Source organism: Amia ocellicauda, chromosome 7, assembly GCF_036373705.1.
Source record: "Amia ocellicauda isolate fAmiCal2 chromosome 7, fAmiCal2.hap1, whole genome shotgun sequence".
In the NCBI taxonomy this organism is placed as follows: domain Eukaryota; kingdom Metazoa; phylum Chordata; class Actinopteri; order Amiiformes; family Amiidae; genus Amia; species Amia ocellicauda.
This window is the reverse complement of record NC_089856.1, coordinates 40,743,413-40,968,343: the sequence shown is the minus strand read 5'-3', so window position 1 is coordinate 40,968,343 and position 224,931 is coordinate 40,743,413. Positions and strand designations below refer to the sequence as shown.

Below are 224,931 nucleotides of genomic sequence, written 5' to 3'. Positions count from 1 at the left end.
AGTGAATTGTTATGCAACGTCCTGAACTAACACAGATATTAGTCATCTCTTGATTTCCCCCAGCTTTCAAAAGCTTCTGTGGAGCTTCGGATTAATGGTGGAAAAATGTGCTGCTGTCCCATTTTACTGAAAACATACTGAATTTTATGTTGATTGATTATATTTCTACATTCTTTCTAAATGATGATACTGTAACCCTGGATTTTGAAGGAAACCTTGTATTCAGTACAGAAATGGGATTTATGAATTTCAGCGATTGACAGGGTCAAGGGTCATGTGCAATGCAGGATTCTCCTGACTATCTAGCTTGCTATAAATCCAACTTTCTGAAAGGAAGATGACTTAACCGAAAGTTCCTCCTTCCAAAATCCCTCTTACATTTCAATGCCACCACTTAAAATACAGCTCCCACTAGAGGGCAACACCAAAACCGGTGTTTGAAGCAAAAGGAATTGTAAGGGTTCATTCAGTTTAACAGAATATTAGTTTAACCGCATTACTGTGTACCTCCTGTTGAATCCCATTGAGTCCACAATAGCTTTAATCACTGACATGCATCACTAAAACAGTTAGCATTTAACTTTCTTCTTGAATCTAAAGAGAATCTCTTGTCAGATAGTGTTTTAAACATCTGACTTTCCCACTGAGAGGCCACAATATCACCCATTTAAGCTTAGACCGTTTTCTCTGCCTCATTGCATCGAAGGGCATCGCTCCCACACATCCAGATACCTGGATATTAACAACATGTGTGATTCCCGCTTTGCTCCCTAATCAAGTCACCAGGTATTGTTTAAATGCTCCTAATGAAAGAAAGACTTGGCGAAGCTAAATCAGTTCCAGCAGAACTGTTTCAGTTTCAGCGCCGCTCTGTACATTTTTACCTGACCTGTTATCTGACTGATGGCGTCTCTGGGGCCGTCGGCTGCGTTGATCTGATTTAAGTGCAGCTGCTGTGACATGCTGAGAGCAACTGTGGATCTTGATTATTATGTCATCATAATATGACACACACTTGTTATGGCTACGTGCATAATCAATGTTATACCACAGGTGCCTTCCTGGAGAGAGTAATGGACGACAGGGCCAGGTGATAAATTTAGTTTGGAGTATAAACCATAGAAATGTCTGTTTAGATTAGGGTCTAGATACTCATGCAGTAACTTTATCCAGTCCTGTAGTGACCAGCTCAATAGTGGGATTACTACAAATCGAATTGTCAAAAAGGTTTGTCACATAAAAACATTTCAAACAAGACTCTTGAGCTCCTGTGTTAAAAACTTGAGGAATATTTGCGCAGTTGATCTCGCATCCAGATGTGTCTTGGGGTCAGCGAAACAACAAAGAGAAGAAAACGAGAGAGGTGAAAGAGCATGTAACGGCTTGAAACAATAAAATACAATTCTCACGTTTCCACAGCTGTTAAAATAACATACCTGTAATGTTCCTTTCCCAGGTGAAAGTCCTGAAGTTGTTTTTGTTTTATCTGTTTCTACAGCTAAAGGTTGAAGTTTGTCTGATTGACTTATTACAATGTCTTCTCTCACATAGTTAGTTTTCAATCTGGTGAACTGATGAGGCAGATGCCCTTGTAGGCAGATACACAAAAATACACAAAACACCTTTATTTTCTGTTCCCTATAACATAATGGGCTGTTATTAGTGTTAGTAGTTCAGTACAATAATATTCATAATCTAAATCAATTTTCACAAAATTATTTAGTTTCAAGTGTGCAGAGGAAGCACGACATGGCCAAGCAGAAACTTTGAAGTGTAAATAAAAGCAAAAACTACAATAGAAAATGGGGATTGTGCTGTAAAACCCATACCAAATCATAGGGCATTATATTACTATAATTGTGATCCTTGCTGCTTGTTCTTTAACATACTCCGATCAAACATTTAAACTGTTTTGGAAAGAGAAGGCAAAACATTCCTCGTTTTAGACAGTAAACCAAAAAAAAGCTGCATACTGTAATCTCCTCTAACCTCACTGAGGTATAAATCACAGACGGCTCTATTGGCTTATGAATACCGGCCCTTTATCGTTGCGAATATGTGATAACCCTGCTAGAAAACAAAATTACAGCGCTAAGGTTTCAGAAGGAGCGCAGTCTTAATCTCTTTCATGTGTTCTCTTCATAATGTTCCCAAAACATCGTGCCCTGATGGTGGCAGAAAGGTTTGAAGGAAATGTTATTATTAAATCCCGCTTTGTAGCAAAGGTTACTGAAACAAAATGCTACATAGATTAGTAAATTAAAGACAGCCGTTACAAATGCTTCTTTTAGTGTTATTGTTTTTGTGTGCATTTCACTGGGTCAAGCTTCGAGGCAGTTCTGTTTTGTGTTGTTGTTGTGTTTCTTGCTTGTTTGTTTGTTTTAATTTAAACCTTCATTTACTATTGCAGGGAGGGACCGAATAAGCTGTATTGATCTATTTCCATTACATTCCTTGTGGTTTTCTCTCTCTGTCACTAAAGATAAGACTCATGAGCTTTACATTTGTTTTCCTGTTCTGTTTCTTAATGTTTTACTGGTTCCTCTGCGTATTAAGTTTGTTTTTAAAATGCTGGACGTCTGCCTCACCGTCTGCCTTGAATTGACATTTCAAAGCGCGTTTGCTTTCCAGCAGTCTGGAGAAAATTGAAAAGGTTTTATTACATTAAGAGCATTACATATGAATTGAACATACACCGATCAGCCATAACATTATGAGCACTGACAGGTGAAGTGAATAACACTGATAATCTCGTTATCATGGCACCTGTCAGTGGGTGGGATATATTAGGCAGCAAGTGAACATTTTGTCTTCAAAATTGATGTGTTAGAAGCAGGAAAAATGGGCAAGCGTAAGGATCTGAGCGACTTTGACAAGGGCCACATTGTGATGGCTAGACGACTGGGTCAGAGCATCTGCAAAACTGCAGCTCTTGTGGGGTGTTCCCGGTCTGCAGTGGTCAGTACCTATCAAAAGTGGTCCAAGGAAGGAAAAGTGGTGAACCTGGCGACAGGGTCATGGGCGGCCAAGGCTCATTGATGCACGTGGGGAGCGAAGGCTGGCCCGTGTGGTCCGATCCAACAGACGAGCTACTGCAGCTCAAATTGCTGAAGAAGTGAATGCTGGTTCTGATAGAAAGGTGTCAGAACACACAGTGCATCGCAGTTTGTTGCGTATGGGGCTGCGCAGCCGCAGACCAGTCAGGGTGCCCATGCTGACCCCTGTCCACTGCTGAAAGCGCCTACAATGGGCACGTGAGCATCAGAACTGGACCACGGAGCAATGGAAGAAGGTGGCCTGGTCTGATGAATCACGAGTTCAAGGTGTTGACTTGGCCTCCAAATTCCCCAGATCTCAATCCAATCGAGCATCTGTGGGATGTGCTGGACAAACAAGTCCGATCCATGGAGGCCCCACCTCGCAACTTACAGGACTTAAAGGATCTGCTGCTAACGTCTTGGTGCCAGATACCACAGCACACCTTCAGAGGTCTAGTGGAGTCCATGCCTCGATGGGTCAGGACTGTTTTGGCGGCAAAAGGGGGGCCTACACAATATTAGGCAGGTGGTCATAATGTTATGGCTGATCGGTCTACAGTCTGGTTATATTGGACTGGAAAGTTGTATATATTCAGGTGGGGAACAATAAATTAATCAATAAAGAAAGTAAAATGTTGACTTTTTCAAAGCCCTGAGTTTCTAACTATTTGGGGTGTATCTAAGAGATGGTGTACCCACTAACATCTGTTATCTGACTCCCATTATATACTGTATGAGGTATTTTTACATTGTTATGATCCAAAGGGCTCTTTAGTATGCAGATAAGCATCCAGGTACAGTAAGTCCTGGTAGGTTTTCTTGGGATTTTCTCATGAAAGATCTGACCGTTGGCAGCCTAGGCTTCAAAAATTCCTGGCATGACTACTACCATCAATGTCAGCGGGGGAACGTGTAAGTCAAACAGACAATTTGCGCTCCATTTCTTTTATTTTTGTTGTTCGGCTGCTTGCATAATTTAATTTTGATTTAAAAGAATTATTCATGAAATCCACATTTTATTTCGTATGAAGGGGGTATTCAGGGAGCAGGCAACTGTCTGTGATAGGAGTTAACAATAGTTCCAAATCTTTTGGTCAAGTAGATTCTCAGCTGATTACTGAAGTAAAAGACTGGGGTTCAAACCCATATGGTTTCAGCAGACTCAATACACAGCTGGATAAGTAGGAGTGATACCAGCACACAATTAGCATAAGACAAGGGTTAACTTACAAGAGCCTTTGAGCAATAATTACTGGAATAGTACGAGAGAACTGTGTGTGCTTCCAATGAAACGAAATGAAACAATGTTGTGAAAGCTTAACAAGACGGGTGTTTTCAATCAGGTCTTCCTTGCCCTGACATACTGTATTTCTGGAAGTAAATCCAGTCATGGTAATCATTAGTAATGACTGACCTTCCGCTTCACGTTCAACCTCTTTATGTTTTGAACGAGCTGAGGCCTCGATTCAGCCTCTAAATGCTTTAAGCTACTGACCCAACATGTGAGAAGGGGTTGTCTTAAGAGTCTTTGTGTCTTTTCTTTGTTCAGTTTGAATTTCAGCAATTCAGGGCAATTCAAGTCAGACTTTCACTGTGTGACTCCACAATTTGTTACATACATTCGAAAATATATAACCTCTTATTTGGACGTTTTGCTGTTTACTGAATCATCGTCCCATTTAATGCTGAGATTGTGTTTGAGTTATGTTTTTGTTTTTTTCTATAAATCAAGGGCAAGGTGACCTGTTCTTGGATATGATTTTCTCAGCCTGACTGAGAGAGGAATTTTGGCCAGTCCCTTTTGGGTCTTATCTCTCTAATTATTTTGTCTAATGTTGTGATACTAGATATTCAATTAAAACTGGTCCGGTGCTGTCTACGAGAGCGCAGAAATCCTGGTGATTTCTCAAGGTTTCTCATATTTCCACAAAACTCCTGCAGCAGAGACGCCCGAAGTGCACAGAAAGGAGGGGAGTTTAATTTAAACAAGAGAATGGAAGTTTTATGCCCAATCTTTATCCTGCTGGTTTTCTTGGCACCTTTTGAATATTGCTCTGAAGCTCTCCCCCAGGACACTTTAAAGCCCATGGAGGTAAGCGGTTTATATCGTCTGGCTGTCTCAGATCACCCTGCACCTGCATCCCAGACAATGCATTGGTGGTTCTTCGATGTGTTTCTGTGTAAAAACCAGCAATTCATAATGTTCCAGCTGAAAACAAATGGCAAAAGAGAACGAACTGCTATCTTGCTGTATGTGGCCTGAGATTTTACATTTACATTGACGGGTATGAGTAATAATAATACATGTACATTCAAGGGCTGGGATTAAATCAAAACTTTGACCCACCCGCTAATAGAAAACTACAGGACTGTACTCAGTTGTGGCTGCATTTTTAGTTAGATGTCACTTTCTTCTAATCAGAAATGTAACCGCTATGCTGTACAGGTTTTTAGTTTGCTATTAGCGGGTGGGTCAAAGTTTTCATTTAATCCTTCCCAAGGTTTGTGGGATATAAAATATGGTAATATACCTAAGAGTGGTTATAATCCAGCAACCAAAATAATCCAGAACTAAATCATGAAGGCCATTATATTTTATTCAAGCAATGACAGCTCCCTTTCTATTCCTTTTCTCTCATTCCTTTTGCTTTGTTAAGGGCGAAAATATTTGCTTTCCTTATGACGACTCCAAACCCTCTCACCTTCTCTTCACTGGCAACAGCTCGGCAGGACCTGTCCCCATTATGCATTTTAAGGTCTCCGAAATAACTAGGTATTGGTATTGGAGTTTGTTTTGTTCTTTGAAGTTGGTATCATAAACGCGTTTCTAGTCCAGGGTTAGTATAAGGTTGTTTGAGATTGTATTACAGCATTTTCTGGCTGCTTAAAATATGTTGACACCTTATGATACAATAATACATATGACTGCCATGAAGCAAACTAGTAACTGTATCATGACATATGAAGGTACTGCAGACTGAGGGATGTGTCTCACACACTGAAATCTATACACTATGCATATTATGTTGGTTTCAATTTGTTTAAATCATGCTCCAAAAGATGTTTTCATATTGATTTTATTCCTCAGTTTTGTGTCGGAGTTTGAGCTTCGCACGTTTGATCCTGAGGGCATCATTTTCTTTGGGGACCTAGGAGGAAACCGCAATTGGTTCCTTTTAGCTCTTCGTGAAAAGCTCCTGGAAATTCAAATCCAAAATAACGTTGCCCTGACCACAGTGGATGGGGGGCCCATTATCAGCGATGGAGAGTGGAGAAAGGTAACATCTGAACAAAATGTACCGTGGCCGTAGGCTGTTCTTTTCTGTGTCCAAGCTGAGCAGCGGGATTGAAATGTGCCAAAATAAATGTTTGTGTAGCTCAGTTAATGACGCTGGGAAATATCTAGTGCCTTGGGGTGATAGCTTTTCCTTCACTCCCCTTGCCTTACTGAGCCACGCTAACTCTGAGATCACTTTGACTCTATTTCACAGTCATTTTGGAGGCTTTAAAAATAAGTGAATTATCTGTAGTTTTGATGCATCTATTTGTGCAATCGTGCCCGTGATATTTGGATAAGTTGTGTGCTAGCGCTAGGGTGCCAGGACATATTGTTCATACAGCCTTTTAAATAAAGAAGGTGTAACAGCTCCACCATATGAGAAGGAGCCCTGTAGGATGATATGATTTATGTCTGAAAATGTTACACATGCTAGGCAATTGCAAGTGAAGCATTGTAGTAAACATCTGATATACTCTTTCCTATTTTTCTGCTGAGATTTTCTTGTAAGCTCCTGCATTTTGTCCAATGATGTAATTTATAATTTTCTTTAATTGCATTCGTGTTTCGTGGTGAAAGTTGTGGTTACTTTGTAATGTTTTATCTACTGTGTTCTTCAACATCTTGTGTATTCCATGCTATTAAGTGTTTTTAGTGTATGATGCGTTGAGAAGTTGGTCTTAAAAGGTGCTGAATAAACTATAGATTATTAATTAAATTATTTGTATTTGCATATTGTGAGTGTTAGTTGTCACATACAGTTGGCACATTTCTCTCCTACTTATTCAGCGTGTCTTGCAAGAAAGCTGATGGGATTCTTTGACAACGTCTCTGTCATTACAGATAACGGTTTTGAAGGAGGACTCCAGTGTAATTGTGAAAGTTGCCGATAAAACCGTTGTTAAAGTGCAGGAGCCTGGAGAGCAAGTGGAGGTGAACAGGGAGACTGACGTCCTCCGCATTGGGATCGGGGCTGTGTTCCCAAACGTCACCATCAAACTAACTGTATGTTACAGTAAAATATATATTTATGCTCCGACACACGTGCTTCTAGTCATCAACACACTTTAGTTTGCCCTACAGGCTGCTGCATTCACCCAGTGTAAATTTCAAAGACAAATTGTTTGGCCTGAGGTTTGTATGAAACGCTCTGCTGCACATTGGTGTTTATCAGCCAGCTGTCAGCAACTCCTCAATTCCACTTCTATCACAAAGGGAACGAGTGCAATAGTGGAATGCACTTCAGCGAGTTATTAGTAATTTAATTTTCGACAGGCTGTAGCATCAGGAGTCAAGATGTATAAAAAGGAAGACCTGGGGTTAATGGAAACTGAGTGCATCGTACAGGATTGTGGTGGATATTTTCTCTTCAGTAATAAAAGGGAGTGCATTACTTAAGGGAATAATGTGAGACACATGCCTGCCATTCCCACCCCGGCAGTTTTACATGCATGACATAGCGGGCTGTGGCATTTGGTGGGCCTACAAATTTGCAGGAATCCACCAATGCCACTGATCTGAAATGTCTGTTTTTTTGGAACCTTTCATGTATTTGTTTACTTGTATGACATTTGGGTGCTGATGGAAGGAAATCAACCTTACATCTACTTCCCATGTAATGTGTGGATAATTTGCATATCACTTTCCAAGGATAACAGGGGGTCACATGTATGGACTGGCTAAAAATGTAATCAGCGCCAAAGTCTGAAGGAAGGGCACGGCAAGAAGCAAGGAGTTAAGAGAATCGCTGCAGAAGCTTCAATGAGACAGCAACAGTAGTTTGCATGAATGTGAAGTGCAGTCATTCAAAAGTCCGACTGCTTTGGATTTCGATACCTTGTCTGATCTCATTGTTTAACTGAAAGCAGCTTCTTTTCCCCAATTAGGTGAACCCTCATTTTGACGGTTGCCTTCGAAACTGGAACTGGGTACAGCGGGACTCGAGTCTTCTCACCCAGCTGCTGCAGTCTTCAGAAACTCAACGGTGCTGGCAGAACATCACCCCAGGGTCCTACTTCCCCGGACAGGGAGCTGCAGCATTGGATGCCCAGCGTAAGCATAATTTATTCTAACTTGCGTGTCTGCCAAAGCACTTCACCCTAGTGAGAAAAAGATGAACATGAATGAGGTGAACATTTACCCTAGGGCTATTAATGTCCCTCAAATGTAAATGAAAAACACTTTCAATATCGTTTCGATTGAAAAATAAATAAATAAGTTTCAACACCTGTAATTAATTACAGTTAAAACCTTTTCTTTATTTTTTCTAGCAATAGGCACCCATTGAAGCAATTTGATTTATGGAATTTAGTGTCCAATATATTTCCAAACATATTTATATATATATATATATATATATATATATATATATATCAATCACATTGCCATTTTATGTGGTGTGAATATGCAGAGTTCTTACAAAAACTCCTTAAGCAATTCCCAGGACAGAGATATCTTCGAGGTGGCAAACCATACTTAAAAAAAAACAGACTTCCTTCAACCATCCAGACTGGGATGCATCAGTTCAGAAAAGTTCAGAACTTTTGAACATCAACAAAGGGAACGATTATCCAGACATTTTTATTGTTCAAGCTGCCTCGCCACATTCCTTCCAGGGCAGACTGGGTAAAATGCTGCTATTAATAAGCTACTAAAGAACGTGACAAGTGTGATGGACATAAAATGCTACTACTGTTTGAAGCCTTTCCAATGTGATAATGTGAGAATACAATAACTCTAAATGTATGTATTTAACTTTGTTAACAGTGTTCTTTATGAATTTCACCACTGTTGGCACTGGACACTGGAGGCTGGTGCTGGAGCTGTATTTCCGGCCTGTGATGGATAGTGGTATTCTGTTTGCTGTGGTGGATTCGCAAAACAACGTAACCTTTTCCATTAACATGGATCAAATAGAACAGGTATTGCAATCATTATGTGTGCTGTAATTTGTCAGTTTGTCAGTATGCAAGTGTTACTTTATTTGACCTAATACGATCAATATGAAACCTTTAGAATAGCAGCCTTGGTGAAGAGTATATTCTTTTTCCAGTCAGGTAGTCCAGTCTTAGGTCACAGTTATAATTATGGCAAAGGTATTGCCAAGAAAACCCTATCAAACACCTTTGGGCAGTTGTAGTTTGCAGCACCACCAAAATGCAGGTAACAACACGCTTACACGCCATGTCCAGTGCAATCATTACTAGCTGAAGACAATGTTTCTGTTGGCAACCCCCTGTGCAGAATACAGGTTCACTAGCATTTATCCACCAAATTAGCAATTTCACCAAAAATCGCCAAGAACGAATTAATTCCCATCATAAAACAATGCAGTAATCTGCCAATTTGCAACCCGCCATCCACCAAAGAGATTTGAATCTCACTACTTGTATTTAGTAGCCTACTTAGTCAACCAAATGATAAGTAATCCAACATGAATTAAAATAACAAACTAAAGGTTTACAGGAACATGTAGAATCATAATTACATGCTCAAAACCAATTGAAATCAACATGTTAAATCACTCAACAAGTAAAATAATAACCTTTGCTGTTCTCCCTCCCCACTTATCTTTCTCCACTGCCTTTATCTTCCCCTCTTAACAAACTACCAATTCTCTTAATTAGTTAAAATAATGAGAACAATACAAAACAGGTGGCAAACATTACATGTGTGAATAAGGCATGTATTCTCATTAATCTGTCCAATTTGTTAATCCGACAAATTTTCTGAAAATGAAATATGGTGAATAAACGAGAGTGGAACTGTAATAACATTAAATATTTTTTTTGAAACGCACTAAACTATCGCCCAAGCCTGGTGGAAACTCTGTGTTTCCATTGTAATCAGAACAACATTGAATTGCTTTATATCTGTTGTGTGTCTGTTTTAAAACCTGGGAGAAATCAGACAGGCTTTGATTTCAATACTGTCCTTCCTAGACCTTTGTCCTTACGATCAGAGGAGAGGTCTTTGGCACTCGGAGCTTTCCTCCAGGCCTGTGTTCTGGGGAGACTCAGTTCCTGCATCTCACTCTCGCTGACAACAAGCTGGAGATGATTTTGGGAGCAGAGAAAGAAATGAGGCTCGTCTCTGCTGATAGTTTTGAAGCTCTGAAATCTGTGTGGAATCAGCAAGGCACGATGGTGTATTTGGGAGGATTACCAGGTAGGCGAAGAGTTGCATGTCTCTCTTCTATTACAGGATATGAATTAGCGAGAGGTAAACTGTAGTTGTTTGTTTCTTTTCTCCTCTCTACTCTTAATTCAGCCTTTAAAACATCCCGTGAGTCATCATAATCATCACAGACAAATACAAGATAGCATACAGACACAATGGTGGCATTTTAAGATGGTGTGTTCTTTATATAGTTATTTATAGTTAAAAGGATTCTCTAATATTTTTGAAAGGTCCAATAAAGGCCTTTCACATATAACTATATGTCAGATTTCATGATGCTTTAAATATATACAGAAGTAAAGGAATGCTGGTCAGCATCTTTCTATTTGATTTATTGCATTATTGTTTTTCTGTAATGCTGTTACTCTGTACTGCTTGATCTAAACACAACAGGCTGGTGCTGGAGTGTGATATATATGTGTTTATGTATGTGTGTGTGTGTGTGTGTGTGTGTTTATGTTTTAATTTGATGTCTCTCACAGACCCATATGCTCCTCCATCCACTTCATTTTTTCACGGCTGCTTGCAAATGAAGATACAAGGAACTCTGGTGGATCTCGATATGGCAACGATCAAGCACGGCGAGATCAGATCGCACAGCTGTCCTGCAGCTTTGGATCTTGGAGATGGGAAGTGAAAGCAATGTTTTACTGCACTGAGTTTTTACTATGTACAAAGCTAGACTATGAAATAACTATTAGATACTCAGTTGGGAATTATGGGTAGGTACATCAAAGATTTGATTTGAATCAAGGCCTTTTGTGTCACTTATAAACCTTCTTGTGTCCTACATAATTAAAACATGTATAGCAGATATATGACTTACATTTACTATGAGTTATTTTACAAGCAATTCTAGAGCCATATAAGCCATATGAGTGAAGGTTACGAGACTTGAACAGGGAAGTCCTCACTTGGCATATTTCTTGGCATATAACTTGGTGTGTTCACCTACTGCCAAAGAATGAAACGCTCAGTATTTAGACAAATGCGTATAGTATAATAAGTGCATGTAACACATAAATGTATTCCTAAATAATAGTTATTATATGTATTTGATTGCAATTGTTTACAGAGGACTTTTCAACCCTAGGTATATGCAATCTCATAAATGTATTATTACTACTCAGCTGAACCCAACTTGACATTGCCAACCCATTTGAAAACCTGCGCCACACATGCAAGGCTATTTCCAGTTTGAATCGTGTAACTTTTATGTACAATCTTTATTTTCCCTATAGGCAGGCATGTTCCTTAGTATCTTTAAGATGGGGCTTACAGCAAGGCCCTCCAGATGTCTCTTGAATCTTTTCTTTGCTTTGGGTGATAAAAGGGAATTGATGTGAAGCTGTTTTTAAATCCCAGAGTTTTACCTAAGACCTACAGTTAGTCAGATCATTAAATAATAGAAAAGCAATTATATCTTTTTTCCAGTTCGTATCCCTGAGCTTACCATCCACCTTAACATTATTATTGTGACCCATTATTGAAGTACTGCAATAACATTCTAGAAGATTAAATACACTTTGCGTCATTTGTCCTTCAACAGTATGCTCTTAACCCATGCCTATCTCCGGCCCCAGTCTTGTTCTGACTGCTTTTTTCTTTCCCTGTGTCCCAAAAAGAATCGCAAGTACTTCAATTCTATTCTAACCTAATTTGAAGTTCATAGATATCGATATATATTCCTCATCTGAATACATCTCATTGTCTATAGCGTTTAATAATATATTTTAGGCATTGCTCAGATGTACCTTGGTAAATTGATCATTATTTAAACTATTAAACTATTTTACTGAGCAACACTATGTATGGTTAGTTTTTTCGTTTTTAAACCAGAGCAGAAATACATTTTCAATCCATCTATAAGTTGCCATTATTGTTTTAAGTGCTATCTTCCTTCTTTGTTTTCAGTGCACCTGGTCTGAAACACAATGACTGACTGACTTAAGTAAACTAAATAACCCCTGCAAGTTAAATATAATGATACCTAACAGTTATCTTCAATCAAAGCACATTGTAATGTATTCTAAATCCCTTTCATTTGGAGGTGGCCAGCTTCATAAAACTGAGTGATTGTACATGAGGAAAAAATTAACCGCATCAAGAAGAGTTAAACGGACACAGGAAGCACTGGCAAGCACTCTTTAAGTTGAAAAAACAAAATTACACAAAGCTAACAAATTACAGATAGAGGACTCAAGGCAAAGTACTTCAAAGCTCAAGCATTTACAGGGAGCTTATAGTCTTGGCTTTCAATTAACTTGATACCTAATTACATCCAATATGGCATTTGGCCCCATGCGTGCCCTGCTCTGATCATGTCTGCCTGTTTTCAGTTCTCATGTGTTCCCTACTTGCACTGGAGCGTCTTCAACAATAAGTGCATTCTATAGATTCTAGGAATATAAAGCATTATGTCTGGGTTCATATAGGTGCTTATCTAATGTCATCATCATCATCTTCTTTTCTTCTTTTTCTTCGTTCTGTTGTTCTATTTCTATGGTCTGCGCTTTATTATACTGCCACTATGTAGCATTGTTACTTAGCTGAGTTCAATATACAAAAAAAAATAGAAGGGAAATAATCAAATGTTAAGTAATCCTTGCATTCCAGATGACACAGACTTGCAAAATTAATACTTGATGTATTGCAAAAGGGCTTTTTATGCAAGGCTAGCACCAGGCTCGGGCAGAAGGCACAAACAGCCAAAGCCTTAGTTAACCTTTCTGTTTAATTAAAGTGTACGCTGGTACGCTTTGGCTCCCTACTGACTTCAAAGTCTGAACAGCCTTCAGTTGCTTAACAAAGTTCTTGAAACGTAGCCCAATTAAATTAAATTACCACTGTGATATTTCCATGCCCCCTAAGATCAGAATTGTTGCCATAGAACCCAATGTGTTTTCGGTTTTGTTTTGTTTGGTGAAATGAACACGACATAAGACGTAAGGCGAGAAAGGCAAAAAAGAAGATGGCTAATGTCCAGTTGCTAATTTATGAGTTTGTGCAGACTTACAGGGTTGTCGAGCTTTTTAATGGGGTTCCTTGCTAGCTGGGGACCATTTTAGCACAACCAAGTCACATAAAAGCTGTGAATCTGGTTTCCCAAAAGGATGGAGAGAATTTAGATGGTCGGAGAGTGAAAATCATACACAACTGATTATGACAAGCGAGTTGGAAGCATGTCCTCAGTTCGCTTTGCTGTCACTTAATCCATCATAGTCTTGGCTTATACAACGAAATCATGTATTTTCTCAAAAGGGAAAAGGTATATAGTGTCAACCTAAGCCAGAGTCAGTTAACCATACTATAATATAGCAGTGTGAAAAGACTAGAAGAGGCTATACCTTAGATGTATCTAAACATGTGGCACAATGTTGTGATTAATATATTAAACCAGTAGAAGAAAAAAAAAAGAATCCCAGACAAAAAAAAAAGGTCAGATTTCAAAGCATCTCAGCCTGACAATAAATTCTGTTGATGTAAAACTGTGTTTTTACAGCTGCACGACATAATCCTCATGAAGCATCCCTCCATCCTCAACCACCACAGAGCAAGACCAACCAAAACAACATTTTGTAATACACAGACATCTCTCTAACAACTTTTTAAAGAGCTTCAGTGAATGTGCAGGCAGATATCATACATGAAAGTGAGACCTATAGGACTTTTTGAACAGGCAGTCGTATTCATTTTCTTCTGGGTTTAGGGACACTGTTAAATGTAAAATGTCTGTGTTCAAAGACATCTTACCTCATTGTTTGCATAACAGAGAGGGGTTTCATCTTGTTGTTACATGGCTTGGTTCATTACTGTAGTTTAATAATGTGAATTAAATTTTTTAAATTTTTATTTTTTAAATCCATAGACGTGTAATATGATTTGGCAGAATTCAGTATTTGATTAACAATGTTGTGTGTGTGTTTTTTTAAGAGAGGAGATTGAAATAATTAAAATTAACAAAATCCATACAAGCGTATGATTTTCACACATTCACAATCATACTTAAATGTTACACACAAAAATGCTAGAACCTTTATATACGTCTTATAAAACATAACAATGAGTATACTTTCTACAATATAAATGGACTTCCTTTTACACTTTACTGAAAAAATACAAATCATTCTGGAAAAGTGAAATGTAATCCACAAAAGTAACTGGGAGCCTTATAAAATTCAACAGCATCAACCAAAATACTAATCATCCATAAAAACATACAGAATAAAAAATACCTAATTTACAAATAATATACAGATATTTACATTACATGATTCACTTTTTTCTACACAAAATAGAGAGTCACATGTGGTAGACACTTTTTCTTATACAAATGCATGTTAGTCATATAAACTGCATAGAGAATTTGCTGTAGACCAGGAAAGACAGAAGTCAAGATCTTCTGTACAGCCTAAAGCTCTGCAACATAATATCTCCTGTCCAGAAAGCAAAGTATTAAAAAATGCCGGCTCTTAAAACAAAATGGTCTACGACACAGGGACTGAGGCGCGCGCGCGCCAGACAAATGCAAATTGCAGACACAACACTAGACTGCAGAATTGTGTGGCTCCTGATGTCTACCTACTGGAAACCATCAAGCACTTGGATATTAATTGTGATGGTCATCTGGGTCAAACTTTGGATTGAATCCAGACCTGGGTGGAAAAGCATTAAGATCAATACAAAATGGATAAATCATACCCATACAAATAAGCTTCAAGATGGGAAACAAAACCTTTCAAGAAAATTGAGTCTTACATCTATTGAGACAGCTGAAAACCTAGTATTTATATGTAGTTTCTTATAAAAAAAATATATATATTATTATTATTTTGAAGTCGAACTGTGTCAATGGCTGGGATGAAATCAAAATGTACAAGCCTGTATTCAGTGGCAGATTTATGTTTTTATCAGATGCTTCTTTCTTTTACTCATAAATATAACTGATATCAAGTACAGGTTTCACAGGGTAGGACCGAGTTGTGATTTCATGTGGCCCCACGTCTGTAGAAGCGGCTGAGCTTTCCCCTGAAACCTGGGGGACAGTGGCTCTCCAAGATCAGGGACGGTCACTGAGGTTTATACTGCACAAGGTTATAGAGAGGGGCGAATGGAGGGGGGTTTGTCTCTGTCCTGGCAGATTCAGATGGGCTGGATTGGGCCATGTTTTCCATGACTGAGGGGGCGAAGTAAAGTGATGCGCTCTAAAAAACAAAACAAAAGAAAAATATATTACTTTTCTTTACGGAGGCTGGTAAAGCACATTATTTTGTGCATTTTATAGCAATGCTATGTTGCTTTAGACCCTGTGAAATTCACAAGTGAATCCAAACAACCTGGCTGTCAACTGGAAACCTCACTGCAACAGACTTGTTACAAAATAATGACAAGCCATTAACTGCAATATACAGACTAAAACACACAAAACGTTGACACTTTTGCAAGATAATGTTTCTGATAAATGTGAGAAACACTAATTGGCAGTGCATTCACTGATTTTAGATATTATTAAATGCAGAAAACCAACAAACAGTTTATAGTTGTTTTTTTCTTTGTTATTGTTCAATTTTATGCATTTGATTTCTAATGTGCATATATTATTTGATGAACGAAGTGAAGTTAAAAGGATCATCTGAGTGAATTAAATGCACTCCCATGAATTATATCAGGTTGGTTTCTGCCCTGACGAAAACCTCACCCACGTACATTTAAAGAGAAACTTAGGCTATCCAATTAATTGTCCTCCCTTTTTTCATATCAAATTGGAATTTGCAATTAATTATCAAGCTCAGTTACACCCATTCCTTCCTAGAAGGGATGAGGAAAAACCACGCATCCCCCAGTCTGCACCCAGTCAAAACCATCTGCTATTTTTCACTCTATTTTTCACCTGTTCGATCTACATCAAAAGCTCCCCTTGATGCGATACAAGATCAGGGCATTCTGAATGCCTGAGAGGAACAGGTGACACCTGTATAGTAGTTAAGCTTTAAGTTTTGAACGTATCAACTGGAGAGTACCTCTCCATCATTATATTTTCTAATAAGGCAGAAGGTGATTGGTTGATTATTGAATCATTGTTTAGATCTGCTTCATTCAGTTGGCCTGACTGGCAGCCTGAGATTTACAGCATTTATACATAGGCCACTAAAGGAGAGCACATAAAAAGATGAAGAGTTCTCCAAAATGTTTGCAAGACTTTTCTTAATTAGTATGAATGATATCAACTGAATAAGTGTTACCAGACATTTCTGCTATCAATGACAGTACTGCTTTAAGAGGACTTCTTCCAGTGAAGATTCTCTGCTGAAACCTTGATCAGCTAATGCCAGTCTTTTTAGTGTGCACTTAAGTGGACAAAGGACCATTAGGGTAAAATTAAAATGAATCTCTGGAAATAAGAGGTAGACACGAAACCTTTGTGGAGAATCAAGATGACTTAAGACCCATTTTCCATGAGACGATACCACACAATTGTAGGCTCTTTTGATGGTGCAAGACTGAGATCGATTTTGCACTTTGTAGTTATGAATTAGGTAGCTAACGTCAAGCAGATGCTATCACTCTGTATGCAGCCACACATGAATCCAATGATATATGGATGTCTTTATAAGTGAATGAAATGCAAGACAGGTTTCATGTGTGGGTCAGGGGGCTGTTTCTTGTTGATTTTTGTCTCAACATATTGCACTTAGAATTCTTCGTCCGCTTTTGGACTTTAATAAGCATGGAGACATTCACAATCGTTTGGCATCAAAACATTTATAAATAACATGTTTGCCTACTGGTCTTTGTTTTCAAAGTCATGAGATGTATTGGATAGAGGGCTATGTAAACTCAAAAGTTGACAGATGAACCCTCTCCAGTAAAGTTCACAGTACACAACTTCCAGTGCCATCCATAAGTAGCAAAGGGTTAACCCATTACACCTTACTTGGCATTACAGTGAATAAACAGCAAGACAGGCTTTCATTTCAACTGAAACTGACCGGATAGAGTGAGTTCCTTCCATGGTCTTGCAGCAGCGGTGCAGTGGGCGAAAGCATATTGTTGCTGTCTCTGAGCTCGATGATGCTGTGTCTCACACCAGGTAGCATTTGGGCGGACAGTGTAGCGACATCAGGACCTACAGCGCCTGCCTTCTGACAAGAGGAGACAGCACCGCAAACATAACTACAGTGATTTGGCTCTCATCCCCAATTAACAATAAAAAAATGTCTGAGATAATGAATTCATGTCATCACTTCATTCCATTTAATTATTCTGCATGATTCTGTGATCTCCATGCCTGCTTCTGGTATTCAATCAGTAGCTGAAGGCCATGGTCATCCAGAATAAGCCAATAATCAATCTAATATGATTTTTATTGCTCAGAAATCTGACGTACTGTAGCTTTCTCTATAATGAATGAATAAATCTGATCTGTTGGCATCTGCTGACACATAAAGTACTTGTCCACTTCTATAAATGTGTTTTAGAATGAACCTCAGATGGCCTAACTTGAGAACTTCATGGCCAAAGGCTACAAACGTTGTTTAAAAAGCAAGTAAATCTTATCCGATTACTCTGGAGAATCACGATGCCCTAAACTAAAATGAAAAAAAGTTTGGTCTCCGATCATTTGCTGTCCCCAAATCTCTAACATCCATAGATGACGCTTTCTCGTTGTATTTGTTGTAAGTCTGTGTCTGAGAGGTTAGTACAGAAAGCCAAGCAATGTGCAATATAAAAACAGTGCTGTTTCACTGCCTTTATGTTCCGAGAGGAAGACTTGAACTGACAAGGCCTAATGACTCAAAGAAAGAACAAAAGCAGTTTGTGTCCATTTCTAAACTTTTCACAAAATAGATTTTTTGGGAAAACATCTTGATAGCACATGTCTGTTGATGATATAATGACAATATTACGTGCCAGAATCAACCTTTCTTACCACATCTTTAATGCTGCCAAGAACTGCTGTAGTTAGTATTCCCAGGACGAAGGCCACGAGATTCAATGCAGTCAGTAACCAGATCATCACGTAGAGTGACATGACTTCTTGGCAGCTCTTCACACCCACAAACTCATAGTGGTTATTTAAATATCCCCCGCTGTGAAAATATATTAAAACGTTAATCTCTAAATTAAAATGAATTGGATTCACAGTTTGGGATTTTTTATTTTTCTTATGTACTTTCTTTCTTTTTTGAAGATGCTTTCAGTTCCATCAAAAGCATGAGAAGACAACAGCCAAAACCCTCCTCTCACTTTCCAGTATCAGGGAAACCTCAATGAACATGTAAGCAGGTTTAGCTTTCATTCTTACATGTCTGCAGGAGCGACCTCCGATAATAGAAGTCTCTCACGGGGTTAGATCTGTGTCAAATGTCAACGTAGCCTTGAACAGTCTTGAGCAGTCTTTTCAGATGCTTCCCATCTGTTTGATGCAAAGTGCTTTCTTTTTCGAGCTAGCATATTGATCACATGAGTAATGCTGCTACATATATTCATACAGTACACAATAGCATGTCATCACCTCTGGTTGTCTGCTACGGCAATGTCTATTGTGGGAAGTGTCTGAAGTTAAGATGGAAAGCAATGTGAAAGATGTGTGAGATGTGGAAGTAATTGTGACTGCAGGGTTTTTTCTTGGGCTGAATATGTGGCGCTCCAGAAGGAAGAACAAACTTCCCCTGATAGTCAAGAGCTTTAGCTTCCCCTAACACCACATGTTGCCAAGCTGAGGGTGAGGAACCCTTGGGGGACACTTCAGAGAACTCATGTGTTCCCCAAAACAGCTGCAGAATTGGCGTTACTCATATAGGCGACAGCGTGGAGTAGCAGTCAGGGCTCTGGACTCCTGAGAGGGCTGTGGGTTCAGTCCCAGGTTGGGGGGCACTGCTGTTGTGCCCTTGATTTGTTCTATTGTCAGTGTAAACAGGATGGGATGGGGCCCTATTGAAAGTGATTGTTTGGAAACCCCCAAGGAGAAGACATTGAAGAACTTTTGCTTTGAACTGTTGTCAGAAATATAATATACAACTACAATACAGTGTAATACACTCTATCACTTCTCAAATACAGTACAGACTACCATTCCTGAATCATAATTACTATATGGGGAATTTGTACTGATTTATAGCTATGATACAATGCATTATTATTATTATTATTATTATTATTATTATTATTATTATTATTATTATTATTGTTATTATTATTATTTTATTATTATTATTATTTTATTATTGTACATGCATAAACATGGCTTATTATTGATCTGAGCAGCTTTCTGAAGCTTAGAGTGAACTTGAAAAGGAGGTATTTAAGTATATAGTCAGATTGCTGCTGGAAATGTTGTCAGTGAACCAGTAGGTGGCAATCATTCCTCTGACCAGAGTTTCCAAGCTAATTCACGGTACAGTGAGAGGAGACACGGTTCTGTTGAAGGGACAGTGCTTTTCTTGAGACATTAATGGTAGGACATGAGACTGAGTCATGGTTCATATCAAGCAGTCATGGCTGTGCCCAGGTGTTTTAGAACTGTTGGCATGAAGGGGGAAAATATCCACACTCACTTAGCACAGTCGTACAGATCGCAGCAGTAACAGGTTCCACTGCGCACTTTCAGACTGCAGGACTCTGTCAAACCCTGACAAGGCACCTGGAAGATCAGCAACAAGAGTAACATCATGACTGGCCCATCTAAATGGAGATTTTTCCTAGAGTTCCTCAGCACTGCTCCATGCTGGCCGTACATGGGCTAGGTCTAAAGCATTTGTTACATTCATACTATTACAAATAGACAGACAGGTAGAAATATATATACACACACACATACATAAACACATCCGATGCAATGTGCCTTACACAGAATTACTTCTCAGAATAACTATTGTACACATAGATTTGACCTTTGAATTTCACATTATGTAGATGCACAGTTTAAACTGCATTAAAAATAACTGCATACCACATATCAACATCCATTCAAATTCAAGGTGTATAAAACATAAATCTTACAGAAGTGACGTAATTCTCATATATGTAGCTGCTGCCACTTGTATAATACTGGCATCTTGCTGCTCGCAGCGGTCTCATATCCTGAAAAAATGACAAGATTTGTATTTTATTTTTCAAAACAGTTTCCAAGTCTCCAATGATTTTTACAGTGGCTCTCAAAAGTATTCACCCCCTTGGACTTTTCCACATTTCATTGTGTTACAACATTAACTAACTAATGGATCAGGAGTTTATACCACTGATCAACACAGAAAATGTCTATAATATCAAAGTGAAAAATATAATCTGCAAATTGTTCTAAATTAATTACAAAATTGTGTACATGAAGTTCTCAAACATGTGATGCACAACCTCAGATATCTGAAGCTTATCCCTCTACTGAAGTACAAACTTTATTATTATTATTAATAATAATAATATTATTGAAGTCAAAGCTATCTGAATGAAATTGGAATAGAAGTACAGAATAACATAATCAACTTTTTGTAGGGAAGTGCACAGTGCATGGTGTGCATCTAGGGTCGACATTATTATTGAGAGTTCTCATGAACAGGCAGATTAGAGATGTGGTTTTGGCAGGCAAGGCACCTCAATAGGGCACCTGCCAGTACTGGGTTTATGATTATAGAAAGCAGAAGTAACTGGAGATTATGGAAAGAGGATGTGATGGAAAGAAATCCAACCAACAAACCCTGTGACACTTAATATTTATTACTAGTAAACAGAAGAAGCAGAAATTAGACCAATTACAAGTCTTGAAATAATTTACAATATGAAATTGAAGCATGTTAAACTGAAAGGATAAAGTCCCTTCAGCTTAACAGTGCCAAAAACAATTGTCAGCTTCACTTAAAGTCCTTTAGGATTTATTTTTACTTCAAATAGTTAAACCTTATGGATCTAAAACAAATCAAGTTCTAATAGAATTCCATCTGGAATGGAGGCAAAGCCTTCATAGTCACTGTGTCTAAACCGTCTTTTGGCTGAATCAGCCATCACTGGAGTGAAGCTGGAGTGAAGTTAGCCTCCACATTCCCAAAATGTAATTGAGGTGGACTGGACCTGGGCTATGGATCAAACTGCTGATTTTTCAATCACATTTTATTGTGGTGAGTTCCAGTCACCACCCAGTAGAGTTTAATGTTTAACTACTTTCCTGTTTGCCACCAAAGGAATAGCCCCTGGCTTTGTGTCTTGAGCCATTACCAATTCTCTGTATCCCAAACAAATAAAATTAAACATTAAACCACTGGCAGCAGAGCCTATAAAACAGTGAGGCAGGGGGCCAAAGCACATGGTGTGAGGTTTTATCCAAGACTAAACTGGGATGTTATAAGACCTGTGTTTCAAGAATTGGAACGTGTCTGGTTATGTTTTTGAAAGGATTCAGAATGTGTTAAAACAATCAATTGATTTGCACAAAGCAAATCTTAATAATAACACCCTGACACTTCCACTATCTTACTAAATATTACATTGCACGGCATCTCTGACTATCGCTCATAAGATTGGTTAAACACTACGCCATCTTTTTTCTCATATCCAAAATCCATACAGTAGGCCTAAATTTAATACATTTTGCAATAAAAATGTCAAGCATTTTACCAAGACTTGAATTATCACTGCTTTTTAGGGCAAAATTGTGGTGCTGACAAGGAAGGTACGTTGAAGGGAGTCGTTTCAAGAAGTGAGAGATGAGATCTAATAATGTGTGTCTAGTGTCAACAGTGAGTTTCAAAAATAAAGTAAATTGCTTGGTGAGACCCCTATGGCTTCTCCAAAAAGTGGATTGCTTTGACTGTATGCAGGACAAAGTGCTGTGTCTCCTCCCATGTGAAGAAGAAGGTGGATCATAGCGATGAGCCAAGTTTCATAATTAGCGATTCCAAATTGCGTTGAAAAAGGGGATAAAATATGTCTAAATTAAAACAAATAAATGATTATTTGCATTATTACCCTGAACAAAGCATTGTAGTGAATGAATGCCTTATAGTTTAACCTGCCAAATAGCTAACACATTTTGAATAAAAACTGCAAAAGAAAAATAAACAGGCCAGATGCTACAAAATCTGCGATAATGTTCAGATTTTCATCATAGATATTCATTTTAGTTTCATCAAGATTTTGATAGCTGCTATAAAAACAGTGTTTGCGTAGATTCAGCGTTGCCCGGGGGGCTGGCAGTGGTATTTTTGGCCTGTTTTTTGTGAGAGTGCATATGGACTGGGAGTCTCTCTTTGGAAGAAAACACTGAAAGACATCGTCATCTTCCTCTGTACCTTTCGCAGTATTCATGGGTCTATAATTTCACATTGCTCCAGCTCCAAAAGACATAGTCATCAAATAGAGATGCAGGTTTCAGAGGAAGCCCTTATTCTACATGACAGGATTATGTAATAAAGGCAGAGTAAGAATGTTTTGGCCTCAGAGGTCTGCATGTTGGTTTGTTGCATCAGATCTTTCAGATAACATTTAATTCTTTTTTTCCTTGTATGAGCCTGGAGGGAGCATTATATTAGATGTGGTTAAAAATGAAAGCCTTCTTTGTGCAAGTAGCTTTCTTCTGGAGCAGAAGAGTAACACTAGACAAAACAAAGTAATAAAGGCAGTACTTACAATACTGAGCAGGATGAAAACTCCATCCATCAACAGGCAGAAGAATGAGGCGATTATTCCAAAGCTCAGGAACACAATCGCCGATACCAACTGCAACACAATCAGACATATTTAGGGCTGTGTTCATAGTTCATAGGTCATAGTTTCCACCTCCACATTATATACAACTTTAAAAACTTATTACTTAAAGCTGCAGAGTCAAGGTTTTAGTTTGAAATGGTCATTTCTTAAAGATTTGTGCCATATACTGTATTAAATGTTCATTAACCTAATTTTGAAACAGAATAAAGGATAAAGGAATGATGTTTTAATATTAGCATAAATCACTAATAATAATTCACCTGTAATAATATAAACTATCCAAGATGATAAAATCGTAGTAAAAATTGCGATGCGATGTATTACAGTACAGTATTACAGTACAAAACCACTTTCTCAAGAGAACTCTTAATGGTCTTAGATTGCCAAACTAGAAGTTTGAAAACAGTGCAAACTTTAATTCAGAACTGATTGCAGGAAATGATAAATATACTTTCAAAAATTAATTATTAAAATCAATAAAAATCATTAAAATCCTAATTGTATTGGTAAATATGAAGGCAATTTTAATGTGCATAACTATGTATACAATCAAGCAATTTATTTAGATGTGTGAAAGTAAACTACAAAGCTACATCCTTAAATTGTTACAGCACAAAACTGGAACAAGTAGCAATATATTTAGAAAAGAAAATTAGGCAATCAATGTTTAAGGAAAAAGTGTATAAGATGATATTCAATAAATACTTAGGCCTTCAGGATCTGGAGTCATGATATTAAAATCAGCCAATTAAACATGACCTCAAATCTTAATTATTTAACAATCCACATGCCTTGCTTACTTATATTGTAATGACATATAGGAGTTATTTAACAATTAATGTGTACTATAAAAACCTGGCAGGATTACAAATACGGTTAGACACAGAATAAGAAGGCCAGTGTCAAAAGATAGATTCATAATAAGGCTACAACTAACCTTAAGATGCATATAAGAGTCTGTAAAAATGTCCTATGTGAAACGTAACATATTATAAAATGTAACATATAAATAATATGTATGAAAACGAATGAGAACTCTGTACAGATGTAAAACTCCTTAAAAAAGTTAAGAAGTTGAAAAACACATTTGGCTTCAAACACATTGTAAAATGCCTGTCTGTGGTATGTTTGCAAGCAGTAGTGCTGATAGGATAGCTCCCAGTTGACTTTCATCAAATAATGTGTGCACTGCATTATAAATGTGAGACATGGAAATATGGCGAATTATACGTAAAAAAATATAAGAAAAAAAAATATGTATGTGAGAAAAGCTTGTATACTATGTCAGTTCAAAGTGGTGCAGTATGAGATTTAGTGTCATAACATGTTTTTAATGGCATCCTTCCTCACCCCACCACTCTAGCAATGTATAACATATAATTTTATGAATTTTGCAACAGCATTTCTGGTTAAAGACTACTCTTGTGACTATCTGAGTACTGGAAAATGATTCATATTTAGTCGTAAAAGTATTCCCCAAATGAAATAAGAACATACAATAAAAAACTCCCCATATGTTCTTAAGAAATGGAATTTAGGAAACTGAAAGGACTCATAAAACCAGCTTATAATGTATAGCATTATAGTATGTTTAGAAACCAAGCAAAACAAATACATCACATTTTAATTACTTCAGCAATACATTGTTTTATTATGGTTTAGTTTTAGGAATCAAGTAGAATCCAAGTGGAACCCAACTCTCATATGTTATATTCACACTCTTTAATGTACATGTATAGACATATATGAGATGGGGGTTAACAGATTTGGGACAAAATATTTTCAGGTAACTTTGAAACATACCACTGGATGTAGCAAAAGCATGGATGGCTCCCACTGAGTTTTTATGATGAGGTTTGACAAACTAACACATAGTATGAGTTACAGAACATGAATCACTTATTTGAAAGTCTCTCAATTTCTGATATAAAATAAGTACAGCTGGATGTCTTGGTTTAGTTATTTTACTCCTATTTCCTGCAAACAGTCTTTTTGATGTCCTTCGCTGCAGATTATGACATTTTATTTGCTTAAATAACTTAAGTTGGCATTGATTGTATTGCTCTCCAAACACTGTCTCTCTGTTTTTGATTTTCTGCAGATACAGCTAACGGTGCAGAACATAAACAATTCTTGAACACATAACAATGTACATTGGTATGAAATGGCACTTAATTGGGGGCTGGTGTACATTGTTAGAGCACGTCTGTTAAAAGAAGGGTTTCAAATTAGTTTTTCATAATTTCAAGGCTTTTAAACTGTATTCCAGGATTAAATTTAAATCTCCCATATTGATGTCCCTTTCAAGTACATAGGAAATAGCTATGAAAAGCATAATTCCATGTCAATTGTCTTAACAAATCAAGATAAAGACTCCTCACGAAACCCCCTGTTCGGAGTTAATACATGTGTGAACTATTTTATGAAAGATTTGTCAGTTACAAAATGCATACAGCAATGGACAGGATGCGTAATAATTAATGACAGTTAAATCCAAAGCACTTTGGATAATAATACAGTTATCAGTTATCATCATCATCCTATTATTCCGGCACTCCACTTCAGAATTGTTTTAGTCAAACGGAGTTGAATTGATTTGTTGCCCAGAAAATGTCATTGAGAATAATACTAGTTCAAATATTATGTTTATGTTAGGTAATTTGTTGCAATCTCTATACTTTATTAAGATGGGCTAACGGTTTTCAGGTTTGATACTTGTAAGATGCCATGTATTTTGCTAATGAAATACAACTGCCTCGTATAGCTGAAATTTAAAGATAGGTGACAGACAATGGTCAGAGAGCACCAGGAATACATTGAAGTGCACTGAGAACACTTACAGGTCATGGGGTCGGGACTTATAAAGTCACATCCTTTGAGCTTTTGAGATTCAGTGTTGAGCCAAGTCTGTATCTGTTGACTGCCAATCTCTCCGAATCCTGCTACTTGATTATGTGCTGCACGGTTGCAGGGCTGTCAGTGATTGGCAGACCGAGCTGCACTGTGCTACTTTCAGAAAGCAAACGACTAATTAAAAATAAAAAGCCATGTAACACCAGGCAGCAGTGTGGAGTAGCAGTTGGGGCTCTAGACTCTGGAGTGGAGGGTTGTGGGTTAAATCCCAGGTGGTAGACTCTGCTGTTGTACCCTTGAGCAAGGCACTTTACATAGTTTGCTCCAGTAAAAACCCAGCTGTATAAATGGGTAATTGCATCTAAAAATAATGTGATATACACTACAAAGACGTTGTTTACTCCTATTAAAAGTCTTATGTATTACACCATAAGAAACTTGTTATCCAAAGTATATGTATACAGCTGTATTGGAAGCAGAGAAAATAGGAGAGAGAGAGAGAGAGAGAGAGAGAGAGGGGGGGCAGGGGGAGGAGAAGAAGAAAGTGAATATGATAGCAGGCTTATTTATGGACTCTGACTGGCTGCTGGTGTTTGTTGTGTTTATTATTAGTTATATGTGTAGAGAGGGGCCTATTTATGTGTTAAGATTAAACCCGAGAGGAGCTAGGGTTTTGTTTTGCTTTTGTATGTCCTTGTGGTTTAATCAACCGATCACTATAAATAAAGAAGCACTCTTTTGCCCCCTGTCCCTGCCTCTCTGTTTCCTAAACCCCAACTGACAGTCCAGATGCCATACCCAACCCCACACGATGTTTACTCGTCTTAGCCAGCTTGTGTAGCAGAAACTTTTTAACTACAATAAACAGAATAGAAGGCAAGATCTTCTGACCCAGGACTGGGATCTGTCAAATAAAGAGGAGTCTGGCCAATACATTTTTTACATCTGACAAAATGCTCCTCTTTCATCTTGTGCAGCTTCTCAAATGTTGCACAATGATTTGGCTGCAAGAAAGCTATCAAGCTGTGATGTATGTCATTTTGCCTTTCACTATCTTTTTAAAAATATATATATTATTTTCCTTTCCTTATTTAGCTTTTGTTTTCGTCTGTATATAAATCTGCATCGTGACATATATTTGTGTGCAATGCTCTTCTTAAACACATAGATGCTACACGTCTGCAACTCACTGGGAAGTTAATATGCCTTCTTCATTTTCCAATATAAATGCAATTAACATCACTCTCATGTACAGTGAATGCCATGAGTTGACAACACAACCTTTTACTGAACCACATGGAGTACCGTTTGAAAAATATAATAATCACATTCCAAACAAATGACAAATGAATGTGCCCTGCGTCTTCCAAAAAGATCTGTGAAACTCTATGAGAAAAAGTGTCCTGTTCAGAAAACCAATTTTCTGATTTACCTTTCTACATACATTAAGGTCTACGTTTATATGTGAAACCTCTGATAGTGATGCAGTTGCACAAGGATGTGGATAAACCGTAAATCGAGACCACATGTGACAGCAAATTCGGTATGTATGCCACATTGCTCCGCCAATTTTTTTGCAATATGAAAGCAAATGCATTCTAGTTCACTTGGAAACGTACCACTCCAAACCGCAAACCAAACTGTGGAAGTGACGTAACAAAATGCAAAGGCACTGCCCAACCTCGTTGCTTCATTGGCACCCTACAAACTACTATCTGACTGCAATACGTAACAATCTCTTGGTATGCTCTGTTTCTTCGGTTATACAACCAAGCATCAAATAAAGGGAACACAGAGCAAGACCACAGCATGTGAAATATTATCAATTTGGGGATAATGTTTTCTTTAGAACATAAGGACATAAGAAAGTTTACAAACGAGAGGAGGCCATTCGACCCATCGTGCTCGTTTGGTGATCAAACCAGTCTACCAGTCTATTTTTAAATGTTCCCAAATTTTCAGCTTCAACCACATCGCTGGGGAGTTTGTTCCAGATTCCAGAAGGGTATTTTAAGTAATTAACCGTAAAAGACTGTAAAGCACCATTACACAAGTCCAACTGATCAAACACGTTGTTAAGTTAAGTAATTGAGAGCTCCAACTGGAACAAAATCCAGAAGACATCTTGGCCCTCCAGGAACTGAGTTTGAGACCTGTGCTTTAAACCATCACCTGCTTGTGGGGAAGGACAATGGGTCGAATTCAGCAAATATTGAGTTCAAATACAGAATTAAGATGCTGCAGTTGAAATGAAAACCAGGATGTCCTGCAACCCCTGTGGGACCAGAGTTGAGGAAACTGCTACTAGATAGATGAAATGTTCATACCTTTCCCTACAGAACTACAAAACAAAATGCTCTTAAGAATAGCACAATCCAGACATCCTGCCATTTTTCACAAAAGCAACTTGTGTAGAAAAATAAATGATCTATAGGGGAAGAAATGCCTATATCTCTCTCTCTCTCTCTCTCCTGTATGTTTAAGTGCACTGTTCCAATTACCCCTCCCTCCAACAACAACACAAAACCATTGTGCCCCGTCTCCAGTAAGCACAGCTAATCCACACGAACCACATGGAAGCTTTAGAAGATTCCCTACAACTCATTTTAACTTTCTGGCAAGCTATCCTGCTGTCAGGCTACTAGCTCTTTTCAAGATGTATCTTAAAAGAAAATGCTTGCCGTTCTGCTAGTGTTAGTCTCGGCTGTCATGAGACTGAAAGTTGGACATTTTATTAGATTTTCCTTTCTTTCTTTTGTTGACATCAATGGCATTTCTGCCAAAGGTTAATACTAAGTTAACGTAATTTGTTTTGTACAATAGTTCAGGCTTTTGATGTATTTCATAGTTAACATTTAACAATTATATAAAACTGCAATGTTTATTTATTAAGAACTAGTCTGTTAAACCTTTTAATTATCATTTACCATTTGGTTCTTCATAGTGGATTTTTACTTTTTTATGTCATCCTTCAGATACTGGGGATTAGTTACTTAAATGATCCTGTCATTTAACATCAGTTTGGGTTGTTCCCTAAAATGTGAACTTTACTTTGACCTACTTAAGATCACACAGGTATAGAAATGTCAGCTTACCTTTCTAATTTAAAAACATATTTTTAATTTAATTGTAAAGACACTAGTGCATAATCCTAGTCTTTGAAGGTACTTATCCAGTAAGTATCATAGGTCGACTTAAATTGCGAACACCTTAAGAACTGGGAAATGTTCGTAAATAGATCCAGTTGTAATAATGTTGAATGATTAGTTATGTAATTATGCGCTTTCCCTAATCTACACAATGTGCTCCTAAGCAAGAAAGGTCAGTACAGCAATCCGTACTGACTTGAAGCAATGCCACCTGGAAAATTCCCAAAGTACTGTATTTCCTTGTTATGAATGACAGTGCTAAAAACAAACCAAAAAACACTAAACAGAATAGCTGGAAAAGGTATTGCACAGATATACCTTGTCATAGGAGCTTCCGAATGCCTGTAGTGTATTTTTCCTCCCCGCTTTGCAGTTCTGTATGAAGAGGCTAACCAGAAATGCTCACATTGGCAGCTAACATATATGTTAATAACGCATGTAAAAATCAATAGCCTAGCAGACCCCTGCTATACCAGTCATCAAAAACACATTTTACGATTCACAACAAAATGCCCCCCAGCCGTCAATCACAACAGAAGTGATATTTTAAATACACACACATACATATACTCACACACATTATTCCCACAAATTACACCAATAATTCATGTGCATTTTCACTTGCATTACTTACATCTTGTATTGTTTTTTAATGATTTTTTGTAATCCAGTAGTGCAAAGAGTGGACATAACTAATTTAATCTAAATTCGCTCTGCTATGATACTGTCAGAAGGCAAGACAATTTTAATCAATAAAATCTCACAAAACAGGACCTTAATGGAAGTGTTTGAGTCGTGGTTATTTCTTTGTCATTTTTCTATCCTTTCTATAGAGTTTCAGAATTATACACTTAATGTAAAGAAATGTGCACAATTTACCAGTTGCTTGCGGTTTTCTTCCAGACATAGTCCCAGCAATCCCAGAAAAGATCCAAAAGCCAACTGGAGAACAGAAAGGGTAGAGTCTTGTGAAAAGTTAAACAACCATCCGTTAGTTGGCAACAAGCACACTAAAATACACTTGCATTGTATTCATGTTTAAATATAGATACATTTAACTAGAAACTTTTTCCAAAATGACAAACCTTTGAAAGAAAAAAAAGTTTAAAAACAGCAATGTAGGATACACTTCAATAGAAATCATTTTCCCCTTTTCCCTTTTACTGAAGGGGAATTATTTAAATATGCATTGCACAGCATTGACCTCTTTTGTATCAAGGCAATTCTAAGAGCAGATATCCTTAAATGTCTCCCAATCAGCATGCTGGATGTGCAAAAGGTCTTCACATGCAAATGTACACACCCATCGCTTCTTTGTTCTCCAGAAAACCAATACAAAGGGAAGAAAACATACAGGACAAGCAGATGAGTTGAAATATGTAAATATATTCCTAAGAGGGCTCATACTGAATTGTAATGATGTAATAAAACTGCTTTCTGATCACCCTCCACACTTAAACTTGACTGGGTTTTAAACCAAACCAGTTCCGCATGGAGGATGTGCGTTTCATTTAGTTCCTCCGTGATTACCGGTGTGGCAACCTGTTGCGCTCCCTAGATGCGAGAATAAACTGTTCCCATAGAAATGCACTTGGATGGTGAAACTGGCCTTTTTCTTGCATGGGAACGTTCTGTCGTATCCATCACACGGTTATCTTGGCAAGGCCCAGTTCTGAAGTTTTCATAACCTGTGTCTGTGTGTGAATAAAGCCCTTGTGAAATCTGGCGAACAGTCATTATTATTTCAGTCTCGCTCAAACGTGATGATTTGCAAGGGAGCAGGTCAGAGACTATTTTTCTTTCTCTCTTTCTCCAAATGATCAGCAGAGTCTCGGAACGGCTTATTCTCTGAAGGAATTGCTGGGCAGCTGCTAATGAGGTAGACATAATAACTTAATAATGACTTACTATGACTCCCGAGCTGTATCCAGTTACGCTGATGCTTTCTGTTTTGGTCGTAGTGAAAATCCCGAGAGCAGTGATCAGAAGGGACAGAAGTAGCATGCCAACCACAAGCCATGTTGCTTTCTTCTTCCTCCTTTTTAAAAGGTCTAAATACAAAAATAAGGATAGAAATTCAAATCTTCAGGTGGACTTTACTTAGTGTAGCATGTTTTTTAACAAATACAAAATATAAAACAAAACCAGGCTAATGCCACACTTATGTGCCTGCTTTGGTCACAAACTGTATGCAAAGGAATATGGGTAACAGGCTCTGTCAATCAGCAGGAATTTATATGCACACAGATTTGCCAAGAACATTTAACGAGACATGATACACCATCATTTGCAAAATAAAATAAAAACACTACGCATATATATATGCACAGCAATTGAAAAAGTCCAAGGGAAACATCACTTTCAATAGGCCCTTGGTTTTATACCCAAACAAAGGACAAAACACTAAGTTAAGTAACTTACATGGAATAACACACATCAAGTAAGTGGCAGACCCATGAGCTGAACTGTGAGACTCCTGAAACAAGCCATTTTCCTTAAAAAATAAACCACTTTATTCCTGCACTTTTGTAATGCTCGTGTAAACTGTAAGTCACCCAGGATAAGGGAGTCTGCCAATAAATACATAATAATAATTACATATATACAGGCCAGCAAGTCCCATTTTACATTTTACATTTAACTGAAAAAAAAAAAAAAAATTATATATATATATATATATATATAATTTGTTACTGTTTTCTGTTATACTTGTAAAACATCTTGAAGAACTTTACAATGCTAACACAGACGAATAATATTTCAGTAATCTATTAAAAAAATTAAATAGCCCATGGCTAAATAAATGTGATTAAAAGACAGAATTGTTATTTCTAATCGCAGATTTGGCATACACTGCACACACATTAGAAGGAAAAAAAAATAGGTATTTCCAGTCTCTGAAACTATGGAATTCCATAGGTGAGGTGCAAAGGTTGTCTCCCAAGTTTTCTACAAACTTGACTATATGAGAAATATGAATTTGAAATATGTTTAAAAACACCAGATCATCTAGTAGACACCTTTTAAATCATTTACACAAGGTCTAAACTGTTTAAATTCTACTTGTGATCTAAAGATGAAGTTTTGCCACTGAAGGATTCAAAATGAGCTAGAAAAGAAAACATCAGTTTTTCATATTACATCAAATTAAATTCATATTCCACGTCATCTCCTAAATCTGCTCTTAAAGGGGAACTATCACAGTCCATAAAATGATTGATTTATTTCTACTCATGTGTTAGTAGGAATGTATAAGTAAAGTATCAGATTTTTTCTGTTCCATTGTAGTATTTTAGTAACTTTAATACTTAAATGTATATCCTTCATCACAATAATAGATACTGTAAATACTTCCGTGTTTCAGGACGTGATGTCTCAACACTTGCCGATAGAAGAAAAGTCGACATGCTCTTTTCTGCTCAATGTCTTTTCTGCCATTTAGTATTGAAACACTAAAAAGCTCTATTCTGGTTTATTTACAGCTGCTGTGGTGCAATGAAGGTTAAAATTACTGAAATTAATAAATTGAACAGAAAAATTACAGATACTTTACACTCCTAGTACATATAAACCAATCCTTTTATGGACTGTGTTTGTTCCCTTTTAATATAGTACTGCCACGCCTCACGCTTTTCAAAATGTTTTGCATTAATGGGGCAGTATGAGCTATGACTGCCTGAAAGGAGGTTTCCAGTTTTGGGCTGAAATTAATGAAAACAATTATAATACTATGCATAGCATTAACTTAATTCGAATCTTAAACTCTGGATTTACATTTAGAACCCCTGGAGGGAAAAGGGTCTGAAAACCAGCCTGTTCCTTCAATGGACTGAAGTGCACCCCAGTTACATCTGAATGTGTGTTTTAAAGCTGATAAAGGATAAAAAGCGAGTTACCTAGGTTTTCTAGAGGCTTATTTCACCACCACCAGTGCTGGCCTAGTATTTGAAGAGGAAGAGAAAACTGATTAATAACACCACTTACCCTTTGGGGAAAATGAAAAGTACATGGCATGCTACTACCTTGGATGTCTTTATTCAGATCAATAAAAATAGATGAGCCAGAAAATTGTAATTGGAAAAAGGCATGAAGCTGGCAGGATGGTTTAGTGTTTTAGAATGAGAGGGGATTTGGATCAATTAATCATGAAGCTGGGCTCATCCAGATAGAAGATGTATTATTATTATTATTATTATTATTATTATTATTATTATTATTATTATTATTATTATAGTTGCATTGTAATACTTGTACCACAGTGCGAGATCAGTCACCTTGCCTACACTAAATGAAGGATGGTGAAGGATTGATATATATGCTCAGATATTTATGCTGAGTAAGAATTTGAAATGAAATTTAACCAATAGGAATTATATTACTGAATTATGACCAACGATTAAAACACAGATTTTAATTAATAGAGCTGTCTATTTATAATATATATATATATATATATATATATATATATATATATATATATATATATATATAGAATTGCTTCAAATAATAACACAATAAAGTCTCTATTTAGACTTGCAGAAATTAAAAACTGAAAATAAAGAAAGCTTGCAATCTCCAACAGAATATTTGCTATTTTGCTTGGATGTAGATCAGTGGAAGACCTATGTAAGTGTTGCTTGTAAAATAATCTGTTGAAAGATGCACATACAGTCTGGGCTGTAGAAAATGGCTGAATATGAGCAATGCGGCATATTATGGCAAGTCAAATTATAATTTAGAGATATCTTAAATTCATTTAAAGATACAAATATTTCAAGATATCTTCAAATAATTGAGATATCTGCAAATCATGTATAGATATCTCAAAATGATTTGCAGATATCTTTAAATGATTTAGAGATATCTTGAAATATTTGAAGATATCTTTAAATGCATTTAGAGATATTTCTAAATGATAATTTGGCTATGTAGATCATCTACATGTGAGACAAGATTCATAAGCAAAGTAATGGTACAGTCGTATAAAGGACCTAAATTGGAAATGTTTTTGTTGTTGTTGTTGTTGTTGTTGTTGTTGTTTTGGGTTTTTTCAGCACATACAAGGAGAAATTAGTCAAGTAACTCTTTGGACAGGCTGCTATTAAAATTATAAATTAGATATAATATTACGTGGACCCTAAGTGCCGAAGAATTAAATAATTAAAATACAATACAACCTGAATGAGATTGAAACAGATATGGCACCAGCAACTCCTGGCAGGACCATATATATATATATATATATATATATATATATATATATATATATATATATATATATTATATTATATTATATATAGGGGCCTGCACTAAATGTATGGACCTAATTTTTCAAATATTTAGATCTGAGAAGAAGTAGAAGTAATAACAGTCATACATTATTATTATTATTATTATTATTATTATTATTATTATTATTATTAATGTTGCATTTTTTTCTGTTTTAAAGTGTTTCCCCATCCCCGTTGGCACTGAAAAGGGACAGATAAACCCCACCAATAATAGCCATAAGCACTGTAAAAAGTAACTTCCATTAATTCATTGATTACTTTGATCTCAACCGCAAAAGTGATAGGTATGTGTGACGTCACTTCATTATTAATACAAATATTTAGTGTGTGGGACGTATGTCTCAGGCTGAAATTTGTAGCGTGATTTTCAACAATTGTTCAACACATTTTTTGTATTCCCATTCGTCTTACTGCCGTTTATATTTTATCTCACGTTAACTAAATAATACATTATAGCCTGCATTAGATGTGGTGTTTTATGTATGTATTTATTGTTTATTTGTTTGTTTGTTTATTTAGCTGTTTACTTATTTGATTTCATGTGTCCAATGATAGCGCGGCAACGAAAAGATGAAGTAAACAACATACACGACACAAAATTAAGTATTTCTCAACATAAACAATTTAATTATGCCCTAGTTCATTGAGCTAATGCTTCAAAAAAGTTATATTAATACCACAGTTACATACTACTAAATGTATAATTACAATTTTAATTTAAACATTAAGAAAGACTTGAATTGCCATCCACATCATACAATTAAATGGCTTATTATGCCTCTTGTGTTTGGAATGTAACACAGGCTCCCTTGAGAGAGACTATTAATCGCAGAGTCTATACGAAATCTGGCTCTTTCGGGCTTAACATAAATTATTTTTATCGCACACATTTTCACTTCAACCATAGCAGTAAATAAATAAATAATTTCCATTTTCAAGCTTTCTTTCACAATAGGGGAACTGAAATCGTCAACACGTATAAAGGTTATATAAAACGTTTAAAAAACGTTAACAATGCAAGTTGTCTGTACAATTCCCCCATAATAGCATATCAATTTAATATATACAATTGTAATATGTTTTGTTGTTTATCAGAGTATTATGCATAGATGTTTTTCAAATGTTGTTGTTGCATTCACTTACTTGTGCGTAATCATATCTCAAGGTTAAAAATTCAAATAAAATAAAAACACATATTTTTGTTGATTAACTTAAAAGCAAAGACCGCCTTACCTGTGACAATTTTGTCATCAGAATTGAGTCGACTAGAAAAGAAACGTGCATTAAAAGTCACTCCTATCCATATAATATATCTTCAGGATTTGATTTTAAACTGTCGCGCATTTTACAACATGTCGTCCATTAGAAAACGATTGTGTGCCAACAGCCAGTGTGAAATGGCCAGAAGTAAATTCAATAGAATTCAACGAATTAAATTGAAGTGAATCAGTATTTATTTATTTCGGTATGACTTTTTCTCGTCACCATTTCCATCTACAGCTAAATTGATAACACACAAAACTACTTCAGTGCCAAAGCCCTGAATATCAAATGTAACTTGTTTAGAAACATACCAATCATAGAGTGGGTCATTTTGCCATTCTCGCCTACAAGAACAGATTTATGGTTAAATCATGAAACATCTCTCCTTTCCAAACAAAAATCCAACTTGCGCTCTTCTATAAATCATTTGATTGATGTTGATAGGATAGAAAATAAAGTAATGGTGAACGGGTGACTTTATTAAATCAGGTCGAATGGTAGTGGTGAATTAATTCAAGTTGATGTTACTGTATATAAATATTTCGAAATTAAAATCAACGGTGTTGTATATATATATATATATATATATATATATATATATATATATATATATATATATATATATTCACTCTCACTCACACACACACACACACACACACACACACAAATTGTCCACTGTGATATTTCTGTTTTTCATGCTATTTCCCTTCATATATATTTTTCAGCAGGACTAAGGTCACTTACACAGAGACCTGATACATTGGGAAACTATATTTTGTATCAAGTTTGCTAAATGTTTGTGATCTATAAGCTACAGACTAAGCATATATTTTAGTATTTTATTTATATTCCTGCTTTACCAAGTAGGCCTAATATTTTTGGAGAAAAATCCAGGATTGGTGCATTTGTCTGTACTGTCTATATATATATTAGTATATTTGTCTGGTAATTATTTGAAAATATATGGGTGTAACCAGGTTCGTGGTGTAGGGCCCATGGTGTAAAGCCGACCCTCTCTCAAGTGTTTCAATCTGCTCGCACACGGTACATAAATATATATGTCGACGTATTTTACGACCTTCAAAACTTAAGATTCGTAAGAACGAATTGCAAAAGAAGCAACAAACTATTTTCTGTTGTTAAGAAGCTGATCGTTTCACAGCGAACAGTATTACAACGTTGTGAGGACGTTAGCGGAGCTGTAACGAAAACAGAAACATTATTCATTGTGTTATATATCTAGTTGGCTATTCCTCTTATCTATCTATCTATCTATCTATCTATCTATCTATCTATCTATCTATATTGCATATATATATATAGTGCGTTGTTAGTACTTGTTAGCAGGTGCTTAGTGGCGCTTTTTCGGGCCTCTACAGGTGCTGTCGTGTGATAACGAGTCACTATCTAATCCTTTTGATGAAACTCCCACACAGTGTGTTGCGGTGCTTTCTGTGTTTGTGTGGGAGCCCTGCGTCTCTGCTGTACCTCCAACTTTCATTTCCAACGTCTTAACAACCCGCCAAGCTTAGTGTAAACCCGACTGTCTTCTCCAGAGCCAAACCGAGCTAAATGTATCTGCCCTCCATGACTTATTCCCAGGCCATTAGTCACAGTACAGCCCATTAGTTCATTATGTTGATTAAATTCAACTTTATTTCCATTATATAAAGGTTTGGAAACTTGGTTTTACTTCTTTGTTTGTTTCATGTGACCCAAGGTAAACTGCTTAAATTATTTGTATGAAACAACGGTCCATATTTTGGGGGGATAAAGACCCCAACTCTCTACATAAGATACAGGATACATCCGACTGAGGACATAAAAAGTTAGAGAATAATTGGATATTTGGAAACAATTATGGTTTAAAGTCACCATACTGCAGCTCACAGCAGACAAAAATAGCTGTAGGATTTTATTATTACATGAAACCGGTATTTCAAATTGGAGCATACATTTTCTGGCACCGGGCAAAGTTGTGCAAAGTAGCACAGATTAAATACCTACAATGCAGCAGACACACTTTCCTTTTCCAGAAGACAGACAGTTGGCGTTGAAGAAAGAGAACAGCTTGCATTACTTATAGCACTACAGACACTTCAGTCAACGTTTTAAATAATGCTCATATGAAGGACAGAGTATAACTCAAAAGTCAAAATGAAATACAAAAAGTGTTTAAGCACAGGGCCTACTTGAATACATCGCTGATTTTGTTTCAAATTGCCACCAGTAGCATAACTACTGTAATCGAATTCAAAACGAATTCATACAAAATAAGCTTTATATGCGAATCAATCTGTACCAGTATCAGTGAAACGATTTAATCCGAATATACAATGTACACGTTCCACTGCATTGCTATCTTACTATTAACTCAAATGAAACTCAACAGACACCCTTAACCATAATAACACAAAATAAAACCCGTGTCGTCAATCAACCACTGCAGAAATACAAATAAAGCGTGTGTGGATCTTCATGGTTAGATAACCCTATAGGAGTTTACAGCAATTAAAGGTTGATCGTGTACCTGAAGTCCTGGGCTCGGCCTGGGGGCTGTTTGTCTGCGCTGTCCCTGTCATGGTCCCAGTGAGATGCGCTCTTCAGGTACTGGGCGCTGTATTATCCAGCGGCGCTTTCCTCCTCCAGATGTGCGCAGCACTGCACGGCGACTGCGCACACACTGGCGGCCAGGGGGCTTTATAAGCGAGGACGGCAGCCCTGAACTCAGAGTCTGGTCGTCCTGGATTGGTCTTTTCTATTGCTCGTGAAACTGGCCATTAGATAGACAGATAGATAGACAGGTTTTAAAATAAACTTTATTGAACAAATCCCCCCCCCAAAAAAACAATGAACACATTTCAACTGTTTACACCAAACCATATAAAACAAAACATTAAAGAGAACCCCCCCCCCCCTTACTACTTTAAACAATAGACGATATCAATGAAACAATTAATCATTTAATTTATTGTTAGAGAGATAGATGAGCCCCCAGCAGCCCCCACCACCCAATTAATAATAATGTTTAGTACTATTGTTGCATGTTTTTTTTTTTCTTCGCCTCTATCATCTTCTAAATGTGTCGGTTTCAATGCGAAAATGGGAATCGTGACTTTTGCATGTCTTTCTAACTATGCAGTAATTGTTATGCATTCTGCAAAAGCAGTCTTTAACACATTTTATACAGAATAAACCTTAAGAACAGCCAATGCAATATTTAATGTCACAGAGGTTAAACTGCATTGTATTATTATTATTATTATTATTATTATTATTATTATTATTATTATTATTATTATTATAATTAGCTGATGCATGTACAGGAAACGACACATTTAATAAATGCATTATAGACTTATAGACAGCTGCAATCGTTCCTTCGTGTGAAGTGACATCAAAACGTACAGCATAACATTTCATGATTTTGATTTCAACGTTACTTTTTTGTCATGTATCACAAAATAATATATATTAATATTAATAATATTTTTCAAATAAAATAGCGGTACTGAATATGTTACATCAGTTATTGTAAACGTGCAGACACGTTAAAAAATAAATAGACACCTACGCAAAGAACAACTTGATTCTGAAATGGCAGTGGGAATTTATGATCACTCCACACAGTACTAAACATTTTTGGCCTTTCATGAATGAATTATGATAACATTAAACAAATATCTTCAATATTGAAATTGTGTTTTTATCTTCTTTCTAATATCGATAGAGGTCCAATAGATAGGTTACAGAGTATCTGTGATGTCAAATCAGAGTTTCCATATGAGATAATCACTTAACAAAAGCTGTCCACTGTAGTGACCTCTATGCATGAGAGTGTTTTCACAATAAATCAGTGATTCTATTGTAATGTCCATACATTGTACAATCTCTGTTGGGCTACCATTGAACCTACCCCAAACCCTAAACCTTTACCTTATTGAACTTATAGCCCTAAACCCCTAAACCCAAACCCTAATACTAACATGCAAGTTGAGTGTTATAAATGTAACACTGAATGTTTGTGACATACATTAAATACACTCCTCACATAACTGGTGATTATAATGTGTTTTTAGTTGTGTGTTTTCATAAAAAGTGTGTGTTTGGAGATGTGGTCAGCTATGGAATACTCATGGTGCCCTGCTTATCTTACCATCATCCATCAAAGGCTTGTGATGACAGATGTTCATCGGCATAGACAGACAGAAGTCTCATGGAGAATCTTCAAGTACTGGATGTTACATTTCCACTCATATTTCATGAAGATATTGTAATATTTGCCAGCTTTAACCTACTGCTTAGAATAGTATATTTTTGCATGCCATATAAATTGATCAATGGGAAAACTCTACTTACAGTTATTGTTTTTGTCTTTATAGTTTTTGTTGTTGTTGTTGCAGTTATATACATGCATACATTTGTGGGTCCAATTATTGCATTGCTATTAGTATTGGACCAGTTAGGTGTGGGTATGAATTGCAGCCAAGGCTTGCTTCACCCACACTGCATCAAGGGTGTAAATCCTGAGCAAAACTATAACATCATCTTATTTAATTTAATTCAATTGCACCGTATAATTAGCTATTTATGATATTTTGGTGTGAAGTATTGCATGACATCGTTAATTTTTAAAGGGGAGCATTAGGGAAATAGGTTTTAATGGTTTTAATTTTTTCTGATTAAGCATACATTGTATTTTAAACATCTATAGATACTTCCCTTTCAATTCAGTACACCCCAGCATTTAGAAACATTGGTACAAGTTAGATGTGCGTAGCATTATTTAGTGTCCCATGGGTTCCAAACACTATATATTCCATATACAGTGCACAGTCCATAGATTTCAGATAACATTAATCATATTATGTTCATAAACATTTGCTGTGTGTTGTGCCAATATACACAGCAAAAAAATAAATAAATATATATATATATATATATATATATTCCTTGTTCCTTGTAGAAAGTGTTTTCTTAAGAAACTCTAACATTAACAGATTTTTTCTTGATGTCATACAGCAGGTTTACTTCTGCAAACATCACTTTTGCTTGCTCCTGTACCCTGGTTGCCCCCGTTTGTACAGTGAACATGGGGGGGATCGCTAGGTGGTCGACGGTGCACCGTATGATGGTGAGGGGGTTGGGGGGGTCTCTGTCCTCTGCTCCTCTCTCCAGTTCCTCCAAAGCTTCCAAATCATAAGGATGGAGGGACAAAACATCCTCAGGCCATGAGGTCTGGTCCCTCCTGCTCGCAGGGGCGGTCTAAGTGATTCTGGGGCCCCAGGCAAAATTCAATGATGAGACCCCACACCAAAGCACCAAATCCGACCAATAAATGTTGCAACAATGGGCGTCAATTTTAATTCAAATGTAAACAAGCCTTCTTGTATTGATCAGAAACTATTGTGTAACTGTCTATATTAGTGCATGTTCTGGAGTTTTATCACTTTATTTATGCACTGTACAAAAAAATGTGTTCCCATTCTGAGTTTGTTCAAGGCTAACACAATTTTGTGTTAAAGTTCAGCAGACCACAAATTAGTACTTTTTAACACGAAGTTGTGTAGTAGTCCCTGAAGCATGTGAAAATGTGATTTAGAAATCATTTTGCATTCTGGAATTGCAGATTTCCACAGATCTGCACAGATCTGCACAGAATTTGAACATTCTGTGCAGAATGATGTAGATCTGCAGTACCAGAATTTGACCTCAGGTTTCACTGGGGCAAACAAACAGCAAATAGTGATTCCATAGCACGGCCAATCAAAGCACAGTGGGGATTAACTTTGTATCCAATATAGATTTAATTGCATTCCCTTTAAGTGCATGAAAGTCTCTTAAAGCCATAGGAAGGTGTTTTTAAAAGGAAAAAAGTAATCACTCAATTTGAAGATCAGATTAACGACTTATTATATTTGCTGTATAATATTCGCATACATGTACACACACACACAAAGTGCACTGTGGCCAATACGCAGCCTTGTAAATGCATTCACTGAGGTCACATGGAAATTACATAGATAGTATCTATTTGGATAGTATCCTTGACTTGAAAGTTAACAATGATTACGTTTCTATTCATTCTGTACATAGCTTTCCAACATTCGTAAAGGTCTATAACCACACATTGACATTGAGAGATGAAGATTTAAAAGTTTGCTTGTCATTGAATTTACAACCTTATTAGTATGGGGTTATGAATTGGGTTTAATTTCTGACAATTATTATAATATGATAGTTTTTGCTTGCAATGGCCTTTCAGTCAGATTCAATTAAAAAAATCTAGAAGGAAAGCAAATACATTTGGACTTGCATACTGTAAATACAGTCAAATTTGGCTTCAAGACCAAGCAGTGTTGCAAGACATTTCAATAACATATCAAATGCATTTAAACTTTGGGCAGCTGGTTTCAGTTAGCTGTACTTCATGTGAAAAGGACCACATTATTGAACTCAATCATAGAATTTTGAAACAATTTTCCACAACACAATTAAGAGTAATGACCTAAGTAAACATTTGTGTAACATTCCATTAGTTATCATTAACATCTATAGAACCCACCAGTCATTGATGTGATTCTTCATGCATTCTGATCGTTAGTTTTGTTGACAAGTTCACAACCAAGAAACATCACCCCTTCTTTGCTTTGTTATTCATTTGCAATCACCGTACTTCATTATTTACTTACTTACTCACTATTTCTTACACCACCCACTTTGAAATCCATCCATCTATTTTCATGAACTACTTAATCCAGTACAGGATGACAGTTAGCCTCAGCCTAACCCAGCAGACACAGGGTGCGAGGCAGGGTATGCCCTGGACGAGATGCCTGTCCATCACAGGGAAGCGCACAAACACAACACACTCACACAACCTTAGGACAATTTAGAGTGGCCAATCAACTAAGCAGCCTGTCTCTGGGATGTGGGAGGAAACTGGAGATCCAAGCAAAAACAACATGGCCACAGGGTTATCATGCAACTTCCACACAGGTGGAAAGCCCAGGCCAGAATCAATACTAAGCACTGCACCAGTTTGAAATCCCCACTTGCTAATGAAGGACTGATATAGCTCCACTTATAACACTGCGGGCTCAAAGGTGTTTTTGGTTACTGACCAATCTGGCCATTTGGGAGATCATTAAAATCCCTACAACCCTGGTTATAGACCGTTTGGATTTCTGGACAGCAATTCGCTGTCATCCCCCTCCTTCCCCCGGACCGTACTTTGCCAGCATCCCCCCTGGACCTCACGTCACCAGTAGCTGCTCCCTACAAGTCCAGGGCTGTTTTTTGGTGCCAGTCCGCCCCTGCTCAAGACTGCACTTGGTTGCCATTACTGCCAGACTAGATTAGGAAATAACATAACCCCAACATCCATTCAACCTACATCATCTGTAATTGCAAAGCAGACCTGATATCTTAGCAATACGTGGAAACAAAATATTCATTTGATGTATTCTGCATAATAGGTCCTTGTCAGAGACAATCAACTACTTCCATGCAAGAATCTGAAATAATACTACAGCGCAGAGACTCTGTAGGGAGGCTAAAGAGATATATTATAAATACAAAACATTGCCCAATAAATTGAACACATGTGCATATATTTTGGAGGGAAGTCTTACTTCTAATGGACTTGTCAGTGACAGTGTCAACTTTAAAAAAATCCTAATCCTACATAATTAGGTTTGAAAAAATTGCTTTCTTTCCGTATCTCTTTATCAGGACTGGATCTGAAGGTATGTATATGGTATCTACAATCATTAATCAATGCCAAAGCTAGCATAGAAAAGTCTGTGGTTTTTAATGAAAATATACTTAAAAAAATGAATAAGTAGCAGTAAAATCTAACCTGAGGGAGTCTACTAGGAATACAAAGCAATTCTCTTTACCACAATATTTGCCAGACAGTAGCGAATCAGGTATTAAATTGGTTTTTTTATCTTTATTTATTTATACATATGATTTGTGCCTTGTGTTCAAACTTAAAAAGTGCATTTTCTTGAAAGGAACCCTTTATTTTTCCTTTTGGTTTTCTGTAAAGTGCTACTGGGATATAAACTTGCTAACTTATATGTAATTGAAGATGAGCTATTAAGACATTAGGATGAGATGGGAACTCCCATATGTGCAACTGGCACTTTTCTGCATTGCTTCAAAGCCATGTTTTTCCACATTTACTACCCATGACATAAAAATTTGAGGCATAAATATTGCAGCAATTAGATGGAGATGGTGAAATGATGTATATACTTTGTAAACAGTTGAAATCTATTTGAGATAATTATTCACAACTAATCTAAAGGAGTCAGGACAGCAGTAACCAATGTTTGAAGAAACACCCAACATCATTCAATCCAGGAATATTTTTAATGGCAAAGACCACCTACTAATTCACAATATATATGAGCTGGTTTAATAAATATTTTGTCAAGTAAGTGCCAATTTTATCCACTGGAATTTACAAATTAATACAATCAAGACATTAATAGAAACACAAATGAATAGTTCTTTTTCAGTTACTTAAACATATACAAAATCACAGTAATTTGCAGCATTATCCTTTGTGCATTGCAACACATTTTAGATTTTTAAGTAGACAGTTGTAGACATCCAGCATTTAAACCCCATCTTAATTCAGTTTACTCGATGTGAATATTTCTTTCTAGGCAGAATCTGAAGATATAATTGATAAATAAAGATAGTTTAATGAACATAAAAAAATCAAACAAATGTTTCAAATACAGGGTGAAAATAATTTTGCCTACGCTGGCAAAATGACAAAAAGTGATCTTTAGGCTGAATAAGGCAGTTCTTACATGTCACTGCATACAATTTCACAAAATTGGAAAACGTGAGAACACATCAGATGTTTACTTGACTCTGAATGCTACGCTAAACAAAAATCATATGCAGAGAAGCAGTTCGCCTTAAGACCATTGCCCACTGTCAAATGTATGAAGAAGAAAACACAATCTTAAAAAATTAAATATCGTAAATCTAACTTTGCATGAATTCCATTTTCACAATCCATGTGGAAATGATGCAAACAACTGCCTGGTAGACATCTATGTATCAGTATGCTAGAGCCCAAATACCCAAATAGGGTCAAGCAGAGGTGAGATATACTGTCATCTTAAATTATACATCAAAGGGTGTCAGGAATTCCAACATTTAAAGCATTTAGAACATCTTCCAGGTTTCTAGCAGTAACGTGTGTAAAATAAAGCAGTAGCTGTTTGTGTGAAGTAAAGAGGCCTTCCTCAAAGCACAGTGAAACATTAAAATCCCACCATGAAGATGAATGATGTCTCGGGATGTATGCTTATTGTATTGTCTACTGGTTGTTTTAACAATGTTTCTTGATATACTTTAAGTCTGCTAATAAATAAATAAGTATTATAATAATGAATATCCCAGCAAGGTCTCAGTAAAGCTCCGAGACAGATAAGCAACTCTCTAACATATTCCAGGAAACTATAAGAAGAGTCTGTCTGAGGCGAGGAGGCACGGATTTGCGTTGATAGGCAAAAACTAATTTGTCACATCTATAACATCATGTCATTTAAGGTATGGAGTGAGATAACTCAAGTTTACCACATATATTAAGGCCTGGATTAAATCCAAGTGTCAACCTACCCTCCCAATAGCAAATTCCATACATGTTGTTTTAGGTCTGTCTCTGCACCGTGGAAAGCTGAGTGAGCATGCGAGTTTTGATTTAATGCCACCCCCGAGTATTATTGCAATTTAGCGTTCTTGAACAGACCTTACTTCATATTTTGCGATGGCTCATAAAGTCACATTCCAGTGCTGTATTTTATCTTGCCATGGTTAAAAACGGGACAACATTTTTTAACAGCAAGAGGTTGAATCTCAGGCCACTTCAAGATGTTTCTTTTCTTTCCTGCACTGGGTTTTCAGCATTTCTCTCTACTGTCTACTGTCACAAAAACATTAAAAAATATACCACAAGTGCTTGTGCTTTGGTTTCTCTTCCCATCGTGGCATCAATACATTGAAGAACAGTGTTTTTGTATTTTTTTAATTAGTAACTGGGCAGACACCACAGGGCCCATATTTGATGAATTCACGGGCACGATGGTATGTTATCAAAATAATTGCTGAATATACATATTTTTCCACAAGATGGGTTTTTTGAAGGATAGGTTGTATGTACATAATTGTCCATTTGTCTTTGTTATGTGCATTTTTTTAATGTTCATATGGAAGAAAGTTTATGAAAAATTATTTCAATTTTCAGAGTTAACAAAGTGCAAAAGCATCTCCCACACTCCATTCATTTTTCAAAGTTATGTGGTAGGAAGCACATCTTCAGTCCACAAATAATTGCTTTATAATGTATCTCAGATGTAATTGTCTTTCCTCATAGATGTGCCCTGATCTACATCATTTTATGTGGCAATCCAGATCTCCTCCACTGACTTTATTTCAAACAATTCATTGCTGATAAGATGTAGCAGTCAAATGTAAAATTGCAGCAGTCAAAATTACGGAAGGCAAATGTTATGATGCTTCCTTATTATTATATTATTTGTATTATTACTTCACTTTTGTAATGCTCATGTAAACTGCAAGTCACCTTGGATAAGGGTGTTTGCCAATAAATAAATGAAATAAAGAAAGAAATGTGCTTTCAAAAACCACATGTTTTGGTAACTTTTGAAGAACCATTTATTTTAAATAAAGGCTATTTAAGCTTCATTTACCTTAAATACCCACCATCGAGCTTCTGTAGAGAAAGCACATCAGCACTAGAGGAAACACTGCCACTGCCTGTGAACTAAGCATGTGGTATTAATATGACATAATCCTTTACCAATGAAAAATCACGGTAGGTCTTTGAGGTGTAACATTAACATTTCAGCTTCTTGTTGGGCTACGTGTGATGAACTCATTTTTACTGGAGGCTAAATTTAAGGCAATCCAGCTGATTTCAATGTGTACATTTTGGCTACACCCTAACTTGGATTCCAGAAGGGAACGGCTCACTCAGCTTGCATGGTTGAGAATATTAGTTTGACTGCTGTGTAAAACATACAATTGTTATTTGATAATGGCAATGAACTGATTTTAACTTTTGTTTTATGGCTTTGTTAAAAAAATCATTATTTGGAGGACAAATAGGCTAATGTAGTTCAGTTATTATAACTTATACTAACATAGCAAAAGGTACAAATTGTCCAGTATTGTACATTGAATTAAAAGGGGTGTTGGGACAGTGGAATGTATTATAATTGATATTCTATATATCACGTTGTACCTATGTTCCTCATGCAGTCTGTGGGTAATTGGTGCAGATTTGTGTGCCATCCCTATGTGCATGTTTGTTTCAATAGCGGGATGGATGACTTTTTCAACCTAAAATCTATGTCTCTGTCATTTATGTAAGTATATTAGTTTCAGGATCTTTAAAAAAAACAAATGAAAATGACTTTTTTCAGATACATTTAGAAGTAGAAATAGTTAAGTGACATATATATATATATATATATATATATATATATATATATATATATATTTTTTTTTTTTTTTTTTTTTTTTTTTTTAATGTAAGGTTTGTAATGTATCGCAACAGCAGGCATTCACGTTCAAGATGTATAAATACAGGGGGAACCCACAAACTCTTGGTTTATTTGTAAAGTTTCCGAGAAATCACTGCTTCACCACCTCAGCACAGTGAAAGTTCCAGTGGTATTGCTTTCCCTTGATGCTGCTTCTTTGCAAAAGTGCACAACAGAGCAAGTCATTTACATTATGGACCTATAGTTTTAAAAGCCAAGGCCATGGGACGTCAAGTTTGGTTCCCAGTACTTGTTGTACATTTACAATAGGTCAGTATGGCAGGTTTTCTCGACATATAACCTTAGCTCCGGTTGCACAATTTAGGCCAAGAAAAAGACCGTTTTATTCAAAGAATGCAAACATTGTCATTTTAGGAATGCGTTTCGGTAACAGAAATATCTCATATTCCATAGAAACATCTGGTGACTTGCCTGACACTTTTCACACAACGTTGAGCACTGAACAAATGGAAACACTGTCTTTTTATATTCCCAGCAATGTGCTATTTGCTCCTTTCAAGTTGTTGGTTTTTATTCTTAAAATATTAACTGGAAGGAGCTGTCAATGCCCCCATACCATAAGCCAGCTTCAATATAGAATCTAATGTGAAAGTCATATGAGCATATACTGGAATGCCAGTTCGATTATTATTATTATTATTATTATTATTATTATTATTATTATTATTATTATTATTATTATTATTTATGCTATTTATTTGGTTTTGTAACTAATTAAAATGTCAACAGATTGTTGTTGGCCCAACTTTTCAGAAACATTCTTGATTATGACTTTGAGCCAACTATTATATATTACATAAATTGTGTACAGTGGTTAAGCAAGCAGTATAGCCTAAACAAAAGTGTTCTGACTGACTGAAATCCTTCTGTACGAGTTAGTATATAACCACGACTTGCAACGCCTGTAACCACGGCGTGCATTGAAGCGCGCAGGCGCGTTTGCAGCTGCAGCGCCTCTCAACCCCTGACTGCGCGTCTCTATAGCAACACAGGCGACAGTGTTCGGCAGTGACGCACCTGCTGTTCAAGCTGCGAGTAACAGGTGATTATAGTGCGTGGAATGAAATGCTTTCTTAAATATTACACCGTACTTTGTTGCACTTTTGTTTTTATCTAGTGTGTGTTTTAACGAGACAGCTTGTGTTTGAAGCGGTTGTCCTGTTGCATCACGATATTGTTGTGTGACTGGGATAAGATACATTTTGTAAGTTGTTACCACGCTACTTAGTGCAAACATGTGCTTTTGTATTTTGATACAGAATATGTATTTAAAGTTGCTCTTAAACTGAAGAAAATTTACTTTTAGGCTAAACTGACCATTAAACATTACAATTATAGCTTATAGGCCTATACTGTATTGTAATCCCCACCCTATAGGCTGTAGACCTTTGTTGTAATTCCCAAATTGCCATTAAAACAAAAACTTGCAGTTGATTTATAATATGACTTGCTACTTGATGTATTCATTTATATTATTAGGTTTAAAATATAAAACATGAAAATACATGTTTTAAACGTGTTTAATTCTGTATATACACACAAAATAAAATGGTAAATATACATTTAAAAAAAAATGTAAGGCTAATTCACTTTGAATTGCACTTATGTTGTAAGTCGGCATGGATAAGTGCCATAAGTAATAATAATAATAATAATAATAATAATAATAATAATAATAATAATCTATAAACTTCCCAGCAATATCAATGGGGTTTATACCAAACACGTTAAAGCACCAAAACAAACAAATATTTAAATTTTGCTTTGATTATTTTAATTCATTTTACTATCCCTTTAGTTGTGTATTTATAATGGCTTTTTGTTTGTATAAATAGATATGTGTGTGTGTGTGTGTGTGTGTGTGTGTGTGTGTGTGTGTGTGTGTGTGCGCGTGTGTGTGTAAATATGAAGGTTTACCTTTCAGTACAAAAACATGGGGGGGAAAAACAATACCTCAATGTATCACAAATGTGGAACAAAATCACAAGAAACTACAGGAAAGAAGACCCCAAATCAAAAGTCAATTACGTTGAACTATGCAGAATAGTAGTGTAATATTTTAAAGAAGATGTAATAAAGTTTAACAATAACTTAAAGAAACCATTGGAAATAATCGGACCATCAAAAATGCAAAACAATGTCTCCCCATAGGAAAGAATCAATGAATTGATCTGAGAACCTGTGAAGAAACAGCAATCAAAAACAAGGATGCAGTTATCAAGAGAGCGGATGAATTCTGCAGAAACCTATATATTAGTGATGACAGCATTAAAAAACAAGAAGAAGAAGAAGAAGAGGAGGGCTCAATGAATACAAGTGAAATCCAGATGTGATTCCAAAAGAATTAGCTTATGCCATAAAAAGTAAGATAATTCTTGCAAAACAATGTGTCTCAGAATTAAACAAGTCCCAGATAAATAGAACAACACAACTGTCGTCCTTCTCAAGAAATGTGCCGGGTGAGACGTGGGGAGACCACACCAGGGGAGGTGAATTAACGGGGGACAGCACCTGACCCGCGTCTTCCCCATGAATGGTTCCCCTCCTTTATAAAACAGGAAACGGACCGCTTCCTGTTCAGGAGAGGCAGGAGTAGCACCTGGGAGTCAGAGAGTATAGAGAGATGGATAGATCACGGAAACAAACTAGTCTTTGAACTTAGACTGGTTTCTGGCCGTGTGTCTCATGTTGTCTTTTTCTTCATATATGTTTAGTTAGTGAGTAATCTGTTCTGTGTAAAATTAGGCTCAATAAGAAGCTAGGTGTTTATTATGTGTTTATATATCTGTTTATTTGTGTCACAGAGATTAAATGAATTTCCTCGCACCAGATCCCAGTTTGTGAGCACCTGTTTCCTAACCCCCGCCTTACAAGCCCCAGGCACTGTGTACAACCTCTCTATCAAGAGAACAAGCAGGATTCAGAGGTGGATATAACACAATGGATCATATATAAGTTGTACGAGAAGTATTGTAAAGATACAGAGAATATGAGCTTGCTCTGTGCCTGGGCTTTGTTCAATCTCTACAAACTCAGTCCTCCAAGCTCTAAGAAATCAAGACATTGAGGAAACCTTATAACTCTTATTAAATATATCTAAAACAATGCTACACCAAGAATCCAACTCCACCAAGACACCTCTACCCCGATATAATGCGTTCCGATATAACGCAAATCCGGATATGGTGCGGTAAAGCAAAAATGGTTTGGAAAGTCTAAACACAAAGCTGCGCACATTTACAGTATTTTCTCCAAATTTCACTCCAATCTTCATTGCATAAAAAACTGTTTCATCTGCAAGTCTTAAAGTTATAACATTAAAGTTTGAATCAGTTCATTGTTTTACCTTTGTTAGCTTCGTTTTAATTTTATCTATCAGTAAAAACCATTGATGTCTGATGAAACCGAGCCCACATGGTTGCATTTAGCAGTGTTTAGTCTCGGTGTTGTTAATACACTGTATCTTTTAAGTAAGCTCATAAAAGAAGTGTTTAATTAAAGGATTTCACCATTGTAGAACAGCTTTGTTTACTGCATAAACCATGTTAGCGCTAACACAAATGATTTGCAGACTATTAATAAGGGAAATGCTCGAGGCCAAAGTAAGTCTGACGTGATTTGTTTGGTCCTGAAGACTGTTACATCAGGGTAGAGGTGTACTGACAGGACCAAGAGCTGCAAAGCAGTAGCCTACATCAAGGGATCTCTCCAAATCTCAAAAACACTTCTTCAAGAATTGGCGTGACAAGTTTTGGAGAGATTGTTTCTCCTTGATGTACTCCTTAACATCTTGTCAGTGTCTTGGTGGAGTCGGATTCTTGATGTGGCATTGTTGTAGATATATTTAATAAGAGTTATTTAGGTTTTCTTACTGTTTTGATTTCCTTGAACTCTGGTGATGGAGTTTGTATAGATTGAATCAAATGCTCCAGGCACAGAGGAGGCTCGTATTCTCTGCATCTTTTCAGCTCAGGGGTTTGATTTGCTCTAGCCCTACGTTTAGGGGGGTCTCTGTGGCACTGAGGTATTTGGAGTCTCTGGGAATGTACTGTGTTGCTTTGCTTTGGTGTGGATTTGTTAAACAGGAATAGGCAAATGCTAAAATGTCAGGTGTATGTTACACTGTGTGCATGGCAGTTGGACTGCATGCAAGAAGGAAGGTTTATCTTATAGGCCTATTTCTGTGTATGGACAGAAGATGTGCCATGTGGGAAGACTTAACTTTTGACCCTGTATTTCGACAGGGCTATTTATATTTCCAGAATATTCCCAGTCTTTTTTCAGTCCTGTTTATTTAGGCTACTTAGGGTGAGCTATTTGTTCAACATAATATAAGAAAAGTACTCACTTGGCATTCGAAAGCCTGGATCTAATTAACAAGTTTTAAGAATAACTATTTTGTTGACTAACAAATGAACATTGAAGTTTAGTAACATTAATCAGAATAGCGAATAGTCAGTTGGTGTTTCAGAAACCCTAAAGGGATATTAAATTTAGCAACAAAAAGTAAAACAAAGGAACATTTCAATAGTAATTATTATTATTATTTATTTATTGGCAGACGCCCCCCATCCAGTGATGCGATTAGTTACACTTTGACTTCTTTCTTGTGTGTTCTCTTTTTTTCTTACCTTCTATGTATATGTTGATTGTTCTTTGATTTATATATGTCACTCCTGATTTAAAACACTTATATTCGTGAATACTTCCCTTCTCAAAGTACTGCAGATACTTTTACACAGTACAGTCTTAAGAATGAACAGTCTTTTATATTGCTTTTTAACAGGCTGGAGAGAAAAGCAAATGGCAAAGCAAAAGAAGGGGAAGCGAGGCAGAACAAACGCAAAGCCCGGCTCAACCACAGATGTTCCCATCATTCTCAAGAGGTTTCTGAAAACATATGAAAACCATTGTGCCGAAGTCCAGAGTATTGTCAGTCCTACAATCAAGCAAAACATTCAACTTTGTATTGAAAATGAAAGGATAATGACAAAGGTGACTCTCCACTTTAATCAAAACAAAAATGTTAAGTATGCGCCATTGCTTTCCTTGAGATTTTGTTCTTGAGAACTCTCTGCCTGTTGGTACCACTGATACATTTTAATCAGGTTTGACTTCTTGATTAGAGGTTGCTGATAAAAATGCTGGAATGCACTTTGAATTCAGAAACCTAAGGTGAAATGCACATCATCTTATTAGAGTAAAATCAGGGAGTAAGGATGAGGATTCAAGCATTAAAGAAGAGGAATGTTCCTGGTCTCAAAGGGTGAAATTATTCTTATCAATACAATTCTCAACCAAGTCTAAGAGTCCCAACAATAAAGAAATTGCATTCTATAAAACTCATTGTATGTCTGGGTTTCTGATTACTGTTTTTTGCTGTTTTTGGTCTTAAACTGCTTGCTGTTGCATATAGTTCATGAACAGGTAGTATCGCAGTACTTCTAGACTGGATCAGAGACAGATTTCTGGTCTGAGGGGGAATTTTTACTACCATCTTTTAATCAGGATCAAAATGTACATCTTTCTTCACCATGTCTATTTCTATTTGTATTTCATACTGTGCAGTGCACCTTAAAAGTAAGGTTCAGTGAATGGAGGTCACTTTGATGTCCAGATGTTTCAATTAACTGCCAATTGGATTAGATCTTAAAACAACACTCGGAGTAGTTTTTTCCTTGCTGGCAATAATAAGTAGAAAAATTACAAACAGACAGAACAGCAAAATAGTGCATTTTTGTGATTGTTAAAACTATAATATTGACTTGTTACAATATGTGATTTCTTAATCGTCCTCTCTGATTTGTACTTGATTGATTGTAATATCGGATATCAGTGTTATCAGGAAATGCAAAAACTGTTTTTTACAAGTGGAACATGTGTAACACATAACTGAAAAACTCATGTTGTAGTATACACGTGATATTTAGCTTTTTTGTTAATTCTATAACAGATATTTGATTCTGATTTTGGTTGTATTTAGTTTTATTTTTTTTAATTTCACATTTTATCTTTTTAACATGGCAGTGTGTTTTCCAAAGCTTCTATCTAGTTGTATATTGTACTTTAATTTATATAAGTCATTGTGTTTTTGATGTTGGCAAAGCTCAAAGGTTTGTATTTATCTTCACAGATTATGCTCACCTTTCCTGAAGACAGTCTTGGAGAAACCATACCCAAGAGTGTTCAACCGCTATTGATGACGATCCGAGATGAGAGATACATGCTAGGAAAAGAGTTGTGCATTTGGAATGTAGTTCTAAACAATCAAGACATTGCTGATCTTGTAAGTAGCACCATTTATAAACATATGCGCTAGAGGTAGACTACATGGCCAAATGTATGTGGACACCTGCACGTCAAACATCTCTTTCCAAAATCATGGGCATTAATATGGAGTTGGTCCCCCCTTTGCTGCTATAACAGTCTCTTCTGGGAAGGTTTTCCACTAGATGTTGGAATATCGCTGCAGGGATCTGCTTCCCTTCAGCCACAAGAGCATTAGTGAGGTCGGGCACTGATGTTGGGTGATTAGGCCTGGCTCATCCAATTCACTGCCAGTGTTTGTCTATGGAGAGTGCATGGCAAATATCTGAATCCACTAATTAGAAGGGGTTTTCCACATACTTTAGGCCATTTAGTGTAACAAAGGAATAATGTTAGATGATGCAGAAGATATACAAAACACAACATCTCAGGCTTCATGGTGTGTGTGCTGAGGTTGTTCCCAGAAGGCCATGCATAGTTGCGGGGAAAATATGGTTCTCTACAAATGAGCGGCTCCTGTGGTTGCTCAGGCACCTGCAAGTTCAGAGTGTTAACTGTTCCATGTGGCCCAATTCCTGTGATTGATGTGATATAGGGACTCTAGATATTCTGGGCTTGCAGTGTGAAACATAATGGATGGCTTTGTGGTTGAAAAGGTTCTGTGGTTATTCTCACATAAATAAGTAAATAGGAAATAAAACAGTGTGTAAAGAAATCAGTGAAACCTTGGATACAGCAAGTTGCAATTTAAAATAGATCTATGAAATCAGATTTTACAGTTTCCCCTTCCCTCTATTACTAATGTATTTAATGAGACATGTCTGACCATATCATTTTATTTCAATATCCATAATATAGGCTGCCTATTGCAAAAGACCACAATAATTTCAGACATATTTTATATCTACACACCGTGTTTATCTCTTTGCTGTGAAATACAGAAAAAATGTAGTAGTGCAAACATTCTCATGTCATACTTTCACCACTCTTTCTTTGAATAACATATGTATAATATAACTAAAACATGTAATTGTCAATTTGATAATATGTATTTTGTAAAACATATGTATACAGTGAGATGTGTAAGTAACTGAATTTGTGAGTACATTATTCCCATTTAAAAGTCTTCCATTTTTATTACCTAGGTTAACAGGTCCAAACATAACAGCCATCCTGTGATTATAAAATCAGCATAAGCCTTTTTTATATTCATTTGTTGATACTTTATTTGCCAAAGACTTCCAGCCCTCGGAGGCAACAATTGTATCACATCTGCCAGTTATTTAAGAAGCTTTTTCCAAGGCCCTCAGAAGTGATAATTCTGCCACATCAGATGCTGATTGTATCCAGTTTTCTGTTGTCTATAGTCAATGGAAATGTTTAATAAAAAAGACCATAGTACATTTTGAATTATGTTTAAGGCTAACCACATCCTCATTTTATTTGTACTTTCATGAAAATGATTAAGCCTACTTACAGTTAGGTCCATAAATATTTGGACAGTGACACAATTGTTATCGTTTTGGCTCGGTATGACACCACAATGGATTTGAAAGGAAACAATCAAGTGTAGACTTTCATCATCAATTTGAGGATAGTTATATTCAAATTGGGTGAACGGTGTAGGAATTACACCCATTTTTATATGTGGTCCCCCTAATTTTAGGGGCTCAAAAGTATTTGGACAAACTAACATAATCATGAATTCAATTGTGAGTTTCAATACTTGGCTGCAAATCCTTTGCAGTCAATGACTGCCTGAAGTCTGGAACCCATAGACATCACCAGATGCTGGGTTTCTTCCCTGGTGATCCTCTGCCAGGCCTGCACTGCAGCTGTCTTTAGATCCTGCTTGTTCTTGGGGTGTTTTGTCTTCAGTTTTGCCTCAGCAAGTGAAATGCTGCTCAATTGGATTCAGGTCAGGTGATTGACTTTGCCATTGCAGAATATTCCACTTCTTCACAAAAAATATGTTTTGTTGCTTTCGCAGTATGCTTCAGGTCATTGTCCATCTCCACTGTGAAGCACCCTCCAATGAGTTTTGAAGCATTTGGCTGAATCTGAGCAGATAATACAGCCCTAAACACTTCAGAATTCATCCTGCTGCTTTTGTCAGCCGTCACATCATCAGTAAATACAGGGGAACCAGTTCACTTGGCAGCTATACATGCCCATGCCATACATGCTTCACAGATGTGGTGGTATGTTTCGGATCATGGGCAGTTCCTTCTCTTCTCCATACTCTTCTTTTCCCATCATTCTGTTTGATCTTTGTCTCATCTGTCCATAGGATGTTGTTCCAGAACTGTACTGGGTTCTTCAGATGTTTTTTTGGCAAACTGTCATCTGGTCTTCCTGTTTCCTGTTTACTTCTTCTGGTAAACCCTCTGTATTTACTCTGGTGAAGTCTTCTCTTGATTGTTGACACCTACCTCCTGGAGGGTGTTCTTGATCTGGCCAACTGTTGTGAAGGGGTTTTTCATCAACAGGGAAATAATTATTCTGTCATCCACCACAGTTGTTTTCCGTGGTCTTCCGGGCCTTTTGGTGTTCCTGAGCTCACCAGTGAGTTCTTTCTTTTTAAGAATGTACCAAATAGTTGATTTGTCCACACCTAATGTTTTTGCTGTCTCTCGGATTGGTTTGTTTTAATTTCTAAGGCAAAACTGAAGGCAAAACGACCAAACAGCTGCAGTGCATGCCTGGCAGAGCATCACCAGGGAAGAAACCCAGCATCTGGTGATGTCTGTGGGTTCCAGACTTCAGGCAGTCATTGACTGCAAAGGATTTGCCACCAACTATTGAAACTCACAATTTAATTAATGATTATGTTAGTTTGTCCAAATACTTTTGAGCCCCTAAAATTGAGGGGACCACATATAAAAATGGGTGTAATTCCTACACTGTTCACCCAATTTGGATGTAACTACCCTCAAGTCTACATGAAAGTCTACACTTAAAGCACATCTTGATTGTTTCCTTTAAAACCTGTTGTGGCAATTATGACAATTGTGTCACTGTCCAAATATTTATGGACCTAACTGTAAATGTGTGTTTGTAGGGTGAAACATTTCTGAAAGTGGTCGTAACAATACATGTGATCTAAATGGTTGTGAAGTTGGGTACCGTATAAATTGCTGCCATCTGAAAGCTTTTACCTTCTCCCATTTACATAATTACTAGCAAATTACACAATACCCAGATGGTGATAGTAGTATCAACATTTCAACAGTTTATTTTTACATGGCTCCATTTCTCAGCTGATCCAAGTGTTTTAGACCTCAATTTTATCCAGCAAGGAAAACGGACTATTATATAAACAGCTGTTTCCACAACAGCCAGACATATAATAGGTTGTGTCAAGACACCTACCTAAAAAGTAAGATGTGTTCCAGTATTAATTGAAGATGCGAGTACAGCCAATAGAAAGCATTTCCAAAATGATTTCCCCCCCAAAAAACTCAAAGCTATGAATAATTCAGTGTAATGTAGGGAGCTAACTGAATCCAATTTTAAATCATCACTTTTTTGTTTTGGTAAATTCATTTTGATCTGTTTAAATGATGGGGGGAAAAGACTGAAAACAATGTAATGGATGTTTCATAACATTAAATGCAATGAATATATTCAAAAAGATGAGCAAGCATTAGACTTCCAACTAACTGACTGATTCCAGATTCCTAACTGATCTTTGTCTAGCCCTTACACAGGTCCAGTTTTCAGCAGATGCACACGCATTCATTATTATTGACTACCTCACTGTTTCCTATCAATTCAAAATATGTAAGCTATTCTGTGTAAACTCTGCGGTATTGATGTAGTCTGTCCCCTTCTGAGATCTCTATCATTAAAATATTCTAGATCATTTAGGATGTTGGTGATTTATGTCAACAAGCAATCCATCAAAAGCTTTCCATTTAGTGAAGAAATTAGCACGCTGATTCATTTCATCTTACAGATTCTTTCAGGTTTGCAGCCCGGAGATTGTGTTTGACAGCAAAACCCTTCTCTAGATTTCTACTAGACATGTTTTCTAATTCTTGGAAACAATTTTTAACAACTGAAACCCTTTTCGTATATACTCGAAGGTGGGAAATATCAAAGAAATTCCCGACAATTAATTCTTCAGAGAGATCTTGTTCTAGTTGAATGGAAATTCATCCCCTGTTAATGAAATGCAGAACCCTGAACTAGATAATGATAGATTTCATTATCAATGTACCCTTGCTCTCACAGCAATGTTGGCTTTAATAGCTTGCACATGGTAATTGTATGCAATTGTCGAGGTCTGCGGAATAGTATTTGGAGGCTTTATACAAAACTTGAATTTGTTGCAGCTTGTTTTTTTTCTAAACTATGTTGCAGATGAAGGTTTAAAGAGAGTTATTCATTTGGCCTTGTCATATTCAGTCCAATTCTCATATTGTGTGTGTGTAAATATGAACTATAAATGCATATATTTATCAGACAGTAAAATTCCCCTGGGTCAATTTGATGCAGTCATATTTAATATACATAGCTGGGCATCTTGGATTCGTGCAAACAGCTAGTCTTGAAAAGGGCATTTTAAAGGGTTTTGGGAAATCAGGGAATCAGGAAACAACAATCAAAATATCAGAATGTTTTTAAAGGAATGTTCTTATTGAAAGACATTAAAAGAGATATCTGGGTTTGATACATGTGTAGAAGAAGAACATGTGGTATTTTTACCATTATGTTTAAGAATGCATCTTTATTCCTAGAAGTAAACCATGTATTTGCAATTATTTATGAGTTATTTAGTGCAGTTTATAATAAATAAAACATAAGGGTTCTCCTGTGTGGTCATACGGGAGTTGGTTTCGGGAGAAATATTTGCCACATTAAACACATTTATTTTTCATCTGTGTAAAGTTCATATTTTTAGTTCTTTTCAGGGAGAAATTACCTGATGTGTTGAAAAGTACATGATATGAAACAGAAAATTGCTTATTATGAATGCACACATATAAAGCATTTTTACCTTTGCATTCAATGGAAAGAAATTATTTAAACATAAGCAATTATTTTCATTCAGGCAATATAATACAAAATAACAGATGTTAAAATAAAATACATGGATAATTCCGAGGATCTTTTGCTCAATGTTCATTAAAGATATGGAATGTTGTATGTTCCAGTTCTAATTAAAATAGTGTTTCAAAATTAATTACAATAAGGATGTATGTAGGCTAGGTAGGATTTTTAGATCACATATTTGCCCTACATGCACCAGGCTCTTCCTATACCAATGGCAAGCAAACACACTATACAATTCCTTTGCATGTACACTTACAATACAGAGTTATGTACCAGTTAAGGAAATGAAGGCTACAACATGTGGCTAGGTGGTGATTATTACTCTTTTTTATCTTCAGCAATTTATTGGATTACATTTGTCAGTATACATTCAGAACTTCCAGAATCTGCTGAATGTCAAAAGCATGATACATTAATACACCTTAACCGTACTGTGTTTTCGTTTTTTTTTTTGCTGTTGCTTGAAATGTATCTAAATGCCTCCATAAATTCAATAACCTTTGCTATTTGTCATACAAATCTGGCAACATTTTTCAACAATAATGGGGAGGAGGTTAGAGATGCTTGGCCCTGCTCCACCATCTCAATAGATCATATGATCCCATTTTTTGTTCTTAATGAAAAGTGGTGGAATTAGGGAATCGGGAATCATAAAGCATTAAAAATATCCTCACTTTTTCAATGGAATGCACTCATTGAAGAGATCTTTAGGCCGATATCTGGATATGACTCAATTCACAGAACACCCAGTTGAACTCTGCTCTACAGTCCCCCGCTGCGCTGTGGCACGGTGCTGTTCTACTTCTTCCATCTGCTTTCAAGGCCTCCCGCAGGTTCTGTAAAGTGCATCGCCGATTTACATCACTGTCTGTCACTATTGTTCATATGCACAGACTGTAGTTGAAAGATTTGCAGTCTGTTCCATGTGTTTTTAATACTTTTAATGGAAGGGGTTCAGGTGTGTTTTTAATTTCAGCTGAGCAAAGCTCACACTTCCTCATTCCCTATGTTGCACATTTGATGTTGCTGTTACATGATTGAACAAAATCTGCCTTAGTGAATACACAAAAATGTACTTTTACTGCACAATGGAAAGGCAGGTGTCAGATTTGCTCATGTATTTATCTGCCTGCATTTCAAAATTCTACATACTACAGGAAATATTGTTATAAATATTGTTATATATTATATATATTGTTATATATTATATATATATAATATTATATATAATATTGTTAAAATTGTTATATTCCTCACACTTTTAAATACCCTGCAATAGTCCTTTTCTACACTGAATGATGGTTTTGTATGCTTTCTGAGACCTCCCGATGTAACCTTGTTACACATAATCCACAATGCAAGAATAATAAGTATATTTTGTCTGAATTAAAAGTTTTATAATTTCTAAGATAGTTATGATGGGTAAGATTAATTAATTAATAATCGTAAACTTGTACTGTTCTGTTCCATGAAGAATTAAAAAAATGTAAAACCGACCATGAACAAAATCTCTAAAACCATTTGAAAGTAATAAAATAAATTAAATTAATTATGATGCAAAATTATGCAGATGTTTCTTGTGAAACAAGTTGTCATCTGGGTTAGAGGAACACTAAAGTAAGTGTTCGGCCAAATGAAAATCTCCATCTGGGTGTGAATGTGCCTTCTGTGGGAAACGGAAATCAAGTTTTTCTGCTCCAGAGAGTTCATGGTTAAATCATTTTGCAATAAGAGTGCTCAGAGGTTGAAGTCGTTAAAATGTCACTCCTTTTTTCAATTTATCAAGAGTCACTTGCTGGCAGAGTAGATAAATTGGTCTGTAAGACAGCAGTAAGGACTTGAGGAATGTGTCTGTGTGTAAACCTTTGTCTATTGGCGATTATTGAAGGTATGTGTTCTGACTGACAGACAGACAACACAGTTCATAGCATCTGTCTTTGCAGTTTTCCTGTCTAGTAAATGTACGTTATCCCCACAAGAAAGTAAATATCTTTAACCAATGCTTTTATTTATTATTATTTTAATTAACTATAACACACAGGTTACAAAATTTACCAATTTGTTAGATGTAAAACATACTTTATATTAACGATAAATACAAAAATAAAAGCATTTTCTGTCACGCAAATTGCTAAAAAAGTGTTGCAAGCCAATGATTTACTCTGTGTGTCTGCAGGTATGAGAGGAAATGTTTGACACAATACAGTTCCCACTTACATATGTAGCACAACTGGTAACCATTTAAGAGTCACGTAGGCTACTATAGAAGAAAAAGTAATTTATTTTAAGAAAGAATTTCAGAAATGTATTTCTTGGCAGCAGTACACCTTCCAGTCATTTATATAATTAATTTAGGGACATATAGGATTTATATCTGATGAGGAATCAAGCTGTTATCCCATAAAGACATTCATTTTTGAGATGTATTGAAAGACAACATTATTACGATAAAAGTCATAAAATTTATTAATATCACCGGGACTCTTGTGTTGAGCTGTAGGGTCACTCTGATCTGTTTTATAAGGCAGTAGTCCAACCTATATTCTAAGATACCACGGCTAGCCTTTATGATGTCTCTGGCATTCGTTTTGATTCCCAGAATTACGTGTGCAGGCATTCAGTTTTCTCTCACCCCTGTGGCTGTGAATGGGCCTGTAATCAAGTCCAAAAGAGTTCTGTATTACCAGTGAGCAAACTGAAATCACAAACCTAATTTCAGTACCATTTAATGTAAGTGGGTTTCCTTCCTGAATAAAAGCACACAATTACTGGACAGCACAGAAGAAAAAAAGGTCAGGAGAGCATTGAATTCTGACTTTTAGACTTCAACCAATAATATTCATTACAAGACTCCCATTTGTTGATGAGGAGGAACCAAAGCATAGAGTGAATAGAAAATAGAGAAACCTATACATTTTAAGCAGACAATATATGTGTCTTAATTCTGAATTGAGCACTCCTTTAACTAATACATCATTATTCTGACCCATTCAAAATCAGAGCTGACTAATCCTATTAGACATAATACATAGCATCCTGTACAAAAACAGTTACACTCTGTATTGGGATTATCCAATACTTATGGCCGCAATCCAGCTTTCATAACTCCTTTTATGTGTCAGACACACTTGACTCCTTATTGCAACATATCCTTGTTTAAAACTTGGTAGATTCAATAAATCCTTCTAGAACATAACAGAACTGTTGATGCTAATTTTTCGTGCTGAAAAACATTTAACTTGATGCATATGAAAATGTTTTAACCGTCTGAAAAGGAAAAAAAGAAAAGGAAACAACACATGCCATGTTGTGCAAAATAAGGTCACATTTTTAGAAAACAAAATTGAAAGCATGTGAATCTATGGAGGCAAATAATAAGCAGTGGTCAGGAAGGGCTATATGAAAAGAAAAGTTAGTGTTTTTATGTATTGTGGCACAGACGTAGGGTAGATTGATGTGTTTCAGATTATTGAATCCAGGTTAAAGACCATGTTTTATGGATTACACACACTTTACACTTAGATTTTGTAATCAAAATGTTTTGACTTCAAGTTAATTTGCTAATTTGTGGCACCTTCCTATTAATCTAAACACTTTTCCTAGAAATATCGGGAGGGTTTCCACCATGACTTTGTTCAAACATCTTTCTAAAAGCCACAACTTTTGCTTGTCTGCTAGTTGTTAGTATGCTAGGGTGTCACAGAGGTGTTCTGCCGATTTTGCACTTGGGAACCTAAGAAGAATATGAAGTGTTGTCAATGCTGTAGTGATTGAACCACTTGGTTACACTTTCTGATTTGTGACAGGGTGCATTCATGAATGAGTGTCTCCCCACCATCAAATATCGTCATGATTTGTGGTGCACTGTTGTCCAAAAATTCCAACAATGCATACTGACCTCCTTCCGGTGCTTGCTCAAAACACATCTTTTCAGACAGTACTTGTAATTCAATCCTTTACTCTCCTGTAAGATTGCACTTTACAACGTTTTATCACACTACTTGCCTTGCGTTACTAGTACTCGTATTGTTATTTTGATTTCCCCTATGTTCCCTTTCCCTTGGCCATTGACTTACAAACCAGGATGTAAGACCTCATATATTGTAAACACTTGTGTAAACTGGAATTTGTAAAATGTATTATGCTTTGAATTGCACTGTATTTTTGCACTTTGTATTGCGCTTATATTTTGCTCAGAAATAAATAATAATAATAATAATAATAATAATAATAATAATAATAATAATAGTAATAATAATAATAATTGTGTCCTTCACATGAAACAATCTCTGCACAGTACATGACCTCTGATACAACCTATGAAGTCTAAAGGTAACACAGTATATATGATTCCCGTTTCTTCTTTTCATTCAAATGCGATACAGCGCACCGCACTTCACAGCTGTTGCTTTTGGGTTCCATTAGCTCAACACCTTCCTCGTAATATGTTCCTTACCCCCTGTCTTTAATTAATTACTGCAGTGTGTGATGTTGAACTGGGCATCAGATCAAGCTTTGCCCTTGAAACTAATTTGCTACATTTGTCTTAAATGGAAGCATGCCTCTGGTTACTATGTTAATACTGCAGGAAAAAAATTTGTATATCACACTGTGGCAGTCAATACCACCCCCAAGCACTCTGGAAGTATGAAAAGCACGGTTTGCAAATCACTGCCTTGCACATCATTGGAAGCAGACTGAAGGCAGGAACCGTGAGTTTTATGAAGTGGCAGAGAAATGTTTACACACACCACTCACAGCACTAAGCTCCATCAAGTGTACTGCCTGAATCAGAGTTCAACAAAACCTGAAGAAGATTTTACAGATAGTATAAGTATAGTTCAATTCACAATATTTATTAAATTAAATAATTTGACAAATAACATAATTTCAACTTTTCCTCAAATTGCTTAAGTAGAGCTATTATTCATAAGGAAATGCATTCTGTGAGGGAAATCTCAGTAAAGGCCAGTGTTTCACAGTAGATTTCAAATAATTTCCAATTAAGTTAAAACTATACAGGAGCTGTACACACACAAATTCCTAAATTGTTAAGTATAAATAAATAAGTATTGGACAAGAGCCTTTGGACACGTAATAATCTCTGAATTTGACACCTGTAAGAAGTAAAGCAAGCAACTGGTGATTATTATCAGTCATCCTTTCTTGATAGTATTTAGATAATATTGTCCAGGTGATGACCATCCAGATTGTGTGCATATATATGTAGTGGAATAAATCTTCTACCTTGATTTCATATCAAAATGTGTTGGTTATACATTCAATTTTATATGTGATCGTTTATTTGCGTATCTTTAAAAGAGGTGTTCAGCACCTTGGATAGCTCTTCACCTAAAGGTCCTGCAGTTGCCACCTTTAAGTTGGCAACAGTCAGGCAATTCCTCAATCATAAACAATCATAAATAATGTATACGCTTACCCGTTTATTAGACTAACTGGCCATAGTTGCAGCAGCCCTACTTAGCTTCTGACATATGAGATTGAGATTGAAAGAGTTCTCCGGGACTGGAGTTGTGAGGAATAATCTTGTGCTAAAAAAAGGGACAGATCGCAGTGTCATTTTATTTTTTACGACCCTTATTTTCTTCCATTGCAAACTGGAGGTCCGTGCACGGCTTGAGTGCTTCACATTTAGACCAAAATGTTCCTTTGGCATGTATTGTGGTGAGAAAGCAAAACACAGATTGTACATTACTGTTATTTTTAATTGAGATTAACATTGTGTGAACAATTCTTTTCATTCCAGTACTCCTTAAAGAATAAACATTTGACCGAGCTAAATGTGCATGTAGGTCACGCAAACTTGTGTGGCTTTCTCACTGGGACTGTTTCATGGGCATTGAGAGGCTATTTCTTTTTTTGACAACATAAAGTTTGACGGCAAACCGTTGTTACTTACCAAATAAAATATAACCGAGCTAAATGTCTGAATGATTCATTATTGTGTATGTGTATCTAAATGTTTAAAAACAAAATAAAACCTTAAATGTTTAATTTAATATGAACTATAAAAATAATCTTCATATGTCAGGATAGCTGAAGACAGGAGAACGTGAAACAATCGTTGGGAAGCTTTTGTCCAGCAATGGGCCAACAATGCTGGATGATGCTGATAAGGGTGATGATGAATAGGAATGAATACAGTTTAATTTCATTAGACAGAAAAAAATAACTTATTAATGAGAAGAAATTCCAGGCGATAATCAGCAACTGTAATGCCCATGGGGTGTGGCTGGCTGACTAGAGTAATGCTGGAGTTATTTTTCACTCATTATTACCTATGTCAAACTGCTGCTTGGTGTTAACTTGTAAATTTGCCCTACCCCAATGCCATAATGCCCAGCTAAGTGTAACCTTAAACCTTAAAATGGCAATAATGAGAACCATAAAACATTTATTCCCTAATTTAATGAAAGGAGAGTTTGTTTCTCATTAACAGTAGGTTTATATTGGCCCCTATTATTTCCTGACTTCCTGTTAGTCAGAGTGAATGTTTACCAGGAAATTAATGTGGTAGGAAACTGCTGGGAAAGACTGCGCTGTGCTGGAAATTACAAACTTTCTTCCATTTTGATGCAGCCTTCTTTGATTTTTCTGATTTATTATATGATTTAAAGAGCTGAATTCATTTGTGCTTATCTTTTTATCAATGGAAATGCTTTCTGAGATGTTATATTTTACATAATATATGGAGCCAGTCCCAACCGCTGGGCCCGACACGACCCTGTACTGGATGTAGCAGTTATTTTAAAATGCATGGATTAATGAGTGGGGCCAGCGTTCATGAGTGGCAAAGCTCTTTCATCTTTAGAGAAATAAAATAAAAAATAAAAATCCCAAGAGACAGAGAGAATAAAGTCTCACTGACAAGTGATTTGGCGAGAGGAAAGTGTCAGATGTATTTTCACATATTCCATTCCAAGCAGCAGTTGTGTATTTCCAATAGCCTTTATTGCAGTTGAGGAAGGTATCTAACACTTATCTTAAAAACGGTCTCATCTCATACAGTTTTCAGCCTGGTGGTTTTTAATACCTTAGTTAATATATTATCTGAATCATTGTTATTACTAAAGACATTTTGTCCACCATCTTATTTAGCAACATATCTTAAATATTGACACGTCTCCCTTAATTTGCTTAATATTAAGTGCATGCTCCCAGGAGTTTGCTTGACCAAGACACAAAAGTTCAGTTTTTGTTCTCGCATGCATGTTAGTACTAAAAAATATGTTATTTTAAATGCACAGAGGCACCTGGATTGCTTCAAAGTAGGATGCCTTTGTTTCAGAATTTGGCAAGAAAATTAAATGCATGCAGCAGTAACTGCAGATAAATCCTAATTATCCTTCTTAATTTAGACATATGTCTCCCTATGACCAAGCCGGCTGAGAAGTATAAATTAAAAATTTAAATATAAATGTAATGTCTTGGGAGATGTCATGCTTTTTCTTCCATTCCTGTGCTAATTAACTTAAATTGACTTAACTTGCATTCTCTTTGAGCCGATATTAGTTTACCACCAAATGCTGAAACTCTTTTCTTCATAAATTTAGAGAGTCCTTAGAAACTGGATATAATAATTGTTCCTCTGTTACTTGGAATAATAAGACATTTATACTGTAACATAATGAAATACACTGGCATAATAGCACGCCAAGTTCTTAACCAATGCATTTTATATTATGTTTGTTTGTAGGACCATATATAGAAGCGCACACATGCATTTCTAGTAGTGTGTGATTAGAGCAATATGCTTTACTCTTGTGTGTTGTATTTGTTATATTTGACAACAGTATCATATAAAGCCATACATTTATAGTATAACTGAATTTATATGGACAACTGGTCTATGCTTAAATGCCACTGTCAGGTCAAAAGAGTTGAACTAGTGCTGTGACTGTGAGAAGAAAAGTATTAGAAAGACCATACACATTTGTTACTTGTGAGAATTTGTCAATAACGCCCATCTGCTTCATATTTGTTAGTAGCTTTGTCCCCAATGCTTTATCAGCTTTACTAGTTTGTATTTGTATATGTGTATTTAAGGAATTTGGGAAAACCTCCCTGCTGTTCTCTTTTTTTATATACTTCCTCGCCCCTGTCCTTGAGAGACAACTATTTTTTTTAGGCAATTTGGCCCAAACTTTGATGCAGCAAATACTTTGGGATCCCACGGGAATATATATTTTTTATGAAAATTGTAGAAACACCAAAATCGCAACGTGATTGTTTAAGCATGAGTTTAATCTGCCCATTACGAGTCCACATATCAGAGGACGGCCCACCCATGCCTCTTTGTATCTAGACTTTGTACGTTTGCCAATGACAAAGAAGTGATCAGTCTATAATTTTAATGGTAGGTGTATTTTAACAGTGAGAGACAGAATAACAACAAAAAAATCCAGAAAAACACATTTCAAAAAAGTTATAAATTGATTTGAATGTTAATGAGGGAAAAAGTGTTTGATCCCCTATCAATCAGCAAGATTTCTGGCTCCCAGGTGTCTTTTATACAGGTAACGAGCTGAGATTAGGAGCACTCTCTTAAAGGGAGTGCTCCTAATCTCAGCTCGTTACCTGTATAAAAGACAACTGTCCACAGAAGCAATCAATCAATCAGATTCCAAACTCTCCACCACGGCCAAGACCAAAGAGCTCTCCAAGGATGTCAAGGACAAGGTTGTAGACCTACACAAGGCTGGAATGGGCTACAAGACCATCGCCAAGCAGCTTGGTGAGAAGGTGACAACAGTTGGTGAGATTATTTGCAAATGGAAGAAACACAAAATAACTGTCAGTCTCCCTCGGTCTGGGGCTCCATGCAAGATCTCACCTCGTGGAGTTTCAATGATCATGAGAACGGTGAGGAATCAGCCCAGAACTACACGGGAGGATCTTGTTAATGATCTCAAGGCAGCTGGGACCATAGTCACCAAGAAAACAATTGGTAACACACTACGCTGTGAAGGACTGAAATCCTGCAGCGCCCGCAAGGTCCCCCTGCTCAAGAAAGCACATGTACAGGCCCGTCTGAAGTTGCCAATGAACATCTGAATGATTCAGAGGAGAACTGGGTGAAAGTGTTGTGGTCAGATGAGACCAAAATCGAGCTTTTTGGCATCAACTCAACTCGCCATGTTTGGAGGAGGAGGAATGACCCCAAGAACACCATCCCCACCGTCAAACATGGAGGTGGAAACATTATGCTTTGGGGGTGTTTTTCTGCTAAGGGGACAGGACAACTGCACCGCATCAAAGGGACGATGGACAGGGCCATGTACCATCAAATCTTGGGTGAGAACCTCCTTCCCTCAGCCAGGGCATTGAAAATGGGTCGTGGATGGGTATTCCAGCATGACAATGACCCAAAACACACAGCCAAGGCAACAAAGGAGTGGCTTAAGAAGAAGCACATTAAGGTCCTGGAGTGGCCTAGCCAGTCTCCAGACCTCTATCCCATAGAAAATCTGTGGAGGGAGCTGAAGGTTCGAGTGCCAAACGTCAGCCTCGAAACCTTAATGACTTGGAGAGGATCTGCAAAGAGGACTGGGACAAAATCCCTCCTGAGATGTGTGCAAACCTGGTGGCCAACTACAAGAAATGTCTGACCTCTGTGATTGCCAACAAGGGTTGTTCCACCAAGTACTAAGTCGACGGGGTCAAATACTTATTTCCCTCATTAACATGCAAATCAATTTATAACTTTTTTGAAATGCGTTTTTCTGGATTTTTTTGTTGTTATTCTGTCTCTCACTGTTAAAATACACCTACCATTAAAATTATAGACTGATCATTTCTTTGTCAGTGGGCAATCGTACAAAATCAGCAGGGGATCAAATACTTTTTTCCCCCACTGTATATATTTATCAAAGCTCATATTGGTGCTATGCTGAACGATCTTTATAAGAGAATATAGGTGTCACAATCCCTGTCTAAATGCACCTCCACATATCCCCACTAGATTTTGCCATCACCCTTCCTTACTAGTCACTTCTCCCAGCTCCCTTCAATCAATCAATCAACATTCCTGAACACTATGTGCACTTGTTCAATCACTGTCTGCTCCCATTCACCCTGCACCTCCCAACTTGGTTTCTTGCTTCCCTCTGCTCCACATATAAACCCTTCACTCACACTCTGTTTTGTCAGTTCACCTACAATTCCAAGCAGTTTCCCTGTGCCTTGATATATACTTGAATCCTCAACCTCTTGCTTAACCTTCCGACCACGACCTTGGACATTCTTTCTTATTCTGTTTGCTTGATCGCCAACCCTTGCCTGTAACCAGGACCATGTCTTTGTCTTAACTTTGATTGCCCTGTACTGCCGGTATCCAACCCACGCCTGTCTAACCATCCCTCTACCATGTACCGCAACTGGGTCCCCCTGTTCACTTGTCCTGTGGGACATGACAGAAAACATCGCCACCAAATGGACTCAGCGGTGCTGACCACCGCCGCCTATCAGAGGGCCACACTTGGGGAACATTAGCAGATGCTCCGGCAGATTGAGACTGCTCTGGACCAGCTTCTCAAATGCCTACCTGAGCAATCACCTGCTTTCCCGGTGATAGCTGCCCCAGCTCCTGCTGCTGCCCCTGCAGTTCCTGTCCAGCTGGCTGTTCTGGGGAAATACGATGGCTCCCCAGACCACTGCAAGGGCTTTCTACTGCAATGTATGCTGTACTTTGCTCACCCGCCCACATCCTTCCCCACTAAGGCTAAGATCACCTTCATTGTCACCCTCCTGACTGGGAAAGTGCTCAGGCGGGCTTCCGCTGTCTGGGAGCAACAGGGTGAGATGACAAGGTGCTTGACTACCTACCTTAAGCACTTTCATCACCCAGTGGAGGGAAGAGACGCCGGGGAACAACTCCTTCCACTGCCCCAGGGCCCCTCATCTGCTGCGGATTACACCCTGAAGTTCTGGACCCTGGCAGCAACAACCAACCTATCAGTTCCAGCCCAGTTTCCCAAAAGACAAGCCCCATCACAATGTCCATTGGTCTGCTGCATTCCGAACAGCTCCCCTTACTGGTGATTGACACTCCTGGAGCGGACATCATACTCGGCCTGCCATGGCTCACTCACACCACAACCCGGTCATTTCCTGGACTGACGGGGACATTATCTCATGGGGGCAGGACTGTTTCAATAGATGCCTGTCTCATCCCTGTAGGGCTACACACATAGAGAGCCCCCTTCTGTCTGCTTCGCCACACATCCCCCCTGAATACACAGACCTTGGGGCGGTGATCAGCAAGACCCTGGCTTCCCGTCTGACACCGCACCAATCTGGGGACTGTGCCATTGACCTCCTTTCGGGTACCTCCCCTCCCAGGGGTCGCATTTACCCTCTCTCTCTCCCAGAGTCACAGGCCATGGAGGAGTACATCAAGGAGCTCTGGACCTGGGAATCATCTGTCTGTCCATGTCACCTGCCGCCGCCAGCTTCTTTTTCGTTTCTAAGAAGGACGGTGGTCTTCGGCCCTGCATTGATTACAGGGGGCTCAACGCAGTGACTGTAAAGTACCTGTACCCGCTGCCCTTAGTGTCAGCTGCCCTGGAGCAGATTCGAGGAGCCTGTTACTTTACAAAATTGGACCTGCGCAGCGCCTACAACCTCATCCGAATTCGAGACAGGGATGAATGGAAGACAGCGTTCATCACTAACACGGGCCATTATGAATACCTGGTCATGCCGTTCAGTCTCGCCAATGCTTCTTCTGTGTTCCAGGCCTTCATGAACAAGACACTGAGATCCTTCCTGCATCACTTCGTCATTGTCTACATTGACAACATCCTGATTTACTCTTCCTCCCTCTCTGAACATATTTCCCAGGTGCGGCAGGTGCTCCAGTGTCTGCTGAGAAACGGGCTCTATGTCAAGGTGGAGAAGTGTGAGTTCCACCGCCAGGGCTTGGGCTTCCTGGGTTACGTCAGTGGCGTGCACATGGACCTAGAGAAGGAAGGAACTGCAGTGCTTCCTGGGATTTGCGAACTTCTATAGGCGGTTAATTCGCAATTTCAGTTCTGTTGCCTCTCCCCTAACCTCTCTGTTGAAGGGATCCACCCCAGCTTTCACCCGGATGGACTCTGCCACTGCCACAAGACGCTGTTTTAGACAGCTCCCATCCTGAGACACCCGGACCCCTCTCTCCCGTTTGTCATGGAGGTTGATGCTTCTGAATCCGGAATGGGGGCTGTGCGTTCCCAGTGACACAGACAGCCGCCCGAGCGTCACCCCTGTGCTTTTTCCTCCCGAAAGTTGTCACCGGAAGAGTGCAAATTCGACATCGGCAACCATGAGCTCCTTGCTGTCAAGCTGGCTTTTGAGGAATGGAGGCACTGGCTGGAGGGCTCCAAGCATCCCTTCCTGGTTCTGACTGACCACCTCAACTTGAAGTACATCCAGTCAGTGAAATGTCTCAACACCCGACCGGCGCGCTGGGTGCTTTTCTTCACTGGCTTCCAGTTGACATTAACTGAAGAACATCAAAGCGGATTCCCCCTCTAGCCAGCTTGACTCCTCTCCTGCTCCTCAGTCTGCAGAATCCATCCTGTCTCCCTCCTGCATTCTGGCTCCCATTCAGTGGAACATCTGGGACCAGATTCAGCACGGACTCGCCTCTGATCCAGCTCCTTCCGCGTGTCCAGCAAAGCAGACCTATGTTCCGTCTTCCGTGCGCCCCCAATATCTGTGGTGGATCCACTCGACTCCTGCCTCTGGTCACCCAGGTGTCAGCCACAGATGTCCTGTCACTACTGGTTTTATCATAGTGCTGTGGTCTGGCAAGCGGCTCACACCTGGCTGCAAAGCGTGATCCGCCATCAGAAAACCAAAGCGTATCATATCTGCCAGGACAAGAGGTTTTGGCTGTCCACCAGGGACATAAAGATGAAGCTCCCTTCCAAGAAACTAAGTCCCCTGTGGTGTTGGATCCCTTGCCTTCTCCTTCTCTGCCCGTCTCATCTCCTGCTGCTCCTCCTCCTCCCCCTCTGGATCTGGATGATGGTCCTGCTGATGCGGTGCACCCCCTGCTCCGCTCCGATCGCCTCCGGGGCTGCCTGCAATATCTGGTGGACTGGGAGGGTTATGGTCCAGAGGAGCGCTCCTGGGTTCCTGCCACTGATGTCTTTGACCCCTTCCCTCATTTATGACTTTCATGCTACTCATCCCACTGCACCTGCTCCTCGGCCCCATGGCCGTCCCAGCCATGTCAGGTCTGATTTGGCTGAGGCCAATCATGGAGATGTGAGGTAATGTCACAATGCCTGTCTAAATGCACCTCCACATATCCTCATTAGATGTCACATTCATCTTTCCTTACCAGATCCCTTCAATCAATCAATCAACATTCCTGAACACCATTTACTCGTGTTCAATCACCCATTGGCCCTGCACCTCTCAACATGGTTTCTTGCTTCCCTCTGCTCCACATATAAACCCCTCACTCACACTCTGTCTTTGTGAAGTTTTGTCAGTTCACCTACAATTCCAAGTCAGTCTCCCCATGCCTTGATATATCCTTGAATCCTCAGCCTCTTGCTTTACCTTCCAACCACGACTTTCATTGTTATTCTGTTTGCCTGATCGCCTGACCCTTGCCTGTGACCACGACCACGTCTTTGCCTTACCTTTGATTGCCCTGTCCTGCCAGTATCCGACCCACGCCTGTCTGACCACCTCTACCACGCAACGCAACTGGGTCCCCAAGTTCCCGTGTCCCGTGGTATGTGACAATAAGAGCAAATAACTGTTCATGATGAAGTTGTGTGCCATTTTAATGAGTTGTGCTGTTATTTAGCCCATTAAAGTAATTAATGAGTCGCACTTTATAGCGTACCAATTATTTATATAAATCTGTGAAACTTTGGCTGTTTATTCCCCCACATAATAAATGTTTACTTAAATTTTTGAACTGCTGTGTTAAATTGTTTGCATGTGTCTCGTGCACGACGTCAATGTTATTGCAAAGTTGAACAGAGAATAACATCTGATCTCATGGAATAAGCAACCTGCAGTCCTGGGGCAAGTTTGAAAGTTAGATGTGCAAGTACCATAACTATGACGCAACTGAATACAGTACGAGCTCCGGCAACAACTTGACTATGGTTTCTTTGCATTTCCTCACCAAGTTAATAGGTTAATAATAAATTGTCTTTTATATAAGTCCATTGTCATGTCAGATTTGATCAGAGAAATGTTGGCCAGTTTGAACAATACCCAGCAAAATCCTTAGATCCATGACAGATAAATCTGTGAACTCTTGAAAATAGTGTCATATTAGGAAAAAACACAATGCTGCAAAAAGCCAAATGTAAAATTAAGAACCCAATAAAATACATATATATGCAAAGTTGTAGACTGAAGCAAGTGGAAGCATCTTGGGGAGGCCAGCAGTGGATCTATATAGACTGATGTTAAATAGATAAGTAATTGATGATTCCAAATTGCTCAGCAGAAACAAACAAAAAAACGTTTGCTGTGTTTTAAAAATCCCCTCACTGTGTTGTTTATTTCTAACGCTGCAGTCCATAATCCTGGAAAAGCGGGGGCGCACCTACTATCCTTTCAGCCATCTGGAGTTACTGGACTGTGGAATCGATGCCTGGTCTCTGGAAAGGCTTGGGAAAGCAGTGAATTTCAGCTCTTTAACTTCTCTTAATCTGGATTACAACGAGTAAGTATTTATGAGGATATTCTGGGAGTTTTTTGTGGTTGAGATTAAGAAGATAGATAATATAAAAAATATATATATTTGTGTACAACTGAAACATCGATTACATTATATACTGGACGTCATACAAAAACACTTCATTTAATCAATTAGATCTTGGGATTATCGCTAAATACTTTCAACCACAAATCTAAACAAACGTACAGTCAAACGTACAGTCATATACAGTGACCTTACTTGGCCGACATTTGCAAAATAAGATTGGGCTGCTTCAGTGTTGTGCTGTCTGCTGCAATGTACTGTTCAAATTAACCAAACCCAGTGTAATATATATATATATATATATATATATATATATATATATATATATATATATATATATATATATATATATATATATATATATATATATAACTTTAAATTAAATGCATTTGAACAGTTTATTTTTAAAATATACCAGACTTTTACATCATAATATCAAATGGACAAAACTGGAGGGTTATGAAAACTATTTTTTTTCCTTATCTCAGCCCTGAATATAATCCTACATATGCAGAATTTCAAAGATATAGAAATTGGATGTAACACAGTGATATCCCGCACCCTGAGTCAATCCCTTTTGAATTAAATTAATTTGTGAACAAAAGATTTGGGGTGGGGGGGGGGTATTTGTACTACCAATCCTTGGACATATGATCCTGTCGTGGTGCAATTACAGAAGGGGTCCGGCAGGATCTGCATATGATCTTTATTAGCAGCTCTGTATAAATGTATTATGTGATTATGCCAGAGGTTGTACTTTGCTGGTTTCCATTATTGTATAGGATTAGTAACAAAGAACAAAATAGCAGTTAACAAGGAATGGCTACAGATGATTCAATGTGTTTTAGTTTTGTTATACAGGAATGATGTTATGTATAAAACAGCCCAGAACAAAACTTTGGGATTTGTAAAATATTTGGAACTTCAAATGGAGACACCAATTCACCTTTGAAAGACAATATTGACAATTAACTTAAAAAAAGAATCTCTCCCTTAGAGACAGCTTGTTTTCATAAGACAGTTCAATTTCACTGTGCATCATGCATATACAGCAAAGTTTCCAGACCAAGATTTGCTTGGAACTGATGTTTGTTTTTGTTTAGCTTCAGGGTGTGACCATAAAAGCACAAAACTGAGCAATTATGTTTCACAGGCCCAAAGTCCTTCCTAAGTTCATATAAAAAGAACAAACAAGTAAGCGTTCCCTTTCCTGTGTTCCACGGTGTGGTTGCTTCAAAAATCAGGTTTACTTTCTTTCTAAGCAGACTTACTATACACTTTCTTATCTTAGTCTCAAACAGTAGATGAATAGGAAGGGCTTTGTCTTTGCTGAGGGTTTATCAAAATAACCTCTGATGTTTTTTTAACCATCAGGTGTCCTATGTGGTCATTTTGAACAGCCTCTTTTATACTGATCAATTGTCCCCTTATTTCCTTATATTCATTATCTTTACCTTCCCATTAATTACTTCACATGTCATTTGTTTGCTTTTTAACCAGCTTCTGTGGGTGTTTGGAATATACCATGTGAATAACAATGCTAGCAACTGTAATCTATGTTTTTTTCAGATTTGGAGAAGAAGGAGTGAGAGGACTGCTGAATGCACTTGAAGGAAACAATCACGTTGTTTCACTGAGTTTATGTTACTGCAAACTGGGCCCAGGCAGTGGATCCCTATTGGCTGCACTTGTCACCAAAAGTGCAATAAGGTTGGCCTGTGCCCATTCTAATTGTTGAATTTAAATGTCCTCACACTGCTAAGGGTCTGACAAGAAGGATGAAGTGGATTTGAGAGAACAAGACTCCAAATCTAGGATGTACTGTGGACCACAAGACCTTATAGAAAATATTAGAAATCTACGTTGGCTTCACTGGTGCTGCTGTGGAATGTTTCTTTTCTGTTTCAAAGAGGGAGGCCTGCTTTTCAGTCTCTATACTCTTCTTCTTGGATTAATCATAGAAAATATGACTTTGGGCTTCATTGTTACACCGAGGACACACCTCTATTGTTCTGTTCCTCCTAGGCTGGAGTCTCTGTGCAGTCTATTGTACAGGTCCACAGACCTAAGTATTACCCCACTCCTGTATTTACTTAAGAATCTAGTGTGAGAACTTTTGTCCATTGCCTTTCAGCAGTGTGAAGTAGTGGTTAAGGCTCTGGACTCCTGAGCGGAAAGTTGTGAGTTCAATCCCATGTGGAGGACACTGCTGTTGTAACCTTGAGCACTTTACCTAGATTGCTCCAATAAAAACTCTGTATAAATGGGTAATTGTATGACAAAATAATGTGATATATTGTATGTCACACTGGATAAGGGCATCTGCCAAGAAATATAAATAATAATCTTGATTTCCCTCCATATTGCAACAATCTGAAATAAAGGGTAAAGTGTCTGAAGCGTGCCTACAGACTGCTAGGGCAGATGGTCAGAGATAAGAGTGCAAACTGACATGATTGTTCTGCAGCCCTGGAATGCTGATTTGCTGAGCTGGGTACTTTGGTGCCAGTTGTTTTGAGTTATCCATTGGATTTGTAGAAATGTTCGTATGTGCTAGCACTTACAGAAAGTACACACTGGTGCCAGAGTATAATGCCTTGTGGGAGATTGATGACCTGAAAGGTAAATGAGTGACCATTTTGTAACATCTTGATTGAAATAAGGTAATGTGTGTTTGACTTGTACATGTGAGAATCCTGAAAGAAGCATGTTGGATTGGTCAGGGGTGCTACACACTCACCTAGAGTATGAGTGATGTAATATGAATTTTCTTTGAATCTTAATTTCTTTACAGTCTGGATTTTGCTATTGTATTTAGTTCTGCTAACTCGTCGGCACTGCTGCTTGGCAGTTCATCCCTCTCCAATGCTATATGTTTGTCAGTGAGATACTGTTTTATTCCTCCACAGAGACCTGTATGTCAATGGGAATGAACTGCAGAGTGAGGGGGCAATAGCTTTGGTCACTGAGATGGCTGAATATGCAGAAAACATGGCTTCCGCTAAACAGTCGCAGCATGTGGAAGGTAAGTGAAAAGTGTGCTGTTTAATGTGGAAAGGCTCATTTTATAAATTAAAAAATGCATTTATCTATTTTTAAAATATCTGATCCTGAATGTTGAGAAATGTTGCTTTCATCCACTCCCAACCCAGCTGTCCCCAGACCAGGCATGTTTTAGGGTGTATGTATCAGGCTTGCTCACTTAGCATGGTCATCGTAATGCTTTGAGGTGGGACTTCATGGAGGACTGTATTATACTGTAACTGATTGTAACGCAAACCAATTTGCCACAGCCTTTGCAGACCTGACTGAAAAAAGATTGTACCCTCTTTACCAAATTAGCTATCCTTTTTAGTCAAGATCAGAAATGCACAAAGTCCAGCAGATGCGTGTGTCTGGTTTATGGGTCTTGAAAGTTCTGTTAAAAAACTGTTTAGTCATAGGATTATTATTGCCACAAAAGGCAGCGTGTTTAGATGTTTTGCCAGCAGCACCGATATTAAAAAACTAGCACACACAACCTTCTCTACCCTTCTTTAACACTTTCTTCAAATCAAGTGTAGACATCTGGACTCGGTGGCCTGCACTGTCTTACGCTCATGTGAACTTTGTGTGGTAGTTAATGCGCCTCAGATGATATTACTGTTTTTGGAGGATTATAAAAAACACATTGCCTAAAAAATTATTTTCCTGTTTAATTGTGGTTGGTGCCCTTTATGAATACAGACAGCGATTCCAAGAGCTGTTTCATAGTGAAAACTCAGGAGGTGAACAGCTGGCTGTGAACTGAATCGACTCTCAGTTATTCCTTTTCAAATTATTCTATTCCTAAACTATTTGTAAAACCATTGTATTATTCACAGTAACCACATGAAACAGGGGTGCATTTTAGAGATACCTAGAACATGCAGGACATCAGAGTAATGAGACATAGCACAATGCTCACTCACTGCCATGACAGTCTGTTAAAACTGTGATCAGCAGCCGATCATTTAGGCATATGAACTGGAATGCAATGTCAGGTATGCAGTCTGAATCACTTTTTCTCCAAACACAGAGGTTAAGTCCTCTGGTGATAATTCACCTGGGCCGCTTGTGTGGCCCCTTTTTTCAGTGCAGTGCAGTGGCTAGGACATCTACATTTGTCATATACAATTTGTGAGAGTTTCCTGAAACATCAAATAAAGTGTGGACAAGTAACGTTTGTTTTTCTGCATTGTAGATCAGATCCGTATAGGAAACAGGACTGCTCTATAACTCAATGCAACTGACCATTGCTTGCCTAACTTTTCCTCTCCTCCCTCAGAGCTGGGCAGGCAGAGTTATAGCGCCCCTTCAAGGCTTGAAACAAGAACAGGATCTGCAATGAAGAAGAAGAAAAAGAAAAAAGGTCATATTTGTATTGAAGAGTAAATACATCATGTACTAGGCTAAACACATTTCTTTCCACTGTATTTAATGGCCCCTTATAAGTAAAGGGAGTTTGTATTTTTTTGCTTGCTAATTCATTTAAGTACATGTCAAGGGATACGGAACAATGATGTGAATAATTTCCTGTTCCCTGAGATCCTAGTAACTTGTATTGAGTTACATGTTTAGTGAGACGAGGGCAGTCAATAACATCTCAATAAGCTTCAAAATGAGGTGAAGCGCTGATGAGAAATTATTCTCAAGCAGATTAAATGAATAAGACTCCAAAAGAAAACATGCAGTGACGTCCTGTGCTGTTCTTTCCGTAAGCAGAAGGATTACTTTACAGTCCACGGATCCAAATGGAAATAAATTGAACAGGTTTAGAGCTGTTATTCATTTGAGATTCTTTGGGGAAAATCCCATAACTTCCATTTAAATCCCACAAAGACAGCAATGGTTGCAACATTTGGTCCTGGAAAAACCTAATATTAAGCATCAGATTGGTTGTCTATGAGCTAAAAGCTGAATATTTAAATGTTTAAATGTTTAAATATTTAAATGCCAATAGGAAAGAAGAGGAAAATAGCAAAGCCTCCTGAAATTGGCCCCTGGCTAGAAAAATTGCACCTTGCTGACAATGCAATTGACGGCTGTGGAAAGGCTGGCATTACAAGTCCACTGAAGTTCACCCACGTTCTCTGTCAGTGAGTATCACTTCTCTGCCACAGATCAAAAAAACACAAAGAAAAACTTTCAAAGAATGCCCTGAACGTCCTTATAAAGTGTTCACAAGCACTCCCCTCTATTCACCTATCCCAGGAATGATGTTGAATGATCCAATTCAAACACAGTTGTACTTGACCTGAGATACAAAGTCATTTCCAAGACTGACATTACCACTGTGTCAGAAATAACTTCTACCGTATTTCTCCTTAATAGCGTGCGCATTTTCCTCAGCGCTGCCTGTCTTTCAACAGAATAAAGAGAGAAGGGCACAGCTTTGGACCTGTCTCTCATTTTGTGCACCAGTGCCAAATGTACTGCAGGAGTCTCAGATCCTTCACATCAGACTTTACAATTAGAAATGAAGTAAACGTATCTTGGTGGGTCCGTGACTTTCTTTAGAATCCTGTTTCAGAAATGTTTCCTATATTACTGATGTGATTTCAAGCTTCTCTGGTTTCACACAGTTGTCTACATTGACTTGATGACATTGTTTTTATTGGGCTTTTGTTTTTTCCTTCAGTAGGAGGACAAATATTTTTAAAAGTTTGCTGCCAGATATGAGTTTGAAGAAATCTCATATAATACCCTGTTCAATATTACAAATAAATACAATTTCAGTTAACTAAGTTAACTTGCAGGATCTACTTAGCCCTTAGTGAGAGTTTAGGCAGTAAAATAAAGCGTTTGAATCCATATAAGTCAGACAAGTTCTGTTATTACTGAAAATCATAAACCAGTAGCTTTATATTTGACTCACTTAACTTTTGCAGTTTATTAAGCCTTTTTTGTTCAATTCTGCCTTGAGCATTTGAGTACTGTATCTGTTTCTGTACCCTGGGTAAATCGTCCTGTATTATTTCATGCAAATATTCAAACTGTCTGTTTCAATGGTTTTGCTTCCATGGTTTCACATTAAAGGAATAAAAGCTAAGAATAAGCCCTGGAAAACAGATTTTCAAAAGCCTGAGCCCTGAGCCCTCGCTCCCATATTCAGCAAACAAATTCCTTCGGACTTACGTAGTGTCCAAATATTGTGTATATACAGCCGTCCTTATATGGTCTCCCCATAATTAAATAAAATTATTATTCAGGAGATTGAAGAGATTTTAATTTATTTATAGGATTTTCCTTCTTTTCTATATGTGTGTGGTTGTTCTGGAAAATATTTAGTGCAACTATATCTCCTTGTTGTAGTTCCATGTAACAGCGTGACTTATTTTGTGGGTTCTCTGTGATAGAACTGTGTAACTGGCATCTGCTAAGAACAAAATAATTATGAGAAACACCATATTCCATATTCCCACACAAAGGATGTTTTGACTCTGCAAATGCTGCTGATTTATTTCAGTGGTAAACGCATTATCAGACTGTCATAGGGCACTACCTACAACTCTGGTACTATGTCTCATTATTGCTGAATACAGTTATATTGTAATAGAAAAGAATGACGGTCTTAAATGTCAAAATATTAAAATTCCCAGCCCAACCTGTCATGGCAGCGTCTCACTTTGTACATGCAAGAAGCTTCTGGAAAACAGAAATCAACCCGCAAGAGACATGTTTAACAACTGTTGTCTTTGATTTATTTTTACATACAGCCAAACCCATAATGAGTCATTTAAATGTTTAGAGATAGGTATAATAGGTATAATAAATAAATTCAATATTTAATATTTAGTCGGGTGTGTGTAATGTATAAATTTACTACAGCTGAAATATAGGCCTAATACTGTAGTTTTAAATATTTGTCTAATATGTAGGGATACAAATCAGTCCTTTAGTTCCAGTTTCGATGACTCCTTTATTTCTATTATGCATAGTTTTAGTCACAGTCAAGCTGTAACAATTAGCCATGTTTTTACTGTCTATTTCTTAATAGAGACAATAAGTGTTTCATTTTGAGTATTTGTTGTGTTTTACTATCTGCCCTGGCTTGTGAGCTAATCTATGTTTTGCATGACATTAGCTTATTAAAGCTGTTTCATATTGTTTCATAGGCTTATTAGGTTTTCGGATCACTTGACAGAGCTCGATTTAGATGATAACGGCATTGGCGAACTTTGTGGCAAACTTGTCCTGGATGCACTAAAGGAGAGAAAAGAAGGTATCTTACATGTTTGTACTTACAGCTTATTTCAACAACACAGCCTGGCACACAAGTGTGTTTCAGTGGCCATAAATAGTTTCATATTTTCAGATGATCTCTTGCATTTCTTGTCCATAGCTCTTATATCTCAGTGCAAATATGCATAATTGTAGGAATGCAAGTAATGGAAATGAAAATATATTTTTTTTTTTATAATTTTCAGTTTTTTAAGTATTTCCGCTTGAGGCTTTCCAGTGCCAGGGACCTTTGCCAGATTTCCAGCCCCTGAAATTGTTTGTTTGTTTGTTTTCTAAAAATGTAATATAAGAAACAAACCAATCACATATGGGTTATGTGCATGGAAACATACTCATACCTCTGACCTGCTTTTACCATTTGCTTATCCGTCTGCAGCTAAACTGGCATGCTTGAAGGTCAAAGTGACATCCCAGATGAGTGCAGACACCTTCGCTAGTATCCTGAAGAACACTAAGAAGCTTGCATCTAAGAAAAAGAGAAAGAAGGTAATGCACATTCCTCAATATGGCATAAACGTGATGTGGTTATCTCACGGAAGCCAACAGACCGCATAGCTATATTATCTGAGAAAGGAGGCATAGTACTCATAATTTAAAATCTAAGTTTGTGGCAGTGGTTATGGTGCTTCGAATGGCTTTCTGCAGCTCTACTGTTCCACCTTCCCAATCTCACTTTGCCTCTACATTTGTGATCTGCAGTATTTGCCCCACCAGCTAAGAGCAGATGAAAAGTCATTCAAGTGTTTCTGTCATGGACCGAATCCAAAAGCCTCAGCAGTTTTTTTTTTTTTTTTTGGTCTTGTTTAGTTTTTTTACCAAATACAGTAAAAATAACATATTGCAAAGAAAAGCTATGGAACATTCAAGAAACAGCCAAAAACGTACAGTGCAAGCCACCCGCAAGCAGCTGATGTAGACGATTCCCCAAAGGTATTGAAAGTTCAACACAAAGGTCTGCAAGCTCAGTGATGAAAAAAAGACCCAAAGTCACAAGTGGAAGTCAAGAGCAGGACGGAAAACAGGAGAAATGGCATTATGTCAATATCGGTGTGTATCTGGGACAAAACAATCGGCCATGTTGTTGAAGCGGACTGCGATTGTTCCTTCAATGAATGCCTGTGTAACACTCTGGGATCAATTATCAAGATGGGCTGATGTTATTTTTTTCCTACGCAGACTTTTTTTGAGGCCTTTTTCTTGTTGTTGTTGTTAATACCTTTTGAATATCCAAGGCGAAGACATGTATCTTCAGTTTAATTGATTTCACTTTTTCAAAACATGACCGTGGAAATCTTTTTTGAACATGAGAACATCAAATAGTTTACAGATGAGAGGAGGGCCTTCAGACAGCCTTTCGCATGTGGTTGTTAGAAGCTTAATGATCCAAGAACTCCTTCAAGACTCTTCTTGAATGACTGCATCCGCTATTGGCTGTTGTTCGTTTCACACACCCAGAGTATTTTGAGCAGAAGTATTGTGTCTCCTACTGCCAGTGTTGGATGTACTTGGATTTCTACTTAAAACCATTGTCTGTGGTCTGAGTTGCTTTTGAAGAAAATGGCAAATGTTGGCTGGGTTGATACTGTCAATCCCTGTGAACAATTACAAAATAAAATCTCCTCATAGTCCATGTTTAACAAGTTAAAAAGATTTATGTTGAAGTTAATGTCTGTATGTATATAGGGCTGTTAGCAATCCATCTGTATGGATTAGTTTTCCTTTCAGTCTCTCTGATCTGTCACATAGTTAGATTCTGAGATTACTGTTTCTTGACTGTTTTTGATTAACAAAATAGTCATCTTTTCATGGCAGGTTACAGATCAATGTATAGCTATCAGTTTATTCCTGACGGGAAGGTTTAAGAGAAACAAGATGAGGTGACCGTTACCGATCAACAAAAAGACGATTTATTTTCAAATACACAAGAATATACATAGTAGAACCAAATTGTGGAATTTAAGTGTTATCATCAAAAAAATAATAGAGTACAATATAACCTACATCTGAATTTATGAGTCTCAATTGAAATAAAATCAGCAGCAGCCGTCTGTCGATTTTATTATATACATAAAAGCGGAGGATTAAAAAGGCTAGTCAAAGTTGGAGGTTGTTCTGATGGGTTTAGATGCAAGGGTCCCACATATTTAACCTTAATTTACACCACTTTCACAGCCACAATTTATAGCCTTGGCTGAAAACATGATGCTAATGCCAGAACAAAGCAAAGTTTAAAGTCGTGAAAAATAGCTTCTAATTTTGAGAAACGCTGTGGGAATAAAATTGAAATGTTTGCCCGTGTGTTTTTTGGCTTGGAGGGTGGAATTTGAAAACGAGAATCCGTGGAATGTGAATACACTAGTCATGTGTCGGCTTTGATCCAAAATGATTAGCAGTCAGTACTGATTATTTGAATGCTTAAGTAACATCGTACAGAGGTGAATCTTATGGGGGCTGAAATTAGAGCTCAGTAGGAACATTTCAATCCGATCTTCCCTTTCCTCCCTTGACAGATCACCTGTTGAATTTCATCCTTGATTTTCTTCTTTGTTTCTTTCGTTCATGAAATGACAAAATGTATTTTATGTAACTTTTTAACACAGATCAGCATCCATACTTCTTAAACATACTGAAAATGAAATTATGCTGGACATGAGATGCATTTTAGGTTATTCGATTCTGTAGTACTTGAGACCAGTTTAATGTCAGGCATAAATAGCAGACTAAATGTGATTAAACTAGGGCCTTTTCTCACAATGAGCAACTATGTAGGGGTAGACAAATATACACTCACCTAAAGGATTATTAGGAACACCTGTTCAATTTCTCATTAATGCAATTATCTAACCAACCAATCACATGGCAGTTGCTTCAATGCATTTAGGGGTGTGGTCCTGGTCAAGACAATCTCCTGAACTCCAAACTGAATGTCTGAATGGGAAAGAAAGGTGATTTAAGCAATTTTGAGCGTGGCATGGTTATTGGTGCCAGACGGGCCGGTCTGAGTATTTCTCAGTTACTGGGATTTTCACGCACAACCATTTCTAGGGTTTACAAAGAATGGTGTGAAAAGGGAAAAACATCCAGTATGCGGCAGTCCTGTGGGTGAAAATGCCTTGTTGATGCTAGAGGTCAGAGGAGAATGGGCCGACTGCTTCAAGCTGATAGAAGAGCAACTTTGACTGAAATAACCACTCGTTACAACCGAGGTATGCAGCAAAGCATTTGTGAAGCCACAACACGTACAACCTTGAGGCGGATGGGCTACAACAGCAGAAGACCCCACCGGGTACCACTCATCTCCACTACAAATAGGAAAAAGAGGCTACAATTTGCACAAGCTCACCAAAATTGGACAGTTGAAGACTGGAAAAATGTTGCCTGGTCTGATGAGTCTCGATTTCTGTTGAGACATTCAGATGGTAGAGTCAGAATTTGGCGTAAACAGAATGAGAACATGGATCCATCATGCCTTGTTACCACTGTGCAGGCTGGTGGTGGTGGTGGAATGGTGTGGGGGATGTTTTCTTGGCACACTTTAGGCCCCTTAGTGCCAATTGGGCATCGTTTAAATGCCACGGCCTAGCTGAGCATTGTTTCTGACCATGTCCATCCCTTTATGACCACCATGTACCCATCCTCTGATGGCTACTTCCAGCAGGATAATGCACAATGTCACAAAGGTCGAATCATTTCAAATTGGTTTCTTGAACATGACAATGAGTTCACTGTACTAAACTGGCCCCCACAGTCACCAGATCTCAACCCAATAGAGCATCTTTGGGATGTGGTGGAACGGGAGCTTCGTGCCCTGGATGTGCATCCCACAAATCTCCATCAACTGCAAGATGCTATCCTATCAATATGGGCCAACATTTCTAAAGAATGCTTTCAGCACCTTGTTGAATCAATGCCACGTAGAATTAAGGCAGTTCTGAAGGCGAAAGGGGGTCAAACACAGTATTAGTATGGTGTTCCTAATAATCCTTTAGGTGAGTGTATATATATATATATATATATATATATATATATATATATATATATATATATATAGACTGAGAGCAACACTTAATCAGAAATATGGAATATTAAGAAACATATTGCTTTATGTTTTGAAAAAAAAAAATATATATATATATATATATATATATTTAGAATGCTAATAATCTAAGTCTAATCTTACAAAAATTGCAAACTGTTCTGTGTAATAATAACAAAATTAATACAAAATTAATCCATAGCACAAGGCATTTTTGCAACTGCTCAACATTGCCCCAAGGTACTTGGAAGTGGTGTTTTTAGCCTAACGTGTTTTGAGGACAGATGTGGACTGTGAGAACCCTTGAGAGGAAAATACCCAAGCATCACTTTGTCCCTTAAGCCATGTGTCCATGATTTATATTGTGCAAGCTTCAAGAAATAATAGCACAGTTCCTTATAAAGACACAGGTTTCAATGATAACGTTTGTTCTAATGTTTTTGTCACTCTTATCTGCCACTAAAAGGTTTTGCAATACAAGCTAATTTCATTTCTTTCCTCAAATTGTCTGGTTTTGTCCTTGTGCAATCTGAATAGGCTTCATCCTTGCCTAACCAAAACCATATGCAAACATTTTTGTTGTTATTGTTTATTTCTGGTTTCTTCTTTAGTCATTTAAAACAAAACATGGCACCCCCTCATTATATCGCAGAGATTGGGATCCAAAAGTAAAAGGTGAAATATCGAAGGCTGCAATATATACAGATACACAGTCATAAAGCTGTTTTATTGCAGACTTCATAAATTATAAACAGGCCGGCAATACATCTAACAACACAGAATACTGTACTGTGTGTTTTTAAAATATGCAGTATTGCTTTACAGATGAGAACATGTAATCACTATGAACAGTAGAGTAGGTGCAAATAGTAAAAGTAACAGTGCCGAGACCTCCTACACTACAAGTAACAGTAGCCCATGTACTGTATTTTACAACACAAATGAGGTTAAAAGGAATGAGGTTAATTATATTCAGAGGCATACGCATCTTGACATTAAAAAAAGGGAGCCAACCCCGCAACCGAGAGATATCCAAATCAGCAGAAAGCGACACTGCAAGTAAAGGCCTTTACCAGCTGTACCACTCAGCCGGGAACGTTGTGTGAGTTGTAAAACATGTATCATCTTACAGTTGGCATATTCTAGCAGGTTTGGCCTACAGATGTCCCTGAAAACCAAATAGCTTTAACAAAATAAGCTTTTATTTTTAATTTCCTTATCTGATTATCAGATACTTGAATGTCTAAATTGCAATATTGGCATATTTATTATTTCGTTTTTAAGAACCAAATCCCAGTGTTTTTACCCTACATGCTGGTCAGATATTCAATATTGCCCTTTCATCAAGTAGGTAACTATATCACCCCTGATTCCACGACATATCACGTCTTTTCTGTAAGGCATAAAGAAAATTATGAAAATATTGTAGGCAGCATGAAGTACTACAAATACTTAAACTTAAAAAAACTTAAATAATATTGAAATCTCACCACCCAAAGGTTTGGTCTTAATTATGTTTATCAGTACCACCTCTAAACACATTTATGAAGTTATTTAGTCCCATTAAACAAGCAAAGGGGATCTAACTTAAAAGGCACCTCCAAATCATATTAACAGCAAACAATAATAAATATAAAATACCTATCAAAATTTAATTAAAATTCTCCAAGTGGACAGAGAGCCAGTTGGCACCAGTTCTTATAAGGAGGATCACATTTGTCTTCTAACATTCATCTGCTTAAACTGTTATTCAATGCTGTAGGCTAGCATGGTCTGTGGATGTTATCTGCACAAAGGGGGGAACGCGATGAAAATCAAAGCCACCTGGTCCTATGAGTCTTTGGTGTTGAGCTGCAATAGACTGGCCCCTTTGGATCCAAATTGGATAGTGGCTCAAGGAGTGCTGAAGCCGAACTCACAGACCCTCATAATCACTGTCACCAGGGGCGGCGTGTCCCCTCAGCTCTGTGGAAGGCAAGGGAGACCCTTTAATTGAATAAATGTTACACATGAGTTGTAATCCTAGCACAGCTGAGATCAAGAAGGCTGTGTGTTTTAAAGGGATGTGAGTGTACCAGTGGGATCTCGGTATTCCCTTGAATTAAATTACCACCGTTTCGCTTCATTAAATAGTAATCATCACGGAAAGAGACACTTACTTGTTTTTCACTGCCAGTTCTTTTCTGCTAGTGGGATGAAAAGGCAGTTACTGTGTACCTAATATGCTAACAACTCTGGAATGCTAATTGGTTTGGAGTGTGTCTGGGCTTTAGATTAGGTAAGCATGAGTTAGTAGACTTGAACACAAGATTTCTCCATAATATACTAGAGCTTTGATCAATGTAGATGAAAACAGATTGATAAACTGACTTTGATTTGCATTGGTGAATTCTTTACTTCTTACTCTGACACAAGTTTCCTTCACTCCTTTCATGTGAGTGTCTTCATAACATCCTCAGGGTCCTGTAAAACCTGCCTTTTGGGGAGTATCCCTGCAATGCATCTGTACCACTAGAATGCACAGATCATATTTCCCCACATCTAAGATTTTCACAGATTGATTTCTGCCATGTCCTTTATCTGTAAGGTTTTAGTTATTCACAGACCTTTGTGCAAATTGGCAAGACGTAAAGTGTTGCTCCATCTAGTGTTCATATAGTGTATGTTCACATTATGGTGTTCTGTGCTGTTGTTGCCTGTTTTATCAAAAATAACCACTTTTGTTTTGTTTGTTTTTCTCTCTTGTAGAAAAAGAAGTAAGTGAGACTAAATTCAACACAAACTCTGGCTGAAGTTTGTAAAGAGAAAGAAGAGGCAGCAGCAGTGAAATCCTTTGAGAAGAAAAGTAGTTAATTGCAAAGTTGTATCAAGCAAATTGTGTAATTACAGTCATTTGAAATAAGCAAATTAAGTGGAAATCTTCAATGTTTCTTTTCATTCACTATAGACACCAGCAAAACACAGTTTTTCCTCTTTTGTGTAAAATATTTTTCTCAATTATGCCATGTGTAATTCTTGTTTTAGTATGTAACAAATGTGTTACAAATTAATGGTGTTGTAACACAAGCTATAACTTGTTTGTGCATGTTTGCGTTCTATTCATAACTAATTTCACTCAAGAATAAATGTATTATGTATTAGTAGAGGAAATTGTATATTCTTTGTAGTGATAGAAAGCCCAGAAGACATGTAAACCTGCAATTCAGGTATCAATACATATTTCATCATACCATGTAGTTAAGTTCAGTTAAAATGATTAAAAACAGCCAAATAGGTATGTTGCATTTTGTGCACCTCTAGTTAAGTTTTAAGGGCTTAAATACTGGATAATAGAGTCACATAACTGAATCGTTTAGTGTAGATTTAAGACAACTGAGAAAGCTTCTCTCAGCAAAGTTCAAATTTAGAGATAAAATAAACAATTTTGGCTTATTAAAATAACAGCCGCACTACAGCCCTACATGCACTGGATAGAGCTGAAGAAATCATCTTCATGTGCTCTTTGAAAAAGACAGAAAAAAAAGTCCATCTTGTAAATATTTTTTTAAACATTTAACTTCCCTTTGTGCTAACAAACTATAAGGCTTTCTTTTATGTGTTATTGTATAGTATAAAACATTAACAGGTTTAAACAAAATATGGAATAGATCATGGATAGAAAACAGAATGTATATAAAGTTTTGTACTAAATCTGTAATGAAAAGAAGATCCCCCAGACAAATGTAATTTCCTGTTAGGAATAACTGACTGGCAATTCACTTTTCCAAGGCATATAGTAAGCCTCATAACAGGACCAATTATTAGCCAAGGCAGATTAAATATATTATATGATGATGACATAACCTAATACTCAGTTTAACCATAGCACATCATTGAAGCCCTTGTCAAGTTCTTGTAGTTTCTCTAAGCCGAAAATAAATAAATTAAAATTAAAAGTCCAAAACTGGATTGTCAAAGTCCAGCAGGTTTGCAATGGGTCTTTTTAAATCCTCACCTGCAATAGATGGATTGGAAGAACATTGAAATATTACAGACCCTATATACATATAGATCTGTAACACCTGAACCGCTCCTCTCAGGTCAGTTGACCTGTTTCCACCAACTTTGCAGATCGTTCCTCTACAGTGTTTTTAGTTTTTAGTGTAATGCAGTCTATTACACAAGGGCTTTTCAAATACTGTTTTGGACAACATGACAGGTAAAGGACCAGAGAATGTCTGTGCTAAACAAACACAGGCTTGGGATCTGTGTGTGAATGCAATGTTAACAAATATGTATAGTTCAAATAAATAATAGTCACCTACTTCTACTTCTACTACCAAGCCCATGATATGTTTCAAGAAAGATGCACGTTTCTGTTCTCCCAATTACCTTTGTTTGGATGAAAAAGTAGACTTTATTTCTTCCCAAACTCCATGCATCCTGTCCCTGTGGCCCAGCTGGTGTGTAGGAGTAGGAGCTGATACACAGTGATGTATGACTGTAGCTTTAGCTGGGGATTTACGGCCAGGCACTTTCAAATCCTTGGTTGAGATCAATACGCTACATCTATGCATAATGTGTCTGTTTGCTTATATTATATAAAGCTCTGGAAACAATTAAGAGACCACTCCAAGTTCAGAAAGTAATGTTAAGTGGTCTCTTAATTTTTTCCAGAGCTGTATATACTTGTTATATATTTTTATATGTTTTGTGTTTGTATATTTAACTATGTGTGTCAATATACTAGCTAACACTTTCACAGTGGTTTCTTTGACCAATTGTCTGGAAATAATATTTCATATACACCGATCAGCCATAACATTATGACCACCTTCCTAATATTGTGTAGGTCCCCCTTTTGCCGCCAAAACAGCCCTGACCCGTCGAGGCATGGACTCCACTAGACCTCTGAAGGTGTGCTGTGGTATCTGGCACCAAGACGTTAGCAGCAGATCCTTTAAGTCCTGTAAGTTGCGAGGTGGGGCCTCCATGGATCGGACTTGTTTGTCCAGCACATCCCACGGATGCTCGATTGGATTGAGATCTGGGGAATTTGGAGGCCAAGTCAACACCCTGAACTCGTGATTCATCAGACCAGGCCACCTTCTTCCATTGCTCCGTGGTCCAGTTCTGATGCTCACGTGCCCATTGTAGGCGCTTTCGGCAGTGGACAGGGGTCAGCATGGGCACCCTGACTGGTCTGCGGCTGCGCAGCCCCATACGCAACAAACTGTGATGCACTGTGTGTTCTGACACCTTTCTATCAGAACCAGCATTCACTTTTTCAGCAGTTTGAGCTACAGTAGCTCGTCTGTTGGATCGGACCACACGGGCCAGCCTTCGCTCCCCACGTGCATCAATGAGCCTTGGCCGCCCATGACCCTGTGGCCGGTTCACCGCTTTTCCTTCCTTGGACCACTTTTGATAGGTACTGACCACTGCAGACCGGGAACACCCCACAAGAGCTGCAGTTTTGGAGATGCTCTGACCCAGTCGTCTAGCCATCACAATGTGGCCCTTGTCAAAGTCGCTCAGATCCTTACGCTGCCCATTTTTCCTGCATCTAATACATCAGCTTTGAGGACAAAATGTTCACTTGCTGCCTAATATATCCCACCCACTGGCAGGTGCCATGATAACGAGATGATCAGTGTTATTCACTTCACCTGTCAGTGCTCATAATGTTAAGGCTGCTCGGTGTAGATGTGTAATTGCAGTTTGGCGCCCCCGCGCGTTTGAGCGCCGCCACCGCACAGGAAGTCCCGCAGCGCCGCATCCGGCCATTTTGTTTCCTGTTGCCCTGCTATGGCGGAGATGGATGACGGAGACGAGCCGGGGCTGCTTCCTTCTCATAGCGGCGGCGCTGGATCCAAACCCGGAGGAGACAAGATGTTTTCCCTGAAGAAGTGGAACGCCGTCGCCATGTGGAGCTGGGATGTGGAGTGCGACACCTGCGCCATCTGCAGGGTGCAGGTCATGGGTGAGAGGTCCTCAGTGTCCAGTGCATTGTGTATCTGCTGCAGGCGAGCGGTTATATACACCCACAGACACTTGAATGCGGCAAATGTGTATGTAACCGCATTGACAAGACCGCAGAAGCGTAGGATCAACCCGACGAGCTGCAGCACTGAAAGGGTTTGTAAGCAATGCATGCAGGAGGTTTCGTCCAGCTTAGATATCCGCTGACATTTTTGACGCATCTGTGATTTACGACCATATTGGTTTACAGCAGTGCTTTCCAGATTACATCCTGCGCTGTTGACCTCGTATGCATATTATAATGTATCGGCAGAAGTTGCATCCTGAGATTGCTGTCTAATCATATTGCGTTGCATGTGTTTCTTTAGATGCTTGTCTTCGCTGCCAGGCAGAAAATAAGCAGGAGGACTGTGTCGGTGAGTCTGTGGGATGTCAAGTCTTGCATACAATATACATCTCTTGCAGGGATGCTGTGTGTGTAGGAGATGTAACCTACATGCAAAGGGTGCTAGTACCCGTGTTTTTCCCAGAAATTGCATTGAATATAGTGTAGCCTATATATTGTATTTCTCCTCAAGGGTTGCACACAGTGGTTGTTACACTAAGCAAAAATGTAATATAATCTTAGCCACTGCCCCTGAATCCGATGCTACTGCAGTTTAGTTTTACCTAGACATCAATGTGTGCTCCTTATGATATTACAGAAAATATTTTCAAATGTCAATTATAGTAGTGAAATAACTTGGGTGTGGGGGACTGGGTTATTAAATGTATTTATTTTAAGCATAGCTACTAGCAAGTACTGTTTTAGGGTGCACACTTTCATGAAGGGTGTATATCTTACAATGTATTATTGACGCGGATGATAACCGTTGTTTTTCTTTTTCCTTTTAGTGGTCTGGGGAGAGTGCAACCACTCGTTCCACAACTGCTGCATGTCTCTCTGGGTGAAACAGAACAACCGCTGCCCGCTGTGCCAGCAAGACTGGGTGGTCCAGAGAATCGGAAAGTGATGGTGTTCAGGGATCTCAGGCGTACCTTCCTTTAAGGGCACGGCTGTGTGCTGAAATTAAGACTTACCCTCAGTAGGAACGCCTGCCCTGGGCGAATGTCACGCAGGTGATCTGTGCCCTTCACCCTCCTGCCACTTGTGCTTTCATTTGACAGAAGCCAGAAAGCATCACCAGACAGACCTACTGGAGGGGTGATATATTTATTAACGCAAACGTTTTGATTGGAAAAAATATGTTTATTCTTTAAAAAAGTTAAATAAAAGTATGACAGCTTCTTTACTTTGTGCTCTAATGATATCATGGGGGATAAAACAAACGATCTGCTGTTTTAAGTCATGGGGTAACCATTTCTTTGAGGGAAAATGTTGATGTTTCAGTTCATTAGCAGTGCTAAAATCATAAGACCTAACATAGGGACTGTTCTAAGTATCTAGCATTGTGTTTGTTGATACCAGAAATCCATCCAGCTATTTCTTTACAGAACCCAGAGACTCCGCTTGAACAACAGCACTCCGAAACGTGTAAAATAGCAAAACCTAGAGTTGCTGTTCACATCTGTTCTAAGATTGCAGTGCTAAGACACTTGAGGTATTTGTTCATTAGGTGTTAAATAAAGTACAACTGGCCACTCTGAGTCTGCCAGCTGCCTCCACTACGTTGTGTCCTACTGCATGTCCTCGTATTACCTGTGAAAACTGCCCTTTACACACACATCTTGCTAAAATCAAACAGAAATAAATAAAAAAGCTTTAAACTACTGTTCATTTTTTAAATTTTCATTGTTCAGACATGGCCTGAAATTTTAAACAAGACTCGCCTATAATGTGCAATTAAAAACCTTACTCCTTACTTCTAATAACAGAGTTTTTTTATGGTCATTTATAATGCTTAAGGAGTAATTTCTCCATTCTGATCCACTTTTTTGTTTTGCTGCAGTTGCAGATATGTATTTCATGCAGAACATACCAGGGAAAGCCTCCATGTATCTATGCTGTAGTAAAAACTGGAAGAAAATTAAATTGCTCTATCAATCATGTGGGAAAAATGGGAAATCCTTATTTTTCTAATGGGTAAGTCCATTTTCCAGTAATTAGTGTTTCAATTACAAACCACTGTCTCTGCTGGCATTATTTTTAGAAAAGATCATTCTAATATTAAGCAGAACATTTTAAATTATAACAGCCTGGTCTTTAAATACAGCAGACAGTTATAGCAATAGAATCAGATTGCAGTTTATTTTAGACTATTTCTGTAGGAATGTTATATGTGTTTTTGGGTGTTATTTAGTAGTAGTATTTCTCATGAATACATTCCTGTTACTTTCCAAAAAACACCCACTTATTTATCAAATAAGAACATAAGAAAGTTTACAATCGAGAGGAGGCCATTCGACCCATCTTGCTCGTTTGGGGTCCAGTAATAACTGAGTGATCCAAGGATCCTATCCAGTCTATTTTTAAATGTTCCCAAACATTCAGCTTCAACCACATCGCTGGGGAGTTTGTTCAGATTGTGACGACTCTGTGTGAACATTTTACACGTTCAACCCCAGTGGTGTACTGTGGAATCTTAGTCTTTTGAGCAATTCTCAGCTTTGGGGATGACTTTACTTACATCTGAAAGATTCTGGCTTAATTCAAAGTACCAGCACTGGAAAATGTTAAAGAATTTAAACTCCAGTATAGTAATTGCAGTTCACTGACGTAACTGAAATGCCAGTCCAGCTAATTATAAACATCCCTTCAATAGTAAGATTGTGTTTCCGGCTGTTTAATACAATCTTGGTGGTTGTAAGCACCCCTCTTTGATGGATTAGAGGCAGAACTGCACAAGTGCAATTTACATTGGAGCAGACTGACCTGCTATGTTTTTTTTTATTATTTAGCCTGGGGGGCGTGTATGAATAAAATGAGGTAATGTACTGAATGGAGCCAAGACTCGGGTTGTTGTCATGGAAGGCCTGTTTAATGGTTCTGCTTGACTGGAAGAGAAAGGTTCAGTAGAACTGTTGTAATTGTCTGTTAGGAGCACAGTTTGTCCTCGCCAGCTATTTACAGCTGGACAAAACAAAAAATCTGAGAGGGATGAATGAATGGCAGCAGTATGCCCAGTTAAGACTGAAGTGCGGCTACATTAGAAGCTGAACTGAAGGAAAATGCTGTATGTATCTGTAATAAAATTTGCTCAAGCCAGGTGAGATTTAGGTCTTTGCAAAGTTTACAGGTGAAATCCCTTGCTTAACTATAACAATGGTTCTAAAGCCTGGGGCTACAATGATAAAATAAAGGAGCACAGAGCTACATGAACATGCAGTATCTTTTGGGGTCACACACATTTGCAAGTATTAACTGGCTACACGTTGAGGAAACAGTTGGAAAAACTGAACTATATCATGGTTGTCAGTCAGGCCACTCCAGTAACTCTGATGTTGCCTATACAGTAACCAGGTCATCGTCAAATATAAATGACTCGACAATTATAATTTGCTTCCATTCAGCCACAAGAGCGTTAGTGAGGTCTGGCACTGATGTTGGGTGATCAGGCCTGGCTCACAGTTGTCCAATTCATCCCAAAGGTGTTCGATGGGGTTGAGGTCAGGGCTCTGTGCAGGCCAGTCGAGTTCTTCCAAACCGATCTCATGATTTCATGAAGCTCCTGACGAACAGTTCTTGTTGCTTACAGAGGCAGTTTGGAACTCGGTAGTGATTGTTGCAACCGAGGACAGACGATTTGTACACGCTACGCGCTTCAGCACTTGGCGGTCCGGTTCTGTGAGATTGTGTGGCATTCCACTGCACGGCTGAGCTGTTGTTGCTCCTAGACATTTCCATTTCACAATAACATCACTGGGGCAGCTCTAGCAAGGCGGAAATTTGATTAACTGACTTGTTGGAAAGGTAGCATCCTATAACGGTGCCACGTTAAAGTCACTGAGCTCTTCAGTGCGGCCCATTCTACTGACAAATGTTTGTATATGGAGATTGCATGGCTGTGTGCTTGATTGTATATACCTGTCAGCAATGAGTGTGGCTGAAATATCTGAATCCACTAATCAGAAGGGGTGTCCATATACTTTTGGCCATGTAGTGTATGTACAAAACTTTCCTAACTGATTCGCTCCACATTCACCTAATGTACAAAATAAAACTAAAAAGAAATTCAACATGCACGGCACTCAATTAAAATTTCTTTCTGTACCCAAGGCCCACATTTGCTGTAATTAAAATGATCTGAGGAGGATGATAATAGCACAAAGCAGAGCATGTAACTTGAATATTTTAAATGCATTTTCAAACATCAGGAGATGGACACATGTGGTACATGGCATTAGACAATCTTTATGTGGGTTAAGTAAAAGTTAAGAGATTGGTCAATGCTGTCCCCATAAGCAGTTTGTCACATTTATTTATAAAGTGAAACCAGAGGATAAGAAGTTCACACTTAATTAGTTGAAGGTCACAAATGAGCCGCACTGAGTTCACACTGCCTTCAATTTCAACCAGTTTTGTCTGAAAACCTTTTTGCAACCTTGCACTTTTTGTTTCCTAACATCAGCTAAATATCTCTGGCTATACTGAAGTGAGTACAATATAGTAATTGCCTTTTTTATTGTCTTTCATTATATCCTCAACTTTATTCTTTGAATGTGTGCAATCTGAAAAATTTAAGAAAGTTATGGTATAGATGAAAATCTTTAAAATACAATAACTCCACTGTGTTGTGATCGCCACCCTAGTTAGTGTCTAAAAGCAGACATTGTATGTTGAACATTAAACCTCTGCAAATGATCTTGTGTTACATAGGGAATTACATGGTTTGTGGCCCAGAACCTGTGACATATCAGAACGATTCAGAATTTATTTCTAAAGAAAAAAGAAGCCAAATACAATTATGATTTTAATTAAAAAATGTTTAATCTGAATTAGTTTCACACCTGGACTTTCTAAGGAAGGTCATGTGAAATGATGAAAGGCCATTTTGACAGACATTTTTTTATTGTTTTATTTATAACAAAATAAATTGGACGTGGCTACTAATTAATATATTGGAATGCTAAAAAAATAAGGACGCCATCTGCTTTATCCCAGCTGTCAGTTTTTTGGTGTACTACACCCTGTTTATGATGGGGCTTATATTCCATTTCTTGTATACTTTAATTGAAACAAAATTTGCTTCAAAAAGGAGGCTTCAAAAACAACTAGCACGAGTGGGACCACTGTCAGGATTTTGTCTTTATTGTCAACAACACCTCTTAAAGTGCTCACTAATGATGAACAGGGAAGCAGACAGTTACTGATAACAGTAAACCAGGAGATCTTAAATATATCAAGAGTTCATAAAGAAACGTGAGAGATGGGTTGTGTCTTGGGAGAGGCAGGTTAGCTAGTCTGACTTCTGCCCCTTCTGTTGATTTACACTACACTTACTACCTTATCGCAATGCCTGCTATCTGATGGCCTCACTGCCCCGAGCGCTCTGTGCAGCTGGCAGCAAATCCAGCTGTACTTATTTATGTCTGACCCACAGGCACAGTTGGCCTCCATCTTTTGCAATAAGGCCCTCTGCTGACCACACAAACTGTTATTTAATACAAAGAGTGAGGGTGGGGGGCGCTTGTGTTATGGTAATTTCAGTTGACACTATGCTTCATATACTATTAATCCTTTTTGACTGGCTGTCTGCAGTATTTATAACTGCTGGTAATTTACACTTTTAGAATGGGTATTAAAAGCCAGGCTTAAGGCACCTAAAGTGAATTAAAACAACCTTCCCAGGAGAATAGTGTGGTGGGCGGCAGTGAGGAGTAGTGGTTAGGGCTGTGGACTCTGGAGTGGAGGTTTTTGTGTTTAATCCCCAGGTGAGGAGCCCTGCTGTTGTACCTGGATTGCTACAGTAAATGCCCAGCTGTATAAATGGGTACAACTGTAAAATTAATGTGATATGTTGTAACAATTGTAAGTCACCCTGGATAAGGGTGTCTGCTAAGAAATCAGGTAATAAAGAATAAGGCCAGGGACAGTTATCCATATCAGCACACCTCCCATGCACTCAGGACAAGGTATGTTTAGATGGGGTTAATATTAGGTGCAGCTTAACGCTAAAGGCGTATTAAGGGCCTCACTAGCCGAGAGTTCCCGCCAGTTGATCAGTTTGTGGTTTGCTGCATCACGTAATATGCTGCATTAGCACTGTTTCCACTAGGATGTTACTTCTGTTTACTTTCTGGGAAAAGCCATCAGACAGTTAATCTGAACAGTTAATCTTTAATATGTTGCCATACTGAGACAAATTCAAGGCCTTTTTTGGTACAAATGTCTCAGGGTAAATCTTAGTGTACTGTATATTAAATCCAGGAGATCTGTCATCACAAAAACATTTTGTTTGTTCACAAACTGGATTCTGGGTGTTACACATTTAAAGGCCTGTCTTGCCCTTGTTTAATACTAGTATTTCCTGCAGTAATAAATGATATAGGTTATGTCAGGTTTATGAAAATGTATTGTGCTGCCATTGCATTTTTCAGCAAGTTATACAGTACTGTACAAAAGTTTTAGGCAGGTATGAAGAAAAATGCTGTAAAGTAACTGCTTTCAAAAATAGACATGTTAATAGATTATATTTATCAATTAACTAAATGCAAAGTGAGTGAACAGAAGAAAAATCTACATCAAATCAATATTTGGTGTGACCACCCTTTGCGTTCAATACAGCATCAATTCTTCTAGGTACACTTGCACACAGTTTTTGAAGGAACTCGGCAGGTAGGTTGGCCCAAACATCTTGGAGAACTAACCCCAGTTCTTCTGTGGATTTAGGCAACCTCAGTTGCTTCTCTCTCTTCATGTAATCCCAGACAGACTCGATGATGTTGAGATCAGGGCTCTGTGGGGGCCATACCATCACTTCCAGGTTCTTCTTTATGCTGAACTCCATTTGCAGAAATGCAGCCCGAAACTTGCAAGGAACCTCCACCATGCTTCACTGTTGCCTGCAGACACTCATTCGTGTACCGCTCTCCAGCCCTTTGGTGAACAAACTGCCTTCTGCTACAGCCAAATATTTCAAATTTTGACTCATCAGTCCAGAGCACCTGCTGCCATTTTTCTGCACCCCAGTTCCTGTGTTTCCATGCATAGTTGAGTCACTTGGCCTTGTTGCCACATCGGAGGTATGGTTTTTTGGCTGCAAGTCTTCCATAAAGGCCACTTCTGACCAGACTTCTCCGGACAGTAGTTGGGTGTACCAGGGTCCCACTGTTTTCTGCCAATTCTGAGCTGATGGCACTGCTGGACATCTTCTGATTGCGAAGGGAAGTAAGCATGATGCGTCTTTCATCTGCTGCAGTAAGTTTCCTTGGCCGACCACTGCGTCTATGGTCCTCAACGTTGCCCGTTTCTTTGTGCTTCTTCAAAAGAGCTTGGACGGCACATCTGGAAACCCCTGTCTGCCTTGAAATGTCTGCCTGGGAGAGACCTTGCTGATGCAGTATAACTACCTTGTGTCTTGTTGCTGTGCTCAGTCTTGCCATGGTGTAGGACTTTTGACAGTAAACTGTCTTCAGCAACCTCACCTTGTTAGCTGAGTTTGGCTGTTCCTCACCCAGTTTTATTCCTCCCACACAGCTGTTTCTGTTTCAGTTAATGATTGTGTTTCAACCTACATATTGAATTGATGATCATTAGCACCTGTTTGGTATAATTGTTTAATCATACACCTGACTATATGCCTACAAAATCCCTGGCTTTGTGCAAGTGTACCAAAAGAATTGATGCTGTTTTGAAGGCAAAGGGTGGTCACACCAAATATGGATTTGATTTAGATTTTTCTTCTGTTCACTCACTTTGCATTTAGTTAATTGATACATATAATCTATTAACATGTATATTTTTGAAAGCACTTACAGCATTTTTTCACACCTGCCTAAAACTTTTGCACAATACTGTATGTCTCAGGTCTTATTCTTATTTAATGCTGATGTTAATGTTTTATTGAAGACTTAACTGCTTAATGAGACTTTAGATATATAGTAAAGGTGTAGAGTGTGTATAAAAGTACAGAGGACCATGAAACTCCAAATCGCAATGGAAAGGGTTATATTGCAACTTCTAAATTAGGTGTATAATTTCCACAATGCCCAATGCTATGTGAAAGTCTCTCCAGTGCGGCACTTTTATACTGCAGAGAGTGGCATATTCTAAAACTGAGTTTTGGCCGCATTTGCTTTCTTTGCTTTTGAACCTGAGATTTCAGACAGTGAAATACAAATTCAGTTTAGTCAGCAGTGGTTGCCTAGGTTTAAGATGCAGTTGAGATTCATGATCTGATTGTGAATATCAAAGATCAGATGGTGCAGTAAAGAGTGACTTGACAATATGCACAAATATACTTGCGGTTGACTAATCCCACGCAAGGCCTGAAATCTATTCACTGCAGGAAAGGGTAAGAAACTTAGTTTTGCTGTGTGGAAAAAACATGCTTTTTCAGTCCTGTGGTGCACAAATATAAATATCTGTTTTCATTTGATCCTGCTACATATCTCATTCAGATACAGAGATACAGATACAGATACAGATACCTACTTTTCTCTGCATCAAAGCATTTCATTTCATTATTAGGGATCACATCCTAATATATGTAATACACATCCTTGTATATTTAAAGCTGCTTCCTGAATAATGATATTTGACTCCCTGTGGTTTTGGATCAGGGATTACTGGTACAGTACAGCAGGTTTAATCTAATTAGCCTGGCAGATATAAGTGGTCCAGCCAACATTTCATCAAGAGAAAATATTAGTTGCAGTTGTTTTGTACAGTGGGTCTCTAGTTCTTTGTTCCTCCTTTTGTATTCTCACTTGGGGAGATTTGTGATAAAATCAAGTCTGTCTTGGGTTATATCTCTGGCTGCTGGCATGCAGTTGCCCCCTAAACATAGAAAGTTCAAAAGCTCCTTAGCAGAGAAACCTCTTATAAGTTCCTTTCCACGAATAGTTCACCTAAAGATACTTAGTGAAAATCCTTCTGAGGTATTTAATTCTAAATGAGTAATTACTTGAGTGCCAGAGTGTGTCTTTGCTGTCAGTGCAGGCTAGAGATCGGCTCAGTTGCGTCCAGGAGCTGGAAGAACACACAACAACACATTTCAGCCTGCTAGGAAGAAGACACCAAGGCAGCCAAGATGTGTGACATGGGAGGACTGGACAATCTGATCGCCAACACTGCTTACCTGCAAGCCAGGAAAAGTGGTGATGGAGACGGCAAAGAGATGCAGAAGAGGCGCAGGAGCTTGGCTTTGCCCAAGACTGACCAGTGTGCAGAGATACGGCAGAACATGGACAAGAACTTTGAGAGCCTGTGTGAACAGCAACCAATAGGGAAGAAGCTCTTCCGCCAGTTTGCAGCAACCTTGCCCGTATACCAGGTGGCTGTCGACTTCCTGGACGAGCTGAACAACTGGGACTTGGCTGAGAGCAATTCCAAAGACAACCTCCGCCAGAACATCAGCACCAGTTTCCTTAAGTCGGACTCCAAAAACTTCCTGTCCTTCCTGAGCCCTGGGTTGGCCGATAAGTGTCAAAATGTCACAGAGAAAGACTTTGAGGAAGTCACCACAAAGGCCAAAGAGGAGACAAGGAGCTTCCTTAAGGGAAAGGCCTTTGAGGAGTACCAGAACAGCTTCTTCTTTGAGAAGTTCCTGCAGTGGAAAGTATTTGAGCGGCAGCCTATCACTGAAAAATACTTCTACGAATTTAGGATTCTGGGAAAAGGAGGATTCGGAGAGGTAATTGCAATAGATCAGTGTTTCCTGCTGTAGCTTTTGAGACCTAGAAAGTTGTTTGGAAAGTGTGGTTCCAATGTTTCCTGCAACTGTTTACTGCCAGTCCTGTTTATTTGTATGCATTTCTACCAAGAGTTGGGTGAAAGATTGATTTGTGACACCCTTTAGCTGGTGCCACAGTCCTGTAGAATGAATGAACCCTTTCGTTGGGAAACATTCCCCCTAATAAAATACATATAATGATAATTAAATTCAGGCAACAGCGATTAGCAATCTAGTGGGCAGTAAAAGAGTCGTGATGTTGTGGCGTTCTCTTTCAGGTCTGCGCCATTCAAGTCAAAAACACCGGGCAGATGTACGCCTGTAAGAAACTGGACAAGAAGCGGTTAAAGAAGAAAAAGGGCGAGAAGATGGCGCTGCTGGAGAAGGAGATCTTGGAGAAAGTCAACAGCCCTTTCATCGTCAAACTGGCCTACGCGTACGAGAGCAAGTCCCACCTGTGTCTGGTGATAAGTCTCATGAATGGCGGGGACCTGAAGTACCACATCTACAACATCGGGGAGAGGGGTATAGAGATGAACCGTGCCATCTACTACACTGCCCAGATCACCTGCGGGATGTTGCACCTGCACTCCATCAACATCGTGTACCGGGACATGAAACCCGAGAACGTGCTCTTGGACGACAATGGACAGTGCCGATTATCTGATTTAGGATTGGCAGTGGAAGTCAAGGAAGGCAAAACGATCAGCCAAAAGGTATGTAGATATCTGACTGCACATCGGCCAATAGCAGACTGTCTAGTTCCTTCACTCATCGTGACTTCATTACACAACATGGCAGACAATTACATACATTTTAACACATTTTGGTTTGGGAAATTTACTTTGTTTATTGTCTTTAATGTAGCCAAGTAGCAAGGCTAGACATTAAAAACAGGGGAACTAAGGGGAAGTAATTTTAAGGGCTTTATGTTTGTCTCAAAAGTCTACAACTTAAAAGTTTAAGTAACAGCTTTATCATTGAATTCATATTAAAGTGTATTTAATTCTTATTAATGTCTTACAATAACTGATAAAAGCAGTAGAGTGAGATCCTTTAGTAGAACAGTTATAAAATGGTATTATTTCCTGGCTAACATCTCCTAATAGGGAAATTAAATGTATACATATATACAGCTCTGGAAAAAATTAAGAGACCACTCCAAGTTCAGAAATCAATGTTAAGTCTCTTAATTTTCTCCAGAGCTCTCTCTCTCTCTCTCTCTCTCTCTCTATATATATATATATATATATATATATATATATATATATATATATATATATATATATTGAATTGCAGATGAAAGTAACAATTCAAATGTTGCATAGAGTCAGCCATTTTGCATTAGCAACTTGGTTGACATAGTTTTGAAGTTGTCCTTCCACAGGTTAAAAGACCAAAGAAAACAAACATATTTCGACATTTAATCTAATTATCTAATGCCCTCTGTAGCACATGCTGAGCGGGTACTGTATATGGCCTTGCTGGCTTTATAAAACTAATCTTCTTTTGTAGGCATTACGTAAATCTTTTTCAGTCAGACAGTTGTAAAGGCAGAGCTGCTATTGCTGCAATTCTGAAGGAAATTACAAACCCTTAAAAATACAAATATTTTTATTCATAGTAATAGTGGCAGCACATAACCATGATATAGTTCTGATTCCCTTACTCTCTTTAGGTTACAAGGTTAACTGGTTAACTGACACTATTAGAAAGCCAAGGAACAAATCCCTGTTTTGAAATCTCAATGAAGTGCCAGAGCTTGTATTTTCAACTGCTTTGAGGACAACCAGTTGTGACCTGAAACTGGCCCACGTCACACCCCAAGCAGTGCCAACTTTCTTAGCCTTGCAAACCTAAAAATGCTGCACAATTTTCCTACATATTTGTCCCTTATCGTTTTCAGTTATTTACTTTTGCATGTCCTATTAGTATTTCACTGTTTTTGTTTAATGGAGTAGGCTGGCACCAACGGTTATATGGCTCCTGAGATCCTGAAGGAGGAGACCTACACCTACTCAGTGGACTGGTTTGCTCTGGGCTGCAGTATCTTTGAGATGGTGTCGGGTAGAACTCCTTTTAAGGATTACAAGGAGAAAGTCAACAAGGATGAAGTGAAGAGGCGGACGCTGGAGGATGAGGTGAAGTTTGAACATCCCAAGTTTGATGAGCCCACCAAAGACATATGTAAGCAGTTCCTTATGAAGAAAGTGGAGGACCGTTTAGGATGCAGGTATGTGCAACTCAGTAAGAAGCAGACATACAGTGAGGGAAAAAAGTTTTTGATCCCCTGCTGATTTTGTATGTTTGCCCACTGACAAAGAAATGATCAGTCTATAATTTTAATGGTAGTTGTATTTTAACAGTGAGAGACAGAATAACAACAACAAAATCCAGAAAAACACATTTAAAAAAATATATAAATTGATTTGCATGTTAATGAGGGAAATAAGTATTTGACCCCTTCGACTTAGTACTTGGTGGCAAAACCCTTGTTGGCAATCACAGAGGTCAGACGTTTCTTGTAGTTGGCCACCAGGTTTGCACACATCTCAGGAGGGATTTTGTCCCACTCCTCTTTGCAGATCCTCTCCAAGTCATTAAGGTTTCGAGGCTGACGTTTGGCACTCGAACCTTCAGCTCCCTCCACAGATTTTCTATGGGATTAAGGTCTGGAGACTGGCTAGGCCACTCCAGGACCTTAATGTGCTTCTTCTTTGTTGCCTTGGCTGTGTGTTTTGGGTCATTGTCATGCTGGAATACCCATCCACGACCCATTTTCAATGCCCTGGCTGAGGGAAGGAGGTTCTCACCCAAGATCTCGCCCCGTCCATCATCCCTTTGATGCGGTGCAGTTGTCCTCTCCCCTTAGCAGAAAAACACCCCCAAAGCATAATGTTTCCACCTCCATGTTTGACGGTGGGGATGGTGTTCTTGGGGTCATTCCTCCTCCTCCAAACACGGTGAGTTTGATGCCAAAGAGCTCGATTTTGGTCTCATCTGACCACAACACTTTCACCCAGTTCTCCTCTGAATCATTCAGATGTTCACTGGTAAACTTCAGACGGGCCTGTACATGTGCTTTCTTGAGCAGGGGGACCTTGTGGGCGCTGCAGCATTTCAGTCCTTCACGGCGTAGTGTGTTACCAATTGTTTTCTTGGTGACTATGGTCCCAGCTGCCTTGAGATCATTAACAAGATCCTCCCGTGTAGTTCTGGGCTGATTCCTCACCGTTCTCATGATCATTGAAACTCCACGAGGTGAGATCTTGCATGGAGCCCCAGACCGAGTGAGACTGACAGTTATTTTGTGTTTCTTCCATTTGTGAATAATTGCACCAACTGTTGTCACCTCACCAAGCTGCTTGGCGATGGTCTTGTAGCCCATTCCAGCCTTGTGTAGGTCTACAATCTTGTCCCTGACATCCTTGGACAGCTCTTTGGTCTTGGCCATGGTGGAGAGTTTGGAATCTGATTGATTGATTGCTTCTGTGGACAGGTGTCTTTTATACAGGTAACGAGCTGAGATTAGGAGCACTCCCTTTAAGAGAGTGCTCCTAATCTCAGCTCGTTACCTGTATAAAAGACACCTGGGAGCCAGAAATCTTGCTGATTGATAGGGGATCAAATACTTATTTCCCTCATTAACATGCAAATCAATTTATAACTTTTTTGAAATGAGTTTTTCTGGATTTGTTTGTTGTTATTCTGTCTCTCACTGTTAAAATACACCTACCATTAAAATTATAGACTGATCATTTCTTTGTCAGTGGACAAACGTACAAAATCAGCAGGGGATCAAATACTTTTTTCCCTCACTGTAAGTGACCAGCTTACGAGGATTTGCGTACTCTTGTTGAAAATACTCCTACAGCAAATTTACAAAACAACTTCTGATATATAAAAAGATGTTTCATTGTTTATTCTTGCAGTTTTGTTTACCCAAGGCTACTAAAATTGCATCGCTTGGACTGAACAAAATAAATGCTTTGTAAGATCTGAATTCAACTTCATGAAATAAGCCGTTCCCATTAGTTCCTGCTTCTAGATACAAACGTTTCATTGAAATGTTCCTGACTTGTATACTAAGCCGTTCTAAAAAAAAGAAAGAACGAAAGAGAAAAAAATAAAGAAAAGCCTATCAGCTTAGCACAGACATAGTACAGCTGATGGGTTTTCCAGAAGAATTGCTTAATCTTGTGACGCAGTGTTTCACTATATCACACACAACAATACAATTAACATATTAGGAATGTCTGCTTGTGTGAACAAAAGAAAGAAGCCGTGTTAATAAGGTAACTGAAAAGCTACACCTGTCATGCTCCTGTAAAAGAGCATGTTATATAAAATGCCTCTTTGTTTTTTATAACCATCGTCCCGGAGTACCCCTGTCTGCTGGTTTTCTTCCAACTGATCTCTTAATTCCCTGGACTTACAAAACCCTTTAATAGACCCATTGGCTTGATTAGTCCTACCTTAACTGCTGTCACCACTTTAAAACAGTGGATCAGCGTGTTTAGCAGTTGTAAAAATGTAATTATGTATTTATTTAATCATCTAGGAATGTGAAAGTCTGCTTTTGAAAATGTTTTGGTCCTTGCCACAAGTGTTGTTATAATATTAGTGACTAACATATGTTTACTCCCTACTGCATCTGTGTGTCATTCAGTGGTAAGAATGAATTTGCACATAAAAAAACGGTCTAAATGGAGTTCTGGTTGTTACATTTTACGGCACAGATATGTCTAAAGCAAGGTATTTCTGAATAGATCTCTCAAAGAAAAGTTAAGAAAATAGTAAAAGATAAAACACTTTAACTTTTTGTGTCCCAATGACTTTATCTTAAATTACTTGTATTCATTATTTATTCAATAAGCAATTGCAGAACAATAACATTATATATGCAGGGACTTGCTGTTCTCTTGTTTGACCCCTTAAAGATATTGTCTGTCTTTAATGTCTAATCAGTCTGTGTATTAATTCTCTAGGGGCGCAAGTGATGATCCAAGGAAACATCATTGGTTTAAATCAATCGTTTTCCAGCGTCTAGAAGCTGGTCTTATTGACCCTCCCTTCGTGCCAGACCCCTCTGTCGTGTACGCCAAGGAGGTCGGCGACATCGACGATTTCTCGGAGGTGCGAGGGATCGAGTTCGATGACAGGGATAAGAAATACTTCAAGAGGTTTGCCACTGGGGCCGTGCCCATCCCCTGGCAGGAAGAGATGATAGAGACGGGACTGTTCGAGGAGCTCAGCGACCCCAACCGAAAGGAGTCCGTATCTGGTGGAGGGTCGGGGGAATCCAAGTCTGGCGTTTGTGCCCTGCTGTGAAAGACAGAGACAGAAAAGTAGAAGGAGCGCCTCGAAGCAGCGTCTGTCTTTCAAGATAGTAACAATAAAGAAAAAATACAATTCACAACTTTGTTTGAGAGTTCACGGAATGCAGTCCATCGAATTTGCCTGGGTGGAGGCTAAAAAGAAAATGTGCAAGAGGCAGCTCGCTTCTACAGGCAGACTCGGCTCCCTCTGTCAGACGGCCTTTAGTTGCTGCTGTATTGTGTTCTGTAGTCCAGGTTTGGAGCCAGTAGGTGGAGCCATAAACTGTGACTTCCCAAAAAGAAAAATGTGCATCCCAATCCTGCACTCGAGGATAGGTCGGCCTGCCGAAATCGCCCCGTGCAACTGTGCTCATGTTGTATCTACTCTCCAAATTACTTGTTTCATAATTGAAAGTGTTGCGCCTCATTCCATGTGTTCTATAGTTCAAAGCAATCAAGGGGAGTCTGTAAAAAAATCTAAAGACCAGGTTTGACTATTTTTACAGAAGTGCTTTAAAAACAGTGACGTGTTTCTGCATCAAATACTAAATGGAAATCTCCATGCTTCCTGACTCTTTAGTCTCGTTCAGTGGCTTCATATTCACTATGTATAGGCCTAACCATGTGCTGACATATATTATTGTTTATTATTCATTTCTTAGCAGACGTCCTTTTCCAGTGTTGACTTACAAAATATAAGAGCAATACAAAGTGCAATAATAAAGTGCCATTCAAGGCATAATACATTTTGTATACACAAGTGTACACGAGATATACAGTAAACAATACAGGAGGTCTTACATCCTAGATTGTAAAAGCTGATAAGTGCAGACAAGATGTTAGGCCACAGTCAAGGGCCAGAGGAAAGGGAGCGTATAAAGATAAACAATACGAGTACTAGTAAAGCAAGGCAAGTAGTATGACAAAACATATAAGTGCTATCTTACAGGAGAGTAAATGACTGAATTATATTATATTTTACTAAATATAAATAATTGATGTTAGCGGTAAGGCGTTAGGCAGTTGTGTTTATATTTTACTTGTGGTTTACATTTACACATTATTTTGATGTAATTGTGAAGGAAATGTCAGAGCCTCTTACAAACGGTATTTTAAACAATTTTAGAACTCATCACTTTTTTAAATACATCTTAAGAATCTGTTTCGCTTGTGTCATCTGCACTACTCCTGTGCGTTTTCCATTTTCCATTTAGAAAAGCTTTACAAAATATTCATAAATATCATTTCATATGATAATAAAACACAATATATCAAAAAGCCAGAATTATGAGATGTAATTGTTTAACATGCTATGTTTTGTTGATGTTCATTTTGAATTGTGTTCTTCATTGGTGTTTTACATAATTCTGCATATAATTTGACACAATTATGAAACCTAATATGTTTTTAAAAAGTAAAGAATTTGATACAAAGAGCTGTTGTTTCATATTTGTGACTGAAAAGTAAGTATACACACTGGTATAGTCATATACTGTTGTAGTCTAAAGTATTCACAACTTTAATCTTTAACAATATTATATGATGTTGATAATTTAGTTTAAGAAATATTGTTAATCATTTATACATATTTAGCATTTGTGATAGTCAAGATTCAGACACACGTAAAACGGTATGTAAAGATTCTATCTGATTGAACAGTTAAGAATGCCTCTTAGTTCATTTCTATGGCTGATTTAACTCATTTATATCAACTAGAATTTTCATTTTCCTGTGTATAATTGATACCTAGATTTAGATTCCATACATATGATTTAATATCTGATTTCAGAAAAAGGGAAAATCAATTATAATAATTAAAAAACAATCTGATTAAAAATCCCAAAAGCAAAAGAAAGCAAAAAACAAGTTACCTTACTTCTTAAAAGTGGTTATCCTGAAGAGAATCTATATCGAGTGCCAACTGTCATACATTCTGTAAGGAGTTAATAACATTATCCAATTATGATGGCTTTTTGTGTGTGAGTGTGTGTATGGATATTTAACAATTTGAAAATCAAATACAGTGGAAACTCCTTCATGCAGAGAAACTAAAAACTAAGTTGGGAAAGGATATCTTACATTGTACAATTAACTGTTAATAAGGAAATGATTTTGTATATATATATTTTTTTTGCCTTGAGTAGTTTTACAGACACACTATAGAAAGCAACTAAAACAGCAGACATACGTTTATTGATACATTTACTACACTGTATGGATGACATGGAACATTGCAAGCATGACATTACACGTGTTTTGGATCATGCGATTATTAGAAATGATCAACTACAACTTGATCAGCAAGGTCGTGTAGTTGATGTATTATCTTTATATGTATTTCAGACATACAATTAAAAGGCCAAAACAGTATTGTGACTTTTAGAAGCGGCCGAAGGGATGGCCTGTGCAAGGGCGGGCACTGTGTGAGTGGCTATTTTCTGTGCCCGCCCTTGCTGTGCGCAGTGAGGGCGAGGCAGTGGCTGGCGATCGGCGCTGTATGCTGCGTGACTGTGCCCCAAACAAGGCCAGTGCAGATCTCATGCTTTCTGTCTTTAATTGCTCTGAGGAGCTCATCACAATGTGTTCTGTTTTGTCAGTGGCATCTCCGGTTCATGCCTTATTAACTGCTCTATTCAATTGCATTAGTCAGGGAATCGGGAAGGCGGACTCTGTCACTGTTGCTCCTGCCCGACCCCATCACAGCAGGGATTGGGCAGGATCAGAGCAACGAACCACTGCTACTTTTTTTTTTTTTTCTGTGGCCCCAGTGTAAGGCAATAACTCCCTTTGCCCTCAGTGTAATGCTGTTATAGCACTGTATCTTCATTAGAAACCATGCAGTCTAGATGTTTCTTGCAGGCTAGGATCACAACAAGGTAAAGTATCTGAAGTACATTCATTTAGGGCCCTTAATTGTAGTCCCATGAGATCCCCATTGGGCCAGGTTTTCAATTCTTCAGACATATTCTTCGTGTCTTTGCAAATTAATACCCTCACGTGTCCTACATTTAAAAACAAATTAGGTGTGCAAAGGAGGAGTGGATGTCAAAGTGAATGATTAGACGATGGAAGACACTGCATGCATGGTGGTGGCAGCATTATGTTATGGGGATGTTTCTCATCAGCCGGGACTGGGGCACTCAGGATAGAAGAACAAATTAATGGAGCAAGGAATAAAAAAGTCCTTGAGGAAAACCTGCTGTTCTCTGCAAGAAAGCTGGAACTGGGATGGAAGTTCACCTTTCAGAATGACAACGATCCAAAGCACACAGCCAAAACTACAAAACCATTTTTCCCCTTAACAGTGTGTATGGAGTATGGAGTGTAGACAATGGGAAAAATGCATGAAACTCTGAAGCACTGACACAACAACATGTGAAAAAGGTTCAAGGGGTTGTAGACTTTCTAAAGGCACTAAAGTGCATATTGTACGTGAATCAAAAAATCTTGTTGGTTTCACTAACAGGCACTGCTGCAAAGACGGCTTTGGAGAGAGCTGCGTCACAGTTCCATGTTCATGAATAGTGATCCCAGATTACGATTTACAGGAGCTGTGTTTTCAAATGGCAAAACAAGAAAAAAAAAACATTTTTTGCTTATATGGCTGTCTACTTGTGATCACTTTGGCAAAACATTGAGACTTATTGCCTGTGTAAACAGAGTGCAGGATGTTCTGACAGCTCTCATCATTCTTCCCTTGTAATTTGATTTCAATCACCCTTGTTTCTATGGCAGGAAATATTTACATTTGCTGCTCATTGATTTACAGTAGGCTTCTGCGAATCTCCAGGAAGACGTGTGTGAGAGTTTTTGACCTGGCTGTCGAGAGATTTCAGCTACTCTGCAGTTCTGCTTTGTTGTCAGTCTGAATGACTGCCATGTCCTTCCTTAAAATGCCAACAGCTATATATGTGCATTCCTCTTTTTAAGCAAGCAAGAGAATAGTTTCTAGTGGAATAAAGATCATTTTTAAAAGAAAATACAAAACAGATGTATTAATAAAAAGGAAAATAGCAAAGCAAAGGTTAATAAGCAATACAGGGCTTTTTTATTGTTCACTTGCATGTAATATATATATATATATATATATATATATATATATATATATATATATATATATATATATATATATATATATATAATCTGCTAGTGATGTATCATCTTTAGGACCAAATATTGCCTAGCTTGTAGCAGCTTAGGACCTCCCAGAGATGATGTACAAAGCCATTAGTCTGGAATGCCTTTCCCCTCACAATATTCCTACATTACTAGGAAAGGATATCCCAAAGGATTCCCTTTCTGCTCATGCAGATATAGATAGATCTCATGCAAAGACTCACCAACCACCACCATTTGCTTATTGTACAGGGGAATCACTGTTAAAGATCAAATAAGTGACCACATTTTAGGATTCACATTTTTTAGCACTGGAAAAAGTGGTGTTTGCCTGATATTATAAGTAAGGGAGCGAGTCATGATTTTGCTATCCAGATAAGGATATGTACCTGATGAAGTATGAAAGGTGGTACAATGATTCATGCATGGATACCAAATTATACATTTCACATTGTCCCATGCATGCATAATATGAGACCTTTATTCAAGTTAGTCTAAAGCACTTGTATTTTGTTAACTGTGTGAGTGCTACATTTAGTAAGAGATTTTCTTTTTATTGTCAGAAATGTAAAGTTTTCAGGGACTGAATTAGATTGATTATGCAAATGAGATTCTGTAGGATAACTGCAATTTCAAAGGACAGTAAGTGAATTTTCAAATGCCACTATGAATTGTTTAAAATTATTCAGTAAATGCAGGGCAAGAAAATAATACCTGTGCATTGCACCTAGGAGTTTGCATACTTCTTCATCTTGGGCATTGTTAATCCAGGGTCCATCATCAGTATATATCCAGATCACACATTTGATCTCTATGCCTTTAAAAATGTAAGTTTCATAGATTTTTCTCCATCACTAATCGCCACTAATTCATATTAAAATACTAAACTTAATAGTGCATGATTTTAAAGCATTCCCACTGAAAGTGTTTGTGGGTATTGTGGAGCACCAAACGATATTGCAAGCTCCAGGAGGGCTCACGGTGTATTTATAAATGCTTTAAGTACAATCCCTTGGAAAAATGCTGTAAATGAAGTATTCTGTAAAAGATGGCAGCAGATGGCGAAAATAAATGCCTTGAGAGTTACTATATTTGGAAAATCACCAATCCCAATCAGTGCACTCACTGTACCAAAATATTGTTACACAGCTATGGCACCAAATGATCCCAGTATGAAATAAAATGCCTGTCTCGTGATATTCCTTCGAGCAATATTATTTTTATTTAAATTATTCTCAGCCATACTCAAACTCTTCATACTAAGTACTAACCCAACCTTAGAGTCCCAAAAATGCCATTCCCCGGCTTTGCCAGCCATTGATATGAGTGTGTGTGTGTGTGTGTAGTACGTGGTGGCTTTGTGGGGGGAGGGATCTCTCTCACACAGCTGTGTCTTATCAAACTGTTCCCTGTGTTGAGCTTTGATTAGATATGTACATCTTGTTTTAGTCTGGAATTTCTCTCCTAAATGAAACAGGAAGATCCACTTGAAGTTTTGTTTTCTCATATTTTCAGATTCACTCCACTCTCCATTAGACCACAAGCTAGGCTACTGCAAATATAATTCAGGGTAGTACAGAGCTCACACAATCAACATAATTTAACTGACTCCATCAGATAAAATACATAAATCAATATAAATGAAGGGTGTTCAACAATCTGATCAGTTCTTTATGCCAAGTACACATTAGCACTATGGATAATAAGATGGAGCACTGTGGAAATTGGAGTTGTGTTTCGGTTGGGTCAGTGTGCATGAGGTGAACATGCAAAACTCCTCCTTCCACGTCTTCATCTCCAAAGTATGCGATGTGTGGGAGAAAAGATAATGTTTGGGGCAGAGGGCAATAACCTAAGGCAGCTGTTTCTATCTCACATCTTTGCAGAACAGGTTGCGTCTGCTGGGGTTGACGTGTTTTTCTGTTTATTTTCCCACCCCCTTTATGCACACACACCCATTAAGTTTGGACAATCAATTTCAAAGCAATCGCCACAACCACATTAAAACTAATCGATTTGTGCTAGGGATTAAAAAAAAGAGGGGGAATGCTTCTCAGCAAGTTACCAGATATACCAGCCCTCCATTGTATTGGATGAATGCACCAAAGGAAAATGCTATAGGCCTACATAAGGTCAGAACTGATTTAACCTAGTTTCATTAAGTTGTGCATCTATTTTATGAATGGGATGCCATTATAAACCTATGCAATCTCCCGGTTTTGACATTAACAGAGAGAAAGGCTGAGCCAATATGACACCTGGTGCACTGACACGCTTCCCCACCAGGCCAGCCCCGGAATTTCGGCCTCAGTGCGCAGGCGCGGCGTGGCGTCCCATCCCAACGTCAGAGGATCTCATTATAAAACATCCCCGCTACACAGGCGGCCCCGTCATTCGTGTCCCTCACACACACTTTATTTCGGTGCACCTCATCGCCAGCGGTCCCTTTGCACACCGACCCCAGCCATGTCGAACAAGGAGGAGAAGCCCGCCGAACAGAACCAGTCCAGCTGGAAGGATTTTATTTACAACCCCCGCAATGGAGAGTTTATTGGGCGCACCGCGAGTAGCTGGGGTAAGAGCCGGCGAGGAGAGCCTGGGAACAGTCCCGGGGAATCAATGAAGGATGGCAGTGGGGGGTTATATGTGTATCTGTGCATATTATCTGCATGCATGTACAATTGTAGAGCGTGCGTGTGGATATGTGTGTGCAGAGGTGTGTGCGTTTGCAAGCACAGATGTGTTGTTGCATGGTTTGGTTAGTCCGAAGCCCATTAAAATGAGAACCGTGCTGTTTGTTTATGTTGCCATTTTGAGGCCGATTTCCACCATAAACTAGTCTATTGCATTGCGTTTTCTTTAGTCCCCCAGAGGCCAGTAGAAACGCAGTTGTCGTCTTTCTTGCCTCTGGGAGAGAGAGGCGGCTAACGGGGGCTCGTCCGGGCAAACGGGCTCCTTCGGGCTGTGTTTAAGGTCCGATGCACACCGGGTATATTCCCGTCGTTGGGTCACTTATCTTCCCCTTTACGTCGTAGCTAACTGTGCTTATAATGAATTGGAAGTGGAAATGAAAATGCCTGGCAGATGGAGTGCACATTTCCTATCGACGATGTGTGGCGCCAAGGCTGTCTTAATGAATGTGTTAATGGTGATCAACCCACTTTGACAGCAAAATAAAACCGTGGCTGATATCAGCTAGCCAGATTGCAGAATAGGCGTGATCCTTTTAAAGCGATTTCTGATCTAAACCCATGCTTTTGCCGAAGATTACCAGGCCATTGATGCCCCACAGGCTATCTGTCATCGTGCACATTTTAAACGACCCGTCTTTACAGACAGACCCACTCAAATATTTCACATTTGTTAAAGGATAGGCGTGCATGTTCCCCAGATTCAACGTTGACCCATATGAAGTCAATCGTATTCATTTGCTGTCGTCTTGGATCATTTGCTCATTTGTGCTGCTGATTTCGTCTGAAGGATATATTATGTAGCAGGGAAAGGAGGTGGGGGTTAAAATCGACTAAATTTAGCTCATCATTTTGAAATGTCATCGTTTTGGCCGGTCGTGGTGTCCAGTTTAGTGCTGATCGCAACTATGCGCAGCGTCTATTGCATTCCTGCCGTGCAGCTCTGCAGTCAGGCTCATTTCCCTCGGTTTTAGCGTTACATCTGTGTTTTGTTTGTCATTATGTGTCTAAAGATATTTTCCAGCAATTGTTTAGTGGGCTTTTACACTACTGGGATGTCTTGCGTGAGCCGTGCCAGAAGAGGAAGGCAGTTGTTAGGTCGTAGAAAATCTTCTTGCCCGGGCAGAGCGACGCTGGCGTTCAGGTAGCGCAGATCTGCGCGGCTCCACCAATGGGAGCGCCGGAAGTCCGCAGCTCTGCGCAGGACTGCTGGCATCTGCGCCGCAAGAACGCCGCCGACATTGTGCCGGGATAGGCTGCTGCTGCGCTGCGCCAGCCCCCTTTTGCAGTCTATCCTGATGCGTGACGTCGGCTGCCTGTTCATTTGAAATGTAAATCAGACCCCCGTATCCAAGTGTTTGCAGAGGAAATTTCCACTTCCCCCGTCTTGCCATTCCCGGCTCCATTCATTGCTGTCTGCGAGGGGATCTGCGCAGACTGCCATTGAGTTGGCTATTTTTATTTCAGCCTATATCGATGCATACTTTAATATATTACCATACGATGACTGTAACAACATATTTTCACGCTTAGATCATAGCAATTTGCAGACGTATCCTTCAATTTGATTTTTTTTTTTTTTATATTGCACATGTTATTTTAAAACGTAAAAATAAACCAATGCATTCTAATGATGCCACATTCCTGATTGGCAATAAATGCATCCTGTACCTTGGCAGTTTGAGGTGGTCTGTGCATTAAACCTCTGCGTTAGCTAAGCTACTACATGCTTATTACGCAGAGTTTAATTCACACTAAATATCTGTATATTTGTTAGCACCTCGCTGTTGTTAAAGCCAAACAGGCATTATTGTTGCTGTTCGTTTTTCCTGGATGGGTTTAATTAAACCAGAGCTGAAGATTGAGGATTTCTCAAGGTCATGATAGCTCCCTCCTACCAGCAGGGAGAGTCCGGTTTATGGGAAACGTCTTGGAAGTGAAGATCTGCCTTTGAGTAGAGATGCAGAACAAGTGCATGTTTTTCTATTTTTAACAGAAGTGATAAACCACTAATTTTGTGCTCAACAAATTCCCCTGAGAATTCAAATCATGTTTTTAAATGATGTATTCACCACTCCCTAGTGTCGGACTGAGTACTGATGCAAGCCTCTGCCATTAATGATTGTACCAAATTGTGCCACTCTGTGAATATTGTGTTTTTTGTGTGTGTATTGTCAGCATTGATGTAATTTTATGTTGAGGGATCATTCATCTACTAATAATATAATGTAAGGCCTTGTCCCAAAACGGGCAATGTAACAGTGTTTCAAGGACACAATTATGTATTTGCCATCTCCGAGTCCCGACCTTGTTCCCACAGAACACCTCTGGGATTATCTGGGAAGGCAAATAGAGACCACAGGAACCAACCTGCTTTGCTGCACTAAGCAATGTATTCCACAGCCATCTATCGGTGAACTGCAGGAGTCCGTAAACCCAACGATAGATCTACTGTACTGTACATTAGCAACTGCTATTCTGGTATTTGTTTGTCTCCGTACGCCTGATAATATATTGTACAGTGATTTGTTTTCATGTCCGCAGCAATTAAACTAGAACAAAAAGGAAGATGGTCACGTGAAGGAAAGCAGATTGGTGGAAATGAGGAAGACCAACATTCAAATACAAACGGGTTAACAAATCCTTAACTGCTCAGAAGTCCCAGAAATAAGAACAAAATGTTACATCTACAAATATCTTAATTAACTCTAACTCTCTAGTGTTACAGTTATACTAAGACCAGATTTACCACAGGGTATTGCATGACTGAAAAGCGCAGTAACTCCAAATAGGTGCAGTCATGTGTAAATGATGCATGTCTTTCACGTCACACAATGACCCAGTTATGTAGCATCGTCAATGAAAAATGCCGGTCCTTGTAGTGTTCTGGCATGATCAAATTTTAGTTTGAAGAGATTGAGAAGTTTGTAGGAATCGCCCCATGTATTCTGTGTTTTCTCTGGGGGAGTATACCCAGTTGGTATACTCCAGTTAGTGCTGCCCATTATGTTAGGGGTATCATCATAGAGGCTGGAATGATGAGAATAAGGTGGTGTTTTCTATATTTATTTGTCATATTATATTTTTATTGTGCTGCTCATCCAATTTCAAATCTTCTGAAAGGCTGTGGAGGATTTTAAGTACCGTTTTATTTTAATTTTTTTACTGGAAATGTCTCCTGTCCCGTTTGGTGTTCCATAAACTGTAATATAATACATGTCTTTAAGTGTTTGTATTGCTGATGAATACCTCTCTTCCTGAAATAAAACCTATTAGCAGGTCTTTGGACAAAACCAAAGTGCTTTTGTACATTATCTGTCTGTAGTGTTGGTAGTTAAACATTGATCTTGCACAGTATATGAGTAAGAAATTGAAGTTTCATTAGCAGGTACTGTATGGATCATTCAGGATCTTAAACTTTTGTCTATTACCTTCTGGAGTGTTCTCTTATTTTGTGCAAAATGGGATTTGGACAGAAATGTACTTTGTCGGGTAAAAGCATGGCTTGTGTATGTCAATGTTATGAATATTCTATATCCACTGATAAAACAGGAATTTAGAGCGATCCAATAAATTGTGATGAATATTATTGAATGTTATTGCTTATAAACTGATTTATTTCTAAATCTAGACTTTAAGAAAAGCGCTCGGTGAAGAAAGTTCCTGGCCTAATTGTTTTCACTCAGTCTACATTAACGGATACAGAAATGTGTCTACAAATCTTAACGATTAGTACTTAATCAGCAGATCGTAAGTGGCCATGTCTGAAATTCGGTCTAACCGCTGAGATCAAATCATAAAAAGAAATACATTGCATACTTACTACCTGGCACAGGGCACGGTGTGTAACTGAATGCAAAGTGGATGTTATTGTGGACCTGTGATTTCAAATTAATAGGTTACCTTTCAGATGATGCATCTGACACTGATCGTTTCTTACAAAATGTCTCCAGCTGTCCTGAGCTGGTGGTGAAAATTCCATAGTGGTTACTGAAGAAGTTAATCGTGGTTCAAATGTGAAGTCGGAACATAAAGGACAGGGACAACTGTACATACTGACTTGTAATCGGAGAGAAGGCATTCGGTTATCTTGAAACTGAAGTAAGACGCTGTGTAGAGCTTCCCAGGAATATGAAACGGAAAACTTGCTCTATTTAACTGAACAGAGCCACAATAAGAAGATCAGATGTGTCTATTATGCATTTAGAAAGACGGCACCCCATTTTTCCAATATTTCTCTGCATGACAAGTTTTGACGACGACCTCAGAAGATGGAAAGTGTCAAATAAACCTTTCAGTGTGCAGCATATGTTTATATATTTGTTTTATACTGTAACACTAGTTTTCCTTTTTCCAAAAACAAAAAGTTAAGTGAACGTTACACAGAGTGCGTAATGCTCCATGAACACCACCCTTGTTTTTGTGTTTTGATAATTAGCATTTGGGATTACTCTAAAATTGAAACCTGCACACTAAGGCATTATGCAGTGGTGGAATGAATGAATCTTTCAGCCCCTCTAATTTTAAGATGTCGTTTCTCTACAACCAATGAGATTTGCCCAGAAGAGTAACCTGCTGTTAGGTAGAGCTGCGCTACTTAAGGCCTATCCTTAAGTGCCTGAAAATAAATTCCAGCCAGCTGTAATTTTAAATACTGTTTACTGCATTTCATGATATTTATAACTTTGTTTTTCATCCAATTAGAGACTGATAAATAGTTTCATTTGAAAGGATACAATTACAGCTGCCTCATCAAAACCGTAAGACAAACTTCCCCTGGTAGCCTAGTCTAATAAAACTAATTAGTCATTAGGTGACGAGGTAAAAATATTTAAGATGGTGTTCTATTTATTGAACGAATTAATTCAATTCAAAATAGTTTTCGAATAAGAATAAATCTTTCAATCCTAAATCAAACATAGGGGTTGATTTAGTTTTAAAGTATATGAATAAGTTCTAAGAAGAGGGGGCAACTATGGTAAATGTTACCTTTTTATAAAAGATCAGTGTAGATCCAGCGAATGTGTCCCCGGATTATTTTAAGAGACTGGGCTTTAACGCTGCCTTTCAGATGTGTCCATTACCCCCCTCCGCCCACGATTAGACGCTCACCTTTCAGAAAATCAATGAAGCAGGAGGTTGCCTGGGCTTCTACATCTCATGCTGCGGAAAAATCCATAGGCTCTTAATCCTAAAGGGGGGCAAGCTGGAAAAGGTCTCCCTAGGCAGTCTTTATGCTGTAACAAAGCTGTCCTCCCCCTCTTTCTATTTATAGTAACAGTGTACCTTGGAGACTACAAGAAATGAGAAATTAATCTATAATTAATCTCTGAAAAGACCAACACTTAATGCCTGTCACATCGGGGGGATATATTTTCTTGTTAGACTTCTAATAAAGCGTTTTTTTTTTTTTTTTTTTTTTAATTACATATTGTTTGACATCCATCATTGCTTAATGTTTTTTGTCTCCCAATACGGATGTATAGCAGAAACGGTGCATTGTCTTTACGTTATGTAATAAAAAGTGTAATGTTGAGAAACGCATGGAGCTCTGAAAGAGAACGTGTGATTTCTGTAGTGTTGACGTCCCTGTGGCGATTGCATAAGTGCCACTAGGTCTGACTTGACTTCTCATGCAGAAGGACTTGTCACAATATTGTGCGTGCGTGGTTGCCTTTTGATAAAGGCACACATGAGAAGCATGTTATTGGAATCTTTTGTTATCTTTCTTAATAATCCGGTCAACGTAAACGCTTATGCAGAATGTGTTTGGGAGTGACACGAGAGCTTGTTTGGAAGCTGCCAGGCTAAAATCTCATGGTGTGTGTTGTCATCCTGCCCGAGTTGGCCGGACAGTCAGTTTGGGTTTGAAGACCTCGCAGGGGGGGTTGATGCGTCATCACATACCTTCTTTTCTGCTTTTGATTCCAGCTCTGTTTATCCATCAGCCCAACACAACTTCTCCATTTCTGAGATTTACAGTAACAAGCCACGGGGGGGACAGTGTCTGGCTTCTCAAGTCGGGAACACCCACTACTTATCAGCATGAGCAGATTCGAATGAAGATGTTTGTAAATGTGTACAGGAGAAGATCATAGTTTTCTTCTGCCAAATCTGCAGACTATTTAAAAGACTGAGAAGGGGCTCCTCCATTAAATAATCCTCTTCAAGGGGAAAGCAGCCTCTTGCTTGTACTGTACCTTTTATATAACGATGGCAAGGTTTTCACTGCCATTACGCTGGTTAGAGAAATGAGAAGCTTAACATAGATCTTACATTTTGTATTTGGCATTTCTTGACTAGAAAACATGAAGTATTTTTGATATAACCTCACTCTTCCCTCCTACACACACACACACACCTCCCCCTCACTATTTTATTTCAGCTGAAGAAATGCTCTTTTCATAAGTATAAGGCAGTGCTCTAGTTCCCAGCATTCACTGTGAAGTGGTAACACTTCAGTGGAAATGTCCCTTATTTTAATTGAGTATTTCAGCCTGTAATGGGCTGTGTGTCACAGTGTACCTGCTTAGATTTACAATAAGCTATAACGGAGAATGAAGGTTTTGATTAAAGATAGTTCTTGTTCTGTCTATTGTAATTGTGCATGACTTGTACTGGTAAATCCTACCATTACAAATCAGGAACTTGTATATAGTTAAAATACGATTTGTAGGTTACACATCTCCCATTATAATACATTCCTATAGCAAACTGAATAAATGCTCAGCTTTGCGTATGCTGACAAATATAGGATTGGTTTTTTTTTTTTGGGGTGGGGGGTGTATGCTGTCATACTTAGGGAAGATGACAATTTGTGAAAAATGGTGGAAATGAAAATGGGAAATGAAATGGTTACACAATATCAGATAACATGACTCGTTTTGAAATGCGCTGCTTTTACAGATTCCTTTTCAGCTTTGGGAGGAAGATAAGTAATGTGATTAAGTGAAAGTAATCATCCCCCCACCCTCTCTCTCTTTCTCTCTCTTTCCAGCCCTGATCTTGCTCTTCTACCTAGTCTTCTATGGTTTCCTAGCGGGAATGTTTACACTCACAATGTGGGTCATGCTTCAAACACTGGATGACAACATTCCAAAGTACCGGGATCGAGTCTCCAATCCAGGTGACGTGTGCCGCCTTCACGTGAAACTTCAATAAATGTTCAATAAATTGTTCTTATTTTATTAAATGAAGTTCTCTATTAGTTTACCCCAGAAGGCTTTCAAGAGCTGGAGCACTAATTGTTGTCAATTTGTGACGCCAGGGGTTCTCACTTCTAGGACCTTCCAAATCTTTCTCTATCTAGGATCTAGGATTTTTTTTTAACGCAAGCAGTTCTTCCATTATAGAATTGATTGACGGTTAGTTCAATGACATTAATGAGGATTTGGGTATAATAAAGACCTGCACTGGAGAATGGTTGGAGGATTCAATATGGCGCCATACCTGACAAGCAAATATAAGCACGTGATCATGCTAATCCTGTTCTGATTGGCTGATGTTCTTATTTTATTTTTAAATCTTTATGCATTGACATTATTTCTCAACCTTATTTAGCTTCCTTTTTAACATTTTTGGTTACACTTTACAATAATGGGGATTGATGCATGAATTCATTATGAATTGCTGCTTGTTATTGTAAATTGCTACTTCTTATTTTGCTCAGTGAAAATGCTCTCTGTAAAGCAGCAGAGCTGTAAGGAGACCTCTGTGCTGTGTGAGGGCCTTTTTTGTTGCGCAGCCAGTGTGTGACGTCCCATAGTTTAGCTCTGTCACATTCAGGCCCTACAAGCCGGCGCTGTGGGAGTCCCTTGATCCGGGGCGCTGGAGACAGGTTTAAACTTGTAAGAGTAAAAATCGCTATGGTGTGAAAAATGTGCAGGGAGGAATGGTCAAGACTACAGTACACAGGAGCGGAGGTGGAGGGGAGCCGGGGGGGGGTAGAGAAATAAGTGTAAGGTCAGGCAGGGGAACTAAGGGCGTAATCACCATACATTGAAATGCCTTCACGTCTGTTCCGGCGAAGAAAGGCGCCTTGCATGCAGCAGTGCCAAGCGGCAGTTTCACGGGAGAGTTGGCCTCTGGTTTGTGAGAGAGGAGGCCATTTTGACACTCAACAAAGCCTTCAAAAGTGAAAAGTTGGTTTATTTATGTAACCGCCAATTATTTATTCTTCAATTCCTAATTCCTAAAAAAATAACAAAATCAGAGCTAGCTGCTTAGTGGCTGAATTTTGCTGGTAACGGTGCCATTAGCAACAAGAGGGGTTAATGTGGCACAGCAAGCCCAGGAAACCCGAGCTGTCTCCATGCCCACCCAACCCTGGCAGTGCTCGGCCTCATAGGGAATCAAGTTCAAAGTCGGCCAATGGCATGGTCCAGATTGGAGCATGTGATCTCTGGAAGACTAGGGCCCGACCTCCGCTCTGAGCATGGGCCTATGCTGCTTGAGCCACTCTGGTGGGTAACATAGCTATACTTCATCCATTGATCCACTGAACACTGCCTGTCATGTCAAGCTGAAGGAGCGTTGCCGTAATCCGGGGCTACAAGCCTGTCACCTAGGTTTGCTGTCGGTCTGATTTGGGACATCGCTGCAGCTGCAGACAGGGCAACGTGGCGCTGAATGAGCGGCCTAGATGTCCTAGGAAAAGGGCCCATTAAGAAATCTCGTACGCCTTTAACCTAACGAGAGTGGAGAGCTTTCTGTATCCATGGCGCGTGTTACATGGGTGTTGTGGTTTCTAGCGTGGCACTTCCATGCACACGGGGAGGAAAAATGTCAAACGCGTCTATTCCAGTGTACCACTACTTTCTATTTTTACACTCTCGCCCCTCCAGTGGATAATTCATGATGAACGGGGACCTATTTCGGGCACCGTAGGTTTCCCGTCTAGTTTTACGTGATTCTCGCATACATGTGCGTGGCAGGAAGTGGTGTATAGTTCACATGAGTGCAGCCTTCTGCCTCCGAGTTTCTGGATTTCGGGCTCATTCTAACAGGACCGCTCACCACAGGTCACACGTTTTTTTTTTTATGAGAGTTTTCATGAATGATTGTTTATCGGGGGTGGATAAATAAACGAGGTATCGCCAATCATTAAGTAAGGTTTCATTATCTAATGTAGCCTGAATATATATCTTGTTTTGCTGCCTGAAAGCCAACCTACTGGTTGTAACAAATCTGGCCGCTGGAATATGCAAGAGGAAAAGCTTTTACAACCGTGTTCCTCTACAACCTACACATACGTATTACAACCATTTAAAAAATGACCTACAGGCCACTCCATTAAATGAGTTTGACAAAACCTTTTTTGGTAATATTACTGACCCACATGATAATCTTGTACCAGGTACTAATTCATGTACAGTACAGATTATGCATTCATATTTGAGTGTGCAATAATGATTCATTTGAGTTTTGAAAGGGTTTGAGGTGAGTAAGAATTTCTCATTACACTGATTTAATCCTTGTTGGTGGTGCAAATGATTCACCGATCTGTTTAAATGATGCATGGCCTCTACAGATAATATTGATAACATCTGCGTACAGTGGTTATAGCCTATTTTCCATTATCAGTCTAAGTTTGACTTATTTTCCTTGTTTTATCTGAACTGTTTCCTGCTCTCTTTACGAGAGCTGTGTTTTTAACAGTGATGAAAGCAAGAAGAGACGTTACAGTATTGCTACAGTATTTTCCCCCCATGAAAAGCAATTCCTGCCTTACTTTGACTATCTGTTGCCATGTCCGAGTCTTTATACCCCTCCTCTGCTGTAGTTTTTGACGCAGTGTTTGCAGACTCTGTGTGGAGGATGCCGGTGATTGGAGATCACTCCAGTCCAGACACCATGCATCATATTTGACTGTCTTCAACCATGCAAGTGTCACCCAGGTGTTCATTTAAGCACCATGAGGTGAAACTCTCTAAAGTCAACAATTCCCCATATTTGTGAGTGTGGCGTTTCCTTCTGCAGCCATACTGAAAAACAAACCCCCCTTGTTTACATATATATTTTCTGCTATAATTAATACCCTGCAGTGAAATGTGGAGTGAAATGTTATCTATTTTGGGGTATAAAACATACTGACCATTTTGTCTCATGAGCTTAAATTTGTAGTATACAAAAAATAAGAAACCTAATATGCTGGAAGACCTAATTGTGAATGAGAAGAAGAAATTGTTACCAAAAAACACATTCAGAGCTGCACTGATTTTAAAATGTTTTGGGAAAGTAATATACATTGAGTTATGCGTCTAAATAAATAAACTGCATTGGAAACGTATTGCCTAAACATCTTATTTGCTGGTGAGGTGCATTCCAGTGAGTTTATGCCAATCCTTGTATGATGCATGCACTTATGTTGTAAATCGCCCTGGATAAGGGTGTCTGCCAAGAAATAAAAATAATAAATGCAACTCCTAATGGCATCCCAGTTCTTTCCACAAAATATTTGACTTTAACCTTTTTTTTTTTTTTTTTTTTTTTTTAAATAGTTTTATTTTAATGTTGTTGTTTTTTTTTCTTGTTATAAGTACCAGATACAATCCATGGGCTAGTCTAAAAGCATAGGAAAACCCAATGAGAATTACCTTCTTACAAAACCAATTGGTTTAAACTGCAGCTTGGACACTTTTTTTTTTTATAGTTGGTATGAAATTAACTTCTCTGCTTGTGTATTGATTTTCGTTTGATGGTTGAATGGTGTGCTATACTATAGAAGTCAGCATTTTATATACATTTGCGGTACATTGATTTTTCTATAGAGAACACTGAGGGCTATTGACTTTATAGAGACAAATAAAACGTGTCAAACTTTTTATCTCGCATGACCTAGAAGAAAAGTAAAAATGCATATATGGCCTATATATATTGCAAATCTAATCTTTCACCCAGAATGGCTTATTTACATAAATACCAACTTATATATTTTCTTTATTTCCCCCCCCAGGCTTGGTTATCAAGTCGGAGTCGCTGGATATATTTTTTAACAGATCTGATCCTTCAAGTTATAACAAATATGTCCAACATCTTGAAACATTCATGCAGCGTAAGTATTTTGTTTTCATTGTTCAACTACTGTTCATCTAATATTTTATAACTCTTATAACACTAACATTTTGCAATCAAAGTAAACTGGAAAAGTGAGGTGAAAGTGTATTTCTGTCCTTTGTCATGCAAGTTGTTCCTGTTCTCGAACATTCAAAACGCTGTGTAGGGAATCCTAGGTGACATTCATGAACAATGTCTTGGGACTACACACATTACATAAGGGTTATTATACAGGAATAATTTACTGTGCATACACTATTTATGTTAATGAGTTTTTAGACCAACTTAAAATCCCACAAGATTAGTCTGATTTTGCAGGTTATAAGGTGGTGAAGAATTAAGAATCATATTTCATTAATTTTTTTTAACCTGTTTAGGAAATATGAAGCAATATTTTAACTCAAACCCAACTGAAGGCATATTACTGTGAGAATCACTTGCACTATCTGTGCTTTTGGGAAGTATAGTTTAGGATAACAAATCTCTATCTGTCTAGGTAGGACTTAATTATCCATAACTTTGTAAAAATAGGGCTTTTCAATATACTAAAACAGGAATTATAATCAACCAAGTATTTTTTTGTTCTTGTTTGAGTAGCTAACATTTTGTATTTTTTAATTGCTTTCAATTGTTCATGGCAACTAATTGAATTATGTGGTAATTTTGTTTGCCCCAGAGTATAATGACACTGTGCAAGAAAAAAATACAGCCTGTACACCCGGGATGTATTTTGAACAAGATAACCAAGAAGATCCCAAAAAAGTGTGCCAGTTCAAACGCAGCATCCTGCGGCAGTGTTCTGGAATGGAAGAGAAAACCTTTGGTTATTCGGAAGGTACACCCTGTGTAATTGTGAAAATGAACCGAGTGAGTACACATTTTTCATACGATTACACAGTCGCATTTTGCTCTGCTCTGGGGGATGATTTCGGAAGCCTTTTTTAAAAAGGAGATCCGCACACAACCCCTCATGTTACACAGAATGAGAAACTTATGGTGAACTGTTTAGGTACTTAAATTGGCATCATGTCTAACTTATGTTTGTGTCTTATAAACAGGTTTTAACTCCGCATGACCTTAAGTTGTATGAATATGTTGCTGTACCAACAATGCCATTCTCACACCTTGAAAGAGTGTCAGAGCTCCCCCCAAAATCATGAAAAGCAGTGCAAAGCATTTTAAGCATCTTACATTAGGTTTGCCTATTTGGGCGAATTCATTTGGACTCTTCTATATAGCACTTAATTCTGTAGATTGTACTTTGTTTGAATTGCTTTTACAATTACATTTTATGGATATGTCTGTGTAACTATTTATTTATTTATTCATTCTAGATTATTGGACTTAAGCCACGAGGAAGTCCTTTCATTAATTGCACTGCGAAGGTATGTGATCATGAGATGGTACTGTTTGAAATTTGATTTATTTAGTTGAATATTGCGAAACTAAATTTATACTTGTATAGTGATATCTTTTCAGAGTGTGTTGAACAATGATTCCGTCAAGAAAAACTTAAGATTCCACTTGATTAGACCAAGATAAGGAAGGTGGTCTCTACAATATGGACTTCTATAGAGCTCTCAAGTGAAGTCTTTCAATGATGTAGTCAGTTCAAGCATTCCTTCCCAAAGTGGAGCAGATATTGTGCAGGAGCATGTTAGTGTTTTATTTTTTTTGGTTTGTGTTCCAAAAAATACTTTTACTTCTGTTCTCATAAGCAAATAGACGCACCTCCGCAGGGTGAGTAGCAGTGTTGGCCGTGTGAAAGAGCCGGTCAGTCTGTGCCTGTGGCCCCGCGCCTGGCCTTAAATGAACCCTGTCGATTGTGAGGGCTCTGATCCCTGACCGCTCTGAAGGAGCTCTCTGGAATAACTGCCCTTTCCCAGCTGGGCCTGTTGGCATCACCTCAAGAATAGGTTTTGGTTCCACAGTCGCAGGGCTGTTGATTTCATCTGCAGCGTGGCTGGTGTCTACCCTGTGCAAAGAGAAATTAACTCTTGCCATGTGCTAGACGGATCCCAAAACGAGACCAGGTCTGTCCTCCTGAAATGGGTGTCTGTATGCTTATGCCCTTTTAATATGAATGTAAACTCACTGTAGAACTATTGAATTTAATTTTGATTGCTTTAAAGTAGAGGAGGATTTTGTGGTAAAGTTTGGTGTTTTTGTCCACCCTTTTTTCATTTCTGTTTTCATGTGTATGTTATTTTATTTCTCTTCATGCTGCAAATAGAGCCAGTTGTAAAACTGGTGGGTAAGATGCAAGTGCGATGCGCTTCCTAGGAATTCGCAATTGTCCCAACTTTCTCCTACCAGACTGTCCACCAGCTCCCACTCTCTCCGCAGCGCTTCGGTAGACCCTTGTGTGGTGCCCTGTATTTTGTTCAAAGCCTTCATACTGTTTCTGTTGTATACCTTCAAAATCAAAAGTTGGATCTGTTGGCTTCTGTTATTTGGGAATGTAAACTCGGTGGGGAATTTGCAACTGAATATCGAAAATCAGTGACTCGGATTGTTTTGGTAATTGATATTCAGATCGACATTTGCTTGCTTACTCTTTCGGCCTTTACCGAAGGGTATCTCAAGGTGGAAATTTAGCCACTCGAGCAGATCCGTTTAAAAAAAATATCCACACTTTTTTTTTTGAAGGTATCCAATACATGCTTTTCTCCATTGCCATTTCATTTGTTCTTTTTTGTAGGAACAAAACAAATAAACACACATTTCCATATTGAATGTGCAGTTTTATTTGGTGCAGTTAAGTGTCTCAGGATTTCCCCCTTTGTTCGTTGTCCTGTGCTCCTGCCATTTAATACTGGTGTTCATTCACTAGACATTGAGAGTTAATTAAGACTGGGAGAGTTTGTTTCTGCAGGAGTTCAGTTCTGGAGAGCCGGGGGTATTAAGTGCATAATCGGATGTGTTTAATTTACATCGGCTTTATTTATTTCTTTGTTTTTACTGTGCTGTTGTGTGGAAATTTCTGCAGTCGTGCTCAACAGGGTTAGCTTTACACTCCCACTCAGAGCTGGCCTACATTTCAAGCCTTACTTGCCATGCTTAGTCCCAGGTGGTTTGTCGTATAGCTAGCATGGCAATGTGCAGAAGCAAAGATTTTTACTAACCCAAGTGGAGTGGAGGGGGGGGTTCACTTCATGACCAGTTGGCACCTTCCATAAGCTGCTTTCTGTATCTGTGTCTTCAGCTGCTTGTTGCTCTTTCGCAGACCTGCATTGTCTTTTAAAGGGAACCGCTTTTGCCCCATTTAGAAAACTAGCGAAGGCTGTCTGAAAATGGTCGGAGGAAAGATTAGCATTCAAACTGATTTGGAGACGAGTGAAAGAAGTTCAAGGAAGTTTTTCTAGTCGTTACCTTTCATGTGATTTGCACCAGGGATTTTTGTATGATTTATTGCTAGGGAGAAAAAAAGCTGTAATGTCTTTTCCCATAACCCCTTGAAATATGATTAGAATAGTGCTCTAGGCCTGTTACATCTGAAGCATGACAGTGACATAATTATCTACTTATCTATATCTATAATAGAAACACATCCTCCAAACACTCCGTGAATAAATACTATGTTGCTAATGTTAAAAGCTGGATCCTATTCAGAGTCCTCACAGAGCTGACGGCGACGTCGTCGGAGCGATTCTGCACATTTTACTAGTAGTATCACCATGGAAACACAGTTGCTCTTTACAGCGCTAGCGGCCCGCCGTCTTGAATTGAATTTATTTGTTCCATATAGCTTTAAGTGACGGTCGAAATGAATAATGGAGCCAGTTCCATTTGAACGCTATGCAGTGCAGTCTCTGAAACGGGTGCCTGTGTTTCTGTACCTGATCTGTAGGGAGATTTACCAGTCGGAACATTGTGGAAATACAGATACACAAAATTCACAAGAATTAAGTGATCTTGCTCGTATTCCCTAATTCTGAATACCCCCTAATGATTAAGGAGTAAGTATGTCAAGCCTTTGTCTGCCTATGTTTTAAGACCATGATCATTTATAAAAACTGATAGAAAGGCAGTTGATAACTATTTCCAGGTATGCTCACAAGCTTGGGAAGCACATTGCGTTTCTGTGATTTTTTAACTCCTATTAAACGCAAAAGACGGGGAAGAGTTCCTGCTATACCACATGACCTGCTTGTGAATAAAAGCAGTGCTGCCGATTTTAATTCTTTCTTTTCCCTTCAATGCAGAAAGAAGGCACTCTTGAAATGCACTATTTTCCTGACGAAGGGAAATTTGATCTAATGTACTTTCCTTATTATGGGAAAAAAGCTCATGTAAGTATTCACTTCAGGCTTCTCCTTGGATGACATTTCTGAGGTGTATCTACCAAAAAACTGAGTGTGTCTTGTTTGCGTTGCAGGAAAACTATGTGCAGCCTCTGGTTGCTGTCAAGCTACTGCTGAAAAAACCCGATTACAATAAAGAGCTGACGGTGGAGTGCAAGATCGAGGGCTCCGACCTCCGGAACGACGACGACCGGGACAAGTTCCTGGGTCGGGTGACCTTCAGGGTCAAGGTCACCGAATAGCGAGAGTGGGGTGGTCTGCACGATGCCAACATTGTGTTGTCACTTGATTTTGAATCAGCTGGACCTGCCATTCTAGGACATAAGACCACTTTGTAAGAGGGGTTGGAGCTAGGTGGCATTTATGGTAGCATGATGATGTGCTTCCAGACCTTAGTTTTAAACCCGTAATGTGTCGCTGCCTCCCTCACCCAACGCCTGCCTCCTTCCTAGATCCCCTCCAAAAATAAATCCATCTTTCCCCGAGCAACTCCCTTTATCTTCCTACCTCTCCCCACCCACAGTCTGAACAGAACGTGAACATATTAAGACATCGTGCCATGTTAGGGACCTGTAAATAGCTGTATTTCAAGCATTTTAATTAATGTGGTCTTTTTCCTATTGTGATGTGGATTTTATCCCCAGTGAGTGTTGCTTTTTGTGCTGTTTCTATGTACATATTTAATGGATTTAACACTGGTTTAACTGTCATATCTCACAATGTCAGACCATTTTAAGAAATCAGAAGGAAAAAAGAAAAGGAAAAAAAAAAATGAACTCGGCCAACCGTTTAAAGTGATTTTTTAACCTCTGCAAGAAATCTTGATTTGTGCAGATGCCTTAAGACCTGTATGAAAAAAAGAATCTTGAAATAAAGGTGATTTTAAACTAACATGGTTCAGTTTGTGATTAAAATGGTGCACAGACTTTGGGTAAGCCAAGACATCAGACAGCGTTCATAACAGCACTGCTCTCCCCTCCGCAGCATCCAGTACTGAGAGCTGCAACACTGGGATGCCTGATCAAAGGCTTACTTTAGAATCCAGATATATTAAGCATGCATACTTTGTCTAATTCATCAGCCATCTATGAGAAATGAAGATGTGAAGTGAAACTAAAAGCTTAAAAATGAATCCAGAATTTCACAGAATAACAGTGGTAAGCCACAGCGCCCTACAATTCTCCAGTGTGTGTTCAAATCCAGCTGTATCCAAACACATTGACTTTCCTTTCTGGGTTAATCAGTCTCAACACAAAGGGCAATTTAATGCTGATAAATGGGCCCTGAATGATTGTACACTAATTAAATCTGAACACATGGCTGTGTTGAACAAAGGACAATGGTCCATCACCACGGAAGAGCAGGACTGACAAATCCTGATGAACTGGGGTGGACCCTCGTATGGGCCGAGCAGAGCCATATTCCACAGATTTCGTTGTTTTTAACTTGCAAGGCTGGGGGTTTCAATCTGCCTGAGATCACAAAGGGAAAGCAGGTTATTGGCCACATTTTCCAAGTAGCCACAGAGAAAGCAGACTTTTAACTCCCTTCACTTTGAGGAGACTTCTTAGTTTAAGTGGATTTATTGGACAAGGCTCACTCAATTTGAAATGTCCCAGTCTTAAATTTCATTAAAAATCAGTTTGTTCACTATACTTCCAAAGAACACTGAAAAATAAACATGTTCCAAATGACAAAAAAGCCAGTAGTAAGTAATTTAAGTAGAAACTGTGTAATTAAAGACCTGTAATTTAAGAGCACGTGTTAATCCTAGTTGTGTAGTGCACCGATAAGAAAACCAAACTACTTAACTGGTTTCTGTAACTGAGCTACATTTACACAACTGTACTAATGGTTGCTATTAAAATCATGCATTTCACTCCAGCAGTAGAATCAAATTGGGTTACAAAATAAGATTTGTAACTAACTTGAGAGATTTAAGAGCACCCTTTAAATGTAAAATTTACGAGTACCGCAGAAAATATTGTTCGTAGAAATTATTTAAAAACAACTTTGTATGCATTCAGCACCAAAGCACACCTGAAGAACACACAATTAAACAAACACTCGCACTACCATCTTAATCAAAATCGGTTTTAAACTTGGCTAATGTAGGGGGGTTGTTCAAAGAGTCAAAAACAGCGACAGATGTTGAGGAATGTGGAAAGCCATCAGGAGAGCAGTGCGCCCCAGTATCGCATCCAATAATCGTATTCTATTCTAACACTATTCTAACGCTCATATCAATGCAGGAGAGACGAAGACAGTGTATGTATGTCCCGAGACACGCGTGTTCAGGACATGGCCTTCTCTACACACGTCCAGGTCATGGTGCAAACAGAGCTACAACACTAATACAGCTGCCATGGATAACACGGGTCGCCAGTATTCCCACAAGGGCTGCCGTCGCGAGGCAAAGCAAGGAAAACGACTCTCAGCCCAGCCAGTCCCAGCAATCCCAGTCCTACACGGCGAAGTTACGGCTCAGATTGGAAACAGTGCCGTCTGTACTCCGAGCAGATCAGCCACTGAGAGGCGTTTCAGATTTCAAATGAAAAGAAATGCAAAACTGATCAGGGCAGGTACCACATGGAGGCTGCGGACATCGGTGCAGCACTGCAGTTGTGTGAAGTGAAGGATGCCCGGGGGGTGTGCTGTGAGAATACACCATCGATTTGCTTAATTACTCCCAACCACATTGGTAGTTTAACTGATTTTTTTATTTGTGTATTCATCAATTCATTTATTTGCTACAATCCAGATTTCCTCTGGAGAACAAACATGTTTCCCTGTGGAAATGTGGACAGTTGAGAAATGTATCAAGGCCACAAAGGTACATAATGAAGCCGTACAGAGCCCTTGTTAGGCCGCCGGTGAATTCCCCAGAGGCCGGTCTACAGCACAGTGCTGCTAACATACTTAGTAATTCAATACAGTACACGTCCTAAAGATGGTATAAAACATTTTTGGAAGAAAAAACAAAACATAACAATGGGCAACTATTTACAAAACATTTTAAGACAAGTTTGTTCTCGGTCACATGATGTTTGTTTAAAAAGAATCTGCTCTAAACAAGAGCAGGTTGACTTTTTTGGCACAAAGACAAAGTACAAGAATGTGTACTAGTCCATAAGGAATCATCCTAAACCCCCAAACTGCACCTTGCTGTCTCAGTGCCTTCTTGTTCGTTGTTTGCTTCGCACAGAAAATTCCACGTGGAATTCAGGAACCATAAATACGAAATGAAACTCACTGCAAATTATTATTTCCTTTTTAAACACATTTTTACAGAAAAAAAGATAAATAATTAACATAATCCAATTAGCTTAAGTGAAAACCGCTGTCCCATATTATATAAGAAAGCTTATTACTTTTTCAGAATGTCTCCCCCCACATAAAACCTCAAAGCAATATGTAAATTTTCATTTATAAAACTATACTGAGGTGCATTGCGTACAGCAATTGTGCTAAATACAAAAACAGCAAGAACCAAAAAAATATATATACACATACATATATTTATATACGGAATATACACACACTGAAGAACCTGACATTGTGGGGTTTTTACTTATTCCTCACAAAAGAGTGAACACATGCATCCTGAAGAAAATAAGTCATTTTGATTTGATCACTTCATAATGAAACCGGGTGCAGTAAAAACAAAAACAAAAAAAAGACATTACAAGCCACTGAGGGAAATGTTTTGAGAGGGCAGTCTGTTGTCAGCTTAACAATTTCAAAGAATAAAGGCAATAGAGGAACCCTGGTCGGCCTCGTTGACAGTGGTGTCCTCTTAGATCAGCACTAAGAGGAAGGCCCTGCAAGCTGAACTGAAGTCTGTCTCCTAGCTGAAGAACCAGACGGATCTTCCTCCCAAACAAGGAATGAAATCGCACAAAACACAAAGACACACCTCAGATTATGAGATGAAAAGGGAAAACGGCCTGAACTCTCCGGCCATCGATACAGACGGACAGGACGAGCTCAAGTGCAGCTGACTTGGGTGTAAAGCGTTTTGAAGGAACATTAAACAAGAAAAGCAGCATTTGTTTGCACAGGATGTAATTAAATATAGTTTCCGTGCCCTCCATGTAGCAATGAAGCTTATATGCAGATTCCTTTCTGTATTAAAAGTAATGATAATAATAATAATTGTTCAATTCAACAGTCCTCTGGATTGCTGGGAGTGATAAGTCAGTGATATGCTTATGCCCGGTACTAGCAATCGTCACTATTTACTTTCCTTCCCCCAACAATCAAGTGCATTTGAAATCAACCACCTGCCCTCTTATCCCTTTTTTCTCCTTTGCTATCCTCAGATCTGCTCAGGAGCTTGCTATCCCATAATGCAGTGCCCTGCAGAACTCAACGGTCCGTATAAAGAGATCAAACCTAGCTTTTTGAAGATGAAACGTGAACATAACCAAAAAGAAAACATACAAAATAAACAGCTTAATATAAACCAGTAAAGCAGCTGATTTCTTGTTGTCTGAGTGTGTTCGCTTGATCTCCTCACTCTGGGGATGAGGGGTCGTCGTCCTCTTCCTCCTCATTGAAGGAGCAGGGGGTCCCTCCTCGCGACTCGGAGCAGTGGGAGGCCGTGGTGCTGCTGGAGTGCCGGCTGGAGCGATTGAGGCACCGGCCGGTGGATAAGGCCACTTCAGAGTTCACGCACAGTCCCGGGAGCGAGCTGCAACAGAGACAGACAGAGAAACCCTTATACATCTTGGTCATCTTTGTTCCTGCTCCCTTTAAAACAAATCCATCTCTGTAAAAGCAACACCTTTTTCATTTCACAAAAAAACCTACTTTAGATAAAACAGTTTTGCAACACACACCCCTTTAAACTCCAAGCGGTGTTTTAGTGTCCTGAACACGCACGTTTAACGGAAGCCATTTCAAATGCAGCCAGATGTTTAGGAAGACAGCGCTGGGTAAACAAATAATTCTGCAAACATCCGACGTTGAACCCTGCTAAGCCCTGATAGCACTTAATCGATTTCTTGCAGTACAACTAATGTCCTGACCCGATTCCACCCATCCCTCTCTGGACACCCAGCCTGCACTCTCACATAAGGCCTTTACTGACTGAGCCCTCTGGGAGCCGCTTCTCTCCTCACGCTGTGAGAACGTAAACATGCCTTTTCCCACTGACAGCGCAATCTTCAAACAGACTTAAAAGGGCATCCTCTCTAACTAAATGCTACTGCAGTTAAGCACAGGCCGGGGCAGCAGGGATAAGCCAGGCACAGAAAAACAGCTGCTGAGGTAGACAACACACACACAAGACAACAACACATTTCTTTTAAGCATGATACTTCAAATAGCTGTTTGAATACACACCTTATATGAGCGAGAGATACGTGGTTTCCAGCACCAAGGCCTTGCAGCGTTTGATCTTTACTGCTGGTGAAGTGTTCTTGATTTAACCAGGATGGGCCTTTAGCCATACCTGTGTGAAAGACCAGAAAGAGTGGTTTAGCCATTATAAAAATATGAAAAAGATCTGAGGACTACAATATGCACTGAACCCCCCTGCAGTGAATATTTGTTTTAATCATTTCTAAAATGCTTACTATATCTGTCCTTCTGCTAGGCAAATCTAGTCCTCCACCAGAGTGAATATAAGAACAAACAAAACAAAAAAAAAGAAATCCACCTCCCACTTCTATATAAATCAGACGTCGGCTGTGCTCTTGCATCTGCACTCTGTGTGCACGCTGGCCTGCTTCCAGATTCTCACCATTTAAAAACAGCATCTTCTTCTAGCTGGAAATTGCCTCCCTAATCCAGTTCTAGTCTGTACAGCTCTCTCTTTTATCTGGCGGTTTACAACTGCCCCACAAACGCCTTTGCTTTGGCATTGTAACAGGCCCAGTGTGTGCATTTCTGTGACGTGATTCTTTTCTGAGGCAACTGCTAGCCTTGGCAAGTGACCACCCAGGCTACTGCACCATCGGGCAGTGAACTGAAAAGCAATAAAAGGACTTTATACTATAAAATAAATTACGTTAATAAACTTGAGCTAATGCACTAAAGGTAGAGAAGATGTGAATATCCCAGAGCTTTTTTTTCTCCCGTGCTACGTCCGTAATGTAGACACTTCTGAGCTCAGAAATAAAAAATCGGCCTCTGGCTTTTATGATTCATCAGTGTTGTGGTGAGTTGGACTGTCTTCTCACTGAAGTAGTCATCACTCTGCTAATCACCACACTGTTAATCACCGCGAACTGTAGTGCCTCCTGTAATGGTTTCCGGGACGGGGATTTAAAAAAGCCGATTTTCAGAAACCATGTGCTTTAGCGCCTGAAAAGCTAGTACAGTGACTCCCTGTTAGCGATGACTACAATCAATCAGGCAAATGACGGAAACCAAAAAGGCTTAACTTGAATGTTAATCAGTGTGTGTTTCCAATGGTGCTCATGGAAACTACAAGCCAGCTCTCTGCCCCAACCGATCTCAATCAATGACACTCAACGGCTGGTCTGAGAGAGATCGGAGGCTGATTTATAGAGGCAGGCTGTGCTGCAGGCTTTGTCTCCACCCAACTGCAGGGGAACAATCCAGAAACTGCATCCACCCAACAAGGTCTCATCCCACGTGGATCGGTTTCAACATTAAGCACCCCATTTTCATAAATACTACATCGGCACCGTTACATGCGCTCTACCGTGGTGAAAGGTCCTACCTGCAATGTAACTTTCCAGCGATTTTGGCACCAACGATTTGGCAACGATCAGGTTTTCTTGAGAGCACTTCCCGTTCTCCAGCCCTAAGGACATCCCCATCCGTTTGAGCACTTCGATGTCATCGTGAATCTCAAACGTGTTGTCAAAGTTAAAAAGGTATTCACATCTGCAGAGAAATAGGAAACAGATGTTGAAGAGTTTTCAAGACTGCTTTCTCCACAGAGCATAAAGATTCCAGTTGACGCGGCTCAGTTAAAACTTGGGGGGGGCAGAAAGGATAGACAGACAGACGGGACAGAAAGGCCGATGGATAGATTGAAGAGGTCTGGCCGATCTGCAGGCCCGCGCCTCGGTGCTCTCCACACTCACTTGTCGCTGGAGATGCTGCAGTCGATGACGGTGCGCACGCTCGTGCTGAGGATGATGAAGGGCAGCTGGATGACCGAGCTGGGTGGGGGGGAGCTGTGGCTCTGTTCCTCCAACCGCTGGTTCCGCTGGACCAGGTTCTTGAACGCGATTTGCTGTGGAACGGCACGGCGTCAATGATCAGACACACGGGAAGCGTACATCTGGGGTCCGTATGCCGCGATCTGCCACAGGGTCCCGTCTTTTGCGTATTGTTTCATTTGTGGCTCTCGAAATGCCAGTGTTAATTGACCTTGTGTTTCTTTTCACAGGTTGTTTAAAATGCTAAAGAACATGCATATGCAGTTGATTCTTATCGTGTGTAGAGGAACTAGGATCTTTTTTTTTTTTTAAATGGTCATTCGGGACATCTGTTTCACACAAATTTAATGTTATATCACTGTTCATATTTAAAGTTGAATTGTTAGCTATACAATCACAAGAGAATGTAAATTCATAAAAATAAGTGAAAATCACTAACAACTGTTTGGAAACAAATATAAATGTAAATGCTGTTTTTTAAGGGCTTTTCACAAGGTCACAAAAGGATCTAACAATTACAGAACTCGCCACGATCTAAAAAATTGACTAAAACACAGAGGTAATTCAATACAGTTTTAATGCAAAAAAATCTTTAAATAGTCTGTGATTGCAGATACTACCAAAGACAAATTTAAATAATAATTGAAGAGATAATAAAGTATGTACAGTATTACTATATTATAGCAACTTGTAGTTATTTGGATGGTGGGTAATCCCTCCCATAAATGAACACTGTAGCCAGACCCTTTGCTGAAATGTCTGATTATGCAGGCTGGGGAAATTTAAGATCCATTGTCCGCACAGGGGTTAAAAGTTTCACTTTTCATATGGTAATTAGCAGCTGACTCAGTTCAGTAGGCTTTAGATCTCCTTGCCAAAGCACTTAAAAATGTAAAGACGTACCTGCAATATCAGTTCTTGTAGCTGGGCCCTCTTCTGTTTTATTCGTTCCATCCTTCTCTGTTTCTCCAACTGAAAGACATTCGAAAAGCATCGGTATACTGACCATGAACCCTCTCGCACACCATGTTGTCTCCACCTCTAGTGCAAGTCCATCTCCATTTTACACGTTTAGCTTTTTAAATCCTCGTACTAGAATACACACAGACAAACTTGACCAATGTGCCGAACATCCAAGAGCCTATAATATAGATATGTGGTATATTAAACGATCTGACGGGCAGGTTTTAAAAACGGTTTCCTTCCCACAACAAACAAAATGGACTCCTCTAGTGCTGCCCCTGGTCTCTTCAGTTTCCACGTCTTTAATTGTTTGTGCAGTGCTACAGTAATGAACTGCAGGCATGAGGCAGGTTTCTGCCAGACCTCAGTTTAACACGTTTCTGCCGGTCACGTACAGAGCAGTGCCCCACGACAGCGGCCTGCGAGCTCCGCATGACGAAGGACAGCGCGTGCAGGGGGCTCTGGGGCAGCAGACTACAGATGTGAAAGAGTGCCAGATGTGCTAACGATCATTGCAGCACTGTGGTGTTCAGGGAATACGGCTCTTCCACTCTCATTCAGACGCCTCTGCAGGCAAGGTCTAACGGGCTTGTGTTTTTTTTTATAGATCCGTTCAAAGAATATAAAAGGGTAATATAAATAGGTCCTGGAAGAATTCTTCATATCCCCATGGTTTAAACCGAATATTCAGGATTAGATTAGTTTAAATACGCCTGTGTTAATAGAAAGTGTCAAATTAATTGCTGCAAGAAATCAAATCAGGCACGGGCTGAAGCAATCAAATAATAAGAAAATAAGGATGCAAAAAACTAAGACACAAAGAACAGTTTTTATGATGAGTCCTCATACAACACAACAATATGCTGGGCTTATCATAAAAACTTTCAAACTGATGTTAGCGGGTCCAAGCAGGGGACTGGGGCGCCTCTCACCTCTAGATTTTGACATTCCTGAGCTGAATTGGTGGGCAACCCAATCCACTTGATCTCTTTCTTCTCCTTGGAGATGATGTTCATGGCCATGAGGACGTTCAGGGCATCGTAGACCCGACGCCTGATATTCTTCTGATCGTACACCTGCTGAAAGAAACAAAAGCCATACAAAACATGTTCATTTAACTGGCAATTGTCATTTACTTGGCCGTACACACACTGACCAACTATTCATTTCAACTGGAATATTCAATCTCTGGGACAGAAAGCTGCTTGTGTGTGAAAAGTAACCACAAGCCAGTTTAGCTCTTGTAACAGTAAGAAGCGAAACTCCCATCATTGACTCCCTGTCCTGTATCCCATCAGGCTGTCACAATCGCCCTGATTCTGGGTGATAAGTTTGTTTGGAGTTCGACAAGCTCCTTCCCTAAAGCCTTATAAGGAGAGCGGCCACATACGAATCTTCCCAGAATTTAAAATGACAAATGCTATGAGGTGAAGTTACATTCGTTACAACCTATGCACATGTACAGATCGACTGTGGATCTCATTAGTAGATGTCAAGTTGCGTGAAAGCTGCTGTAGAAAAATTACAGAGCTAAGGGACTGAATATTATCCCACCTATTGTAAATCTTTTTTTAATTATAATTTAAACATTCCGCAGAGAATAATCAGATTAATTATGCACTGAGCTATTTCAGTCATCCTGTCAGAAATAATACTGGAAAGTATGCGTTGGGGTCTTTCCAGAATTTGTAGGGAGCTCAACAATTAACTCATTTAACCCTTTCATCCACATTAACAACAAAGAACTCACTTGGATTCTTTATAGTTTTGATCCCAAAACTATTTTAACTTAACAAATAATACATATTTCTATACACACACACACACACACACACACACAAATGAATGTGCTTTAAATTACCAAGATTGATTTACAACTCAGTGGAGCAGCTGTGACTTAGTTCTGTGATGAATAAAACGCACACATGATCAAATCTCGTTAAAACTGCACCAGTGCCTTACAAATCATGGTGCCTCATTACCATAACCATACAGACAGAAGTCCCACACTACTTACAGAGTCGGCCGCCATTAGACTGCCGGAGTTTGTGAATTCGGCCACCAGCTCATCGGCGACTTCGTTGTAGGACGTGGTTCCCTTCTTCTGCACTTTCTCACAGACCTTCATGGAGAAATGCCGGAGACCTTTGCCATTCTTGTCACCCTTCTTGAGTCTTTTACTGAGGGGGGGGAAGCAAACGTAATCAGTTGTACGCCTTTATTTGGTTTATTTTTGTTAATTATCAAAGGGGACAGATTGTTGTGCTCAGTGAGATATTCTTGCGTTGTATAAAATGCTCTCTCTATTCCAAATTCTCTGTTCATCTCGAGTCCCTCCCTGCCCGTTAGGACATAGCAACACCAGGCGTTCATACAGAGCCTGAAAACCCAGCGTGCATATCTGAAATGCAAATTCAGAACTTCATTTCCCCGTAAAAGGCTACATGTACTTAAGAAAACTGCGTAATGCATAAAAGAGTGAATTTAGATACTACTTTGCTTAGAGCAGAACCATTACTTCACACTAACACACATTTCCAACATGCAAATAATCTTTTCTATGAGTATAGGTGTGGGATGGTTACACACAAATCCTTTGTTGGTTTACAATGAAACTTTAAACTAGACGGTTAATGAAGTGTATATTGATAAATCCTTCTAATGGATTAGCAAACAGCTGAAGGTGTGGATGTTCTTAAAGAGAGACGCCTCTGTATGACACTATCCTAATCAGTTGATCACACGGACTCCATAACAGAGCTGAGCAGCAAAATGTCATTGAATACCCAAACAGAATGATTTAATGTGCTGCGTGGCCTTTAGCCTGCGTACACCTAACCAGACTGCGCTAGAAGAATAAACCAACATTGCTTTATTAATACACTGCAAAACCAGCACAGACACTGAAAGAAAAAAAAAAAAGAAAGAAGAGACCTTACGTACTACATTGTTATGACAGCAAGGAAAAATGAAGAACAAGAGCAAAATGAGATCAGCCGAGAGCTGATCCCGATTTGTGCATCACGTAAGAGCCTGAAGCACAGTGACGAGGGAATTTCAGTCTGAATTAATGCAACACACATGCATACAGACCAATTCACTGCCCTGCTGATGTGATTGGATTTTGTGAAATAAATAGTGAAAATCTTAATTAAAATCATTGCAGCACCACTGCAGTAGGGAACATTACATAACTAGACAGCCCGTGATTTATCACTGCTGTATGGGTGCAGGCAGAGAAAATGATTAACGGACACAGCCAGTACCAGCGGTCACTCCCTCAGAGAGAATAGAGAGGGACTGTAGTAGTTGCTAGGTGGCAGGCAAAGCTTTCCAGTTGTCAAAAAGCATTAGTTCCAGATTCCCAGCCCGGAACAACTTGGAACTAATGAATGAAGGAAAGAAAGAAAATGGCAACTGCACACTAGGTTGTGTGGGCTGTGTGAGGTTAAAGGAGCTTGCTGGATAAAATAAAAATAGTAACACCAGCTAAAAAAAACAAACCGGAGTAGAACAGCTTGGTGTAATGAAATATTGCATCACTTTTACATGTCATTTTCAAATTTGTGCATCTGACTCCAGGCAGACCTTGGCAAACACATTAACTGGGACAATAAGCGAAAGAAGGGCAGATATAGTCCCCCTTGTCTACATAAATCCCAGTCTTCAGCTGCTTGCCTTATTGTAAATGGCCTGCAAAATCAATAACAACATCAAAGGCACACTCTTGCACAGGAAATTAATTACATTATGCAGGATTCCTAAAACAATGATGCAGTAACCCCATCAATAAAATTAATTTCCCTTCTTTATGTTTCTCTCCCGACACCCTCTCACAAGCTGCACATGGAAGTTCGCTTTATGTGTAAAAATAGCAGTGCGCTTAATGCCACATTTAGTAGAAGCTACTGTGATATTCTAATTGTGCTACAGAGACCTCCAGAAATAGTGAAACATTAAATGGCATCTATGGTACGAGTCTCAGTGAAGGCACAAATCTTCAGATGCTGCCACAAGGCATTACAGTTAATGTCTTAATGAAAGTGTGGGATAGAGGTGCACGTAGGGACATCAGACAAAACAAAAAACAAAAACAAAAAGGCTGCGAGAGCACCTGGAAGTCTCCGACCTCTAATCTCATCACAGGGAAGCACAAGGAGACAGGGCAAAACGGGACAGGAAAATTTCATTCTGTGACGTCAGTACACGTTTTCTTGGTTTCCGAGCTCCTGAATACCAGCCAGACTTGCCCTGATGTTGGGGGCCTGCGTCTCCACGTGAGACAGAGAGCGAGAGAGAGAGATTGCTTGCTGTGAGAAAGTGAAGTACATGAAATATAGAGAAGGAGCAGCTGAGTATTCCTGGAGATAAGAAGGCCGATGATATGCCAAAGGCTGATGATGAACTACGAATGCATCCTCCTTCTCAATTATTAATACATAAGACACAGCGGCATGAAACCGGAAATTCAGCCCTGAAAACAGGCCTGTGTTAAATTTTTCACGAGGCAGCATCATTGCATGATTCTTCTAAGGTCGACTCTAAGACATATCTGAGACATAATGCCAGGCTACCTTGATTACTTATTAATATTGGGGCTAAAAAAAGTGTGCCGTGTTAAAAGAAATGTAACATTGACTTTAGGAAGTCCTTAACTGAAGCAGAACTGAAGGGACAGGGTCCAAAACAGGGATCCAAAGCACAGATCAAAACACAAGGAGCAATTCTGTTCAATCCATCATTTTTTCTGGTCAAAAAACAGAAGACAAGTTGAATGTTTTCACCCCTGAGTGATCTCCTGTTAAGTATTTTAATACACCATTCAAAAGCATTAGACAAAGCAAATGTTTGATGATTGTGACTTAATCTGCACACAGTCCTGGTATTTGGGAGATACATGTTCCATGTCTTGCATTTTAAAGCCTTCTTGTCGGGTTTCTTTTCTTCTGTTTTTGTAGATAATCACAAAGCACTATAAATAGAACTTGCTCTTGGAATGCTTATGGTTGCATATTTAGTCATTTGTATTGGGTCACTTCAGCACCCAGTAATGCTATGATGCATGTACAAATGAACCTGAAAAGAGGCATGCTTCAGGGCTGTAATATGATCATTTCTCTTTCATTTTTTCCTTTTTGTACAATGCTGCTGAATGCCAGATTGTCCATCAACAGATGTTATAGTTACCAGCAATTTTCCTTGCATTTACACATCAGACTGCAACAGCCATGTGGAATCCCTGCATCTGTATGTGGCCGACTTGATAATAAACTGTGAATGGTTTAAGTACCATGTTTTGAAGATGGCTGTGGAGTAAAGTAAAGTAAAGAAGTAAAAATGGAAACACCATGCGGCCGTAGAGTTCTAGTTCTTGAAAGTTCTAGTTTGTGGGAATTTCACAAATGCATAAAAATACAGAGTATCCTTTCTCTACAGCTAAATTTGGAGAGAGAGAAAAAGTCTGTAAGCATCTCGGCAAATGTAAGTCATTAAGAACACCACAATTTAAAGATTTATTTGGTTTTTCCCCAATTATTCTCAAAAGCGTGGATACAAACACAGTAAACCACAACAGAGAAACTTTGCATTTACCTCTGTCTCCAAGTGGGAGAACTCCCATGTCCCTAGTTGGTTCAGAATTCAGACTACAATCGTGGCCATTGTTTCAGATCACGCTTGACCATTTTAGAATTGCAACCAATTACATGTTTTTCTTCTTTTTAAATCAAGCCTGATGCCTGAATAGAGGAATGTGCTTCAGCTTTTGACAGATTTAATGCGTGAAACACATTCACAGAGTGAACAAAGATAACCTCTTGCTTGTTAGCCAGAATGCACGTTACCTAACACACTAGATCATTTGCCCTGAATCATGGACTGTACTTGGACATGGACTGCCCAACACAACATATTTACTCACCATAGGGCGGGAATATTTACACCACTTAATAATTACTTGCAAGACAGCAACAGATGTTTGCTTTAAAATGTACAGCGCTCAAAATATACTGCAACCACTTCTTTAAAAAGTCCTGGAAGGAGCTTGCATCTAACCAAAATGTCACTCTTTTGACCCCACTTTAGGCAGCATTACAAACAGAGACATTATGAAGAGCCAACTTGCTGAAAATAAGTAGCCCATTTTTCCTAGATTCATAATAGCTTTGGAAGAACTAGACTTCACTGAAGAGATCTGAAAATGGTGCCTGCCCATATTCTCATTGCAGAGATCCCAAATTAGCCATCTTGGTTTTTTTGTCTGTTCCCAAACATATTGTATTTAAGATCATCAAAAAAAACAATCTTGAAAATGGCAAACAATGAGTACAGTGGCCAGAAGGCAGATATTGCATGACCCATTCTGGAAGGATGCGTGTATGTGTGTGTATGTTTGCGCGTGTGTGTCATGGGGGTGGGAGCAATTTACAAACACAAGGACACGCCAGCGCTCCAGAATTTTAACAGGCCCAGACACTCCGATGCACAGCAAAGAAGATTGAATCTAGCTGGGGGAGGAGACGCAGGCATTTTATATATATATGAGCTGTTAAAGCAGAGAAGCAGATATGCCTAATGATGTCAAAACATGAAACTTCACACGGCACCCCACTAAAGATCACCCACTCCAGAAGGAAATAAACACAGGGCACACTAACCTTTCCACCCAAGTTATAATTACACACAGAAAAAATACTTAAAAGTCTGCATTCCAATCTCAAATTAATGACACAAAATCTGTTAAATAAATACTTTCATGAGGACAGGACTGTCTGTATAAAAGGAAACTGCTGACATATGCAGCAATACGTATTAGTGGAGAATCTAATAATTGGCTCTAGAGTTGTCACTGCGTTCCCACATCTACAGACAGAGGATTCCTCACCAAAGACCTATTTTTATCTCAGATCACAGATTACAGGGAGCCGGCCATGATGCGCAAAGAATATATAAAACCTGCTTATATAATCTTCTTCAAATAGATAGCTGGGAAAGGACCAAATATGTTGCTTCAAAAGAATATAATGCCACTTACCTGTCTGAAAAATCTGATTCTATAAATTCATGAGTCCGCTTTCTGGGCCTAAAAGAAAAGCAAAATAGAAAATAATAAAGAGAAGCACTTTGCTAAATTACTGTTTTATTAGCACATCTAAGTCTTAATTGTAAGGATGCATAATACAGTGCATTAATACATTAAAAAACAAATTAAAAACAGAAAGAATCAAAACAGATGTTACAGTGGCGTAAACACTCTCACACATACACACACCCTCACAAAATAATCTCCCTTCAGGATTAACTAGATTTTAATATCCAGCGACACAGACCATGCACAATCTCTATGCTTACATGCATCACAGCGGGAGGCCGGCCCTAATTGCAGCACACATCCTCTGGAGTGACATGCCCCTTGACGTACCTGTTGTTTTCAGGTTACACCACACAGTATTTGCTGACTGCAGGTAAGAAACCAATTCTTTCTGCTTCACTTGCTGACAGCTGCACATTTGTTTTTCCCAAGGAGATTTCCTTACTGCCACTAAGGCGTATCACCCATTTTGTATTTTGTACAAGGGCTTCAGTCACGCTACATTTTGCTAACCACACTTGAATACTGCATGTGCAGAAATCCTCCCTGAAACCTTTAATGAAAGGGGCTGCAACCTGAAATAATACTGTATTATATGTTCTCGATTCTGCAGGATGAAAAACATACATTAAGAGCTTCAATCTGATTCTCCAGTAAATCTGTGTCCCATGATTTACGGGATCCTACATGCCGACAATAGCAGTTAATGTCTAGGGATGATGACATGGGCTGATGACATGGTTTCACTTGATTTTGTGTCTGTGTGTGTGTGTGTGTGTGTGTTTCCACGAATGCTGAACATTCACAATCACACAATGAAAACAACAAACCTGTATTTCGGTTTAATTGATTATGCTCATGTTTAGATCTCCCATTCTGTGCAGCATGAACTCTTGAGCTCAGAGTCTAACCACAAGATTAACGGTATAACGCTGTTACACATCATGTCATTTCAAACTTCATCTGCCCCGCTCACAGCGACCTAAACCTTGGCCTGGCTACTTTCCACATATTTTTTAATTAAACCACGATAGAAGACATAAAAGATAAATCAACACTAAAAGGGACCGAATCCTTGCTGCCACAGGTGCACGACCTCCCGTGTGGGAAGGTTAGGAGTGGGTGGCCTCTGGCTGAACTCAAGGGCTGGGTTGCATGTGAACAGAGAAACACACTGAAACGGGGATGGGCCCCTGTCCAAAGGAGAAGCTAATCTTGGGTTTTTTGAAGGAATAAATCCTCCAAGGGGATCACCTATGTACAGTTGCTGCCTGGTCTACCAGCTCCTGGTGTAAATAAGATAACTCTTGGCAGTAGCAGCGTAATCCCACATAAAGATAGCACAAGGCTAACCAGTGTCACAGGCAAGGGAGGGAGATATGAAGGATGTGCAAATCATTTTTAATACTGATGCACACAGTGCTGCTGAAAGTGCTTTTGGAGTAGTAAATATTTAAATCAGCAGGAATTGACTCTTGGGTCCATCCCCGTCCTACTCAGCAGCTCAAGTGTGTGTTTGATGTACTGAACGTGTGAGTGTATTCGGGTCCTGTGTTCAATCATGCAAGGTTAAGGAGGAAAGCCACATAAGCCACTCGGTGCTGGCCACAGCGCTGGGAAATGAACCGAGGGGAGTCTCACCCGGGGACCCACTCGGCACCGTCCGTCAGGTGGCTCTGGGTAACCATGGCTGGCGTGTGGATGAAAGGGCTGCCGATGAGAATGCTCCCGGAGTTCGGTACTCGCTGAGGTGTGCTTATAATCTGAACAAGAAAGCAAAGCAGAGGAAAATTAGACGTATAGCATCATGTTTTTTGTTTTTTCCTGTTTACAGAACAGGCTTTCATTAAGTGGGAGGGAGAAAAGGCAGACAATAGTTAGTTTATACCCACTTTCCAGTTTACAATCTGTCACAGTGGGTTCCAAAAATAGCACGGTCGAGGATGATTGGACCTCACACACTGTCAGCTTAGATAATTTAAGAACAGAGGCTTTTTGATGAAATTTATTACTGCAGTTTTACTTTGAGTTGTTATTTTTATATATATATATAAGAAATAAGTTCATTAGTTTGTGTATTTCTGTCGGTCTATTTGTACTGCCTGGAGGGCGGCAACCATTAAACATTTATTTTCTCAGAATCGTTTAAGTTTTCTCTAATGGTTCTCTCATTTTACTAAACTAGACTATCAAGCAACTGTCTGCAGCAGTCTTAAATATCCGTGCTGCTTATACATGTTCTATTCTGTTTAAAAACCTTTCAATGACTATGTAAATCGTTGTGTGGTGATCTGATCTTGAAGAGTGCTACACCAACTAAGCTAAACAGAACAAAACTCTGACCCTGAAATAAACGATTATGACACCATTATTGCCACCCTATCCTTTCCCTATAGATGCAGACCACAATTCCCTGCTCCTCTAAGAATCACACCCAATCCTCCCTCCGGTATGAATCCGTGCTCCTAATTCCTGGGGACAGCACCAGCAGTGTGTGGTACAGCAAGGGAGGAGGTGCAATGGCTGACTGATTTAACCTCTTACATAAAAAGACGCAAGTTCATCGGCCACTAATGTCATTTCATGTTGTTAAACAGCTTAGTTATAGCTCAGAAGATGTAATGCGGATTAGGACATCCAGGCCGCTTGTAAACAAGGTAGTGTATAAGTTAGAAATAGCTTCTGTAGTATATATGCCCATACAAATAGTTCTTACCTAATAAACATGTCCAGCTTTAATACTGCACACATAAAATTGGGAACTCTTTGGGGGAATATTGCAGGACGTGTACTTATAATCCCCCTGCGCCAACACACACACACACACACACACACACCTTTAAGGGAGAATTGTAGCTCTTGAGTGGAAACCTACTTTTCTACATAAGTCTCTGTGTGTCTTAATTTGCCTGTCTTGACAATTTTGAAAAGCTCAGCGTAGGGTTCTCATTTTCGTTGCTTAGAAACAGGATAATAAAAAAGGCCCTGCTATTGCTACACAGAGACTGTAAACCAGCTTTGAACAACTTAAATCCAGAGACTCATATTTGCGCTTGACATTTTGGTTAAAAGGATTTGAAAACAGTGGACTTCCAGGGCTGACTGAAACACTGTGCCCTCCTCACACTGAAAAGTGCAACAGAGCTGTGCCTGAGTTTATGTTAAAAGACACCCAGTTAAATAATCTATTCATGTAACATTACCTATGTTTCTTGAAGGATTATCTATAATTTTAAGATAACACAATGCCTACAGGGGGGAACCTCTCCGGCAGGTATTTTCATGTATTTATTTCTCATAATGTAACAAAAAAAAAAAAAAGTCACGGCTTTTTATAGAATACAGGTTTTCTGTTCTGTTGTACAAATAGGAGTGGTCGTTTTCAAGCAACTATAATTTTAGATTTCATCTGCAAGACCTCTGATACACAAAGTGTTCCTTCAAAATATAGGCTATATCCAGTACTGCACCTAATCTGATCCAGAGTGAAAACCCAACAACAACAACAACAAAATAAGCCATTATTAAGAGGTCTTAACTTAAACTACACATTGACATGACATTAACACGAAGAAGCATGCCTATTTCAGATGGGGTGGCAGTCCAATATTTTCCATAGCCCCCAATTTGAATCTGTTCAACCAGCTAGAATCTTTAAAGAAAATATACCATTGACAAGGTTAATTTAGAACACTATTTAGTAAGCTGAATGAATTGCCAAATAACTGTTTCAGATGAAGGACATGAATAATTTCAGCTACCACTGTAAGTGTATGTCAACACTAAACAAAGTCTATGAAGAGGAGCATACTTTACCAATACAAGGCTTCCTGAAATGCCAGCCTAGAGCGACATTGAAACATTCAGCCCTGGATCCACATGTGCTTAAAAACACCATAGTCTCTGTCATGCTGCGATTCTTGCAGTGAAGAATTGCTGAGTAAAAAGTGTTGCCAGATCAGCACATCTCATCCCCTGAGAGTGGCGTACAGTAATCGAGTGCCAGCTTGAGTCAGCGTACACAGCCAAAACTTTATTTACTCACAGAGCAAAACAAGGAGCAGGAGAACACAGGAACCCACAAAGACAAGATCGCTGACAATTAGGAGACCTCAGAGGACATTTTCATCATGTTTAAAAGACAGTATGGATAGTTTATTGTTAGAGCAGTGACTGAAAATGACTAAATTGAGAGTAAATGAGAATGCCATGTTAGAGTAAAGGGTAACGAGGAGATTGCATATAGTTTTTCGGTCTTGGAAGGAGTGCTTTACACACTTTGGATAAGTTAATTACTGTTAATGCAAACCATGCACAATAACTTCCTATACTTAATACATACATAATGTATTATATATCAGTCAATTTACTGTATTAATCACTTGATGCACTTTGCTGTAAAACCACACACACGCACACACTTAAACTGTCTTACTTCATGAGTAGAATCAGTTAAACTCAAGTTCAAACCGAAGGCTGCTAGTGAAAATAACACACAGGGTGAGCAACAGAAGTATATGTTCCTATGTGAGAAAGAAAATGAATGTATTTTTTTCCCCCCACCTTGCAATATGGCATTCTTATTGTAAATATTAAAGCACTCTTCACCTTAATTCTCTATGCAGGACTGGCTTGACCAATACACAAAAGCACTTTCATCCTTTTCCCATAGGAATACATTCCCCTTCAATCAACAGGACAAGTATTGCTGTTTTGCAATTAGGAGTTAAACATTTATGAGTTTCCTGCAGATGGATATAAAAGTAGCCAGTGAGGGCTGGTCATCAAAATACATTCAGTCTATACTATAGGATTCTTATACAATCTGCACATGAGGGACTGGCCATTTCAGCAACTCCATGTTTAATAATTACAAGTTGGCAACCTGTAATATTTGTGCAATATGAAAGTGTTTGCAAACTGTCCATACAACAGAGATGGAAAGATCCTACATTTCTCAGAGATTAAGAAACATCACATACATTTCAGAGTTGAGTTTGATTTCAGAGACCTGTTGGAGTGTAACTAACACTACTTTGCAGTCTTGTAAGTTGGAGTAACTTTTAAAACTATGCTTGTCACATAAAAGAATTAACTGTCGTTTAAGGAGAACATTACTGAATTACTACATACCCTATTCTCCACAACAAAATACATTAAACAAAGCATGTACAGAAAGATCTGAAAACGAGCAGCAATGCCAAGCATGAAATGTGCATTAGTGTGAGTTTAGCCTGCACCCACTATTACAGATATGACATTCAAAATTAAATGAGTTCATGAACAGCTGATTGACATATTGCAACAGTTAATTCAGTGCAAACAAGATAGACCAAATTCTTTAAAGCTAAAGAAGCTTACTGCCGTCAGAGGCCTTACAAAAAGCCTTCAATCCACAGGGAATGGCTCATAGCAAACAATTCTGTAGCTAGAAAATGAGAAATCTGAAGGGCAATGGTGTCTGTGATGTAAGGGTGCATTGCTTGATCTAGTCCCATGCTGCCCCCTGCAGGTCATTTCCAGAGCATCAGAAAATCATCATCAGACCGCGGCCCACAGATTACTCCGTAATTAATGCAATAGCCTCACATTTGCAGCAAATAAATAGACCTCTGCATACAGTACAAATATCAAAATGTATGGATTTTTAATATATATATTTTTTTTTTGAAGGACAAAGCTGTGACATATCCACTCCTACCCCTGCTCGAGTACGTACCAAAAAAAAAATATAAATGCAATGTTTAAAATTAATGAAACATTAACCGTGCCTGATGTGACGAGCAAGCCAGTGGATCCACAGATTCCTATTTTTGGTAAATTGGGGAGTGTGCTTGACAGAGCGTGCTATGTGAGGCAGTGGGAAATGCCCTTGAGAGAAATATGATTCACTCAGCAAGGGAGAAAACATTCTCTAAATAAGGCAGATTGTTTGTCCGACCATTAGTTTAAATTACGGTGCCTGAACAGCATTGTATGGGGGCCTACTCTTTCACTGCACTCTTAACAATACAGGGGAGCTAAAAGTGATCAGCACAAATGTACACTGGATTCTTTCTGATTCCCAATAAATTGCTCTTTGTGTGTGTCACCTCTTTTACTGGTCTGCTCTTTCTGTTTCTCAAGTCTTTGGTCTCCTACTACAAACATATTGACCGTAAGATGTCACATTTTAGGTTCATTACTATTCTGAGCACTTGGCAGGAGGACAGATGAGAGGGCAAAGGTCAGAGCCTCACAATGAGAAGATAGTGCCGTCTAAGAGTTATACACAAATGATCATTGACATACCTAATGAGACGGTGTATTCTGTCTTTAAAAGTCCTTAGCCTTCACAACATATACTAAGAATATTGCAGCTACCCTATTTACTGTATAGGAATTGTTATTTTTTCTCTTTATCCTGGTTTCAGTATCCACTTTGGAGTTTAAAACGTATATATATTAAGCTTTTTTCCCATCCATCAACAGAAAGAATCAATAAAAGTTACACACAGTAAAATTGTCAACAGAAAACATTAGGCAATGTATATAAAAAGCTATAGGAAATGCATATAGAAATAATGCATTTTTGGTAATTTGGTAATTTTGGTTTTGGAAAAACCTATTTTAAAGATAATTAAAGAGATTTTCTTAATGGTTTTCTGTGGTTACATTTAACATGAGGATGTCAGTAAGTAGACTGGAAGATTATCAAAGGAATATCCCAGGTTACATATGTTTAACTCATCATGTAGGTGATGAGTTCCAGCAACACCACACAAAAAAACATTTGTCCATTGATACCCTGTGGATAATTTGTTTGGTTTGGCTCGGATTCATATGAACATTTTCACATCAACTACTCACCATTTGCGGTCCCACATTCACATTTATTGGTCCTAAAGTAATCTTGGATGAGGGATTGAAATTAGAAGCTGCAACCAGAGAAAAATTGCCTGTAAAACAATATAAATAGATATTAATAGCAAGCTCCAGTGGGAACAATGAGGAGAAAGGGGTTAGAGTTGAAATAAAGTATTTAAAAGATCCCTGTTCCAGTATTCTAGCTACAACTGACAGAATATGAAAGTACTGCAATACAAAGACATTACTAACTTTTTTTTTTTCCCGGTACGTAGATTGATTTGGAATGAGAAGGAAAAATATAATTGTAATCTTTCTGCTTTCTGAGCAGGAGTTTAAAAGGCTGATTGCAGTATCTATATGAAATAAAGAAAATACTAGCATATTTTAAAATTATTTTCTTTAAAGGATGGCATATTTAAAAACATTAAATGTAATACCAAAAATGATTAACCTTTTTGGGTTAAAAACATACTCCAATTAATACAAATGCCCAAAATATATACATCTCTAGACCCCAAGTCATAAAATATTGAACAATTTCTAAAATAGAGCAGAGAAATGCTGTTATGGTGAACAGATTATACTTTCAAACATTCCCATGACAATGTTACGCAATGGGTATGCATTTGTTTTTCTCAGGCAAGTTTATGATGAAATTGTTAGAACAGATTTCTAATCCAAAACATTTCTATTCAAATACAACACAATCTGAATACAGCTGAATTTAAGGTAACGAAGATTGAATGTTTTGCATGAAGTGATAGTTTGTTGTAACTTTTTATTTTACTACATTAACTCCTTGATGTTTGTGCCCTCTGCCTTTGTAGTTTACTTAGCACTTTGCCCATTTCATGCTGTAGTTCTGGAGTTAAATTACATTCATATTTTATTCTGAGAAACGTATTGTTCCAGAGAACTCCACCCTCACCAACGTGCATGCCTCCTACTGCCTAAATGACATGCTTTACTACAGCAGATGCTGAAGTTACAGGCTTAATGGTTGGGCAATTCAACCAACTAAAGTCAGCTGTCTTCATTAGTCAGTGCTTGCACATGGAAAATGACAAGATAGGCCTGTGAAAAGCATGGGAAAGGAAGGGGAAATTGGTAATGATACCTCTTTGAAATGCCATCTTCAGTGATTAGTGCTACAAAAAAAAAAAGTTCAAGGTCCCATGTTTCGGTTACCTTTACAACGGACAATTACCACAAACGTACAGACTCAATCTAATTTACAGTGCATAGAAGATTTCCTTTTAGACTAATATGTAATCATCTGTCTTAAGACTTCCACATGGTGTCAAGGAAAATAAATTATATATATTTAGCAAATAGCTTTAAAATGGAAAAAAATAAATTAAACTCCTGCTAGAGTTAACAATCTCACAAATCAGGAGATTAGAATCTTTAAGAAATTGTAAGTGTTTTCTTCTGAAGGGGATATAAGGGAATTACCTTTACTAGGGCACAGATGTATGATCACATTTATTTTAATTGCCTCATGAAAAGCTTCATAGCTCGAAGAGAAATGGCATATGGGTGAACGTACCTGCGTGGCAGAAGTGAGAGAGGGCTGGGGAAATTGAATATTTTAGTAATGGATGAAAACATAGGCAGGAGGGCTGGGGGTTGGGCTGTACGCACTGGGTTTAATGCAGCTGCTGGATGTGTAAGAACGAAAGGGAACTCGTCCGGTATGTGTGTATTAAGAGTGTGTATAAGACGGTTGTAACTGGGAAAACTAGCTTTTCAGAATCAGCATGCAGCTGGGAGTGCTTCAGAAAAAGAAAGAAAGAAAAAAAGATACAACAGCTTAACTCTTCATCACAAAAGTCTTTCTTGCCAGACCACAAGGAAAACGTTGTACCAAACTGTGCCTCTTTTACTACATCACAACCAGATGCTGCTGAATGAAAGGTAGGGCCTTGAGGGGTCTGCCTTCATCTAGCACAAAATAGGAGAAGCCAATGTATGCACAGATTGGTCTGGAAAAGGGACTGAACAACCCTCCAGTCATGTACAGTTCACTATCCACACCATGAAGCCTGCGTGTATCGTACTGATCTGTGTTAAGGACAGAGTGGATATTAGAGTGGATATTGTCAGAAAGTTTCGGACATATCCTAGACATGTGAGTGTTTAAACTCAATGTAAAAAAGCAGTATAGATTATAAAACCACTCAAAACCACTTGCAGTTCTGTGGAGTGAAGCCTGGAGTGGACAAACACCCTGATCCAGTGATGGGGGGCTGGGGGCTTTCTGGTTTTCATTCTAACAGAGCTTGTAATTACTAACTGCACAATTTATTTGCTTACTTGCACAACTTTAATCATCTCCCCAGTTCTTGTGCAGGCGACCATTTAAAGAGACTAAGAAAACCAGTATGAGTGAGGCCCACTGAGACCTAGACCTTGGCACCACTGAAACGGTGCATTATGACACTGCAATCTGAGCTTCCTCAGCATAGACTATGAGTGTCTGCAAAAGCAATGGATTCCTAGCAATGTGGAAAAACACTCCCAGAGAGCTCTCAACCTCCATCCTTTCTGTTAGGGTGTTAGGGTGTTTCTGTTATCTTTACCTCACATCAAGACTGGGCATTAAATAACAAAAGCATGCTGTATTCCGCTTTAAAACACAAACCGGTGACATGAAAAAAAATCAGAAAAACGACAGTCTCAACTTCTCAAACATCTCAGAAGATGCTTGCTGAAAAACCTCAACCTCTGATGCATGAGCTTACAGGAAGTGCATGAATGATAATTGTCTCGTTGACCTGCTATGCAAACATCTGCTTAATTGCAGTCAGGCTTGTATTTATCAAAAATGCTTTACTGGATCTCATACCACAGAGATACACATCTCCAAATCTTTAGTGCAGCCCAAAAACCAGCAAAACAACATAGCATCCCCTATTGTCTAAATAACCAATTTACATAGTTCCCTATAAACTTCTGGTTTTCATATGCATATACTTTTCCAAGCAATATCTCAGAAGCACAATGGCAGTCTCTGCACCAAGTGGCAAACACTAAATGGTGCCACCCACACTCTTGCGACATGCCTGATAAAGAGCCATAAAGCATTGGAATGCACTGGCCTCTTTATGAACAAACAATGGCTCTACTTAATTAGAATACAGCTGACCACCATTCCAGTGCAGACTCTTTCATATTGGCAAGCAGTGCAAGACATGCTTTCATGCTCAAAACAGGAAACATTGCCAAAAGAGAAATGTTAAAAGCAGTCATGGTATTGCCTTTATTAGTGTGTAGCATATTTAAAACATATATGTATATTTCATGTGCCAAAGAAAAATCAGCAATGTAGGTCAGCAATTTCTCTTATCTTAAGCATGGATCTACATTAGATTAAAACAAAACATTTGAAAGATGAGCAGAGACCTGAAAACTTGAGTACTTCTTTGTTATGCTCAACCTGCAACAATGTTTTATAAAGTTGTAGGGAATGTTTATGCATTTCCTATTGGTTTTAAAAACACCACTCCCAAAATAAATAAATCAATTCACTATTCAATACACACACATACACAAACATATTTTATACATTATACATATTGAAGTTCAATACTAAAGTTTTTGTTTCTAATATCTAACTGTTATCTGCTGTACAAGGAATACATCTTTTACTTCAGTTATTTTAAAATGAACATTAATTGTAACAAAGGGACAGAACTGAAAATTGAAAAATGTGTTCTATAGTAAGACATTTAACAATTCCACTTTTAAACTATGCTCTGCAGTTTACTGCATCAGTTATAAATAATCACTTACTTTTCATCATAGAAAAATATAAATATGATCTTTGTCTTCTAATACAATGCTTATTCTGTACCTATATTTTCTTAGATATTTTAGCAACAAAGTAAACTTTGCCCCTCCCCCTACACCATGCAGTCTGACTGAAACTTCCAGTATGGTATGAATCTAATATGACACTGGAGAGAGACAACTTGAAAGAAAATCCACGTTCACTCAAAGAGGACAGAAGTAACTGGAAAAATGCAGAGAAAATGCATTGCTACAATCAGAATTATATGGAAAGAGAGAGAGAGCTTTATTATAATAATTAAAAAAAAAAAAGGCTTTCATTTACCTGGTCTCAAAAAGCATGCCTCTCACTCACTGCAGCAGCAACTACACTCTCCAGTCTTTGTTACCATTCAATGGAAACTTGAGACTTAGCTAGACATTGACAACAGAGCACAGAGGACATCCATCGGCTACCCAAACAAAGTCTGAACGCACACCATTCACAAAGCGCACACTTAAGATCGGTGTCTCCCACTGCCTCGCTGCTCTGCCGGCTTCCACACAGCCAGAGGAATTCAGACAAAATGTGCCCAGTCAGAGTACAGAACCTCATGTCAGCTCGTCTATTGGTTGCTTTGGCCTGGCTTCATCTGATGGTAGTGTTCACTGCTGAAAACAAGTGGTGCACTGTACTGTGGTACTTTCTGCCACCCTGTAAGCACACTGTTCAGTTCCAGACTTCAAGACAAGGACATCTACTGTACATGCTAAGCAGTGACAAATACACTCATAAAAGTATATAGAATCATGTTTGGTATAGTCATTCAACTACTGTGATATCATTTGTAATTACAGATCACAGAATGCTCTGTCTTACACACAATATAGAGGTTTGGTAATCTTTCATATCAACACGACCACAGCACATGGCTCAATAGACACCCAAGGTTTGTCTTCTGTAAGTTCCCGTCACATAGTGTAGAAATAAACTCTGACTGAACTAACTTAGTCAAAGGAATAACTGATTTGCTTAAACTATGCAAAATAGGCAAAAGGCAATGTAATAAAGGGGATTTCCATTCTTATATGAAATGCAAATACAGCATTAACAAGAATGAATAGGGGACAGCATAGACTGCAATTAACCCTGGAGAAAAAACTGATCTTGAAAAGTTGTCTATCGAAATATCTGATATGCTTAAAGATTAACATTATACTTTTGTGGTTGGAGTGTATACAAGAGTTTTAAATAAAACTATTCAAGCACATAGCTTTTTAGTAAAATAAAAATGAGAAGCCATACAATCTGTCTGTAAATTAACAATTGGATGCGATGGAACAAACAACTATTATCTTAGCCATGACAGCAATCACATCACAAAATAATTTGCTTATTTTCTCCAGGACCAGAGCAACAATAAGCTCACATTGGCACTAACCAACCATTGTCTCGACCAGAATGCACCTAGTGATCTACAGCCTCTCATCTCTCCTTACACTCCCTGCAGACTTCTCCAGTCACCAGAAGACTCACTGAACACCCCCCTCCGTTCCCCTTCCTCTGGAGCCCGTTCCTTTTCCACCCTCATCCTTATAGTATTGCATCCAGGTAAGCAAACCATTTCACACGTCCTACTTTCCATAATGGTAGTCTTAGATAGTGGAAGTATTTAAATAGTCACACCTACGTTCCAAATGATGCGGTAGCTACCGATTAAGATTTGCCTGAAGAACCAGTAAAGGCTGTTCATTATTTGTCATGCAGAAAATCAAAGGCAAATACAACAAAGATACTGTAAGAACTAGCAAGACCAATAAATAGGCAAGAGCAAGGCAAGGGCGGAAAATTGCAGAATATGGTTTTATTTTTGGTAGCAGAATTATAAACAGAACTTGTGCAATCAGCTCTCACTTGCAACCCCCTGACATGGAGTGGTTAAATTACCTTCTACGTCGGAGTGACAAGCTCTGGTTGACTATGAGCCCAATTATAATTATAATAATTAGTAGTAGTAGTAGTAGTAGTAGTATTTAGCAGAAGACTATCAATTGTGCATTACATGGTTTGCATAGGTTTTCCATTACCTGACATTAAAATATCAAAATGGCATCCAGACATAAGTGACAAAATGTTCATATGCAGCTGTTACAGAAAGTACATTGCAAGAAAAAACTATTTGAATGGAAGGCATTTTTTTAAGAGATAAAACTGAACCCTGCATTTGACACGCAAACCAAGAACGCAGCCTGAACCAAGGATGGGCCTCTAAAGAGATAGGAATCTTATCCCTGGAGACATGTGCAGCTTCTTTGCACAGCTCAGCTTCAAAACCAACTTTTCAAGTTTGGAGAGTATCTAGGCACATATTGTAACAGACAAATTAAATAATTTGCATACATTTATATATATATATATATATATATATATTATTTTTTAACATGAACTTTGCATTGTTGCTCAAAGCAAAGCAATTCTTCTATATGCATATTTATTTATAATTTTACTTTTTTGGTTAACAAATTCTGCATTTGTCATCAGGCATACTGTAAATAAACTAAGATACTGAGCATGAACATATGAAATTCTTCCAAAATGGTTCCCAAGAAGAGCTTTTTGTGATGTCATAGTTTTTCGTGATGTCGAAGTTGATGTCTTAGCATCAATCTGTGATGTTAACATTACTGCTAAAAGGCAAATAATGACAAAAAAATCAGCAGTAGGTTTCACAGCACCCCACAACATGACCTCTTAAATGCCAAACAGTAGATTAATTTTGCCATTAGTTCTATTTAAACAAAAAAGGGGGCTCAGCTATTACTCAGTCCACCTTGTCACAACTGCCTGTCACAGACTCACCCAGGAACCCTAAACTGATGAAAACTGAACTGTTGTTTAGCTCTGATAACAGCTGCATTTTTCCAAAGATCCAACTGATCTCTGATACTACAGGCTGTCAAACTCCTTCTAAACCACAAGATATGGTTTACAATCACATGTTTTTTTTTTGTTTGTTTTGTTTTTATATATCATATGTAGCCCTAATTCAGAGTTCCTAACAAAACTAAATACAGACATTCACCTTGCTTTGGTCATTTGGTTTTGGTCAAAGTTTACACTTTGCTGTAGGGATAGACTGTTTCCAGATGAGGACAGCTCTGAATGGATATCTATTGATAACAAACCCTGTATAGACTGGAGTGAAGGTAAAAATACACTGTTACCGATATCGGTCTTTGTGAAGATCCAGAGCATGGCTAACACAGCAGTACAGTAATTCAAACCACGCGATTGAGTCAATACTTACTTTTTACAAGGTTCTGGTTCGAGTTCAAGAAGGCTCTCAAATCTCCATTGAGGCTCGCAGTTCCGACCTAAACAAGAAATGCAAATACAAACATTTATAAGTCAATTATATTTCAACAGAAAACTGAAGCAACACATCATGGCTAGAACTATATGCTCTGTGGAAGACGTGCGACTTGCTATGCCACATTCATTTTGAGCAAAACTCAAAGCAATATACAGTGCATCCGGAAAGTATTCACAGCGCTTAATTTTTTCCACATTTTGTTATGTTACAGCCTTATTCCAAAATGGATTAAATTAATGATTTTCCTCAAAATTCTACAAACAATACCCCATAATGACAACGTGAAAGAAGTTTGTTTGAAATCTTTGCAAATGTATTAAAAAAAAAAAAGCACATGTACATAAGTATTCACAGCCTTTGCCATGACACTCAAAATTGAGCTCAGGTGCATACTGTTTCCACTGATCATCCTTGAGATGTTTCTACAACTTGATTGGAGTCCACCTGTGGTAAATTCAGTTGATTGGACATGATTTGGAAAGGCACACACCTGTCTATATAAGGTCCCACAGTTAACAGTGCATGTCAGAGCACAAACCAAGCCATTAAGTCCAAGGAATTGTCTGCAGACCTCTGAGACAGGATTGTATTGAGGCACAGATCTGGGGAAGGGTACAGAAAAATGTCTGCAGCACTGAAGGTCCCAATGAGCACAGTGGCACATCCGTAAATGGAAGAAGTTTGGAACCACCAGGACTCTTCCTAGAGCTGGCCGCCCTGCCAAACTGAGCGATCGGGGGAGAAGGGCCTTAGTCAGGGAGGTGACCAAGAACCCGATGGTCACTCTGACAGAGCTCCAGCGTGTCTCTGTGGAGAGAGGAGAACCTTCCAGAAGAACAACCATCTCTGCAGCACTCCCCCAATCAGGCCTGTATGGTAGAGTGGCCAGACGGAAGCCACTCCTCAGTAAAAGGCACATGACAGCCCGCCTGGAGTTTGCCAAAAGGCACCTGAAGGACTCTCTGACCATGAGAAACAAAATTCTCTGGTCTGATGAGACAAAGATTGAACTCAAGTCTGGAGGAAACCAGGCACCGCTCATCACCTGGCCAATACCATCCCTACAGTGAAGCATAGTGGTGGCAGCATCATGCTGTGGGGATGTTTTTCAGCGGCAGGAACTGGGAGACTAGTCAGGATCGAGGGAAAGATGAATGCAGCAATGTACAGAGACATCCTTGATGAAAACCTGCTCCAGAGCACTCTGGACCTCAGACTGGGGTGAAGGTTCATCTTCCAACAGGACAACGACAATAAGCACACAGCCAAGATAACAACGCAGTGGCTACAGGACAACTCTGTGAATGTCCTTGAGTGGCCCAGCCAGAGCCCAGACTTGAACCCGATTGAACATCTCTGGAGAGATCTGAAAATGGCTGTGCACCGACCTGATGGAGCTTGAGAGGTCCTGCAAAGACGAATGGGAGAAACTGCCCAAAGATAGGTGTGCCAAGCTTGTAGCATCATACTCAAAAAGACTTGAGGCTGTAATTGGTGCCAAAGGTGCTTCAACAAAGTATTGAGCAAAGGCTGTGAATACTTATGTACATGTGCTTTTTTGTTTTTCTATTTTTAATAAATTTGCAAAGATTTCAAACAAACTTCTTCCACATTGTCATTATGGGGTATTTGTAGAATTTTGAGGAAAATAATGAATTTAATCCATTTTGGAATAAGGCTGTAACATAACAAAATGTGGAAAAAGTGAAGCGCTGTGAATACTTTCTGGATGCACTGTATGTATCATACATTTTTGTATCACATTTTCTTTAAACGCTTTTGTCCCATCCACTTCTCTGCTTTTTTTTTTTTGTTGTTGTTTTTTTTTTTTGAGACCACCAGCTGGCTGCAAATAGAGCAGTATTTGTGTAAGCACAGCTCTCCTTCGAGGGGGAGAGAATGTGCGAAGACCAGTTAAGAGACACAACCTGCCTGGAGAGAACAGGGGCTGGACTCTCCCATGTGTGGTGCTGGGGGTTAACTGTTGTCTTCAGGGTGAAAGAAAAAAAAACACACACAAGACTGTAGACCTTTCACTGCTCCCTGGACAGCTGGCAACTAATAAGCACAGTATCTGGCAAAGCCAGCACACAGGAAACATAGAGGAAAGCCTACTGCCTAATAGAAGTATGAAAATATCTTGCAGTGTCAGTAACATGACTTTGTGTTAGATGGTATCTGAGGCGCACTACTGTCTTACACATATTTTACAGAATGCCTCACATTATTGGTTCAATAAATCAGCTTTAAGTGGAATTTTATTTCCTGTAAGTTTAGTGAAGAAGGGATTTAATGGATCATTCAAAGTTCAAACAATAGCCTAGGGCAAAGTGTTGAAAAAGTTAATAATAGTAATACAGGCAATACATTTTGAAATAGCATGCTGGGTTTGCTTTTATACAATCATGAAAGTATAAATGGAAAAACACAGAAATGCTGAATATAGTAATATCATTAACAACAAGAAGGAACAAGAAACTTTTGGCGTTGTAGATAAGATACACATTTTTTTATTATGATGATGATGATGTTTTAATTTTCAACTTCCCAAACATGTCATGTCAGTGCTGTACCAATACATGGAAACAGCAGCATTCAGCAGTGTGTTGAATATCCTACTAAATTAGCGAGACAAGGCTTCCAGCACAGAACTTTTTCCCCAGCCTTTTCATTGAGCCATATTTAAAGCTATGGGTTAGTGTAAGATACATTTCCGTTCATGTCTGATGTGATTCTAATGTTTTTAGTTACCATTTATGCCAATTTAAAGATAAAGAATCTGTGTAGGAACCCAGCAAGACAGAGGCCTGGTAAACTGGGATAATATATTTAAATCAAAACTGTTACATGTCTGTGACATATGCAAGGCACACTGGATCCTTTAGGGATCAAACCAGCTTAATTCTGTAACGACTTGCAACACATTCAACACATTTTACTTGTTAGTTGTACTAACACTTTTTAACCCCCCACTGAAAAGGTTTGCAGACATCACTGTACTTACAATATTTGCCATCCTATTCAGTCACGTCTCTCTCTTTCCAGTTTACTTCCAAGGCCCAATAAAAAGACGACCAGTTTCACTATCTTGGCGACTCCTACAGAAGACACAGATGAAAAATGTACTGCTCAGTCAATGTGAATCATTTCATTTCAATGGCAGTCATAAAACAGATCTGCAAAACTCCTGAAGGGCTTACTTTAGAAGCACCTGAAATGGAACAGAAATCAGAGCAATTAAATGGATGAGGGAAAATAAAGCTAGGAAAAAGAGGCCTGGGACCCCATTTCCGCAATGTATCTGCCCCAATCAAAGAGCAGAGACACACGTTCACCCCACCCCCACGTCCCATTCTCTCCCCTGGATCCACAATCAGATCCTTTAAGAGAACCGAATGAAAGGTCACACCACATTTACCCCCTGCCATCGCATCACATATTCCAATATTGATCTGATGCAAGAAGGAAATTACAGAAAAACAGATATATTGTCCTGTCCCCCCATTTATATTATATATAGTTAAAAGATAGATCAATCTAGTGAGTACATTTCTCCATTTTCAAATAGGGTCATTACAGAAACATATCAATCAAAACATATAATTTCTCTCCTAAAGGCAGGCTTTTTTATGGTCCTCTCAGGAGGTTTTACTAACACTGTAGTTATTCAGGCATTGTTTCAGTGTGATGGTATTAAGCTCTCCTCATTCAGTCTGTCACATACCTTTTTAAGGTTGGGCTGCTTTTCGCTTTTAAAACTTCGTGGCAGCTGGTTTCTTAAGGAACACCTCAACAATAGCAGCACTGAATCAGCAATACTATTTAACTCATATAAAGGCTTATTAAAAATATTTTAAAAATCCAGTTTTTGTGTGGAATTAACAATTGCTCATTGAATAGATGACTAGATGGGCCATAGAAGAGACAGCTGGAGACCCTTAAGCATTCCCAATGCGAGAGCACAATTCAATAGATCAATGGCTTTGAGAAGCAACACTATTGCAGACCCCAAAGAGAGCTCAATAGGAAGTGACAGGGTGTTTACATGTTGAAAGAGTCACACTAAAGTACACATTAAAACTGGCAACACCAGAGACAGATTTATACAGTTTTTCTGGACATCAAAATAACTCTACCTAAGTTTATAAAACATAAATTGACAAAGCAAAGGCTAATCAGAATAGAAACTATTGATTTTTGTCTTTCTTCTGATTGAAGGACCCACATTTTCATGCGGTGACAATTTCAGTGTTATCGTTTCCTTTCAAATGGATATTAAACTTAGCATTAGCCAGCAGCTGAATTACAGATTTCCCTTGTAGCACGATTTGAATACAAATGCCCAGATCATTTTGACAGCCACTGTAGGTATATTTGCAATGGAATTCCTATACTATTGAAACTCTGATTACCAAACACTAATTGAAAAACACAATACAACTGCAATTGAATTACAGATGGTTGCAGTAAGCCAACACATTCATGCAGTGGATGTTAATCGAAGTAAAATAATGTTAATTAAAAATATATATTATATATATTTTGAATAATGTCATGCTTAGGAAGGAACACTTAACACGTGACATGAGCCGGGAGAGGGGTGTACCGGGGTGGACACGTGACTTGGTGGCCGCGTACGTCCCTAAACCCGATCCAAAGAAGAAGAAAAAAAAAGGGCACTGACCTGGAATGCACAAAGCTGAGTTAACAACCACACAATGACACTGAAAAGGCGCAGCGAACAATTGTGGTTTTCATCTAAATCTGTGAACAGCGCCTCTCGATAAAGCGGAGGAAAGCACTCAGGGTGACCCCGCCATCTGCCGTGACCTCTGCCCGCCGCAGCTCACAGAGAGAGGCAGATGGTCGGCAGTCTCACACGAGGCCGCCTTGGCTCGCCACAAACCTCCGCGGCCCGACATCATTGTTCCCTCCGGATCACACAGACAGCGCCCTGCTCCCACACTTACACCCCCGCCTAGTGCTTAGAGAAATCCCCAGCATGAATGCACCTACTTTACAGCTTAGGAACACAGTACAAAATATATATATATATAATTAAGAAACATATAGACGATGCAAACCCACTTCTCTGGTAATCCACAGACTGTCAACAATTCCTCTGGTATTTGAAGAGACACGAGTACAAAATAAATAGACCAACTATAAACAAGGATGAAAATATTACTTTTTAAGATTATCAGAACATAAATTACAGGATTGTGGTAATATAAGCTACTGTATCTCTTAATGAACTGTGTTTGGACTGTAGCTGTATACAGCACCAATGAATGAATGTACAATTTTTTACTCATCCTTCAATATTTTATCACCCTCAATGCATAGTAAACTTGACTATATGGTCAGAGCTACAAGCCCAACAGATGTAAATAATTGACATAGTGCAGTATTAATGTACTGCAGGATACAGCATCCTAATGCAATACATTACACAGTAAGTTCTGTCCTCACTGATTCAGGGAATAACGGTAGGAAATAAATTAAATGTACCATAAGGTTCAATTTTAAGCATGTCTAGCTCAATTCTAACAAAGGCGCAACACCTAATCTCACCACCAAGGGGAGACGCACAGCAGAAAGAAAATAACTGATAAATTCAGACATTAAATCTTACATACTGAGAGGACAATACAGGAGAATTAGATCCCCATACACCCTTAATCAATTACAGCACACCTACGGCTATTTCTGAAAATATCAACAAAAGACTTCTGAACATTGCAAACATAAAACATTGCAAGAAGAAATTATTAAGCTCAAGATCCCTCCAAAAGTAATGACCTAGTATCTTATTTTGTTATTAACAAAGTGATTGGGGAGAGGCTAACAGAGTCTGATTAGTGAAATATTTATTACAGCAACAGCTGATGCTGCAAACTCATATTCCTAACCCATCATTATGTGCTGATGTGTAGAATGGGAAAAATCTCAGGGCACCTGTCGCACAAGCTCCCCCTCCACCCAGCAGTGTCTCAGTTTTCATGACCCAGCCACTAAGAGATTATTACTGTTCGCCCTTTGTAAAAGCACAGCAGATGTCCACCACAAAATCGACAGCTTGTTTGATCCACACTGTGCCATATAACAATAAATCAATTTATACGCCTATGCTTTGAAAAATGATTATACGATTTATAATCACACGTGGTTGTGGCAAAGGTTTTGTAAATTGACCTTAAAAGCAGGCAGTGGAGTATAGTTGCATTTAGAGGCTAGCACAATATCTGTCATAGCTTGCACCTAATGTAAAGATCTAGCTTGCAGCACAGCCAAGTTATGTGTTAACCATCTGCTGCAATGTACCTACTTCCTTTCGGCACCCTTTTAAATATATTTATTCTGGTTAGAGCAGGAAGCAAGTGCTGTGAACGAACATGCAGGAAGAGGTAATATGCCTGGTCAAAGGGGAGAGTCATAAAGGTGTTTTTTCATTTTCGTTTTATCACACATTCAGTGTAAAGATTTGACAACCAATACTTTTACTGTTACAGCACACACAGACACACACAAACAAAAGCATCCATACTATTGATCACACAATACAAAAAAAGACTTCTCCAGAATAGAAACTGTACAAAATGAAACATGGCATTCATTCATTTTCTATCCAGAACATGCAATGCTGTTCATTCTTTAGCGACAAGTCAATTATGTTGTTTTTGTGTTACAAATTGTTACAAAACCAACAAATGGCAACTTATATTACCACTCAGTTGTTGGAAAGTATCTTTCATCACATTACATGATTTATAAAGCCTAGGACCAAGCTTTATCAGTTTGACACTATCGCCTTATGGGTGTGTTATACTGGATAGTGCAATACAGGCTGAAAGGTGAACGGGATCTTTATTCTGCCAACTCACAAAATAATAATACAGTAGTAGCAATGATATCTGAAAAGGGGATCCAATTCAGCAGAGCACACAAGTAACAGCTGTAAAATATTAATTGACTGGAATTTGATGCCAATTCCAAAGCAGTCTGTTTGGCAAGAGTGATATAAATCCCATGCATGAATGTGCAAAGGCAAGGAGCACTTTTTCCTGCAAAGCAGACAGTACAGGCAACCAGGCTGTTTTCTCTCCACCTCCTAAACTGGTACCTAAACAGAACTATGCATTTATAGAAAGGCTGGTTATCGTTATGCATGCTATAGCCAACTCAAAATACACAAAGAAAAAGATTCAAAAGAAATACATACTTTAAAGAACTTCAATGCACATGTTTTTACTCCCAAATCTCTTAAGCATCGTTCACATAAGTGTCTTAACAAAGGACAACTGTGTAGCTGCCCATCAAGTTCACCCAAGTTTGTCGCTGTAATGGATTGCAGGTCACTATTTAAATGCCACAACCAGTAAAAGACAGAAACATACTCACCATGACATTTCTTTTTCTTTTTTTTTGTGTAAAAGAAGAGCTTGAAGATCAACTTCCCGACTTGTCAAATTTCGCTTCTGTATTATAAGGCGTAGTCGGCTGTTTTTAATCTATTAGGCACTTTGAAAAAAATGGCTAAACCACTAATTATATGCAGAAGAAAACGAAAGCAACATTAATTAACACTAGCTTAAACCCATATGCAATTATGACAGTGCATATGCACAACTACAGCTGGAAAACAAACAAATCGCTGCAATTAACATAGTGATTCCTATATTCCCACACGCATATATTTGATGGTACATTTAACTTTTATGGCTCGGCTGAGCGAACATCAAGTTTAGTGTTTTTTCGTGCTGATCGGTTCCTCATGCCATCCTTTCCCATCACACAGACAGAGCACCAGCAGCAGGATGCATCGCCACGGCCCCCCTCCTCTGGAGCCTCTCAGACATCAGCCTCCACAGTGCGGGGACAGCAATGCGTGCCAGCTTGTGTCAATGTTGTGAGGAAGACGACGGCCCGCTTCCGGACTCCGCACACAAGCATGGCGGCGGCGGCCAGCTCTCGCCTCTGATTGGACACGCACGGCGGTGATGTCAGACGCCAGATGGCAGCGGATTGGATGTCCTCCCCACCCAGGGACGTCCACACTTAGAGCGACAGGATGATCTGCACACTGAATATTGAGTTTTGAGCTGCATGGAGCCAGCGCACAACATGCACACTGACACTGGAGTGTCGCCAGCCACTTTAGGAACAATGCATGTGTACATGAGCATGCACTACAGCTCCACAGATTTAGTATTTGTGAGGTGCGTTAGTATATAATTGCTAGTTGATTCATATTCAGATGGAGTGAAATCAAGGGGTTCTGCAGGGAAGAACAGTGGATCCATGACCAGGCCTACACATTCTATACAGATTCTAGATCTCCGCATTCTCTGTGGAATCGGGTATCCTCGGTGTTCTGGTCTCGCTTACGATTTGTAAGGGCCAGGGCCTGTTCATGTCACCGGCGGATACTGTAACATTCACAGCAAAGGTGGTTTTGGCAACCGCAAAAGTCAGTGTGTTGCCCAACTGAGTGTCAGGCTAGAGGTTGACTTTCCAGACCAAAAACAAGAGGCATGGGGAAGCCAATATAAAAACTTCTTCTTAAACCTTTTTCTTTAGAACACACACACACACAGACATACTTTTACATATCTATATATGTCTGCGATTGGATTGCATTTAGTTCCGGGAAGTGAAAAGGTTAAGACGGGTGCGTAATTCAAGTCCATTATCCAGAAGGTTGTATTTGTTGTTAAGCGGTTACATTGCTCCTAATCCACAATGATCTTAATTATGTAGTTAAAGTGCTCACAGCAGGCCTACAGGCACAGAAATATGCAGCACTTTATGGCTGAAGTATTATTCCTCATCAAATGATACACTCACCCCACTTTTTAATACATTAAAACATAACACTTTTAATCTTGTACAGATTGTTTTATGGTTATTTTCCACGTAAAAATTTACACTTTCAATGCATGTAGAGAATTAGTAAATTCCAGTCATATGACGTTTTCACAACTCTGGATTACAGACCATTTCAGATACTCAAATGTTTCACCTGTATGCAGGCTGAAAACATCACATACATATTTCTAATATGAATGCATTTCTTATATGGAATTACATTCTCCATAAACATGAAATACTATAAAATTGCATGTAAGACCATCCTTAATAATACAATGGACGACTAACAGAGTACAGTTCAATTAAAAAAAACAGTTAATAAAACTGATTTGATTTTGTTTCTCAGTAAATATACAGTATAAATATATATTTGGCAATGTTTGAATATTCCATTTATTTTTACAATATTCACAATGGCTTCCTATCTTTACAATTTCTTTCTGAACAGTAAAGGTATTTGAAAAAGTTCTGTAAACAATCTATGTTGTGTTTAAAAAAATATGAACCTTGAATTTGTTTAATAAGCCCACTAGGGAAAATACAGGTTAAAGTATAATAATTAGCAATAAATGCATGATTTAACCTTTTTAATTTACACTTTTACACATCTGCAGCAGACATTACGAGTACAAACAACAAGCCAGCAGACACGGTGTATACAGAATAAATGTGTGCATGGCCATTACCCATATTTCATTAGCAAAATATAATTATAGGTTACACAACCTGTTGGACACACACTACCTATTGAAATAGGTACATTTTTCCAATCTGAGAAAATGTTCTCACTACTAAGCAGAGTTTATTCAGACATTACACTTTATCAGTATCTAACAGTTATCTCTGTAGTACCAAGTACAGAAAACGGCAAAGTGTGTTCCAGATCATAGGTTAAGAAAGAGCTGGTTTACGTAATAGACATAAGACTATGTCCTCCAGAAGAGAAATTAAGCAAAAAGAGGTATGTAATTATTGAAGAGTGCAGGCCTGGATTGTTCCGACGATGTTACGAGATTGCAAACCATTACCACTACAAAAGTAATTTAAACAAAACGCGTTTGGCTTTTGATCAGTTCAGCAACAACCAATCTCCTATCATTCCATAGTCATCACTATAGTTTCCAGGATCCTGTCCTATCACAGTGCTTTAAATTAAATCAAGGAAGAATTCTGTCAGTAAGATTATATATTGTGTTCATTATAGACAGCTATATCCTTACTTCATACCAATCCCATTAACATGCATAATGTAGACAGCATTAGCCAAGATCAGACATCCGTGAATAAACTAAATATAGAAGTACCATATATCTACCTAGTCTGTCGTTATAACAGCATAGCAAGAGGACATATACCAAGAAAAATAAATTACATTTTAAGAAGTTAAACCTCGTCTTGGGGGAATAATATTTGGGTCTGATATTAATTAAGGCCACATTTACCTTCTAGTCACATTCAAAAACTTCGAGAGTGGGAAATTCATTTTTATATACTATAGAGTTACACTTTATATATTGGCTTTGCAAAATCATGCATCAGAGAATTCTTCAGCCCTCCTTAGCAGGCACATTATGAAAGATTAATGATACATTTCACAAGAAATAATATGTAATCATTAAAAAATTTAAATCTTTTGAACTGGTTAAAGATCTATGGCTTTGGCTAACTGTGCTTTAGTATTTTAAAAATAACAAAAACTAAAAACTATCGACTAGAAACAATTTGTTGCTGATCTTATCTTCTAGAAGTCATGAATGCTGTGATCAGCAGTGTATTTGCAGCAGTGCTTGAATTCTGAGGTTATACTAGCTTGTGCATTGACATTCAAGTGGATGATTCAGTATCAGTATCAGACCGATCAGTAGCTATCGCTTGCCGTACCAGTGCATGGAGCGCATCAGAGCTTTCTCCCAGTTCTCCATGATGGGTTTATAATCTTTCCAGATATTCTGTGGGAAGAAGACCTTCTCTGTGCATCTCAGGTGCTTTATTTCTTCTTTGCTCTTCCAGAAACCTTGAAAACACATGATACACTATGATATTAGTGAAAAAAATTCCAAAATGTTACGATTATTAACAAAATAATAGTTCCATGTTGTCACTACAACAGAACGACACAAACTTTCAGGTGCTTTTGCGGTTTGTGTGTTTATATATTACTGAAAAACTAACACTACATGTTTAGTGCTTTGTGTCTGAAAGGGGGATTTAACAACACAGCAAACCAATGGCTTTGTTTTAGAGCTTTGTGCTATACCTCTTTGAACCACGAGGGGGCACCCTAAATATTTCTTCAGACGGTAGTTGTGCACATACCCACTCCCAGGCCCGCGATGTACGCTGCCCCGAGACTTGACATGTCGAAGTGACAGGGCCTGTCAATCTTTTTGTTCAGGAGGTCCGCCGTCAGTTGCATGATGAAGTTGTTGGTGCACACCCCTCCATCGGCCCTGTATAAACACAGGAACACAAGCTGAGGAGACCCGCCTGTAACTCTGGATCTCTATAACAGTGGCTCCCAACCCTCGTCCTGTAGGACCCCCTACCCTGCTGGTTTTCGTTCCAACCGAGCTCTTAATTACTTAACAGAAGTAATAATTTGCTTAGATTTGACTATTTAAATTGTGTAATAAAAAAGTTGCTTCTTTAATAAGTTCTTATACAGTTGTATACTAATTAAAAGGGTACGATTAAAAAAAAAAAGTTAATTAATTATTAAGTAATTGAGAGCTCAGCTGGAAGAAAAACAAGCAGGGTATTGCTCCATAACAACTGCAGTATTTTAAACAGCAGGGGATTTGAATGTAGTTGCTTTTGAACAGAAACATTTAATCCAAGCATTACACTGTTGGTGGAATGAGTGTTGTTGCTTAATTACCCTGCCCAGCACGAACACAAATCAATACAAACAAATTAAACTGAAAATAGATCAGTGATACCTGAATTGTAACAATATTTATTAAATATATGTGTCACAGAATATCGTTTTTCAAAAGAAGGGTGTGAATACTTTTGAAAACAGTTGTATGGTTTTAATATCATTTGACAGGTTTCACTTAGATTCAGTAAGACTGGTTCTCAATCCTGGTCCTGGTAGGAAATTAATTCAATTAAGGGTTCAATTAAGTAATTAAGAACCAGCAGGGTAGGTGGTACTCCAGGACAGGATTGAGAACCACTGCAGTGAAGACAACAATACTGGCCAACATGACCAGTTACACAAAAGACCTTTAAAAAAATGTATACAATACCTTATATTTGTGATGGGAATGTGCATCTCTTGAAGCATTATATCATACAGCTGCTTGTTCCTAAAATACAATTGTTTTCAATAAGACACGGTACTGATAGGAAATTAAAACTAATATATTCAGAGGTTTCAAATCACTGTACGGATGGAACATTTTCATCAGGTTTGCATTAGTATGCATTAAAAATTCATTTAGTCGTATTCTTTGCTTTCACCGGTTTCCTGTAGATGAGAAGCCTGTCGAACTATAAATACATCAGCCTGTCATTGGCCTTTACCCTGCACACCTGCACACATCTCACCTGAACGCTATGGACTCCAGGATCGCTCGCACTAAGTGGCTTTTAGTCGTCGAGGGTTTCAAACCCATGAACGCAGCGCAGGCTTTGGGGTCGTTCACGGGAGCCTGGAAAAAGACCAGCAGAGATGATAAACGAATGATTTCATGTGAAGTGGATATATTGTACTAGACATCTCCATAGCCATAATAAATACAATATAAAACAACTTACAAAGCAGGGGCACAGGCGGCATTTAAAAATAAAGGAGAAGAGAAGAAACGGTTTATCACACAACGCGTGGCACGTCACAGTCGTCCTAACCGGCTACTGTCGTGGGACTTCCCCATTTCTGCATGATGAGGGCTGCTCAGCTCAGGGTTACAATGCCGACACAGTGAGTTCAGTTTTATTTTCCGCAATAAGACCGGTCTCGCTGTTCTGGGTGCCGTACCTGTAAACCACTGAAGGACGGCACAAAACAGACCCCATCTGCATCTTCCACACTGTTAGCCATCACCTCTGTCTCAGTTTCTTCAGTGAACAGGTCTGTGGGAAACAAAATCCTATATCAATACCCTTCAAACAAACACTTTACTACTAGCACTGCTTTCTACATTTTAGAGGTTATTTTCCCTCTCTGTTCTAACAATCAACTGAGCTACGCCAGTACAACCATCATACCAGCAGGGGGACACAAAACACAATTTTGACAAATTCTACCTCCGAGTCCTGAAGTCATAAACAAACTCGTATAACTACAAAATATTTGATGCTTGGGGCTCCCGAGTAGTAGAACCTGTACAGGGGCTCTTCCAGAATGCAGTTTGAGTCCTATAGCCATAGCGTTGCTGGTTGGTTTCAGGACTGTGTGCTATTGGCTGACTGGGACCAGGAAGACCCCAGAGGCAGCATGTTATTGGTGTGGCTTAAGGGTATGTTTAGTAAGTAGGCCAGGATTGCTCAGATTACCACTATAGCAGAGTCTAAATGACTCGCCGGGGGCAAATGAGCTGTCAGTGAAAGACGGAATATCCCTCCAATGGGAATTAATTCTCTTGTAGATTGCAGAAGTGTTAAAAAAGTAGTTGGCTTTTGCAGGTGGTTGTGTCAGAGGTGCTTCAATGCTTCATATATGTGAGAACAGGAGTCGCCGAGAAAATAACTGGCAATCCCAAATTTAAAAAAAAACGAAAAAGTAAATTATCCGATTCCCTCACCCAGTTCTTGTGCCCATTTGATGGCTGTGCCAGTGTCTGCGGCATTGCCTTCAGCTAAAAAGACAAGGTCCGCGCCCATTTTCCAGCCCACGAGTGGATACAGTCCTGCAAATATTCAGAGATGTAAAAAACAACTGAATAACAGAACAAATCAGCCAGTGAACAAATCTGAAATTGCATCATACTTGGACAGATGCCTAGGAATTACAAGTCATGTGTGCGTATGAAATTAAGCCATCGGAAGGGATGACTTACCAGACATAGACGTATGAGGTTTGTTTCCGGTGTTGATGTCCATGAATGTGCCTGTTCCCATTGTGATCTTCACATCCCCTATGTCAAAGCAGCATTCCCCGAACATCGCGGCCTGTTGATCCGCGACCTACAAACAGACGGACACTGAATTCAAAAATGAGCAGAAACATTGTTAGTCACTTATTTGTGAACCCGAATGTAGTCCTTCTCAGTTAATACTAATTTCCAAAGCCAGCTCAACACATCAGATAAAGAAATGTTTCAGTATTTATGCCGTTTAAGTGACTTTTTATTGTACATCTGTTTTTTAAAGTGTTAAATAAGTCACGCCATGATGAATAACTCCTTTTCTCTGCTGGGATAAAACTTAAACCAAATGTCCTGTTGCAACCTCAGCTGGTTTGTCAGTACTGCACATTTTCAGGACCCCTGAAATACTGCCACCTAGTGGTTAGCATACTCACGACAGACATGATCGGTATTGGTATTCCAAAGATGCTGGAGTCTGTGAAACCGAAGTTGTGACTAGAAGAAAAGAGAAAAAAGGTGCACAATGGTGTTTATTAATAGAAAGCGTTTACAGGAAATGTCAGCACTCAGCACAACAATCATTTTCCTTCACTATGTTGTGTTCGCCACAGCTAACTATAAATGATAGCGTCCTGGCTTAAATGACTGACGGTGTAGACTTCAGATCTGTTTACAATTGGAGCTTTTGGATTCTTTAAGCTGCAACATCGCTACGCAATAATTTGAGCATCGGAGACGTGAAAGGCGTTCCTACCCCGTGTTCTCCACCGTAGGGAATATAGAGATTGGCAGAGAGACGAGGGAGCAAAGAAAGCCGCTCCAGCACATCTGAATGGAAAGAGCACAAGCACATCTCACATTGACTTATTGTTTCCCAAAGCACTCATGACAAACAAATAAATAAGAATCTATCAATTTTGGAAAACATTTGGACCTGATAATAACAGATATGTACAAGACTGAGCTACCACTAAAACAGTAACAGCTTTGTTTGCTTTCTTACTACAGTAATTTGAAACCAAACCTGTCACTTACACTGAATCACAGCTGTAGCTGAAAGTATTCACACACCCTTTATTTCAAACCATGCGTTTGTTGACTCAGTTAAACAAACATTGCTCAGTACACTACACTTATTTTTCAGGTATACGTTTTTTGGAAACATATTCAGTCCTGTACTGTGTCTAAACTTTGGAGAGCAGCTCTATTGATTTCTATGATTTTGAAATAACAGCACACTTAGAAAATGTTATTACCTGATACGAATCATAGATCCCTGTGGTACTTGCATTGGAATAATCTGTAGCATGAACAGCACCTACATTTAAACAAACATACTCATGTAAGTATTGTATCAGGTGTATATATATTAGACACACACACAAATTCCTTAGATATGATTCTGGCTCACTGCACAGAAATTATACCATGTATAACTGGTACTCCAAGAAATGATGTTTCATTTTTAGTTAGTGAGCTAATTAACTTCCATCTGTAGTTTTCCATGAAACTGCTGCTAATACAGTTGAAAGCTACAGTCTACTTTACGATAAACATTATTGTAAGTGGCTAAGGTCTGCGTGGAATACAAAGTAAAAACAGCCTTGCCTGAATATTTTACTTTACTCCCTTGACAATCCATAAATAAATACAAATACTTGTCAAATTCCCTGTGGAATTTCAGTGGCATGGATTTCAGCATAATTTACTAAGGTGATAGGTCACAAAAGGAAAATGAATGTGAACCTGACCTCAATGCTATAGAGTGGCTAGCACTGATTTACAGGACCGAAAAATAAAAAAAGGTTTTCAGAGAATTGTCCCAGACTGTAAGCCGAGTCACAGGGTGCAAACGGAGACTTTGAATGACTAAAACATAATCTTCTTCAGTTTACTGTAGCATAACATGTGTATTGTTGCTTTTATCACATGATGCTTCAGATTACCTTTAGTGAGTTTGTACAGCAGCCAAGTGTCAATTGTCCCAAAGCAGCAATTTCCCTCTTCAGCAGCTTTTTTTACCTAAGCAAAAGAAAAGTAAATACAAACTGCTGAAATAACTTGGCCTAATCATTGTTCAGTGTAAATTATTAGATCCATGCATTACATACACATATACAGAAATACGTTGCGTTCCTGTGGTCCTCACCTCTTTTATGTTCTCCAGGGCCCAGGCGAGGCGGAATGTGACATGCTGTGTGGAAAAGACAATCAGACTTGCAGCCAGGAAACGTTTCTGCCTGGTAATGAAGTGTAACATTTTTGTTGTCCCGTGGACGGCCTGGATGCAGAAGATGAGAAGACGTTAGAGCATACATTTGCAGTGGCGTGACAAACTGTTAAAGTACTTGTTTATCCGTATATATATACAGTATTTCACAGACGACAATGTGTAAACGCAACAATTTATAGACGTGAAATTACATTTCAAGACCCCACAGACTACATCAGACTTTGTTTTCCTTCTATCCTAGTATTTACGAATAATGAAAGTTATAACCCACAATCTGAAAGAATTAACAACGCGTGAAATACCGAATCGTATCACATATGGACGGGTGACAAATTAAAGGAAAAACCTGAAGAAATGAGTGGAGGAACATAACAAATGCAGATGCCTCCAAAGAGGTGAACTGCATGATACAATTAAGCAATTAACATCCTATCATGCTCTGTGGCTTGTATAAGAATGCTGAGCAGGCCCAGATGACCTCGATTTTGGATCAAGATGGCAAGAGGAAAGGATCTAAGTGACTTTGAAACAGGGGTCATTATTGGGGCACGAATGACAGGAGCTTCAGTCACACAGGCGCTCAATTGGCTAGTGTCCTCGACAAGTGGGCGAGTGCATGTGTGGTGACACCAAGAGAACGGGACAGGCCTGACTGCTTCACCCCCGCAGTGAGGGGGGTCCAGAGGATTTGATATGCTGTGGGGGGCATTTTCCTGGCATGGTTTGGGTCCACGTATCCTCTTAGAGGGAAGGGCCACTGCAAATCTTTACAAGGTTATTCTGAGTGATCACCTTTATCCTGTGGTGACACATTTCTATCCTGATGGGAGTGGTCTCTTCCAGGATGACAATGCCCATCCACAGGGCACGAGGGTCACTGAATGGTTTGATGAGTATGAGAATGATGTGAATCATATGCTATGGCTTTCACAGTGACAAGATCTCAACCCAATTGAACACCTATGGGAGATTTTGGACCAACGTGTTAGACAGCGCTCTCCACCACCATCATCATCATCAAAACACCAAATGAGGGAATATCTTTTGGAAGAATGGTGTTCATGCCTCCAGTAGAGTTCAGAGTCTCTAGAATCTGTGCCACGAGCATTGAAGCTGTTCTGGTGGCTCATGGTGGCCCAACACCTTACTGAGACACTTTATGTTGGGTTTTCCTTTCATTTGTCACCCGTCTGAAGTGCCTTCAGTTAGGTTGTTCACAAAAATTGAATTTGCATACCCTTTGATGACCATCCTGGGCATTTTCAATCAGATTTAATCACTGAGTTTCTTATTGCGTAAATCTTTTATCTCATGCTAGTAAATATACTGACTTTACACTGTTAATTATTTTGTAGTACGATGTCCCTTGCTTACCTTCAATACAAAAGAGTTGTTCCATGTTTTGACAAGTTCAGAGGCTCTGAGGTCCTGCCAGCTGATGAAGTTGTGAAATGGTTTTCCTGTTCTCCTGTAAATTACACCCAGAATTACAGCTCAGAATCGAGTAATTTATGAAAAGCTGCAATTCCAGAAAGCTAATGCTGAAAGAGCCCGATTATGCAATTCAGTGACGAAAGAGAGTAAATAATGCAGAGAAGGACACATCGAGGCCTTGATCATTTGTACCAATCCATACATGATACACCAGCCACTCCCTGTCCAGTGGAAAATGCCTCCAATCTTTGCAGATATTCTTTGTAAATACAATTTGCAGTCTTCCCAACAGTCAAAAGATTTACACCTCTGCCTAAGGTCACAGAGCTTTGAATTTCTTGCAGCTCATTGTGGTCGACATTGAATAAATAATCCGGTTCCTGAGGCAGGAGCTGTGCTTTTCCACAGCAGGAGTCTCCAACCTTTGTCACAGAGAATCCACGTCCATTTAAATTCATAGATCACCCAAAAAGCAGCAATTTCTAAAGACTGGAAAGACATGTTAGTCATCGAACCATTAAGCAAGTCTCAAGTTAAATTAAGGGAACTCGGGTCCTTGAGGGCTGAGAGGTAGTCCCGTGTTTGTTCCCAATGAACTCTAACACCATTGAGTTTACCAGCTCAGTTGATCAGAAGAAAATGCCTGCAGGTCTTTATAAATTGCTGATTGAAAGATGATGTATAAAACCTGCTGAATCGGGTCTATCCAAGTTCAAGGATGTGCCAAGGCCTTCCCCAGCACACATAATCACCTGTTCCACGTTGTGAATGTACTTCTCTGCGTTGAAATTCCCAGGGCTGCTATCTGTTTCATCTGCAGACCCGCATCTAAATAGGAGGAGGGACAAAACACACACACATGAACGTTGTTAGGAGCCGAACTGCTCTAACTGTGAAACTGTACAAATGTCTGACGTATCTTGCATCAGCTACTGAGGCAAAGGCTATGAGACTGAAGTCTACTGCGTGTGGACTGTGGGTTAACACCAACCATGTACAGCTCCTTTGACCACTGCAATAAACTGCTGCCAAAGCTTCTCAGGGTCCATCTCCACCCAGCCAGGGTTGGGGTACAGAACACTGATCTGTAGAGGAAAATCATAAAAATGTGTTGTGAAATACAGCTAGGGCTCTCTGTGACTTGCCATTTTATTTGATTTTCTTAACTAAACACACTGGTCTTATTCTACAGCTCTCATACAATATGAAACGCCACAAAACAAGAGCTTTGTAGACTCCCACAATACACGGTTCATTTCAAACAATAGCCGCAACTCGATCCCTCAATACTATCACACGTTTTCACCCCATTTAAGAAATACCGGTCAGGCTGCATTGCAACAGTGCGTCTAAACTGCGCTCTTTACGTGACTGCTCTGATTGTTTTAATGATTGCACTTTGCATTCAACTGATGTTAAGTGTGTGGCTCCAGATTGTGCATCAACAAAAACAGTTGCATTGTGCACACACGTGATTCAAAATGCAACTAAACACCGACTCCGTGTAAACATGTACAGCCCGACAATCAGGCACCTGAACTGTCTTGTTCTACCACTACAGCCATGTTGGCTCAAATACACGTTACATTTTCGCGGAAGTTCTATTCATTCGGGTTAGTATCATAATTAGTCCTAATCCACCGCCTATTTTCTTGATCTATGTGCAGCTCGATCTTTGCACATGCGTATTAAATACATATCAGAAGCCCTGCATATTCATTGATAAAAAGTGCGGGCAGTGCTTTTACCGGTTTGGTGCTCGATCCTTTAATCTGTGCCTCCCTGTCGTACACATGGCCTCGGATAGACGTCGTGCCCACATCCACTGACAGGATATACATGTCCTTCTGAAACCCGTTTCTCTGGGAGCTCATTCTGCTATATTGCAATCAATATACAGCACATCCAAAGACAACCCAACACGTCTTATTCGGCACCGAAGCAACAGCTGGCATCTTCTGGGATTTCCACACATGCAGCTCCCGGTCTCTGCGCTAGTGCATTATTTCCCTGCCTTTCTGGTCCTCCCAGCCTGGGGTGCTTGTGAGGGAACCATCGTTTTATACAGGAACACACGGATATCAACTTTGTAGCCACCCAAGCCAAGGTGTGCTACTATGTGTCTGCTGGGCTTGCGGATGCCACCATTCAAGCGTGAGTGGGGTCCAAAAGCCAGAGGTGGCGGCAGCTGTTTCACCCGCAACCGTCAGTGCTGCCCGACCCCGCTGCCCTGCAGTCACACACTTCCAACAGCCCGGCGTGTCTCAAACTTCAAAGGCCGAAGTCCTGCAAACATCCGATGCGATGCGGCGACTCCCGGCTCGGCGCGTTTCTTTCACCGCACAGGTATAACACAGTGCGGCGCGGTGTTAATGTTGTGCAAACGCATCTTCGCCGCAAAACAACAGAGACACGCAGAGCTGCTCACCCGCAGACACGCGCGGAAAAGCGCTTTCTGCGAACAGCTGCAGTGAACTGTAGTGGTAGTTGTGACGTCACGAATCAGTCGATACAGGGGAGGGTCACTTCTTAAAGAGATAAGTGACTTCATGTTTATTATTATTATTATTATTATTATTATTATTATTATTATTATTATTATTTACACTCACCTAAAGGATTATTAGGAACACGATACTAATACTGTGTTTGACCCCCTTTCTCCTTCAGAACTGCCTTAATTCTACGTGGCATTGATTCAACAAGGTGCTGAAAGCATTCTTTAGAAATGTTGGCCCATATTGATAGGATAGCATCTTGCAGTTGATGGAGATTTGTGGGATGCACATCCAGGGCACGAAGCTCCCGTTCCACCACATCCCAAAGATGCTCTATTGGGTTGAGATCTGGTGACTGTGGGGGCCAGTTTAGTACAGTGAACTCATGGTCATGTTCAAGAAACCAATTTGAAATGATTCGACCTTTGTGACATGGTGCATTATCCTGCTGGAAGTAGCCATCAGAGGATGGGTACATGGTGGTCATAAAGGGATGGACATGGTCAGAAACAATGCTCAGGTAGGCCGTGGCATTTAAACGATGCCCAATTGGCACTAAGGGGCCTAAAGTGTGCCAAGAAAACATCCCCCACACCATTACACCACCACCACCAGCCTGCACAGTGGTAACAAGGCATGATGGATCCATGTTCTCATTCTGTTTACGCCAAATTCTGACTCTACCATCTGAATGTCTCAACAGAAATCGAGACTCATCAGACCAGGCAGCATTTTTCCAGTCTTCAACTGTCCAATTTTGGTGAGCTTGTGCAAATTGTAGCCTCTTTTTCCTATTTGTAGTGGAGATGAGTGCTACCCGGTGGGGTCTTCTGCTGTTGTAGCCCATCCGCCTCAAGGTTGTGCGTGTTGTGGCTTCACAAATGCTTTGCTGCATACCTCGGTTGTAACGAGTGGTTATTTCAGTCAAAGTTGCTCTTCTATCAGCTTGAATCAGTCGGCCCATTCTCCTCTGACCTCTAGCATCAACAAGGCATTTTCGCCCACAGGACTGCCGCATACTGGATGTTTTTCCCTTTTCACACCATTCTTTGTAAACCCTAGAAATGGTTGTGCGTGAAAATCCCAGTAACTGAGCAGATTGTGAAATACTCAGACCGGCCCGTCTGGCACCAACAACCATGCCACGCTCAAAATTGCTTAAATCACCTTTCTTTCCCATTCAGACATTCAGTTTGGAGTTCAGGAGATTGTCTTGACCAGGACCACACCCCTAAATGCATTGAAGCAACTGCCATGTGATTGGTTGGTTAGATAATTGCATTAATGAGAAATTGAACAGGTGTTCCTAATAATCCTTTAGGTGAGTGTATAACTGTATGTATGAACACGTAAAACAATAGTAACTTCTGTTTTCTATAGTTCAGTGTATTCCAAGGAGGTGGACAACTCATGTGTCTAATTATATTCATTTAAAAGTGAACGTTAAAAAGAGTTGTATGCCTCATTTAATAACTAGTGGTGGCATTTCAAATAGAGAAGGCGAAATTCAAAAAGTGGTGGAGAAATGTCTCAATATTGCAAAATTTGTGGTCAAATTAAAAGAGGTGTGAATTAAAATGAATGCCAGAAATGACGTACTAAGTCTATGACAGGACACAATAGATATGTTTAATTATAGGCACAATTAAAGATATAGAACCACTCTAGATCAGTCTTTTATTGTGGCCTTAAAGGGAAAAGGGACATTTTAAAAGAAAAGAGGTATGTTCATTGTAGAGAACTCCTTCCTTAGTGGTTTTAAAAACCAGGTGGTGACATCTTTAAAGGAGTTGGCGTAATTTAATAACAGGTGGCAAAATGAAAAAACGTGGCGAAATTTAAATAGAGGTGGTAATATTTAAATGAGTTTGCATTTTAGAAAACATGTGAGGGAAGAAAAAAAAAAGCCAGAAATGACGTAGGCCTACAGGTAGCCTAGACAAAAAATCCTATAGGATTTTTAAATAATTTCAAAGATCCTCTATCTAAACAAGATTTGAGGATCAATCTTATTAGAAAATAAGAAAGTGAGAGGAGGCCATTCGCCCCATCGTACTCGTTTGGTGTACATTAATAACTAAGTGATCCAAGGATCCTATCCAGTCTATTTTTAAATGTTCCCAAATTTTCAGCTTCAGCCACATCGCTGGGGAGTTTGTTCAGATTGTGACGCCTCTCTGTGTGAAGAAGTGTCTCCTGTTTTCTGTCTTGTATGCCTTGAAGCCCAATTTCCATTTGTGTCCCCGGGTGCGTGTGTCCCTGCTGATCTGGAAAAGCTCCTCTGGTTTGATGTGGTCGATGCCTTTCATGATTTTGAAGACTTGAATCAAGTTGTCCGCCCACAACTGAATATTATCTAAGTCCCTTTGAATAACCTTTGCTGCCAAGATAATATCTGCTGAGTCACCTATTTTACTATCATCTACAAACTTGACAAGTTTGCTAACTATCCCAGAGTCCAGATCATTAATATAGATTAGAAAAAGCAAAGGCCCTAGTACTGATCCCTGTGGAACTCCACTAACAACCTCACTCCAGTTAGAAGCAACTTTAAACCCATGTTGACCATCTCCAAGAATATGGTTTTCATTAATGGAAAATCTGCCTCATTTCATATTCCAAGTCTTCTCTTTTAAAAGTAAATGCATGTTTTTAACACGATTAACCTGGTTTGAATTAGAGACACTCCTCCTCAATATATACACATTCTTATTTAAATGAACAATGTTTTCACATGACAAGAATGCTTTATCTTCATTGCGGTTTTGCCGGCTTCATGAGCACACATCATTGAGGCCTGGATTGGTTGCACTAGTGACAGAAAATGGCTGCAACTCAACTCAACATGAGAGAGAGTGTTAATGTATCAGAGGTGTTTTCCTTTTACTGGAGTAAGTTTTTGATATTTTGACTTTTGCTCAGTTGTAACTTCCGAGTACTTTTTACACCACTGCGCTGCTCTCGGACAGTACTGACTTGTTTTCATATTTCATTACATCACTGGGCCGTGGTTTGGTTCAGTGATTGGTGGCATTGCCACTGTGGCAAGCTCCGTTGTTGTGCAGTGTTATACAAATATAACGGCAGTAAATATAATGCAATGCTCGTGTAAAACTTTAGACAATGTCTGGCCCCTGATCGCAGTGTAGTGGACAGTTTGGCCGCTGGTTTCTATGAGGTAGTTGGAAACTTTGTGATTGTACTGCAGTTTTAATGCAATACATATAATCACAGTATATCTCTGTATACTGATGTTGGGTAGAGCTAAGGGGACTGTAAACCTTAGGGGTGCTGTCGGAGTGTGTTCACTCCTGGGTGTCGGTTAGAACACAGATGACTCAGGCGACAACGTAATGTTGACGTGAAGTTTAATGGAGAAAGGAGATTTAGAACAGTACAGGTTCCAGCACAGCACATGGGCGAAGGCACTTAATTAGTTTCTGACCGGTCTATGAATAGCCAGCTGAATTGATGGATAATTGTGTGTGTTTGGTAATTCGTCAGAGACGCACACTGCTCTGGCTAAACACAAATAAACTTAAACGGGAGCTAGCAGAATGTATTCTCTCTTTACTCGCGTCAAGTCGCACTGCACTTGTGTCACTGAAAAGCGGGGCTACAGCTCTTCAGCAGAATTACTCAAACTAGAATACAATCTGTAGCCTTTTGTACTATGAAGAGCCAGTATTAATGTTTCATATAAACTGTATAATGTTTTATATTAATGTTTGAAATACTAAAATGTATTGAGCCAATTGTATTAATTGTCAAGCTGCAGAAGTCCCTCTCAGCATTTGCTCCAAGGTGTTCTGTGGCTTATCTTAAGGCTGGAGAGGTCACCTCATAGTTATTGATTAACAGTAGCTATGATGACCTTGGGACTGGACCTCTCCCAGTATATCCAAGGAAACCATCTGGTTTCCACATCCCCACACCTTCCCCCAGGAAGACAACCACGAACATTACAAGGGCCAGAGACCTGACCTTGAGATAACACTTCTTGGAAAGCATGTGACTAGACCCTGCCCACAGACCCACATGTCATGCATTGTATAAAAGCTGTAAATATCTTGCTGTTCAGAGAGACTCCACTCAGATGGAGAGCTTCCATACCAGGGCTTTCCAGGCCTTCCAGGCATGTTAAATAAATACTTTATCCTCTGTACTTGAAGACTTCAATTCTTTACCTGGATTCTACATACTATGGCAAGCCAAATTGTCATTTAGAGATATCTCAAACTACAATTCAAGATATCTTAAATTGAATTGCAGATATCTCAATCCTAAGCCTTGTAGGACGGGAGATATATGACAGACTCCACTAGACCTCTGAAGGTGTGCTGTGGTATCTGGCACCAAGACGTTAGCAGCAGATCCTTTAAGTCCTGTAAGTTGCGAGGTGGGGCCTCCATGGATCGGACTTGTTTGTCCAGCACATCCCACAGATGCTCGATTGGATTGAGATCTGGGGAATTTTGAGGCCAATTCAACACCTTGAACTCGTGATTCATCAGACCAGGCCACCTTCTTCCATTGCTCCGTGGTCCAGTTCTGATGCTCACATGCCCATTGTAGGAGCTTTCGGCAGTGGACAGGGGTCAGCATGGGCACCCTGACTGGTCTGCGGCTACGCAGCCCCATACGCAACAAACTGCGATGCACTGTGTGTTCTGACACCTTTCTATCAGAACCAGCATTCACTTTTTCAGCAATTTGAGCTACAGTAGCTCGTCTGTTGGATCGGACCACACGGGCCAGCCTTCGCTCCCCACGTGTGTCAATGAGCCTTGGCCGTTCTTGTTCCTGTCGCCGGTTCACCGCTTTTCCTTCCTTGGACCACTTTTGATAGGTACTGACCACTGCAGACCGGGAACACCCCACGAGAGCTGCAGTTTTGGAGATGCTCTGACCCAGTCGTCTAGCCAGCACAATGTGGCCCTTGTCAAAGTCGCTCAGATCCTTACACTTGCCCATTTTTCCTGCTTCTAACACATCAACTTTGAGGACAAAATGTTCACTTGCTGCCTAATATATCCCACCCACTGACAGGTGCCATGATAATGACATTATCAGTGTTATTTACTTCACCTGTCAGTGGTCATAATGTTATGGCTGATTGGTGTAGATGGCTATGGTTTGTAATGCTCATTAAGTTGTGTTGTATAGGCAAGTTGCATTTTAATTACTGTGTTAAATGTCTGAGTTTTCTAATGTGTGTATACTCAGTGTGTCAGTTTGTGAGTTTATTTATGTGCTTCTCAGTGTGTGTCTCAGTGTGCGTGTGTTACTGTGCTGTTCCTGTGAACTATATATGTTTTTGTATTTGTTTGTTTGTGTGTGTATTGGGTGTTCATGTGCTTTCTGTGTGTATTGTACACTTTATCAGTGTGTGTCTATCTTCTCTTCATAATCCACACGGATGGCACACTGTTAGCTATTACTCCTGATGTTTTGTCTGATTGTTTTTTCTGCATTTAATCTGTTTTTCTTCGTCTTCTGCAGAAACCCTCAGAGATGCAAGGGCTGCATTAAGTATTAGACTCGGGGTCTGAGGAGAGAGATGCCATCAGCATCCTGAAGCCCCTGTGTTACTCCTCTCTTTCACCATAAAGACTGTCCCAACTGTTTTGGAAGAAGGACAGAGCACCGACTCTGGGCGCCAGCCAACGCTGCCGCCACAGCTGTCTGACCTGTGAGTCCTACTGCACACAGACAGGGGCTGAAGTCCTGTGCGTGTATGTGTATATGTGTGTGAGCATGCGTGCGTTTACATGTGCAGGTTGTGTATGCCTTAGGAGTGCATCCATGTTGTTTTCCTGTGCCGTCTGTGTGTTTATGATCACTGCTGTCACTGTCTATCAGGTTCGTTCTCTCCCTGACAGCATCTTCTCTCTATTTGAGTACATGGACCTTTATATGTAGGGATATGAATTGCTGTATATAATGTCAGGTACTGTGTATCCCAACACAGTGCAGCCTGTTAAAGCAATCTCTGCAGAGGTTGTAGTGTAGCTGAGGCCGCCCCCTAGTGGAATCAGCTCACCATCAGCCCTGCTGTAGATAGAGCAGGTTGGCCGATTGATGATAGTGTTTCAGTGGCTCTATATTGATAATACAGTGATTAAAAGCACTGGTGGTGATTAAAAACACTGATATTGCTGGTCCGACATAACAGTTTTGATCTTTTCACCATGTTTTGTTGTTAGTAAATATGGATCATAATTAATTACATATCAATATTTAGAGTTTTCCATAAAGATTTTTGTTTTTTACTGGAGAAATCTAGGTACAGTACTTTACTCAAGAAAACAGCAGTGTCCCCCACCTGGGATTGAACCCATGACCCTCCACTGAGGAGTCCAGACCCCTGTCCACTCCTCCACACTGGCCTTATTACAACTGTAATTTCTGTTGATATTTGGATGAAATATATATATATATATATATATATATATATACACACACACACACACTCACCTAAAGGATTATTAGGAACACCTGTTCAATTTCTCATTAATGCAATTATCTAATCAACCAATCACATGGCAGTTGCTTCAATGCATTTAGGGGTGTGGTCCTGGTCAAGACAATCTCCTGAACTCCAAACTGAATGTCTGAATGGGAAAGAAAGGTGATTTAAGCAATTTTGAGCGTGGCATGGTTGTTGGTGCCAGACGGGCCGGTCTGAGTATTTCACAATCTGCTCAGTTACTAGGATTTTCACGCACAACCATTTCTAGGGTTTACAAAGAATGGTGTGAAAAGGGAAAAACATCCAGTATGCGGCAGTCCTGTGGGCGAAAATGCCTTGTTGATGCTAGAGGTCAGAGGAGAATGGGCCGACTGATTCAAGCTGATAGAAGAGCAACTTTGACTGAAATAACCACTCGTTACAACCGAGGTATGCAGCAAAGCATTTGTGAAGCCACAACACGCACAACCTTGAGGCGGATGGGCTACAACAGCAGAAGACCCCACCGGGTACCACTCATCTCCACTACAAATAGGAAAAAGAGGCTACAATTTGCACAAGCTCACCAAAATTGGACAGTTGAAGACTGGAAAAATGTTGCCTGGTCTGATGAGTCTCGATTTCTGTTGAGACATTCAGATGGTAGAGTCAGAATTTGGCGTAAACAGAATGAGAACATGGATCCATCATGCCTTGTTACCACTGTGCAGGCTGGTGGTGGTGGTGTAATGGTGTGGGGGATGTTTTCTTGGCACACTTTAGGCCCCTTAGTGCCAATTGGGCATCGTTGAAATGCCACGGCCTACCTGAGCATTGTTTCTGACCATGTCCATCCCTTTATAACCACCATGTACCCATCCTCTGATGGCTACTTCCAGCAGGATAATGCACCATGTCACAAAGGTCGAATCATTTCAAATTGGTTTCTTGAACATGACAATGAGGTCACTGTACTAAACTGGCCCCCACAGTCACCAGATCTCAACCCAATAGAGCATCTTTGGGATGTGGTGGAACGGGAGCTTCGTGCCCTGGATGTGCATCCCACAAATCTCCATCAACTGCAAGATGCTATCCTATCAATATGGGCCAACATTTCTAAAGAATGCTTTCAGCACCTTGTTGAATCAATGCCACGTAGAATTAAGGCAGTTCTGAAGGTGAAAGGGGGTCAAACACAGTATTAGTATGGTGTTCCTAATAATCCTTTAGGTGAGTGTAGTGTTCATTATATAAATCACATGAGAGCATACTGCAATGCCATATTTTATTTTATTTGGGAGCAATAAATGTACAGTGGGGTCACTATCGATGGAAGAGGTGGTCGGGCGGCTGGAAACTGGTGAGAATTTGAAACTCGTGACCCTCGTATTTGGTACGAGTAAACAAGTTCATGAAATGCATAACTTGTACAGTGTCTTGTCCTCTCTTGCTTGCCAAGGTCGGCCCACCCACTCAGGAAGTTTGGATTTGCACATACTTCACATCAACATCACTTATGCTGTTTTAAAGTTTGTTGTGCAGTTAGCCTAGTCGGAGTAGTTTCGACTCAAGGACGGCCCAAAGATGGCACCAAAAAACGGGCACATTCAGCACTAGCTATCTTGAACAGTGAGTTGCGAGAAGTAAAAATGAACATATTATATAGCCTAAATGATTTTATTCGAGTACCTGTCGATAATCTGACTTGTCAAATTACTGAAGTAATTTCCAGCCTAAATAACATTTTTAGTTCGATGTAAAGATAAAATCGAGGAACAGTAAAAATACCTTGATTGATGTCTTGTGCCCCCTTTAAGAGGCTCACACAAACACAACACAATCACTTTATTCGTAAAATCACAATATGTATTTTAGTTTTGGTACTTAAGAACACTTAATTTGAAAGTAGATACTTTTTTACTTTACTATTTTAAGTAAATTGTACAGAATATCCTGCGAAAATTGAAAAAATAAAAATATTCTTATTGTATTGATTGTGATGGCACAATTAAATACCGACCACGTTTGTGTTATTATTATTATGAATACTACTACTTACAATGATAGTAAGAAAAATAATTATAATAATCCACACGCTATCTATTCTACTTTTAATTGCCGCCAATCTCTATCACTTTCATTCGCGAACAAACCACGCCTCCTCTAGCGAGGATTTCACGCGTGCTCATGAATATTCATTAACTCCGGCGATAAAGCGCTCTTGTTACGCCAAGCTCGTTGTAATAATAACACGTATTGCGTTGTGTTAAAAAAAAAAGTTTTTAAAGACAAAGCTTTGAATATGAAAGTAAGCAGGTTTTCCATTGTATAAATACGGGGAAATATCGCGACCTGAACTCCTAGCAATCCCACAATGCACCGCTTCGGCTAAAACGAAAGTATATTGGACGCGTTCTTGTTTCGCAGATTCCCGCAGCTCTGCGCAGATCTGCAGAATTCCACCGATTCCATTGGTGGAGCCGCGCAGATCTGCGTAAAATGCGCTACAATAACGCGACTCCTGATTAAATAGAGAATATTTGGTAATATGTGTATGACAGGGGACTATATATATATATAACTGAGGTCGCGCCCATTGATATAGAAAAACATTCTAGTTTCTTCTCGGTTTCTGCGATGTAACCGCACACCAGCCTCTAGTGTTCATTGGGCTGTAGCTGGCGGAGGTCTATGACGTTGGGAGCCTGTTTGTCATCAGAGCAAGAGGCTGCGTCACAGACGAATGGTGATTGCGACATTATTAGATATAATTAATAAGTATTTATAGAGTAGAGATAGATGAGGTTAAATACATTTAAATATATATATATATATATATATATATATATATATATATATATATATATATATATATATATAGAGAGAGAGAGAGAGAGAGAGAGAGAGAGAGAGAGAGATAAATACACTCACCTAAAGGATTATTAGGAACACCATACTAATACTGTGTTTGACCCCCTTTCACCTTCAGAACTGCCTTAATTCTACGTGGCATTGATTCAACAAGGTGCTGAAAGCATTCTTTAGAAATGTTGGCCCATATTGATAGGATAGCATCTTGCAGTTGATGGAGATTTGTGGGATGCACATCCAGGGCACGAAGCTCCCGTTCCACCACATCCCAAAGATGCTCTATTGGGTTGAGATCTGGTGACTGTGGGGGCCAGTTTAGTACAGTGACCTCATTGTCATGTTCAAGAAACCAATTTGAAATGATTGGACCTTTGTGACATGGTGCATTATCCTGCTGGAAGTAGCCATCAGAGGATGGGTACATGGTGGTCATAAAGGGATGGACATGGTCAGAAACAATGCTCAGGTAGGCCATGGCATTTAAACGATGCCCAATTGGCACTAAGGGGCCTAAAGTGTGCCAAGAAAACATCCCCCACACCATTACACCACCACCACCAGCCTGCACAGTGGTAACAAGGCATGATGGATCCATGTTCTCATTCTGTTTACGCCAAATTCTGACTCTACCATCTGAATGTCTCAACAGAAATCGAGACTCATCAGACCAGGCAACATTCAGTCTTCAACTGTCCAATTTTGGTGAGCTTGTGCAAATTGTAGCCTCTTTTTCCTATTTGTAGTGGAGATGAGTGGTACCCGGTGGGGTCTTCTGCTGTTGTAGCCCATCCACCTCAAGGTTGTACGTGTTGTGGCTTCACAAATGCTTTGCTGCATACCTCGGTTGTAACGAGTGGTTATTTCAGTCAAAGTTGCTCTTCTATCAGCTTGAATCAGTCGGCCCATTCTCCTCTGACCTCTAGCATCAACAAGGCATTTTCGCCCACAGGACTGCCGCATACTGGATGTTTTTCCCTTTTCACACCATTCTTTGTAAACCCTAGAAATGGTTGTGCGTGAAAATCCCAGTAACTGAGCAGATTGTGAAATACTCAGACCGGCCCGTCTGGCACCAACAACCATGCCACGCTCAAAATTGCTTAAATCACCTTTCTTTCCCATTCAGACATTCAGTTTGGAGTTCAGGAGATTGTCTTGACCAGGACCACACCCCTAAATGCATTGAAGCAACTGCCATGTGATTGGTTGGTTAGATAATTGCATTAATGAGAAATTGAACAGGTGTTCCTAATAATCCTTTAGGTGAGTATATATAGTTATGGTTACATATAGATCGTGAGAAATAGAGCACTTCCTCAAGTTATTACTGAATCTATTTATTGGTTGTTATGTTTTAGTAATGCATCAATTCTTGGACTGAATTAAAACAAAACAAAAACTTTCTGAGCTGTTCTAACAATTTTAAAACGCCCAAATACTGCAATAACTTTTTTAAATGGCACAGAATCTGGGCTAATTTTGTTAAATGACCCATAATCTGTTCCAACAAATAGTTTATTTCTGTGCTGTAAGGGTTTATAATATTTATTTACATCTAGTCTCCAACAGTTGACCTACAAAGTCCCAGAAGTATAAACACTGAAGTGGCACAAGATGGCAGCATTGCTGTATAAATCCAGTTAGGAGATTAACTGAATACTCTCATGGCTAGTTTTACAGACCCAGATTAGCGCCTATCCTGGACTACATAATGTCAATTTAGATAGGGAAGTCCAAGACTAGAGCTAATCGGGGTCTGTGGAACCAGCTTTAAAAATGCTTACAAATGATCACACCATAATGACGTACACAGACGGCTGAATACCTGCATGTTTTAAAGTTTGTAAATATTTTTATTAGTTTGGATTAGTCATTTAGTCTGTTTAATAAACATGTGCAGCAGCTGTAAACCTGCAGTGCTGTGTGTTTTAGCTATTTGTCCTGCTAATCTTAGCTGACAAGACCACCATACCATGTGTTAAGGAAAATATTGTTATATTTCTATTTGTTTTTAGAAAAAGGGTAATTATTGTATATATTTCTAAAATAGCTGGAGCAGATAATCAACCTGAGTCTCTTTGGATTACATTACTACATTACTTTTCTTTTGAATACACAGAGTTAATAAACTGATTTCTTATTTGGAATTGTATTCATTTATTGGTGTGAACATTGGTGTTATGGTTTGATGTGATTATAATCCTTCTCATTTTTGTAGAATTGTATTGTATTTAACCAACATATTTTTAGCTCTGTATTCATGAATTTATTACTTATAGCTACCAATGTCGCAATCAGCAGTCCTCTTTGTCGCGGTCTCTCACTCTCTGACAATAACTATCACTGACGTCATCCACAGATACAGACCAATGAAAACGTGTGGGAAGTTTGTGGTCAATAAAAGATAGTACAGCATTGCCATTTTTTTTATCAATCTTTCAATCAAGCGTCTGCCTTACACCATGGTTTATGTAAAGTTGTAGGCTATTGTGATTGTATAATGGCTTCCCTCTTGAAACAACTGCTTAGACCCACTTAAATTCCAAGATGGTCTAAGCTGGTTTAAGATGGGCAATGCTGGTATATTGCTGGTCCAAGCTGGTTGATGCTGGTTAAACTGGCAAATTAGAATGCTGATGCTGGTAGACCAGCATAGCCAAACTGGAAGTTGTCATGTTGACCATTGGTTGACCATGTAACCTGGCTAAGATGGTTAAGTGACCAACTAAACTGGCAACGAGATGGTAGAACGGTATGATCAAGACCTAAAGCAATGTTTGCTCAATTTAGTAATTAGTGATCAATTATTCAATTACATGCACTTATGAATGATACATAAGAGTTAAATGCCATTACATTAAAATCTGCCATTATTGTTCTCTACAATCTTTAATAGCCTAATTCCCTGTTATATCTTATGTTTTGTTGTATTTTTGTTATCCAATTTCCCATAAATCTCCAGCATTTTTTTTGTTTGTTTTTACTAATATATACAGTTAGGTCCATAAATATTTTGCCTTCAGTTTTGCATTAGAAATCAAGGCAAACTGCCAAGGGAACTGGTTCCCTTGTATTTATTGATGATGTGACGGCTGACAAAGCAGCAGGATGAATTGTATTATCTGCTCAGATTCAGCCAAATGCTTAAAAAAAAATTGGACAGTGCTTCACAGTGCAGATGGAGGTTTTTTAGGCAAAGAGGAGGAATGTTCTGCAATGTCCAAGTCAATCACCTGACCTGAATCCAATTGAGCAGCATTTCACTTGCTGGAGGCAAAACTGAAGGCAAAACGCCCCAAGAACAAGCAACAACTAAAGACAGCTGCAGTGCAGGCCTGGCAGAGGATCACCAGGGAAGAGACCCAGCATCTGCTGATGTCTATGGGTTTGCAGTCATTGACCTACAAAGGATTTGCAACCAAGTATTGAAAGTATTGAATTTAATTCATGATTATGTTAGTTTGTCCAATTACATTTGAGCCCCTAAAATTGGGAGGACCACATATAAAAATAGGTGTAATTCCTACACAGTTCACCCAATTTGGATGTAACTACCCTCAAATTAAATATGAAAGTCTACACTTATTCATGTCAAATCCATTGTGGTGGTGTAGAGAGCCAAAATTATTAAAATTGTGTCCTTTCCCAAATATTTATGGACCTAACTGTGTCTATACAAAATAATATATTTTTTTATTGAATTGTTCCTTTGTGGAGGACAAGGCATTAAAGTGAGAACATGTATGTGACCATTATCGTTATTAAATGCAGTGCATATGACAGGGTCTTCCCCATCTTCAGCCCTGTGCCCTTACAGTAATATTACCAGGTTACATTCAGTTGCTGACAGGTTAGCTAAGGTGCATGTCAAATTACCAGTAAGGGGGATAGGTAGCTGAGACATAATAAATGGGGTGGTTAAGGTAAGGGTTAGGCTGAATGATTACAGGGCTGATGGAACATAGACATGATCCCCATATGACCACATTAAAACTTATGTAGTAGCTTTCACAAGAAAGAAATAGCTTTTACAATATAACATTTCAATCACCTGTAGTAGAAAACAAAATTGTATACAACAAAGGCAAAAACATATTATAAAATACCTACACATAACATTTATATTTCACATAGAAAATGCAGATCATTTTACAAAAACACATATTGCATTTTTTTTCCTTTATATTTACAATAATTATTTTACAAGTGTACAAGACAGGCATCTACAATACAAAGAAACATACTACACAATCGGTACATTACTTAGCCTAAGCATATAAAGTTTGCTGTCACAAAAATCACATTTGATTACTATTGAAAAGTTCCCGATGTACAATGACCTTGCTAGTTGGGACGAAAAACCCTGGGTAAATGAAATAAGTGTTCAACACAGAAGCGTATGGTCAAAAATAGGAGACGTGACATTTATTGTCCAGAGGTCATAAGGCAGCTGAGCACAGACGAGTAAAACAGCTCTCCTTGTTCTGAGTCTTTATACCCTGAGTCTACACTCTAAAAAGTGCTGGGTTATAATTTTAACCCAATCATTGGGTTATGTGTGTTGGGTCAAGTTGTTCTGTTATTTGTACATGTGTTGGGTTATTTACTGCTCTGAGATCGTAACCAATCGCAAGCAAAAAAGACTAGTCAGCGCTGAGAAAACCAGTGGCCAACTCATGATGACGAGCCTATAGAAAAAGATGTAATAACTGAGGGGGGAAACGTGTAACTCACAGATTTTAACGTGTTTATAAGTATTTTGGCAATTGTAGTACAGATATGATAAACTACTCAGGAAGATAGATTAAACAATCATCGAGTCCTACTAATAAATTGTATTTTACAGAAAGAAAAAAAAATACTGACTTGTAGGTTTGAGGTGTGGGAAAGTTGTTTTGTTTTTTGGTGTGTGTGTTGGGGGGGTTTGTATATTCTATTAATTATATAATAATATACTACTTATTTTATCAGTGATAAATTCATGGATTACGCTAATTTAGATTATGTAACACAGAAACTCGAAGAATGGAACCTCCACTCTATTTAACATCTAATGGTAAAAAACAAAAACAAAATGTTGACCTAGTTGTATGCCAATACATATGAGAATATCAGACAAATGAGAATGACAGCAATTGACCAGCGGCCAGAGCCAAGACTGTCCCCAGGACTGCACGAGCTCAAGGATGACAAGGTATAAAACAAGTTAAACACCAACTCATACGCTCAGAAATGTACTCACTGTTACCTCTCATACTGTAATTGGTCATTATGTGGGTGTTTCAATATGCAGGGAAGCAGACTAGATTTGTCACTTGTTTGTCACTCAGGGGAGGCGATGGATCTATCTTTGTACATCACAGGGTATCTGACACCACTGGCTCGATTTTGATGAAGCTTGATGTCCCATTTGATCTACAGTCATGAAATATTGTACATGTTTTCCATAAGGGCCATTACATTCTCAGCAAATTAGATTTTTTGACATTTTTTCTCCCTCATGAATTCACAGCATGCAACTTAAGTTTGAATAGATATCACTAATTAGTTTTTTGGGTGACTGGCTGTACATTTAATTGGGGATGATATGTTTACTGTTGCCTATTTTAATTTGTTTTCACCCATTTATTTCAGGTCCATATTGGAGATGATGTGTGGATCTGACAAATGGCCTGGAGGAAGATCAAATCAAACACAAATGACTCCCTCTTTGTGAAGAAGCTGTCAGTGGCCATTTGGGGAACTGCTATTCTCAAGGATGGGAAGGAATGCCCATCCATCAAAGGGGACCCAAAACCAGGCAAACCACCACTGACCCCAACCAAATTGAGGACACTTAGGTGAATGTTAAGTCTCAGTCACAGACAAACACACATGGTATAAGCTACCATGTCCAACTCTCCTTCTGGTCTTTGATGCATATGTGGTGAAAAGCTGCAAAGTGCCCTAATACTGTTTTCTGTCACTATTTAATGAATAGTTTTTTTGACATGTAGGTTTTATTAAACATTTTATACAATTTTATTTGTATTGTGTCCTTCACATTTATTCATACCCTTGATAAATTATAACAAAAATATTATATGAATTAAGATATGCAAATGTTAATTCCGACAGAACATCTATTGTTTAAACAAACAAAAAAATCAGTTCAGAAATCTGATGGAAAAATTCTGCCAGAACACACACAATATACACTCACCTAAAGGATTATTAGGAACACCTGTTCAATTTCTAATTAATGCAATTATCTAACCAACCAATCACATGGCAGTTGCTTCAATGCATTTAGGGGTGTGGTCCTGGTCAAGACAATCTCCTGAACTCCAAACTGAATGTCTGAATGGGAAAGAAAGGTGATTTAAGCAATTTTGAGTGTGGCATGGTTGTTGGTGCCAGACGGGCCGGTCTGAGTATTTCACAATCTGCTCAGTTACTGGGATTTTCACGCACAACCATTTCTAGGGTTTACAAAGAATGGTGTGAAAAGGGAAAAACATCCAGTATGCGGCAGTCCTGTGGGCGAAAATGCCTTGTTGATGCTAGAGGTCAGAGGAGAATGGGCCGACTGATTCAAGCTGATAGAAGAGCAACTTTGACTGAAATAACCACTCGTTACAACCGAGGTATGCAGCAAAGCATTTGTGAAGCCACAACACGTACAACCTTGAGGCGGATGGGCTACAACAGCAGAAGACCCCACCGGGTACCACTCATCTCCACTACAAATAGGAAAAAGAGGCTACAATTTGCACAAGCTCACCAAAATTGGACAGTTGAAGACTGGAAAAATGTTGCCTGGTCTGATGTGTCTCGATTTCTGTTGAGACATTCAGATTGTAGAGTCAGAATTTGGCGTAAACAGTATGAGAACATGGATCCATCATGCCTTGTTACCACTGTGCAGGCTGGTGGTGGTGGTGTAATGGTGTGGGGGATGTTTTCTTGGCACACTTTAGGCCCCTTAGTGCCAATTGGGCATCGTTGAAATGCCACGGCCTACCTGAGCATTGTTTCTGACCACGTCCATCCCTTTATGACTACCATGTACCCATCCTCTGATGGCTACTTCCAGCAGGATAATGCACCATGTCACAAAGGTCGAATCATTTCAAATTGGTTTCTTGAACATGACAATGAGTTCACTGTACTAAACTGGCCCCCACAGTCACCAGATCTCAACCCAATAGAGCATCTTTGGGATGTGGTGGAACGGGAGCTTCGTGCCCTGGATGTGCATCCCACAAATCTCCATCAACTGCAAGATGCTATCCTATCAATATGGGCCAACATTTCTAAAGAATGCTTTCAGCACCTTGTTGAATCAATGCCACGTAGAATTAAGGCAGTTCTGAAGGCGAAAGGGGGTCAAACACAGTATTAGTATGGTGTTCCTAATAATCCTTTAGGTGAGTGTATGTATTGTGTGTATATGTATATATACAACGATCAGCCATAACATTATGACCACTGACAGGTGAAGTGAATAACACTGATCATCTCATTATCATGGCACCTGTCAGTGGGTGGGATATATTAGGCAGCAAGTGAACATTTTGTACTCAGTTGATGTGTTAGAAGCAGGAAAAATGGGCAGCGTAAGGATCTGAGCGACTTTGACAAGGGCCAAATTGTGATGGCTAGACGACTGGGTCAGAGCATCTCCAAAACTGCAGCTCTTGTGGGCTGTTCCCGGTCTGCAGTGGTCAGTACCTATCAAAAGTGGTCCAAGGAAGGAAAAGCGGTGAACCGGCGACAGGGTCAGGGGCGGCCAAGGCTCATTGATGCACGTGGGGAGTGAAGGCTGGCCCGTGTGGTCCGATCCAACAGACGAGCTACTGTAGCTCAAATTGCTGAAGAAGTGAATGCTGGTTCTGATAGAAAGGTGTCAGAACACACAGTGCATCACAGTTTGTTGAGTATGTGGCTGCGTAGCCGCAGACCAGTCAGGGTGCCCATGCTGACCCCTGTCCACTGCCGAAAGCGCCTACAATGGGCACGTGAGCATCAGAACTGGACCACGGAGCAATGGAAGAAGGTGGCCTGGTCTGATGAATCACAAGTTCAAGGTGTTGATTTGGCCTCCAAATTCCCCAGATCTCTATCCAATCGAGCATCTGTGGGATGTGCTGGACAAACAAGTCCGATCCATGGAGGCCCCACCTCACAACTTACAGGACTTAAAGGATCTGCTGCTAACGTCTTGGTGCCAGATACCACAGCACACCTTCAGAGGTCTAGTGGAGTCCATGCCTCGACGGGTCAGGGCTGTTTGGGTGGCAAAAGGGGGACCTACACAATATTAGGCAGGTGGTCATAATGTTATGGCTGATCGGTGTATACAGTGGCTCTCAAAAGTATTCACCCCCCTTGGACTTTTCCACATTTCATTGTGTTACAACATTAAATTAGAATGGATTGAATCAGGAGTTTTTGCCACTGATCAACACTTAAAATGTCCATAATGTCAAAGTGAAAAATATAATCTGCAAATTGTTCTAAATTAATTTTGATTTTACCACTTCTTTTACATTTTTGCCACCTCTTTTTTAAAATTTGACCACCTCTTTTAAAATATTGCCACCCTTTTTTAATTTGACCACCTCTTTTTATTTGACCACCTCTTTTAAAATTTTGCAGTGTCATTTTAAATTTCGCCACCTCTTTTTAAATGTAACCTCTTTTCAAATGTTTGTCACCTCTTAAAATTTCACCACCTCTTTTACAATCTTGCAGTTTTTTAATTTCGCCACCATTTTAAAATTTCACCATGTCTTTTTTAATTTCACCACCTCTTTTAAAATGTCACCAGTGTCTGTTTTCATTTCTAATTTCTCTTTTATTTTTACATTTTACTTTGCCCTTTAGGGTAATGCCGCACATATTGTAACATAACATAATGGTCTCCCACGCAACAGTGCGGTGAAGTTTCCAAATCACTAAAAATCATAGGCCCCTTACCAGGGCTTCTGAATCACAACACTGTATTAAGAATGATAATTAGATTTAATAAAGAATGTGAAGATAGTTTGTCAGCATGTGACAATACTACTTGCACAATCTATGATTGCAAGATAATATCAGTGATAGTTTGTAATTGAAGTAGAAATAATGTAATTTAGATCAGAAGTAGTATGCATCAGCATTAGTAGCCTGTGTAAAAGTAAGTTACTGTAGTATAATACAAGGTATGTTCATTTTTCTAGTATCTACATTAGTATAGTCCTAAGTATATTTACAACTACAACTGATCATAAAAATGACAAGAGTGCACCAATGACGGTGTACTACAGTGTATAATGATTGCAAATGCCTTTATTTTAAAATATATGTATATAAGTTATGTGATGTACATGATGTACAGTACATTTTAGACACAACTAACTGAGAGTATGAACACAATATTTGGCATCCTCTTTTCAAGTCTTTACACTAATATAGATCAGTGTATACCTATACCTGAACTAATAGTGCTTTGATTGTTATGTATGCCCCTCATATCTGTAAGTGTTAAACTTGAGCTCCAGCTAATGTCTTATACCATAATGCATACACATCACATTACAGTGCCTTATACAGCATGCTACCCCTCAATGCACATTCATTTACATAACAGAGTCTGTTCAGTCATGACCAGGGACTCTGATGTGGCGTGGAGGGGCTGCAGTGAGTGTGTCGGGGGTGGGCTGCACACGGGGCTGACTGATGCTACACAGGGGGTTTCTGGCGTTTCTCGGCATCCCCTTCAAAACCTCGCGGGAAACTGCGTTTTTAGGGGTGGAAATTACGGAAAAAAGGATCTCCCTGCGTGCGGCGCATATTTTCGTTTGCGGTATTTGTGATTAAGTGCGGGTTAATGCGTTGACAGTAGCTAGTCCACATATAAAGACAGCGCCTTTATCTCATTCTTTCATTTGCTGGCGTAAATATTTCCAATGGGGAGATAAAAAAGGGGGGCGCGCTTTCTATCTTCTTCCCCCCCCTGTTCTTCCTTTTCTTTTTTCACCGCTTGATTTCCCTACCAGAAAAACAAGGAGCCGGAAAGCTGCGGTTGCTATGGAGCAGCTGCGCCTGTCGGGCCGGGGGCAGGCCTGAGCCTCGGCCTGGAGTAGCCGGGACAGACCCAGGCAGGGGCCGCGCCGGGAGCACCCGCTGGGAAGAGGAGGCGAGGGTAAGCACCCGGACAGAGGCGAGGGGGCGTCTTTCAGGGAGAGAAACGGCGGCGGGGGGGTCTGAAAATACCGAAATGACTTGTTTACCGGGTCTTAAAAACGATATGGTTCAGGTGTGGGAATCACAGAAGTGTCGGTGGAAGCGTGGAAATGGAGACCCGAGTCAGAGAGTTGGCAGCAGGAAAAGAAAATGTCATCGTGAAGTGGAATAACTTGCTATGGCTCTACAGGACGACGGCGAGTCATGTTTCTTTGCTGTGTGTTAGTGCTGCATTGAAATCGTGCAAGAAAAACAAGATAAGTGAAAATATCCAACTCACTGGCAGAAAGATATCGAGATACTGGAGCCACATAACGCCGAAATGTTGTCTGTCCTAAGTATTGACGTAAATCCCGGGATTTATATGTATATCTCCGTGAACGTGTTTTTAAAACATGTTTGAAAATATGCCTGGTATTTATATTATTATTATTATTATTATTATTATCATTATCATTGCTCACGCCTGCCTGACAGTTTGTAGGCGATTGTTTATCGAGGGGAAGGACCGATACTCAATTACAATCGGGAATAACTTAGTCCGTGACGATCATGCAACCATAACAAGTTAAAAAAGAGTCGCGATAAGAGGATCATCCGCGCAGATCTGCCTCCTAAACCGACACATGGACGGATTGTGATCTGTCCTGCTCTTGCTCATTCACCGGTACGGCAGGACACAGGACACCACCTGAGAGAGCAGGGCACACAGATGGGTTTTGCCATTTTGGGATATGCCTCTTAGCAGGGCACTGTCGTGGGACGCGAAGCCGGGCTGTGTTATCGATGGGTCTGTTGTGTTTGTATTGCAAAAGTATTGCGATTGAAAGTTCAGCATAGGTGTGTTTGTCTGCATTTTGACATTGAAGCCAAATCCCACCGTTTCCTGTTGTGTTTGCGGAGCAGCAGCGCAGCCACGAGTGCGTGGGTTTGCCGTCACATTGTGTCTGCGCAGCAGCTGCGCAGCCCTGCACTGCACTCTTACCGTGTCTGTTCAAGTGATCAGGGAAATACTGTATGAAAAGCGGGCATTTTTTTATCTTCGTTGACTAACACATCATTGCACATGATTGGTGTAAGGTGAGTGACTGTTGCGAATATTGTTTGTAACTTTATAAAGATCTACAAATGGCCTAGTGATACTGCTAGTGGTTGACGGCTTAGCCTAGAGAAATGCCATCTTTAAAGCCGTGGACGTTAAGTTTTGCAGGACTGTGTAGTATTCCTAGTTTAATTAACTACATTATTATTATTTATTCTTCTGACAGATAATGGCACTGTAATGACATGCTGCTGGGGACACAGGCGACAATGCTGGCGATCCGAATGGAGGGATTGAAATAGTTCCTTTAACCGTAATAACGACCAATCAAAAGGTAAGGCAATTCAATTCAACTCATGTATATGATTTGTGCCAATGCTGCAAATGAGAAATGGTATTTTTGGTGCATTTTGTTTCTAGCAATAGAAGTGCATGTGCCTCTGGGTAAGAGTGAGTCTGTAGCATGTTACCGTATGTTGGATGTTTAAAGACTAATACATGATGGGAAGATTGAAGTTTCACACACAAGATGACTCCTGAAGCAGTAGGTAAAACTCGCAAGTGATGCAGCTTATTTGTGTTACTTGGCTGGGCTTCTGCTCTATCAGGGAGTGTTTCACATGTCTGCTGTTAAAAATATGCAATTATTCTTTATGAAGAGGCGATTCCTTAAGACAAAAGATAGTTTAATGTAGAATGGAAGTCCCTTCCTCTTCCCAACATGTAAGGGGTTAGCTGGTTTATTATTTTTTATGAAAGCTTCCAAAATGGAAACAATTGGTTTAACAGTAGGAGTTTTTCCTCAGTCAGAAACTTCCAATTGGCTACTATTCTTCAGATGCACATGAAGGCTTTTCTCTTGTCTCTTTAATTTGGTTTCCCTGGGTTAAATATGTTGGTGGGACTGAATCCTCGGCATCTATTTTTATCCCTCCTGTTGTTGCTAGAGAGACTTCTCCATGCTGCACTAATGTAGTTCCTTTCCACATCCTGAGAAAAGGGAAGCCTCTTCCTGCCCCCAGACATCCTGCTCATACAGCCAGGTCAAAGACTCGAGAAGCCTGGGGAGTTCCCTCCCTTGTCATAAGTGGACAGTTTATTTTGTATATTTTTTATGTACTTTATTTTCCACCATAAAAAAACAAAACACTTTTGGTTTTATGTTAACAATATTTCCTAAAAAAAAACAAAAAAAAACACACACACAACCCAATGGCTGATCTAGTCAAACACTGGCCATTTCAATCTAGCCCTGCTCAGGTCTAAAGTGCCAGCAGCTCCTTGATTATATAATTGAATTGACCTGCTATTAATTGACCTTCTCAAACAATTAACAAACAGCTTGTGCACCAGCCCTGCAGCAAAGATTCAGTTTAACTGATATAACAGTTGCCTGCATTTGTCTCAGCTTTCATAGGGCCCCAAGAAAATAAAATGCAGCACGTGGGTGGTTATCTAAACAGTATGTGTCTTTGGAATAGCAGGCAGAGGAAGATAAGAGGAAAAAAACAAAATAGCTAGGAAGTGGAACTGTTTCTCTCTGATCAAGTTTTGTTAAATGCATTATATTGTTAAATAGCATTTTTTGTCTTTCTCAGTCACACGGTTCGGATTGTGTAGATGCTTCCCAATGCTGCCTGGGATGCGTTCGAAGCATTTGATCTGTTTTTTTGGGAAAGATCTGAGTTTGCTGAGAGTTTCCATGGTGATATTTGCAGTTAGCCTCCTGCTCCAGTGCTGGTTTGTTTTAGGTCTTGTTTCCATCCACTACCGAAAAATGAGTTGAACAATCGGATTGCAGCTTCATCCATGTCATGACCATATTTGCCCTACTCGTTTTCCCTGTGGCATTGTGTAAGCCGGTCTGCAAATAGATGTGCGCAGAAGTCATAGTCTGGGACAGCTTTCCATGTTTATCTACATAACCGATGAATACATCCTAATCAGCCTTCTGTATCACACACTGACATTTAACTTGGTGAGAGCTTCATTCTTGTAACTCAAACAAAAACATACCTACTGTTATTCAACTGGAATAAGTCTGGTATGCTGTATCTGTATTAATCGGGGATTAAACACCAACTGGAGAAACTCTCCATTAGAGAGTGGTTGTGGGAAGTGGGATCACTGTCAGTACTGAGACTTTCCTGACATCTTCTACAATGATTTGTTTGGTGGGATGACCTTTTCAAAATGTTTACTGTTGCAAATAAAATAAAATGGGAATTCAACTCTTTTATTTTAATCTGTATCCCCACAATTGAATGGCACTGACCTCAGACAATGTAACATTCATTGGCTGTTTAACACACTAGCCAGATTCTGAAAATGTGGACCAAATATTTTGCTGTTTCAGAAAATTATATTAAAGCCTCCATTGCAACCTCACATTTTGTTTTACTTTGAACACAAGGTATGTTTAATTAATTATTCAAATTGAAGTATGGCCATTTCACTGGTATGTATTTGTGCAGAATTCATACAGAGGATCTTTGCAAAGGGTTGGTTCTGAGCAACAGAATAATAAGTGTTTGCATCTGTTAGGGTTTTGTGTTTTTTTTTAACCAAACCAGGAAAATGTCTCCCTTGGGTTTGTAGTTTGTCATTTCCTTTGTAATGCTTAAATTGCTTTGTATTGATTTTTATTACTGTACTATTGTAATGCTTAAAATGCTTATTGTGTAAACTGTAAGTCTCCCAGGATAAGGGTGTCTGGAAAGACCTAGATAATAATGTGTGTTGGGAGAATAGACAGCATTTAAAATAGATATGCTAAATATGCCTTATCATCACAATAGAAATGGAGGTGTTATTTTGGTGTAAACATATGTCACTGTGTGTAGAATTCAGGACAGATTCTGGCAGATAAGGTTTCTGTTGTACGTCTGTACATTATAATAGAAAATATTCGGCATGGTGGATGTTAAGACTCTTTTGTGATGCAAAAGAAAGAATACTTGCAAGCAGGAGGGGGTCTACTTACCTTTCAATTGATAAATGTGTTTCAGGGAGTGTCAAGTTTATTCTTGGGCTTTTGATAGCATGCCAGTCATGTGGCCACTCACTGATTCATGTATTTATGAATCTCAAACATTGCTATAAACTGTTCAGTTAGGTGGGGAAATGAGTCACATAGTGAACTTATCTTGGCAAGTGAAACTGGATTGTAATGAGTGCTCTTGAAAAGGGGTTGGTACATTATACAGTGCAAAAAATCTGTCTTTACAATAAGCCATGCTGTGAGTATTGTTTCCTTATGAAAGATGACCAGGCAATAATTAACCTGAATAGGAAGGCTTACACTACATCCTATCTTTTGCTATGTGACAGGGGAAAATATTCTCATCAACACATTTTTTTCAGTTAGTTGTCATGTTTTCCAACTGCAGCTTATTTCCTGTTGTTTAAAGTATACCGAGACTGCAGTGAATAGCACAATTATGACACCCTAACGTGCACCGAACTAGGAATTTCCAAGATTCACAAAACATTGTGGAAGGCTCTACTTAAAGGCTGAATTCTTAGTGGGATCTTTTAGTACCATTCCTCGTTGAAGGTGGAAATGACATATCTGTGTTGAGCATTTCAGGTTTTCACAGAACTTAGGCATTGAATGTAGTGATGTTATGTTGAGGGGGAGTGTTTATGCTCTTGTATGCTTTGGGTTTAGACTAGAAGATACGTTGCCAGCAGACATACTGGCAGGGACACTGAATGTTGTGGTCAGTTTTAGAATGATGAATAGTCCTGAATGTTTAAAAAAAAAAAAACATTTCTGTGTAGCAGTGCGCTGTGGAAATTTGTTACCCGAATGTTTTGGCTGCAGCATTAAAAAAAGAAAATGATCTTCAGAGAGGCATAGTTCTCATTGCAACTGACTCATGGACTGGGTAAGTGTGATCTTCCAGGGAGTTAACAGTAATGCACATGAGCTCATCTGAACAAGGGAGACATACTTGCAGATGTTTTTCTCCTCACTATCACTTTCTGGGTAGTGAGCTAATGCTCTGTGACAAAGCGAGTAAAAACGGTTCTCGCAGGAATGACGCACTAAACCACTCTCTGCCTCATTCACCAAAACAAAAAAAATAAAACCCCTTTACCTTTCCGCAGAATCCCATCACAAACACTTAATCATGAGCGTAACGTTCTCTCTAGGGTACAACATGTGACGATTGGGATTGACAACATTTTATACTAGTTTTCCTTTTTGAGGAATAAGATGGAAAAAGACACCTATATATGTTATACCAGGGGTTCTCACTACAACTTTCTTTGTGGCCTTAGAGTGCAACCACCAATTGCAGGTGGCTCCTTTGACTTTTTTTCCCCTACAATACTTTAACATGAGGAAAGACAAATGCACATATACACATTCGAATAATTGTAATTTATTTACCACTATTTTTTTCCTCTTCATTTTTGCAGACCGTAATAACGTATTCTGAAATACAATTGAAATCTTTTACATAACCAAAGTACATTTAATAATGGAAAAACATAACTGCATATATGTAAAAAAAATACATTAATAAGTATAGGCAGAAACATTAACAGGTTTATTTGTAATACTACTACAAACTTATTTATTTAACCTGTTTAACCTATTAAAGGTGTAAGATGGCTTCAGAAACACAAGAATCTGCAATTCCCTCTGGTCCTGAAATGTTCGTTTTTTCTTTCTCCATGTTCTGCTTTTCTTAGCAGCAGGTGGCTCATCTATGATTGTGTATTTTCAGGGTTATTTTCTGGTACACTTTTTTGACATCTATGTAAAAGTAGGCAATATGAAATATTAGGCGATCAGCCAATGGCGTAAGGTGCCGTATGACACAGACCCCAGTTTCATTAAAGGGGAAGGTTCACTTTGTTTTCTGTCTGTTGTGTATATTTAAAGACTGGTGTACACAGCGCCATTTTCCACACATTGTAAATTGTAATATTTCAGATAGACAAATGTTATGGGATACCAGTACCAAAAAATAGATAGTTAAATGGTACAATGCTGTTTACCAGTAGTGTGAGATGTAAACAAAATTAATACAATTGGGGTTTGAATTAAAACCACACCCATATAGTTCAGTTCAATCTGCACCGCACAGTAATACTTCTAAAAGAATTAGCCCTCGCTGTGATTTATGGCATTTATAAATCAATATTGTCGGGCAGCTTTGAAGGCTGTCCTTGCTGCAAATAAAATCACTGGTGGCTGCATTTGAGAAACACTGCTCTATACTGTACTATAATATACTACAAAGTGTATGCTTAAAACTCACAGCTTACATGGTTTTCTTCCTCATCATTGGGAGTGTTTGTTGTGTTTAAATTGAGTCACAGATGGTTGTGAACAGACCACCTAATCTATAAATTGAAGCACTACTTGGTGTCCTATGCATGTATTTGTTTTCTCATCATGAATTAAAATCTGAGTCTGTTCCTTCTATTTAAAAGATGATGCCCAGTATGTGATTTTACTTTGGTAAGGGGTTCCTATTTAAAAAGGAAGTTGTTACCAAATAAATTCCTGACCTCATGAATTTCACAATGTGGCCAGCCAGACACGAGAGATTCTGTCACTGTGGTTATTAAATAGACTATACCCCTTACAGAAATACTCCTTCATCAGTGTCTCTAGTGTATGTTTAAACTGGGGGCATGACATGTTCAGGGACACCAATATAGAAGTGTATTAGAGTGAGGTGAAAATTAAAACAAAAAGCAAGCAAGAGTCCTGTCTGTGTATTTACAGAAAAGTATTGGCTTCTGTTAGCACCCCCCCCCCCCACACACCCATTTAGCCTCCCAATCAGGAACTCAAGAGTGAATAAGTGTCAATGTATGAACAACAATATTTAACATGCTTTTCCTTTTCTTTTTCTCTCTTCTTTCTGTAGGTGAAAAAGGCAGGCGTATGCAGCCTTCTCTGCATTGTGAAAAGAACATTTAAAATACACACTTTGATTCATTTGTTACTGTAGAAATGCCCCCACGACCATCTTCCGGTGAACTATGGGGCATCCATTTGATGCCTCCCCGGATCCTGGTGGACTGCCTTCTGCCCAACGGGATGATCCTGACCCTGGAGTGCCTCCGCGAAGCCACGCTTATCACCATCAAACATGAACTCTTCAAGGAAGCCCGGAAGTACCCCCTCCACCACCTCCTGCAGGACGAGACGTCGTACATCTTCGTCAGTGTGACGCAGGAGGCCGAGAGGGAGGAGTTCTACGACGAGACCCGGCGCCTCTGCGATCTTCGGCTCTTCCAGCCCTTTCTCAAAGTCATCGAACCTGAGGGCAACAGGGACGAGAAGATTCTCAACCGAGAGATCGGTAGGCACACCTGTTTTCTGACCTGTGGAGTGGTGTTTATGAGGAGTATTTAGATTTTTTTGATGCTCTGATTCCCATCAAACACGTTTGGCCATGTGTCACATTTTTCTTCTCATAGGGAAGTTTCAGATCTATTTTATTTGTCACCTAGAGTTTCCCGTTTCTCCTGCCCTGTGGTATTTCCACTGTTGATCAAATTTGTAACATGTTGGTATGTTGTTGTTTTTATTTTTCTGAAGCTCTTGTACCACGGGATTCCCACTCTACAAGGGCCTGTAGAATGACTATTATTAAGGCATATTAGAACCAAGCAGCACAGTGTACTGAACTAGATTCATACTGTGGCACAGTGGTGCAGACAGCATGTGATCCAGCAATTCAATACACATGGTTGGGAATCATGGTATGGTTATTGTTATTAGGTGGCCTAGCTTTTCCCCGATTATTTCTATTTATTGATAGATTTGTATTTATTTCCACCAGAACTTCCAAAGCTTCTAAAACCCACAATTGTGCTCCATGTCCTGAAACTTGCAACAAGCGTAAACAACTATGGGATGTTTTGCTATGTAAAGAATGATTGGCATAAGTCACACTGCCGCCACACTGCGTTAAATACGCATTTTCTAACTTTTACAATAATATTCTCCATAACCACATGTGCTATACTTATGGCATGTAGTGCAAACACTTCCCTTATGGCTAATACATAGATGTGTTCTAAAGAAAGTGATCAGTTGCATAGTTTGCTGGCCATGTTCATTCAAAAATCTTGCAGAAACGTCTTCAGAACAGTAAGACCCACTGTGCCGAAACTTTGCATGCGTGACATTAATACGGTGCTCTATCAAGTTTGTTCAAGGCGAGTTACTGCAATAATGAAACATGGTTGCCATTCCAATTCATGTTTTCGTATGCGCGGTGTTGGATATGTGCAAGTTTTCTGTGCACTGGAATACAGCAGACGGATAAAACTTCACAAGTAAGTACAAGTCTCTGGGGGTTTGCTTTGTAGCTGTAGTCAGATGGTGAGCCTTACATCAGATAAAAAAAAAATACAAAATGTATATATTAATAACAAAATATCACACACACACACACACACACACAAACATGGAAAATATCCTTCCAAAAGTAAAGGTGTAACTTGTGCAAATTAGCAGATCATGAAACTGACTTTGAGCTCCTCACCCTGGCTAAACCATCCATTAAAACAAGTGGCTCTATAATTATACATATTCCACATGCCCACAATAAATGTAATATTAATCATATTAAATTATTCTAGAAATAACCAGCCTTTCTTTAATGTTAACCATAACCACATAAAGCAATCTTTCATTGAAATACATTATATTCCCTGGTAGGAGAAGTGACCACACCTTATGCAATATATTAACTAACAGTAATGAGTGTGCCCCCCCCCACACACTTAGTTGAAATAAAGATAGGCAACCTAACAAAGCTGCTTCCCTGTTGTATTATCAATTCCAAAGATGACAGGATGATAATTCATACACTTTCATTAAAACACATATATATATATATATATATATATATATGGAATTGATGGAGTTACTTAACATAATTGGTGTAATTTTCTTTTGTGGACATTAGATTACGGTTGTTTTATATAAATTAATGACACATCGGCTAAAGTGCAACATTTCCCCACCATATATTTAATCATTTGTTTAAACTTAAAAAGTCTACTGCCGCATGAGTTGGAGAAGTCCATTATAAATTAATACTGCATTTGGTACGATTAAGGGAGAAATGACGCATTGTTTTATTAAGGAGATCTCAAATGTTTTTCCGTCACAAAGCCCATTGTTTGAGATTGATGCTGATTAGCCAAGTGTGGGATTATACTTTTTTATGTTAAAACATCTACCTTTCAGAAATATTAAGGCCCTCTGTGCTCAAACTACTTACATGGTACCAGTAAGGGTATTTATTACATCTGTAAAAGGCGAGACGTCGAAAAACCTGCCGGTCACAAGCCAATTAAATTACATGTATGGAAAATAGGTAGATTTTCCACACACTAGATACAATAAGCATATCCTAGTACAATGAGGTAACAGTGCACACATAATACAGTTAAGTGCTATGTATGTGCTAAAGGGGGGCACAATAAAACAATATAAGTGCTAATAAGTGTACGGGAGCATTATGAAGCATAGTTAAATATAATGCATATTGGCAAGAGTGCCTTGCAGCCCAGGAGATTAGGTTGCTGTATTACAGGTCGGTGTAGACTGTGATAGGGTGAGTTTTGGACCCATCAGTTACATCAGTTCCCCCCCCCTCAACCTTCTTCAAAACCACTAGTATTATTTAAGTGAAATTTATTGCATAATCTTCCCTAATTACCTACTTTTAGATGTGACCAAACAACTTGCAATGAAGAAATTTCTTTGCAGCTGTGTTGCGTTTTTTGAAAACTTTTTGTCCGACGGAAATGAAACTTTACATGCTTCAACTAAGTCATGTTTTGTCTTAACATTTTTAATTTTAAGTTACTACAGATGTAAAATATGGGTGCCATGAACAAGGAAATTTCAGTCTCGGTTTCATTTTGTTTCTAAAAGAATTTGTGGTCTTTAGGACCATGGGGAAAATCTAGTGGTAGCAGCCATTGTGGCTGACTCCAGACCTATGTATATGGTTGAGCTAAAATGACTGACAACAGGTTTCCCCATGTCCTAAGACCTTGTTTCCATAATCTATTTTCACTTGCTCCTCTATTGTGTACCATACAGTGCGTTATACGACTGACACATATTTCTATATATGCCAAGCTTTCTAGGCCACTTATAATTGCTGATTGCAGCTATATTTATTATTTGTTTTCACATTATGGTAAACTCCAAATGTCAGCTGTCTGTTGAAGCAGGTGTTGGTTAATTCTCGTTGCAGGTTTTGCTATTGGGATGCCTGTGTGTGAGTTCGACCTTGTGAAGGATCCCGAGGTGCAGGACTTCAGGAGAAACATCCTGAACGTCTGCAAAGAGGCTGTGGACCTGAGAGATGCTAACGGCCCTCACAGTCGGGCGCTATACGTTTACCCTCCTAATGTTGAATCGTCACCAGAACTCCCAAAGCACATCTACAATAAACTCGACAAAGGTAGGAACATGACTTGAAGAATATAAATATTAATCTGTAACACACAGACACCCATTTAGTTTATGGAAATGACTGACAAAAACTGCTTCATTTGTTTTTGGATCTGTAATCAGATTAAAGCCATAACCCAGATGTGCCAAATATGCTGTTTATAAATTGTTTTGTGTGTAAATTAAGATTTTATCATTCGCTGATGCCAATCTTCATATGCTGCCACTAGTAGGAATCAAGATAATATTGTAATTTGCTTGTAGGTAATTGCTGGTATTTTCAGAATGTTTACATGAAACCTAAAAAGCATGATATTCAACTTTTGTTTTTGGCAATGGCTCAAAAGAGTATACGTTACAAGTAACAAGTATCTTGAAGACTGTGTTCCCTCCTATGTATGCCTGAGAACCTCCCAACTTAACAAACATTGAATTAAATGATTCAAACATTATATATTTGTTTTTACACAAGAAAATACATTGTTTGAAGCCCAGTAAATGCTCTGTGATTATTTTTAAGTGATGGTTTTATTAGATATTATTCCACAGTCTATAGCAAACCTTGAAAAAAAAGCAGATCCTTCACAGTGAACTGATTCCTGTTTTTCTTCCTCCTCTTTTGCAGGTCAAATAATTGTTGTGATCTGGGTGATAGTCTCTCCCAACAATGATAAACAGAAGTACACTCTAAAGATCAACCATGACTGTGTGCCTGAGCAGGTGATAGCAGAGGCTATCAGGAAAAAGACTAGGAGTATGCTTTTGTCCCCTGAGCAGCTCAAGATGTGTGTGCAGGAGTACCAGGGCAAGTACATTCTCAAAGTGTGTGGCTGCGATGAGTACCTTCTGGAGAAGTACCCACTTAGTCAATACAAGGTAAACAACACTCTCGAAATACTCTGACTTCTTGTTAAAGGTCAGTAGGTTTGTTTTTGCTCTGCAGGTAAATGGAGTTGCTGGCGTGCCTCACATTCCTGCCATCCCACTCATGATCTTTCATAACATAATTTAAATATTATAGTATAAATGAGATGCTCTATACATGACGTCTGTTATTAATCTACTGTAGGTGTCTCATTATGAAAAATATTATTTTTGATTAGTTTTCGGTTCAATTTAGTTTTTTATGAACGGAGGAATCCCTTTCACCAATGACAGTGAGTTAAATACAGCACTGCGTTGTTTTGTAGTGTCGTAAATGGTGATGTCACCCTTTTTGGCACACTGTTTTTTTTGTGCTCCTGTAGAGTCATGTGGGTTCCAACAACACAACAAAGAAATGTGTACTAGGAGTTCTCTATGCAGGATTTGGCAGCTAGTAGGGTAACTGCTGTGTGAAGGGTGGGGCAGGGTGGGGTGATGTTTGTGTGAGGAAGTAGGAGAGAAAAACAACAGCAGTGGAAATGAAACCATAAAATACTATATACATGTATAGGCTTTTTATATATGATTTTTTTTTTAATAAAATGGAGGTGATTGCGGAAGAAATATTCCCAGTGTTTAAGTGAATTCTTCTACTAAGAGGTTTAATTCAGTCCGTTTTGTGTGAGTGTCCTTCTGTCTGTTCTGCTCAGAATGCTCACAGATTTTCTGACAAATGAAACCTGCCCAACTGTTCCTTATGAAACCTGCACTTCCCCTTATGAAAGATTAGCATGATAGATTTGCACGTAACTTGGCAGTTTTCAAATGGTGGTTTTCCATGGTTTGTCTTGCGTTGGACAATACTGTACCTCTCTGTGAGCTTTTACCTTGGAGATGCAACAATGAACACTCACAAGGGGCTGCTTTGCAGAACGTCTGTGTGTCATTGACGTTGTTGCGGTTGTGATTACGGTGCCCTGGTAAAAGCTGTCTCGTGTCTGCTGGCCTCTTCCAGTATGTCCGGAGCTGCATCATGCTGGGCCGGATGCCCAACCTGATGCTGATGGCGAAGGAGAGCCTGTACACCCAGCTGCCCATCGACAGCTTCACCATGCCGTCCTACGCCCGGCGCATCTCCACAGCCACTCCTTACATGAATGGAGAAGCCTCGGCCAAGTCCCTGTGGACCATCAACGGCACACTGAGGATATGCGTGCTCTGCGCCACCTACGTCAACGTCAACATCCGGGACATCGACAAGGTGCGTCGCCTTCTCTCTCTCTCTCTCGCTCTCTGTGGTATTCTGTCTCTCCCTCTTTGCTTCTGCAGTTCTCTGCTTTTTCTGATTTTTTTTTTCTCTCTTTTGTGATTTGTAATAATGTCTGGTCCTGGTAGTAGATCTGCAAAAGCACAGCATCCGGGCGTGAGTGTAATGATGTCATGTGGTCGAAGTAGAAATATTAAGATTACTTCGTCTTTGCATTCAGTGCAGGATGCTGACGGTGCCTTTTTTCCCGTGCAGATTTATGTACGAACAGGCATCTATCATGGAGGGGAGCAGCTGTGTGACAATGTGAACACTCAACGGGTGCCGTGTTCGAACCCAAGGTATAGTTAATGTTCATCTTATTTCTGTATTGCCTTCAGATGGCGTGACTCTTCAGACTTAATTTGGTCACTGGGATTGTGAAGTGAACTTTATCATCTGGCTTATGCTAAAATGCCAAAGTTAAATTTGTCAAGTTTTGGTGTTAACATAAGTTACTGTAACCTTTTGCAGTTGCTGCCGTTAATTTAGTCAGAAACTCACACACAAACGGGCTTGTGTGTTTCAGTTGGCCTGCTCTGAACTGTCCTGCTTTCTTCCCAGGTGGAATGAGTGGCTGAACTACGACATGTACATTCCTGATATCCCGCGCGCAGCCCGTCTCTGCCTGTCCATCTGCTCAGTGAAGGGGAGGAAGGGTGCCAAAGAGGTAGTGCATCTTATTTAACTGCAGCATCCACTTTCTTCACCGTGCACATAACAAACTTTATCATTGCATTGATTTTTACATATTTGATGGTTTTAATTTAAGGCTTTGTGAAGGGAAGTTAAAGTTTTGCAAATGGATAGAAAGCCTAAAGTAGACTAATTTCCCTGCACAGCTAAGTTTAGGTCTTTTTAGACTCTGTTATCATTAGTAAAACTAGAGCTGGTTGTGTGACCTGGAGAGGAAGGTAGTGGGAGGATAGTTTTAGCAGAGTAATGTGTAATTAGGCATAGAAAGATGAGGAAAGAGTTGGCCTAAATGGAAGAAGTGCCAGTATCTGAGAAAATCAGCCTGCCCTGCAGATGCTAATCTAAACGGATCAGTCTTCAGGTGGCTCCCTGTCTTAACGTGTGACGCTTGCTTGAATCTGCTCCCATTAGGAACATTGTCCACTGGCATGGGGGAATGTGAACCTGTTTGACTACACGCACACTCTGGTCTCTGGAAAGATGGCTCTCAACCTGTGGCCTGTGCCTCACGGCCTGGAGGACCTGCTCAATCCTATTGGTGTCACTGGGTCTAATCCCAACAAGGTAAAACAAAAATGAACGATGCAAGTATGCAGCATCAGATACTTGTTTTTGGTATTTGTATTTATGGTAGATATATTTTTAAGTGGGTGATGTATAAACTTTTCTAATTCACTTTTCTAATTTCTGATTAAGTTCATGTTTAGTTATGTGGTAACTTTGTAAGCTCACTGCAGTCCGGCACTACAGCACTATTGCTATTTTGCTGTATCTTGTACTGTTTTTTGTTTTGTTGAGTTTTATTCTGTGACACAAGATTGTAGTACTATATAACCATAGACAACGGTGAAAGACACAATGATGATACTAATGAACCTGGGAACAATAATGTAAGTATCTCATTTGTCCCTGCTCAGGAAACCCCTTGTTTAGAGCTAGAGTTTGACTACTTCAGCAGCCCTGTGAAGTTCCCTGACATGGCAACGGTTGAGGACCATGCTAATTGGACCATATCCAGAGAGCTGGGCTATAATTACTGCCACACTGGCTTGGTGAGTATCTTTTACAAATCTTTTACAAATTCTGCATTTCTTTCTGTGCACAAATGCAAATCTGCAATACTTGAGCAGGTGTGTTTTGGTGATAATGGTGTGATGCAGCCTGGGAAAACCTCCTCAATGTGTAATTCTGAACCTGGTTATTCGTGAAGTGGTTATCTAAGAAGAAGTGAAGATGTGCTCCTTCCCAGAAGCAGAGAACCTGTCTGGGAAGAGCTGGTGTGGTTGGCGGCTTTCTCCGGTGTGAGACACTGAGTCATAAAGGCAGCTCGCTAATTAAATAAGACTGGAGATCTTTGCTGGAACTTTCTCTGCTTCTTATACCGATTAAACGTCATGGAAGGATCAGTAATATTTTCCTTCCACCACAAATCCTGCGAGTCCTTAAGGATTCAGTGCAGAGGAACTATATATCCGAACAGCGGGTTTCAATAAGTGCCCCAGATTATGTTTGTGTGTGTGTGTGTGGATAGACTTCACTAGCTTAATGCCTGTCTGTCAGATTGTTTCCTTCTCTTTCCGCTCTAGTTAATATTCATCCTCTGGAATCCATTAATTTCATGACGGAATAGAGCTTTTGGTACCTTTCAATTAGTAGCTGATTAATACCTGGTATAAACTGGTGACTTGACCTCTTACCCTAATAACAATTCCATTCAGTTCAGTTAATTAAGATGTTGAGGGGAATGGAAACCAGAAACCAGAAAGAGTTCTGTCACGATGGTGTCTTTCTATTCGCAGACCAACCGTCTGGCTCGAGACAATGCCCTGACCGAGAGCGACAACGAGCAGCTCCGCTTGGTGTGCAACCGAGACCCCCTCTCTGAGATCACTGAACAGGAGAAGGATTTCCTATGGCGACACCGGTAGGACAGAGTATTTGACTAATTTAAAAAACAATCTACATTTTTATTGTCTGTTAATGTAATACTGTTTAAATAAATAATGTTTATACATTTGTCTTTTTGTTTCTTCCTTTCTTTCTCCTAGGCATTATTGTGTAACCATACCTGAGATCCTGCCCAAAATTCTCCTGGCGGTGAAGTGGAACTCTAGAGATGAAGTGGCACAGGTAGCAGCACCAACTCTTGTCTGACACACCATCTGCAACTCACAGCTGCTTGAAAGCACACGAGAGACTGTTATGTCATGTTGGTACAGGGAGGACAGCTGTTTTATACACCCGGAGACATCCCTCCCAGCTCTTTCAGCGCCCGAGCTTTCCTTTCGCTCCCGATCGATTTGTGTCTGGGTCTTTCCTGAATGTCTCGTGTTACAGCTATGCTTGTGCCTCGCAGGGTTCTGTATTTGTTGAACCAGGAGTTTGAGCAGCATTCATATTTAGATTGCATCCTCTTTCTCTCTGTAGATGTATTGTCTGCTAAAGGACTGGCCGGCAATAAAGCCAGAGCAAGCCATGGAGTTGCTGGACTGTAACTACCCCGATCCCATGATTCGAGATTTCGCTGTCCGGTGTCTTGAGAAGTATCTGACCGACGACAAGCTCTCTCAGTACCTCATCCAGCTGGTACAGGTACAGCAGTTTATTTTGTATTCCACAGCATGGCTTCCCTGAAATATGTGCCTTCACGTTAAGCCAGGTGGTTTTCTCTATCTGTTATAATCTCTTTCCTTCTGTGTTTTTTCTCTGTCTTTCCGTCTCTCTCTGTGCAGTATTCTGTCTCTCCCTCTCTCTGGTATTTTCAGATTTGATCTTAAATTCCTTATGTCTGCCATGCCGTGATTAGGACTGTACACTTGTATTGCCCTGCCACCACAGGTCCTGAAGTACGAACAGTACCTCGATAACCCCCTGGTGCGATTTTTGCTGAAGAAAGCTTTGACCAACCAGAGGATAGGACATTTCTTCTTTTGGCACTTAAAGTAAGTTGACTTTTTTCAAACAGTGGAAGGAAGAGGGAATTTTTACAACATGTAGTCCCTTTTTTTTTCTGCTTGTCCGTTTGCCCACTGAAACGCACGTTTTTTCACTGTTTGCTGCATGTCAATGTGCAGCAGGTGTCAGTCGGGACAGAAAGATAATAGAGCAGCAGTCAGGCGGGGGTAGCAAATCTTCAGGGCTTGGGGAGATTGTGTGAAGGCCACAGCTCTGGTTGGAAATCGAATTTGGGCAAGCAGACGCAGGAGACACCAGTAGAGTCTGTTAACACCATTGTTTTAATCAGATGTATAAAATTGACTAATCCTGTCACTGTTGCGCTGGGATCGGACTGCCAGGGTTGGGGTGGAAATCCAATTGTGTTTAGGAACTGGAATTGGAATTTTGAAAGTGCCAGAGTTCCTGGGATTGGAATGGGAATTGATTCAAGTTGAAAATGTGCACAAATAACGCATGTCGCGGTTAATCCATTAGGTCTGAAATGCACAACAAGACGGTAAGCCAACGCTTCGGCCTGCTACTAGAGTCCTACTGCCGAGCCTGTGGCATGTACCTGAAGCACCTGAGCCGGCAAGTGGAAGCCATGGAGAAACTCATCAACCTCACCGACATCCTCAAGCAGGAGAAGAAAGATGAAACACAAAAGGTAGGCGTTTGGGGGGGGAAACTGGAAATTGAAACTCTTCCGGAGAGAGGGATCCTTGCTGGTCTTAAAAGCAGGAGTTTATGCAATGCACAATGAATTTCAGAGCTCTATTTGGAAAAGAAAAAAAAGAAATGGCTGTTGCAAATTGTTTTAATCGTATTAAGGTTTAAATACTATTGAGTACATGGGGCAGTCTGTGCCCTGAGGGGGAAACTCACAGACTCCTTTTAGGGAATAGCCCCCCTCTCCAGATGTTTGAGCACGTGCTGTTTTACAATCACCCTACACCCTGCATTTGAACATGCAATAAGCCAAGCTTGCCTGTCAATCAGGTGCAAATGAAGTTTCTGGTGGAGCAGATGAGACGTCCGGACTACATGGATGCGCTGCAGAACTTTACCTCTCCGCTCAACCCAGCGCACCAGTTGGGCAATTTAAGGTACACAATCAAATTCCTGTGTAATTGCATTATCCGAGCGCTCAGTCGTGTGTGATGCTTATTTCATTATTAAACATGTTGACAAATGCATGTGTTTTGGAACAAAACCGCACTGCAGATTCTCGAGTTAAATCTGTAGAAATGCATTTTACAACATTATTTTGCACACACACATTACTGAAGTCAAGCGATTGGTGTTTTAATTAAAACGAGGAAACTTATTGTGGGGTTAATTTATTTTTAAGCAAATGTCTATTCCCCTCCCACCTAATGTATTTAAGTGTGACTGGTGCTTAATTAGTTAATGTAATAACTAATTACATTTCTATGCCATTATAGTGTAAACTGCTATAGGGTGCAATTAATCATCTTAAATACAGGGTTTTGTTCATTAGGGATTGTTTTTTTGGCAATAAATTACATTTAATGCACCGTAAGTTCTATGAGAAGATGATTGACCATTCAGGGAGGAATAAAGGCCTGTCCACGTCTGCATTTTATCTAATTTATTTTCTTTCTTTTTTGCAAATTCAGACTTGAAGAATGCAGAATAATGTCATCTGCAAAGAGGCCTCTGTGGTTAAATTGGGAAAACCCCGATATCATGTCTGAGCTTCTGTTCCAAAACAATGAAATCATTTTCAAGAATGGAGATGGTAAGGGTTATTAACAAGTGCGCATCTCTGTGTGGCTCTGCCATCACATCAGTCAAACTTCTTAACTGTTACCATTTCAGCATCATTTTAATTAGAAATGTGGTGATCTGTTTACTGCCTTTTCAAAAACAGATTTTATTTACCCTCATAGATTTTTAAAATATGTTTTACAGATTTACGGCAAGACATGTTGACTCTTCAGATCATAAGGATCATGGAGAACATCTGGCAGAACCAGGGTCTTGACCTCAGGTATTCACAGCCTCCAAAGACCATTTAGTGTAACAAACTTTTCACTGTCTCTTGGTGGTTGTCTTTTTACCTGACTTTCACAGACCAATTAGTTTTTAAAAATAATAATCTTGAAGCACAACTGTACATTTCGAAGTTCAGTGTGACTGATCTCTTGACTGTTACCTTTGAGGTGGCTAATCCGTTGTTGTTGTTCCTTCTGCAGATCCCATTAACGTTTGCTGATGTTTTTTCTCTGCAGGATGCTGCCTTACGGCTGTTTGTCTATCGGGGACTGTGTGGGACTCATCGAGGTGGTCCGCAGCTCCCACACCATCATGCAGATTCAGTGCAAAGGAGGGCTGAAGGGGGCGCTGCAGTTCAACAGCCACACGCTACATCAGTGGCTCAAAGACAAGAACAAGGGAGAGATGTAAGCCTCCCGGTCAGGGCTCGCTGCGTTCTCCGAATCATACGCCTCACAGAGCTCTTTGTACCAACTCTGCTCTGTTGTAGCATTACAAGTATTTCCTACAAATGCGAATAGGCACATTTACGTATTTTCTGGTTAGTGACAGCGATTGTCTGTGTAGGTACGACCTCGCCATCGACCTGTTCACTCGCTCCTGTGCTGGTTACTGCGTGGCCACCTTCATCCTGGGGATTGGCGACCGGCATAACAGCAACATCATGGTGAAGGATGACGGGCAGGTACCATGTGCACTTTTGTTGGGTTTCTTCATTTCTCTTGGGCTTCTAAAGTATTTTATTCTGGAATCATTTTGCTGACATTTTATACATGTTGTGTGTGGTGTTTGTTTGCTTGTTTCTTTGACAGCTGTTCCATATTGATTTCGGTCACTTCCTGGATCACAAGAAGAAGAAATTTGGCTACAAACGAGAGCGTGTGCCCTTTGTCTTAACCCAGGACTTCCTCATTGTAATCAGCAAGGGAACACAGGAATGCACTAAAACCAGGGAGTTTGAGAGGTACCTACTGTCTTTCACTTCTCTTTCTCAGTGTGGCTGTTGTTTGTGTGTGTAAATGTAGCGGATGACTGGTATTTGCAACACTTAGACAGTGGCTGAAGAAGACAAATGGTCCCTTTCATAGCTGCGAGGGACTCTAGCTTTAGATCTGAATGGTTTCCACTATAGGAGCCTCTGCCAAGGCTTCAGCTGCCGCTTTTGTTAGAAAGATAACTGGGAGCTCAGGAATTTGATGTCCTGACAACATGAACCGTGGTTGAGGGAAGAGCTTGGACCCAGGCTAAGACAACCCCATGCATTGTTTAAAGACCAATATCCCTGACTTAATTGCAGTGAGGTTGTGTGTAAGCACAGCAAGAGCCGCAGCTGACATTTGACGTTGGGACCAAGCTGTCCTCCCTCTCGGATGTTTATGTGCGTCTCTCCTCTGTAGGTTCCAGGAGATGTGCTACAAGGCATACCTGGCCATCCGGCAGCACGCCAACCTCTTCATCAACCTCTTCTCCATGATGCTGGGCTCGGGGATGCCGGAGCTGCAGTCCTTCGATGACATCGCTTACATCCGCAAGACCCTGGCGCTGGACAAGACGGAGCAGGAGGCGCTGGACTACTTCATGAAGCAGATGAATGACGCCCACCACGGCGGCTGGACGACGAAGATGGACTGGATCTTCCACACGATACGGCAGCATGCTCTGAACTGAGCGGCGTGGACCCAGGGCGCCGCTGGCACCCCCCCACCACCACAGGGCGATGCGGAGTGACACACTGACCTACGGCTGCTGCCAGCTCAGAGACCGGGTGGACTGATAGGGGTCTCCTCCAGCAGTCCTGCAGCCTGTTCGCAGTGCCAGCCTGAAGCTCCTTCACCAGACTTGTGGTTCCAGGAGTTCGTCAGTGCTGTGAAAACAAACAAACAAGGTTTTGTTGGGTTTTTTTTATACTTTTTTTTTTTTTTTTTTTTTACACAATACAATGGTATGTTCCAGTCTCCTCCAGCAGCTGGGCATAAGGTGTCATGTTACGGTCTTTCTAAATCAAAAAAGGAAAAAAAAAAATCACTCACTTACCTCTTTCTTTTATCTGGAGCTCTGGGGGTGTAAATGTCTTCCTCTTACTTTTATGCCTTTAAATATGCAGAACATATTCAATCTCCCTCGCAGAACACAGGGTAAGCTTTTTTGTTCTTCATGAGGATGCATTCTCGGTTTCAACCATTTAGTTTGGATGTTTAGGAAACATACCAGTGCTGCTCCCTGCAAGAAATCAATATGGGTCACAATAATATATGAGCAGAGAACTGTTTATATATCTATATATACAAAAGTTAAGTGGCACACTGGTGACATCTAGTGATGTTAGGTGATCGTGCACCTTCACCTTCACAGCTTCTGCAATTTTGCAAATATGAATGGCCTTAGTACTTGATTTTTTTAAATTTGTTTTTTAAATATGATTCTTAAGTATTCAACTCCTATAAAGAGTAACAGGTACTGATGCGTATGAGTTGGATGTAGAATCAATAATGACTCGCCCAGGACAGCGTGTAGAATTTCAGCCTTTTGCTCCCCGTACCTTCTCTGCAGAGGGTCAGACGGCGATGCAGAGAAACGCTCATCGGCTGGAAGGGATGGGCTAACGCCGGAGGAGAGAGGGCGTGCGTTTCAGTTGCTCATGGTGTCTGGTGTGATGAATGTGGGTGAAACTGGAGCTTCAGTGGGTTAAGAGGTCAGCTACTGTAGGAAGCGGCTGATGGTTGTCACACCCAGGAACACAGTCGGGATTAGAAGTCCTATGAATGAATGTTGGTAGCCGAGAAGAAAGGTGAATCTGGTGAATACCCAATCTTATAAAAGAAAAATGACGTGTGTCCTGGTTAAAGCTCTCTCTCTCTTCCCTTTTTGGGCACAGGCTCACTTTGGTGACCCCGAGAGTTCTTTCTGCACTTGACAATTCCAGATGGGAAGGGTGTCAGAGGAAAAGATCGTCAAACAATTGGAGATTTAAAGAGAAAACCGTTAAGGGTCGCCATTTACCCAACTAATCTTCATCCTGCTTAGTGTTGTTCATTTTCCCAATCGCAGCATGAAATTAAATAAAATTCATGAATCATTCGGTGCACACGCGTGTTAACCGGAGTCTCGACTTTATCGTGACAGGTACAACTTTCCTATCTGGCCGCTCGAGATCTTTCTTTTTGGTTTACATTGGCCCGTCTTCTCTGTATCTTAATCACACTGTGATTTTTGATGGATGTATTTTTCAGGCCCTGGGGTTGTCTAATTACTACTAATATATGGCAATAGAGATTTGATCTGCCATCAATGTCTTTTTGAGAGCTTAACACTGCATTTGAAGGTCATGAGACTCCTGTGTTTTACTACCCGGAGGACCTGTCCTTGATGGACATATTTGTGCTGGTCTTGCTAGCAAGTCTGAAAATGGGCAGACTTTCAATCCATGTTGGCATAAATAATCCCTCAAATGTCTGCATGGCAAACACTTGACTTTATTTTTATTTTGTATGTATGCAGTTGGTATTTATTCTGGACCTAATCGCTATCAGGTGTTCAGATATCTCTCTTTACTGAGCCAAAGTTGAATAATCCAATTAAAGATTTCATTTCAGATGCGCGCTGAACTAACTAATGTTCAGATTAGTCTGGATTGGGATGCTGTGCACCAGTTTTGCTTCCCCACCCCCCCCAAATCAAACAAATTCAATTACGGACTCCTGTATGCAGATACGTTTTTGCATCAGCAGTTTTCTTTTCTTTTTCTTTTTTGGAAATCTGAGTTTATAAGCAAATTAATCTGAAGAGCATTATTCAGCAATGACACTGTCCTCATTCATCAGCCTCCAGTCCTCTTTGCTATGGTTGCCATCTCACTTGGCACAGAAATGTTGCAATAAATTTAAACCAAGGTTTACTCTAATAGAAAGTTAGAAGATATGCTGTGCTTTATATATATATATAATAGGTTTTGAATTTATTATTATTATTATTATTATTATTATTATTATTAAATGTTTAATAGAAGGTTGATTGTAAAACTACAATGTAAAAATCTGAACAATGCATAAATGGAGACTAACTAAATTGCCTTTCAGCCACAGGAAAAGTAAAGTAACTGGTTATTAGAGCGATTCGGAACGGTTTCTCAACCAGCTGCAGTGTGAAAGGAGATCGCTGAAGAATTGTGATCCTGTCTCAAGTTGGAAATGCATTTGAAAGGAACCATCACTTTAATGCCTTTCCTAAGAGGCATATCTGTCTAAAGTGCATCTCTCAGTCTGCGTCAGAGGAACATGGCCGGAGTAGCAAAGTCATTATTAAGGTTCAAACACTATTTAGCAAAGTAGATATCAGAAAATACTCTAATAATACTTTGAAGAAAAAGGAAATGTAAACGTACTGAGTAACTTCTCTCCGTGCTACATTATAAACGCATCACAGAAGACAGTGGGTGGGCGGGTGGTGTGTGGAATAAGAAGGCCCGGATTTTGAACTGTGAATTTTATTTAGAACTATACTTAGTCAAGTAGATACTCGGGAAAGTATATAATTACGATATTCCACACTTCTTATGCATTCATGTGAGATACTTGAGGTTTAAAATTTTTATCTAAAAATGTGGTTCTTATATGCAGTAAACCAGTCAACCACTCTACAATCGTAACTGAAGTGTGTAGGTGGTTTTGCACTTTGTATTTTTTTTTTTATATATATATATATATATATATATATATATATATATATATATATATATATATATATATATATATATATATATATATATGTGTGTGTGTGTATATATATATATATATATATATATGTGTGTGTGTATATATATATATATATATATATATATATATATATATATATATATATATATATATATATATATATATATATATATATAACAAATTAAAAAGGCCTTTTGTCAAAAAAATAATAAATAAAAACATGTTCTGTAGGTAGTTTTGTGCATGTACATTTAAACAACATGACAAGGCATTTAACTCCCTGGTTTCACAAATAGGTCAGAGACATTCAAGCCATTCATTCAGTAGCCTACTCTGCTACTGGTTATTAATGCCATTAATAGCATGGTTCTATTTACCGTTTCTTCTGTGTTTGTCTGTACGGGTTACAGATGTTTTTCTGGGCTGGACCCACTTGCAAAGCCCACCCAGATACCTATGTATAACGGTCTACAACCTATTGAAGATGCTTTTCATGTGTTCAAAAAATAACTAAAGATTCATAATAAAAGAAGTAAAGAGATGATGTTGAGAGGGGTGTAAATGTGCTGCTTGTAGCATTCTATAAAAAAACAAGAAACCCTTCCATCCTTCGGTTTTAAAGGTTTTTACTTGAATTTCATTGTTATGAACCACCTTTTATATGTCGAAGGTCATAATCCTGGTGACTGTGTTGCAATGCTGAAGGTTAGCATAGGCGATTTCATACCGATTTGTGAATGTTTAAATCCTTTGGTCAAACAAGTCTCTTAATGCAGTTAGGGTTTTCTAACAAATTAGCACTGTTTAATTTTAGACTTAGGCCAAACTTTTGAAGTCAGACAAACCCAGAAAAGAATGAAAGCATGAAAAACATTGATCTTGTTATTGTAAAGGTTTTGAGTTTGAAGCAAGACGGGGAAGTTTCTTTGAAAGCAGATGTCTGAACTGTCCCACACAGAGGAGAATGGTCTTTGGTCTTTGGGAGGGAAAGAATGCAATGCTTAGGACAGGTCTCTCCTCAATATAAAAGTCCTACCTTTTATTATTATTATTATTATTATTATTATTATTATTATTACTGATATATTATGGGCCAAATAAAGACTGCATAGAACCCTGTTGCATGCGAGTTAAACGGCAAAATCCCTATTCTTTTGGTCCATTTCACTACGTAGCTTGAAAAGATAATGTTTGGCCTAAGACTACACTCTATAGTAGACTTTTATTAGATTTAAACTGCTACCCAGTAACAATCTGCATTTTTTTTTTTCCATCTATCTATGGTCTGTTATTCATCATGCTATTTAATTAAACAAATTGCTTTGTACCCAGTCTGTCTCAAATATTTTGAGTGTTATGTAATTATGTACAAATAAATTTATTTCAAGTGACCGTTTTATTTTATTAATGCTCTTTAATATCCTCCGATGGTTACGTCCCTTGCTCAATGTCTAGTTAGCTGTGCCTTGCCAACAGAATAAATAAAGAATATGAAGAAGGCTGGATCAAGCATCAGTACTCGCCTGGCCAACCTGGAGCCCATTGTGGATTAGCAGATCCTAAAGAAGAGTATAGAGGCTGACACTAGCCATCCCCTCCACAGTATCTGCCTGGAGCACCATAGTGCGATAGCGAATGGATTTATTTTGACTAGGTCTAGAACAATATTTTTGCAGATCCTTTTTACCACATGCTATGAGGCTTTTTAATACGAACACTTAGCCTAGTCTGCTTTAGGCTTTGTTGTGTTGTTATGTAGTACTTATTGTGATGTATGTATGTGGCTGGCGCAATCAAATTTCCCGTTTTGTACCTGTTCATAAAAAATGTGTTGCAAAACTTTCAAGTTGAATTAAAAGTAATGCAAACTTTGGGCCCCCAAAACATTAAAAACATTTTGATTTATTTAAATGATTGTCATTTTTATTTAAGTGTAAATTCTAAGTAAGGAAAAAAAAAAAAACTCTGCTACTATTATTAATAATCATACATTTGGCAGATTATTATGAATTAATTTGGCTGCTGGTGATTATTATTAGTTTATTATGATGAGAACAGTCCGTCTGCTGCGGTGCCGAACGCTGGGCCCTCTCAGGAGTTCAGTGCTGCGTGCATGGAGCGCCTAAAGGTCAGGATCTGGTATAGCCTGTTGCCCACCGGCACCGCGGAGGGGCGGTCCCACGGCTCCTGAGCGCCACAGATCTCGGAGCAGAGGCGTGCCAGGTACTGATTGAGCCTCACCAGGGCCACGATCAGCGCCCCCCCGGTCACCATCAGCGCCGGCCACTGCAGCAAGCGCAACACCTCGTCCCCCTGGTACTTCCTGCGCAGGATGGCGTGGTGCGGGTGCTTGTCTGGGCTGTGGCGGCACGGCAGGGAGCCGCCGGCAGACTCCTGCAGCAGCAAGCGCTTTACCTCTCTGACTTGGCGCAGCAGCTCGTCCTCATCCTTCAGGCACCTCGGCACGTAGAAGCACTGCGGGGAGGGAAGGCACAGTGACGTCCCCCGACATGGTCGAATGGGCCGCACCCACATTTTTGTTTTGACTTCTCCAAACATTGCAGGCGCGGCCAGAGAGGAGTTACCTCGGAGTTGAGCTGGAAGGCCTGGTCATCGTAGTGCAGGAGGGCCTTCTGTCCCGAGGAGGAGAGGCAGGCGAACACCTGCAGGCAGGGGTAGTGGCCCGGGCCCTGGCAATCCACCCCGCAGCTGAAGCTACAGTTCACCGCACAGCTCGGGGTGCAGTCCACCCAGTCCTTCAGGATCTCGGCCCGGGTCACCGTGCAGTTGGTCTCCTCGCTCCAGTTGCTGCGGGAAGAGGAACACCAAGAATACTATATTGGTGGTTGTTGAGGTTATGACCATTTATTTATTTTTAAACAGTCTTCTCTATCTCATGACCACGAGGAAGTTTATCTCCAGGATCTTGATATTACTGTTCCGTTATCTCACGAACACGATGCGAGTTTGGTTATGGCCTCAAATGATTCATCACAGGAAAATAAGCATCTTTCACACTGATGACAAAAGGGCTTACAGGTTGTTAAGGGCTTACAGTGAACTCTAAGGAATTGAATCATTGCTGCAAGGTACAAAGGCAGAAATGTATTCAATTTATTATTATTACTATTTTTATTAATTTATTATAGTGAAAAAACATTCTAAAATAGATTTCATTTCACATTCTTACTGAAATCCTGCCATAACCAGGAAGAGTTCTGTGTGTTTATGCTGTACCTCCCCCAGCACGCTGCCCTGAGGGATGCTCAACAGCAGGTGAGTGTCTGTTGTTTGTGGAAAATAATTTCCATTAAAATGTAACAACAGGGTACTTGATTATGAAAAAATAACAGACAAAACCCTGCGCTGTTCTTTGGAACAAATAAAATAATATGGTGTGTTTCTATTGAGTGTTTTTGTTGAGTGTTGTGTATGGAATACAAAGGGAGAACACCAGATGCCAGATGTCTCTCTCCAAGACACTTGGTTCCACCTTGTTGCCCTACAGCAGACTAAATTGAAATCCACTTGTTTTTTCTCAAAAGAATTCTCACCTCAGCAGAAAGGGTTTTATCAGCGTGATTCCAAACACAAAGAACATGAGCACAGAGAAGCCCATCATGGATATGCCCAGCAGGATGGCTCTGTCCTCCCCGGCACTGGACACTGGTGCCTGGGTCTTAGAGCTCTCATTGCCCCTATCCACTTGGCCCCTGGACAGTGAGTCCCTGTCGGAAAGTGAACATGCCCTGTCCCTGTGTAACAGGAATGATCAAATAGAAAAAGGTGAGGGTTGGGGACAAAGTAAAAGAAAGGCCAGGTTTTGTGTGGTGTATCCGGCACCACATTATTGAGGCCTGATCAACCTCCAGCACTTTTGAATCTGTAAAGAAGATTCTTTGTAAACTTGTGCCTAATTTGTGTCTAATGTAGACTTATCTTTGTCCTGGGTAAATTCTTGCTCATTGTTTTTCACTGTTCACCTTGGGATCCTAATTATATACTTAAATTAAATTGGTAAGACTGTCTAACCATTGGTAAAACGTGACGTGACATACACAGTACTATAAAAACACTACAACAGTTGGTTTATTGTTTATACATTTTGATACAATTATTTAATTAGTCTTGAACAGCGTAATTTAACGTACTCCGGTTTTCTAATATGGAGTAGAGGACCAGAAATACTTGAAAGCTGATGGTTTTTCTTTTTAAACAATGCTCTGCAGTCCCGAGAAAATAAAAGAACCTCCAATCGGCTGTGCACTGTCTCTGTGTCCCTCACTGATCAACGTGACCAGAAAGTTTCACCCCACAACACAACACAGAATTAAACGAGAGGGTTAGCCAGCGCAGGACAGAACAGCAGAGTGCAAGAGCGCCCCGGCTACACCTGCCACACACACAGCCAGACACTTGAAGGCAGTTTTGGGTCTTTAGACCTGGTGAATACAGTAAGGTTATGGCAAAGTGCTGTTCACACAGATCGAGAGAGGGACAAAGAGGGACAGAGAGATGGAGGGAATCAGAGAATCGGAGAGATAGAGAAGAGTCAGATAATATGAGAGAGAGAGACAGACTCCCTATTCTGTACCTGACTTGGCGTTTACGGGCACCCTGTAGCGTGATCTGCACAGGGAAACCCTGAGATGTCCGGAGAGAGGAAGACCGCATCAACATTTCGGCTCCAGAAAGAGACATGGGGTGTGGCCCAGGCTCTTCCAGATCCCACACAGGCCTTCAGCAACCCTGCAGAGAAGACTTGGCACACTATCCGGAGGGTCTTTCTCACAGCATCGCCCACTGCCCGTGAGTGGCACCGTGCGCTTCTTCTGGAAATGACAGGAGATCTGCACATTGAAAACGAGTGGATGAATCAAATCGTTCAGGTAAAAATACAATAACAAGAGCCAGGTATCCAAGCCCCTCCCCGCTCACCTGGGCATTGCTGCTGCAGCAACTCGCCACATCTCTATGGAAACCTCAGTAGACAGGGAGGTCATAAACTCCTCTGGGCTGCAGTCAGTCTGGGTGGGAAACTGCTTTGCACACAATCGTTTATCCCTTGACAGACATTTAGGAGGGATTACCTCTGCCATGC

At 39.3% G+C, this 224,931-nt stretch overlaps 10 protein-coding genes across 17 annotated transcripts; 6 read left to right on the top strand and 4 right to left on the bottom strand.

Moving 5' to 3' along the window:
- Positions 1–4,913: 4,913 nt before the first annotated feature.
- LOC136753491 (vitamin K-dependent protein S) lies at positions 4,914–11,308 on the top strand. Of its 2 annotated transcripts, none has more exons than XM_066709639.1 (8): positions 4,914–5,130; positions 5,696–5,811; positions 6,127–6,316; positions 7,159–7,248; positions 8,202–8,367; positions 9,082–9,236; positions 10,257–10,482; positions 10,977–11,308. In XM_066709639.1, the coding sequence occupies exons 1-8, from the start codon at positions 5,032–5,034 to the stop codon at positions 11,129–11,131; spliced, it is 1,197 nt and encodes a 398-aa protein (XP_066565736.1). In that variant the 5' UTR covers positions 4,914–5,031; the 3' UTR covers positions 11,132–11,308. The 2 variants fall into 2 exon arrangements, with proteins under 2 accessions (XP_066565736.1, XP_066565735.1); XM_066709638.1 differs by having other exon boundaries at positions 7,159–7,320.
- Positions 11,309–12,625: 1,317 nt separating this feature from the next.
- Positions 12,626–38,437, bottom strand: LOC136753492 (transmembrane protein 255B). 2 transcript variants are annotated; one of them, XM_066709641.1, is made up of 9 exons: positions 38,280–38,437; positions 31,104–31,246; positions 30,075–30,137; positions 23,113–23,202; positions 20,497–20,577; positions 20,052–20,137; positions 18,425–18,584; positions 17,484–17,633; positions 12,626–15,698 (listed from the first exon to the last, which is right to left on the bottom strand). In XM_066709641.1, exons 1-9 carry the CDS (start codon positions 38,329–38,331, stop codon positions 15,564–15,566), a joined length of 960 nt encoding a protein of 319 aa, XP_066565738.1. In that variant the 5' UTR covers positions 38,332–38,437; the 3' UTR covers positions 12,626–15,563. The 2 variants fall into 2 exon arrangements, with proteins under 2 accessions (XP_066565738.1, XP_066565737.1); XM_066709640.1 differs by having other exon boundaries at positions 17,484–17,636; positions 38,280–38,436.
- Positions 38,438–49,552: 11,115 nt separating this feature from the next.
- On the top strand, positions 49,553–87,925 carry LOC136753490 (uncharacterized). 3 transcript variants are annotated; one of them, XM_066709635.1, is made up of 12 exons: positions 49,553–49,727; positions 52,151–52,359; positions 53,498–53,650; positions 72,371–72,442; positions 73,245–73,393; positions 75,002–75,142; positions 76,342–76,457; positions 77,739–77,822; positions 78,414–78,549; positions 80,569–80,675; positions 81,072–81,181; positions 87,480–87,925. In XM_066709635.1, the coding sequence occupies exons 2-12, from the start codon at positions 52,168–52,170 to the stop codon at positions 87,489–87,491; spliced, it is 1,272 nt and encodes a 423-aa protein (XP_066565732.1). In that variant the 5' UTR covers positions 49,553–49,727; positions 52,151–52,167; the 3' UTR covers positions 87,492–87,925. The 3 variants fall into 3 exon arrangements, with proteins under 3 accessions (XP_066565732.1, XP_066565731.1, XP_066565733.1); XM_066709634.1 differs by lacking the exon at positions 49,553–49,727 and adding an exon at positions 50,187–50,290; XM_066709636.1 differs by lacking the exons at positions 49,553–49,727; positions 72,371–72,442 and adding an exon at positions 50,188–50,290 and having other exon boundaries at positions 87,480–87,912.
- Positions 87,926–90,481: 2,556 nt separating this feature from the next.
- On the top strand, positions 90,482–91,980 carry rnf7 (ring finger protein 7). Its single transcript, XM_066709633.1, has 3 exons — positions 90,482–90,693; positions 91,061–91,108; positions 91,587–91,980. Exons 1-3 carry the CDS (start codon positions 90,519–90,521, stop codon positions 91,703–91,705), a joined length of 342 nt encoding a protein of 113 aa, XP_066565730.1. The 5' UTR covers positions 90,482–90,518; the 3' UTR covers positions 91,706–91,980.
- Positions 91,981–99,717: 7,737 nt separating this feature from the next.
- Positions 99,718–107,327, top strand: grk7a (G protein-coupled receptor kinase 7a). The gene is made up of 4 exons (XM_066709632.1): positions 99,718–100,486; positions 100,804–101,241; positions 102,487–102,758; positions 105,514–107,327. Exons 1-4 carry the CDS (start codon positions 99,884–99,886, stop codon positions 105,854–105,856), a joined length of 1,656 nt encoding a protein of 551 aa, XP_066565729.1. The 5' UTR covers positions 99,718–99,883; the 3' UTR covers positions 105,857–107,327.
- Positions 107,328–112,316: 4,989 nt separating this feature from the next.
- LOC136753486 (sodium/potassium-transporting ATPase subunit beta-3) lies at positions 112,317–128,899 on the top strand. Its single transcript, XM_066709631.1, has 7 exons — positions 112,317–112,534; positions 119,647–119,775; positions 123,604–123,702; positions 124,381–124,571; positions 125,039–125,089; positions 127,910–127,996; positions 128,083–128,899. The coding sequence occupies exons 1-7, from the start codon at positions 112,426–112,428 to the stop codon at positions 128,248–128,250; spliced, it is 834 nt and encodes a 277-aa protein (XP_066565728.1). The 5' UTR covers positions 112,317–112,425; the 3' UTR covers positions 128,251–128,899.
- A 1,807-nt stretch (positions 128,900–130,706) lies between these two features.
- Positions 130,707–165,116, bottom strand: tfdp2 (transcription factor Dp-2). 3 transcript variants are annotated; one of them, XM_066709629.1, is made up of 13 exons: positions 164,596–165,116; positions 160,199–160,292; positions 157,129–157,195; positions 150,050–150,138; positions 144,842–144,963; positions 143,144–143,191; positions 138,128–138,290; positions 137,043–137,186; positions 136,051–136,119; positions 135,070–135,221; positions 134,700–134,866; positions 133,355–133,463; positions 130,707–132,701 (listed from the first exon to the last, which is right to left on the bottom strand). In XM_066709629.1, exons 2-13 carry the CDS (start codon positions 160,208–160,210, stop codon positions 132,524–132,526), a joined length of 1,320 nt encoding a protein of 439 aa, XP_066565726.1. In that variant the 5' UTR covers positions 160,211–160,292; positions 164,596–165,116; the 3' UTR covers positions 130,707–132,523. The 3 variants fall into 3 exon arrangements, with proteins under 3 accessions (XP_066565726.1, XP_066565725.1, XP_066565727.1); XM_066709628.1 differs by having other exon boundaries at positions 137,043–137,189; positions 164,596–165,115; XM_066709630.1 differs by lacking the exons at positions 157,129–157,195; positions 160,199–160,292; positions 164,596–165,116 and adding an exon at positions 154,167–154,368 and having other exon boundaries at positions 137,043–137,189.
- A 930-nt stretch (positions 165,117–166,046) lies between these two features.
- On the bottom strand, positions 166,047–177,239 carry gk5 (glycerol kinase 5). Its single transcript, XM_066709627.1, has 16 exons — positions 176,514–177,239; positions 175,757–175,850; positions 175,518–175,593; positions 174,706–174,799; positions 173,248–173,379; positions 173,045–173,120; positions 172,355–172,416; positions 171,853–171,926; positions 171,533–171,593; positions 171,069–171,195; positions 170,814–170,918; positions 170,048–170,142; positions 169,618–169,721; positions 169,317–169,376; positions 168,382–168,515; positions 166,047–168,079 (listed from the first exon to the last, which is right to left on the bottom strand). The coding sequence occupies exons 1-16, from the start codon at positions 176,637–176,639 to the stop codon at positions 167,931–167,933; spliced, it is 1,569 nt and encodes a 522-aa protein (XP_066565724.1). The 5' UTR covers positions 176,640–177,239; the 3' UTR covers positions 166,047–167,930.
- Positions 177,240–196,282: 19,043 nt separating this feature from the next.
- LOC136753483 (phosphatidylinositol 4,5-bisphosphate 3-kinase catalytic subunit alpha isoform) lies at positions 196,283–218,478 on the top strand. Of its 2 annotated transcripts, none has more exons than XM_066709625.1 (22): positions 196,283–196,759; positions 198,069–198,176; positions 203,737–204,174; positions 207,097–207,306; positions 207,922–208,172; positions 209,176–209,421; positions 209,683–209,768; positions 210,031–210,136; positions 210,574–210,726; positions 211,080–211,214; positions 211,962–212,086; positions 212,211–212,292; positions 212,590–212,754; positions 213,001–213,104; positions 213,595–213,766; positions 214,099–214,205; positions 214,740–214,861; positions 215,035–215,113; positions 215,355–215,525; positions 215,686–215,803; positions 215,931–216,082; positions 216,516–218,478. In XM_066709625.1, exons 3-22 carry the CDS (start codon positions 203,823–203,825, stop codon positions 216,784–216,786), a joined length of 3,207 nt encoding a protein of 1,068 aa, XP_066565722.1. In that variant the 5' UTR covers positions 196,283–196,759; positions 198,069–198,176; positions 203,737–203,822; the 3' UTR covers positions 216,787–218,478. The 2 variants fall into 2 exon arrangements, with proteins under 2 accessions (XP_066565722.1, XP_066565723.1); XM_066709626.1 differs by lacking the exon at positions 196,283–196,759 and adding an exon at positions 197,255–197,880.
- A 3,137-nt stretch (positions 218,479–221,615) lies between these two features.
- On the bottom strand, positions 221,616–224,715 carry LOC136753482 (calcium-activated potassium channel subunit beta-3). Its single transcript, XM_066709623.1, has 4 exons — positions 224,425–224,715; positions 223,385–223,585; positions 222,416–222,638; positions 221,616–222,305 (listed from the first exon to the last, which is right to left on the bottom strand). The coding sequence occupies exons 1-4, from the start codon at positions 224,529–224,531 to the stop codon at positions 221,922–221,924; spliced, it is 915 nt and encodes a 304-aa protein (XP_066565720.1). The 5' UTR covers positions 224,532–224,715; the 3' UTR covers positions 221,616–221,921.
- Between the last annotated feature and the right edge of the window lie 216 nt (positions 224,716–224,931).

Coding starts and splice junctions, on each gene's coding strand:
- LOC136753491 (XM_066709638.1), top strand. CDS start 5,032: ATGGAAGTTTTATGCCCAATCTTTATCCTGCTGGTTTTCTTGGCACCT. Junction 6,317..7,158: donor GCGATGGAGAGTGGAGAAAG/GTAACATCTGAA, acceptor CTGTCATTACAG/ATAACGGTTTTGAAGGAGGA. Junction 8,368..9,081: donor TGCAGCATTGGATGCCCAGC/GTAAGCATAATT, acceptor CTTTGTTAACAG/TGTTCTTTATGAATTTCACC.
- LOC136753492 (XM_066709640.1), bottom strand. CDS start 38,331: ATGACAGGGACAGCGCAGACAAACAGCCCCCAGGCCGAGCCCAGGACT. Junction 20,578..23,112: donor TTTTCATCCTGCTCAGTATT/GTAAGTACTGCC, acceptor TCATTTTTTCAG/GATATGAGACCGCTGCGAGC. Junction 15,699..17,483: donor GAAGGAACTCACTCTATCCG/GTCAGTTTCAGT, acceptor TTTGTTTTTTAG/AGCGCATCACTTTACTTCGC.
- LOC136753490 (XM_066709635.1), top strand. CDS start 52,168: ATGGCAAAGCAAAAGAAGGGGAAGCGAGGCAGAACAAACGCAAAGCCC. Junction 72,443..73,244: donor CCAAGTTCCCGTGTCCCGTG/GTATGTGACAAT, acceptor CTAACGCTGCAG/TCCATAATCCTGGAAAAGCG. Junction 73,394..75,001: donor CTTAATCTGGATTACAACGA/GTAAGTATTTAT, acceptor TGTTTTTTTCAG/ATTTGGAGAAGAAGGAGTGA.
- rnf7 (XM_066709633.1), top strand. CDS start 90,519: ATGGCGGAGATGGATGACGGAGACGAGCCGGGGCTGCTTCCTTCTCAT. Junction 90,694..91,060: donor CTGCAGGGTGCAGGTCATGG/GTGAGAGGTCCT, acceptor GTGTTTCTTTAG/ATGCTTGTCTTCGCTGCCAG. Junction 91,109..91,586: donor TAAGCAGGAGGACTGTGTCG/GTGAGTCTGTGG, acceptor TTTTCCTTTTAG/TGGTCTGGGGAGAGTGCAAC.
- grk7a (XM_066709632.1), top strand. CDS start 99,884: ATGTGTGACATGGGAGGACTGGACAATCTGATCGCCAACACTGCTTAC. Junction 100,487..100,803: donor GAAAAGGAGGATTCGGAGAG/GTAATTGCAATA, acceptor GTTCTCTTTCAG/GTCTGCGCCATTCAAGTCAA. Junction 101,242..102,486: donor GCAAAACGATCAGCCAAAAG/GTATGTAGATAT, acceptor TTAATGGAGTAG/GCTGGCACCAACGGTTATAT.
- LOC136753486 (XM_066709631.1), top strand. CDS start 112,426: ATGTCGAACAAGGAGGAGAAGCCCGCCGAACAGAACCAGTCCAGCTGG. Junction 123,703..124,380: donor TCTTGAAACATTCATGCAGC/GTAAGTATTTTG, acceptor TGTTTGCCCCAG/AGTATAATGACACTGTGCAA. Junction 125,090..127,909: donor TCATTAATTGCACTGCGAAG/GTATGTGATCAT, acceptor CCTTCAATGCAG/AAAGAAGGCACTCTTGAAAT.
- tfdp2 (XM_066709628.1), bottom strand. Junction 150,139..157,128: donor GAACCAGAACCTTGTAAAAA/GTAAGTATTGAC, acceptor ATTGTTTTACAG/GCAATTTTTCTCTGGTTGCA. Junction 135,222..136,050: donor TACAAGAACTGATATTGCAG/GTACGTCTTTAC, acceptor GCCGTTCCACAG/CAAATCGCGTTCAAGAACCT.
- gk5 (XM_066709627.1), bottom strand. CDS start 176,639: ATGAGCTCCCAGAGAAACGGGTTTCAGAAGGACATGTATATCCTGTCA. Junction 173,380..174,705: donor ACAACTCTTTTGTATTGAAG/GTAAGCAAGGGA, acceptor TTCTGCATCCAG/GCCGTCCACGGGACAACAAA. Junction 171,927..172,354: donor GGATCTATGATTCGTATCAG/GTAATAACATTT, acceptor CTTTCCATTCAG/ATGTGCTGGAGCGGCTTTCT.
- LOC136753483 (XM_066709625.1), top strand. CDS start 203,823: ATGCCCCCACGACCATCTTCCGGTGAACTATGGGGCATCCATTTGATG. Junction 212,087..212,210: donor GATTTCCTATGGCGACACCG/GTAGGACAGAGT, acceptor TCTTTCTCCTAG/GCATTATTGTGTAACCATAC. Junction 214,862..215,034: donor CATTTTCAAGAATGGAGATG/GTAAGGGTTATT, acceptor TATGTTTTACAG/ATTTACGGCAAGACATGTTG.
- LOC136753482 (XM_066709623.1), bottom strand. CDS start 224,531: ATGTCTCTTTCTGGAGCCGAAATGTTGATGCGGTCTTCCTCTCTCCGG. Junction 223,586..224,424: donor GCCCGTAAACGCCAAGTCAG/GTACAGAATAGG, acceptor CCTGTTACACAG/GGACAGGGCATGTTCACTTT. Junction 222,639..223,384: donor ATAAAACCCTTTCTGCTGAG/GTGAGAATTCTT, acceptor CTCTTCCCGCAG/CAACTGGAGCGAGGAGACCA.